Source organism: Bos javanicus, chromosome 27, assembly GCF_032452875.1.
Source record: "Bos javanicus breed banteng chromosome 27, ARS-OSU_banteng_1.0, whole genome shotgun sequence".
Taxonomy (NCBI): Eukaryota; Metazoa; Chordata; class Mammalia; order Artiodactyla; family Bovidae; genus Bos; species Bos javanicus.
In genome coordinates, this window is record NC_083894.1 from 27053091 (window position 1) to 27341448 (window position 288358).

The 288358-nt window shown below is 39.4% G+C and overlaps 3 protein-coding genes and 1 non-coding gene across 13 annotated transcripts; 1 reads left to right on the forward strand and 3 right to left on the reverse strand.

Moving 5' to 3' along the window:
- Nucleotides 1-6225: 6225 nt before the first annotated feature.
- PURG (purine rich element binding protein G) lies at nucleotides 6226-46918 on the reverse strand. 3 transcript variants are annotated; one of them, XM_061404422.1, is made up of 3 exons: nucleotides 46836-46918; nucleotides 45641-46519; nucleotides 6226-7122 (listed from the first exon to the last, which is right to left on the reverse strand). In XM_061404422.1, exons 2-3 carry the CDS (start codon nucleotides 46511-46513, stop codon nucleotides 7027-7029), a joined length of 969 nt encoding a protein of 322 aa, XP_061260406.1. In that variant the 5' UTR covers nucleotides 46514-46519; nucleotides 46836-46918; the 3' UTR covers nucleotides 6226-7026. The 3 variants fall into 3 exon arrangements, with proteins under 3 accessions (XP_061260406.1, XP_061260405.1, XP_061260404.1); XM_061404421.1 differs by having other exon boundaries at nucleotides 6226-21415; XM_061404420.1 differs by lacking the exon at nucleotides 6226-7122 and having other exon boundaries at nucleotides 27698-46519.
- LOC133240108 (uncharacterized) lies at nucleotides 46871-47876 on the reverse strand. Its single transcript, XM_061404731.1, has 2 exons — nucleotides 47762-47876; nucleotides 46871-47430 (listed from the first exon to the last, which is right to left on the reverse strand). Exons 1-2 carry the CDS (start codon nucleotides 47874-47876, stop codon nucleotides 46871-46873), a joined length of 675 nt encoding a protein of 224 aa, XP_061260715.1.
- On the forward strand, nucleotides 47217-175461 carry WRN (WRN RecQ like helicase). 8 transcript variants are annotated; one of them, XM_061404413.1, is made up of 35 exons: nucleotides 47376-47695; nucleotides 59661-59840; nucleotides 69442-69543; nucleotides 70196-70308; nucleotides 78389-78531; nucleotides 79030-79178; nucleotides 79935-80084; nucleotides 82254-82323; nucleotides 89300-89414; nucleotides 91462-91882; nucleotides 93538-93618; nucleotides 96098-96239; nucleotides 98535-98610; nucleotides 101146-101213; nucleotides 101490-101598; nucleotides 102191-102259; nucleotides 106365-106447; nucleotides 111025-111131; nucleotides 116235-116422; nucleotides 126705-126879; nucleotides 131519-131700; nucleotides 136371-136472; nucleotides 136753-136845; nucleotides 144859-144997; nucleotides 149880-150050; nucleotides 150128-150222; nucleotides 151251-151323; nucleotides 152113-152189; nucleotides 159556-159631; nucleotides 159864-159976; nucleotides 161986-162100; nucleotides 163018-163149; nucleotides 165726-165885; nucleotides 169478-169692; nucleotides 172731-175461. In XM_061404413.1, exons 2-35 carry the CDS (start codon nucleotides 59838-59840, stop codon nucleotides 172848-172850), a joined length of 4227 nt encoding a protein of 1408 aa, XP_061260397.1. In that variant the 5' UTR covers nucleotides 47376-47695; nucleotides 59661-59837; the 3' UTR covers nucleotides 172851-175461. The 8 variants fall into 8 exon arrangements, with proteins under 8 accessions (XP_061260399.1, XP_061260403.1, XP_061260397.1 ...); XM_061404411.1 differs by having other exon boundaries at nucleotides 47378-47695; nucleotides 165723-165885; XM_061404412.1 differs by having other exon boundaries at nucleotides 47378-47695; nucleotides 152116-152189; nucleotides 165723-165885.
- Nucleotides 175462-271209: 95748 nt separating this feature from the next.
- TRNAG-GCC (transfer RNA glycine (anticodon GCC)) lies at nucleotides 271210-271282 on the reverse strand. Its single transcript has one exon. It is a non-coding gene; the product is annotated as a tRNA-Gly (tRNA).
- Nucleotides 271283-288358: the final 17076 nt, after the last annotated feature.

Sequence of the window (288358 nt, forward strand, 5' to 3'; positions counted from 1 at the left end):
GGATTAAATCATGAACCCACTGCAGCAGCTGGTCTTCAACATCCCCCTGAAAGGAGTTGATGGTGAAGATCAGGAATAAGGCACTCTGTGCTCTGGAAAAAACCGCCAGAACCAGTCTTCAGATAGATATTTTCAGGAGATGATTTTATGAGCCCAGTTCTTGCATCTCCTCATATCTAGAGAAGCACTAAAATCCTTTGTGGTGACATGTGGTCCTTATGATTAGCAGTGACATCCACGAGACTAGCAGAAACTTGTGCAAAAAAAAAATAATGTGCTTGATTGCACTTATATACTCCCTCTTCACCAATATCACATGTATAGTGACCTCCCACCACCTCTTTGGAGCAGTTTCTAAGAGCTATAGTCCTCATTTACCCCCAAATAAAACTTAACTCACAACTCTGACATTGTGCTTTTTTTTTTTTTAAAGCTGACAGTCCCTTTGGGTCTGGGACCCCTTCTGACAAATTCCCCTTTGAGCTGGCACAACGAGAACGCTGCTTGCAAACTTGCGTCTCAGAATCCCAGGGTGTTTGGCCACCAAAGCCAAGCCAGCGCTGCACCTTCCAGCTGATGGAGACCAGAAAGTATATCCTCACTGGCCACAAAGCCAAGCTCTCAGGACAAAGAACAAAATGAAAGGAAAATCTCCTCTGGTTTTTACAGAGGTGATCCACAGCCAAGTTTGTCTAAGCAGATGCTGGCCGGATGACAACTGTGAACTCACCCGCCCGTGAGGCCGCTTTGAGTGACAAACTTAGAGGACCTACACCCGGTTCCACTCTGTGCTTTTCTTCCTTACAACGAACGACACAAAAGAGAGAAAAGAAAACAGTGACCGTCTCTGGGGAGGAAAGGGATCCATAGAAAACAGGTGTACTCATCACAAATCTCTACCAGAGTTGCTGTACCCAAGTAACCAGTTCACACGAATATTTTCTCCTACTCATCTCAATTTAAGAAAACGAAAAGGACTCCCACATGCTCACTTCCAACACATCCTTAGGCACAGATTCAGGAGACTGACGTGGTAAGAATTCTTACCTTCTGCTGGCATTTTTCAGAGGTCCCAGGATCTCTCAGTAGGCCCTGAGAAAATACAACCAGTCTGTGGAGGGTCCCACGTTGGGCACCAAAACTTGCTGTTGTTCAGTCACGTCCACCTGTTTGTGACCCCATGGACTGCAGCACGCCAGGCTTCCCTGTCCTTCAGTATCTCCCGGAGTTTGCTCATGCTCGTCCATTGAGTGGGTGATGCCATCCAACCATTTCGTCCTGTCTTCCCCTTCTCCTCCTGCCCTCAGTCTTTCTCAGGATCAGGGTCTTTAGGGGAAGGAAAATTTTCCCTTCTTCCCTTCCAGGTTCTTTGACTGGTCTGATAATTAAATTGACACAGGACAGATTAGCAGGGGAAAAAAATGAACTGAATTTCATACATTTCTGAGCCCATAAAAATAGAAGACTCCAAAAAGTGACCAAAGCAGCAAGTTTTATACCTTTTAAACAAAAGTTTTTGTGTTTTTTTTTTTGATTGATTTTTATGATAAATCGACTGAACAAAGGGGTTTGTACTTGGGGTAGAACACCACTGAAGAAGTGACAAGATAGACAGCCTTTTGTGCCTTGAATTCCCTACTCTGATGATAAAGATGCCTGCTGCCGTGTTGGTGCAGAGTAACTTCACATGAGGTGGATTTCTTACTTTCAGGGGACAAAGGAGGATCAGAATGTCCTTTGTGTGCTGGCTGTTTTTTAAGTAATTTTAATTCAAAATAATTCATATGCCAAAATGGTACATTTCGGGGTGATATACTCTGCTCTCTTTCATCATTACTGCCAGGGACCCACTGGGGAGTTTGCCTCCCTGTCCTCATAGCTCTGGACTCTGCAAAGTTGGAGGCTGTCCTCTCCAAATGAGGCACGTCCTTGCCAAGAAACACAGCTAGGAGCCATTGAATTACAATGTAACTACAAGTTACAGCTGCTGTAGCCTGCACCCTGGATTCCTTTTGCTAAGGAACCAGCAGGTTGGAAGAGTTGCCATCTGAGGAAGGATAATTCACTGATCAGTAGGAGATGGTGCTGCTTTAAACAAGGGGGCAAGGAAGGAGGAATTGTGTAAGGAACCTACATGATTCACTCCAGCCACCTCTGGGTACTCCCTTGCCCCGCTGTATCTGCTCTCAAAGGTCTGTAGAATCTGAGAACCTGCTGCTGGGTTTGATCTCAGGGCCACAACTGGAACGCATCCTGTTCCTCCTTCATCATCCATTCTAAATTACCGCTCACCCCTGCTCTCACCTTGGCAGGAATCAGTGGCTTACCTGATGGTATGATTCAAACCTTCACTCCCAAGTGGTCTGATCTCTTGGTAATCATACCTTTCTGGGGTGACGGCTCAGATGAGCTGATGTGATTATTTCCCTTTTCTTGGCAGGTTTGTATCACGGAGTCCATCATCAGATGATGCTATTCATTAATATTACTCATTTCCTTTCTATCCGATTTTATACTTGTCAAGAAACATTGTTACCAAATTTTAGAAGTAGATTTTCCTGCCCTGCACGGTGGTGGTGTAAGCCTGGAGTCCCAGCTACTCCGGAGGCTAAGGCGGGAGGATCACTTGAGCCTAGGAGTTATCGGCTGTAGTGAGCAACGCCGAGCGGGTGTCCGCGCTAAGTTGGGCATCAATATGGTGACCTCCAGGGAGTGGGGGTCCTCCAGGTTGCCTAAGCAGGGTGAACCTGCCCAGGTCAGAAAGGGAGCAGGTAAAAACTCCGGTGATGATCAGTAGTAGGATCACACCTGTGAATAGCCCTGCTCTCCAGCCTGGGCAACATAGCAAGACCCCCGTCTCAAAAAAGAAAAAAAAAAAAAAAAAAAGAATAAAGTAGATTATCCTATTGAGAATTGCCAACTAGTTGATACAGGTATTCTAATCTATCTAGCATTTATTTCCTTCCTTTAAATAATCATTTTTAAAATTATAAAAATAATATTTGATCATCACAAAATAATTTTAAAAGTATAAAAGCAAAATTTGAAGTCTACTTCTTGTGCAGTTTCCTTTCAATCCTACTCCATCAAAGCAACACTATTTTCTGTTGGAAATTGTTTTCTCCATTGGATATTGATGCTCAAGGTATGATTTTAATGATCTTGTTTGAAAGGAATCTCTTGTGTATTTACCCAGAATGAACTAACAAGACTGAACTTTTAAACACACAAAACTGAGGGCCAACTCTTTCATGCAGAGTCGTTTTTAATTTTCACAAGCCAATCTTTCATTCAGTCTTTTATGATGGCAAACACTATGCTTTGCAAACAGTGTAAACTTCAGTTACCACTTAGAATATGAGAGATTGTTTAGGGAGAGTATGTGTAGTGCTGTGCTTACTGCATTTTAATTTTTATTTACTCTTATGAACTGTGACTTTTTTTTCTAATTACTTGGATTAAAAAAATTTTTTTTTAACTTTCTATTTTGTGTTGAGGTTTAGCCAATTAACAGTGTTATGATAGTTTCAGATGAACAGAGATAGGACTCAGTCATACATATACGTGTATCCATTCTCCCGACTCATTTGTTTTTGTGTTAACTTTCCCCTTATTTTCTAGAAGTCTTCCCCAAGAATAAAGTAGGGGGTAAGAAAAGTAACTGTAGTTTCAGTGTGAACTCAGTGTGCACTTACTTCAGTAGTTTTAAAAAGAATGTGTGAAGACCAGTTTGAAATAATTTAGGTTATAGATTGACTTTAAAAAAAAGAAGGTCAGAGAATTCACTGGAAGTCCAGTTGTTAGGACTCTACACTTCCAGTGCAGGTACGCATGGGTTTGTTTGATCCCTCATCAGGGAACTAGGATCCCCCCCCCCCACAAAACACTAAAAAGCTAAGAAGAAGGTCAATATTATTAACATTGGATATTTTCAAACTCAAAGAAATTCTTAATGAGAAAAACCAGTTCCCTAAGATGAGTGAGGTTAGGCTGTTAGTGTACACAAAATTTAGCTTTAAAGATGTTCCTCAGTGGAAAACATTTGGATCTTTATTTAAGTTTTCATTCAAGAATTTACAAATGGCACTTGAGCTTAAGATCTCAAAGGGAAATTATTGTTTAGGGAACAAAAAATGCAACTTAACAAAATAAGGTTGATAAAACCGTAGAGGCAAATATAATTTTGTACCTTTTAAAAACTTTCAATGATGTTTTCACTCAGTGAGGGAGGGACTACTTTATTTTCATAAGCAACTAAACTTACAAAGTATAGTCATTGTATTACTTTTTAGTTATAAAAGGCAGGTGAGATTTTAAAAGTTATTTCATACTAAAAAAGTTGATAAAAAATTTATGAGAATAATTTTTTAGGTAGGACAGACAAACTATGGTCAACTTTAATTTTAAATATGGTTGACCATGGGAATAAAAATTAGAGATCTTTCCACGTAGATTAAAAAGTAGATTGTTTTTTCCAAAATCAACTTATTTATTCTCTCATCCTTTCATAAAATTAGAATTTTCTTTCAATTCACAGGCAAAATATTATCACAGAAATAAAAATACTCTAAAACTTTCATAGATCTTTCTCTTTTTGATGAAAGAAAACCTGGAACTATTTTGTAGTACATTTATTAGTTGCCAGTTTTCAGGAGATGAAGTCCTGTAAAGGTAGTTATAAAAATATACAGTAGAAATGTCTCTAGGGAGAGCCTGTGATTTTAGTACATACTGCATTTGTTCAAAATAGTCATGGAGATGGGCCTTCCCTGGTGTCTCAGTAGTAAAGAATCCTCCTGCCAATGCAAGAGGCATGGGTTCAGTCTCTGGGTCAGGAAGATCCTCTGAAGGAGGGCATGGCAACCCACTCCAGTATCCTTGCCTGGAGAATCCCATGGACAGAGGAGCCTAACAGGGTACATCCATGGGGTCCCACAGAGTTGGACACAACTTATCAACTAACCAACAACCACCAAATCATGGACACACAAACCCAGTGTTCACATGGGCTCTGTTCTCTAAACTTCATTTACTGACATTAGAAGTTAGACAGGATTTAATAACTATTTGAAGCAAAATAACTGTAGCTTATACTTTTTATGTAATAAAGAGCCATAGTAGTATGGGAATGTCATTTCAGTCATGGACCCATTGGATTAGGTTAATAGGTTTGATCATCTTCTATTTGAGATCAATGATTGTTACTTTAGGAGCTTTATAGATTTAGCTGGATCTTTTCATTTATTTATTTAAAATTAATGTATTTATTTTAATTGGAGGCTAATTACAATATTGTAGTAGTTTTTGCCATACATTGACATGAATCAGCCACGGGTGTACATGTGTTCCCCATCCTGAACCCCACCTCCCACCTCCCTCCCCAGTGGTACATACACACAATGGAATATTACTCAGCATTGAAAAGAATGCATTTGAATCAGTTCTAATGAGGCGGATGAAACTGGAGCCTATTACACAGAGTGAAGTAAGTCAGAAAGAAAAACACCAATACAGTATATTAACACATATATATAGATCTTTTCTTTTTAAATTTAAGGTTATCCTTGAGTTAGGAAAAACACCAAGCTCAGCATACGAATTCACACTTTGTCATAAATTGAATTTATCTCTAGGTGAAAAAGCCCTCTGCCATCATGAAGAAAGGGAAGCAACTTCATTTGTCCTAATGCTGTGATTCTTCGTGCAAATACTAAAGTTAAAAATCCAGTGAACCCCCTGCATGGAGTTATTTATTATGTCATTCTGGCATGTGATATTGGCTTTGTTCTGGAAAGTTCCAATTTGGTTTTTTTTTTTTTTTGGTCCTATTTCATACTCATGGGGAGGAACTTTAAATATCATTTAGGAATGGTCTTTACAATGTCTTTGCGTTGTACTAAAGATTTTGAAGGCCTACTTGCTTCCATGTAAATGTTATCTCATGGACCAGGTGATAAAATTTTATTAATAAAATATTAAGATAGATACTCAGAACAGTTGTGTTCTCAACTTACTTTTTCCAGATTTGATCAATCTAAGTTTTATAGCTCTGATCTAAACTTGATTTTAGAAGCCAGCCCAATTGGATTTAAATTCTTGAAGATACCATAGATTTGGGGGCACAAATAACATAGTACACACTTCTAGTAAGATCTACTTTGGGTTGATATGAGGGCTCAGGAGAACTAACCTGCTTTCTGAAAAATAACCGAGAATCCAAACTAATCACACATATAAACCAGTTTATTAGATTGTCAGTGATACTTTGAGACAAATTCAAGTTATTTTTATTGTTCTTTATATAAACAGAGGAAGGGAGGAAAGTTTTAAACTTCAAGCTTTGTTCAGCATGTGTGCAGTTAGCATCCACAGAAGCACCATCGGATATGGAAGAATTAGCACCACAGAATTTTCGGACCTAACTGTTGACATGCATCACTGAAAAATTTGGAACATGAAAACTGAAGGAGTACGTGGTATGGTCTATTAGAAACAATACAAGGCAATTTATGACTCATTTTCATACGGTACAATACAATCACCAATCAATGAGAACCTTTTAAGTACAATAAAGGACAAGAAACACTTTGTACCCTGTTAACACTAAAGCAGTTACAGATTTAAAAACATGTTTTCTTGGAAGAGGCGGTGGGTTGAAATGATCCCTCCTCCTCAATTTTTAAATTCAGAGTTATATAGTTACATGATCTCTTAAGAAAGTATTTTCAAATCTATATCTCTCTACCAATGCCGACAATTTTTTTTTTTTTGAAAACAGAAAGGTTTGATGAACTAAAACAAAACAAACAAACAAACAAAATAGAGTCTAGAAGTACTCCAGTGTGGTGGAAGATATTCCACATCAGATCGGTTTGAAAAGGATGCCAGTGGTGCTGACACTTGTCTTTCCTTCCGTGGAGGAATGTCAAGTACGGAAGCCTCGCATTCACGATGAACTTCGGTTCATTTCTTTCACCGAATGCCTTTATTCTGGAGTGTAACATGAGAGATTTATTCTTTATTCCTCTACTGTTTTTGTAGTGTCATGGGCTGTTCCTTTGGCTGGATTTGACAACAGTGAAAAGGGTTGATATTCTCTCTGGATTTAGGGTAATTTGTGAGCTAAAGAAAAAATATTAATTTAAATTTAGCACAGATGAACTTTTAAAGGGATTTTCACTATTTTCACAGTACAAACCCATAATGAATATCATTGAAAACCTTTCTGTTAGAAAACATGTAACAAACCCTCAATTTTAAGTCTAGGCCAATTTTGGCGTATTTGAAGATACTGTATAAGAAATGTGCAATAAGAATAGATACAGGTATATTCAGATCTCAATGCGTTGGTGCCAAGGAAAAAATATTTTTACTCACCAAGAGAAGAATATACCTTGAAGCATCTATGCAGACACATGAATCAATCATATATCTGCCCAACTTCTAATTCTGGAATAGTGATAACAGGGTCATTTAGGAAAAAAGTACTCAATTACAGTACGGCAGCAATTGTATGTTGTATATATTTAACAGCAAAAACATCTTTGAAAATAGAATCAGTACTATACGTAAGTTTACAATTCACCATTTCTATACTTGTAATACATGCATTTGTTTTCCCAGTTTTTAAAAATCTCACTAGGACCAACATCTTTCTGAACAACAATCTAACATGAAACAAAAACCTTCTAAGGAAAATATTTAGCATCACAGAGACTTGAGAAAAGTCTGTTACTCAGCATCACAAAATACTCGATAGATCTACATTTAAGATTGTTCATGCCATGACATTAACACACCTTTGGGTTAATATATCTTATTTAGAAAAAACAAAACAAAACGAAGAAACGAACCAAAGAATTGACATGGAATTTATCTTTAGTCTCTTCTTAGTAAGAGTAGACTTCTAATAAACTTGACTCCTTTCTGTACCATGTAATGATGATTGCATCTATGAAGCAGCATTTACATGTAGCAAAACGTTTAAGACTAGTGACAGGAAAATGGTCACTACAGAGAAAGAATTAAAAATAAGTAGAATTATGGAAAAATGTTTTTTTCTTAAGTGAACTGCCCTCAAACTAAACAAACAAAAAACACAAAGTCTGTTTGCTTTGAAATATTCTTGTGTTGAAAAACATATTTGGATACAAGTTAGTCTATCCTTACAAATATCAGAGAAATGTAAGGTATACCTTGAGAAAAAAATTTAGCTTTTGGAAAAAAAAAAATCCTTTTTTTTTTCTGTTGAATCAAATCTATTGTTTAAATCAAGTATTAATTTTCTGAAGAGGAAGCAAGTATACACGGCAGCACATCCACATTACTGATTTAAAGCTGGTAATTCACCAGGCATGGTTGATTTGAGCATAGAAGCAACACTGATTTCTTAATGTGTTAGGGTTACATTAAAAAAAAAAACAAAACTCAACTAAAAATTGAGTAATGACAGGCTGGCTTAATATTTTGATTGCCCTTATCTTTGATCAACATTTCAAAACAAGGTAGTTCCGATTAAAAATAGGATTAAAAACTAAAAGCTGTCTAAAAATTGTTCAATGAAAAAGCCTTCAAATTTTACAACATTTTAACCTCAAATGATTGTAGACTAACTCAGACTAACATTTTGCCATTATCACAGACACTTTTGTTACACTTGAGTTTTTTCCTGCAGTGTTCATTGGTTGTATTATGTAATGCAATTTTGTTACATTAAAATAGTTTGAATTATTATATTTTATTATAAGAAGCTTTAGAAAAACACATAAGTAGGATAAATTTATAAAAGGATAAAGAATATTTTATGGGATTTTAGACAAGTTCTATACAGACATATAGCTAGTTCAAGGTAATAAAGTGCCTTCATTTCCAGGTAATTACTTTTTCATTAAAATATTTTAAGGCTTTACAAGAAACTTAATGTTATCAGAAGTTTGATAGCATATGGGGTTATGCTATTAATTAGCATTCTTTCATAGTTTTCATTTCATTTAATCTTTTGATCCATATTAGGTAATTTTTAATAATTAGCAGCTTAAAATGATAAAATTTGAATTGCAAATTCTGAATTCATTTTGCGAGGAAAAAGAAAGATGTATAATTTCTAAATGCTGTGATTTGAACATAAGAATCACATGTTTCTTGTGACTGATCCGTTTATGTCATAATATATAAAGGCCAATGTCCCCCAAAATTCAACAGAATACTTCATTTCATGGCAAACAGGGCCATGACTTCATTCATTCATATATTCTGTTGTCTGTACATTTAAAATGATTGTGCAGCCTTAAATGAAAAAGGCCGCAGAAAATCTAAGATAATATCTTCAAATACAGGCACAATTAATATTTTTTATTGCAATAGCTTATGCATAATCTATATTGATGCCAATACCTAATGTTAAAGCATTTATATTTGTTTTCATTTTGCTTCTAATACCCACAGATGTATCAGGATGAAATACTGGTAAGCTAATTGAAGTACATACAATAGCCATAATCATACAGAATTCTATTTCTTCTCGTCATTTTTCTTTGGAGGATATGGGGGTATTTTAAACACAGCTCTGTCCTTAGTTCTCTTGGCAGCTCCAGAGTTTAAGATAAATTATGTCTATATGGACATCAACTACTTGATTTTGCTCTAATGAATTAAAATGTTTAAATATTCTTTTCAGGCATTTAGTTATTTTTATCAGAAAATTGCTAAAGTCAGGCACCAGATTAAAGAGCCATGATATCTAAAATGCTTTCTTAATTACCACTGTATTAATTTCAAATGTTCCTTAAAGATTTTTGAGATTACATGTTAAAAGGAAAGGTAAAATGCATTGCAAAGAATGGTTTAAGTTAACGTTCCATACAATTAGAAAAATAGGAACTACCAGTAGGACCAAAGTGCTAGTTTTAAAATTGAGTTTGGTTTGTAATTTAAAGCCTAGTAAGAGTCATTCCTGGGAATTAAAAAAGAAATTACAATGGCATAAACATTTATAATTGCACATTCCTTTACCAAAGTGCCACAAGTTACCAAAACATTTAAAAAATGTACATGATGCTACTTTTCAAAATCTAAGTATATATAAATTTACCTTTATTTTTAATAGTATAGTACAGACAAACAGCACAAATATAAGCAGGAAGATGAATTATAACTTTCTAAAAACAGTATAGTGTATTTAAAAAAAATAACTATTATGAACTTTTGTCATTATGAAGATTCAAACCCAAAGTATAGCCAAAGCATTTCCATAAAATCTGAAAACATCATGAGAGTTTATGTAGGCAAATTTTAGTCACACCCTGTCATGCAATGCAGAGACATTAAGTGCTTTTTTTTTAAAACACTTTTTTTAAATTTGACTACATATTATACTTACTTTCTTCAAATGTTGAAGGGACAATATATGCAATAACTGAGCTTTGGAGACAGTACTAAACATAAGGTTTCTAGCCTTAAGTGTTCGTTCCTCTTAAGCACAGCAAAAAAGGTTTGATGCATGGGTTATTAATTTTCATGCTTCTATCTCTTTATTCTAAATAGAAATGTAGAGAGGTCATATAAGAAGGACAAAAGGTCATTAGAGGCCAAAGCACAAACATATGGAACAAACATGGTGGAACCTCTCCATATGATTAAATTTGGTGAATTGGGGGAAGACAATAAAATAAATGATTTCTTTACCATGTAATAATTATATTAATATATATTTTAAAATAAATGCCCCCACATAATATTAGAGTTTTAATAGTTTTGTAGTTTGAACGTGATGACATTAAACTAAGGAGGTATCTGTTTATAAATTGTGACCAAAAAAAATTGTATTGTTCAAAGGAGAGAACATGGGATTGTGATTGTCAATGACAGCCCCTTGTTTTTTGTTAGGCTGCAGGTTAAACACTGTGGTGGAGCGTCTCATTTAATTAGGGTGAAAATGCTGGGAAAAACATACAATAACTTATGTTACAATGAGGATTAGTTCACAGTCATGGAATATTAAATGACTAGCAAAAAAGGACCCCTTCCTTTTTCTACAGTTTGAGAATCTCCCTTGGATGTAAAAATGACCACATAAAAGCATATGAAAGAAGTGCCCAATTCAATAAGTTCTTTATCTTCTGAGGATATAGAATGGGATACAAATTGAGATTTGTATCCTCTGAGAAATTCTCTGAGAAAAGCAACAAACTTTAAAATCAAGTAAAATCAGAAAGGATCAATCATGATAAATCACTGATAACGACTCTTTCCAACCCAACATACAATAGGTAAGTCAGAGAAACAACAAATTTCCTTCCTATATAATTTAAAGGACCTTCTTGTAGTTTTTGAGTATGAAGATATAATCTCTTATTGGTAAGTAATAGTCTTGATAGTGGTGGCATTTAAAAATTACTAGAGAAATACTTCAAATAATGGAAATGCATAATATTTCTAATAGAAATTATAGATGTGTGGAAATTCCACACTATGTATCATAATCCAACTATATATTACCTCATGTAATACCCAGTATAAGATTCCACAATATTTTTTGCTGATACACACACAGATTTTTTTTCTTGATTTTGCAAAAACAGTTGTATTTACCTAATTTAGCTTTTCCCTGGAAGCAGTGCTATTGTGATGACGTAAGTACTGAAAATACCTATGAGAACCATTCCTACCATATAATTTAATCTTGCTTTCTATTTCTACTGTATTTTCTACTTAGTATTTCAATATCATTCAGCTGTTGTATAGCACTTTTCATTTCCAAATGCCTTACAATGATTAGAACAGTCACTTCTCACTGCATTCCTATGAGGAAAGGAAAGTTCATAAACTGCTTGAGCAGTGGTGGAACTACGCAGACCTTAGGTATCTTCTCCAAGCCAAAAGCAGTTGTCCAATTCTATGTATCTATACCATACGATCCCTGGGGTCAAAGGCAAGAGCTTCTCTGCTTTACAGACCTGGCAGCCTGTTTGGGTCATGCTCTATGCAAAATAAATATTTGTTGACTTAATGAAGGAGAAATGAGATTGGAAAAAAACAGAAGAAAGAACCTCAACCCCACGCCCAACTGAAACGGTGCGCTTGCCCACTCTTGCTTCTCTGCTACCAGAGGGTGGTAGTGTTACGCGTCTTAAGTGATAGGGTGGTATTACTCACTCATGATGGCAAACCCATGTTGTATATGCTCACCAGAATATCAATGACACAACCGTTATTACAACCACTCCTCAAACTTTGAATGAATCACCTTGCCTTTTGCCAAACATTTAAATGAGAGGTTGTACTTTCATGCACAGTAGACTATTCTTTTCCCAAGCTAATTCAGGCACAAAACAATCAAGGAAGTAATCCTTCCAGGCGCAATCATTATCTTGAAAATGGAGAATAACCGAAGGGAGTGGAAAGACAGCTACACAGACAGTGCGAAAGGAACCGGGGAATTCCGGTATTTCAGTGTTTCGGAAATAAGTGCAGGAAAGTTAATATCCTTGAGGAGATAGAGATTTTAGTGAGCTAGGTGAATGGTGAGGTTCAACTAGATGATGTCAGTCTTTTCCAGCTCTAAAATTCTTTGTTGTGCTGTGCTTCCTTCTCAGATATGATGGGAATGTGTACGGTTACCAAAATAAATTTTATTTTTAAGAGAAAAGAATAAACTTTGTAACGTTTAATATCCTGGATCTCGTGAACAACTGAGTATTAAGTTTTTTCTTTTTCTTTTCTAGGCCTTGTTGACTGGAAAAAAAAAAAAAGCACAATGTGAAAGTTGTGAGTATAGTTTTATTTGGGGCAAAATGAGGACCACAGCCAGGGAGACAGCACCTCAGAGAGCTCTGAGAAACTGCCCCAGAGAGGTAGGGTGGAAGGCCAGTATATTGGTGATTTTGCAGAAGGGGAATATATGCATCAAGCACATGTTTTTTCCAAAGGTTTCTGCTAGTCTCATGACGGTCACTGCCAGTCCCAAGGAGCCGACATCACCGTGAAAGACTTTAGTGCTTTTCTGTATATGAGGAGATACAAGAACTGGGCTCACACACCATTCTCCTGAAACTATCTTACTATCTGTAGACCTGTTCTGGCAGTTTCTCCCAGAGCACAGAATGCCTCATTCCTGGTCTCCACCCGGAACTCCTTTTAGAGGATGTTGAAGGTGAGTAGTTGAAGTGGCTCATGATTTAATCCTTGTAGAGGTAGATGGCAAGTGCCAATTTGTAGGTGACAGCCTTCTTTTGCAACGTGCCATGTCAAGCCTTTTAAATCCTAAATAAATCTACTTAAATTATGTCAACCTACTGTGGATATTATAATACTTTATATTATCAGCCAAATTGGCAGCTAAGAGCTTGCTCCTACATCCATAACTTTACATGAATGTCTCTGAATAGGTCTTACCCACTAAGTGCGACTCATGACCTCATGTTCAATTTCAAGGAGAGAAAGGGGAAATTGTTTTTTGTAAAAATTAAGACTTTTGGTTTTAAATCACAAATGATAATCATACTGAGTATGAATCTCTAAGCTGCTGTACATGTTAATAAAAACAGCACTATACAATAGCTAGATTAATTAATTTGACAGAGAAGCAAAAACATTACTTATCCAAAATTAGGAAGCAAAAATCTAATTTTTATTAGCCAGAACATAAATACATGGGTGGAGGAAAGATGATTTACTATGAACTTTAATTTCTGCTAAGCTAGGACTTCCAAAACTCTTTAAACTGCATGTACTCACTGGGAAATCAGGCATACCATTTTTTATCTCACAACCTAAGACCACTTTACACTTTGAACGTTAAAAGCATGTCCTCGCGCATACCAAAACGGGAACCAGGGCTATATCCTCACTTCTCCACGTGGCAACAAACATATTGACAGTTAATTAAAATTAATTACTACAACCAAAAAAATGGTGAACTGCTTAGAGAATTCATGCATACTGGTCAAAAGTGGTTAACCATCTTCATAGTATAGAACATATATCCTTGAAGCTGAGTATGATAGCACTTCAAATCCTCCTTATGGGTTAAATTACAGTAGTAAGACTCTTTTGGTAATTTAAATGTAACTGCTTTTTTATGAGAAATAAGACTTGGGCCAAATTCTACATTAAAGTAGGTCATGTTAAAGGGGAGTTTCATTTCAGTATTTCTGGAATAATCAGAATGAAATATGAATGTGGTAAAATAATTTAGGAACCGTAAGGAGAAAAATAGCTATCAGAGACAAGAAGGAAAGTATGTGTATTTAGCGGCAGGCAGAAAGGCAAAGGAAATGAGAAAATAAGTAGATGAGAGGGATTCAGAGACTGGGAATAGATGAAATGTTATTAATACTCTCTCAGTGATCTGGCAAAATATTTCCTGCGAGTGTCTTTTTCCATAGAACTGATGCAACACTGTAGTACCATATGGTTTCTCTTCCCCTTGCTGAATAGTTGTATAAACTATTGTTGAAAATGACCTCCTAGTTTCCCATAAAGTTAAGAGAGCGCCCGTTGGGGGTGCTCTTCGTATGACTGTGTTCTGCAACCTCTTTGTGGTTCTGCTGCTCCCCATTTTAGAATCTTAAGGGTGGACATGGCATGGATAGGAAAGGACTAAGCCAAAGACCAGCTCAAGCCTCTCCTTTCTTTAGTTACATCTGAATTCAGACTCCTCTTTGGCAAGAATAGGAGTCTCTTAAAAAAGACAACAGCAGATCTGTTGGTACACAATTGACTACGCCACACCAGAATCATAGTATTATCTTTGCTTAAATATATTGCTGCTCCCCAGAATCTCAATGACTCTTTGCTTAAAATGGTAAAATTTAGGAATTTCCTAAATGTTTCCCTGGCGGTCCAGCAGTTAAGACTCCATGCTTCCAATGCAGGGGACACAAGTTTGATCCTTGGTGGGGGAACTAAGATCCCACATGCTAAGCGACCAAAAAACAAAAAAATCTCTATGCCAGAGGTGATAGTTATACAACTCTCTAAATACACCAAAGATAACGGAATTGTGCAAGTAAAGCAAGTGAATTGTATGGTATGTAAATTATAATTCAAAAAATTAAAAAACAAATAAAATGGCAAAATGTTGGTAAATTTAATTAGAACTTTCAGAAGAACAAAAAATGCAATCTGGATGTTGCTTTCATTGTATCCATTCTCCTTTCATTACATAAAATATGGACCCATGTGAGTTTCCAGTAATAAAACTGAGTTCATAAGGTTTACAGTATATAATTTTAAAAGTGTATACAAGCAACTGAGGCATCACCATACTGATAAACAATGAAAGCATTCCTTCCTGCATGTTTTGATAATACAGATATATAGAGATATCATAAGAAGTGTCTCCTAGCCTGGAATTATTTTTCACATTACTTCCTGAGCTCAAAACAGAGCTATAAAGTTAAAAAAAAAAAAAAAAAGCAGTAACGGTTCACTGGCTATTCAATTGTTGAACTGCACAAGCCCATTACTTCTGCTTTTAATAGAACAATAGCATAATTTAGGGTCTCTCAAAAGAGTACGAATATAACTAAGATATAGGAGAGTTGCCTGAATGTTAGGAGCACTATCATTTAATATTAGCAGATATTTTGTCCCCTCCATCCTTACTACAGGGTTGCTGCCATGATTCAGTTAAGATACTCAGAAAAGATCTGCTTATTTTTCGCCTGTTTAAAAAAAGAATCATTAGCAATAAAAAGGAAATATAAATTCAACAACAGGGATGGTCAAGAAACTACTAGACTGAGTGAAGGAAGTCAAACAAAAAATACTTATCAACTTATATGAAATTCCAGGATAGATGAAAGTGACTTATGGGGTGAGAAATCAGACTGGTGACTGCTTCTGGAAGTCAGGATGGGGGGACGGTGTGCGTGGTGACTGGGAAGGGATACCTGGGAACTGGCGTGAGGAAAACGTTCTATGTCTTGATACTTGCCCAAACTGACTGACTGGTATAAGAACTGTATGTAAATTAAACTTGAATATAAAACGTTCAACAGCATTACGACTAAGCAAAATATACCCCCTGAAGAACCATCGTGAAGGTTGGTATCACTTCTCTTTTTTCATGTCAAAACTCCTACCCTCACCATTCCCCACAGAGAGCAACATATCCCAGAATGGGGTCTATGATGTACTCTGCAGACGACATGGACTTTGTATCAGCACACTAAACTCAAACAGGCTCTTTGTAACTGGAGAAAAATTGAGACACATTCTTTTATTGACCACAGTAAATGTGTCTTTATATCTAAGAAAAGATATAAAACATCTGTTTCAAATACACCATAGAATTGGGACTTCCCTGGCAGTCCAGTGGTTAAGATTCCATGCTTCCCATGCAGAGGGCAGGGGTTTGATTCCTGGTCAGGGAACTAAGATCCAGGATGCCCCGCCTGGTATGGCCAAGCAAACAAAAAAAACTCCTAGAATGTGAAAGGTTTTCCAAGTCAGATTTATTCATGTGAAAATACTAATTTATACACACAGAAAAAAAATAAATTAAAATTTTGGCTCAAATGCTTAAAAGTAATCATGGCAGTATGGCCTTCAATCCTGTTTTGGTTCCCCAAGGAAGTATGAATGCAGGTGCAGCAGTAGTGACCACTAATAGTAGTGACCACTAATATCTACAGCAGGTCGATGAACTTAAAACATTTAGGTGGGAAGGAAACAAAATTTTATCTTATGCTGTGGTGGCAGTGAAGTTGCTAAGTTGTGTCAGACTCTGCGACCCCATGGACTGTAGCCTGCCAGGCTCCTTTGTCCACGGGGTTTCCCAGGCAAGAATACTGGAGTGGACTGCCATTCCCTCCTCCATTTCCTTGTGCTACCTGGTGCGTAATCGAGCGTAGACAGTATGCCACATTTTAAAACTATTTCAATGCCACTGGTTGGGGCCTAATTTTTAATGATTAGCTCACCACTTCAAATCTAAGGGGCCAAGCTCATTGACTTTAAAGAGGTGACAATCAGAGGTAAAATATTCAAGGAATTCCCAATTTCCTATAGAAATAATCTTATTACACTACTGGACAATTCTAAAAATAAAGTGAAGAAGTTCTACTGGTTCTGAGAAGAAAATAGTAATACCCGGACATATCCTGAAGAGAATTTATGTGCAAGTGATACCAAGTATTCATGGGCAAAATTAAGACCATAATGAAAACCAGATACTTATTTCTCCAAATTATTTCTTATTTTAATTCCATTTCTAACCTACCAAAGGCTTATGCTGTCCTAAACTGATGTGTTATACAAAGGCATCTAAAATATCTAATTTAAGTGCTATTCATCATTTCCACCAGAGTAGAGGGAAGAAACGGAAAAAGTAAGCCATTTCCCTCGCACAATGCCTGCCTGTAGGAGGAACTCAATAAGGATGCATGGAATCAATGAATGAATGCTTTCATTTCCTGGAACTGTCATTTCTTACCTCACACAATGACTTCTTACTATACATTAAAAATTCAGTGTGATTGAAAAGGAAAAACATAGGCACATACTTATTTAAAAAAAAAAAAAAAGTAATGCCCTGGGGGTTTCCCTGGTGGTCCAGTGGTTAGGACACCGGGCTTCTACTGCAGGGAGCATGGGTTCAATCCTGGCTAGGGAAGTAAGAGCCCACATGCCACACAGTGCGGCCAAATAAGTTTAAAAAAGTAAATAGAATGAAAGTAGTGCTCTGAAACCACATCATTATCGCTGCTATTGCTATTGTTGACCCCAAAACTTGTATCAACATACACTGATGTAATTGGAAAACCACAACAATAAATTGCTACATGATAACCGAGATGTGGGAGAAGGCAATGGCACCCCACTCCAGTACTCTTGCCTGGAAAATCCCATGGATGGAGGAGCCTGGTGGGCTGCAGTCCATGGGGTCGCCAAGAGTCAGACATGACAGAGCGACTTCACTTTCACTTTTCACTTTCATGCATTGGAGAAGGAAATGGCAACCCACTCCAGTGTTCTTGCCTGGAGAATCCCAGGGACAGGGGAGCCTGGTGGGCTGCCGTCTATGAGGTCACACAGAGTCGGACACGACTGAAGCGACTTAGCAGCAGCAGCAACCTCGATGTTTAGCTATAAAAAATTTCCTTTTAAAAACTCAGTTGACACTAAAGGACACCATTTGCTTTTCTAGAGGCAATGATAAAAACTTGTATAATTAATGGCATGGGTAGTTGTATGATGCTTCAGATAAATATCTTCTGAGATAGTGAGAGGTTTAAAGGTTCATAAGCACCAAAGAAAAACAGAATGCCAGGTGCTAGAAGATAGAAGAAATATAGTCCAAGATGATATAAAATGAGGAAAAGCTCAGTATTAGAATGATGGTCTATAAGAGCCTCTTTTATGACGGTAACTGGGACCTCAATTATAATGGTTACTTTCTGGTTAAATAAGGGTTAGAGTGTGTGTCAACTATCAAACAGCTATTTTTCAGAAGAAAAAAATGACTCACAAACATGATCTTGTTTGTAATAGCTTTCAACTTTAAAATAAATGGGTGAGAGAAGTCTTGTAGCTAAGAGAAAATAAACACATATTTTAAATGAATCACATATTCCACCCCCAACAGATTTTGAAGCAAACTAATAGAGAAGTAGGTATTAGGTAGTGGGAAGACCATTTAATAAAGTTTAGCTCAAGTTCTGAAATGATTAGTTAAGTGATTTTGGACAAGACACATAACATCTTTAATGTTTTTCCTATCTGGTATAAGAGACTCGGGTTCGATCCCTGGGTCGGGAAGATCCCCTGGAGTACGAAACGTCCACCCACTCCAGTATTCTTGCCTGAAGAATCCATGGACAGAGGAGTCTGATGGACTACAGTCCATGGGGTTGCAAAGTGGGACAAAATTGAAGCGACTTGGCACAGCACAGCACATAAAATGAAGGTGTTACTGCAAAGATTCCTATGTTGGTTGGGGGTGGGGTGGGGGGAAGTTGAGGCAGATGAAGACAAGAAAATCCTAGGTTGTCAAGTCACTAAGGATACTTACAAGAATACTAGGAAACAGGTGATTACAATCCTTTTAGCTGTGGGGCAACTGGCCCCAAATTATGCAGACTGCCAAATGATCTTCTTTTAAAAAAAGTCAAGCAAAGCATTTCTGTTTTCCTCCAGCAATAAAACCATGCTTTGATACTTCCTTGTCTGCAGACAGATTATTCACTTTCTTAATGGTGTCTTTTGATGGGCAGAAAATTTTAATTTTGGTGAAGTCTAGTTTTTTTTTTCTTTCATAAAAGTTAGTGCTTTTTGTTTCCTGCCCAAGAAATTTCTGCCTACACAGTTGTTGGCTTTTATATTTTACTGAAAACAGCTTCAACAGATTTTAACTAACCCAACTCCCTTGTTGCAGCTGTACCTGACAGAGTTACTCTGGTAAAAGCAAACTTCCACTTCCTTCCAATTTTGCATACTTTTGTTCTACTTTCTGGAGAACTATCCACTTTAAGCGTTGGAAAGAACTAATAATGAGGTTATTAAGTTTATTAAATGCTTATTATGTGACAGAAACTTTGCTAACAGCTTTATGTATCTTGAAAGTGAAAGTGAAGACACCCCGTTGTGTCCGACTCTTTGTGACCTCATGGACTAGCCTACCCGGCTTCTCCATCCATGGAATTTTCCAGGCAAGAATACTGGAGTGGGTTGCCATTTCCTTCTCCAGGGTATCTTCCTGACCCAGGGATTGAACCTGGGTCACCAGCATTGCAGGCAGATAGATGCTTTACCATCTGAGCCACCAGGGAAGCTTAGTTTAGCCACCTAAGCTTATGTATCTTAGGACGCTGAATTTTCTTTAAGAGCATTTTGGCTGACTATAGGTTCTGTGAGGCAAGGAACCTTATCTGTTTTGTTATTGATACATCCTTTGGCCCAGCACATAGTCATTATAAATGGAAAGCTGATTGAATAAATTCTCACAATGATTCTGAAAAGGTATAAAATTTGTCCCAAATTACACAATATGTGACAAAATTTGATCTTGAACCCAGGACTGGCTGACATGAAAGTCTGTTCTATACTCTTTACCATTCTCTACTAGACTACTGACACTGCCTGATACCTCTGTGGGGAACCAGTACCTAGAAATACAGCTGAAATTATTGCCACAGGTTAAGGGGGTGGACAAAATGCACTGAAATTATTTTATTCCTCTGAAAGCAAAAAGCAAACATGGATTTTCTACTAAGCTCCTTCATGATAATCCTAGGTGTACTGACCTTCTTATATTTATAGCTATGTGATTATTTATGCAGATTGAGCCACATGAAAGTTTTATGGTCACAGAAATATATGCAGAGATAAATTCAATCTCCATGTGAGAATTTAGAATTCAGCCTGCTAATTTCTCAGTGAGGCTAGAAGTGAAAGTGAAAGTCGCTCAGTCATGTCCAGTTCTTTGCAACCCCATGGACTATACAGTCCATGGAATTCTTCAGGCCAGAATACTGGAGTGGGTAACCTTTCCCTTCTCCAGGGAATCTTCCCAACCCAGGAATCAAACCCAGGTTTCCCGCATTGCAGGCGGATTCTTTACCAGCTGGACCACAAGGGAAGCCCAAGAGTACTGGAGTGGGTAGCCTAGCCCTTCTCCAGGGGATCTTTCCAACTCAGGAATCGAACCGGGGTCTCCTGCTTTGCAGGCAGAATCTTTACCAACTGAACTATGCGGGAAGCCCCTGTGACATTACAAAACCATGGTTAACTGGGAATGCTAGGAACAATTCATTTATTCAATGGAACTTCCTAGTCAGCAGTTTTAACCACAATGCTCTTGAGCCTGTTGAAATTCAAATATTCCTAGTATGTATGATTATTTTGATTTTCTGCTTCAATAAATACAACAGTGAACATGATAAAATTTTGTGTGTGGGTGAAGAAGATTACTGCACTGTTAACTATTATAATGATATAATGGAAGAAGATGTGGGTTCTTGAGTTAATTTGCTAAAAACTTGGAACATCTGTTTCAAACGGGTTTCCAAAAAAGCCTGCTTCCAACTTATTATGTGGTCATTTATCTCTTGTTCAGGAGTGTGTAGGGGAAAAAAAAAATCACCAGTTGACTTTTAATTATTAATTGAATTTACTGTGCAAATCAAGTAGTTTTCTCTCTTAAATTCTCCAAATAACATGTTTGAAGACTACAATGCAACGCAATGCCATGACAGGACTCGTGTCTACAGGAGGGGATTTGTATTCTACTCAATAGGATCCAGTTCTGGGAGGTTCACTAAGGTAGGAAGCTCAGGAAAGAGGGTCAAATTCTCAGTAACTAGCGACTGAATCTAGACAGGTGGTTTCTGTATAGACATGCGCACCAATATAATGATTTGACATGCCTTCCGCCAGGGTCAAAATACATCAAAGATTCAGTGTAGAACTGCACCTAAAGATGTAACAAAAACAGGAAAGTAACTAGAATGCATTAAAAAATATTTTATTTAGTTATAAAAAGTATGTACTTAATTTGAACAAATTTTACCATTTAAAATGTCTATAGTTTTATTATGAAGGCTTCAACAAGCCGTGGGCTCCTTATAAACCTTGGTTATTTTAGTAGATCGCTAAGTGATTTACAGCAAACTGTTTAACCTGCCTGGACCTGTTTTCTTCATCTGTTAAGTGAGGTTAGTGATACTGACCTAAACTCATCTGAATTAGTATTTTCATCAGGATGAAATGAGATCCAATATATGAAAGAACTTTGAAAAATATCAAATTACATGAAAATTATTATAATTTAAAAATCCCATAATTCTTTTTTAACATTTAATTAGAAAATATTTTAGCAGCAATGACCATTTATAGAAAAACTTTCAGGATAAATGAATCTTTTGTACCAAAAAATAATTGAATTTATCCATTAACGGCTCTTCACTGCAATGAGTCTACAGTGAAAATTATTACAGCTGGTGATTTACACAGACACAGTTGAATCAGGTTTACTGCATTCAGCTAAGACACTGCTGAGTAATTCATAGTTGAGAACATGGATGGATTTTGTATATCAATCCAGACATATGGAGAAAAAAGGAGTGCATGAAGATACTGTATACATGATGAGAATGAAATGAAATTAAAGTGAGATGAATACAAAGATCTGGGGCAGGGAGGACAAATATGTGACATGAATGTTACTACTCCACGCCTTCCTCATCCTCCCCCCAGCTCAACCCCATGGACACACAGAAGTCACAGCGGTCTTAGGATGAGCCTTCCTGGGACTCCAGAATCTCCAACCTTAGAGCTCAGGAAGTCATCACCATTTGAACACAGCACATGAGATGAATCAGAATCATTATTTTCATCCTAGGACATCAAAAGAGACTTGGAATGGAAAAATGAAAAAGACACATGTATCCCATTGTTCACTGCAGCACTATTTACAATAGCTAGAACATGGAAGCAACCTAGATGTCCATCGACAGATGAATGGATAAAGTAGTTCTGGTACGTATACATAATAGAATATTACTCAGCCATAAAAGGAATGCATCTGATTCAGTTCTAATGATGGATGAACCTAGAACCTATTATACAGAGTGAAGTAAGTCAGAAAGAGAAAGATAAATATTGTATTCTAATGCATATATATGGAATCTAGAAAAATGGTACTGAAGAATTTACTTACAGGGCAGCAATGGAGAAACAGACATAGAGAATAGACTTATGGACATGAGGAGAGGGGAGGAGAGGGTGAGATGTATGGAGAGAGTTACATGGAAACTTACATTACCATATGTAAAATACATGGTCAACGGGAATCTGCTGTATGGTTCAGGAAACTCAAACAGGGGCTCCTGTATCAACCTAGAGGGGTGGGATGGGGAGGCAGACGGGAGGGAAGTTCAAAATGGAGGGGATATGTGTACACCTATGGCTGATTCATGTTGAGGTTTGACAGAAAACAACAAAATTCTGCAAAGCAATTATCCTTCAATAAAAAAATAAATTAATTTAAAAAAGAGAGACTTGGAATGGAGAAGACAGAGATATTGTTTAAAGTAGTATGACTGTAGTTCTCTAAATTGGCATCAATGAAATATATCCTAAATACCATAACAGATGCAGATCATTCATCACATTTAGAGAATACATTGTTCAAGGGAAAAGTACATATGACTTTTACAACAGCTCCAAACATACTTATATTTACCAATACATGGCCAGGCCTGTGGCAGATAATCAGATGAGTATCCAGTGAATGGAGAAAAATGACAGATTGATTAGGCTCCAACAGCTGCTTTGAATCAAATAACTTTGGACATGGCCCACTTCAAGCTAATGGTGGTGGAATATTATTCTTTCATAAATCACTGTATCTTGAGTTCTTAGCGAAAGGGCTGGCACAGAGCAGCCACTTAATACTCACTGAGTGAATACAAGAACAGGATCATTTATCTATTAAGCAAGGGACAAAATATTTCTGAAGTAAAATTTTGGATGGGCAGGAAACCAAAGATCTCATATGCTACAAAATTTGTGAGTCAGTTTTTGGAATAAGATGACATAGTATTTCTTATCAGTATTTCTTATCAACTTTCATTCCCACTTGTCATCATTCTGATTTGTCTGTTAAGTACTGTGATCTTCAGGTAACAAGATTTCAAAGGCAAAACAGGAATAGGAATGCTTGTGATTAAATGAAGAGGGATGATTTTAGTAATCAGCCCAGGGCAAGGTGTAGAGGGGAATAAAAAAGAGAAAGAAAAAAACAGCCTCTGGTTTTAAACTTAAATTCAAGTTAAGGAGATGGGATTTCTGTACAGGAAAGTTAAGTTTAAAATTTTAAATATATTTAATCATGTTCTAGGCTGTGTCTAAAAAAAAACCTTTTGGAACTAGAAGAATGGCCTGTTGAAAGTTTTTAGTATACAGGACCAAAAGATAAGTCTGCTGCTGCTGCTGCTAAGTCACTTCAGTCGTGTCCGACTCCGTGCAACCCCATAGACGGCAGCCCACCAGGCTTCCCCGTCCCTGGGATTCTCCAGGCAAGAACACTGGAGTGGGTTGCCATTTCCTTCTCCAATGCATGAAAGTGAAAAGTGAAAGTGAAGTCGCTCAGTCGTGTCTGACTCTAGCGACCCCATGGACTGCAGCCTACCAGGCTTCTCCGTCCATGGGATCTTCCAGGCAAAAGTACTGGAGTGGGGTGCCATTAAGCAACTGTAACTAAACATGAAGGATGCCAAGAAAGAAAGGATGATCAGTTAATGTCAGATGAAATGGTTAAGATGTGGAGAAAATAAGAAAAGAAAACGAAGTTGAAGGTAACTTTAGAAGTTTCATGACTCCGTGGATAAAGAAATTGAAAGGTTCTTCTGATCCAATGCCCACACTGATGGATAAACAAGCTGGGGTCCACAGCAGTGAAATGACCTGCTCTAAGCCTACCTAGGGGCTTCCCAGGTGGCTCAGTGGTAAAGAATCCACCTGCCAAGCAGGAGACTCAGGGTTCAATCCCTGGGTCAGGAAGATCCCCTGGAGAATCCAATATTCCTGCCTGAAAAATCCCACGGACAGGGGAGCCTGGTGGGCTACAATCCATGGGGTAACAGAGTCAGACATGACTTAGCATCTAAACAACAAGCCTATCTTGAAAACACCAGAGCTGGGGCTTTCAAATGGTAATATACAACACAGCGCTCTCAGCCTCTGCACCACACCTCTGCATACCAGGAGAGCAAAGGCGAGACCTTAGGATTCTTTAAAGTCCATGAATGCTTGAAATAATAGTAAAAATAATACACACTTGAAATTTTTTTTTGCTTTATAAATTATAGCACAGATATAGTGAGTAATTTGGCACCCACAGTCATTTTACAGTTATTTTTGAAACAAAATTATTAAAACAAACTTGTCAGAATTGAATTATTAAAATCTAATAATCAAATTTCATGTTTATCTAAAATTAATTTTTCCATATAAATCATGTTTCCATCAAAGTGTAGATTTTCTATAATATGTCTCATGTCAGAAGCAAATTACCTAATAATCAAATTTCATCTAAGATTTTTTCCACATAAGTCGTAAATTTCCATCAAAGTGTAGATTTTCTATAATATGTCTCAGATCAGAAGCAAATTACCTAATGGAAGGTACTGCCTGAATCCCAGCTTGGCACATCAGTAAATGTAATATTGGGAGTCTTTTTCCAAAAATGAGTCAAACAGTAAATGGTAGTGATTAACCAAATTGCACATAGTTACCTAATAACCCAAAAGATCCTTAAATAGAAGTACTGTTCAGCATGTTTAAAGAATATTAGAAACTAGTTTTAATTATTGTAAGTCACACAGGCAGTGCTAATTCTAAGTAAGTTGAATCTTATAATTGATAAAGTAAACAGCTGTCAAAAAATAAAAAAAGGCTCAGAACTTGGGGGAATTTTCAGACTGGAGTTTACTTCATTAAAGATTCCCAATTGGCAAAACATTAATGCCTAGCTTATGTTAGAGACTACAAAGAGAGGAGAGATTAACTTCTGGGTTGTTAACAGCATGTACCCTGAGGATTACATGACACTAAGAGAAGTTCTGTGTTTTGAGGGGTGACAATGGTGGGCAATACAGAAAGATCATAAATAGTGATGGGAGGGAGTCCCCTGGCAGTCCAATGGCAGTCCAGTGGTTAGGACACAGCACTTTCACTCCCGAGGGTCCAGGTTCAATCCCTGGTGCGGGAACTAAAATTCCACACGGTGCACAGTGTGGCCAAATTATATATATAGTGATGGGAGCACTGCAAAGAAAAAAAGTAATTGCTTAGTATGTTACTGAACCAGATGCACTCCAACTCTTTCATTAAATCTTTTTAACTCAAAAATTTTCCCCCTTACTGAGAAAACATTTCTGATTTTTAATAGAAATAAAAGAAGTAACGAAATTCAATTTTAAGGAATTTTCTTTGAAATATTATCACTCTTGTTGCAACATGTCATTAAAGAAAAATCTAGGTGCTACAAAAAGTATGGAGATGAAACTCATGATACACCGATACTATAAATTAGTAAAATGAAGATTCAATTATCATTATTCAAGAATCATGATCAATTAGTTTTTGTGCCAGTTCCAAGATATTTATTTATTTATTTTTATGGCTGCCCTGCACAGTATGTGGTATAAGTTTTCAATCAGGGATTGAACCCACATCCCCTGTATTGGAAGTGTGAAGTTTTAACCACTGGACCACTACATAAGTCCCAGTTCCAAGATAATTTAAGCCAAAAAAATTTATTGTTTTCCTTATGCCAAGAACATAAGCATAATTCTTGTAATTATAGCATTTTTGGTTATTTAGATGGATACTGCTTTATTGAATTCTTGAAATAAGAACAGAGTAAGAGAAACTTTTTGAGGAAAAACTTGAAGAGTTTTGAAAATGTTTCTTGGGTTGAGTTTTTTCTCAACTGCCAATGATTTTGAAAATACCATGTGAAACACTTTACTTGCAGAAAATGTATTTTTATTTATGGCTATTCTTCATTAGGTTTCTAATAAAGCTACTTAAAGGTAAACAGTTTTGTACTGTACTAAGCAAAGATTCTGAAATCACCTAGTGAACATCAACACTGTCATTAGAACTGATTCAAATGTATTCTTTTGAATGGCTGAGTAATACTCCATTGTGTATATGTACCACAGCTTTCTTATCCATTCATCTGCTGATGGGCATCTAGGTTGCTTCCATGTCCTGGCTATTATAAACAGTGCTGCGATGAACATTGGGGTACACGTGTCTCTTTCCCTTCTGGTTTCCTCAGTGTGTATGCCCAGCAGTGGGATTGCTGGATCATAAGGCAGTTCTATTTCCAGTTTTTTAAGGAATCTCCACACTGTTCTCCATAGTGGCTGTACTAGTTTGCATTCCCACCAACAGTGTAAGAGAGTTCCCTTTTCTCCACACCCTCTCCAGCATTTATTGCTTGTAGACTTTTGGATCGCAGCCATTCTGACTGGCGTGAAATGGTACCTCATAGTGGTTTTGATTTGCATTTCTCTGATAATGAGTGATGTTGAGCATCTTTTCATGTGTTTGTTAGCCATCTGTATGTCTTCTTTGGAGAAAAGTCTATTTAGTTCTTTGGCCCATTTTTTGATTGGGTCATTTATTTTTCTGGAGTTGAGCTGTAGGAGTTGCTTGTATATTTATACACAATGGAGTATTACTCAGCTATTCAAAAGAATACATTTGAATCAGTTCTAATGAGATGGATGAAACTGGAACCTATTATACAGAGTGAAGTAAGCCAGAAAGAAAAACACCAATACAGTATACTAACTCATATATATGGAATTTAGAAAGATGGTAACAATAACCCTGTGTACAAGACTGCAAAAGAGACACCGATGAATAGATCAGTCTTATGGACTCTGTGGGAGAGGGAGAGGGTGGGGAGATTTGGGAGAATAGCATTGAAACATGTATAATATCATGTATGAAACGAGTCGCCAGTCCAGGTTTGATGCACGGTACTGGATGCTTGGGGCTGGTGCACTGGGACGACCCAGAGGAAGGGTAGGGGAGGGAGGAGGGAGGAGGGTTCAGGATGGGGAACGCAGGTATACCTGTGGCGGATTCATTTCGATATTTGGCAAAACTAATACAATATTGTAAAGTTTAAAAGTAAAATAAAATTAAAAAGAAAAAAACACTGTCAAACACCAGAAAAATTTCCAATCTATTATATTATACAAGTAAATTTCAATCTATTATATATACAAATATATATTATACAAGTAATCTATTATATTATACAAGAATTGTCTAGTAGAAGACAATTCTAGGATGTACATAGGAAAAGTTTAGGAAATTCCAGGATTTAGCCTAATTGCACTGGTAACTAACTGTAACTTCAGACTTCCAACAAACAGGCACAAAGATTCCATTGGAATCCTCTCAGTCTCAGGAAGAATAAAGGGTTACCTTTCCCTGTAAATCAAGTTTCCAAAATAAAATATCCTCATTCATAGTCACCCAAAGATTATAAGGGGCTCTTAATAGAAGCGTAATTGTCCTGTAATTGTAAATCTTTTTGCACAATAATTATAACAATATAGGATATATAAGGATTCTACTTGGAGAGCTAAGTAGCAATAATTATAAACCCATTATTGATGGAAGAACAGTTAAGTATCTTGCTTATAGAGAAAAAAGGTTGAGAAGACAGTAGAATGGGGGTTGCCAGGAGATGGGGATGGTAGGATGAGGAATGTTTAATGGGTATAGAGTTTCAGTTTTGGAAGATGAAAAAGTTTCAGACGCTGGTTGTATAACAAGCTGAATATATTTAAACACCAATGAACTATATACTTAGAAGTGGTTAAGGTAGTAAATTTCTTGTTATGTAGTCTTTTAAACACACATAAACACAAGTTGAGCAAGATTAGAAGTGAGGAATTCAGATTGATTAAGGATATGTTTTTCTACTTCTACTAAATTGTAAGTTATAGCCGAAAAAAATAAGGCTGAGGAAAGTTATTCAAGACTTGGTCAACTTGTGAGAAGACAAATTACCTATGGATTTGATTTGGGCTGGAAAGACTCAGAATATCTTGGTTGTCAGATCTGGGGAGAATGTAACCGGTAGGTACACATCAAGAAGTTTGAACCTGAATTTCAGAGGAGGGGGAACTAACATTCCCAGTGATCACTGCCCAGAAAGCTAGCCAATGAATACTGAAGTGGGTAGCCATTCCCTTCTCCAGGGGATCTTCCGGACCCAGGGATTGAACCCGGGGAATCCAAGTCTCCTGCACTGCAGGCAGACTCTTTACCATCTGAGTCACCAGGGAAGCCCCTAATATGACAGCACAAAATCTTAAATACTTGGATTTGTGTATTCAGCCTCTCTTAGAGAGCTACAGATATTACCTGTTAATAACATAACCAAAAACTCATCTTCCATCGTGTTATGGCTGACAGTATTAAAATTTAAGCAATTTCAGCTACAAAAATGATATGGAAGAAAGACTGTAAGTCTAAGACAAAGAATGGCCTCCAGACCATCTGTATCAGAATGAAAAAAGCCAATCTCAAACTTCACTCTGGACCAACAAAATCAGAATCTCTAGGGATAGGGACAAGAACCTGCATTTTTAATTACTATGTATGCTAATGTTTCAGAATGTCTAGGCTGAATTTTGGCTTCAATGCGTAGTACATGGGATCTTAGTTCACCAACCAGGAAGCAAACCCACATCCCCTGCATTGGAAGGTAGATTCTCAACCACTGGACCACCAGGGAGGTTCTGGGCTGATTTAAAGGGAGAAAATGCTGTCATTTTAATGGAAGTTAGAATTCATTAAAGGCAAATATAGAGTTTAATGCTGAAGGATATTCTTGATGACATCATCATGACCATGGTCCTTTGAGTTCTTCAGAGGCACAGAAGAGATTCTCTGCTGTGTTAAAGGAGGGACCATTAGATTAACACAAAATTCTCTTGAAGCATTAGAAGAGACACATTCCTAGGTGAGTCACATGACAGTTTTCTGCTCCAAGGGCCAGTTGTCTGGCTAAGTTAGAAAATTTCAGAACTACAATGAGAACTTTATAGCTCTAAAGCAGAGACGACTTTAGCCAAATAGCAAATATTTGGCATGAATGTTGTTCTTCTCTCTTTCCCTCTAGATGCAAATTTCAAATTCTCAATGCAGCACTTTAGGGCAGCCAACCAATTATAGTAACAAACAAGATGAAGCCAATTTGTCCTTACTTCTCCAAGGCATGGAAGGGGATGCAGAAAGAACTGGTCTCTCTTTATAATTTTATACATACACACACACACAATAATCTTGTAGAGTAAAATTTAGTTAGCTAGTTAGAAATATATAATACATATACAGTTTATAGACTTTGGCATAATATATTTCAATGTATTCAGGTCTCTCTCTTAAAGGTATTAGTACTTGTCCTTTTGAAATTTGGGTATGTTATAGTATCACAGAAAGCACAAATGGTTTAAGAAGTGACCAGAAAAAAAAGTGGACTCTCCACGTGAGAACTGAGTTTCATATTGGTTTACACTAGATCCCTGAATTTAGATATTATTGCCACTAATATCCTTCAGCCTTTTGTAAAGCCTTGAAATTCTGCAGGAGAGAATCACACGTATTATTTGCAACAATAATCAACTTTCTTGGAAGCCTAATCTCTAATACAGACTATCCGAGCTGAAATTAGCAAACTTCACGGCTTCTTTCCATCTTAAATTAGTAGTGCAAAAAAAAAAAAAAAGTGAAAATATTATTTCTTCAGCCTTCAAACAGAATTTAATCTGGATTTCTATAAAGAAAACCTTTATTTGATAATATCCAATAATGTGGTTTTCCAATTTACCATACTGTCATGGCTTTCCAAATAAGCCTGTATAAGTACTTTCAAAAAAGCAAAAATAATACTAAATTTATTCCTTTGAAAAAATCCTTTCTGAAAAGAATGATTAAAAATAAAAAATTTATTATGAAAATTAAAGTTGGATTTCATTTTGAAGGGCAAATTTCATGGAACCTGTCTTAACTAATTCATTTAAGTAGTGAAGCTCATGAAAATTAGAAAGCTGCTTCTTGTTTCACAATAACAAGTGGTGGGAGGAAGTGACAAAGTTCCTCTTTTTTCAGAATGATATTAGAAAAATTGAAATCACACTTCTTTATCCTGTTAAATTAACAGAGGACCTGACTACAAAAGTTCTAACCATTATTTCTAAGAAATTCACTCTAAGTAGAAAAGAGTTATCAAAGTTACAACAGTCCAGTTATTTTTCTGATTTATTAATTACCTTTATGCATTATGTGTGAGGGGATCAAACCCTCCACCCAGGGATCAAACCCAGGTTTCCTGCACTGCAGGCAGATTCTTTACCAGCTGAGCCACTAGGGAAGCCCATCTCTGCTAGATCAGCAGTTAATCTTTTTCACAATTAGGAATTTGCTCATTGTGAATTCACTCATTCAGTCACTAATCACTGAAGCTGCAAAGAGAAGTTAATGAACTTGCAGAACCACCAAGTGTATACATATGAATTTAGTATTTTTGATAGGATCTGATCCACTAAAATGACAGCTGCTAAGAGTTTACATATAGTCATATTTATTAATTATATTAATATATAAAATAGCTATTTTGATCAACATGCTAATTATAGAATGTCCTCAAGTTGGCAAATATAAGATGAATTATTCTTAAATATGTTAGTTATATTTCCAAATAATATTCCCAGTGAGTATTTTGGTGAAGTATCTCTAAATTTAAATCAATGGGTCCAATTGTTAATCTGAAAAAAGTACTATAGTGTGTATTTCCTCTATCCTCTGCATATAGATAGGACTCAGGAAGATGGTGAAAATATTAGTCTTTCAAAAGAAATTATACTGTATTTCTTACCACTTATGTATCTTGAGAGCTAAGTAGCATTTTAAGTTTTAACCTTTATTATCTGTTTACCTAGCCTATTTTAGTAATTATGAACCTCTGAAGTACACGGAGTATATCACAAAATGTAAATTTAAGAGACCAAACTAATTGCAAGGTCCCTTGAAGTCCTAATACTTAGTATTCACTAAAACTTGTATTAACAATTCTTGAGTATAGAAATTATTCACTTTCCTTTAGTAAGAATTATCTAGCAGTTATCAATAAATCAAAAATATGTTACAGTCTCCATAAATCTGAAAGCTAAGCTTTTCATATAAGGATTCATAATGGTTAATTCCAATCAGAATTATCTCAAGATAGCTGTCAAAAAATCAGAGGGAACTAATAAGTTCTTAAATGTAATGAAAGGGTAAAAAGGGAAGAAAATAATTCTTTACCTAACCTCTAGTCAATTTATTCAAAAAGGTTAAAATATGAAAGTGAATGGCATAAAGCAGAAAGAGTAGGATGGCAGAAAAAGCTGCAAAAAACCATCTTTTTGTCAACTTTGAGATCTGTAAACTTCTTAAAGCAGAAGGAATAATGCTGGATCTTTTTCCCAGCAAGATGCTACAGTTGTCTTGATCCAAGTTTCTGCTTCAGCATCTTGTGTAGCTAAGGTAGAATCATATCAGCCTAGAGTACTGGTTCTTAAGTTTGGTCCCCAGATTGGCCGCATGGGGTCACCTGTGAATATATGAGAAATACAAATTCTTGGTCCTCTCTTCACTCCCCGAACCTAAGGAACAGAAACTCTGGGGGTAAGGGCCACTAAACTGGTTTAACAAACCCTCTAGGTGATTCTAATTCCCATAAAGTTTGAAAACCACTGGATCTGTAAACAGGGCAGGCATCACAGTTCATCCTTTTGGAGTTCAGAAGAAAAAGAAGAAACTTGGTAATTAAAATATGAAAATGAATGGAATAATGCAGAAAGAGCAGGATGACAGAAAAAGTTGCCAAAAAGAAAAAAAAAAAAGCCCAATGAAACTCTAATATTGCTAAGACCTGTTTGACATAACCAGTTGACTTTGGATCATGAAAATTAAATTGTAGACCCACAGTTGCCAACAAAGATTCGTCTAGTCAAGGCTATGGTTTTTCGAGTGGTCATGTATCGATGTAAGAGCTGGACTATAAAGAAAGCTGAGTGCTGAAGAATTGATGCTTTTGAACTGTGGTGTTGGAGAAGACTCTTGAGAGTCCCTTGGACTGAAAGGAGATCCAATCAGTCCATTCTAAAGGAGATCAGTCCTGGGTGTTCATTGGAAGGACTGATGTTGAGGCTGAAACTCCAATACTTTGGCCACCTGATGTGAGGAGCTGACTCATTGGAAAAGACCCTGATGCTGGGATAGATTGAGGGCAGGAGGAGAAGGGGATGACAGAGGATGAGATGGGTGGATGGCATCACCGACTCAATGGACATGGGTTTGGGTGGACTCCGGGAGATGGTGGTAGACAGGGAGGCCTGGCGTGCTGTAGTTCATGGCTTGCAAAGAGTCGGACGTGACTGAGCAACTGAACTGAACTGACCCACAGTGAATAGTAATTTGTTTCCTCTGTTCCCTTTGGGTAGAATTGGGGTGATCATCTGCATTTTCATCATCTGATCTCTTTAAAGACTTATTCACATTTATTTGAAATAAGTGGTCAAGATGAGAGATTCAATCTGTAATCTACAACAAAAATCAAGTAAGTTGGATTAGCATCATACTTTAACCAGCTAGATAAATGTTCATATAAGTAAGTGTCTTTTGGTGGTACCAGCCCAGGTGTAGGGAAGTTTTGGATTAAAAAGAATTCCCAGTAACTGTAGGCAGATTTATTGACAGTGGTGGCTGGGGTAGATTGTGCTTTATTAGTTGGGGGTTAAATCTCAGACTAAGTCTTAAATGCAGTCTGGCCTAACTGAGCACTCTTTGGCTTTGTGTCAGTAAGCATCAAATATATTCTGAACCAGTTTCTAAGACTCTAGAAAATTATATTAAAATGAGGATAACTGTAGAAGGTCAGGAAGCAACAGTTAGAACTGGACATGGAACAACAGACTGGTTCCAAATTGGGAAAGGAGTATGTCAAGGCGGTATATTGTCACCCTGCTTATTTAACTTATATGCAGAGTACATCATGAGAAACGCTGGGCTGGAGGAAGCACAAGCTGGAATCAAGATTGCCGGGAGAAATATCAATAACCTCAGATATGCAGATGACACCACCCTTATGGCACAAAGTGAAGAACCAAAGAGCCTCTTGATGAAAGTGAGGTGAGTGAAAAAGTTGGCTTGAAGCTTAACATTCAGAAAATGAAGATCATGGCATCCGGTCCCATCACTTCATGGCAGATAGATGGGGAAACAGTGACCGATTTTATTTTTCTGGGCTCCAAAATCACTGCAGATGGTGACTGCAGCAATGAAATTAAGACCTTACTCCTTGGAAGGAATATTATGACCAACCTAGACAGCATATTAAAAAGCAGAGACATTACTTTGCCAACAAAGGTCCATCTAGTCAAGGCCATGGTTTTTCCAGTGGTCATGTATGGATGTGAGAGTTGGACTGTGAAGAAAGCTGAGAACTGAAGAACTGATGCTTTTGAACTGTGGTGTTGGAGAAGACTCTTGAGAGTCCCTTGGACTGCAAGGAGATCCAACCAGTCCATCCTAAAGGTGATCAGTCGTGGGTGTTCATTGGAAGGACTGATGTTGAGGCTGAAACTCCAATACTTTGGCCACCTGATGCGAAGAGCTGACTCATTGAAAAAGACCCTGATGCTGGGAAAGATTGAGGGCAGGAGGAGAAGGGGACGACAGAGGATGAGACGGTTGGATGGCATCATTGACTTGATGGACATGGGTTTGTGTGGACTCTGGGAGTTGGTGATGGACAGGGAGGCCTGGCGTGCTGTGGTTCATGGGGTCACAAAGAGTCGGACACGACTGAGTGACTGAACTGAACTGAACTGAATGGTAGAAGATGTCTAGCAAAGCCTAGAGCATGGAAGACAATAGTTATTAGTACTTCCTAGAGCATGGTAGTAGTTATTAGTACTGATAAATCTTATTTGACTCTCCATTTTGTTAACACCTTCTGTTTGAAAATGGTCATGGTGCCAATTTTCCTAGAGGCTAAATTCATTTCTGAAATTACCTGTCAATCATGCTAGTCAAAATATTTTCTGAAGATCTGCTGGGTACTGAAAAGTGGGAGTAACTGACCCTTCAGGCTGTATCATCCCAAGTAAAATGTTTTCTCTTCATCTTAAACTGTTATACAGAAGTTCTAATCAGTGCTGAAATTAGTTAAGTGAAGCAGCAGCCCTTCTTTCTTAGAGTCCAAAGTCAAGTTCATAGGGCCGTTTATACATTTTCAAAATGAGCTTTAGCCTTTCGTTGTGGTGTTTCAATAGTCATTGGAACAAATAAATAGGATAAAGAGGGGCCATGGTGGTAGTGGGAGAAAATGAGTCCTTAACCACTTTCATGGACGTGAGTCTGAGTGAACTCCGGGAGCTGGTGATGGACAGGGAGGCCTGGTGTGCTGCAATTCATGGGGTCGCAAAGAGTCGGACACGACTGAGCGACTGAACTGAACTGAACTGAACCACTTTCAAGGAAATCAACACTGGATATTCATTGGAAGGACTAACGTTGAAGCTGAAGCTCCAAATACTTTGGTCACCTGATGCAAGAGCCGACTCACTGGAAAAGACTCTGTTGCTGAGAAAGATGGAGGGCAGAAGGAGAAGGGAGTGACAGAGGATGAGATGGTTGGATGGCAACACCGACTCAATGCACACGAGTTTGAACAAACTCTGGGAGATGGTGAAGGACAGGGAAGCCTGGCACAATGCAGGCCATGGGGTTGTGAACAGTCAGATATAAGTTAGCAATTGAACAACCACCACCACTTTCAATAGGGTAAAATGTACAGAAGGGACGGGAAAAATAAGGAAGATTATTTATAAGTGGCAGAACTTCAAGTTCTATTTTTATGCCTGATGATAACATGGTTTACCCTCATGGGGGAATTTACTCAACAACGATCGATGTGTTTATGTGTGCTCAGTTGCTCAATTGTGTCTGACGCAAAAGTGTCTGACTTGCAACCCTGTGGACTGACTGTAGCCTACCAGGCTCCTCTGTCCATGGGATTTTCCAGACCAGAATACTGGAGTGGGGTGCCATTTCCTCCTCCAGGGGGCCAGGGGATCTTCCTGACTCAGGAAGAGTCCTTGTGAGTCTAGAACCCGAGTCTCTTGCGTCTCTTGCATTGGCAGGCAGACTCTTTGCCACTGAGCCACTTGGCAAGCCCTTTAAGCATCCTAACCAATAGATAAAACCCCATAATAAATGCAACTGAAACTTCAGACTATTCTACTTATTTAATTCTAGACTGACAATCATTGGTATAAATCACATTGCTAGTTTAAAGGACCTAGAAATAAAATATAGCTGTTTCTGAAGTAAATTAGCAAATGATAAGAAAAGTTCCGTACATTTTGTACAAAAGTTTTGTACATACAAGGTGTTTTGTACGTATCCATATCTTTATTCCTAAGTCATTAGCTCAAGATTTTGTTGTTTCATTTGCTGGGTAATTCTGTCACTTAGGTGTGTTCTTTTGGTAAAGCTGCTTGGAGGGTTTGAAATGGGAAACTGAGAAACATTTCTACAAAATGGCCAGGGTAAAGAACTGCCAAACTGAAGTATTATTTTTCATCTGAGTTAGATTTCAAACTACACTGAAGAAGAAGCAATCATGAATCTAAAATGGATCTGCTATTTTGAGGACAAGGAGAGAAAAAAAAAAAAAAACCTTCTACAACAGCCAATTCACTCTACAGAATCTGTTGATCAGATTACTAGCATGAACCACCACCAGGCTTTCATTAAATGCTTCTGCAATGGAATTTATGTGCACAGGTATTTTTGAAATTGACAGATCACATATGTGTATATGCACTTCAAAATACACTTTGCTTGCTCTAAAATGCTGTCTTTGATAAAGAAATGGGCCTCCAAAAGACGGGTTTAGAGAGAAAGGTGTCACTTTTTGTGATTGCTGTTGTTTAGTTGCTAAGTCATGCCTGACTCTTTGCCATCCCATGGACTCTAAGTCCTCTAGGTTCCTCTGTCCATGGGATTTTTCCATGCAAGAGTACTGGATTGGGTTGCCATTTTTTCTCCAGGGGATCTTCCCAAGCCAGGGATCGAACCCGTATCTCCTGCATTGGCAGGCGGGTTCTTTAAAGCTGAGCCACCCGGGAGGCCAGTCACTCTTTTCAACTCCCCCTACTGGCAGTGATGCTGGCAGTGCTCAGTGCAGGACTGGGATGCCTAAATAAAAGCCTCTGAGACAAAAACCCGTGTGATGCTTCTTGTCTCTCCAGTCACCAACCTCTGCAGTTTCTCAAGGCTAAAAACAAAAATAAAACAAACTTATTATGTTTTATCTTGGCACACCCTAGTAGTTACAGTCCTCTACAGCAGAACAATACTGTTGGAAGTTCAGCGTTCTTGATATTCTCTGTTAAATGTCATGACTTGTAATATAGGACATTCAATAGGACCAAGGAGATTGGGGTCAAAGGAAGTATCTGATTGTCAGGGACCAATGTGATGATAATTGAAGTATATTATTTAGCAATATAATTTATGGTTAATTCTGGAACAATGGCATTTCAAAAACTGATGTTAACTTTAATAATTCTTAACATAAAAAAATGACTACAGTATGTATAGACCCAGAGATGCTGCTTTCCAAAAAGCAGACCTTGAATAGACAACAAAAATATTTGGTAAAAAATTTAAAGCCTAGGATAGTTATGGAGTAAGTATACAACAATTTGGTTCTAAAGAAGGCTAGGAACAAAATCTTCTCTTGTGTGGTTACAGGGATACACACATTCTACAACTGATACTTCTGCTAGTCTTTCTGGCATCCTCTCAGGTTGTTACATTATTACAGTTGTTTTTAATATAAAGAGAGCATCTCTTACACTTACCAGTTCAGGTATTTTTCATCTATTTTTTTCTTTCGCTCTCCTTCAATACAGAATTTTAAAAGTTTAGAGTAGGAGGGAACCCTAGCTTCTAGGACAAAATTGTTCATGTTTCATATAAAGAAACAATCGAACCAAACTTAAATAATTTGCTCAGGGTCAGGCCATACACTGGCAGAATTAGGTCTTATCATTCTTTCTCAAATGCTCTTTCAAAGGTTAAATAAATAGATTTTGTTCTGAGAAGGACTTATTTACCTCAGTTCTATTAGACTGATTTCTTTTGTTACAGTCAAGCAAAATAATCAGCCACCACCTTTGTCTTCTCTATTTCTTCTTTTATATTTGTGACCTCTAGACAACTTCATTAAACCCACAACAAACCATAAATAAAATCCTGAATTATCCTACACAATTATTTGTTCTAAAAAAACCAAAATACTGAATATTTCAATATAGGCATCTCAGATTAAGACATTCTGCCTCTACCCATATCAAATAATCAGATTTATATTGCTATCTTGATAAAGACTTATCAAAAGATCTTCCCAACCCAGGGATCAAACCTGGGTCTCCTGCATTGCAGGTAGATACTTTACGATCTAAGTAATTAGTACTAGTTGCTCAGTCGTGCCCAACTCTTTGCAACCCCATGGACTGCAGCCCACCAGGCTCCACTGTCCATGAGATTTTCCAGGCAAGGATACTGGAGTGGGTTGCCATTTCCTTCTCCAGGGGATCTTCCCAACCCAGGGTTCAAACCTGGGTCTCCTACACTGCAGGCAGATCCTACAAGGTAATCCCTTGATAAAGACTAAAACCAAAAAAAGCATTTTCCCCACAATCTTACACTTTGAGTGACTTTAAAATTTTTAAATACTGTAAACTCTTTTCTTAGGGATTACTTTCCTTTTTCTTTACTCCTAGTATTTCCTGGAAACAATGAATAGTTTGAGTAGAATAATATGGAAATGAAGTATAAAGAGGTAAAAATCAAAGTACAGACAACGGCTATTCAATCTTAGAAAAAAGTAAACAACACTCAAGAAGAAATCGTATATCTCATTTAAAAGAGTATTCTCTCCACATTCACATTACCAACTACTTCCACTACAGCAGCACTAATTCATTTCCAGTAAGATTTTATTTACTAGATGTTATTGGCCTCAATAAGGCTAAGCGCTCTCTCACAAGGGATATTGCAAAGAAGGTAAAGTTTGGAAAAAAATTTACCAGAAAGCATCAACATGGGAAACTTCTCTTTAATGAAGGATGTGTTTTAGCTGTTCAGTCATGCCTGACTCTTTTCGACCCCGTGGACTGCAGCCCACTAGGCTCCTCTGTCCATGAGATTTTCCAGGCAAGGATACTGGAGTGGGTGGCTATTTCCTTCTCCAGGGGATCTTCCCAACCCAGGGATGGAACCCAGGTCTCCTGCACTGCAGGCAGATTTTTTACTGACTGAGCTACAAGGATGGAAAATTATTAATATTTTTAGCCTAAACGTGAGCAAAACTCTTTCCAAAGGTGAATTTACCTTCCTTTTGATCCCTCTCTTTAAGAAAGGAACAATAACTACAAACCATTTTAAGCTTAAACAAGTAAATACCTGGAAATCTTAACCAATGTAATAGACTCTGCAAAGGATAGTGAGTTGTTCACTAAAATGACAGAAGCAAACTTTTAAGCTTTAAAAATATATGTTTAAGACAATCTCGCTTTCTAACAACACCTTTCTCATGTTACAAACAGAAAATCATGCCATCAATTATGATTATTCTAAAGATGAATTAAAGTGCTTTAATTTTTTAAGTCTTTAAACATTTTCATAAAGTTTACATATACTAATCCATAAAAAATTCTTTCTCAACCCATATACTCTTTAAGATATTTCTAATGGTATTGGAGTTTTTACTTTGGTTGCTTTAATTCATAACTAGATAGGATCCTTCATGGTTCAAGTATGGGACGTTAATCTTTCATATCATAATCTTTTCCTGTTGGCTATTAGAGAAGTGACCTTAAAATGCCTCCTTGATGTGAATAAAAGGAGAATTACGACTTTTTGCAAGGAGGGGTTGGGGAACTATTAAAGCAACTTTGTTTATATTTTCAAGAATAGTAATTATGCAACTACATTTTAAAACAAATATTCTTCTGGCAGAGAATAGAAATGGTTTAGTTGTATTTTTAACTACATAGCCCTAAGGTATTTAATCTTTTCCCAAATCATCATAGTACCTTTTGGTCTCAAGGAAATCTGATAGACTCGGTCCCTCAAAGGGACCCAATGCTTTAAATAAACAGAACTAGCATTTTCTGTTTTTTGTTTAGTCTTGATTTGACTAAGTGCTAACTGAATGATTCATTAATAACGATACTTTTCTTATTATATATATAAATGCTCATGTTATTAAATCAACAATCTTCAACAGGTTGTAACCTTTTGTGGTGGTTCTAGTATTGATTTTCTCTAATAATGGTAAGGTCTTATATAAAAATAATAGTAACATAATTAGTAAAAACTGATTAAAAGTGACAATTTATTAAAGCTTTTAAATATGGGTATTTTTCGTGAGGACACAGTTAATTTAAAATAATCTTTGGGTAAACAATTTCACATCCTGAACTGTATCACATAAAGAAAAAGACCACCACTTTTTTGAGGGGCAGAAGAGGGAGAGATATGAGCACAAAGTAGTTTGGAATAAGGAAGGAGAACTGAATATTTATACATTTAAAAACTGATATGTACATATATTTGCACTTCAAGTAAATTCCAATGGGAGTCATTCGAAATTTCCTTGGGGTTCCCTTGGTGTCATAAATAGCTCAAATTAAATGCTACGGTAACTAGATCAAACATGGCATCTAAAGGAGAAGGGGGAAAATACACTTATAATGATAGATCTACTACTGATACTACTGGGTACAAGAGAGTGTCTATATGTTTTTAATTGTATGTTTTAAAAGAATATGTGTATATATATATGTGTGTATATGCAGAGTAACTCTAGAAGGATACACAAGAAATTGGTAACACTAGTTGCTACCTTTCAGTGTCTATCAATCTGGAGCATCTAAATTTTGTACTATATGCAGGTTTTCCCTATTCAAAAATATTGATTAAATAAATTTAAATTACTTAAAAAGCCATGTCAAATTAAGGAGAAAAGATTAATTTTTGACATTACTCAAGAAAATACACTAACATATAAACTGTTTTTCTACATAAATTTGAGTATGACAGAGTAACTGTGATCTAAAAACTCAATTTTCACAAGACATTAAATTGGGAAAAACACATTTCCCTGTACCTCATTTCTACAGCATTGTGGACTATAGATTGTCTTAACAGCATGCGAACATCTCTCCTCTCTTCCTCTGATGGGCTAGCCATGAGCCATCATTTCTCTATGAAACTCAAGGAATCTTGAAGGAAATTCCAGAAAGATTTTAAGAATCTGTATTTGGCAGGGATAAATATTACACCTGTATTATTGTGTTGGCATAGAGTCAATTTTAAATTCTCTTTGTGGTTTACTTTAGACTTTTATCCTGCCAAAGATGTTTGGTGTTTTGGTAAAAGACAGACTTCAAACTACGTGGTGACTAAGCAAAGTTCTTACATAAAGCTTGGAATAAGATTTTATAAATAGTTCCAATGAAAGACACTTGGAAATAAGCGGGAAAAAAGAAACTCATACTTATGAAGAAATTATTTTCAGTATACTACTTCAAGTTTCCAATCAAGTCCTATTTAAATATTAAAATAAACATAAAATCTAAAGGAATGATAGTACATATATCAACTTTCCATGGCAGCTGCTTATTAAAACTGAATGTCTGAGGGTATATTTCAATTTCATCCTCTTCAGATTGTGCAGCTCAGATAAATGTTTATTTTACTGAAAATATTTGCAAAATTACAATATAAATACATGAGTATATTAAGATAGGATCACTCTATATAATGTATTCTTATCCACATATATAAAATGAATGCAGTAAATATAGTATACTCTTGATGAATCGTTAGTACACAGTGTTTCTTAGTAAAGTACATACAACCTATTATTAAGCAACATTTATCTACTTTTCAAATGTACATCTTAGGAAGTTTTCAGGATGGAAGGATACACTAAATCCCCTAATACCCTTTTCGGTTGGTGAAAGTTAGCTCTTCTGCAAATTTTGAAATAACGTCATATTTATTTTAGCAGTTGTTCTTAGTTTCTTTGCATTTCCTTAATTTGAACTTTATGTCTCTAGTCTGGTTATTTTCTTAATGATGCCATATCAGCCAATCATACTTTGAATTCTAATACAGTACCAGGTACTGTCTTTTCATTAGTAAGTGAAACATGCATCAAAAATGAAACAGAATCATTAAAAGCTTTTTTTTTTTTGCACAAATTCCCAAAATTCATTTTCAGGGTATTATGGGGAGTCTCAATTAGATATAATTTCAACTGTAATACTAGTCTGGGCTAGAAAGAGTTTTAGTAATTGATTCTAGTCCTTAAGAATACAAATACGAACTCTAAAATTCTTTGTTAGGTGTCTTGGGATTTACTTCAGAGGCATCTTCTACCCTTCTCCATGACACTGGTTGAATGGAAACTTGTTACTACAGCAGTTCCAACATAAACATATGCATGCAAGAGCTCACCCTACAGATTCTAAACTACACAGTTATTGAAACACGTCCCACCAGTCAAGTGGCATAAATGTACATCTTTTATATACAAAAGGTAAAGTGCATTATTAAATTAGTGAACTGACAGATTGTCTGCCTGGACCATATAGCTTTCAAATAGACAAATGTGAAATTCCCCCATTAGAACCCATTATTTCAAGAGGTTCCAACTAGCTTTTCCACCCTGTCATTTATTTTTGGCCATGCTCTTTAGTGCAAATAAGCTTGTGTTTGACTCAAGTTTAAGGGACATGGCAGTTTGGGGCTTTAACAAGGAAAATTATAAAATGTGGCAGAAGTTGAATTCTTTTATAATACATTGCATCTCTTGCATATAAGCAACAGATTAGTGCTGCTTTCAATTGGTAGGAGCACACTGCCAACAATGAAGAGGAACCCGTTTCCAGACTTTGTACTATCAGCTTATATGATTACAGTTTTGAGTCTGTACCACATTATGCTTGGATTATTATGTGCAAACATCATCAGTGTTTTAGAATTATATAGTGAAAGAGTAATTTTGGTTACTAACTTAAATGCTCACTTTTTGATTGCTAACATCCAGTTGCCTTAAGAGTTTTATATCTTCAAGGCAGGGATCCTAGTATTTTGAAGAATACCATGTACATGTGCAGCTCCATTTGTGATACAAATGACAATAAATAAAATGTATATTGCACAGATAAGAGTAGTAGCTTATTTTATAAGATACATGGCAATACATGTCCTAATACCAGAGTTTTGGACTGGATCTTACTGGATTATGGCTAATGAATGATTGGAAATTTTAAGTATCAAAAAATCATAGCATCATTTCCTTTTTCAGTGAACATTAACTTTGGAAAAAAAAGAAACTAAAGGACTGGCAGAAGGCTTAATGATTTTAAAGTATATTCAACTGCCGGTATATATGCATCTATGCAATCTATAGCTTTGAGATGGTAAAAACTTTGAAGTATACATACCATGTAGAAAATTTGGCTGCTTAACCCATTTTTAACTTAAATTGTTAATGAAAATTAAACTAATAATATTTATATACAATGAGTTAAAGATATTTACGTCTGACATAGTAGTGTGTGTGTGTGTATATATATATATCACACACATATATACATACACATATATGTATATATATATAGACACACACACTCAAATCTTACCAGAGTAAAATCCAAAAAGGAAATTATTTAGACTTAACGGATATAAATATATTAGAAGAGAAGGTTTTAAGAGAGAGTACACAGTCACAGCAATAGTGATAGGAATGCTCAAATAGTGGAATATTCACAGCTCCAGTTTGCCAAAATCTGACAGGTTATTATTCATAGGCACTATGATGGGCAGCAAAGCAATCAGTAGTATTGTAATTCAAGGGCACACCATTCCTTCCTAGACCCCAAAGCTACTTTTTATCAAGCCTATAATAGTTACTTTACAGTGAGGACTGTTTAAAGATCCTTGCTACTTTTAGAGTCTCAACACCCACCATGTGCTATTAACTCTAGTACTAACATCATCTTCTAACCTTCAGCTGTTCCACAGTGATCCAGATGGTCCACAATTATAATGAACTAGTGAGATTCCTTCACACTGTTTGAGGAAACCGGAAATACAATCCGTAAGCCAACACCAGCATATACGTCTGGGTTACTGACTGCTTGTTTTTAAGTAACATGAATTAGTGAAATTAATTTTCTTAATTCATCTCATTTAGTGACCTTTTGGGGGACAACCTCTGGAGGGAAAACAACTGTTAAAATAATTGTGAATTACTTATAGCGTATAGAAGAAGAGCTACATTCTGATCTCAATCCGTGCAGTCAGCTCTCATCAATGAGAGCTATATTTAGGGGTTGAAATCAGTGTTTGGCTCCTAAACATGATTATATGGACTTATTGTGTGGGAGGTGAGGAAAGCCAAGAGAAAAGACAGTAATTTCATTCAGAATAAAATGCAGCTCAACAGATAAAATTTCAGTCAGTTAATACAGGGTGGGTTGGTACACATATACATTATATCCACTTGTTTAAAAAACTGCTTAGGTGTTGGAAAATTGCAGTGGCACTTCCTGGAAAGTAATTTTTCATACAAGTAAATGGGTGAGTCTTGTGTAAGTAAACTTTTTTAAGTATCATAAAGAGCACCTTGGAAAATGCCTGAATTTTCTTTTCAAATATGCTTATAACCAATCTTCAAATAATATTTTTTCAGGCTGAAATTTTATGTTTATTCTAAATGCTTTTTAGAAAAGAGAAAACTTTTCCTGGAATTAAAACACCTGTAAAAGTCAGGTTTATACTGGAAGTGTTGAAATGGTCTTAAGGTGCTAAAAGTGCTACTAAAATATATTATTATAGATGTGTTTTTATATCAGATAACTGGTGCACCAACCCCTCTGAAATCGTGTTAAAGCAGCAGCAAAAACTGTAACACCTTGAGTCTATGATATATTTTGGGAAAGAACCTCTTACAACCTTCAAATTAGTATGAAAAGCTAAAATATCAAGATTTCCATAGCAAAGCCATAGGATGAAGCCTCCCACGCAACAGTGACATAAAAAGTAATTCCTGAAACTTTGGAAAGCCACTAATAATATATGGTACAATCATCAGAGGTGAAGATAGGATTGTAACTAGCTTAGAATAACCAATAAAAACTCTCATGGCGTTGATACGGCAAGTGTAAACTGTAGGGTTACCACAAAATTTGAAATTATAGCATACTATAGTAACTAAGATTTGATTCTTTAATGGGACTGTTTAATATTCAGTTATCCAATGGACATTGAATGTATTTCAACTTGTCCTTTTATAAATAAATAAATATATTAGAATAGAAGTCAATTTCTGTTTCTGCGGTAACTGTCCTACAGGTAATCCTAGCAGCTTTTAATGAAGTAGGCATGGAATCCTTTTTTGGGGGAACTTATTAAGTAGAAATTCACACTTCCATATTAGGTATATGTATTTTTTCAGGCTTATGTCATAGTGCAATGTAAATCTTAGCTAGGGTACTTGGAAGGTCAGAATGTCATACTTTGTGCTGATCTGCATACTTCAATAGTCTGGAGCAGTTGAAGCAGCTAAACTATTTAGCTCTGGGAAGGCAGGAGTTCCCATAAGAATTAGAGTGTTCTACGGGTAACATAACATAAGAATCAGACTCCTTGAAGTATAAACTACTAGAGGTATTACTGATAACAAAGGGCCCCCAAAGAGGAGAAATTTCTTCAAATGAGTATGGATCAGTTCTTTTAGCCAATCTATGATTTTAACTTTTGCCTGATGGAGTTCACTTTCATCTTAGTCGAGGCACGCTTGTTCTTCACCACTGGCCCTTCTGCCATCCATGCTCTTTTCTTTATGGCTGTTGCAAATTTTCCTCATCTCTTCTTCATACTTGATAAAATTCTCCCCAAACCTTGTCCAAGCCTTGAACGGAACGGTAATAGTATTACGGTAAGGTGGCCTCACCTCACTTACCTTCAGGAAAATTCCATATTTATTAGAGCCCACATCAAAGTAGAACCTTTTATTGTCCACTCTGAAAGAAGTCCCCTCGGGGAGTTCCACGGGGTCGTCGTCTCCACCTCTGCGTTCTTCGATGTCCCCTTCGCCATAGTCTTCGATGAGCTGAACCAAGGCGTCACGGAACTCGATCATTCCTTGAGCTGGGAGGACAATAGTCTGCTCCAGGCCCAAAGTGTGGCCAAAATAACCTATCATGCCAGTACCCCGCATCATGGTTTGTCTAATCCTTAGGAAGCGACCCCGCTGGTTTTCCTTCAGGTCTAGATAGTATTTCCTGTTGTCCCTCTCGATGTAGTCTGTTTTGAGGACACTGTGAGGGTGCTCTTCGGACCCCACCGAGACCGGCGGGGAGGGCGCTGAGTGCTTCTGTCTCCTCCTGGAGCTCGGCTCTTTGCCGTGACCGTGCTCTTGCCGGTGGCCTTTCAGGCCCAGGTGGGCATAGTGCTCGATGAAGTCCCCTAGACAGTCCTTCAGCTCCGCTGCCACCGACAGGGAGAGGGTCAGTTTACTCTTTCTGATATTGTCTTGCCGGCCTCTCCCTATCCAGACTTCGGCTATCTTGAGGAACCGGCCCCGCGAGCTCTGCTTCACGTCTAGGTAAAACCTCTTTTTCTGGATGTCCACTCGTTTGGAGGCCAGCTCCTGGATTTCGGCTGCGCCCCCAGCCTGATTAGGGGTGGCTGAAGCCGCGTAGTGGGGGTAGTGGGAGTGCTGGGCCTGGGGGTACAGTCTACTCTTGCTTAGGCCAGAACCCCCTACATTCTTGCCGCCGCGGCCACGGCCGCCGCCGCCGCCGCCGCCTCCCCTTCGCCTGGCTCTTTCCATCTTCAGCTGCAAGTGACAAACAGACACACGGGGTGGGGTGGGGGAGGGGGTGTTGAGAACAATCGCAGACGCCCCTCGGCCTGCGCTGCCCCAGCCTCTGCCCGGGACCCCCACATCGGGCCGCCGCAGCGCCGGGCTCCCCGCCTCTCCCGGACGGGCTGCGGCGGCCGGGCGAGCGGGCGGGCGGGCGGGCGGCGTCTCCCGGCTCCGCACTGGGCACTCAGCATCCCTCCGCCGCCCCTGGCCTCCCGCTCCCGCTCTGCGCCGGGCCGCCCGCCTCGGGCTCGGCAGCCCCCGGGTCCCCCAGTCAGCAGACACTCACATCAGCACTACCATCATCGCCGCCGCCGGTGCCCTTCACGACCGCCGCCGCCGCCAGTTCTCGGCCCCTCTGTGGCAGCCGCCGCCCCCTGCCTGCTCCCCCGCCGCCGCCGCCGCTCGCACCGCCCCGCGCCGGAGCAGCCGGGCAGGGGCATCGCCCGCGGCGCCCACCGCCGCCGCCGCCGCCCCTCCAGCGGCCGCTGCGGGGGCCGCCGCCGCTCTCCGGGCACCGGCCCGACGCCCGCCGGGGAGGAGGGGAGGGGGCGGGGAGGGGGGCGGCGGGAGGCGGGCAGTGGACCCCGCCTCCTCCAGCACAGCCCGCTGAAGCGAGTATCGGGTCTCGGGCTCTCCTCTGCGGCCCGCTCTGACGGAAGCCCAGCGCGTGGGACTGGGGAGTGAGCGTGAGGTGACCGGACAGGTGTGAAGATGGAGACGAGGACCCGGCTGAGGGGAAGCTGTTCTGACTTCTCCAGGTACCGCTGAGACGTAGGACTCGGGCGGCCCACCGGCGCCCGCGCGGAGACTACACTTCCCGTAGGGCTTAGCGGCGGCGAGCCCCTCCCCAATTGCGCATGCGCGCCGAGTAGCCAGCTGGGCTTGGGTGGGAGGGGCTGCAGCTCAGCGCTCCGGGAGCGGAGGACTTGGGGGCGTGGCGGAGCCCGGACGGAGGGGAGGGGAAGGTCCGTGTCCCAGGAGTGACGCGTCACTGTGTGCGCCGTGATCCTCCCGCGTGGGCTCCGCAGCGCGGGAGTCTGTTGAATCGGTATCGAACCCTGATACCTGGTTCGAGGCTGTGGTGTTGGGTCGCTGCACAAGTCATCCAGCTGATGGACGAGTCCCGTTGAACTGGCTCATCTCAGGGTAACGTGTCCCTCCAACCTTGCTTCAGGCTCCAGGCCCTGGGGTATCTTTCTAGCCTTCTCTTACCTGGAGGTTCTGAGTCCCACAGAGTAGGTCTCTGGGCTTTGGGTGGGAGGTTCCTTAGGGATGGGCATCTTCGTTCTCCTTTTCCGCCTCCCTTTTGTGTAATGTAACAAATCATGTTGGATTTTTGAATTCAAAATATTCAGTCTTTAATTTTGTTTTTGTTGTTGTTATTGTTTTTTTTTCCCTGGTTAAAATTGAGTTGTTTTCTGGTTATGTGTCAGTATGTAAATATTCTCCTTACAGAAGCGGATATTAACATCCTTAAGATGCTAATTTAGTAGTGTTTTAAATCAGAGTACTTAGGCACGTTAATTTTTAGGGAGTTGAAGTCTATGGGTAGGGCAGTTAGATTTTCATGCTATTGAACAGTGATCTCCCCTTCTTAATTACACAGATATTTACCGAGCGCCGCTCTAGGTCCATCAGTGAACAAAACAAACACAAATCGCTCTGTTTTGGGAAGTTTACATTTTGGAGAGAGATAGGCTATAAGTCAAATGCCTGGTATGTCAAGAAGGTGACAATTCCATGGAGAATAATGAAGGAGAGATGAGGAGTGTGGATGAGGGTAGGGAACTGAAATTTTAAAGTAAGGTGGTCAGGCAAGGCCTGGCTGAGAATGTAATTTTTTTTGAATTAGTGTTATTGGAGTATAGTTGCTTTGCAATGTTGTGTTAGTTTCTACTGTACAGCAAAGTGAATCAGCTACACGTATACATATATCCTCTCTTTTTGGACTTCCTTCCCATTTAGGTCACCACAGGGCACTGAGTAGAGTTCTTTGTGCTATGTGGTGGGTTCTCATTAGTTAGCTATTTTATACCTAGTATCAGTAGTGTATTTGTGTTAATCCCAGTCTCCCAATTAATCCCCCCCTTCTCCCCACCTTAGTGTCCATACGTTTGTTCTCTGCGTTATGTTTCTGTTTCTGTTTTGCAAATAAGATCATCTATGCCGTTTGAAGAGGAATTAAAAAGCCTCTTGATGAAAGTGAAAGAGGAGAGTGAAAAAGTTGGCTTGAAGCTCAACATTCAGAAAACGAAGATCATGGCATCTGGTCCCATGACTTCATGGCAAATAGATGGTGAAACAGTGTCAGACTTTATTTTTGGGGCTCCAAAATCGCTGCAGATGGTGATTGCAGCCATGAAATTAAAAGTCGCTTACTCCTTGGAAGGAAAGTTATGACCAACCTAGATAGCATATTCAAAAGCAGAGACCTTACTTTGCCAACAAAAGTCCGTCTAGTCAAGGCTATCGTTTTTCCAGTGGTCATGTATGGACGCGAGAGTTGGACTGTGAAGAAAGCTGAGCACCGAAAAATTGATGCTTTTGAACTGTGGTGTTGGAGAAGACTCTTGAGAGTCCCTTGGACTGCAAGGAGATCCAACCAGTCCATTCTAAAGGAGATCAGTCCTGATGCTAAAGCTGAAACTCCAGTACTTTGGCCACCTCATGCAAAGAGTTGACTCATTGGAAAAGACTCTGATGCTGGGAGGGACTGGGGGCAGGAGGAGAAGGGGACGACAGAGGATGAGATGGCTGGATGGCATCACCGACTCCATGGACGTGAGTTTGAGTGAACTCCAGGAGTTGGTGATGGACAGGGAAGCCTGGCGTGCTGCAATTCATGGGGTCGAAAAGAGTTGGACACGACTGAGCGACTGAACTGAACTGAATGCTGTTTTTCTAGATTCCACATATATCGTTAATATATGATATTTGTTTTTCTCTTTCTGACTTACTTCACTCTTTGTTCGTGTTAGTTGCTCAGTCGTGTCCAACTCTTTGCAACCCCATGGACTGTGGCCTGTCAGGCCCCTCTGTCCATGGGATTCTCCAGGCAAGAATACTGGAGTGGGTAGCCATTCCCTTCTCCAGGAGATCTTCCTCACCCAGGGATCAAACCCGGGTCTCCTGCATTGCAGGAGGATTCTTTATCCTCTTTGCCACCTGGGTAATTTTTGAGTAAAGAGCTGAAGGAAGTGAGAGAGCTAGTTTTGTGGCTATCTGAGGTAAACGAAAGTGCAAAGGCTCTGAGGGAACCTGCTTGGTGTATTTGAAGAGCAGAACTCTATAACTGGTTAATTAAGCAACAGCTTTCCACTGCCCTTCTGTCCAGCCCCAGGTAACCTCTGATATGCTCGCTCTCTATGAATTTGCTTATTCTAGATAGTATATGCAAGTGGAATCGTATTTGTTGTTTTGCACTTCTCATGATGTTCTCAAGGTTCATCCACGTCGTACCATGTATTAGAACTTAATTTCTTTTTATGGCTGAATGTGTTTCCGTTGTGTGTACATACTATATTTTGTTTATCCATTCATCTGTTGACAGACAGTTGGGTTTTCCCCCCTTTTGGTTATTGTGAATAATGGTGCGCTGAACACTGGCTTACAAGGATCTACTTGAGTCCCTGTTTCCAGTTCTTGTTTCTTTTGGGTCTGTACCTAGGAGTGGACTTGCTGGATCATATGATAATTATGTGTTTAGCTTTTGGAGGAACTGTTTTCTACAGTGGTGGAACCATTTTACCTATGAATTTTTTTTTTTGGCTATGCTTGGTGACTCACGAGACTTTAGTTCCCTGACCAGGGATTGAATCCGGGCCACAGCAGTTAAAGTGATGAGTCCTCATCACTGGACTACCAGGGAATTCTCAATTCCATATGAATTTGAGGATTAGCTTTTCCATTTCTGCAAAAAAAAAGGGCCTTTGGAATTTTGATAGAGATTGTGTTGAATCTGTAGATAGCTTGGGGTTGTATAACATCTTAACAATATTAAGTCTTCTTTCCGTGAACACAGGTGGTGTTCCATTTGTTGTGGTGGAACTTGTCTTCTTCGTGAATGAAATGTCTTCTTTAATTGGCAGCAATGTTTTGTAGGTTGTGATGTACAGGTTTTTCATTTCACCTCCTGGGTATTTTATTTTTTTAGATGCTATTGTAAACGAGATTGCTTTTTAAGTTTCCTCTCAGATTGCTCATTGCTGTTGTCTAGAAACTCAGCTGGTTTTTGTGTCTTGATCATGTACCCTGTAACTTTACTGAATTTGCTTATTAGATCTAGTAAGTTTCTTGTGGTTTCTTTGGGACTTTTTTTTATAGACGCAGTCATGTCATCTGTGAATAGAGTTTTACTTCTTTCCAATTTATTGCCTTTTATTTCTTATATCTAATTTCTCTGGGGCTAGAAATTTCAGTGCTCTGTTCAATAGCATTGGTGGAAGGAGTATCTTTGTCTTGATCTTGATTTTAGGTGAAAAGATCTTCAGTCTTTTACCGTTGAGTATTATGTTAACTGCGTTTCTCATAAGTGCTCTTTATTGTGTGGAGGAAATTCCCTTCTCTCCCTAGTTTTCTGACTTTATATCATGAAAGAGTATTTGATTTTGTCAAATGCCCATGTCAGTTGAGATGGTCAGGTGTATTTCCTTCATTCTGTAGAAGTTACGTATTACATTGATTGATTCTCTTATATTGAGCCACCTTTACATTGCTGGGATAAATCTCACTTGGTTATGGTATATAATTCTTTAAATGGAAACATTTTTTAACAGAATCACTCTGACTTCTGTTTTGAGAAGACAGTGGAGGTGACGGAAATAAGAGGTAATGTGGCTTGAATCAGGGTTTTCCTGTGCAGGTGGTCAAAGATGAGAAATGCCTCCTTTATCGTATGTCAAGTTTCTATATTTACATAGCTCTGTTTCTGAACATGATATCTTTTGTTCCATTGATTTATATCTATTTTTATACCAATTCCACACCATTTTAATTTCTGTTTTTGTGTACTGCTTATGTTTAATAGAGGAATTCCCTGGGGCTTCCTTTGTGGCTCAGCTGGTAAAGAATCCGCCTGCAATGTGGGAGACCTGGGTTCGATACCTGGATTGAGAAGGTCCCCTGGAGAAGGGAAAGGCTCCCCACACCAGTATTCTGGTCTGGAGAATTCCATGGACTATACAGCCCATGGGGTCGCAAAGAATTGGACAGGACTGAGTGACTTTCCCTTTCCCTTTCCCTGGTGGCTCAGACTGGAAAGAGTCTGCCTGCAACATGGGAGACCCAGGTTCGATCCCTGGGTCGGGAAGATGTCCTGGAGAAGGAAATGGCAACCCACTCCAGTATTCTTGCCTGGAAAATCCCATGGATGGAGAAGCCTGATGGGCTACAGTCCACAGGGTCTCAAAGAGTCGGAGATGACTGAGCGACTTCACTTTAGGAGTTCTCAAACTTTTTTTTATGTTTAATAGAGTGAATTTTTCTTTATTGGTCTTATTTTCTCAAAAAATACATTTTTTTGACTGCTCTTGACTATTTTCTTCTCTTAGTGAACTTTAATATAAGCTTGTGTGGTTTGATGAAAAATCCTGCTGACATCTTTTCTTGCTGTTGCTTCTGGAGTGTATTGATTTAATTAATTTAAAGTTTTGAGTCTTAACTGTCCAGGAACTCAGTATGTCTTCTCTAGACCTTTTTTGATGTTTTACTAAGCTTGCCTAGTTGTCTTTAAAATGGGTCTTACGTAGTTTACTTTAAGTTTATTCCTTGGCAGATTGTCATTTTTGCTGTTATTGAGTTTAGATATAAATTATACTTTTTAATTGATTCTTGCTCATATATAGAGAAGTCCCTTCATTTGGATATGCTTATCTTGAATCTGGTCATCTCTGGAGTATGTCAGTCTTTTAATCAAATTGATGAAGTTTTATAAAATCAAATTACCTCAAAGTGATACTAGGGACAAGTATTTCGGAGACTTTAGCTCTTTGATAGGAGTTAAGCTTTCCTCTTGTGAAAACTGGTTAGTAATAGCAGTCAGGTGCTACCCCTGCTCCTTGCCTTAAAATGATGATCATCAGCATTTTTATTATCATCAACACCATCATTATTCTGCATTACTTCCCTTAGGGATCATATAGGTTTACCCTGTATCCTCTTTCACCTGCAGAGCAGTCAGCTTCTTTTAAAGGTGATTTGCTTTCTTTTTTGATAAATGTTTTATATATGGGAGGATTAAAAAAGAGGATGGTTTTGGAATAATTTCTTCACTGGGAAATAAGTGATTAGAATAATTTCACATTATCTCCCAATAAGTGGAACCAGTGAATTTCCCTCCCTTCCCTTCAAGCCTTTGCTTCTTTCTAACTCGTGTCTTGTCTGAATTTTATGATCTTCCACCTATAGTCTGATAGGCTAGGTCTTTGGGGCAGGGCAGAGATTCACCCTCTCTTTAGGTGTCTCTGAGGCCAAGAAGGTAGAGGTGTGGAATCTCCCTAGTGTATTGTAGGAATAGCAGAAGCCATTAGAAAAAATATCAAAGGTTTGTTGCTTCTTCTCATTTTGATCTGTAGCGTGAGACATCACCTGTTGGCATGTGATCTACTTTAGCTATTCATTCTTGAAATGAGGGCACCAGAGTGCAGTGGAAAGATCACTGGACTAGAAGGTAACTTTTGCCTTCTGTACCAGCACAGGATTGCTCGTTTTTCCTTTTACTCATTTTATATAAACTTTCCCTGTGTGAAGAAGTTAATCTGAAGTTCTTGGCATTGGATAAACTTATGGTTGCTTTCAGAATTGTATATTCATTTTCCAGTTTCTTTTTCACTCTGTCTCTATTTTTACCTTTTGCTCTTCCTTCCACACTTAAATTGGTCTTATTGTAAAATATTGCATTTTTCTTTCTGTCTGAAAATCCTGAATTTCAGCCCAACGCAGAGCTGTGCATCCTAAAGTTCAATATCACTCCCATTTATTTAAGTTCTAATTTTCTGTTGCATTGCTTTTTAATGTTATTTTAATTCTTGTTTTGATTTAAAGAAGATATGAAGCTCTGTTGATGAAATTTTGAAACTTTTGGTACTGTATACTTTGTGTGGCTAATATTTTTGTGTATTTGTCTGGGGCTAGTATTTTTATCCTTATAATTTATTTTTATTTAAGATCAGGGGTCAAAGAAAAGAATTGGCCACATACTCTTATTTTCAGTTATATTTGTGTGTTAGTTACAACACAAGCACAGAAAACTTGATTCAAACAGGCTTAACGAATAAGGAAACTTATTTTTAAAATGAACCTTGAAGGCTAAGGGAGGACTAACTTGAAGACTAGTTTAGTGCATTGATTGTAGCTTCATTTCTCATCTTTTCCATCTCCTGTGTGTTGGCTTCATACTCTGGCTAATTTCCATCACCGTGGCAAATCAGCTGTCGAAGGCCCAGGCTTCCCATTCTCAAAAAAGACATCTCTTGTGGTACTTTGATATAAGAGAAAAAAATATTCTCAGAAGCCCTGTAAACATCTCTTGTATCTCATTGGTCTGTCTTAGGTTGCAGTTTTTATTCTTAACCCAAAGCTAGGAGAATGCCTTGAGTTCACACCTGAGTTTCTGAATCATTGTGACTAGGGGAATGGGATTTATTTTACATCAGTTAGATTTTCCATGGGAGCTGGCATTTCGGGGCAGCTTCCTTGAAGCACATTGGTTTTGCAAATAACTGGTCAGTATCTGAATTAAATTTACAGTACTGTGCAAAGGGTGCAGGGTGGAATGGATGCTGGGTGGCCAACCGTCAATGTCCTTTTGATAATGAGTCTTATAAAATTTCATCTCAGCCCATATGAAGTGACAGGGGAAGAAAAAAAAAAAAACAGGCAGCCTAAGAATGTTTTAAATTGACTTACCTGAAAACTTTCTCTGTACTTTCCCAGTTTATAGTGGCTGATTTTAGCTGACTGGCTATAGCTACTTACAGAACAGAGGAAATTCATTAAAAATAATGAATTATTCAGTGGGATAGTGAAATTCAGTTATAAAGCACTTCGCTGTGCCATGGACTCAGTTCAGGTCAAGTCATGTTCCTGGTTTATGGGCAGTGCGGCTTCTCACAATGACACTGCATTATTCTTTTCCCCTGTTGCTAGCATTTTAATGACATCTTATTGTATTTATTTGGTTCTACTTATACTTTATTTCAATTGACTTTATTAACACAAATTTTAACTTACACTTTAAAAATATAAATTATATATTACATAATGTTTGACAGTTATGAATATTTAGTAGATACCTATAAAGAATTAGGTCTCTCAAAAGAAAAATCCTGTTACCTTTAAAATTGCTGTGATTACTGTAGCTGAAGCAAATGCTAATGGTGGTTTTATTTAGCGTTTATAGTTTGTTTGCCTGGGTTATTTGGAGGGAAATTAAGATTCAATAGATTAATGAAAGCCTCTTTAATTAGGGAATTTAATGAGGGCTTTGTCATGGATTCCATGGTTCTTTTTCCTCTGACCCTTCCTATTCCTATTAGTGCATTGAAAAGTAGAAAAGAATTCTCAAAAACAATACAGAAGGATACCTCATAAGTTATATCCTCTACTGTAATTACAGATTGTGCATGCTTGTGTAGAAATATGTGTGTACATGTGTCTCTGTGGGGACTTCCCAGGTGGCTCAGTGGTAAAGAATGTGCCAGCCAATGCAGGAGATGCAGGTTAATTTCCTGGGTCGGCAAGATTCCCTGGAGAAGGAAATGGCAACCAATTTCTATATTCTTGCCTGGGAAATTCCATAGACAGAGGAGCCTGGCAGGCTACAGTCCTTGGGGTTGCAAAAGAGTTGGACATGACTAAAACAACAGTGTGTCTCTATATGTATCTGTGTGTATATATATATAAAATTTATTATTGTTAGTCTCTCTGTCCTGTCTGACTCAAAGTGTCTAACCAAAATTTGGACATTGATAACCAGAGTGAATTGCTGAATCATTTAAGCTGCTTTGGTTTTATATTACGTATAACAAGGATGACTATGCTGCTAAGTCACTTCAATTGTGTCCGACTCTGTGTGACCCCAGAGACGGCAGCCCACCAGGCTCCCCCGTTCCTGGGATTCTCCAGGCAAGAACACTGGAGTGGGTTGCCATTTCCTTCTCCAATGCATGAAAGTGAAAAGGGAAAGTGAAGTCGCTCAGTTGTGTCCGACTCTTAGCGACCCCATTGACTGCAGCCTACCAGGCCCCTCCGTCCATGGATTTTCCAGGCAAGAGTACTGGAGTGGGGTGCCATTGCCTTCTCCGAAGGATGACTATACTTGTATATAAATCTTTCTAGAGAATGCTGGTTATTTTTGTAACATTAATTTTTTAAAATGTAACTATAGGTAAAACAGTGTGAGAAGTAGAGAAGTATTTTGAGTGGAAATCTTAGTATTGTGTGAAGAAATTTCCTTGGCCTACCTTCATGAAGATGGCTTTTCTTTCATTTACCCTAGGCTCTATTTAGACATTAATTTTCACACTAGACCATCAAACTGGTCCTTTTAATAATTTGACTATTGAAGCATTTGATTGATGCTGATAGTTAATGGACTGGAAGAACTGAGCTAGTGCCCCTCTCTGGGTTCATCGTTTTTAGTCCCAGTTTTACAGATGAGAAGGTAAATAATGGGCTGTGTGGGTGCTGCTCGCATCATTGAGGAATCCATAGGGTGAAGTAACGCGCCAGGCCAGTGTGAATTGACACAGAAGGCTCAGAGATGGGGAGAAAAGGAGACGTGCTCCAGTCTTAGGATAACTCCCCTCCTACTCCCCTGATTAAGTAGGTGTCCCAGACTACCACCCTGATTCATCTTTTGGCATATTCCTACTGTTTCTCAACTACTCATTCTGTAGTGTACCTCCAAAAATGTACCCCAATATTTCACTCAAAGAATGTTTTATAAAGGGATATTGACTCTTAACATTTCTAGAGATACTCAGACCAGCTGCTGGTATTGATTTGTTTACAGCTGAGGTTAGAATTAAGAGCCTGCAGGAAACTGGGTCTTGGAGATTGGTATCAGATGGGAGATTGCATAGTCATATCCATTTCTTTTGGAAAACTGGAAGGTCTGGCAAAACTGGGGCCAAACTGACCATTGGGAAGAGTTAGCTGAAGCAAGGTTAGTGCCTTCCAGTTTGTGCTGCAGCATAATGATATGGGTTATGGGTAATGCACGATTTTGATGGTTGCATATTTTTTATAATTTTCAAACATAAAAGCTTTTTATAAGGCAAACATTCAAAGATTTGCAATAGGTTAAATTATATTTGAGCATTCTTTATGTAGATCGTTTTGTCAATTACTTGATATCTATAACATGTATAGTTCTGTGCAGTAAACTTGGTTGAAAAGGGCTGTGTTGTGGCTGTATCTTTCCGTCTTAACTGTTAAGTAATTTCCTATCTGTTAATCACTTTAATTGGGTATGTGTATGTTATTTAATCATTGGGAAAGTTATATGTGTTCTTTGAATTTTCTTTCTTAATTCTCATAGGTTTACTGGAAACATAGAAAAGATCATGATTATTAATTATTACTATTATTAATTGATTGAACATATGCAACTCAATTGGTTCAATAAAATATGTCTTTATAACTTCAGAAGCTCATTTAAAAATATATTTGATTACCCTGAAGTATTTTTTGTTTACTTTAAAATTTTTTAATTATTAAAATAAATGAAAATAAGTATTTCAGTACACTTAGTTTTTTGTTTAATTTCCTTAATTAAAAAAAATTTTTTTTTGATAGGATTTGTTTAGAAATGTTCATAAGAATACAGACAGGTTAAACAACAGAAAACTTTTCCTGAGGAATTAAAGACCTGTAGTATTTTAAGTACTTTATATGCAAGTAGATTGAATTTCCTTAGATACTTACTTACCCAATTTTGATGTGTAAGACTGATTAAAGCTGGAAAGTCATTCAGTTTATGAGTTGAACATAATAGTAAATATTTATTAATCAATAACTAAGTAGTAAAGGATTATCTCAGAATTGGATTTGGTATTCCCAGAATTCTTCACACTTCAGCCTAAATCAAATGGAGTGGGGGTGTCAGGCAGAATATTCTGATACCTTTTCATAAAACATTTATTTTACTAAATAAAAGATCTGAACGTTTGAAAGTGTCTATGAGCAAAAAATAAGAACAAATTTAAGAGACTGATAAAAGAAGTAATCAGATTGAACTCAAGAAGGGTTAAACAGTTAATAGAGCCCAGATTACCTCACTAGTTTGCTAAACCTGCTCTTTTCCCTCCTGCCTATATGGAATACTATGTTTGGGACCAGTGAGGCAAAGGAAGTAGAAAAGTTGCCATTTTTCAGTTATCTTTTAGAAGATATGTTGAAGATTTATGCTGAAGACAACATTAGAAGAAGATTAATGAAAAAAGTGTTCATTGCAGTTATGAATTCGTAAATACTGGCAGTGGTCCTCAGCAGGCTTTATAGAACCTTTGAAAAATGCCTGGAAGGACATTTTTTGCTTGGCACAGAAGTTCCAAAACCAACTGGGGATGAAGAATGAAGTGAAAAATGAATATTTTGAAACATGAGAAATTATAGAAACTGGAAATGTGGGGCTGGTAACAATAGGAACGTAGAAAGGCTTTGTGTTAAGTTCAACGTAAAAAACCTGATATTCCTAGTTATGTGCTGTTTTATTCACAGAGAATCTCTTGTATATTAAAATTTACCTGTAGTTCTGAATTCTGCATTAAATGGTGTCATAAAAATGGTGAATCTCCTGAAATCCAAGTGGCTACAATGCCATCCTTTCAGCTTGAGGTGAAGAAATCTGATTAGCTATTTCATTACTGAAATAAGTTGACAGTCCAAAGGAAGATTTATAAGCTAAAGGGAAAAATTTCAAATTATTCTGTGTGAATGACTCTTACTTTGCAGATTTTTTGAAGTCTGATTATTGGCTTCAAAAAATGGTATCCTTAACTGACATTTTGAGCACTTGAATTAACTTAATCATCACTGTAGTGATCATGTGGAAAATATATTAATGTGTACTGACAACATTTATGGATTCAGAGTAAAAATTCAGGTTTGGCGGAGTGAAGTTAAAATAACTTTTAGAAGTGATTGTTTAATTGGTGTTATTTGAATCCTAAAGAAGGATTAATATTATTAGAGAGAAGCCAGTGTGTGCCTGATATGGAACTTTAGCATTGACATTCTTGATATAAAAACATTCATTTGTATTTGAAGCTTATTTAACATCATCGGAAGAAATTAACATATTTCTCAGTAGAGGAACAGGAGAAGCATTAAAGACTTCCTGCAGGCTTGAAGTTCAATTTAAGGAGATTGAATTGTTGGAGTGCTGGTTAACAGTGAAAAAGGAGCTTTCAGTATGTCAGAGCAAAGCTTCCCCTTTTGCCATTTGCTGCCATTGGTGCCAACAAAGCTTGTTCGTGATGGTTGCTCTATGGAGTATTAAGAATATGTTGTTTAAAGATCTAAATCGAGAATTTTGTGTAACTGTGTTAAACATAAAACCTAATATACAGAAGTTATTTCTTCTAAATAATTTCAAGATTGTTATTTTAAAAGTTTGAAAATTTTCATTTTATAAAGAACGTAGAAGTTTCACAGTATATTCACATTCCCAGATCCCATTCCCAGCATGCCATGAAAATAGTTTCATTTTCTGAATGTGCCATGAACTTGAAATTGTTGTCCACTTCTGGTATAGAACTTCATTTATAAATGAATCGGACAATTGAGAGTCATCATGTATTTGGGTAAAATCAACAGGTATCAAATCACTTAGCTGAATAGTTGACCCTTGATAAAAAAGAATTTTCTACACAAAAAATAACTTAGACTCCTTGTAAAAAGGATTCAGTGAATTCAATAGAAAATGTATTAACTGAAAATGGTGTAAAAGGAATATTGGAGGTTAGGAGAGGAATTAAAACGTTTCCTGAATAAGTACTCTTTAGAATTACTGTGGTAAAACAAATGTGGCTGAAAATTAAATTGGTATTGAATGTACTGAAGAACCGATTGGACTTAGGAAGCCTACTTGATATTTCCTGTCTTACAGGACCTAGAGGAGGTGTACTGTTGGGTTCTATGTGCTGGGGAGCTAGAGCTTGAGATTACAACTCTGGATACCTGTGAATCAAGAAATTGTCTTCTAGAACTTCAGTGGAAGACTTAGTATGTTCTCTTGGTGCTCAGTTTGCAGCTTTCTGATGGACCCTAAGAGCTGAGACTGCTGATGGTAAATAGAGTTACATGGGTAAAGTAAAATAACATTTTACCCAAGGAATTCAGCATGAGGAACGTCCAGAATAGGAAACTCCTGTTGAAACGGGTCTTTGAAATAATTAAATCATAACTTTTACTAAAGAAAGAAATTACAAGCACATTTGGGGAGACTCAACTAGAGAGCAAAGAAACTTTCTGAAACAAATAGTCCAAATCTTAACATTGTAAAAGTTCAGTAAGGCAAATTGTAAAAGAACTTTGAAATGAAAGGGAGAATATTGAGAATGAAATTAGCATCTTGGAGATCAAGTAGAAGAAATGTCTTGTAATACTGAACAAAGTTAAGGAAGTCATCATCAGGTAGAAAAAAATAGACATTAACAGAAGAAATTCAGGCAAGTTTTCACTGGAATGTGAATAAGTGGTATAGAAGGAAAAAAAGAATAGGTTATAGCAATTAATAACTAAACCAGTAACAGGAGTGTATTAATTTGTTATAGCTGCCATGATTAAGTACCACAAACTGAAAGAGTCAACAGAAATTTAATATTCTGTAGTTTTGGAAGCTAGAAGTTCAAAATCATGTTGTTGGCAGAGTTTTTGTTTTTTTTTTCCTGAGGGCTGTGAGGGAAAGGTCTGCTTCTGGCCTGCCTTCGTGGCTTGTAGATGACTTTTTCCCTGTGTTTCTTCAGATCGTCTTCTATGTATGCATGTCTTGTCTCTGTGTCCAGATTTCCCCTTTTTTATAAAGACATCACTCCTTTTGGATTAGGGACATCCCTAATAATCTCATTTAAATTTGGTTACCTCTGGGCATACACACTGAGGAAACCAGAAGGGAAAGAGACACGTGTACCCCAATGTTCATCGCAGCACTGTTTATAATAGCCAAGACATGGAAGCAACCTAGATGTCCATCAGCAGATGAATGGATAAGAAAGCTGTGGTACATATACACAATGGAGTATTACTCAGCCATTAAAAAGAATACATTTGAATCAGTTCTAATGAGGTGGATGAAACTGGAGCCTATTACACAGAGTGAAGTAAGCCAGAAGGAAAAACATAAATACAGTATACTAACGCATATATATGGTATTTAGAAAGATGGTAACAATAACCTGGTGTATGAGACAGCAAAAGAGACACTGATGTATAGAACAGTCTTATGGACTCTGTGGGAGAGGGAGAGGGTGGGAAGATTTGGGAGAATGGCAATGAAACATGTAAAATGTCATGTAGGAAACGAGTTGCCAGTCCAGGTTCGATGCACGATGCTGGATGCTTGGGGCTGATGCACTGGGACGGCCCAGAGGGATGGTATGGGGAGGGAGGAGGGAGGAGGGTTCGGGATGGGGAACACATGTATACCTGTGGCGGATTCATTTTGATATTTGGCAAAACTAATACAATTATGTAAAGTTTAAAAATAAAATAAAATTAGGAAAAAAAAAAAAATTTGGTTACCTCTGTAATGACCCTGTCTCCAAAGTGGCATTCTGAGGTACTTGGAGATTAGGACCCCAACCTGTCTTGTACTGGAGAGGCATACAGTTCATCCTATGACAAGAGGAAAATTTTCTTAAGACTTGGAATCCTTTCCAAGGACTCGCTGATCCCAAGAAGAATAGAGTGGAGCGCTTTAAAATATAAAAATCCTTTAAAGTCTCTGAGGCTTCCAGATGGGAAAAATGTTACTCATAATTGAAGAAAGCAGCAGAAAAGCAATGGACTTCTTACTTGTGATGTTAAACGGCAGAAGACTGTAGGAGAACATCTATAAACTGCTGAGAGACTATTATGCTCCGTCAACACATCATTCTCTTATCTGTCTGAAAAAATAGGTTTTTATATATGCAAGGGATCAGTGCTTATCCCTACATATTCTACCTGAGGAAAGCAATTGAAAAGAACCTCTGAGCAAACACTTGAATTCAGAACAGAGATCCAGGATAGGGCAGGATGAATTGAAAAGGAAACCGTAGTAAGCGATATAAACACTTACATATATATCTAAATTTATATAAACATTAAAATGGATGATGAAATTTGTAACAAAAATGTTCAGAAACAGTAAGGATTCTTGAAATAGAAAAGCAGTACTAGAAAGCTAACAGGCTGTAACAGCCAAAACTGTATCACGAAAAAGCAGTGGTTAAGGGTGGGGAAGTCAAAACATTCTTCAGAGTTTTCCCTTACTGGATGGAGAGACAGTATAAATGTCAGGTCTTGATGGGGAAGGGATATAGTTTTATTATTTTGCCCAGAGAGTGGAGTAATAGTAGTAATAGTAATAATAGTGTAAAAAGTGAAGTTTTAACACTGACAGTGGTAAAAAAGAATATGAATGGTAACTTCACCCAGTTGGAAAAATGGACAAAGCGTAAGAAGAAACCGAAGAAAGGACAATAAATATTAATCAAAAATGAAAGGGAAAGCTCAAGTTCTTATACTAACTGTGAATCAGGTGAATCTCCTTATTGAAAGACAGCGTGTTCAAATTGGCGCTGTTCAAAACCAAAACCAGAAAAACAAACCACAACAAAAATCCCACGTGTATGTTGTTTAAAGCCAGCCTTTAAAAAAGTGATAAAGGTGAAAAGTGGTAGATAGTGGTGGCTAGATAGGTGAGATTATTCTAGAAGAATCCAAACCAAAGCAAATCAAAATACATTATTTTAAAGAGGAACTTGGGATCCTTTAATGGCTCAAATAAGAAATGATAAGATTTGATTTTGGAAAAAAATGTGTGAACATTGTTCATACTCAAGAAGGTAACAGCTCAATATATAGTTTAAAAACTCTATTATTCAATGATTTCAATCCTTTCCAAGAATCAAATCAGATCAGTCGCTCAGTCGTGTCAAACTCTTTGCGACCCCATGAATCGCAGCCAGGCCTCCCTGTCGATCACCAACTCCCGGAGTTCACTCAGACTCACGTCCATCGAGTCAGTGATGCCATCCAGCCATTTCATCCTCTGTCGTACCCTTCTCCTCCTGCCCCCAATCCCTCCCAGCATCAGAGTCTTTTCCAATGAGTCAACTCTTCGCATGAGGTGGCCAAAGTACCGGTGTTTCAGCTTTAGCATCATTCTTTCCAAAGAAATCCCAGGGCTGATCTCCTTCCGAATGGACTGGTTGGATCTCCTTGCAGTCCAAGGGACTCTCAAGAGTCTTCTCCAACACCACAGTTCAAAAGCATCAATTCTTCAGTGCTCAGCCTTCTTCACAGTCCAACTCTCACATCCATACATGACCACAGGAAAAACCATAGCCTTGACTAGACGAACCTTTGTTGGCAAAGTAATGTCTCTGCTTTTGAATATGCTATCTAGGTTGGTCATAATTTTCCTTCCAAGGAGTAAGCGTCTTTTAATTTCATGGCTGCAGTCACCATCTGCAGTGATTTTGGAGCCCAGAAAAGTAAAGTCTGACACTGTTTCCACTGTTTCCCTATCTATTTCCCATGAAGTGATGGGACCAGATGCCATGATCTTCGTTTTCTGAATGTTGAGCTTTAAGCCAACTTTTTCACTCTCCACTTTCACCTTCATCAAGAGGCTTTTGAGTTCCTCTTCACTTGCTGCCATAAGGGTGGTGTCATCTGCATATCTGAGGTTATTGATATTTCTCCTGGCAATCTTGATTCCAGCTTGTGTTTCTTCCAGTCCAGCGTTTCTCATGATGTACTCTGCATATAAGTTAAATAAACAAGGTGACAATATACAGCTTTGACGTACTTCTTTTCGTATTTGGAACCAGTCTGTTGTTCCATGTCCAGTTCTAACTGTTGCTTCCTGACCTGCATACAGGTTTCTCAAGAGGCAGGTCAGGTGGTCTGGTATTCCCATCTCTTTCAGAATTTTCCACAGTTTATCGTGATCCACACAGTCAAAGGCTTTGGTATAGTCAATAAAGCAGAAATAGATGTTTTTCTGGAACTCTCTTGCTTTTTCCATGATCCACTGGATGTTGGCAATTTGATCTCTGGTTCCTCTGCCTTTTCTAAAACCAGCTTGAACATCTGGAAGTTCACGGTTCACATATTGCTGAAGCCTGGCTTGGAGAATTTTAAGCATTACTTTACTAGCGTATGAGATGAGTGCAATTGTGCGGTAGTTTTAGCATTCTTTGGCATTGCCTTTCTTTGGGATTGGAATGAAAACTGACCTTTTCCAGTCCTGTGGCCACTGCTGAGTTTTCCAAATTTGCTGGCATATTGAGTGTAGCACTTTCACAGCATCATCTTCCAGGATTTGGAATAGCTGAACTGGAATTCCATCATCTCCACTAGCTTTGTTCGTAGTGACGCTTTCTAAGGCCCACTTGACTTCACATTCCAGGATGTCTGGCTCTAGGTCAGTGATCACATAATCGTGATTATCTTGGTCAGGAAGATCTTTTTTGTACAGTTCTTCTGTGTATTCTTGCCACCTCTTCTTAATATCTTCTGCTTCTGTTAGGTCCATACCATTTCTGTCCTTTATCGAGCCCATCTTTGCATGAAATGTTCCCTTGGTATCTCTGATTTTTCTTGAAGAGATCTCTAGTCTTTCCCATTCTGTTGTTTTCCTCTATTTCTTTGCATTGATTGCTGAAGAAGGCTTTCTTATCTCTTCTTGCTATTCTTTGGAACTCTGCATTCAGATGTTTATATCTTTCCTTTTCTCCTTTGCTTTTCACTTCTCTTCTTTTCACAGCTATTTGTAAGGCCTCCCCAGACAGCCATTTTGTTTTTTTGCATTTCTTTTCCATGGGGATGGTCTTGATCCCTGTCTCCTCTACAGTGTCACGAACCTCATTCCATAGCTCATCCGGCACTCTATCTATCCGATCTAGGCCCTTAAATCTATTTCTCACTTCCACTGTATCATCATAAGGGATTTGATTTAGGTCCTACCTGAATGGTCTAGTGGTTTTCCCTACTTTCTTCAATTTCAGTCTGAATTCGGCAATAAGGAGTTCATGGTCTGAGCCACAGTCAGCTCCCGGTCTTGTTTTTGCTGACTGTATACAGCTTCTCCATCTTTGGCTGCAAAGAATATAATCAATCTGATTTCGGTGTTGACCATCTGGTAATGAATAACCTTTCCAAGAATAACCTTTATCTAATCAATGATTAAAAGCCACATGCATGCAGAAGAATTTCTCTACTGTGAATTATTCTCCAGCTTTCTTTTCTGTGTGCTTTTTATCTGGCCCAAGATGTAAGTATTATTAAGTTTGATAAAAATGTTAGGTTTGTAAACAAGTTTACTTTCAAATTCTTAACCTGGAGGCATCCAGATAGAATTTTGTGTGCAAAAAAGAGTATGTACATCTAAAAATTAAACATTTTAAATTAAAATGATTTCAGTCATATAGTTGGCTATAGGGAAGAGTTACTGAGGTTTATTTCTCTTCTGGCAGTGTGAATGATTACTACAGAATTACAAGATTTTATAGTTGTTTTTATAGAGTTGTTTATTATTTGCAGAAAACAATTTTCTGGAAGTTTTGCAAATGATCTACTCTGTATATAGCAAAACTTGTTTTCCAGTTTAATAAAAATGTGTTTTAAGATTAAGAATAGACTCTTTTCCTATGTGTGTTGTGTATATATACACATACTTTGGGATTAGCTTTCAACTTTCCTGTTAAGGGCTTTGGATTTGTGGCACCAGTTCAGTTCAGTTGCTCTGTCGTGTCCTACTCTTTGTGACCCCACGGACGGCAGCACGCCAGGCTTTCCTGTCTATCACCAACTCCCAGAGCCTACTCAAACTCGTGTCCACTGAGTCGGTGATGCCATCCAAACATCTCATCCTCTATCGTCCCCTTCTCCCACCTTCAATCTTTCCCAGCGTCAGAGTCTTTTCCAATGAGTCAGCTCTTCACATCGGTGGCCAAAGGATTGGAGTTTCAGCTTCAGCATCAGTCCTTCCAATGAGTATTCAGGACTGATTTCCTTTAGGATTGACTGGTTGGAGCTCCTTGCAGTCCAAGGGACTCTCAAGAGTCTTCTCCAACACCACAGTTCAAAAGCATCAATTCTTCAGTGCTGAGCTTTCTTTATAGTCCAGCTCTCACCTCCATACCTGACTACTGGAGAAACCATAGCTTTGACCAGACAGACCTTTGATGGCAAAGTAATGTCTCTGGTTTTTAATATGCTGTCTAGTTTGGTCATAACATTTCTTCCAAGAAGCAAGCGTCTTTTAATTTCATGGCTGTAGTCACAATCTGCAGTGATTTTGAAGCCCCCTCAAAGTCTGTCACTGTTTCCATTGTTTCCTCATTTATTTGCCATGAAGTGATGGGACCAGATGCCATGTCTTAGTTTTTTGAATGTTGGGTTTTAAGCCAGCTTGTTCACTGTCCTCTTTCATTTTTATCAAGAGGCTCTTTAGTTCTTCTTCGCTTTCTGACATAAGGGTGGTGTCATCTGTATATCTGAGATTATTGGTATTTCTCCCTACAATCTTGATTCCATCTTGTGCTTGAACCAGCATGGCATTGCATGATGTACTCTGAATATAAATTAAATAAGCAGAGTGACAATATACAGCGTTGATGTTCTCCTTTCCCAATTTGGAACCAGTCTATTGTTCCGTGTCCGGTTCTAACTGTTGCTTCTACACTTGCATACAGATTTCTTAAGAGGCAGGTAAGGTGGGCTGGTATTCCCATCTCCTGAAGAATTTTCCAGTTTGTTGTGATCCACATAGTCAAAGGCTTTCGCGTAGTCAATAAAGCAGAAGTAGATGTTTTTCTGGAACTCTCTTGCTTTTTCTGTGATCCATTGGATGTTGGCAATTTGATCTCTGGTTCTTCTGCCTTTTCTAAATCCAGCTGGAACATCTTGAATTTCTCGGTTCACATACTGAAGCTTCACTTGAAGAATTTTGAGCATTACTTTACTAGCGTGTGAGATGAGTGCAATTGTGTGTTAGTTTGAGCATTCTTTGGCATTGCTTTTCTTTGGGGTTGGAATGTAAACTGACCTTTTCCAGTCCTGTGGCCACTGCTGAGTTTTCCAAATTTGTTGGCTTTTGAGTGCAGCACGTTCACAGCATCATCTTTAGGATTTGAAATAAATATAAGCTTATTAATAACCATTAACATTTATAAAATGCCTTGCAATGTGTCAGTCAGTTTAGTTCAGTCACTCAGTCGTGTTTGACCCTTTGCAACCCCGTGGAATGCAGGACTCCAGGCCTCCCTGTCCATCACCAACTCCCAGAGATTACTCAAACTCATATCTCTTGAGTCGGTAATGCCATACAACCATCTCATCCTCTGTCATCCCCTTCTCCTCCCGCCTTCAATCTTTTCCAGCATGAGGGTCTTTGCAAATGAGTCAGTTCTTCACATCAGGTGGCCAAAGTATTGGAGTTTCAGCTTCAGCATCAGTCCTTCCAATGAGTATTCAGGACTGATTTCCTTTATGATTGACTGGTTGGAGCTCCTTGCAGTCCAAGGGACTCTCAAGAGTCTTCTCCAACACCACAGTTCAAAAGCATCAATTCTTCAGCGCTCAGCTTTCTTTACAGTCCAACTCTCACACCCATACATGACCACTGGAAAAACTATAGCTTTGACTCGACGAATGTTTGATGGCAAACTAATGTCTCTGGTTTTTGATATGCTGTCTAGGTTGGTCATAACTTTTCTTCCAAGGAGCAAGCGTCTTTTAATTTCGTGGCTGCAGTCACCATCTTCAGTGATTTTGGAGCTCCAAAACATAGTCTGTCACTGTTTCCATTGTTTTCCCGTCTATTTGCCATGAAGTGATCGGACCGGATGCCATGATCTTAGTTTTCTAAATGTTTAGTTTTAAGCCAACTTTTTTACTCTCCTCTTTCACTTTCATCAGGAAGGCTCTTTATTTCTTCTTCACTCTCTGCCATAAGGGTGGTGTCATCTGCATATCTGAGGTTTTTGATATTTCTCCTGGAAATCTTGATTCCAGCTTGTGTTTCATCCAGCATATATTTTATCTTACAACATATAATGCAGGTGGGAGTGCTAACATTTGAGTTGTTAGTTCTGATCGACTGAACCATAGATCTTCCCCAATGCCAGACTTTGCTGATGATTCAAAGAGTACAGGCAAGCACGAAGTGCAGATGGAATATTATTTTCTTTTTGGTTTTTGGAGGAACCCCAAACTCTCACACACAGATTCTAAAAATTTCCTTTTCTTCTGCATTAGTACCAATTTATGATTTTGGATTAGCAAAATAGTTTTGAGCAGTTAAAAAAAAATTGCACAAAGGAAATTGTCTTCATTTTGGAACTCCTCTCTGTTTTATATTATCTTTATTGTACAGCTTGCTGACTACCTCCCATTTTCCAGGAATAAATTAATAAATCCATCATTCCAAGCTTATTTATGATAAGCAATCTAGATAGGTTAGTTATATCTGGCTAACAACATTTTCTAGATAGATGCTCTTTGGTATTTTTTGGCTAGTAGATACCAGTGATAGGTGAGCCCTGGTGGCTCAGTGGTTGAGGTCTTCCATTCCCACTTCCTCAATAGAGTGAGTGAGTTACCTTCTACTGCTGTTAACCGTTTCCTTCTCAAGGTGTAAGAGTGAGTTTGTTCTGTATGCCAGATTTGTTTGCCAAAGTAATCTTTAAAAATTTTCTTTCATACATTATTAGTGTTATCAGTTTTGGGGGTTTATGCTTGGGAAGAGGAGAACTTAATGGATACTTGCTGGATGCTGTTTAATTTCTTCAGCATTTATAATATCAATAGGGATGACAAGCTAACCCCTAATCATAAAGAGTTGCTTTGATTATTTCATGTTGATATCATGTTTCATCATAAGAATCTTCAGGTATATATTAAAATCTGCTGTGCGTTTACTAGAAATTTGAGATGTCAGGAATAAGGTTCGCGTTTGAAGAGTTTTATTAAGACCTTAAGGCCACTTCAGTTTATTGTGTAAAGTGACATGAGGAGATGGCTCTGTTTTACCTTTAACAGAGTATGTCATAGTGTTCCTAGTCTTTGTAATTCTGTAACCGTTCTTGAAGTGCAGTTTACATTGAGGAGAGCCCTCAAAGCTCATAACAGATTTTTAAAAAATACTCCCAACGAAACTAGAGAGACTAGTTCACTTGATAGGCCAAGAGTGTAATAAAAACCCTTAATATAGAAAAGCTTTTCTGTCTTTTCAGGTAGATTTGTGAACAATTTAACAGTTTCATGAGTTTACTTAGATCTTAGGCAATATGATAAGAAAATTAAAGTTATCAAAAATTTATAAAAATTTATATACCCAGAGATTCTCATTGTGAATGAGATGAAGATTGTTTTTTGAAGAGATCAAAGTCAGAGAATAATAGAATTTAGAAACTGCTAGAAGCTTAGAATTTAGAACTCTATTAAACTGCCTCACTTATTTTAAAAAGAAGAAATACTAAATGAATGGCTTAGAGCTAGCATGTTGTTTCTTTTGCGATTCTGGCTCTTACATCCTGTGTTTGGGCCCAGATGCCACAGCTTACTTTAAATATGTATGTTTGGCTCTTCAGTCAGGTTGATTGGTCTATCTGTGGGTTTTCTTACAAAGACTGGGTTTATTAACAGAATAATTGTTCTTTGGGTTTTGCAACTAGGACCTTTTAAAGATGAGTGAACAAACGTTGGAAAGAGGAGGGCAGCGGAAACTTCCTGATTGGATGTCTGTGCAGAAGAGCTATACAGTAGAAGAAAAAAAGGTATGCAGTTCATCAGTAATTCTTTCAGATGGAAAATTTAATGTATATTTGACTGTAAACTGAGTTCATCCTCACACTTATAAACTTCAAGCCATTATTTACTTTTAGAGTTGTTGTGAATGAACCAGAACCTAGTCATTGAATGGATGAGTGGAATTAAATTTTAATTGGGTTTACAATATAAGAATTCTTATTCTGTTTTCCCTTTTTATCTAGTTCACATGGCTGGCCTTGCCAATTTGTTCCAATTCAGATTGTAATTTAGACAGTATTTATTTTGGTGAATTTTTTTATGGTCAAGTGAATTTTAAGTCCTGATGGATTTAAGCTTCACCAACCAGTCTTCAATATTTTAAGGCAACATTATTGCATCTAGAATACTAATATAATTGCAGAAAAGTATTAACAAAATAAATGCTTTTATGAAAATAGGGTAGAAGTTTGCAAGTAAATTTGTTAGAAAAATAATTTTACAGTAGGTAGCTTCATCTTTGTTAAATTGTCCATATGACTCATTAATCTATAAAGCTTTAGTTGATAAAACTTAGAGCTATTAAGTTGCCATATTTCAGTGAATTTTATTATTTCAATGAATATTTATTATTTAATGTGACTTTTATTTGTGCCTTTTTGGAATTTTGTTTAACTCAAGGCATCTGTTCGGAAGAGTGTTTTGGAAGATCACCTGCCCTTCTTAGAATTCACTGGATCCACTGTGTACAGTTATGAAGCTAATGATTGTTCTTTGCTCTCAGAAGATATTAGGTAAAGATTTAAATTTCCAACTTTCATTTGAATTTGAACCCTTAGACTATAAGCCTTATGGTAGTATTTGTAAGTGTGCTGAGTTTTATAGTGGAGGTGTGTTTAGTACATAGTTATACATGTAAAATATCACTAATTCTACTTTTTAAATAAAAACTTAAAATTTCTGAATTAAATATGTAATGGCCCTGTTTGTTCATTAATAAACCTTTGTATTACTTTAGCTAATTTTTAATCTTTTCAATACTTAAGATATTATATATAGAATTACTGAACACACTAGTTTAGGAAAAACATGCAAAAGTTATTCAACCTCTAAAACGTCCCTTTCTATTTCATTAAACATACCAACATTGTAATATTGAATAGTGACTATGACTGTCTCTGTTGCATTTAATTAGCAACAATTATAGCAAATGATCCTTTAAAAGAACTTTAAAAATGATTATTAATATTTTTTAAATTGTCAAATTAGTTTTCTCTAATAATCCAGTCTGGACATCTTTTTCAGATGTTAGTTCTAAAAGGTCTTGTAGGTCTTCATAGAACCGTTCAACTTCAGCTTCTTCAGCGTTGCTGGTTGGGCATAGACTTGGATTACTGTGATAGTGAATGGTTTGCCTTGGAAACGAACAGAGATCATTCTGTCGTTTTTGAGATTGCGTCCAAGCACTGCATTTCGGACTCTTTTGTTGACCATGATGGCTACTCCATTTCTTCTAAGGGATTCCTGCCCACAGTAGTAGATATAATGGTCATCTGAGTTAAATTCACCCATTCCAGTCCATTTTAGTTCGCTGATTCCTCGAATGTCAGCGTTCAGTCTTGCCATCTCCTGTTTGACCACTTCCAATTTGCCTTGATTCATGGACCTAACATTCCCTGTTCCTATGCAGTATTGCTCTTTACAGCATCGGACCTTACTTCTATCACCAGTCACATCCACAGCTAGGTATTCTTTTTGCTTTGGCTGCATCCCTTCATTCTTTCTGCAGTTATTTCTCCACTGATCTCCAGTAGCATATTGGGCACCTACTGACCTGGGGAGTTCCTCTTTCAGTATCCTATCATTTTGCCTTTTCATACTGTTCATGGGGTTCTCAAGGCAAGAATACTGAAGTGGTTTGCCATTCCCTTCTCCAGTGGACCACATTCTGTCAGACCTGTCCACCATGACCCGCCCATCATGGGTGGCCCCACAGGCATGGCTTAGTTTCATTGAGTTAGACAAGGCTGTGGTCTGTGTGATTATTGACTAGTTTTCTGTGAATATGGTTTCAGAATGTCTACCCTCTGATGCCCTCTCGCAACACCTACCGTCTTACTTGGGTTTCTCTTACCTTGGACGTGGGGTATCTCTTCACGGCTGCTGCAGCAAAATGCAGCTGCTGCTCCTTACCTTGGACGAGGGGTATCTCCTCCCAGCTGCCCCTCCTGACCTGGAACGTGGAGTAACTCCTCTCGGCCCTCCTGCGCCCACACAGCCACTGCTCCTTGGACGTGGGGTTGCTCCTCTTGGCCTCCACCCCTGACCTCAGGCATGGGGTAGCTATGATAGGGGACTGTAACGCAAAAGTAGGAAGTCAGGAAACACCTGGGGCAACAGGCAAATTTGGCCTTGGAATACGGAATGAAGCAGGGCAAAGGTTAATAGAGTTTTGCCAAGAGAACACACTGGTCATAGCAAAAACCCTCTTCCAACAACACGAGAGAAGACTCTACACATGGACATTACCAGATGGACAACACCAAAATCAGATTGATTATATTCTTTGCAGTCAAATATGGAGAAACTCTATACAGTCAGCAAAAACAAGACCGGGAGCTGACTGTGGCTCAGATCATGAACTCCTTATTGCCAAATTCAGACTTAAATTGAAGAAAGTGGGGGAAACCACTAGACCATTCAGGTAGGACCTAAATCAAATCCCTTATGATTACACAGTGGAAGTGAGAAATAGATTTAAGGGGCTAGATCTGATAGATGGAGTGCTTGATGAACTATGGAATGAGGTTCGTGACACTGTAGAGGAGACAGGGATCAAGACCATCCCCATGGAAAAGAAATGCAAAAAAGCAAAATGGCTGTCTGGGGAGGCCTTACAAATAGCTGTGAAAAGAAGAGAAGTGAAAAGCAAAGGAGAAAAGGAAAAATATAAGCATCTGAATGCAGAGTTCCAAAGAATAGCAAGAAGAGATTAGAAAGCCTTCCTCAGCGATCAATGCAAAGAAATAGAGGAAAATAACAGAATGGGAAAGACTGAGATCTCTTCAAGAAAATTAGAGATACCAAGGGAACATTTCATGCAAAGATGGGCTCGATAAAGGACAGAAATGGTATGGACCTAACAGAAGCAGAAGATATTAAGAAGAGGTGGCAAGAATACACAGAAGAACTGTACAAAAAAGATCTTCCTGACTAAGATAATCACGATTATGTGATCACTGACCTAGAGCCAGACATCCTGGAATGTGAAGTCAAGTGGGCCTTAGAAAGCGTCACTATGAACAAAGCTAGTGGAGATGATGGAATTCCAGTTCAGCTATTTCAAATCCTGGAAGATGATGCTGTGAAAGTGCTGCACGCAATATGCCAGCAAATTTGGAAAACTCAGCAGTGGCCACAGGATTGGAAAGGATCAGTTTTCATTCCAATCCCAAAGAAAGGCAATGCCAAAGAATGCTAAAACTACCACACAATCGCACTCATCTCATACGCTAGTAAAGTAATGCTTAAAATTCTCCAAGCCAGGCTTCAGCAATATGTGAACAATGAACTTCCAGATGTTCAAGCTGGTTTTAGAAAAGGCAGAGGAACCAGAGATCAAATTGCCAACATCCAGTGGATCATGGAAAAAGCAAGAGAGTTCCAGAAAAACATCTATTTCTGCTTTATTGACTATGCCAAAGCCTTTGACTGTGTGGATCACGATAAACTGTGGAAAATTCTGAAAGAGATGGGAATACCAGACCACCTGACCTGCCTCTTGAGAAACCTGTATGCAGGTCAGGAAGCAACAGTTAGAACTGGACGTGGAACAACAGACTGGTTCCAGATAGGAAAAGGAGTACGTCAAGGCTGTATATTGCCACCCTGCTTATTTAACTTATATGCAGAGTACATCATGAGAAACGGGCTGGAGGAAGCACAAGCTGGAATCAAGATTGCCAGGAGAAATATCAATAACCTCAGATATGCAGATGACACCACCCTTATGGCAGCAAGTGAAGAGGAACTCAAAAGCCTATTGATGAAAGTGAAAGAGGAGAGTGAAAAAGTTGGCTTGAAGCTCAACATTCAGAAAACGAAGATCATGGCATCCGGTCCCATCACTTCATGGGAAATAGATGGGGAAACAGTGGAAACAGTGGCTGACTTTAGTTTTTGGGGCTCCAAAATCACTGCAGATGGTGACTGCAGCCATGAAATTAAAAGACGCTTACTCCTTGGTAGGACAGTTATGACCAACCTAGATAGCATATTGAAAAGCAGAGACATTTCTTTGCCAACAAAGGTCCGTCTAGTCAAGGCTATGGTTTTTCCATTGGTCATGTATGGATGTGAGAGTTGGACTGTTAAGAAAGCTGAGTGCTGAAGAATTGATGCTTTTGAGCTGTGGTGTTGGGGAAGACTCTTGAGAGTCCCTTGGACTGCAAGGAGATCCAACCGGTCCATTCTAAAGGAGATCAGTTCTGGATGTTGTTTTGAAGGACTGATGCTAAAGCTGAAACTCCAATACTTTGGCCACCTCATGCTTAGAGTTGACTCATTGGAAAGGAGTCTGATGCTGGGAGGGATTGGGGGCAGGAGGAGAAGGAGACGACAGAGGATGAGATGGCTGGATGGCATCACCGACTTGATGGACATGAGTTTAAGTGAACTCCGGGAGTTGGTGATGGACACGGAAGCCTGACATGCTACAATTCATGGGGTCACACAGAGTCGGACACAACTGAGACACTTAACTGAACTGAATAATCCAGTCTAAGACTCTTCAAACATTTTACAAGGAGAAGTAGTAGGAGATTCCTTCAAATCTTTGATGTTAATATACTTGTATATGTATATATTTTTAATTACAGTTTACATATTGGACTTCCGTGGTGTCTCAGACAGTAAAGAATCTACCTGTAATGTGGTAAACCTGGGTTCTTTCCCTGGGTTGGAAAGATCCCCTGGAGAAGGGAATGGCTACCCACTCCAGTATTCTTGCCTGGAGAATCTGCATGGACAGTGGAGCCTGGTGGGCTACAATCCATGGGGTTGCAAAGAGTCAGACGTGACTGAGTTTAGGACTAAGCATAAACATAGCACACATTGGCTTGAAAGAAGCAGAGGTAAGTTGTTTATTAATGGTCTCCTGGTAGATGTATTGTAGAAAGAGTGGTCAGGTGAGCTTACTCCCACTGTAGTTCACTGGCTTTTTTTGGGTCTCATGAAATAGAACTAAGTTTGTCTTACAGAGAAAATAAAATCTGTTGTTTATGATTATGTATTAACTCTGCAATGACAACCCACTCCAGTACTCTTGCCTGGAAAATCCCATGGACGGTGGAGCCTGGTAGGCTGCAGTCCATGGGGTCACTTAGAGTCGGGCACGACTGAGCGACTTCACTTTCACTTTTCACTTTCATGCATTGGAGAAGGAAATGGCAACGCACTCCAGTATTCTTGCCTGGAGAATCCCAAGGACAGAGGAGCCTGGTGGGCTGCTCTCTATGGGGTCGCACAGAGTTGGACACGACTGAAGCGACCTAGCAGCAGCAGCTACCGTCTTACCTTTAACAATGCTATAGTATGTCCTATCTGAAGGTAATAAGCCTAAGTGTCTTGAAGGGTGTAGTTCTGATGAATTGTGTTTTATGGAAGGTAAGCAAGTAGTTTGGTTTTTTTTTTTGCTTCACCTCATTCCAGGTTTTCAGCAATTTGATTATGATGTGCCTTTGTGTAGTGTGGTTTGTGTTTGTCTTGCTTGGGTGTTCAGTGAACTTCAAATGTGTTTTCTCTTACATCCTGTTTTTCTCTTTTGCCACTCTATATGCGTATAGGTTACATTGCTTAATACAGCAGCTGTGTTCTTGGTCATGAGCGTCTTTGTCTTTAAAATTTTTGATTCTTTTTTTCTCTGTGCTTGGGCTCTGTCTGCAAGTTCCCTTGTTTTTTTTTTTTTTTTTTTTATTTTTTATTCTGTAGTATCTGATCAGCTATTATGCCATCCTGTGAATTTAAAATCTTGTTGTATTTTTCATGCCTTGAAGCTCTATTTGTTTCTTTTTAAAAATACCTTCTATTTTGGCTCTTACCATATTCGTATTCATAAAAAGCAGAGACATTATTTTGCCAGCAAAGGTCCATCTAGTCCAGGCTGTGGTTTTTCCAGTAGTCATGTATGGAGATGAGAGTTGGACTATAGCGAAAGCTGAGCGCCGAAGAACTGATGCTTTTGAACTGTGGTTAGAGTAGACTCTTGAGAGTCCCTTGGATTGCAAGGAGATCCAACCAGTCCATCCTAAAGGAGATCAGTCCTGAGTGTTCATTGGAAGGACTGATGTTGAAGCTGAAACTCCAATACTTTGGCCACCTGCTGCAAAGAGCTGACTCATTTGAAAAGACCCTGATGCTGGGAAAGATTGAAGGTGGGAGGAGAAGGGGACGACAGAGGATGAAATGGTTGGATGGCATCACCGACTCAATGGACGTGAGTTTGGGTGAACTCCGGGAGTTGGTGATGGACAGGGAAGCCTGGCGTGCTGTGGTCCATGGGGTCGCAAAGAGTTGGACATGACTGAGCAACCGAACTGAACTGATATTCATGTTTTCTTTTAAATCTTTGAACATATTCAGCATATTTATAAAATAGCTGTGTTAATATACTCTTCTATTAATTCCATTATACTAATTATTTGTCTATTAAATGACTGTTATCCTGCTTATAAGTTATGCTTTCCTGTTTCTTTTCTCATGACTGACAATTTTTGATTAGATGTTATGATCTTACCTGGTTGAATGTTAGATTTTGTTGTCTTCCTTCAAAGAAAGGAGCTTTGCTTTGTTGGGCAGTAAAGTCACCTGAAAATCAGTTTTACACTTTGAGGCTTAGTTTTAACTTTTTTAGGCCAGATGTCAGTAGCCTTTATTCTGGGCATGATTTAGTCTGTAATGGGTGTGACCTTTCTGGAGTCTTTGGTGACTGCCCCAGGTGATCGAAACGAATCTCTCTACTCCAGTTTTGCAGAACTCGATGCCTCTTACCTCTGTATAAGCTGCAGGAGTTGTCCAGATTGCAGTTCCCTGGTTTTTCTTTGTCCAGCCTCGTAGTTTCTCTCTGTGCTTGCGTGTCGTTTCCTGCCTAGCTCCCTCCTCCCCAGGACTCTGGCAACACCTTCCAGCTGCTTCGCCTCTCTGGCTCTGAACTCTGTCCTCCCAATTCCGTGCTCTGCTGTGGACTCTCCTTCCTGTTCTGTTGTCTAGAATGTTCCAGGAGGAAATCTGGGGCAGCATTTGGGTTTACACTTGATTTCCTCCCCTCAGAGAGCATAGTCCTGTAGCTCCTGTTGTCCAGTGTCTGGAAACTCTTGTTTATGCATTTTGTTTAATCTCTATTGGTTCATGGGGGAAAGTTTTTACTGATCAGTGATATTTCATCTTAGCCCAAAACAGAGGTTGAGTTTTTAAAAATTTATGAAATAGGTTTTTCACTTTTAAAAACTATGAAGCAGACAGATATAAGCAATAATTTAACACGCACCCATAGTCCTTCCACTAGCTTTGTCAAACCTTAATCTTCCTTTTCTTCAAATCTTTATTAAGACAAAACAATAAAATACAGCTGAAGCCTCGTGTATGCTCTTTCTGATTCTCTTTTGCAGTCCTCTGAGTTAACTTCTATGATGAGTTCAGTGTTTAGTATTCCCTCACATATTTTCTATAATTTTCATAATTTAGTGTCCCCGTCAATATATATACTATTACTTTGCCCATTAAGAAACTTTAAAAATAATGCTATCAAACTCTGTGTATTCTTCCACTTGTCTTTTTCACTCAACACTTTATATTCTTGTGAATTTTTCTTTTTGGTTTGGTATGTGAAGTTCTATTTAAACTTTTATATAGTATTACGTTGTCTCAGTATATCATAATTTATTCACTCTCTTGTTGATGGAAATGTAGTGTTTCCATTTTTGCTAGTCAGAATAGTATTGCAATGAACATTCTTAAACATTTCTAATTATGCACATATAAGTTTCATATGTTTATGAGAAAGTCATGTCAGGTCATACAGTTCATACATCTTTAGCTAGATATCGTCAAGAGTTTTTTCCAAGAGGATTATCAGTTTAAAAATTCACCAGTATGTGAGTGGTCCCATTGGCAGCTTTCTTTATCAGCATTCAGTATTGTGGAGCTTTAATTTTTGTTAGTCAGATAGATGTGAAATTGTAAAGGTTCAATTTACATTTCTCTGACTTCAGAGGAGATTTTGTGCCTTCATGTATATATTTGAATGTATTGGCCATTTGGATTTCCTTTGGGGAATTACGTGCTCAGTCGGTCAGTTGTGTCCGACTCTCTATGACCCCATGGACAGTAGTAGCCCACCAGGCTTCTCTGTCTATGGAATTTTCCAGGCAAGAATAGTGGAGCAGGTTGCTGTTTGCTACTCCAGGGGATGATCTTCCCAATGCAGGGATTGAACCCCCATCTCTCGCGTTTCTTGCATTGGCACTCAGATTCTTTTCCACTACACCACCTGGGAAACCCTCTTCGGGGAATTACCTGTTCATATTCCCCCCCCCTCCCTTTTTTTAAACTGGATTATTTATCTTTTTTGTATTGACTTTTCAAGGAATTTTTTAGTATTGGGTTGGTGAAAAAGTTCATTTGGGTTTTTCTGTAACATCTTGTGGAAAAACCAGAATGAACTGTTTGGCTAACCCAATATTTTCTGACTTATCAGTTGTATGTATTACGATATCCTTTACAGTCTGTGGCTTGTCTTTTAACATGTTAAATGATGTCTTCAGTGATGCAGAAATTAAAATTTTAATTAAATAACTTATTTTATTTTCCCCCCTTTAGCATGAGTCTCTCTGATGGAGATGTGGTCGGATTTGACATCGAGTGGCCACCGTTCAAGAAAGGGACACTGAGCAGAGTGGCCCTCATTCAGCTGTGTGTGGCAGAGAGCAAGTGCTACTTGTTTCATATTTCTTCTATGTCAGGTTGGTATCTCTTGTATTTGTTTCATTTTTATATGGTAGATAATTGTATTATGTCAACTTTGTCCATATGAAATTAAGCTCTTGAATTAACGGGTGCCTCTCTCATCACCTTATATTTAAGTATTTATATTTTAAGTTTTCACTCATATCCCTGTTTTATGTAATTTTCATGTCATATCTGTCAGTCAATGATGATATTATTCCTGTTTCACAGGGTGGAGAACGAAAGTGCAGAGGGGCTAAATGTTAGTGATAATTTAGCATTTAAATTAGTTGTTTTTCTTGTCATTTATCAGTCAGGACTTTTTGCTTTAGGTGAAAAAAAAAGCTCTCAAAAACATTCAAGGTAAGTGTTGGTTTCTGAATTTAAACACAAATTTAAACATAAAATGTGTATGAAGTAGAACATAATAAATCTGTCATGTTTGATAGAACCTATGGAAATAAATATTATATATTATATAAATATTATATAAACATTAATATAAAAAATTATAGGTTTCCCTCAGGGACTAAAAATGTTGCTTGAAAATGAAGCAATTAAAAAGGCAGGTGTGGGAATTGAACAAGATCAGTGGAAACTTCTACGTGACTTTGATATCAACTTGAAGAGTATTGTGGAGCTGACAGATGTTGCCAATGAAAAGGTAGACATAATACATATATTATTTTCAGAATAAAAACAAAATAAATTTGTGTTTACAGAATGTCCCTTCTGACTGTTAGATATTTTTTTTGAGAGCATATTTTAAGCTACGTAATGTTTTTAGAAAAAAAGAAGTCCCTAATGCATGTCTCATAATGAAAACTTTCAGTTCTAATCGGTTGCCTTAGCAAATAGTTTCTTTAAGCAAGCACCCTCTCCCATATTTAGTACTGTTTCGCTTTGTTTTATATATTTGTGAATTTAATTATTATATTTAAAGTTTCTCTCTTTAACCCATCTATATCGATATCCCCTGTTTTTTTTTTGACGTGAACATAATGCAGCTTTTGTGGTGTGATCCTCTTAGTGGAAGTTTGACCATCATTTCCATGGCCCATATTTCATATATTTTATTAATGTAGTCATTTAAGTTACATTCTCACGTTAGCCAAGTGTTCATTTGGCTGAGAAGTAGGAAAATCACCAACCTATTCAACTTTTGTCCATGAATGATACTTTGACAGTCCTAGAATTTTAATACCTACATTGAGGAAATGATAGAATTACATTCTTGTAAGGTAGACTGCAAATGAGGTTTTTAGAGACTGGAAATCTACTAAGGACTATCTCTGCCTTATATTTTGGTGTAACATTTTCAACTTTACATGTGACATGGTCGTTTGGTATCGGTTAGAAATATCTGAGAATAAAAGGAAAGAAATAACTTCTCCTGAGTTGATTTTTCCATTATTTTTAGCTGAAATGTATAGAGACCTGGAGCCTCAATGGTTTGGTTAAATACCTCTTTGGTAAACAGCTTCTGAAAGACCGGTCTATCCGCTGTAGCGACTGGAGTAGGTTTCCCCTCACTGAGGACCAGAAAGTCTATGCAGCCACTGATGCTTATGTATGTACCAAAGATCTTTTTCAAAAATTAATTTTTATTAGAATACAGTTGCTTTACAATGTTATGTTAGTTTCTGCTGCTGCTGCTGCTAAGTCGCTTCAGTCGTGTCCGACTCTGTGTGACCCCATAGACGGCAGCCCACCAGGCTCCCCTGTCCCTGGGATTCTCCAGGCAAGAATACTGGAGTGGGTTGCCATTTCCTTCTCCATATGTTAGTGTCTACTGTATAGCAAATGAATCAGCCATACATATACACACATCCCCTCTTTTTTGAATTTCCCTCCCATTTAGGTCATCACAGAGCACTGAGTAGAGTTTCCTGTGCTCTACAGTAGGCTCTCATTAGTCATCTGTTTTATACTTAGTAACCATGAAATTAAAAGACGTGTGCTCTGTGGAAGAAAAGCTATGATGAACCTAGAAAGTGTATTAAAATGCAGAGATATCACTTTGCTAGCAAAGGTTCATGTAGTCAAAGCTATGGTTTTTCCAAAATAGTCATGTATGTATATGAGAGTTGGACCATAACGAAGGCTGAGCACTGAAGAATTGATGCTTTTGAATTATCAAAAGCTGGAGAAGACTCTTGAGAGTCCCTTGGATAGTGAGGAGATGAACCCAGTCAGTCCTAAAGGAAATCAATCCTGAATATTTATTGGAAGGACTGATGCTGAAGCTGAAGCTCTAGTACTTTGGCAACCTGATGCAAACAGCCGACTTGCTGGAAAAGGCGCTGATGCTGGGAAAGATTGAGGGCAGGAGAAGAAGGGGACGACAGAGGATGAAATGGTTGGATGGCATCACTAACTCAATGGACATGAGTTTGAACAAACTCTGGAAGATAGGGAAGTCTGGAATGCTATAGTCCATGGGGTCATAAACAGTCGGACACGACTTACCAACTGAGCAACAACAAATCAACACTGTATATATGTCAGTCTGAATCTTCATTCATCCCATCCCCCTCCTAAGATCTTTAGACTACGATCTATTTTCTAAACTTTATAATAAATTACCTTATAAAATTTTTATTGTATAAACTAAAATGTTTTAAGTCAGTTGGGCATTAAAAATGCTTAGGTAGAAATTTAGTGAAATTGTTAATTCTAAATATTAATTAGCAAGTATCAATAGATTGTAATGCTTGTTATTTTTATCATCATGAAGCAAAAATAATGTCCAATTTTTATGTGAAAAAAAATGAGTTCTTTGAAAACATGAGAGGACAGTAAGCTCAGACTGAATAAGCACAAATGGTGTTGATGATGTATTTGATTATAAGCCACTTCAGAATAAAAATAACTACAATGCAGTTTCTGTATCAAAACTGGCCTTATTTCTTACAGTTATATTTAAAATGCAGTAAAAATTTAGAAAATAGGCCCCACAATTAGCTCTCCACTGCTGTTAGTCAGATGATTTTTATAGTTACCTATTTGTACATAGTGAAATTAGGGCTTATCGATCTATCTATACATACATATGTATATATAGCACTCTTTTCTTTTTCCCTAAAAGTCTTATTTTATGGCCTAATAGACTTTTCCCCCCAAGCTTGTACTTTTATTTGTAGATTAATATCTTGTTTCTTTTCTTTGCATCTATTTTTAGAAATGGGAGCTGCTTTTATTTATAACCAGAAGAAAATTCATCTGTGTGGGGGAAATAAAAAGATAATTTTCCTTTATATTTTGTTTAAAATAGAAAACTTTTTGAGAACTAATCCAAGTTCTGTAGCATTTGTGAGTCATGAGAACTCTGTGTGACTTGATTGTTCCTATTTACAGTAGCGAGCTGGGGGACTGTGTATACACTGACCAGCGGCTCATAATGAGATGATGGGAAATGGACATCTGTATCATACGGTTGTCTCGTACTTGATTATATTTTGTTAGATTCCGTTTATAAGGTATTTGATTTTGGTACTTGCTCATAATACTGGAGGTTAAAATGAGAAAATTTTTATTTTAAAGCTGTGTCACTTTCTCCATTCTCACAATGGGTGTGGTGAGTAAATGAAGACAGTTAGATCTTTGTTTAACTTAAAGGGCTGCATTCAGCTTCTTGGCTGCTTTGGGAATCATTGTTTTTAATTTTTGTAAAGGTGAGGCATCAAATTTTATTTTGGTGATTTTAGCATACTGTTTTCACCTTTCTGTTTTCCTACAGGCTGGTTTCATCATTTATCAAAAATTAGCAAATTTGAGTGATCCTGTACAAATATTTGTCAAGAGTAAAGGTATGTTATGGTCTAAAAATAAAAGGTAAAATTTGAATTTGCTCATGTGTGAGGTTAAGCTCCAAAAGCACAAATTTTCTCACATGTGTATTTAGCATTATTACAGCGTGTTGGTTGTCTGAGGATCAGGATGAGGTCTGCTTGGCCAAAGCTTAGGGTTTCAAGCATGTTACTGTGTCAAAGCAGCACTTACTACTTATCCTTTGTAGCACTGCTGTTCATGAGGTTTCTAGAGTTGGGATTTTGTAGCTTGGAGAACATCAGTGATACAAACAGCCGCCTCTCAGCCTGGAGATTATACATCTTTGCTATAAATATTTGGGCTCCGTGGGTGGCACAGTTGGTAAAGATCTGCCTGCCAATGCAGGAGATGGGAGATTCGATCCCTTGGTCGAGAAGATGCCCTCGAGAGAAGGCAATGGCAGAAGGAAATGGCAACACACTCTAGTATTCTTGCCTGGAAAATTCCATGGATAGAGGAGTCTGGTGGGCTGCAGTCTGTGGGGTCACAAAGAATCAGACATGACTGAATGACTGAGCACAGAGTGCTCTGGTTTAAATTTCTAAATTTTCCCCAGGATGCGATAATTCTGTTTTTTCTGCTAAAAGAATGGCCACTTGCAGCTTTCAAGTTCGGCCCTCAGATCTCTTGCTAGGTCAGTGATGGCAGATCTGCTTATATAGTGTCACATAGGCCAGTGGCGGAATCCCAGCCACGTGACCTGGAATTTACTTGTTTCCTGTGTTTGGGAAGTGAGTGATGGCATAATACCTGTTTCACAGAGTAGCTGTTGAACTCATACTAAGCACCCATACTGATCTCTGTATAGTTGTTATTCTTGTAGCTTCCTTTTAGAGATTTTAAATAATTGTGTTTGTGAAGGTTTTAGTTAAATGAGGTGATTTTGCCAAACTTTTAAAAATATGGCATGACCTCCTTATAAAAAATTATATAATATCCTTCATAGCTATTATTGAGAAGGAATCCATACCCTCTGTGGGTGACCCTCCTTTACACGTTAAGGAAGATTTCTTATACTTTCTCTCGTTGGAAGGCCACATCTGTTGAGTGCCTGCTGGCTTTCTGTTGGCAGTTGTATGGTGGCTGGAAATTACCTTGATAACTGAGGCAGATGATATGTTTTTGAAGCTGGTGTAGAGAACAATATATAAGAGCTTATTTAACTCAGAATTCAACAGAGGGATTCGTGATTTTCTGATTTTGTAGTTTACAAGATTGCTTGTAGGTTACACTTGCTATTTTGTGTCTGATGAAAATGCTTCTGAGGACTGTAAGATATTTCTCAAGTAAAGTAGCATATGTTTTATAAGTTTTTATGGAAGTCCTGACTCCTGTCATTGCAATATTGCATTCTTTGACCCTCACTTTTATTCTCTGTTATGTTATTTGTTTAAGTGTGTTGTGACATCTGAAGGGAAATTACTTGACTAGGATTCCAGTGAATTATAACTAACATTACCATCCCTTTTTTTCCCTCCCTCCTTTCATCCCTCCTTCTTTCTTTCCTTTCTTCCTCCCTCCCTCCCTCCTTCTCTTCTTTCCTTCTTGTTACTAAACCAGCAGTGTCAACCTCACCTTTCTCAAATACAGACGTATATATAGATGATATTTTCAAATGATATTTTCAAAACTTTCGGTTTTTATTATGTTTTTTTTCTTTTACTAAAAAATAAAAGAAGATTAGAATCTAATATTATTCAGCCCGTTATAAATGGAGAGCCAGCAGTGAACAAGACAGGCATGGTCTGTCTCCTGAGGGGGGAAACCTACAGCTTTATGGGGATATAGGTGAACGCCAAAAACAAGGGCACTGTAGGAAGATGAGGCTTGTGATGTGGGGGAACAAGGTGTTATGGCTGGCATATAGAGGTGCCCAGTGAATATTTGGAGGTATTAGAGAATATTTTCTGGAAGAAGTGATGTTTATGGCAAGATCTTAAATATGAGCAGGAGTTAGCTGGCGGAAGACTAGAGGAGGAGTGTCAAAGGCACAGGCAATGGCAGCTGCCCAGTTTCAGGAGGAAGGGTGTCTAGGCAAGTGAGAGCAGTTTGGTACAGTCAGCTGTTGAACATGACAGGGTAAGGGATAGAGGAGAGGCAGGGGCTTTCATTTCCTCCTAAGAGCTGTTGAGAGTTTTAAACAAGAATGACATGCGTTACATTAAAAAAAGTAGAACTTGGGCTGTGAAGCAGAATATTGATTCTGGACGGCAAGGGTCACAGTGTGAGACCTGTTAGGGTGATGTGCCCATAATCCAAGTGAAAGGTGATGGTGACGTGGCTTGGCTTGGTTGCATTGTGAAAGGAGAGAAGTGGATAATGCAAAGTACATTTAACAGAGCAGTAGAATCAACAGGATTTAATGTGACGGTGTGAGCCACGTGCACGGATCAGTCCTGTGTTGTCAGCGTGAGCATCAGGGTTGAGAAACATTGAGGGCAAGGAGTCAGATTTGGGGTCAAGGGGTTGTACAGTTGATTCTAGACACGTTAATGGAAGGAAGCCTGCGAAATAGCAAAGTGGAGGTGGTGGCCAGTAGGCTCTTAGATATACAGCCTGTTAACTCAGAGGATGATTGGAGTTAAAGAATTAGGAGTTTTAGGTAAAGAACTGGGGCTAAGAGTCTCAAGGAACTCTCAGTATTCCATGTTTGCATGAGGAGGGGAACCTAGAGGAGTTGCCGTGGGCATGGAGGGAAATGAGGAGGTGGACGTGCGGCAGGCCAAGTAAAGGACATGTGTTACAGAGGAGGGCGTTACCCACTGTTTAAATTTTCTTGCGAGTTTGAGAAACTGAGGACTTAGAGTTAGTTCTTGGGTTTGGCAATGTGGCAGTCGTTGGTAACCTTTTACTACAGCCGCTTTGGTAGACTGGGTGACAAAAGACTGTATTGAGGGGACAGTGGTCATTGGGACGCAAGAAAGGGAGGGAGGCTTGGGTACCGTGAAGGTCCCATAACTGGAGCCAGAATGGAGTAGTGGAATGACGTGTGTGGAAATTGCATTAGCGTGAGTAGAGGCCTGCGATCTAAGGAAAGTGAGAAAGCACCTGTAAACATTTTTTTTTTTGGTAAAGAAGCTTGGTTCAGAAAGGGACTATTTATTCATTTATTCATGTAGCAGATTTGTTGGAGGTTTATTAGGCATCAGGCACTGTACCACTTGCTGAGGAAAGTGCACTGAACCAAACAGACCAAACCTTCACTTTGTGTGTCTGAGTGATGGAATGAGCCACGTGGATGCCCGAAGGGAGAACATAGAAGGCGTGAGGGGAAGAGAGAGCAAAGCTGTGAGGGACGGTGAGTGTAACCGAGATGAAATGAACAAGGGTGAGAGGAGTCGGAAATGAGGCCAGAAAGGTAGCTTGGGCCAGATCATTTGGGGCTTATAGGCTGTGAATCTGACTTCATATTTTATTAATTAAATACAAGGATGAGTGATGGGAAATACTTTAAGGATTTGGAGTAGCAGCATGATGTGATTAAATATTTATCTCAAAAGGATTTTTCTGGCTGCTACAGGAGGGTGAGTATTTAGGCAGGGAAATCGCTTTGGAGGCTATTATAATAATCCAAGCAAGAGATGATTGGATTGAGCTGGTGGCAGCAGAGGGGGTGAGAAGCGGTAGATATGTATATATTTGCTGATGAATTCTCTGTGGGGAGTGAGACATAAAGGTGTTTTGGTTGGATCCACTGAGCGAATGCAAGGGTCAGTCACAGTGAAAGATAATGAGAAGAGCAGGTTTGGGTAAGAAAAATCTGGATTCCAGTTTTGGTCACTTCCCAGATGGCTCAGTGGTAAAAGAAACCTGCAATGCAGGAGACACCGGTTTGACCCCTGGGTCGGGAAGATCCCCGGAGGGGAAAATGGCAACCCACAGAGGAGCCTGACGGGCTATAGTCCATGAGGTCGCAAAGAGCTGGGCACGACTGAGTGACTGAGAACACATCTGTGCTAAGTTTTAGATGTTTATCATCACCCAAGGAGATATCTTAGTTGGGAACGTGATTCTGGAGTTTGGAGGGAAGACAGGTTGGAGCTGTAACTTTGTCGTCAGTATACAGATGGCAGTTAAGCTTGAGAAGATAAAATAGGAAGCGAGTGGAATAAAGAATAGAAGAGGCCCACATATTAGCATCAAGGGCACACCAGCCTCTAGAGGTCAGGAAGACATGGAGAGTATAGCGAAGAGGCCTGTGAAGGGGTGGTGATGAAGGAGGAAGCATAGGAGGGGCAGTGTTCAGAAGCCAGCCAATGCTGTGAGCTGGAGCAAGTTATCAACTGTTTTAAATGCCTCTGAGAGTTTGAGATGTTGCTGTTGTTGTTCAGTCACTCAAGTTGTGTCCAACTCTTTTCGACCCCATGGACTTCAGCATGCCAGGCTTTCCTGTCCTTCACTATCTCCCGGAGTTTGCTCAAACTCAAGTCCATTGAGAAGGTGATGCCATCCAACCATCTCATCCTCTGTCGTCCCCTTCTCCTCTTGCCCTCAGTCTTTCCCATCATCAGGGTCTTTTCCAGTGAGTCGGCTATTCACATCAGGTGGCTAAAGTATTGGAGCTTCAGCTTCAGCATCAGTCCTTCCAGTGAACATTCCAATGAAAGAGTGAGATGAACCACTTGGATGAACAGATTTGGCTATGTGGAGGCCATTGTAACCTTTCCATGAACAGCTTTTGGAAAAAGCTCAGTGGCAGGCAGACAGCTTAGGAGAAAATGGCATTAGAAAGTTGAAGACAGTGAGTGTGGACCGCTCTTTCTTTCAAGGAATTTTGCTGTAAATGGGAGTTGTGATACGAATTAGCAATTAGCAGATTGGTGGCCGGAAGATGAGATAGTTCTCTTTTTATTTCTGTTTTCTTAGTGAAGTAAGAGATGAAGTTGTTCTCTGACTAAAAGGAGGGACAAGTGTTGGAGGTGTTGGAAGCATGAAGAGAAAGAAAGAAGTATGATACAGTCCTCTTGAGAGTGGGAAAGTGGGAAATGTAGAATAACTAACAGTCATTACTGAGGGTCCATGGGGTGTGTGCATGAATTGAAAGCAAAATATCACCCTCGTAACTGTGGTTTATTTTCGACTGTAGTCAGCTGCTTGGGTATGGGCATCAAGTATGTGCCATGGAAGAAGGAAGGAACAAAAGAGTTGAGTCCACAGGAGCGAATGGTTAATATGGGTAAGGGAGGAGAGTAAGGCATGGGGGTGTGGGGAGCGGCGAGAAGAAGAATGGGTGAGGAAAAGGCAGGAGGTCAGTGGGCTTGGTTCTGAAAATGCAAGAACTGTTGTATTGCAGAAGTCATGCTGGTGTTCAGAGGACGGAATGCTTGCAGTTGGCATTTTGGAAGTGATGACTTTATTGACAATTTTAAGATCAAGGGTATGGTTATGGGCTTCCCTGGTAGCTCACATGAGATATAAAGAATCCACCTGCAATGCAGGAGACCCCGGTTTGATTCCTGGGTCAGAAGATTCCCTGGAGGAGGGGAGGACAACCCACTCCAGTATTCTTGGGCTTCCTTGGTGGCTCAGACGGTAAAGCATTCGCCTGCAATGTAGGAGACCTGGGTTCGATCCCTGGGTTGGGAAGATCCCCTGGAGGAGGGCATGGCAACCCACTCCAGTTTTCTTGCCTGGAGAATCCCCATGGGCAGAGGAGCCTGGCCATCTACAGTCCATGGGATTGCAAAGAGGCAGACACAACTGAGTGACTAAGCACGGCACATGGTTATGGGAAGGGTGGCTGAGACCAGTTGAGGAAAAGATGGCTGGAAATGGAGGGATTGAGGAACTGAAAAGGCCACATTCTTAGGCAGAGAGTTTCTGTGAATGTCGAAATCACTAGGAGTTATCACAGAAATAGAAGGAAGAAAGAGACAGTGAACCAAGTGCTGAAATCTTCAGTGATGTGATTTTGAGATCACAAGATAACTGCACCTAGTAGGAATAGCTGATGATGTAATCCAATGTCCAGTGCTTCAGAGAAGCTGGACTTGTTGAAGGACACAAGAAGTGGTGATGAAGGGTAGAAATCGTAAGCAGGGGAGGGGTTTGGGAAAGTGGGCAAGTTAGGTGGTGTTGGCAGAGACACTATCTCATTCATTTAGACAGAATGAAGCTGAAAGTTCGGAAGGTGATCACTTATGAATGAGAAAGGCTTGCATTTTATTTTGTGATGACTGGTAATGAGGACAGTGAGGAGTATCTGTCGGGTAAGGTTATTGCTTACCAAGCTGTTTTAGTAAGTAGCGTCCCATATGGTGGTGTGTTGGTTTCTGATGTTGAAACAGTGCAGGTGAGATCAGAGTCTCATTTCTACCTTCACCTTCTGCCAAGGTTGAGAACCACTGGGTTGTAAGATGTATGAATGCAGATCAGTTAGAATTTAGTCTAAAATTTTAAAGAATGGAAATTTGGAAGGGAAATAAAGTGATTGAGGTGATTTTGGGATAGGTTAAGGAAGTCTTCTTGTTGCAGTTCATTTAAAGAAACAATGAAAATTTAAGCCCTAATAGTGTTCTTGCCACCCAATTCCAGTACTCTTGCCTGGAGAATCCCATGGATGGAGGAGCCTGGTAGGCTACAGTCCATGGGGTCGCTAAGAGTTGGACACGACTGAGCGACTTCACTTTCACTTATCACTTTCATGCATTGGAGAAGGAAATGGCAACCCACTCCAGTGTTCTTGCCTGGAGAATCCCAGGGACGAGGAAGCCTGGTGGGCTGCCGTCTATGGGGTCGCACAGAGTCAGACACGACTGACGTGACTTAGCAGCAGCAGGAGCAGCGGGGTTCTTGGCTGGAGAATCCCAGGGACGGCGGAGCCTGGTGGGCTGCCGTCTATGGGGTCTCACAGAGTCAGACACGACTGAAGTGACTTAGCAGTAGCAGCAACAGTGTTTAAATAAATATCTTTGCTTTGTAATTTGAAAATTAGTAATGATTCTTTTATTCCAGAGGAGGAAATACTACCTAGTGATGTGAAAAAACAATTGACTTCGATCTCCAAGGAGATGATGGATCTGGCTGAGCATCTTCCTGATACTTTTGGAAAACTGGAAAATCCACAGAGGTTAAATGTTTCTGTTTTTTTTTTTTTTTAATAAATTCTGTTTGTTCTTATTGCATTTTTCTAAATACAGTAAAGAAGTTCATTAGGGTGGACTCATAAATTTGCTTGAATACATGCACACAGACTGATGTATAAATTTAATAAATCTCTTCTAATTGTGAAATTGTGCACAAAAGTTGGAGGCTTCTCTGCTTTGTAGGATACTTTACGAAGCGAAGCCAAATAAAACTTAAGTTCATTTGAAGGAAACATTGAAGATTCACAGTGTTCTTTTTCTTTCTGTTAATGGGCATTTTTCATTTAATTATATTTATAATTTGATTACTTGAAATCAGTAAATAGGAGCAACTTTTAAACCTGTAACCTCATTTTTCTGGTTATTAAGTGATTATTATATGAGAATTCTATCTAATCAGTAGACTATTAAAACAAGAGGCATTTAGATTTTAAAGAGTGTTTTATGTAGCTGAAGCATTGAAAAAAAAGTGAAAGTGTTAGTTGCTTAGTCATGTCCACATGGACTGTAGCCCACTATGCTCCTCTGTCCATGGAATTCTCCAGGCAAGAATACTGAAGTGGATTGCCATTCCCTTCTCTAGGGAGTCTTCCTGACCCAGGGATCGAACCCAGGTCTCCTGCATTGCAGGCAGATTCTTTACGGTCTGAGCCAAGCATTAGATAACTTTTGATATTTGAATTGACAGGTATTGGACTACTGGTTGTTGTTGTTCAGTTGCTCAGTTGTGTCCGACCCTTTTGCGCCTCCATGGACTGTAGCTCCCAGTAGCTACTTCTTGGAATCTGGCTTTGCTCTGTCCTTAATGGATGAATGACTCCCTTATAAAACCTCTAGAAACAGGAGTACTCTTGAACAGTGATTGAATATAACATGGTAATACAATTTTGAGGCTAAAATCCTTTGTAGAAATGTGAAGCAGTTAATTGAAATAGAATTCTGACTCTGAAAAAAATGCAATGTTAATGTATTCTTTTTTGGATGAGGTTTGTGATATATTTTGATAGATTTCAAAGTATGAGATAGAAATTCAGCTCTTTATCAAAGTAATTTTCCTCCTGGCAATTTGTTTTAGTAGTTGCTATGTAACTTTGAGAATATCTGAAATAAGTAACTGTCAAATGGGGAAAGGCACTAATAAAGCTATTTCATATTCATTTTTACATTTTTCCCTCCATGAAAGAATGCCATTTATATGAAAAATTACTATTCACATGCATTTCAGGTTTCTTTCTAGGAATTAAAATAACTATTGAGTATAAATTACATGTGCTTAATACTTTGCTTTATAATATCAAAGCTAAGTAGGTTTTCTTAAATTTTGAGAATGGGCAATATTGGATTCATTTTTTTTTTAAATTGGAATATAATTGTTTTACAATGTATTGTTAGTTTCTGCTATACAACAACATGAGTCACATATATCTCCTCCCTCTTAAGCCTCCCTCCCACCTCCCTGGATTCATTTTTAATAAAGGTAGATCTTATAAACTTTTAGTGGGTCAAAACAAGAACTAGTTAAGATCTTTTATTCCAGATTCTCTGTAACAAGTCTATGCTGTTGCTTCACTTATTTAGATACATCTCTGAACTAGGGTAGAACAAAAGAGATCTGTGAATAGCCAAAACACATGCCATAAGCATGAATTCACATCCACTTAACTGCAGTTCCGGTGGAGTGCATGAGGCCGCATTCAGGGCATATTTGCTTTGCATTTATGACATAGTTTGACAAGCTTGGATGAATGCTTAACATGAAAATCAAGAATGGATAAGGAGTGACACCATAAACAATTAGTTTGGGGCCAAACACTCCTGACACTTAGTAAGCATGCAGGTTAGGTGTTGAGTGTAGAAGTACCTTGCTGTACTAGCGAGGAGCCCAGAAACTATAAGCATGAAGGGTATGAAGAGTGACTTTAATCCAGTGTGTCCTTTAAGTGAAGATCTTCTTATTAAAAAGCATTAAAACTTGTCCTTAGAGTTAACACAATTAAAGTTGAATTCACCTTTCTTAAATTTTTTTTTTAGGGTTTCCCTACTATTGAAGAATATTTCAGAAAATCTGTATTCATTGAGGATGATGATGTTTGGCTCCCCTGAGAAGGAACTGAGACCCAGCGATAACTTTGACTTATTACCACTGGAAGAGCCAACTGCTGGTGAAGCACAAGAGAAACAAATTAGAGCACATAACATTTTTCCTGAAGTTGAAGATGAGGCATGGGATGCAACACCTGATGGTTTAATTGAACATGATGGAGAAAAGGTACTTGGAAATCAAATGAAACAAGAAGATGGATTTGAAGATGAACTGGAAGGCAAGAAGTTGGAAGAGAATACAGAAAGAAATTGTTTGATGTCATTAGATGTTACAGAAGAGGAACTCCAACTTTGGGAACAACAGGCTGAGGAAAAGCGTCTTACTGATGTTACTTGCACATCTCCTGAGGTACTGAATACAGTAAAGAGCAAACAGTTTTCATTCATGAAGGTGGTTGGCTGATTTTTTTCTATATATGGGCAGATAGTAAATATTTTAGGCTTTGCAGACCACCTGGTTTCTGCCCAGTTTTGCCAGTTTGGTGTGAAAGCAGCTGTAGACCAGCAGCCTATCTGTATTTTAATAAAACTTTATTTACAAAAGCAAAAAAGTGGGCTGGATTTGGCTTGTGAGCTGTTGTTTGCTACTCCTGACTTAGTATGATCAACAGCATTTTATAGTGGAAAGATTTTTAGTGTCAGTACACATTTGTTATCATTTGCTAAGCATATCCGGAGAAGGCAATGGCACCCCACTCCAGTACTCTTGCCTGGAAAATCCCATGGACGGAGGAGCCTGGTAGGGCGCAGTCCATGGGGTTGCTAAGAGTCGGACAAGACTCAGCGACTTCACTTTCACTTTTTACTTTCATGCACTGGAGAAGGAAATGGCAACCCGCTCCAGTGTTCTTGCCTGGAGAATCCCAGGGACGGGGGAGCCTTGTGGGCTGCCGTCTATGGGGTCGCACAGAGTTGGACACGACTGAAGCGACTTAGCAGAAGCTAAGCATATGATATTTCTCCTGCTTTTTAACCTACTATATACCTCTTCTTTTTGTAGATCCCTGGATACCTACCAGAGTTTACTTTTCCAAACGTGATTCTTGAGGGTAGTTTTGTTTCCTCATATGGGTTTTCTTTACTTGATATTCTGAGAGGGTTTCTATTAAACCCGTATTTTTACTTGACACACATCTTTTACCCCATTTACTGCCATTTTTTATTGTGTAATAATTATTAGCATTTAAAAAATTCATGAGACCCCATTTAAAAAATAAAAGAATAAGACTTATTTTAAGATCTTTTTTAAAGATCTTAATTAAGTCTATACTTCCTTTTCCTATTTCCAGTTTAAATTTTAGACTTTTTTGGGGTCCTTCTGTATTTCTTTGGTGGGTTTCTTTCATACAAATTACTATCATTGGACATTTGCTTTGTAAGGATTGCCAGACTATTGTAGTTTCTTCATATCTCCACATTGGCAATAGCTGAATAATTATCTGACACTATTTTTCGAATACCTGTAGATGCTATTTGTAAAATATCAATTTATTTAAAGGTATTATTAGTCATTGTAACTTGCTGTGATCTTTTAAAAATCAGTGTCTATAAGAGAACAAGTATAGTTCCTGGCTTTGTACAGAATTTCTCAATATTGCGAAGAGGTTCCTGTACTCAAAAAGTTTGGGAACCACAGTTTGGGCTTTTTTTAAACTATAAATGAATTTGTCATTTGTACTTTCATTTAGAGACTGTGGACTATCACAAGCTTGTTTATCTATCTTGTTTATTAGGTAAACAGGTTAGGTAGTTTTTCTCTTTTTATTTGCTTCTTTGTTTCTACATTTATTCCTCCTTCTCTTCTTCCTTCCTACCATCCTCTTTCCCTTCCTTTCTATCTACCTGTCACATAAATATATAAATATATATTATACATTTATTAGTGAAGAATAGGAGGTGGTCTAAAGATATTTAGTGTAAAGGAACTTTATTTTGTAGAGAAGAGGGTATTGAGTCAATTATACTGGAAACTAATGTTTGACATACTTTTTTTTTTTTTTAAAGCATTCATCTTCCAAGGATAATGAAGAGGATCTATCTTACATAATTGAGAGTGATGAAGATTTAGAAATGGAGATGCTTAAGGTATGTTTACCATTACAGAAAATTACTTCTAGTTCTTTACAGTGGACATTAATTCAGTAAAATATTGCCTGATTCTAAACTGGTCCTACCACAGTGAGATTGCTGTCACTTATGTAGCATTAGATTTTGTTTTCCTTTTCATATTTCTCTATGTCTTTGTACGGCCTGTGCATAATGTATTAGCAGTAGTGATGTAGAAGTTGTTAGGCAGTTAGTGTAGGAACTCTGAGACCTTGGCCTGTTTTAATAAGTATCCCACTCCATTAAACTAAGCCTATTTCCTTTGTCCCAAATTCCTGGCTCTTAGAGGGAATTTGATAAATTATCAGCACTCAGATCCAGGAAGGATCTGATTAACTAATTAATTTGTGTTCCATATGCCTGAGGGAAAAACAACTGGTGATCATTAATCTTTAGTGCATACATCTGGTCCATTGTAAAATGGCTGGGAGTCATGAGAAATGGTTGCATATGGTAACTTAATGTCTAAGAAAACTAAGAATCCAAGGATCAAAAGAAGCCATAAAGATGTCAAGTGAAACGTTGTGGTCTTTACGCTGATTGGTTAGAAACAACATATGTTAAAAGTAAGAACCAATCAAAAGTGTACAAATCATTATGAGTAGGGATATAAACTGCTGTTAAGTCCCACCTTTGTGGGAACTTAACCCCCTCTCAGCGTCTATCCTGAGAGCTTTGTACTTTCTTTCTGAAATAAATCCTGTTTGCTTGCTACTGTGAGTGTTCTGAGTGTTCACGAAGTTCATTCTTTGGCTCTGTGAGTAGGAACTCGGATTCTCATTTCCGTAGTATACTAATTAGGTCACTTTTTCTTTTAATCTTTTCCTGGAACGTGAGTAGTGGTTCAGCTCTCCAGTATTGAAACAGGTTTCTCTTTCCTCCTATCCATGTGTGTCCACTTTTATTTGGAAGTTCTGTTTTTATACATTCCATCTTCTTTACTTTGGTTTTATTTGCTGTGGATGTTTTCTTTTATACATAATTTTCTAATGTTTTAAGTGATTCAGTTTTCCCCTATTACCAAGTTGAAAATAGTATTTTATAATTTATGTATAGTCTACTTCTTCACCTGACCTCCAGTTTCTTCATCAAATCTTATGAATCAAGGATGGACAATTAGAAAGAAAAGCCTAAACTTAGCTAAATTAAGGGAAAATGAAGAAAAACATGGAAGTTCACCATTATGCATACTTTTTAGTTCTCATCTTTAGGTCAGTGTGATTTTTCTTTTTATGAAATGAGATTTAAGTTCCTGATTCTTTGAATTTGAGTCAGTGTACTGGGTAGTGATAGGAATGTGGATTCTGAATGTGAATGTGGGTTTAAAGTCTAACTTCTCCCTTAATTAGCTAGGTGACTTTGGGCATGTTTCTTAGCTTTTTGATACTCTATTAACAGTTGTATTTATTATTAAGGTGTTACTTGTAAAGGGTTTAACTAAAGAGCCTGGCATTTCCTAAGTGTAATAAATATAACAGTAATAAAAGGATATAAATACTAAATCATATGCCTTTATTGATGAGCCATTTCTCTGAAGAGTCCTATTAAAGTAGTGGATTTATAGGATACTTGCAGACTTCTGCAAATTTATGTTATATATTGAACCTCTTAGAAGGCAACTTGGGTGCACAGATAAAAGTACTTTTTTTTACAAGTATGTTTGTTGACTGGAATAAAAAAAAAGTGAAAGAATCTCTTTTTTTCCCCTTTTAAAGGCCTGAAACAAATACTTTTTAAAAAACCTTTTAAGTCAGACTTACTGAATAGAAGTTTTAATACAAAGAGAAAATGACAACTGTGGTTTAATAATTCTTCTTGTTATTTCTCATTAAGAAATTTTACAGATGAAACAATTTTGAAATACCTGCAGATTCATTAAACAGATAATCTTCATTTAGAGGAGGAAATCAGATACCAAGCCGACATGAAAGCATTTGTTTTACATTTGTAATATTCCTTTCCTAAAATTATTTCAGTGTTTTTGTTGTTGCTTTGACAACTCCAGAAACACATTTATTGTTGGCTTGTAGTTTAAACTTTATGCTTCCTCAAAAATAATGTTGCTGACACATGATACAGAGAAACTCATTACAAGAATCACATTAAAACCCACATTTACAACTTGGGAATTGGAAGCATTGAAGTATGATAAAGAAAAAAATGTTTTAAATAATCTAAATGCAAAATTTATGAAAACTTTCCCTAGGGCCAGTTCATTGTATGCTATTAATGAACCCTGTTTGTGCTGGCAGTATTCCATCTTTGGCCTTATGCCTGAGAAGCCATTCTTGAGCACATATTTAAACAGGAGCACACATGTTCTTTTGTGGTACTGCTTGTGCATCTGCCAGCTTTGAACAAAATTGTAGGCTCTGTTAATAATACTCCTTTTGTGTTTGCTGAAAAAGATGCAGCACTCTCAATGCTTTTGCTTTGAAAAATTCTTTTAAATGTTCAGTCTTTAGAAAACCTCAAAAGTGGCATGGTAGATCCAAATCATTCAAAATGCATAGAAATGGAAAAAAATCTAGATCTTCCTTCTGAAGAAGATGATGAAGATGAGAACGAAGCTGTTGAAGAAGAAAAAGAAGCTGATGAAGGTAAGCAGTGTCCTGTGTTTGAACTGACTCCTCTCTGATACCTATCACTGATTTTAATTTAGGTTTTAATTTTAGACATTTTGGACATCAAGGATTCTGTGGCATGTAGTTAATTAGGCCCTGAAAACTTGTCATTAAATCCTATGGTGCTTTGGTCTTCATAAAGGACAGTCATACTACTTAGAAAAGTAAGTAATAAAAGTGTTGTGTCATTTGGTGAACATGGTGACGTGAAACGAAAAGTTTCCTGAATTTTATGTTTTGTCAAAAACGATAAAAAATCATGTAATAAGAAGCAGGGGCTTGCCCGATGGCTCAGCGGTAAAGAATCTACCTGCGATGATGGAGACAGAGGAGACATGGGTTCAATCCTTGGGTCGGGAAGATCAGCTGGAGGAGGAAATGGCAACCCACTCCATTACCCCAGTAATCTTGCCTGGAAAATCCGATAGACAGGAGCCTGGTGGACTATAGTCCATAGGGTTGCAAAGAGTCAGACATGACTGAGCACAGTACAGAAATAAGAAATAAGAAATTAATACTTATATTAAACATTATTATAAATGGCATTGATAAATATCTGTCCTTCAGGTGCTTATTACTTAAATAAGTGGCAAAGTGTCAAATAGCAAAATGGACTAATTTTCATCTTGTATGTGCAAACTCTAGTAAAGAATCTGTTAAATGAATTTTCTGTCATTTAAGTATAAGTGATAATACTCATTATGACAAGCTGTAGGCATCTTCTCATAGAGTAGAATGCTCTCTGGAGCTAGATTTCTTCAGTGTTGTAATACGGAAAATTTAAAATACATTTCATAGATGGAAAGTATATGAAAATGTTAAAGGTTTTGCCCTTTGTTTTCTTGTATTAAAAATGGACAAATATTCATTTGTTTAGAGGTGGGTTTTCTTGACTCTTTGCTTTGGTCTTTCTTGGCTACTCATGAATCCTTCAACTTGAGGAAAAAATGAAAATCAGTGGGGTGAAGTTAACAATACTCCATTCTGCTTTGCAGTTGGAATTTTGATCAGAGATTTTTGGTGGAGTGGTAATTAAAATGAAGGTTTTACCTATGGGTTTTATTTGTGACAGTAATTAATTCCAGCTTACTGTTGACTGAAAATTGGTTATATTATAAAATTTGGATTGCTATTTTGTTTGCCGTGGTTGGCTCTAAATGTTAGTTTTTAGAAGTATAGCAAATTCCAACACATTGTATTTTTATGAAGCTAGCAAAAGTGTGAATCGTAGCCAAGTTCTTATACTTAGTATTAAGAAATTAATCAAACAGTTTATCTGGAGTTGTGCCTGGTACTCAAAGGAAAAATAAGTGTCAGTTCAGTTCAGTTGCTCAGTCGTGTCCGACTCTTTGTGGCCCCATGAACTGCAGCACGCCAGGCCTCCCTGTCCATCACCAACTCCTGGAGTTCATTCAAACCCATGTCCATTGAGTCGGTGATGCCATCCAACCATCTCATCATCTGTCGTCCCCTTCTCCTCCTGCCCTCAATCTTTCCCAGCATCAGGGTCTTTTCAAATAAGTCAGGTGCTCTTCACATCAGGTGGCCAAAGTATTGGAGTTTCAGCTTCAGCATCAGTCCTTCCAATAAACACCCAGGATTGATCTCCTTTAGGATGGACTGGTTGGATCTCCTTGCAGTCCAAGGGACTCTCAAGAGTCTTCTCCAACACCACAGTTCAAAAGCATCAATTCTTCATTGCTCAGTTTTCTTTATAGTCCAATTCTCACATCCATACATGACCACTGGAAAAACCATAGCCTTGACTAGACGGACCTTTGTTGGCAAAATAATGTCTCTACTTTTTAATATGCTATCTAGGTTGGTCATAACTTTCTTTCCAAGGAGTAAGCGTCTTTTAATTTCATGACTGCAATCACCATCTGCAGTGATTTTGGAGCCCAGAAAAATTAAGTCAGCCACTGTTTCCACTGTTTCTCCATCTATTTCCCGTGAAGTGATGGGACCAGATGCCATGATCTTAGTTTTCTGAATGTTGAGCTTTAAGCCAACTTTTTCACTCTCCTCTTTCACTTTCATCAAGAGGCTCTTTAGTTCTTCTACACTTTCTGCCATTGAGCAAACTCTGGGAGATGGTGAAGGACAGGAAAGTCTGGCATGCTGCAGTCCTTGGGGTTGCAAAGAGTCAGACATGACTCAGTGACTGAACAACAACACAGTAACTAGATTCTTTAAAAGAAGTCAATAAAATAAAACTTCCTCTCACTTTGTGTACCTTTATTTTAACATAAATGCCCATTTTATTTTAAGACTGCCTGTTACCAAGACCTACTGAAAAGCAAATTAACTGCCTCAAGACCTACTTTGGCCATTCTAGTTTTAAGCCGTGAGTATAGTCTCAGTTAATTAAATTGCACATTTACCGTTTTCTTTACAAACTTTAAAAGACAAATAATCCATCCAGTGAACAGTAAAAGTACAACTTCATTATTGTTTATATATGCTACACTGTAATTTTTCTAAGTGAAGAATTATTTTGAAGTAATATTTATATAAAATTCATATCTGTGTATTGTTTTTATAAGTGAGGAAAAATGGTTTTCCTTAAGATAGAGTTCTGAGTTTAAATACATTACTAAATTCATCTTAAGTTAATCCTGACATTTATTTTATTACAAAAGTATCTGTGTGCCTTTTTTGTGCATCTTATTGTCTATTCTATTACATATTGATGTAATAGACATTCATAAGACAGTAGTGTGAAAAACAGTGATAATCATATCTGTTTTAACATAGTCAAATGTATTTACATCCAGGGGAGCACACTTGTAAGTTTTAAAATGAGAGGAATACAAATGAGATGAAGAACAAGTAAATTTGAATAAAACTGTTGGTAATAGGAATGTAAAAATCTATACTGTTTTTTTCTCTTCTGATCTTAAAACATTTTTTTTAGATTAAACTGTGTCCTACACATAGTACACATCAATGTACATATCATTGAATTTTCACAAACCAGACACCCTGTGTAGCCAGCATTCCGATAAGAAAGAATAGATCATTATCAGCATACCAGAAGGTCGCCTTCCCAGTTGTTTTTCCCTCAAAATTTTATTAAAAGAAATTTCAAAGATACATGAAAAATTCCTTCTGATTTTTTGTTAACCCTGTAGAGCTCCTTCACCCCTGCCAGATGTTCAGTGGTGTGTCAGGGAAGGTTGGAGAGGTAAATCCAGAGGGCGAGGCTGACATCATCAGTTTGTGCGATACACAGTGCTAACCACCTGTCAATGTCCTTCTCTATCACAAATCCAAAACTGAGATGCATTCAACCAAATAACCACATGACCACATGACCAAATGACCACAGTTCTACCCTCGCTGCCACAGGAGGCTTCAAAAGCACTCTAATTAACAAAAAATCAGAAGGAAGTTTTCATGTCCCCCAGCTGCCCTACAAGAGGTTTGCTGTTACAAATGTCACAAAACTTGGATTATGTAGCCTGGAAGTGAATTGTACCTATATATATTAAAGAAAACTGGGGTTGAGGGGGCTTCTCTGGTGGTCCATTGGCTAAAACTTCACACTCCCAATGCAGGGAGCCTGGGTTCAATCGCTGGTGAGGGAACTAGATCCCGCATTCCACATCTAAAACTCAGTGCAGCCAAATAAACATTAAAAAAAAAAAAAAGAACTGAATTGTACTGTGGATTTTTCTGTCTCTTGAAATTTTCTCATTCTGTTTTATACTTTACTAGCATTTGTATGTTACTGGCAATTTTTGAAGATAAGGTGTGAGGTGGAAGAGGAGAGTTCTAGGCTGAGCCCTATGGGCAATTCTGATAAATGATGAAGAATTACAATCTTCTGAGTCATTCCACTGCACCATTGCAAAAAAAACGGCCTAAGGAAAAAAAAAAACAAAAAACTCCTCTTTACAATGAAAACTACCCCACAATGGATTTTGCACATGTAAAAAAAAAAAAAAGAAAGAAATTTCAAAGATACAGTAGTTTTTTTTTTTTTACTACGAATACTTGTATATTCACTATTAATTCACTATTAGCATTTTAGTATACTTGCTCTGTCACATATTATCTGTCTATCCACTTTTTAATCCATTCAATTTTTATTAATAAAATGCATCTCAAGGTAAATTGTAGGCATCTTTACACTCTGCCCTAACTACTTCAGCAGGTAAATCATTAACTATAGTTAAATATTTATTTTACTTTTGAACTAAAATTTGCATGTAAGGAAATGGTTAAACTTAAGTGTTTAACATTGGCAAGTCTTAAGTGTACACGCACACCTGTATGTAACCTAAACCCTTTTTAAAAGATACTACATTACAATCACTCCAAAAAGTTCCCTCATTTCCCTTCTTAGTCAGTCCTTGCACCTAGAGCATTTCTCTTATTTATTTAAATGAGTGATTCTGTTGGATATCTAGATTGAAGCTTGGAATTTATTTTATATTTTAGATATAGGTAATAAAATTTAATGCAAATATAAATGGAAATCCTAGTTGTTCAGTCACCTTGAATGGGAAGTTGGTCAAGTGGGAGTTCTGTTTTAAAGCTCCAGAATTCACAGTATTTTTATTGAAACTTGGAAATGTGAAAGAAATTCTGGAGGAAATGAAAAAATAAAATGGCTTTATCACATATCGATTATTTGTCTATCCATTTTTTAATCCATTCAGTTTTTATTAATAAAGTGCATCTTGGGGTAAATTGTAGGCATCCTTACACTCCCTTCTAATCACTTCAGCAGATAAATCATTAACTATAGTTAAATGTTTATTTATTTATTTTACTTTTAAGTTAAAATTTACATGTAAGGAAATGGTTAGACTTTACTTGTCTCTTCCATTTCTTATTAGTAAAACAGTGCAGCATTTTGCTTTTCATCCTCCAGGGTTCAATGGAAAGTGATTCATTCTGTACTGGAAGAAAGAAGAGATAATGTTGTTGTCATGACAACTGGTAAGTTGTACTTAAGCAAATAACCTTATCTTTTAAAAAATAAAGCTTCAAGATTTTGAAATACTTAATCTTTCCATAAGGTATGTATGTATACAAATGGTGTAAATTGTAGCAGAGAATGAGCTGAGGGTAGATGCTTGAATTTTGCATGAATTAACTCTTAGGTAGGTAGCCCATTAGTAGTGACTGTTCATCTCATGCAAGTACATTGTAAGAAGAAATCAGAGTAACAGCGATCTAATTTCATTTCTCTGAGTGTATTATTTTTATTTTAAGGGTATGGAAAGAGTCTGTGCTTCCAGTATCCACCTGTTTATGCAGGTGGGATTGGCCTTGTCATCTCTCCCCTTATTTCTTTGATGGAAGACCAAGTACTTCAGCTTGAGTGAGTAAGGCTTTCAGAGCCACATTGCCACCTTTTTTTTTTTTTTAACTCCTGTGAAAGAAATAGTTGATTTATCTTGTGTGTTAAAATCTAGTTCCTATTAACACATTTCTAATATACTGTTGCTTTGTCTTTACTAGTAATATGACACTTTAGTGGAAGAGCATATCTTCTTTCATGAGTTCTCTGTAATTTAGGGCTACCAGATGACCCCCCGCCCCCAAATTTTTTTTAAAAAGCAAATTTTATGCTGGTTAACACTACATATCACAAAATTCTTTTCTCTGTTGGTTACCCTTCTTCTTTAGCTTGGTATGAAGTATATACATAGAGGTGTAGTTTTCATTTATGGAAAACATTTAAATTCCTTCAACCTGTGCTTGCAGTCTTTTTGGAAAATCCACCTTAACAACCACCTTCCTTCTAATATAGCCATTGAAGGAATTTATTTACCAAGTTAGTGAGTTACAAAAAGAGATTGCAAAGAAGAGAAATGTACATCATTATAACTTTTTGTTTCTTCTCACTTAAAAATGAAGTTGATATTTGTAGTGTGCACATGATTCCAGGATGTTTGTGTTTCTTCTTACAGAATATCCAGTATTCCAGCTTGTTTTCTTGGATCAGCACAGTCAAAAAATGTTGTAGAAGATATTAAATTGTAAGTTATTTATATGATTCCTGATCATGTTGTCAACTGTCTGTGGTATTTTTCTCAGTGGAAAAACCTGACTGAACTTTTTAGCCTACCCAATATATTGAGATTCATCCATGTTGTTACATGTACCAATAGTTCATTCTTTTTTATTGGTGAATAGATTACATCATGTGGATATGCCATAATTTGTTTATCTGTTCACCTGTTGATAGAGATTTGGATTGTTTCCAGTTTGGGAATTTTACAAATAAAGATGCTGTGAGCATTTGCATGTTTTGTGCTTACTCGCTCAGTCGTGTCTAACTCTTTGCGACCCTGTGGACTGCAGCCTACAATGTTTCTCTGTCCATGGGATTCTCCAAGCAAGAATACTGGAGTGCGTTGCCATGCCCTGCTCCAGGAGATCTTCCTGACACAGGGATCAAACCAGGGTCTGCTGTATTGCAGGAGGATTCTTTATCCACTGAGCTCCAAGGGAAGGCCTGTACTGAATCACATAGTTATTCTGTGTTAAGTTTTTGAGAAACTGCCAGACTTGATGAGTGGTTGTACCATTTTACATTCCTACTAGCAGTGTCTTAGAATTCTAATTTCTCATCTCAGCCATCACTTGGTATGGCCAAGTTTTTAATTTTAGCCATTTTAATAGAATGTCAGTGTGTATTTTTAAATTTTTTTAATTTAGTTTTGTCTGTGCTGGGTCCCTGTTGCTGTGCGGGCTTTTCTCTTGTTGCGGAAGAGGGGCTGCTCTCTAGTGGCAGTGTGTTTGTTTCTCATTGCAGTAGCTCCTCTTGTTGCTGAGCACAGGCTTTATGGTGCAGGGGCTTCAGTAGCTGTGGCACGTGGGCTCAGTCATTGCCGCTCCCAGGCTCTAGAGCACAGGCTGAGTAGTTCAGCACATGGGCTTAGTTGCTCTGTGGCATGTGGAATCCTCCGGAACCAGGTACTGAACCTGTGTTTCTTGCATTGACAGGCAAATTCTTTGCCACTGAGCCACCAGGGAAGCCCCTCAATGTGTTTTTCATTGACATTTCCCGGCTGTTTATTGTCATCCTGCTTATTTAACTTATATGCAGAGTACATCATGTGAAATGCCAGGCTGGGTGAAGCACAAGCTGGAATCAAGATTGCCAAGAGAAGTATCAATAACCTCAGATATGCAGATGATACCACCCTTATGGCAGAAAGTGAAAAACTAAAGAGCCTCTTGATGAAAGTGAAAGAGGGGAGTGAAAAAGTTGGCTTAAAACTCAGCATTCAGAAAATGAAGATCATGGGATCTGGTCCCATCACTTCATGACAAATAGATGGAGAATAGATGGGGAAACAGTGAGAGACTTTATTTTTGGGGGCTTCAAAATCACTTTAGCTGGTGACTGCAGCCATGAAATTTAAAGACCCTTGCTCCTTGGAAGAAAAGCTATGACCAACCTGGACAGCATATTAAAAAAAAAAGCAGAGATGTTACTTTGCCATCAAAGGTCTGTCTAGTCAAAGCTATGGTTTTTCCAGTAGTTATGTATGGTTGTGAAAGTTGGACCATAAAGAAAGCTGAGTGCTAAAGAATTGATGCTTTTGAACTGTGGTGTTGGAGAAGACTTTTGAGAGTCCCTTGGACTACAAGGAGAGCCAATCAGTCAATCCTAAAGGAAATCAGTCCTGGATTTACATTGGAAGGACTAATGCTGAAGCTCCAACACTTTGGCCACCTGATGTGAAGAACTGACTCATTGGGAAAGACCCTGTTGCTGGGAAAGATTGAAGTCAGAGGAGAAGGGGACGACAGAGGGTGAGATGGTTGGATCGTATCACCTACTCAATGGACATGAGTTTGCGCAAGCTCCGGAAGTGGGTGATGGACAGGTGTGCTGCAGCCTGCGGGATTGCAAAGAGTTGGATGCAACTGAACTGAACTGAAGGACTAATTATGTTGAGCATCTCTTTATATACTTATTAGCCATCTGTTTATGTTTTTTTTTAAAATCTGTGTATCTTTGATGAAGTGTTTATATCCATCTTTTGCTTATTCTTTTTTTTCACTTGTGAATTTTGATAGTTTATATTATACATTCTGAGTATAAATCCTTCACTTGCTATATGGTTACCAGACACTTTCTCTTAGTTTATCATTCCATTTTTCATTCTCTTAACAGATTAGTGTGTGTGTGTGTGTTAAGTTTCGTTTGGGGCAAAATGAGGACTGCAGCATGGGAGGCAGCATCTCAGTTCTTAGAAACTGCTCCAAAGGGGCAGTGGGAGGAAGGTCAACATACAAGATTTTGGTGAAGGCACACCATTCTCCCGTTTTCATTTTTATAACGTCCAGTTTGTCAGTGTGTTTTTTTATGGATTTTGCTTTTGCTGTTGCTTTTTGGTGCCTCACTCAAGGTCACAGAGATTTTCCTTTATATTTTCTTCAAAAAATGTTATAGTTTTATGTTTTACATGTAGATCTATGATCCATTTTGTGTAAATCTTGTATATTATGTCAGGTATTGACTGCAGTTCTTTTTTTTTTTTTTTTGACCTAGGCACATCCATTTCTTCCAGCTCCATTTGTTGGAGATTATCTTTTTTCCACTGTATTGCTTTTGCACCTTTGTAAAAACTAAATTGAGTAAATATACATGGGTTTATTGCTGCAGTGTTTATTTTCTATTTTGTCACTGTCTGCCTTGATTGGTGTCTTGATGACTATAGCTTTATAATAAATCTTGAAATCAGGTAGTACAGGTCTTCCACTTTTGTTTTCTTGTTCTTTCAAAGTAGGGTTTGTTTGTTTTTTTCCTTCAATTTTTTTGGGTCTATTCTAGGTTCTTTGTATTTCGATATCACCTTTTCAACTAAATTGCGATTTGGGATTTGATTGGGTTTACTTTGAAAGTAGCTATCTAAAGAATTAGCTGTCTTTATAGTTCTTATCACTGTTTACCCTGAAGAACTGATGCACACTGAAGTTAAATACTTGCCTAAGATTACTTAGCTTGTAAGAAATAGAACTGAGATTCAAACCTAGATAGCCTGGCATCAGAACTAATTAGACTACTGAGTCAATTTCATGATATGAAAAGCATAACTTTTTTTCTTAGTTGTTTTCTACCCATTCCTAGTGAAAGCACCATGCCTAGCACACAGTGGATTAAATATTTTTAAGTGGTTTCATAAAGAACATTATTTTATTTTATTTAATTTGATCTATGTCATCATTTGATAGAATGGAAAAGAGACTCTGTACCTATTTTGCCCTAGCCCTAACCTTCATTGCAAACATTGTCTTAATTAGGATTCTGTCTGCACAGAATAGAAATCAATCAAACATTTAAACGAATATCAAATTTTATAGTAAGGATACAGGAATGGCTTGTGGATCCCAATGAAAAGAAATTAGCCAGCCCTCAGGAAGAGACTGGAATCAGTATTGAAAATACAATAGGGCCTTCTTTTTTTAATCTAAATTCTCTTTCTCTTGCTTTCTCTCAGAAGGTAAGAGTTCTCTGTTTTTCTAGTCACAAAATAGATTGCAGGTATTTTTCATGTACATGTTACAGATCTTGCTGCTTGGAGACTGACTGGTTGTTACTTGGTTAGACCCTCAAATTCTAGGACGGAGACTGACTAACTTGACCTTAGTCTGGTTTCATCACTGGCCCAAGAAGATGTGGGCAACAGAGCAGAATATACAGGAGAAACGTGGGTGCTGCGGGTATAATTGTGGAGATGGGATCAACTGTGTAGGGTAATGGGGTTGTCGTTCTCCAAGGAAGGTGACATGCAGGTGGATTGCTAACATATAGAAGGTTTACTGTAGGCTTGATCAGTTAACTCAAGCACTGCCATTTTGGGGCTAGACTGCTGGAAATCAGAATCTGGCTTCTAATGGCATCTTATACTGAGTACTCTCTGACTGGTGTTGCCATGTTTGTTTTGATGAATTGAAATGAAATCAGAGAACAAATATATGTGTATATGTCCACACATACAATATGCATTTTGTTTTTATTAAGTGGTGTAATGCATTATTTAAAAAAATTATACTGTGTTATGGTTTTCAGTTATATTCATTGTGTGATTGTTTTTACATTTCCTATTTCTTTGTTTGTTTTTACAGAGGCAAATACCGGATTGTATACCTAACTCCAGAATTCTGTTCAGGTAACTTGGAGCTGCTTCGGCAACTTGAGGCTAATATTGGTAAGTGGGATGATAGAATCTTTATAAGTACTTGTTAAAGTGAGATATTCTTTAAACTTGTGGATGGATCCAGCAAATCTCTGTCTCTCCTGTCCTGTCCCACAATTCCTTTTGCCCTAGAAAGTAAGCTCCTGGATTATAATTGTCTATTTGTATACCTGTTTTCTTCTACTGGACTATAAACTTTTTAGGGGAAAATGCTCTTCTTATTTATTTATATTTCCTTCAGTGGCACCTCACTCCAGTACTCTTGCCTGGAAAATCCCATGGATGGAGGAGCCTGGTCAGCTGCAGTCCATGGGGTCGTGAAGAGTCGGACACGACTGAGCGACTTCACTTTCACTTTTCACTCTCATGCATTGGAGAAGGAAATGGCAACCCACTCCAGTGTTCTTGCCTGGAGAATCCCAGGGATGGGGGAGCCTGGTGGGCTGCTGTCTGTGGGGTCGCACAGAGCTGGACACGACTGAAGCGACTTAGCAGTAGCAGTATGTTACTGGCACATAGTAGGCATTTAAATATATTATTGAATAAATGTTGAATCTTGGATTCTATGATATTATAATTTCCTTTTTTTGGTATTCTGAATCTTAATCAATGTAGTGGTTCTCTACTCTTATTGTTCATGAGAATCACCTTTCAAACTTTAGAAAATTTCAGATCCTCCAACTTTGAAAATTGTGATTTAATGCACCTGCTATGAGGTTGTGGTAGCTGTAGTCTTTTCACTGGTGATTCTGATGTGTGATTTTCAGGTTGGAGACCACAGTACCTTTGACTATTTTTTGTCAGTGAGTACAATTAATTTTAAAAATTACATAATATGTCATCCTATTTTCTAGAAAATGTAAATAGAAAATTAGTCAAAAGCTGGTATCGTCTTTGATGTGTGTGCTAAAAACATTTTTGTCTTGTTTTTTTCCCTTCTTGATGGTCAGGCTCAGCTATCTAAGAGCTACAATCACAGATTCTATTGCAGTTGTTCATGTTCCAAACATTAAGTTAAACCAGACAATCTTTGCTGTCTAATGTAATATGATCTCACTTTATGTGTTAAAATAATTCCTAGCACTTAAAGTTTTTTTAAACATTGTGGTCTCTCATTTAATGGTTACTTCCAGATAACTCTGGGAAAGCATTTAACAGTTATTCTCTTAATATAATGAAAACAAGTATTTATCTTTTAATATGTGTTAAGTATCAACAATAGAATGAGGGCAGAAATTAGCATTTGATTAAATATATTATCAAAAAGGGCGACCATCAGCTGTTAAAGTCCCTTATTGGCATGTTATATTTTTGCTTTTAATTTAAAACAAATTTGGTGTGTATCCTATTAGGTTGTATAAAGTTCTTATGAATATTTCAATTCAGATTAAAATCAACAACTCTAGATATATAAACTCCATGATTTTATTGCAAAAGTTAGGGTCTATGTACCTAGTGGTCTGGATATGTTTTGTTCCATTTTAACATTTGCTTTGTTTCTGTGATGGATTTAATCCAATATTTACTTAGAGCCTCTTGATAGGTTGTTCTAATTCTCTGTTTTAATTCTTTGTAAAGGAATAAATTATGAACACTGCAATTATTAGAGCTGAGTATCTGCATAAGATGGATGAAAATGCTCTTTTTGGGTGGCTGTCAGTGTTGAACAAAATAGGATAAATTCTCTCAAGTATTTTTATTTAACTTTCATTTTACAATGCTTGCAGCAGTGAATATACTCAGAATTTCATTTGTACAGTAGTTTTGACATTTAGCTATTCTGATTTATGATTTTTATGAAATGCTATTATTTAAGTAGTGTGGGTTTACAACAGAAGCAGCAAGCAGAATTTTATATAGAGACACCTTAAAAGCAAATGTACCTGTAATTGTCTTGTAAATTTGGGAATAAGGCTTTAATGACTGATGTGCCAAAATGAAATATATCCTGGACCTGGGCAGACACTTGGACTTGCACATTTAATGGGAAAGTTGGCAGAAGCTTGTAGCAGCTGGTTGTGAGGGACAAAGTTTAACTCCATTAAAAAATAGTAGTTGTTGTTTTAGTTGCTCAGTTCTGTCTGAGTCTTTTCCTATCCCTGCCTACTAGACTACTCTGTCCATGGGATTTCCCAGGCAAGAATACTGGAGTGGGTTGCCATTTCCTCCTCCAGGGGATCTTCCTGACTCAGGCAGCGAACCCACATCTCCCACATCTCCTCCATTGTGGGTGGATTCTTTACCACTGAGCCACCGGGGAAGTGCAAAAGCTAGTTAATCAAACCTGTGATTTTAAGGAGGGTTTTAAAATGAAGGAGCTGTTATTCTTTGTTTTAACCTATTTAATTTAAAATCTGGGTCATATAGTTTCTAAAGCCAAATAAATATAGTGGTAATATTGAATGTTTCCCACTCATCAGTTAATAGAATTTTGATGTGAATCAACCTGGATTTGCTCAGATTTAGCAGGGTTTTCTTTTTTTCTTTCCTTCTTTTTCTTCTCCAACCCTGTTGTAATTGGTAATCTCAATGAATTGTAGTTATATGCATGCTTCTCTGTCTCTTCCTTTAGAAATGTGAGCTCCTCAAGATCATGAATTGCATTTTACTATTATTTTATTCCTAGGGAAGTGTTTGGAACATAGTATGCATTTCCCCAGGTGGTGCTAGTGGTAAAGAACTTGCCTTCCAATGCAGGAGACAGAAGAGACACAGGTTCGATTCCTGGGTTGGGAAGATCCCCTGGAGAAGGAAATGATAACCCACTGCAGTGTTCTTGTCTGAAGAACCCCATGGACAGAGAAACTTGGTGGGCTAGTCCATGGGGTTGCAGAGAGTTGGACATGACTGAGCGACTAGCACAATAACTATAATAATAATAGTTTTTTTTTTAATTGAGCAGTCTTTTATGCCAGCCCCTATCTTAGCATTTTATGTGAATGATCTTAATCTTCAGAGTAACTGAAAAAAATGTTAGCTACTTTTATTATCTACCTTATACTTATGGGAAACTGACACTTGAAAGCTTAAGTAAGATGCTTAAAGTAATATAAATGGTAAGCCAAGTTATGCATCTAGGTAGTCTGACTTATGTTTTTAATTAACCCCCAGTGGCAAAACTTCCCCTGGACCAGGAAGATCCCCTGGAAGAGGGAATCACAATTCAGTCTAGTTTTCTTGCCTGGAGAATTCCATGGACAGAGGAGCCTGGTGAGCTACAGTCCATGGGGTTGCACAGAGTCGGATACGACTGAGCGGCTAACACACGGTGGCAAAACATAAATATGCAGATACACATTAAGTTGTGATCATCCCCGTTGAAGGGAAACATTTTTTATTTCTTAAGTATTAATTTGGTAATCAAGGGCAAAAGCTCTACTGTCATTACTTTGAAATATCTGAAGACATTTTCATGGATGGTTATGTGAAAGTGAAGTCGCTCAGTCGTGTCCGACTCTTAGCGACCCTGTGGACGGTAGCCTACCAAGCTCCTCCGTCCATGGGATTTTCCAGGCAAGAGTACTAGAGTGGGTTGCCATTTCCTTCTCCAGGGGATCTTCTCAACCCAGGGATTGAACCCGGGACTCCCACATTGTGGGCTGACGCTTTACCGTCTGAGCCACCAGGGAAGTTATATAGTAAAGCCCTTTTCTGAGAGGCATTACCATACATTACTGATTCTGAGTCAATGTGGAGGTGGGGGTGGGGGCCGAGCAAAGGGGTTGCTAGGTGAAGAAGGAACAATTTGCCTTCCTTCTTACCTACTTTGTACAAAATGAGATATAGTTCTTCCCTTCCCGTTTTATATTAGAAACTGTGGATGTCATCCTGTCTTTCAGAACTGGCATTTCAGAGGAATTCTGTAGTAATCATTCACAGACAGTGATGAATGTAATCTCAGTAGAAATATGCTGACTTTTTCTCTTTGGATAGCTAATCCATGAGATAAAATTAAAAGTATTATGAATGAGAATTAGAACAGCTCTTCTTTTTAAGGTATTATCATTGCAGATGAGTGATAGCTTTGAGGACAGAGTAGTAGTAATTAATTTCTCTGAGAAATAATGATGAAAACCAAAATTGAATAAATATGTTACTTGAAAAATAGATATTAAATATTTCTTTCTTTTATCCATCTGCCTTTTATCCATATATCTCCCTCTGCTTATTCTCAGTAATGATTTTTGGTGTACGTGCTGTCACTTCAGTCGTGTCTGACTCTTCGTGACCCCATGGACTGTAGCCCTCAAGGCCCCTGTGACCATGGGATTCTCCAGGCAGGAATACTGGAGGGTTGCCATTTCCTCCTGAAAGGGATCTTCCTGACCCAGGGATCCAACCTCTGTTTCCTAGGTCTCTTGCGTTGGTCTATTTGTTCTTTACCACTGGTACCACCTGGGAAGCCCAATTTTTGGTGTTATCTGCTATTATTTATGCTTATATTTTTATATGAGTCAATACTTTGAGTTATTTTTCTCCTTTCTGTTATATTTACATATTCAAAGTGGAATTGGTGGTAAAACTTCAGATGAGTTTATTACTTTTTTGAACTTTATCTTCTCCATTTACATATTTTTCTTTTTTGATAGGTATCACACTTATTGCTGTGGATGAGGCTCACTGTATTTCTGAGTGGGGACATGATTTTAGAAATTCATTCAGGGATTTGGGTTGCCTAAAGGCAGAATTCCCGAAGGTAAGCTTTGCCAAGTACAATGTCTTGAAATGACTTGCTTAGCAAGGGAGGATCCAGGGTTGGGGAATGGCCAAAAATCTGAAAATGATTTTATGAAAGGGCAAATGGTTGCTTTTTAAGCAGGGGAAAGATTTTTTTACAACATGGTATATCTTTTACTTCTCTCAAGTCTTTGCTGAAAAGAGTACTTTTTCATTTAGTCCTCCTGTCCACTGTAGTCAGATTTTCAAATTAACCCTCTTCCCACAACTCTCAGCATTCCTCATATTCCTTTGCTGTCTTTAAAATAACACTTAGCAGTGTTAACGTACTTTAATATATTTTGTCTATGGCCTGTGGGTCCCTACCAGAATATTCTTTGTGGTGAGGGATTTCTGCTGGTTTAGTTGGTAAAATCTACAACAGTGCCTGTCACATGGTGAGTATTCCATAAATAATTGGGTAAATGAATAAGTGAATTCTGATGAGAAAGCTGAGTCCCTGAGAAGTTACTTTACCACACAGGCAGTGAGTGGTAGAGCTGGGCAGTGCTACACAGTGGGATACTAGATGGGCTTCCAGAGCCAATGACATAAAAGAAGTTTAAAACAGTTTCTGCCCTGAAGTTGCACAGAGGCCAGTAAAGGAGTTTAGATTCAGAATTACCCATAAAAGTGGAAGCAGTAGTACCAAATGAAGTGCATGGAACAGTATGAATAATATAGAAAGATTAGTAGTGTTAATAGTACCCGTAATATTAATAGAAAAAGAAGATGATATGGTGAAAGCCAGCAGGCTCAGATTCCTTGAGGACTGCTTTTCATTGATGTAGAACGGTTTAAAGTAAGCTTTTGGAAATTAGGAAGATTGCTGTCTGTAATCCTTTCCTGGGCCTTTGATTCTAGAAGGATTGTGTTAGAGGAGTTTTAAGTGTTTTATGCAGTTTAGAAATGCTTCTCAATATTGAACTAGTCTTTTATTCTGTCAGGCTGTGAACGCCATTGGATTCTTTTCATTTCTTGGGATGATTCACTGAGCCCAGGATGGTCGTCAGGCAGCGGCTGAGAAACCTTTTTCCCTGGTGTTTTCATGAAATCTCTGTTAGCTGAGTGGTGAGAAATGCCCCCTGGTGGCTGTAGGGCTCTCATTTTCCTCGCTGTTCTCAGTGCTTTTTTTTTCTTCTCATCGCAGTTACAGCTGACTGTCGCCAGTGCTTCACACTGAACTATTTCAATAAGTTCAAAAATAGCAAAAAAAATCACTAACTTATTCCCATTTGGAGAGAATCTGACAAAATGAGTCTCCAAAGAACAACTTTGTTGTTGAAAGCTTTGTTGTTGTTGTTGATTTGCTCAGCTGTGTGTGACTCTCTGCGACCCCACGGACTGTAGCCCACCAGGCTCCTCTGTCCGTGGAATTTTCCAGGCAAGAATACTGGAGTGGGTAGCCATTTCCTTCTCCAGGGGATCTTCCCTACATAAGGATCAAACCTGCGTCTCCTGCATTGCAGTTGGATTCTTTACTGTTGACCCACCAGGGAAGCCCTAGAAAGCTTTACATCAACCTTAAAGTTCTATAAAATTCAAGTAAGAGGAACTGTAAGAAATGAGACATTTTGGATCTTTCCATGACATTCCTCCCAGCCCTTTTACAAAGATCAGCACATTGTAGACAGTAACTATTTGGAATAAGTGAGTGAATGAATGAATGAAGCATACTATGGAGTATATAGATTAACTGCACCACCCAGCGGAGAAGGTAATGGCACCCCACTCCAGTCTTCTTGCCTGGAAAATCCCATGGGCGGAGGAGCCTGGTGGGCTGCAGTCCCTGGGGTCGTGAAGAGTCGGACACGACTGAGCGACTTTACTTTCACTTTTCACTTTCATGCACTGGAGAAGGAAATGGCAACCCACTCCAGTGTTTTTGCCTGGAGAATCCCAGGGACGAGGAAGCCTGGTGGGCTGCCTTCTATGGGGTCGCATAGAGTTGGACATGACTGAAGCGACTTAGCAGCAGCAGCAGCAGCACCACCACCACCCAAATTCAGAGGCAAATGGAATAGTAACAGTTCTTGGAATTTGTAGTGGTAGCACCATTGAAGTATATGTCTTAAGGCATTCCTAGATTTATAGTCACAAGATTAATTTACATTTTATTGCTTTTTTCACCAAAACTTTGTACTTATTACCAAAGAAACCAAGATTTGCCAATTTAAAGAACAAGTCTCGTGAGTTGTGAACTTGATAAAACTGAGTGACAAGGTAATTTATCAACCATACCAGTTTGCTTTTAAAAATTAAAAAGTTGAAGCTGTTAAGAACTATGCTGTAATATAAAGAACAGACTTTGGACTCTATGGAAGAAGGCGAGGGTGGGATGATTTGAGAGAATAGCATTGAAACATGTATATTACCATATGTGAAATAGATGACCAGTCCAAGTTCGATGCTTAAAACAGGGCACTCAAAGCTGGTGCACTGGGACAACCCTGAGGGATGGGATGGGGAGGGAGGTGGGAGGAGGGTTCAGGATGGGGGAGACATGTACACCCATGGCTGATTCATGTCAATGTATGGCAAAAACCACTACAGTATTGTAAAGTAATTAGCCTCCAATTAGAAGAACTATGCTGTGATGACTAGATAAACTGAGAGCTTCCCAGCAAACCAGGATGTATGGATACATCTTTCTCCTAGCCAACCTGAGTGTTATTTTCAAGCTTTACCCTAGTTTACTTCTTTTAAATATCATAAAGCACCAGAGTTTCTAAGCAAAAACATTCTGTTCACTTCTGAAGTGAAAGTAAATACTGTTCCTTTAAATTTAGTGCATTCCATTACTTTACTGTGTTTTCTAAGTTACGGAAGCAACATTCTTAACTGTGCCTTTCTAGGATGTCGGCAAAGGAATGAATCATTTATGGTGATTTTCTCTGTTAGCTGGTCACTAGAATAAGGAGTTTCTCGTGGCAAAATGGGAATTTTTAAGTTAGAAGAGAGGTTAACATCCAGTAGCCCTCTCCATCTCATATTTTGATGAAAAAACTGAGGCCGAGAGAAGTTAGCTCTTGCCAGAGTGAGTGGCGCATCTGAGAGTAGTGGCCGTGTCTCCGGAGTTCTTGTGTAGAATTCTTTTCAGATGTTCCATAATAATGTCAGTAATAGCTGACACTTGTCACTTGCCTTCTGTGTACTGTGCCGTTATATTCCACCTATTAGACCTTTTATCCCATTTGCTCTTCACAGTGACTTTCTGAGGTTGTTGCTGTTGTTGTAGCCATCTTAGAGATGAGGAAACCAGCGTTTAGAATATGAAGTAAATAGCTCGTGGGAATTCCCTGGCGATTCAGCACTTCCACCTCAGGGGGCGTGGCTTCCATCGTTGTCCAGTGCAGCCAGTGTGTCTAAAATACGCAGCTCAAAACCTCACATCCCGTTAGTGGCGAAGCTGGCTTTGAACTGAGGCAGCTGTTTCTGAGCCAGATTCTTATACTACTGTGCTGCTATTTTGCCTGATTTTTCTACTAACTTCTTCAACACGTGTCAGGTTCATGCCTGTTTCCTTTTTTTCGCAAAAGCATTGCTTGTCTGCTCTTTCGTGATACTGCATAGAAATGAACCAGGCCCTCTTATCTATCCTGAAAACATCTGTATTTATCTGTATATGCAGTTAAATACCAAGCATTTTTTTAGTTCCTTTATAAATTGTTTGAGTAACAGTTAAATTGATGGAAATGCTTCATTGTGGTAAGGTGAGAATGTTCGTGTCCTGGAAAATTCAGTGTTTGAACTTCCCTTATTCTCAGCCATATTTTTGATACAGATATTTTTGTTTGCTATAAAGATATATAGCGGGTATATACATATATATTAAGCCATATATATTAAGCCTTGATTAGAGAAACTAGTTTCTTTATAAATTGGCCTGTTCCTATATGTTATTAGGCAGATGCTCTCTAAATTCAGAGAATAGTCTGATTGTAAACCAAAAATCAATTAAGTTGATTTGGGGTGTTTTTTAATAATGTCACAGAATTTAAGGCTAGAGAATATCAAAATGTCAGTTAACTGGTCACATTGATTTTGGTTATCATTTTTTTCCATTTAAAAACTGCTCCCAGACTTAATTGATTTTTCCTTGCATGAACTTTGAGATAGTTTTCAGTTTAATAAAGCTATATTGATTATAAAAGTAGTTTACAGTTTTTAATAAATTGTATCTTTTTTCAAGTTCTGTAATTGCATTTTTACAAATTGTACTTAAATTTTCACTTATGTACAGTAATTGCTTCAACTGATTTGCAGGGTAAATGTATTGCATCTGAAGAGCTGTGTTATGAGCATATTATTTACCATATTTTATAATAAGCCAAAAAGTATTCAGAAAGTTGTAATCTTGGATATCAAGCAGCTAATTATATAGGAAGAGTTTTTCTGATTATGAGATGATTGCATAGTTGATTAATACTCCCAGTGATAATAGTGATGAAAAAATTAAATCTAGAAGTCTACTGTACTGAAAATAGAACATGACTTGGTTGCTCAAGGAATCAGTTAATACTAGATGTCTTATTTTCTGCATTTTCCTTTTATATTGTATGCCACAATTAACCATTTAAAACTGTTGAGAGGTTATCCAGGTAATTGAGAGCTATTATTTTAGATCTGAAAAGCCATATACCAGTGTAGTTAGTATAGGAGTAAAACAAGAGCCTTGGTTGGGCTCGGTATGGCTAAATTTTCAGTGAGTGCAGGGTTTATAATTTATGAATTATAGATTATCAAAGATAAGACATAACTTACCCCTCATTTGTCCCGGCACCGTCATAAATGTATAAGTAATAAATGGAGAGGTAGATAGCTAATAAGTGGATTTAACTTTAGATAGAAATTGCATTTAGAAATCTTATGAGTTTAGTGTTTGAATGATTTCTTAGAAGGCTGAGAAACAAGAAGAAAGTGTTTTTCTTCTTCTTTGAAAGAATAATTTTAAAGTTTCATTTTTATCACTGTTCTCTATTCTTCCTGTAATTGTCTTCCAGTGTCTTTCTAAGAAGGCAATAGAAATGTTGGGAATTAACAACCTCTCTCCTTTGTTAAAAATCCCTTTTCCTTATTTCAGGTTCCAATTGTTGCACTGACTGCTACGGCAGGTTCTTCAGTCCGAGAAGACATTGTATGTTGCTTAAACCTGAAGGATCCTCAGATAACCTGTACTGGTTTTGATCGACCAAACTTGTATTTAGAAGTTGGACGAAAAACAGGAGACATCCTCCAGGATCTGAAGCAGTTTCTTGTCTGTAAGTCAAGGTGAGCATTTCATGGTTGATAAATTTTGGTAACTATTTTGTTCTTTATAAAAAATTATTTTATTTTTAAAACTTATCTCTTTGGAATGTATATTTAACATATTTGAAATTCTACTTAGCTTCAGTTCAAGTGTGGTGTTATATAATCAGTGACTGAGGAAGGGAGAAACTAATTTTTCTTACGTTTTTATACTCCATACTGTTATTTGAAGAGGACATACACTCTTAATAGGCTTCCCTGGTAGCTCAGCTGGTATAGAATCCGCCTGCAATGGATTGCAGGTTGGACCTGGGTTGGAGACCTGGGTTTGATCCTGGGTTGGGAAGATCTCCTGGAGAAGGGAAAGGCTACCCACTCCAGTATTCTGGTCTGGAGAATTCCATGGACCCTATAGTCCACAGGGTTGCAAAGAGTCGGACACAACTGAGTGACTTTCACTACACTCTTAATAAGTGACAAATTTACAAAAAAAGCAAATGAGTCTTTTATCTGAATTCTGCCCAGTTCACTAGTTATATGACTAACTTGAGTTTTAAGGAATTTAAATACTTTTTGAGCCCATATCATGTATCAAGTAGTATTCTAGGTGCTTCATGTAAATGATCTAGTTTGATTTTTATAACTGTTCTGTAAGCTGCATATTATTTTCATTTTACTGATGTAGAAACTGTCACTAGCACTTCTTCCTGTTTATTTTGTTTTTGGACATTTTATGTGTATGCCAAGAAAGCTTCTCTGATCTGTTTTCTCAGTGAAAAACTTATAATTTTCCCATTATGAAATGTGAAGTTAGAGTAAATGGAAATAATTGTCCTATCCATACAAATACAAAGCAAATCTAGGAAAATAGAATTTAAAGACATTGTTAGTATTTTCCTTCTCAGAAAGTAATAAAAAGAAGATTGATCCTAGGTTAGGAAACCCTAAAGTAACTCTTAAGGTCTTTTAGGGTGAATTTAAATATAGAATTCACTGTTGGCTTGACTGTCCTGTGTTCAGGTTAAAGCACGCATGTAATGAATGTATTTTGAGTGTTCTGGCTGCTCTAGGGAATCTCTCCAAAGTGAATACACATTGTACTACACTTCTTTTCTGTCCTAAAGGTAAAATGTTCTCTTGGAGAAGGCTATTTATTTTACGTTAGCATCTCCACAATCAGATCCTTATTTACTTTCCTAATACTTGATCCTTTTCAGTCCATAGTATTCTCAAGCTCTATGGTGTTTCTTCCTAATAACCCTATCTTTTTTGAAACTGTGCTTGCCTTTTTCCCCCCCAACACTGTGACACTGCGATTATATTGTCTTCTTATCATATCTTAAATAAATGATTTCTTCTCACGAGGTGAGAAGGTTTGTATTACTTTTTAGCTCAGACTAATATAGCCTCTCTTAACAGACCTCCTTGCTCCTCAGGCATCTGTATACAGTTGATGTATCACCTGAGAGCATATCCCCTGAGTCTTGGTGTTCCTTTTTTTGTGGCTCCCTCTTTCCTAAGACCATCCAAAGATTTTGAAACTGACTATGACTGGTTTTTCTAAAAGCAAATCCAAAATGATTTTGCACCTGTTTTTCATCTTCCAAGAAGAGTTGTGGTAGCAGGGAACCTTGAAGAGTCAGAATGTTCTCTGTAGAACTTGGGAAAATAGAAGTTTACCTCTTGGAAATTCCCTGGCAGTCCAGTGGTTAGGGCTCCATGCTTCTGCTGCAGGCAGCATGAGTTTGATCCCTGGTTGGGTAACTAAGACCCCACACGCCATGTGACTTGGCCAGAAACAAAGAAAAAAAGAAAAAAATTTTCCTTTTAATGAGCACTGTGATGGAGGGTAAGTTAAGACTTCAAGGTGTTACCTGTTATCTTCATTTTCTTCCTTTCATTTAATTCTACTATTTGTTTATCTGTATTCACATTTTTTCTCTTCATTGAGCCATCATGTTTCTTACAGTCTTACCTTATTTGTTTTCTATATGCATGATGCGTTTAATTTAAATAAGCCTGTCTCACTTATCTAACTTGATTACATGAGGATAGATTTTTTTTTCCCCTCTCAGAAAGTTGTTATGAGGAAAAAACTGTCTTTAGTAAACCTCTTGGCAAAATAATGAATCCTCTTGTAATAGTGAGGTAGGAGACAGGTAGACCTCAGGCTGAGCAGCTGCAGCCAGTCTCCCACTGACACTTTGAGATAAGATGCCAGAAGGAGCACTGGGCCCTGAGACAGTGACCACAGTTTCCTCATTCTTATGGTTAAGGGGATTTCTCAGCCTGACACAATGTGCAGAGAAAGTCCTCAGCTGTCCCCTAAGGAATTCCATATGACACAGCTCTAGGGGAGGGGTCGAAGGATGGAGGAGGCGACAGCCCGTAACACGTCCTGCCAACCTCCCTGAAACCTTTGCACTGGAATACATCTTTGCTGAGAATCGTGCACACCCACCGGGAAGGACCCTGAGTCAGGCCAAATATGGGCACAAGCAAGATGATTGGCCAGAGACAACCCGGAAGACTGCCCCATATGAGCGATCCATGCCACCCCTGTTGGGTGCAGCTCACTCTGTGAGTTCACCCGTGTGCTCTTCCACATGAGCTTTGCTTCTGTTAATAACAACAGCCTTTTTGGGCTGGTTGATTCCATGCTGCCACACCTGAATCTTTGAGATGCCTGGTCCCGGAGGATACATCCCAGTGTTGGAAAAATAATCATAAGACTGTACAATCAAAATAACCTCCCCAGGGAGTCCCTGGCAACTGCAACATTTTTCTCTATTCAGGGAACTAAGTTCAGCCAAAGACATCTGATTCAGGGTTGCTGGGGATCTCAGGGACGCCCTGGACCCCTTCTAGATTAAAAGAAAGAAAGTGAAGTTGTTCAGTCATGACTCTTTGCAACCCAAGGGCTATAGCCACCAGGCTCCTCAGTCCATGGGATTTTCAGGCAGGAGTACTGGAGTGGGTTGCCATTTCCTTCTCCAGGGGATCTTCCTGACCCAGAGATTGAAGCCAGGTCTCCCACATTGCAGGCAGAAGCTTTACCATCTGAGCCACCAGGGAAGCCCATCTAGATTAAAGCCTTCTGGTAAATGTTTCCAGGATGCTGGATTACATTTCTAGGTTAGCCTCTTTGTTCTTGGTTGCAGGTTGTTCAACATGAGGGGACCCCCTCCTAAGTCGGAGGGAACACCTCTGGGCTGTTTCCTTAAGAACTGGAAGCTATTTAAATTAGATGGGCTAAGAAAAGAAAAACTTAAGTTTTTCTGTAATACTTCCTGGCTTTTATATAATTTGGGTGATGGAGAAAGATGGCCCCAAAATGGGTCTGTAAATTATCATACCATCTTGCAATTGGATCGTTCTTGCTGCAGGCTGGAACAATGGACTGAGGTTCCCTGCGTCCAGGCCTTCATATCCCTTTACCGGAGTCTCGCTCTGTGCAGCTCAGAGGCCTGGGGAACCAGAGAATTCTCCCAGCATTCTAGATGGTCCTCATTTAACTTCCCCCAACTCTCAATGGGGAAACCGAGCTTCTCCTATTCTACTGTGCTGCTAAGTCGCTTCAGTCGTGTCTAACTCTGTGCGACCCCGTAGATGGCAGCCCACCAGGCTCCCCCGTCCCTGGGATTCTCCAGGCGAGAACACTGGAGTGGGTTGCCATTTCCTTCACCAATGCATGAAAGTGAAAAGTGAAAGTGAAGTCACTCAGTCGTGTCTGACTCTTAGTGACCCCATGGACTGCAGCCCACCAGGCTCCTCCATCCATGGGATTTTCCAGGCAAGAGTACTGGAGTGGGTTGCCATTGCCTTCTCTGATTCCTACAAGTAACCCTGATTCTCCAGATCCCCCTGGCAAATCCCAAACCTCGCTTCCCTATTCACCTCTAAACACACTGGTACCACACTTTGCCAACAAAGTTCTGTCTAGCACAGCTATGGTTTTTCCAGTAGTCAGGTATGGATGTGACAGTTGGACTATAAAGAAAGCTGAGCACTGAAAAATTGATGCTTTTGAACTGTGGTATTGGAGAAAACTCTTGAGAGTCCCTTGGACTGCAAGATCCAACCAGTCCATCCTAAAGGAGATCAATCCTGAGTGTTCGTCGGAAGGAGTGATATTGAAGCTGAAACTCCAATACTTTGGCCGCCTGATAGAAAGAACTGACTCATTTGAAAAGACTCTGATGCTGGGAAAGGTTGAGGGCAGGAGGAGAAGGGGATAACAGAGGATGAGATGGTTGGATGGCATCACTGACTCAATGGACATGAGTTTGGGTAAACTCCAGGATTTGGTGATGGACAGGGAGGCCTGGAATGCTGCGGTACATGGGGTCACAGAGTCAGACACGACTAAGCAACTGAACTGAAGTGACCCCAGGATGAAAAAGCTAATCCCACCACTGAGGTATTTCATAGGTGGGCCTTCCAGTCACCCAGGATCAGGGAGAATGTGTCCTCCCAGGGGAGCAGCAAATGGCGAAAGCACAGTCTGAGTGCGCCTGCCCTTCTCTTTAACTGATTCAGCAGAGTGCAAACGAAGACTGGGCCAGTTTTCTGAAAACCCTAGTAGGTTTACTGAAGGATTTCAGGCCCTAACCCTGGCATTTGGTTTACCTTGGAGGGACATCCAACTAATCCTCACTACCTGCTGTACCTGTGAGGAGAAGCAGAGGGTTTGGACAGCAGCCTCGGGGCACACTGAGCAGCTTGCCAGAGCCCAGCCCAGCGTTTATGATATGCTGGGGATGCAGAGTCCCTCTTGGGATGATGGGCCAGGAACCACATTATTCAGTGCCTATTAGAAGGAATGAGGAATGCATTAGAAAACCAGTCAGCTATGAAAGGGTCAAAGAAGTGACCCAAGAGAAAGAAGAAAATCCAGCCCTCTTTTGGGGACAACTTGTGGAAGCTTTTAGAACGTTTACTAACATAGATACCTCCACTCCTGAGGGTCAGTCCCTACTGGGACTACCTTTTATCATTCAGTTCGCCCCTATGACAATAGGCAAAAACTTCAAATGTTACAATCAGGGCCACAAACCCTGATGCCCCACCTGCTAGAGGTGGCTTTTGGGGTAAAAAATCAAGCTGAGGAGAAGAAAAGAACTCAGTGTGAATTGAGGCAGGCCAGAGCCAAAGCTCAGCTGATAACGGTTGCTGTCGGACACACTTTGCAACTTCAGGGCCACTGAGGGGACAGCAGGTGTCAACCATCAGTCCAGAGGTTAGACCAACACGGGGGAGTGCTTCAAAGGCAAGTCAACTGACCACTGGGCCCGTGGATGCCAGAAGGAGCCTCCTAGGCCATGCCCAGTCTGTAGACAGGCTTGATCCTGAAGAGGAAGAGGGACTCCTGCTTCTGAGATGACCATGCTGGGCTCCTGAGGTGTCCCGGCAGCTTCCCCCACACCTGCCCTGAGGTGTCTATCTCCATCAAGGAACCTGGGTCATCTCTGATGTGGCGGAAAAAAGATTGATTTTTTAATTGATACAGAAGCCACTGACTCGCCTGACTTCTTACTCTGGACCTTTTTTCTCTAAAAGCTGCACAGTGACAGGTGTCAGTGAAAAGCCTCACATCTGTTACTTCACTGGAATCATGTTTGCCAGTTTGAACAGTATTTGGTCTCATCATCTCACATGGTAGCAAAGTAATGCTCAAAATTCTCCAAGCGAAGCTTCAGTTAAACATGAACAGAGAACTTATAGATGTTCAAACTGGATTTAGAAAAGGCAGAGAAACCAGAGATCAAATTGCCAACATCTGTTGAACCATAGAAAAAGCAGGAGAGTTCCAGCAAAACATGTACTTCTGCTTTAAAGACTACGCCAAAGCCTTTGACTGTGTGGATCACAACAAACTGTGGAAAATTCTTCAAGAGATGGGAATACCAGACCACCTGACCTGCCTCCTGAGAAATCTGTATTCAGATCAAAAAGCAACAGTTAGAACTGGACGTGAAACAACAGAGTGGTTCCAAATTGGGAAAGGAGTACATCAAGGCTATATATTGTCACCCTGCTTATTTAACTTATATGCAGAGTACATCATGTGAAATGCCAGACTGGATGAAGCACAAGCTGGAATCAAGATTTCTGGGAGAAATATCAATAACCTCAGATATGCAGATGATACAACCCTTATGGCAGAAAGTGAAGAGGAACTAAAGAGCCTCTTGAAAGTGAAAGAGGAGAGTGAAAAAGGTGGCTTAAAACTGAACATTCAAAAAACTAAGATCATGGCATCTGGTCCCATCACTTCATGGCAAATAGATGGGGAAACAATGGAAACAGTGAGAGACTTTATTTTCTTGGGCTCCAAAATCACTGCAGATGGTGACTGCAGTCATGAAATCAAAAGTCACTTGCTCCTTGGAAGAAAAGCTGGACAGCATATTAAAAAGCAGAGACATTACTTTGCCATCAAAGGTCTGTATAGTCAAAGCTGTGGTTTTTCCAGTAGTCACATATGGATATGAGAGTTGGACCATAAAGAAGGCTGAGCGTCAAAGAATTGATGTTGAACTGTGGTGTTGGAGAAGTCTCTTGAGAGTCCCTTGGACTGATCAAGGAGATCCAATCAGTCAATCCTAAAGGAAATGAGTCCTGAATATTCATTGGAAGGACTGATGCTGAAGCTGAAGCGCCAATACTTTGGCCACCTGATGCGGAGCTAACTCATTAGAAAAGACCCTGATGCTGGGAAAGATTGAAGGCAGAAGAAGGGGACAACAGAGGATCAGGTGGTCGGATGGCATCACTGACTTGATGGACATGAGCTTGAGCAAACTCCAGGAGTTGGTGATGGACAGGGAAGCCTGGCATGCTGCAGTCATGAGGTCGCAAAGAGTTGGACACAACTGAGCAACTGAACTGAACTGAAGTGGGCTCACATGCCTTTTTGGTTGTCACTGAGTGTCCTACCCCACTAATGGGGAGAGACCTTCTGAGTTCCCTGACCGTATTATGGTTAGGAGGTCCCGAGCAGCACCCCCTCTACCTTTCTTTTTTGTTAAATACAAATGAGGAATATAGCATGGTGGATGGGCTCTGAGCAGTAAATGATAAGAGTGGTTCCTGTACATCCCCTTATGATTAATCCTTATAGCATCTTAGTCCAGCTCCCTCAGGATGCTAAATGTTTTACTGTGCTCAGCCTCAAGGATGCCTTCTTTTGCATCCCAGTTCATCTCTTATCTTCACAGTATCTGTTCATCTTCACAGTATCAGTTTGCCTTTGAGTGGACCAACTCCCACTTGGGTCAGATGCAACAATATACCTGGGCAGTGTTGCTTTAGGGGTTTTGAGACAGCCCACACGTGCTTGCCCAGGCCCTAGGAAAGAAACTAGGGGAAATATGCCCAAAAGAAGGGCCTGTTCTACAGTATGTAGATATATTGATATGTAGCTCCTCCATGGAGGCCTTAGATCAGAACACCATTGAAATTCTTAATTTCCTTGGACTTGAGATTATAGGGTCTCCCAGAAAAAGGCGCAGATCTCAAAGCAACAAGTTAAATACATGGGATCCGTAGAAAATAATCTGTATTAGGAAGGCTGTAGTCCATGGGGTCACTGAGGGTCAGACACGACTGAGCAACTTCACTTTCACTTTTCACTTTCATGCATTGGAGAAGGAAATGGCATTCCACTCTAGTGTTCTTGCTTGGAGAATCCCAGGGATGGGGGAGCCTGGTGGGCTGCCGTCTATGGGGTCGCACAGAGTCGGACACAACTGAAATGACTTAGCAGCAGCAGCAGCAGCAGCAGGCCTAAATATTCCAAAGACAAAAGGACATCTCTATACCTTGGGCTTCCCAGGTGGCGCTAGTAGTAAAGAACCCACCTGCCAATGTAGGAGACATAAGAGATGCAGGCTCGATTCCTGGGCTGGGAAGATCCATCAGAGCTCCTGCTCTGAGTCTTCCCAGTTGACAAACGCCACGCATCTGGTATGTTAAGTTTATTTCTTCGAGGTGGCAGCAGTTCCATGTCAAGATGATGGTTATTCAGGGGTTCTAGCCACTCCCTGAGGCAGATTCTTCTGGACCAACAGCAGAGGTCTCCCTGGGGCTCCGTGGCAAGGCAGGATGAGAGTTCTGTGGCCCACGAGCCCAATGCCAGCCTGAAGAAGCTACAGAAGGTGGACCTTTGCCCTGCATCCTCGCAATAAAAATTCCCTGGGGTCCAGGAATCTCAGAGGGGATGTGAGGTAGGCAATAGGCGGGCCCCAGGCTGAGCTGCTGCAAAGTCTCCAGTTTACACTTTGAGAGAAGATGCCATCAGGAGCACTGGGCCCTGAGACCACAATTTCCTCTTGCTGTGGTCATCCCGACGTGTGCAGAGAATGTCCTCGTTGTCCTCTAAGGAATTCTGAATAATGCAACTCTAGGGGAGGGGAAAAGGAAGGAAGAGATGCCAGCCCATAATATGTCCTGCCAACCTCCCAAAAACCTTCGAGCTGACCAAGGAAGAACCCCGAGACAGGCCAAATATGGGAACAAGCAAGATGACTGGCCAGACATAACCTGAAGAGTGCCCTCATATAAGCAATCTAAGCCTCCCTATTGGGTGCAGCTCACTCTATGAGTTTGCCTTTGTTTTCTTCCACACGTGCTTTGCCTCCAATAAATGCTGGTCTCTTATGAATTCTTTTGGCAGAAAAGACAAAGACCAAGGCCCTTCTTCCAGTCATTTCACTGATGTAGTCAATAGGAATGTTCACTGCTTTGATTTTTCGGTTCTATAAATTCAAATTTTCATATTTTCTACTTTTTTTTCATGTAAAAAGCGATCCATATTGTTAGTATCATTTTGAACAGTACAGATGCATGTAAACTGAAGAGTACTTAGATTCTCCAATCCCATTCCTCAGTTTTCACTGCTGACATTTTTGCATTTAGCTTTATAGGTTCTGTTCTTTGTCTTAGACTATGCAAATATGTGCTCTCAATTGTTGTTGTTGTTAGCTTGCCACAGAAATGGTGTTGTAGTATGTCCATTTTGTCTGCAATTTTCCTCCTTTTTGTATCTCTGTTATCTTTCTGTATATTGTGTTTTCTTAAATTAGGCCTTTATGTTTTAAGATGTTACAGTATTCACGTTTTGGTGCACAGTTCTTCCTTCTTTGAAAAATATTTTTTTAATGAGATTCTTGTACATTAAAAAGATAATTTGCATTTTTTTTTTCACTCCATGGAGTGAAATTTTGACATGGAAGCCCATTTGGTCACTCTCAAAAATTACTTTGGGTAGATGATTTAGTTAAGACTCTTAGAGTAAAATTGCTGCATTATTTTTCTAAGTTTTCAATGATTTTTACCATAGTCCTTCTTAAAGGTTTTTATACATTTACTTTTTAAATATTTGATTCACTTTCATAGTATGAATGTGTATGATCATGAACATTTAGATAATTTTTCATTATCATAGTTTTGCCATGAATATTTGTATGTATCTTTTGGCTGATCTTTACGTATATTTGTAAAATAGATTCCTAAAATTAAAATTGTATCACAGGTTATATGCATTAAAAATTAAATAAAATAACTTTCTAAATCTAAGGGGTATGTTCTTTTTATATTCGTTGGGTCAGCATAAATGAATGTATTTATGTAAATGAATATATTGAGGAATTAAATATTCTACAAAATCGTCATTTAAACTTTTAATAAGTGCAGGTTTCTAAAATAGGCTAACATGTTATTTTCTATAACATAGCCTTAAGATTACCAATAAATGCTTCTTTGAACTATATAAATGATCTTTTATTATTACATGAAAGTTCTTGCTTTTTTGATTAACATGTAGAAATTGAATTTTACAATCATAAGAGAGATAAGAATAATGTAAAAATTTTATTCTTCTATGTAAATATTACATTTCCTGTGTAAATGAAGAGTACTTGTTAAACCAGAGTTCTGCATTTCCAAAAGGATGGTAATTGTATTTCCATTAGTTTGCCGGTTTTTAGCAAGGCTTGTGCTTCAATAAATAAACCTGTCTCTGGTTTTAATTTGAACAAAAAACTGAAGTCAGTGGTATTTGTGTTTAACATAATTTATTTCCACATCTGAGTGTCCAAAATGTTTTAGATTTTTGTTAAATATATCATTGTTTTTTATATGCTTTCTCCTTCCAGTTTTTTACTAAAAGGAAAATGTAAATTAAAATTTAAAAATGAAATTAAATTAAAAATTTAAAAAGAAGGGGAAATTAAATCATGTAAAACTCCAACATATATATATATATATATATATTTGTCCTTTTGCTCTTCTTTTTCTTTAGTTCTGCTTGGGAATTTGAAGGTCCAACTATCATCTATTGTCCTTCCAGAAAAATGACAGAGCAAGTTACAGCTGAACTTAAAAAACTGAAGTTAGCCTGTGGAACATACCATGCAGGACTGAGTATTAACTTAAGGAAGCAAGTTCATCATAGGTTCATGAGAGATGAAATTCAGGTGTGAAGATGGATCATCATGACTGTCTTTTCCCCCTACTGGAAACAGATATTTCTATAATAGCTATTTATGAAGTCTTTATTGAATATCTTTGTTGTGTTCCCCAACTTCCTTGCCCCTGCCCCTCCATGGAGGGATAATGTTTTTTGTTTTCTAATTAATTTTTTTTTAAAGTTTATCTTATAGTTGATTTACAATGTATTGTTAATTTCAGGTATACATACTATATATAAAATAGGAACTAATAGGAACCTATGGTACAGCACAAGTAACTATTCAGTACTCTGTAATGACCTATATGGGAATGGAATCTAAAAAAGAGTGGATATATGTATACCTGATTCACTTTACTGTACAGCAGAAACTAATACATTATAAAAAAAAAACATTGTAAGTCAACTATATTAAAAATTAAACAAAAATTTCTTTAAAGTTGGAATTGAACTTCATAATTTAATCCTGAAATATTATTTGTTTAAAATTGCAGTGGTAAAGAATCCCCCTGCCAGTGCAGGAGATGTAAGAGATGCAGGTTCTATCCCTGGGTTGGGAAGATCCCCTGGAGTAGGAAATGGCAACCCACTCCAGTATTGTTGCCTGGAAGATTCCATGGACAGAGGAGCCATGGGGTCGAGTTCGACATGACTGAGCACGAGCACAAAAATGGAAAAACAGCAATGTGTATTAAAAAATTTTAGGTGTACATCCATGTGATTCATTCATGCATATAGATTTGAGTACCGTTTTGATGAGCGTAAAGCAGTCACTCTGATAGAATTGGTGTAGAATATGGGAGATAGATAGGTAAGAAAACTGTTGCAGGCAAGTATAAATGGCAGCCTGTACATAGAATGGTGTTTAGGTTCACAGAGGAGGGAACACTAGCTGTTAAGGTAGATGGTCAAATGGAGTTGTACACCCAGGAATAAGCAGTTTGAGTAGAATCTGAACAAGTGAATAGAAGTTCATCAGGTATGCATGGCTAGGGGGTGATGAAGGATAAGGAATTGATTATACAACTCCTGAAAGAAGGACTGATATGTGCAAGGCACTTTGGTATAAGAGAGCATACTGGGTTCAAGGAATTGTGAGTAGCTTGCAATGGTTGGAGAAAAGGGAAGTATGGAGTAGGAGGACACAGTATAGGTAAAATGGCAGGAACTGGTGGAAACTTAGGAAGAGAGTTGAATTGGTTGTTTGGCCAGGTTAGAGAGGATCTTAAAACTTGCAGAGAGGCAAGCTGGAGTTGGTATGAAGTTCCCTTATTTTTTCCAGATAAGCTGTAGGACTTTTTATTTAAATGACATTCCATCTGACAGGTAAAGCAGATTAAAGTAGAATGGCCTTGTTGAAGTTGATGTGATGGAGAATCAAGTCCAGGAACGTCCCTGTCTCCATGTCAGTGTCTTGGGGGTTGTCTTAGAATCTTCAGAATTCTGCCAAACAAAACTTGAAAACCACTGTGACATACTGCTCTGTTTTTGAGCAAGATAATAGTATTATAGAAACACTAGACTGGGAGCACTAAGTAGGATTGGTCTGAAGGAGAGAAGAAAGGTATTGATGAAGTTCACAAGAAGTGCTACAGCTGAGATTTCTTATGGTTAGAATCCTGGTTCAGCGGGTGTCACACAGATTATTTTGGATGATTTCAATTCAAACATGTAAGTAGGTTTAAATCAACACTATCAACATATCCACCCCCTGTCAATATACTCCTGGAATAGTCCCCATCTCAAATTGAGAGGAACTTAACTTCCGTTTTGCATTTTCTGTCCAATAGATCATCCATCTCCTATGAATCTAGAACTCTGCATATGCAGCTCACTGACATTGTCACGCTGCAGCGCATATCTGCCTGAAGGCATCTGTCCTCTTTCTTCCTCTTCTTTCCAAAGGCAAGAACAGCTATCACAGCTGCCTGGAATAGAGGTTTTATCCAAATTCTTAAATGCTTGTATGTTTATTCTATTAGCTCTGAAGCTTGAAAATTATCAGATAAAGTTCATTAGCTGCTGCTTACTAAATCTTAACAATTGATCTTTGAGTCAATAATTGACCAGTGGTTTTTCTGTCTTGTTGTATTATTACTAATTATTTATTTAGATAGAAACATCTCCCAGGGACACGAGGAAGACTAAGATTTTTTTCTTGCCTATTTTTCATGATGAAATCTAACCACATTTGGATGTAGATTTGTGTTTTGAGTCTGTGATCAGTCTTTTAATCCTGACTTTTAATTTTATGTCCTTTGTATTTTATTTGCCTTTTCTAGATGGCTTGAATTCGTTTCCTTTTTGGGATGAGGTTATGAGTAAATTATTTGATAAAGTATTTTCATTTACACCTGAGAGGTTATAACGATATTTTGAAAATCATATCTGTAGAATAGGTTAATCTCTTTTAAAGACAATATCATGAAAAAAATTAGATCTTAAGAATTTTCATCATACAAACACACAGACACACATACATATACACACAGTAATCATGTGAGGTGATGGAGGTATTAACCTTACTGAGGTTATCGATCACGTCACAATATATATGTATATCAAATCATGTTATATATGGTAAACTTACACAATGTTATAATTCAGTTATATCAATAAAGTTGGAAAAATTGAATAAGAAATAACATTTAAAAAATAAATATTGGAATTATTATTAGATTGCTTTTTTACTCAAATATAGCAAAACTGATAGTTGTATTCACACAAAGCTTTTTCTTAATATTATTTCCATTCCTATGTTTATTTTTCTCTCATATTTCCCTTTATTTGTCCTTCCTTCCTTCTTTTTTTTCTACTCTTGGTACATCTTAACACGTTTTTGTTTCAAATGGCACTTTAATATTTACCACTTATACACACACATAGTTTAACAAACTAAGTAGTTTTCTGGTGTTTAAAATGAAAAGCACAAGTCATCATTCCTTCCTGCTTCTTTCTCCTGCTCTCAGCTTTTTGAGCTTATTCCTTTGGTGTTTGCCACTGTATCTTGCAATAATTTGCTTGTACTGCTCCTACTTAGTGTACTTATTATCTGCCTGTTAGATTTAGGCATTATCTCTCAATTCCCCACTATGAAAGGTGAACGCATAGCTCTTTGACATCCCTTCCTGCCCTTCTCATTGCGTCTACAAGTTTCTACCCCCTCTTTTCCCAATATATTTATATCATAATTTTGATTAGATCAATATACCCAAATATTATGTTTATGTATTCTTTATAAATGCTTTTTATATGTAAGGCATGTAGTATATTTAGAGTTACTTGTACATTTTTTTGTATTCTAATTAATACCTTTCAAGAAATGTATTCAGGGTTTTTTTTGACAATTATCACTAATTTTGGCCTAAAATCTCCCCTAGGCATGTAAATCTCACCTCTGTATGTTCATTCCTGTTATACCAGTTTTATCCTTTTAAATTTGCAGAGAGAAATGCATATTTCATTCTATCTCTTTAATGAGCAGCTTCCTCTTACCTTTAGGCTTCCCTGGTGGCTCAGATGGTAAAGAATCCTCCTGTAACGCAGGAGACCCAGGGTTCGACCCCTGGGTTGGGAAGCTCCTCTGGAGGAGGGAATGGTTACCCACTCCAAAATTGTTGCCTGAAGAATCCTATGGACAGAGAAGCCTGGTGGGCTACAGTCATGGGGTCACAAAGAATCGGACACAACTGAGCATGCCCCATACCTGTCTTTCTACCTTAGAATACTGCTAGAAAAATTGAGATGCAGTCTTGAAACTTCAGAATAACCCAAAGGCTCATTTAATATATATTTTAAGAGTCTCTTTTGTGTCCTATATTTATATGCATTCGGAAGAACCATGATATTTGCTCCTTTTTGTAGAGAGGGAACAAATCCTATTTGATGGTCACCAGTCCTAAATCTGTAAATTGGGCAGATAATCTCTTAAGCTGTAAGTGATTTGTCAAAATTATATTAAATTCCCTGGTGGCTCAGACGGTAAAAGAGTCTGCCTGCAATGCTGGAGACCCAGGTTTGATCCCTGGGTCAGGAAGAGCCTCTGGAGAAGGAAATGGCAACCCACTCCAGTATTCTTGCCTGGAAAATCCCATGGATGGAGGAGCCTGGCGGGCTACAGTCCATGGGATTGTAGAGTCAGACACGACTGAGTGACTTCACTTTCACTTTCCTTTTTTTTTTTTTCAGTTTTATTTATTTATTTTCTTTACAGTATTGTAGTGGTTTTTGCCATACATTGACACGAATCCGCCACAGGTATACATGTGTTCTGCATCCTGAACCCACCTCCCTCCCCATCCCATCCCTCTGGGTCATCCTAGTGCACCAGCCCCGAGCACCCTGTCTCATGCATTGAACCTGGACTGGCGATTTGTTTCACATATGATAATTTACATGTTTCAGTGCCATTCTCACATATCATCCCACCCTCGCCCTCTCCCACAGAGTCCAAAAGACTGTTCTATAAATCTGTGTCTCTTTTGCTGTCTTGCATACAGGGTTATCATTACCATCTTTGTAAATTCACTTTCATATTAAATTCAGTAGCATGCCAGGGACTGTAATGAATGAACTAATTGTACTTACCAAAGGGAAACATGTTTTAATTCTGCTAAACGTTTAACTATGTTGTTATTTATTCTCAGTGTGTCATAGCTACCGTAGCTTTTGGAATGGGCATTAATAAGGCTGACATTCGCCAAGTCATTCATTATGGTGCTCCTAAGGAAATGGAATCCTATTACCAGGAGATTGGTAGAGCTGGCCGAGATGGACTTCAAAGTTCTTGTCACGTTCTTTGGGCTCCAGCAGACATGAACCTAAATAGGTAAAAACATTCATTACTTTCACCCTTGCAGATTTCTTAAAGTATTGGAGGCAACATTCAAAATTTAAACTAATATGTGTAAGTGCATTTAAAACCAAAAGAAAACCCAAGATGTTTAAGAAGATTTGTGGTGAGTTACCGCGATGAACTAATTTCATCTATACATGTTTTACTGTGAAGATTTAACTAAACCAGCACTATACTGGGAATGTAACGTAGATCTTGTGAAACACTTTCAAAATATTGTTCGTTGATGATTTGGTTTTCTCTTCAGTTCTCTCAAGTTTTGATATGTCTTCAGCCATATTTACTTTAGATACCATTTATTTTGTTTTTGTTTTCTCATGCTGCCATGGTGCTTATTCCAAATGACTTCTGTCAATTCCAGTTTGGCTCTAATTACCATTTTTGTTTCTTTTGTTTGTTCTGTGAGAGCATGTCCGCTGTCCTTGCCTGTCTGAGTGATCATGTTGCTCTGTACTGACTGACTGCCATGGAAAAATATTGTGCTTAGTGTTTAGAGGCAGGAAAGCCTTACTACTTAAATACTAAACAGGTATTTTGTTGGCACTTATGTTCTGTGAGATTGATGTTGAAAGGAAGACTTCATCTTGCAGAATTTTAGTGGCAGGATTTACCAATTTATTCCTTTACCCATAGGGAAAAAAAGTTAAGAAACACGTATGTGTTTGAAATGGTGAGAGTGCTTATCTAATACAGTTTTATTTTTATTTAGTGCTCAGCAGTTTTTTTTTAACACTATGTCCCAAGCATTATGCTCTGTGCTGAGTATCCAATGGTAAATAAAAGCAGATATAAATAGTACTGGAGAAGGCAATGGCAACCCACTCCAGTACTTTTGCCTGGAAAATCCCATGGACGGAGAAGCCTGGTAGGCTGCAGTCCATGGGGTCGCTAGAGTCGGACACGACTGAGCGACTTCACTTTCACTTTTCACTTTCATACATTGGAGAAGGAAATGGCAACCCACTCCAGTGTTCTTGCCTGGAGAATCCCAGGGAAGGGGAAGCTTGGTGGGCTGCCGTCTATGGGGTCTCACAGAGTCGGACACGACTGAAGCGACTTAGCAGAGTAGCAGCAGATAAATAGTACCTGTTTTTATAGAGTTTACTATATAATGGGAATGACAGATCTTAATCACAGAATCATACAACTGTGAGTACATAGGGTTCATTTTACTGCTCTGTTTGTGTTTGAAAATTTCAATAACCAAAAGTTCTTTTGGAAAGGATCGAGCAAATACGTGTAATGGTATAGCTACTACGTGCTATGAAGGAAATTTGCCTTGAGTAGCCAGTGTAATATTGGGTGTGTGTTTACCCACTTATAAAGATCAGGTAAGGCTTCCTTGAGGAACTAGTGAGTTAACTTGAGGTATGAGAGAAGAATAGGGATTAATTAGGTAAGAATGTTGGCTATAAATTTTAAGCCTCTCCTTTTAGGAGTATCAGTAGCTTTTGTTTCTTAAGGTTGTGCTTTTGACATTAGTGTCTTTGTAAAGCTTTTTATAAACTAATTTAAAGTAATTGGGATAGAACACAGCTTTGTATACCACTATTAAGTTTGGGGTTGTTAAAAACATTTGGGATTGTATCAAATGTAAGTTGATTCCTACCAGATCTGATTTTATTTGTGCATTGTGTTAGATGCTGAAGACTTAACAACTTAGGTTTTGTATTGTGGCTTGGCGGGTTCATCAGTGGATACAGTTTCTGTTTATCTGAGTCTCAAAGATATTTTAAATGGTTATCTCATTAAGATTTAACAGAGGTTAACAGTGAGTAGTAATCAAATAGTGTTGCCAGAAAACCCATACTTGAATCTTTAATACAGACAGGTTGTTCTTTGTATCCATACTAAAGGAAATAAAACTATAGGGTTAATCAGCATAAAAAAATATTTCAGCAAGGGTCGAGGCCCAAATCTGTGCTATCCTATGACAAACCTCTTCTATTAGAGAAAAGAGAGTTTTAGAATAAGTGGAATAGCTGATTTTCAAATGAAAAGATCACTGTAATTCACGAAATGTTTAGAGCCTGTCTTATGCTAGAATCCTGTGACTAAGAGAAGAAACTTGTCTGGTCATCAGTGTAAATATGCAACTAAAATTTTTTTATCGTAGAAGCCATACCGTTGGCAAAGTCTCAGTGTCTACAGTTGCTAGTCATTATTTGAAACAGTCAAAACCCAGATAGTTACTGTAATCTTTGTTTAAAGGGAATAATTTGCAAATTAATCTCAGTTTAATAAATCTTCCACTGGCTCCAACTGATTTCTAGTTAGGGTATTGCTTTCAGAATATTTATTCTTTTTCAACTTCTTTTTATTCTGTGGAATATTATACTTTAACTATTCTGATGGTCCCAGAAGAAGAACAAATATTCATTTGATTTGTTGTTAGAAACTTGTTCTTTTATTTCCTTCAATTTGTTAGCAAAACTGATGTGTTAAATATTGGTCACTGGAACCAAAAATGAGGGATCTTGTTCTCAGAGTGTGGGCATTTGCTTCCTTTGCTCTTTCTGAGGAAAAGGAGGTGACTTAAACAAACGAATCATTGCAAAATAGGGACTGAATTTTAGCCCAGGAGCTAGGAATGAGATTGGATGGCTGAACCAGGAACTAGAGTCAGTTGTTGGAAGAGACTTTTTAGAGAAATTACATGGAAGGGCACGGTGGTTGGTGGTGTCAAAGGATAAGAAAGTTTTTGAATCAGAGGTCATTTGTGTGTTCAGACTTGCCAGAATTCTCTTAACTGGATTCCCTCTTGGTATCTTCCTTAAGAATTGTACTTCTATCAGTATTTTTATCAGTCAGAAGGTTGTATAGTCAAAATATGAGTGAGTCAGTTCCCTTTTGATGAGAAGTATTATCATCTAGATCTTGTAGGTTTTGTTGTTTTCTTTTGAAGTATTTGTAACCTGTTCAACTCAGACTTATATTTATTCTTGGAAAGATATGCAAAAACTATTTGGGAGATTCTCATCATCTAATATGTGATAGTCATGGAATGTCTTCATAGAAGAGTAAAATTAAGAGAGTCAGCATAAGGTATAGCAGCAGTACTTTAAAAAAAAGTCTTTCGTGTTATTTTAAAAGTTTATATAAATTCAGCATTATGGGAAAAGAAGTTTGAGGAAGGAACTTAATTTTGATAATTTTCTGATGTCTGGTCAGTCAGTTCAGTGGCTCAGTCGTGTCTGACTCTTTGTGACCCCATGGACTTCAGCATGCCAGGCTTCCCTGTCCATCACCAACTCCTGGAGCCTACTCAAACTCATGTCCATCGAGTTGGTGATGCCATCCAACCATCTCATTTTCTGTCGTCCCCTTCTCCTTCCATCTTTGATCTTTCCCAGCATCAGGGTCTTTTCCAGTGAGTCAGTTCTTCTCATCAGGTGGCCACAGTATTGGAGTTTCAGCTTCAACGTCAGTCCTTCCAGTGAGTATTCAGGACTGATTTCCTTTAGTATTGACTGATTGGATCTCCTTGCTATCCATAGGACTCTCAAGAGTCTTCTCCAACACCACTGTTCAAAAGCATCAATTCTTTGGCGCTCAGCTTTGTTTATGGTCCAACTCTCACATCCATACATGACTACTGGAAAAACCATGGCTTTGACTAGACAGACCTTTGTTGGCAAAGTAATGAATGTCTCTGCTTTTTAACATGCTGTCTAGGTTGGTCATAGCTTTTCTTCCAAGGAGCAAGTGTCTTTTAATTTCATGGCTGCAGTCACCATCTATAGTGATTTTGGAGCCCCCCAAAATAAAGTCTCTCAATGTTTCCATTGTTACCTATAGATTTGCCATGAAGTGATGGGACCAGATGCCATGATCTTAGTTTTTTGAACGTTAAGTTTTAAGTCAAATTTTCACTCTCCTCTTTCACTTTCATCAAGAGGCTTTTTAGTTCTTTGCTTTCTGCCATAAGGGTGGTGTCATCTGCGTATAAGGTTATTGATATTTCTCCTGGCAATCTTGATTCCAGCTATGCTTCATCCAGCCCAGCATTTCGCATGATGTACTCTGTATTTAAGTTAAATAAGCAGGGTGACCATATACAGCCTTGACATACTCCTTTCCCAATTTGAAACCAGTCTGTTTTTCCATGTGCAGTGATGTCCGGTAAAACCCCATAATACAAAGAGGTAGTTTTTAGAAGGCTGAGAGGTTTTCTGAAGAGCTGAAGTGGTAAAGGCTCATATTTGGATCATGAGTGTTTTCAGTATTCCTTGTATAGATTAGATGCCTTAGTTTCTCATGTAAAATAACTTTAAGAATAATCTTTTACTGGAAAAAGGTAAAAATTCATGAACAGTAGAACGATTGCCAAAAAAGGAAGTAGCACATAAGCCAAAGTGAAAACCTTTAGAGGTTAACCAGTTTTTAATAGGCAATGAAACAGTTGATATTTGGACATAGGTGACATTCTTTCAAAGGCAGTTTTCATAAAAAATCAGAAAAATGTCTAGCTCTTGTGGGGGCATTGACTGGAAAGGGATCCAATAACTTTCTGAGATGATAGAAATATTCTTTATCTTGTTAGTGGTGTAGATATTTTAAGTTACAAAAAATAAGCAGTAATAAATAAATGAAATAAAGTGCTAATACAATTTTAATATTACTGTGATATTTTTAATTGACAGGTGCCTCCTTAGTGAGATACGCAATGAAAAGTTTCGATTATACAAATTAAAGATGATGGGAAAGATGGAAAAATATCTTTATTCCAGCAAGTGTAGGCGACAGTAAGTATTGTTTATTTTATATCACTCAATAACAAGGATATATAGATGATACTCTTAAGAAAAATGTTTTACAGAATAATTAGAAATACTTAGAAAATATTTGCTGGTGTTACATATGTGCTGAATTTTTAAGTCAACTTTCTTTGTGCCTCAATAAAGTGAAGCCAAATAATGAGATTCCAGCTGAGTCAGTTAATATTGATTTCTCATTATTTTCAACAATGAATTTAACATATATGTTTTTGTTCTTTTATTTAATTTTAAATTTTCTCATGGGTAGAATCATCTTGTCTCATTTTGAAGACAAACAACTACGAAAGGCCTCCGTAGGAATTATGGGAACTGAAAACTGCTGTGATAATTGCAAGTCCAGGTACCTTTTTCTTCTAGATGGACATTCTAAAAATCTTCCTTTGTTTCTTTCTTTTCCTTTTCAAATGATTTTAAATTGATTTTTTATTGAATGATATGTATTGCAGTTTTAAAAAAAAACTAATGAATTTATTTATTTAAAAAGAGGACAAAGCAAGCAGTATTACAATGTTTTACTTTTATAAAGAGGTAAACCAATAAGATGGTAGACCTAAATCTAAACATATCAATAGTTATATTAACTGTAAATGGTCTAAAAACTCCGTTTAAAGAAATTGTTAGAATTGGTTTAAAAATATGACCCAACCATATGCAGTCCACAATACATTCACTACAGATATAATTATATAAGTTAATTAAAAATAAAAGGATACAGACATTGTAAAGCAGTTAAATTCCAAGTAAAAAATAAATAAGAATTGAAAAAAAAAAGATGAAAAACTGTATACCATGAAGACATTAATCAAAAGAAAGCTGGAGTTATTTTTAATGTCTTATAATGAAGATTTTGGAGAAAAAATATTACCAGGGTTACAAAAGGATATTACATGATGATAAAACGGTCAATTCACGAATGTGTCTGTCAGGGTTCTCTAGAGAAACACATCACATTTGGGTACACACACATACTCACACATATACACAGAGAATGAGAATAAAGGAGAGAGAGAGGTTGATTTTAAGGAATTGGCTCATGCTGTTTGTAAGGATTAACAGGTCTGAAATCTGGATCTCATTGAATTTTATAGACCATTTGTCAACAGGAACTACACATTCTTTTCAGGTGCAAGTGTAATGTTCATGAAAACAGACTGTATTTTGGGTCATAAAACCAGTATTAACACATTTAAAAGATTTGTATTTATACAGAATATATTTTCTAACTAAAATGGAATGAAACTACAAATCAATAGATAAGAGGCAAGTCTCCAAATGCTTGGAAATTAAGCAACACACTACTAAATAATCCATTAGTCAAAGAGAAAGTCACAAGTTCAGTCAGAAGATATTTTGAACTGAATGAAATGAAAATGCAAAATGTATGGGATAGAACTAAAGTGATACTGAAATGGAAAATTAAAGCATTAAATACTTAAATAGAAGAAAGATTTCAAATTAGTAATTAAGCTTCTACCTTAAGCAACTAGCAAATAGGGTAAAGTAAGCTTAAAGGAAGTAAAAAAAGAAAAAGGAAAGAGTAAAGATGCGGGACTAAATCAGTAAAATAGAAAACAGGAAAACAATTGAGAAAAGCACTGAACTCAAAAGCTTATTCTTTGAGAAGGTCAATAAAATTGATAGAGACTCCTAAAAAGGGGAAAAAAAAAAGAAAAAGAAGAGACAGATTACCAATATCTGGAATGAAAGAGGAATTTCACAGACATTAAAAGGATAACGAGAAAACACTATGAATAATTCAGTGCACATACATTCAGTAATTTAGATGAAATGGACCAGTTCGTTGAAAATTCTTATTGGCACTTTAAACAAGAAAACCCCTACAAATATGTAAAGCACCCAACTGACATAATAGCTGGAAAAAAGTCAACACATTTACCATCAAAGTAGTTTAGTTCAGGTAAGTTCAGTCACTCAGTCATGTGCGACTCTGTGACCCCACGGACTGCAGCACGCCAGGCTTCCCTGTCCATCACCAACTCCCGGCGCTTGCTCAGAATCATGTCCATTGAGTCGGTGATGCCATCCAACCATCTCATCCTCTGTTGTCCCCTTCTCCTCCTGCCTTCAGTCTTTCCCAGCATCAGGGTCTTTTCTAGTGAGTGAGTTCTTCACATCATCTGGCTACAGTATTGGAGCTTTAATTTCAGCATCAGGCCTTCCGATGAATATTCGGGACTGATTTCCTTTAGTATTTGATCTCCTTACAGCCCAAGGGACTCTCAAGAGTCTTTTCCAGCACCACAGTTCAAAACCATCAATTCTTCAGTGCTTAGCTTTCTTTATGATCCAACTCCCACATCCATATATAACTACTGGAAAAATTGTAGCTTTGACTAGATGAACATTTATTGGCAAAGTAATGTCTCTGCTTTTTAATATGCTATCTAGGTTGGTCATAACTTTTTATCCAAGGAGTAAGCGTCTTTTAATTGCATGGCTGCAGTCACCATCTGCACTGATTTTGGAGCCCAGAAAAATAAAGTCTGACACTGTTTCCACTGTTTCCCCATCTATTTCCCATGAAGTGATGGGACCGGATGCCATGATCTTAGTTTTCTGATTGTTGAATTTTAAGCCAACTTTTTCACTCTCTTCTTTCACCTTCATCAAGAGGCTTTTTAGTTCCTCTTCACTTTCTGCCATAAGGGTGATGTCATCTGCGTATCTGAGGTTATTGATATTTCTCCCAGCAATCTTGATTCCAGCTTGTGCTTCTTCCAGCCCAGCATTTCTCATGATGTACTCTACATATAAGTTAAATAAGCAGAGTGACAATATACAGCCTTGATGTACTCCTTTTCCTATTTGGAACCAGTCCGTTGTTCCATGTCCAGTTCTAACTGTTGTTTCCTGACCTGCATACAGATTTTTCAAGAGGCAGGTCAGGTGGTCTGGTATTCCTATCTCTTTCAGAATTTTCCACAGATTATTGTGATCCACACAGTCAAAGGCTTTGGCATAGTCAATAAAGCAGAAATAGATGTTTTTCTGGAACTCTCTTGCTTTTTCGATGATCCAGCAGATGTTGGCAATTTGATCTTTGGTTCCTTTGCCTTTTCTAAAACCAGCTTGAACATCTGGAAGTTCACAGTTCACGTATTGCTGAAGCCTGGCTTGGAGAATTTTGAGCATTAGTTTACTAGCGTGTGAGTTGAGTGCAATTGTGCGGTAGTTTGAGCATTCCTTGGCATTGCCTTTCTTTGGGATTGGAATAAAAACTGACCTTTTCCAGTCCTGTGGCCACTGCTGAGTTTTCCAAATTTGCTGGCATATTGAGTGCAGCACTTTCACAGCATCATCTTTCAGGATTTGAAATAGCTCAATTGGAATTCCATCACCTCCACTAGCTTTGTTCATAGTGATGTTGTCTAAGGCCCACTTGACCAACCTAGATAGCATATTGAAAAGCAGAGACATTACTTTGCCAACAAAGGTCCGTCTAGTCAAGGCTATGGTTTTTCCTGTGGTCATGTATGGATGTGAGAGTTGGACTGTGAAGAAAGCTGAGCACCGAAGAATTGATGCTTTTGAACTGTGGTGTTGGAGAAGACTCTTGAGAGTCCCTTGGACTGCAAGGAGATCCAACCAGTCCATTCTGAAGATCAGCCCTGGGATTTCTTTGGAAGGAATGATGCTGAAGCTGAAACTCCAGTCCTTTGGCCACCTCATGCGAAGAGTTGACTCATTGGAAAAGACTCTGATGCTGGGAGGGATTGGGGGCAGGAGGAGAAGGGGACGACAGAGGATGAGATGGCTGGATGGCATCACTGACTTGATGGACGTGAGTCTGGGTGAACTCCGGGAGTTGGTGATGGACAGGGAGGCCTGGCGTGCTGCAATTCATGGGGTTGCAAAGAGTCGGACACTACTGAGCGACTGAACTGAACTGAACTAGGTTGGTCATAACTTTTCTTCCAAGAAGCAAGAATCTTTTAATTTCATGGCTGTAGTCACCATCTTGTGATTTTGGAGCCCCCCAAAATAAAGTCTGTCACTGTTTCCACTGTTTGCCCATCTGTTTGCCATGAAGTGATAGAACCAGATGCCATGGTCTTAGTTTTTTGAATGTTGAATTTTAAGCCAGCTTTTTCACTGTCCTCTTTCATTTTAATCAGGTGGTTCTTGAGTTCCTCTTCACTTTCTGCCATAAGGGTGGTGTCATCTGCATATCTGAGGTTATCTATATTTTTGCCAGCAATCTTGATTCCAGCTGTGCTTCATCCAGCTCAGCATTTCACATGATGTGCTCTGCATATAAGTTAAATAAACAGAATGACAATATACAGCCTTGATGTACTCCTTTTCCAATTTGGAACCAGTCCGTCGATTCATGTCTGGTTCTAACTGTTGCTTCTTGACCAGCATACAGATTTCTCAGGAGGCAGGTAAGGTGGTCTGGTATTCCCAGCTCTTTAAGAATTTTCCAGTTTGTTGTGATCCACACAGTCAAAGGCTTTTGCATAGTCAGTGAAGCAGAAGTAGATGTTTTGGTGGAATTCTCATTTTTTCTACAGTCCAACAGATGATGGCAGTTTGATCTATGGTTCCTCTGCTTTTTCTAAATCCAGCTTGAATATCTGGAAGTTCTCGATTCCTGTACTGTTGAAGCCTAGTTTGGAGTATTTTGAGCATTACTTTGCTAGCGTGTGAGATGAGTGCACTTGTGCGGTAGTTTGAGCATTCTCTGGCATTTCCTTTCTTTGGGATTGGAATGAAAACTGACCTTTTCCCATCCTGTGACCACTGTTGAGTTTTCCAAATTTGCTGGCATATTGAGTGCAGCACTTTCACAGCATCATCTTTTAGGATTTGAAATAGCTCAACTGGAATTCCATCACTTCCCCTAACTTTGTTCATAGTGATGTTTCCTAAGGCCCACTTGACTTACCACTCCAGCATGTCTGGCTCTAGGTGAGTGATCACACCATCGTGGTTATCTGGGTCATAAACATCTTTTTTTGTATAGTTCTTCTGTGTATTCTTACCACCTCTTCTTAATATCTTCAGCTTCTTTTAGGTCCATAGCATTTCTGTCCTTTATTGTGCCCATCTTTGCATGAAATGTTCCTGTGATATCTCTGATTTTCTTGAAGAGATCTCTCGTATTTCCCATTCTCTTGTTTTCCTCTAGTTCTTTTCAGTGATCACTTTGGAAGGCTTTTTTATCTCTTTGTGTTATTCTTTGGAACTCTGCATTCAGATGTATATATATTTCCTTTTCTCCTTTGCTTTTTGCTTCTCTTCTTTTCTCAGCTATTTGTAAGGCCTCCTCAGACAACCATTTTGCCTTTTGCATTTCTTTTTCTTGGGGATGTTCTTGATCACGGCCTCCTGTACAGCATCACAAACCTCTGTCCATAGTTCTTCAGGCACTCTGTCAGATCTAATCCCTTGAATCTATTTGCCACATCCACTGTATAATCATAAGGGATTTGATTTAGGTCATACCTGAATGGTTTTCCGTACTTGCTTCAGTTAAAGTCTGAATTTTACATTAAGGAGCTCATGATCGGAGCCATGGTCAGCTCCCAGTGTTGTTTTTGCTGACTGTCTAGAGCTCCGTCTTCGACTGTGAAGAATATAATCAATATGATTTCAGTATTGACATCTGGTTATGTCCACGTGTAGAGTTGTCTCTTGTGTTGTTGGAAGAGGGTGTTTGCTATGACCAGTGCATCCTCTTGGCAAAATTCTATTAGCCTTTGCCCTGTTTCATTCTGTACTCCAAGGCCAAACTTGCCTATTACTCCAAGTATCTGTTGACTTCCTACTTTTGTATTCCAGGCCCCTGTGATGAAAAGGACATCTTTTTTCGGTATTAGTTCTAGAAGGTCTTATAGGTCTTCATAGAACCATTCAACTTCACCTTCTTCAGCATTTGTGGTTGGGGTATATACTTGGATTACACAGAGAACTAACCAAACTTATCACATGGATCACAGCCTTCTCTAACTGAATACAACTATGACCCATGCCATGTTGGGCCACCTAAGACGGACGGGTCATGGTGGAAAGTTCTGACAAAATGTGGTCCACTGGAGAAGGGAATGGCAAACCACATTCGTATTCTTGCCTTGAGAGCCCCATGAGCAGTATGAAAAGACCAAAAGATAATGACACTGAAAGATGAACTCCCCAGGTCAATAGTGCCCGATATGCTACTGGAAAAGAGTGGAGAAACAGCTCCAGAAAGACTGACGAGGCTGAGCCAAAGCGAAAACAACCCTCAGTTGTGGATGTGACTGGTGATGGAAGTAAAGTCCAATGCTGTAAAGAACATTGTTGCATAGGAACCTGTAATGTTAGGTCCATGAATCAAGGTAAATTGGATGTGGTCAAACAGGAGATGGCAAGAGTGAACGTCGACATTTTAGGAATCAGTGAACTAAAGTGGACCAGAACGCGCGAATTTAATTCAGATGACCATTACGTCTACTACTGTGGGCAACAATCCCTTAGAAGAAATGGAGTAGCCCTCATAGTCAACGAAAGGGTCCAAAATGCAGAACTTCTTTGCAGTCTCAAAAATGACAGAATGATCTCTGTTCTTTTCCAAGGCAGACCATTCAATATCACAGTAATGATCTCTGTTCTTTTCCAAGGCAGACCATTCAATATCACAGTAATCCAGGTCTATGCCCCAAAATAGGAGAGGTTGATGTAATTTTTAGTTTTTGGTAGGCTAAGAAATAAAAAGTAGGAAGCAAGAGGTAATCTGGTCAATACAGTAACAAGTTTGATTTATCAATTTGTGGTATATAGAGAAGCCTGTATCAAGCAGTTTGAGTAATGTGTCTCAGACATTTTTACTTCATGACCCACATAGTTAATGATAATACTTGTATAGCACATGAGGCTACTTGAATCTAGATTGTGTTCAGAACCCTACGGTCTGAAGGGATTAGCCTTCAGCACAGCTATAATCCATTTGCAACATGATGGCTGGGGAGCACTGAATTAGAGACTACTTCTGAAACATAGGTAGCATATTTATAAGCAGTGGTTGGCAAACTGTGGCCCCCGGACCAAATTCACTCGCAGCCGGTTTTCATAAATAAAGTTTTCTTAGAACACAGACGTGTACTTTTATGTGTTATCTGTGACTCTTTTGCAAAGTTGAGCTAAGTAGTTGTGTCACAGAGATCAATCATATGGTTCACAAAGCCTAAGCTATTTACTGTCTGACCATTTATAGGAAAGATTTTCTGACCTCTGTGTTAGCCTGTTTCAAATTTTTAGTGTCTTGATATCAAACACACTACATTTTCTGGCCAGAATGCAGCTGAATTAGAAGTAAACAGAAGGTAAGCAGAAAAATTCGCATTCATTTGGAAATTTAAAATAATGTTTTACAATAACTCACCAATCAAGGGAAAACTCAAACTGGAAATTAAAACATTTTGAGAGCTTAGTGATCATTACAGTAACGTACACTACAACTTGTATGCTGCAGCATAGGTGGTACTTTATGGGAATTTGATAACTTTAAATACTCATAGTAGAAAAGAAAATTAATGAGCTAAGTATCTTGCTAAAATAGTTATTGTAGAGAATAAACCTAAGCGTAGCCTTTTTCCCTCAAATATATCTAGAATACTGACTATATTCTTATTGTTATTTCAAAGATATTTATTATAAAGAAAGCAACTGAATTAGGTAGTTGAGCCATGTTAGTAGATTTTCTCTTAAGTTCTTTTGTTCTCAACGTGCTCTAAAGAATTTTCATTTGTATTAATGATAATTTCAAATCTGCTTGAAGGATGGCTTAGGAATTTAACTTCTAAATGGTCTTAAATGAACAATTTATCATCTTTGGTCATATTTTACAGTGGTTAGATTTTAAACTAAGGATTGATTGCACAGGAGATTTTTTTGTTCGGTTCAAAACTTTTTTTGGAGAGTGAGGGCAATAACCCTTTTTCTTCTACCAAAACTTAATGCAAAATTCCAGCATTTATACAATCAATTAAGTGAAGTGCTTCAAGCAATAACCCTACATTTCTGCCTGCTTGAACCTTTTTCTCTTCTGTTTTTGGGCCAAAGTACCTCCTGTGAAACTTGGGTTCTGGGGCACTAGGGTTTGAGAAACATCAACATGACATGCCTGTGATGCTGTATTACAGCTTATATTTCATGTTCTATGTACTTCAAATGCTCTTTGCTGTGTTGAATTTTCTTTGTAGTTTCTGAAGCAGTTGGCACATTTGAAATGTTTTTTACTGGAATTTTTTTTTTTTTTTACAATTTACTTATTTAATTATTACACTAATTCTTTTAATTTCTAAAGGTACATAGCTTGACTAAACTTTCTTAACGTATTGTTTTTATTTAGATTGGATCACTGCTTTTCCCTTGAAGACTCAGAAGATACACAGGACTTTGGTCCGCAAGCATTCCAGCTCTTATCTGCTGTGACCATCTTAGGAGGAAGGTTCGGCATTGGGATTCCAATTTTATTTCTCCGAGGATCTGTAAGTCTTCTTTTACTCCCATTGTACTTTTCTTCAGAGGTTTGCTGTTCTGTGATTATAGCTTTGGCTTTAGTTATTAGAAACTCAGAGTCGTATTAAGTTCCAGGTCATCACTGCATTCATTACTTTTGACAAAACCTGCGTGTATCATTAAGAATGCTTCCAGGCTGTCTGTCTTAGTTCATTACATTGCAGTCGGATGAATCCCTAGGCTGGTCTTTTTTGGGATAATTAAGAAAAGTTAACTTTCATTGTGTCAAGGGACAGGTAGAACAAATTTGTGTCTTTTGGTGCCCTGAAAAGTGGTGAAATTTTTGAGCATAACTTAAAATTTTAGTGATCTTTTGTAAATGTCTCAGTTCAGTTATAATATATGGTTGTATGTTTTTTTCTTTCCTTCTGCTTTTTTTTATCAGAAGCATTTAAAAGTCCTAGAAAGTTTTCTGTTTCTTAACTAATGAAAAAATAGTTAATTCAGCTACTTGGTGTTTTTTTGAGTGATTAGTGTGCTAACATTATGCTAACAGCTGCAGGTACAAATATGAGTAGGTCATGACCCTTATAGCCAAGGAGCTTTTTCTGTAGTTCTTTTGTTTATATGATTTTATTCCTGATTTACAAGTCTGTAAAGTTAAGTTTTATATATTGATATTAGTTGAAAAAAAAATTAGTGGGAGATAGAATCCTTTGCAACCATGTATATTTATTAAAAATATACTAAAAGTAGAGATTAAAATTCTCACTTTGTATGTAGAATTCTGAAAATAATTTAGGTCAGCATTTATTTGTTAAATTCTTAAATACCTTATGTAAATATTTACTCTCGGAGTTTTTGTTCTGTTTGGAGAGAGATTTTTGAAGGTAGTCAGTTGTAAAATATTTTTAATGAAAGATCGAAAGCATGTTACCTTCAGGTACTGATATTTTTAGATTCTGAATGGAGTTTAAACTTTGATTTGATTTGATTAGAAATCTAATGGTAGAAGTGTTGCCTGAGGAACTTGGACTAGCAACTAAGAGTGCTGCAGTATTTTTTTATATAAAAGAATTCAAGTTGCAAGGAACAGATTAAATATAATTGAGATCTATGAACAGTTTTTGTCTCTGTCATCCTCAAATCCTGTGTATCCCAGCTGAATGTATAATTTATAAAAATTAGCCTTGTTTTAATTTGGTATAACCCAGCAGTATCCAGTATCAACAGATAAGTGGAAGTGGGCTCCTAGACAAACTTGAACTGGTCACAAGAGGGATCAGATTTCACCTATTATTTAAAAACCAAGCCAGACCACTTATACTGACAGTCTCTTCAGGGAGTCTACAAATTAAGAAGTTTATTCTTTGTGAAATTTTATATTACCCTTGCTAGATAAAGGTGTAAAACTTTTTAAAAAGTACCACTTAACGAAAATGTGTACACATTAACTACAGTGAAAATAAGGCAAGTTTTTTCTCTCTTATTTCAGAGATCTTGGCATCTACTGGGATATTATTTTAAAAATTATAATTGTATCTCCTTTGAGAATTTAGTGAATCGTCCACCTTAACTAATTTAGGAAAAATTAATATCTTTATAGATAATTTTTATCTGTGCGATGATTAAACACCTTAAACTTGAAACTCTTTGAGTTTATTTAAAGAGATATTTGTACATGTAAAACAAGTATTTCAGCTATACATGATTTTCCTGTGTTACATAAGATGTTTACAAATAGTATAAATCGGACCATCCAGGTGTTTGTGAATAGTTTGAAAATTTTTTTATTAATTTATTTATTCTAATTGGAGGCTAATTACTTTACAGTACTGTAGTGGTTTTTGCCATACATTGACATGAATCAGCCATGGGTGTATATGTGTACCCCATCCTGAACTCCACTCCCACCTCCCTCCCCATCCCATCCCTTAGGGTTGTCCCAGTGCACTGGGAAATTTTGTTTTTAAAGCATAAATTTTGTTGGAAAATAAATAGTAGAAACGTTGCCTAAGGAAATTTGTTTTAGGGGTCTAGCTCACCACATAAAGAGATTTCCAAAAATCTTTAAACACCTTTGTGTATAGTATTAAGATATGCAGTTATCTTAATTTTACTGATTAGAAAACAGATATAGTGATTAATTTGCATAATTAGGAGATTAAGTGAAACCTCTTTCCTATCACTAAAGTGCTGAACCATATCATGACTCCAGAATTAGAGAACACTTGATAAAAGATGCTTTGACTATATGCAGCCATTGGAAAACTATTGGTAGTTTTAATCACCCTTTATAATTTTCAAACTTAGCAGGAGAGGGTTATCCATTTAATTTTCTGGACAGGTTATTTTATCAGATTAATATATATGCCTAGAGTTAATTATCTTTACTTTATATTTTGGCTTGATTGTTCACATAGAACAGCAGTTCCAGAAATGACTTTTTTAAGCCCTGAAATGGTAGCTGTGAACTTCTTTGACTTGAAGAGACTGGGGAAGAAGCAAAAGGAAAACATTAGTTAATATAGACAGAGACTATGAACTTTGTACTTTAAGAACACAGGAAATTAAAACCTCAGCAGTGGAGTTTATAATTGTTTTTTGTTTTGTTTTTTTCTGCTAGTTATTAAACGTCTTTGTTGTGTGTGTGTGTGGCTGCGCCTCAGGGGCATGAGAGATCTCAGTTCCTCAACCAGGGATTGAACCTGTGCCCCAGGCAACGCAAGTGCAGAGTCCTAGCCACTGGACGTCGTGGAAGAACCTAAACAGCTATTTTTGTGTGAGGCACTGTACTCTGTTTTGTGGGGAATTCAAAGTGAAATTAGGTGAAACTTATCGTCCAGTATAGAAGATGTTACTTGAGAAGAAATAAGTATATTGCAGCATAAAAAGAGATGAGGAGCAAAGGAATAGGTTAAAGTATTATTCAAATTCTGAAGAGAGAATGGTTGTTAGTAGCTGCAAAACTAGAGTAGTTTTTCCATTTTGTGGATGCTAAGAGTAGATTTGTGCGCTCAGAGATATCAAGGGAATAAGGCATGGAGGGGAATGTGGCATTCCCAGCAAGAAGAACCTCCACAACAAACAACTGTGATTTTTTTTAAAGACGTTAATTCAGAGAAGTGGCAAATTTGTTTTCTGTATCATGATAGCATGTGTGTGTGTTCAGTTACTCAGTTGTGTCCAACTCTTTATGACCCCATAGATTGTGGCCCGCCAGGCTCCTCTGTCCATGGGATTTCTCAGGCAAGAATATGGGAGTGGTTTGACATTTTCTCCTCCAGGGGATCTTCCCAACCCAGGGGTTGAAAACTGTGTCTTCTGAGTCTCCTTTCATTGGCAGGCGGATTCTTTACCACTGAGCCACTTGGGAAGCCTGATAGTGGTTTAAAGACTGGGGATATGATTCTCTTTATTCTAACACACATCCATCTGTTAGTAGATTTCCACATTCCTTGATGCACCATTTGGTACCCTGATTTTTCCAACCTGCTTTTTAAAGGGAAACAACGGGTTGATAATTTCCATTTTTGAGATGTTGCCCCATAGAAGTAAAGACTCTTATTAGAGAAAAACGATTGTTTAACTCTACCACCTTTTACACAATGGTTGATACAAAATCCCATAAGTTAAATGAGCTGCCTCAGGTCTGCTTTGTATCAGAAGCAGGATGAATGACAGCTTTCCTAACTGCTGTTCTAGGACTGTTTCTGTTTTATTATGCTGTTCACATGCAGTTTTAAATTTGTATTTTTAAGTTGAATGATCTAGAGGTACTGGAAGAAAGGTTTATGATTGGTTAGAATGTGTGTGGAAAATTGTGTGCTCTGTAAAAATCAGTGCCCAAGTCCCCATGTCCTCTATAGCAACTTTCTCATCCTTAGCAATTTCCTTCGTCTGTGGGTTAACCTGGAAAATTAAGTTAACTGGAACATATACGTAATAAATGGAAGATGCCTTGCACAGAGAAAAAAATTGTTAGACATTTGTTGCTGAAAAGTATTTTGACTTTTCAAAAATGTTACTTGGGTAAGTTTGGATTTCTAGTTGAAAAAGGAATATGGTTCCTTTAAGACAAAATGCTCCATGTGGAAGAGCAGAAATATTTTCTGTGTGGGGATTGCCATGGAAACAAGGCAGTGTAAATTTATTCACACCATACACAGTATTCACACTGATTATTGCTCATGAGGGGAAGAGACCCCTACTGATTAGAAGAGCATCTTCTTACTTCATACTAGTAAATGTGTTCATTCACTTCACGTTGTTTTCTGCTTTTGAAAGGGAAGACTAGAGGAATGATTTTTAGAGTCCAGATTGCTAACAAGTACTAGTCAGGCAGCTTAATACTTTTGGTATTATTAGTTTGCAAGCAATAGAATCTCCTACTATAAAAGTAAGCCCCTAGCAGGTGTAGAATGCCATTACAAGTGTTCCAGGAAAACTGACTAGATACTGAGTCAGAGCTTTTACTTTTATGTTGAGGAATGCAGGTTAAGTTAAAGGATCAGCTGTTAGCTCATAAAAAGAAAGTTAGTATTATGGAGCCAGGCTCGGTCCTGTCCTGGTTACTGACTTAATCTTCACAACATCCCCAAGAGATTGGAATTATTATTATACTTATATAGCAGCCAAGGAAATAGAAACACAGATAAGTAAGCAACTTGCCCCATATCAAAAAGCTAGTAAGTACCTATGCGTTGGGAAATGCTTGTGATTTTTAGATGAAATTCCCTGCCGTTTTTTTTTTTTTTTTTAAAGCAGAAAAGGAACACTGTTTGAAGTGTATTTTTTGTGAGTTAGGTAGCTGAAACTTAAGTATTAAAGCCAAAGAATCAGTAGATGGTTTTGTGTTTTACTTCTCCTGTTTAATTAAGTAGACACTTTAAGTTTTATTCCCAATTTCAGAATTCCCAGCGTCTTGAAGATAGATACCGCAGCCACAGTGTCTTTGGTACGGGCAAGGACCGCACAGAGAAATGGTGGAAGGCTCTTTCCCGTCAGCTCATCATTGAGGGATTCTTGGCAGAAGTTCCTGGGCACAGCAAATACGTAAAGATTTGCACCCTTACGGAAAAGGTAAACCGTGCAGAAGTCTGCCTGTTTGATTTCATATTCTCACTGTGCATTGAAAAGAGTCTTCTTGTGTTCAATAGGGTAGAAACTGGTTTGCTAAAGCCAAAACAGAATCTCCTCCGAGGCTTTTCCTTCAAACCAATGAACAATTGTGTCCAAGGACATTTCTACCAAGGTGCATTTTTCACTTTTTCTTTTAAACTTTCAGGTTTTTATGATTCATTTTATTCCAATTAGCAGGTACCACATGGGGTAAAATGAATAAAGAGAATCATTTTTGCATGCCTCTTTTAGTCTGTTTGGAGGTGGCCGTTAGTAGGGAGAATAAATCATAGAACACTCAGAAGGTGTTCTTAGTGTATAGGAAGTGGTTAATTATAGTATTTAGAAAGCTGCTTTCCTATTGATTAAAGAAGTATATAGCAAAGGGAACTATATTTGACGTCTTGTAATAAACTGTAATGGTAAAGAATCAGGAAAGAAAAAGAATGTAGATATATACATATATATGTATAACAGAATCACTTCACTTTACACCTGAAACTAACACAGTCTGGTAAATCAACTGTAATTAAAAATAAATAGAGAAACAGCATTGAGATCAATATGAAAGAATCCATATCCCTTATTGCCTTCTTCTATATAGAAGATGGGAAAGGAATACATGTGTTGTTGCCTACTTTTATACATTATTTATACATTTTTATAATTTTTATACATTATTGATCATACTTTTATACATTATATACTTTTATATATTATTGATCATTTTTCAGTTTTTCTTTTTTTAAAGAAATGAGATATAATGGACATATAACACTGTGTAAGTTTGAGGTGTACAAGTATTGTTTTGATACATTTACATTTTACTCTGATTATGGCAATAGCACATAACTCATTACTTGAATATAACTTTTCTGTGTAGAGAGCAAGTAAGATTTAGTCTCTTTGTGACTTTGAAGTTTATAATATAGTATTACTGACTAATCACAATGTTATACATTAGATTATCAGTTTTACTTTTAAAACTTAAAAAACTTAAAAAGCTTAATCTCTTTTGGGGTGGCGGGGAGTTGATTTAAAGAAATCATCAGTTCTAAAAGAGTAATATAATCTCATCTGCCTCTCTAAGAGTAGAGGTGTGATGATTCATGTATTAAATAATTACATTTTAACATGTAAGATAATTTTATTACTTTTCAGTTCTAAAGCTGTATCTTCAGGCACTGAGGAACATGTCTCTGATCAAGTACCAGTTAAATTAACTTCAGAGAAGGTTTGTTTTTGTTAAAGAGATGGGTCTTATTTATTTCATTCTTCATTGATACAATTTCTATTTTAATTTTTATTTCCATTTTATTTCCACTCAAAGAGGAAAACGCCATATATAGCAAGACATAAAATTTGGAGAGAGAAATTATTTGAACAGAATAAAATATGCAATATATGATTTCTGGGATTAATAGAACAGTTATAAGTATTTGAGCAAGTAACTTTCTTTTATGCCTACTTCATAACTCATTTGTTTTGGAGTCTTTTTTTTCTTAGCGATTATGATACTTTTAGTTGATGGAAGAACAAGCTTGATTCCTGAATGTTCTCATTAAAGTTACACACACATACATTTTCTTGCTTTGTTTTGGATCTTAGGTAACTATTACAGATTAAATACTTATCCACAGGCAGACTTCCACTAATTAGAATACTAGGGTGATGGGGTGATGGACAAATGAATTAAATTTTCTGGTGAATCTTTTCTGCTTTATTAAAGTATGCAGAATGTAATTAAATCATTTTTATGACTTTGGCTCTTTCCATGTCTCTAAGAATTCTTTAGACCACATATTCTCTAGATTTGGAAGGAATGGGACATTACACTGTATTTCCAACTGCCTTTAGAACATTAGAAACTGATAATTCATGAGCTTATTTTCAGCTGATTTCTTTGATGAGATGTTTAGTCAGAGGAAAAATTATGATTGTAATATTTTGTATTTTATTTTCTGCATATTTAAAAGATTTTTGAAACGTCTCTTTTTTAAATGGATCTTTATATGTTTAAAAGCAGTTTAACTTGGATCAGCTGTATTCTTACAAAGCGCATGATAAAATTTCTTCTGGGAGTAACAGTCCTAAAAACAGGTACAGAATTCACATTTTTATTCTCTATAATCACTGTGTTAGCACTTTTTCTCTTTCTTTTCGAGAGAGAAAGCTCTATCAGATGTTGGGTTATTTCATTGGCAGAAGAAAGTTCAAACATAAGCCTCCAGTATTATAATTATTAAGGCAGACTTATAAAATTATAGTTTTAATATTAAAATTATAGTTTTAATATTAAGAGCTAACACTTCTGGGTATTGTTTGCCAGGCTTGTGCTAAATGCTAGTCTTTATATAGTCTTTATAGTCATTTAATGTCATTTATAGTCATATAGTCATTTATAGTCATTTAATGCCTACAACAACCTATGAGTTAGCTACTATTATTTGTCCCCATTTTACGGTTGAAGAGACTTAAGGGTTAACTAACTTGTTAGGAGCATAAATTAATCACAGAGGTGACTTTTAAATCTATGTTTGTTAACCTTTAGCATCTATACACTATTTAATTATAATTTGTATGAAATATATATATTCCCACTTCATTTTCAAGAAAGAGATCTTATGGCAACATACAATGGTGGATATTAAGGTGATACATCTGTTGTGCTTTCAAGCTTAATATTTGTCTTTCTGACTTAATAAAAGTATGGAGAATGTACCGAATTATAGAAGGTCTGAAAATAGAGAGTTTAAAAACTTGTGAGGACATATGCACAGGTTAAGTGGACTACATTTACATACATATTAAGTGAAAGAAGTGGTTTGTTCTCTCAATGGTGTGCTCACTTCAATAATATTGCTTTGGAGCTTATAGAAACATGTACTATGTATAATATCAGTCTTCCACATCAAATGATTTCTTTTTGATTTGGATATGTCATATGTGATGACTGTGTTTCATGTAAACAGAAGGTTTAAGGAATGTGCAAAACAGTAAACCCATTCAATATGCTGAAGCATTTCTTCACTTAAACATTCCCTGTGACTTCTTGGTGCCATGGACTACCTTAGGCACTGGGATTGAGTGGAGATTAATAGAGACGTAGTCGCTGGCCCTCTTCGGAGTTTGTATTCTAGTGGGATATACAGATGAGGGAACAGAAAATTACAATCCAGGGCTGTGGCACTTTGGAAACACACTTTGGAAGTGACACTTGAGGCTTAAGTAGAAGTTAGGTGAAATGCGGAAATACTTTCTAAGCAGTGGGATGGGCCACACACTAAAACCTGAAAGCAGCAGAGGATGACGTGATTGAGGAGCTCAGCAGTTTGCTGGCAGTTCCCTGGGAGAGGGAAGCAAGGGAGTGGTAACATTTAAGACTGGAGGATTGAACGGGGTCCCGAGTATCTGGTGGGCTTCCCAGGTGGCACAGTGGTAAAAATATCTGCCTGCCTATCAGGAGACAGGGCTCGATCCCTGGGTCGGGAAGATCCCCTGGAGAAGTAAATGGCAACCTCCTCCAATATTTTTGCCTGGAAAATCCCTGGTAGGCTACAGTCACGGGGTTGCATAGATTTGGACACAACTGAGCGACTAAACAACAATAACAACAAGAATATCCAGTTCCTTTCAAGCACTCCATTTGATCATACAGGCAGTTGGAGCCAAGGAAGGGTTTTAAGCAGGACAGTGACATAATCAAATTTATGACTGAGAACAGGTGTTGACAAACATTTTCTATGAAGGATCAGATAAATATTTTAGGCTTTGAGGGCCAGGTGGGCTTCCCTGGTAGTTCAGCTGGTAAGGAATCTGCCTGCAGTGCAAGAGACCCTGGTTTGATTCCTGAGTTGGGAAGTGCCCCTGGAAAAGGGATAGGCTAACCACTCCAGTATTCTTGGGCTTCCCTGGTGGCTCAGCTGGTAAAGAATCTGCCTGCAATGTGGGAGACCTGGGTTCGATCCCTGCGTTGGGAAGATCCCCTGGAGAAGGGAAAGGCTATCCACTCCAGTATTCTGGCCTGGAGAATTCCATGGACTGTATAGTGCATGGGGTCGCAAAGAATCGGACACGATTGAGTGACTTTAACTTTTCACTTGGTCTCCGTCTCAGCTACACAACTTTGCCATTGTGGCCTCAAAGCAGCCATGGATGATATGAAAATGAATGAGTAGGGCTCTTTTCCAATAAAACTTTACTTAGGGACACTGAAATTTGAATTTCATTTCATTTTCACATGTCACAATGTTCTTCTTTTGATGTTTTTTTTAACCTTTAAAAAATGTACAGAAGCCATTCTTAGCTACAAACTTTGCCAGAACAGACAGATTTGGCCCGAGCACCCTAGCGTGTCGACCCGTGGTTGATGACTGGCTGTGGAGGGTATGGATTGCAGGAGGAGCAGCGTTGTAGAGACACAAGTAGAAAGGCTGTTGGTGTGCCGTTTGCAGGAGGTGATGGTAGATTAGTCGAGGGAAGTGGCAGTAGGCGTGGAGAGAAGAGATTTGTGAGATATTTAGGAGATGGAATTATTAGGACTCAGTGACTGAAAAGATACGGGTTGATAAAAATGGAGGACTTGAGTGTGATGCTTGGATTTCTGTCTTTGAGAGTAGGTTAAGTGCTGCCATTTCCTTCCCTGGGCCATGTAAGAGGAAGCCAGGTTTGAAGGGTTGTATGTTTAGGGGATGAGGTTAACTTAGGAGTTTTAGTGATAGACAAACCCAACTTTGAGATACCCATGGAGTGGTCCAGTAGTTAATTTTAATGGACAGGCTTAGTGTACAGAAATAATAATGATGCTTATGTATCAATAATTATTATTTTAAATTTCATTTGAATTTTCATTAAAATAATACATGTGAATTTTTTAAAAGTCGATTGGCACTTAAAGACATATAACAAAGCATAAGTTCACACCCTTCTCAAACCTATGTTCTGTTTTATAGAAGCAATTGGCCTCCATATTTCTTTTTTTTTAAAATGCCTTTTCAACATATATTTTATTTTTATTTTACATTTCTCTTTGAAAGGCTGAAAAAGTGGGGAAAAGGCTAAGAGAGAGGCTATTGTTTTCAATCACTCATCTTTCCTTTTTTATAAAATGGATGTATTGTTGATTTACAATATAGTTTGGAGAATTCCGTGGACTGTATAGTCCATGGGGTCCCAAAGAGTCGGATACGGCTGAGCGACTTTCACTTTCACTTTCTTCAGGTGTACAGCATAGTGCTTCTGTATTTTTACTGATTATACTCCATTAACGTTATTACAAGGTAACGGCTACGATTCCTTGTGCCATACAATATATCCTTGTTGCTTATTTATTTTTAAACATAGTAGTTTGTAACTTTTAATCCCATTCTCCTAAATTAGCCCCTCCCCTCCTGCCTCTTCCCTTTGGTATAAAACCTGTGACTTTTCCATATACATTCATTTTGTTATTTTTTAGATTCCACATATAAGTGATATCATGGCTTCCCAGGTGGCACTAGTGGTAAAGAAGCCACCTGCCAGTGCAGGGGATGTAAGAGACATGGGTTCGATTTCTGGACTGGGAAGATTCCCTGGAGGAGAAAATGGCAACCCACTCCAGAGAATCCCATGGACAGAGGAGCCTGGCAAGCTTAGCACATATGCAATATCATCCAGTATTTGTCTTTCTCTTCCTGACTTACTTCACTACAGATAATATTCTCTAGATCCATCCATGTTGTTGCAGATAGCAGAATTTCCTTCTTTTTATGGCCGAGTTATAAGTCCATTGTATATCTATACACCACATCTTTTTTATCCATTCATCTGTTGATGTGCATTTGGGTTGCTTCCATATCTTGGCTGTTATAAATAGTGAACACTGGCATGTATGTATCTTCGAGTTAGTGTTTTTGCTTTTTTCTGGCTGTGTACCTAGTTCTGGAAGTGCTGGATCATATGGCAACTCTAATTTTAGTTTTTTGAGTGACCTCCATACTGTTTTCTGTAGTGGCTGCACCAGTTTAAATTCTCACCAGCATTGTACAAGGATTTCCTTTTCTCTGCATTCTCTTCAACATGTGTTATTCATAGACTTTTGAGGATAGCCATTCTGACAGGTGAGAGGTTGCCTGCATATTTCTGACATGCTTAGATTACTGTTTTTTGACTCAATTAATTTTAGAAATTTTCTGTTTATATTCTATAATGGTAAACTAAAGGCTTGTTTCCCATATCTGCTTCCCTCATTTCCTTACTTTCAATCCCTTTGCTTCCCTGGAACAAAATTATATTTCAAGTTTTGGTCATATAAATAATTTGTTTTTATTATATATGCTCAAATATTGTATACTAAGGCAAACTGTGTTGTTACGACCACCGCTCCCTTAATTATCTTCTTTGTTTTCTTGATTTTTAATGTTCCTATTACTAATTTTTAATTTCTCCTATTTTCAACCTGTTTTCATTTGTTTATTTTCTTGGAGAGTTCCTTGCCTTTGTATCCCCTCCCATCTAATGAGAAGCTTCTCTGTTGGGTCATCTGGTAAAGAATCTGCCTGCAATGTGGAAGACCTGGGTTTGATCCCTGGGTTGGGAAGTTCCAGTGGAGAAGGGAAAGGCTACCCATTCCAGGATTCTTGCCTTTGGAGAATCCCATGGACAAAGGAGCCTGGCGGACTGCAGTTCATGGGCTCATAAAGAGTCAGACACGACTGAGCGACTAACACATCCAGTGAGATTTTAGTTTTAATTATAAAAATTTTAATTTCTAAGAAGTATTTCTCGTTCTCTGTCTTCTTTGTTGAACCATGTATAGCAATCTTTTCTTGATTCGTGGGTGTAGGATCTTCACTTACCTCTTTGATGATATTCATTGTATATTTTGAATTTTTCTTCTGTGTACTTTCTATTTCTAATCTTACTAATTCTTGGCTGTGCTAGGTCTTTGTTGCTGCAGAGGCTTTTCTCTCGCTGTGGCGAGTGGGGGCTCCTCTCTAGTTGTGGCATGCGAGCTTCTCGTTGCAGAGCACAGGCTCTACGTTAGAGCGCAGGCCCAATAGTTGTGGCACATGGGCTTAGTTGCTCCACGGCATGTGAGATCTCAGACCAGGGATTAAACCCATGTCACCTGCCTTGGCAGGTGGATTCTTTACCACTGAGCCACCAGGGAAGCCCTTCTGTACATTGTTATAGCATTCATAGGGGAAATGTTTTCTATCAAACATTTTCCACCTGTATTTTTGCTTCAGGGGTATATTAGCCAGAATTTTGCCAGTATATATGATAATAAAATTTTTCTGAGAACTATTTTAAAGTAACAATTTGCAAATAGTCCATTAGTATAAAGATTTCCATAAATACTAAGATAAAAGTAAATATATTACTTCAAACAAATTTATAATTGTCTTGAGTAATCTGATATGACTAATTCTTTGAACTGGAGTTGTCTTTCCTCATGTTCAAATCTGTTTTAGTGATCAGATCAGATCAGTTGCTCAGTCGTGTCCGACTCTTTGCGACCCCATGAATCACAGCACACCAGGCCTCCCTGTCCATCACCAACTCCCGGAGTTCACTCAGACTCACTCAGACTCATCGAGTCAGTGATGCCATCCGGCCATCTCATCCTCTGTCATCCCCTTCTCCTCTTGCCCCCAATCCCTCCCAGCATCAGAGTCTTTTCCAATGAGTCAACTCTTCGCATGAGGTGGCCAAAGTACTGGAGTTTCAGCTTTAGCATCATTCCTTCCAAAGAATTCCCAGGGCTGATCTCCTTCAGAATGGACTGGTTGGATCTCCTTGCAGTCCAAGGGACTCGCAGGAGTCTTCTCCAACACCACAGTTCAAAAGCATCAATTCTTCGGCGCTCAGCCTTCTTCACAGTCCAACTTTCACATCCATACATAACCACAGGAAAAACCGTAGCCTTGACTGGACGAACCTTTGTTGGCAAAGTAATGTCTCTGCTTTTGAATATGCTATCTAGGTTGGTCATAACTTTCCTTCCAAGGAGTAAGCGTCTTTTAATTTCATGGCTGCAGTCACCATTTGCAGTGATTTTGGAGCCCAGAAAAATAAAGTCTGACACTGTTTCCACTGTTTCCCCATCTCTTTCCCATGAAGTGATGGGACCAGATGCCATGATCTTCATTTTCTGAATGTTGAGCTTTAAGCCAACTTTTCACTCTCCACTTTCACTTTCATCAAGAGGCGTTTGAGTTCCTCTTCACTTTCTGCCATAAGGGTGGTGTCATCTGCATATCTGAGGTTATTGATATTTCTCCCGGTAATCTTGATTCCAGCTTGTGTTTCTTCCAGTCCAGCGTTTCTTATGATGTACTCTGCATAGAAGTTAAATAAGCAGGGTGACAATATACAGCCTTGATGTACTCCTTTTCCTATTTGGAACCAGTCTGTTGTTCCATGTCCAGTTCTAACTGTTGCTTCCTGACCTGCATACAGATTTCTCAAGAGGCAGATCAGGTGGTCCGGTATTCCCATCTCTTTCAGAGTTTTCCAGTTTATTGTGATTCACACAGTCAAAGGCTTTGGCATAGTCAATAAAGCAGAAATAGATGCTTTTCTGGAACTCTCTTGCTTTTTCCATGATCCAGGATCTGATAATTATAAAATTGAAGTCCTTACACTGTAGATGTTGAGCCCTTGCAGCTGGGAAATTTATAAGCATTTCTTAAATATCAAGCATGTTCTTCTCTTTCACCCCTAAAAGCAGAAATTTATTTAACTTTGACATCTTATACATATGCTATTCTATACAATTTCAATTTTATAACTTTTCCTCTTTATAATTAAAATCTTTTACATATGCTGTTCCATACCATTTCATTTTTATAACTTTTCCTCTTTATAAGTAATTTATCAGTGAGAAATGCCTCTTGTAGAAGTTGGTGTTCCGTCTAATGTGCTGCCTAACACCTTTCATATATTTGCTAATTGGGTGTTTTGAAGTTTTCTTTTAACGAGTCAAAGGCAAAATTACACCTTCTGGCTTATTTTTGTTAGTTTGGTTTTGAAGAAAATTGTCAATAATTTAATTAAATCCATGCTAATTTTCCTCAGCAACCAAAAATTATTATAAATTTATAAATTATTAACAGTGCTATCACAAGAAGGATTATAGATTGTATTCCTTTTGGTTTAAAACAGCTTATTTTACTTCAGTGTAGATAAGGAGTATTTTCTTTCAAAGAATTTGATTGAGGAGGAGGAGGCAAATGGTATTTTTAATTATACCAATTTTGTGATGAACTCAAATTACAGCTTTAACTTTACCTTTATAATGCATGTATTTGATCCAGAATGTTTAAAATCTAGGCTCTCATTTAAGTAACAGTCACCTTACTGGTATTATGACATACAAGTGTTAATATTGATTTGGAAAGATATTCTCATTTGGAAGGCAAAATAGAAAGTGAACTTGGAGAAAGAAAAGCTTTTGTTATTAATTTTCTTTTAATTGTTTTAGCATCATAGTGTCATCACCAAGAAAATATTACAAGTCCTCAGAACCTGTTATTTCCGCTCAAGAGCAGGAGACTCAGGTATGACTTCTGTAGAGAGGCAGTTAGTTTTTGAGACGATAGTTATGAATCTAAGCATGCTTGAAATTCTCTTGCCAGTATTTTAAAAATTGTTCTTTAACAAAGAGGCTAAGATACAGTTCCGTTTATTTTTTCATCCTAGGAGGAAATGTACTATCTGAAACTCTGAAATAAAGGACTGGATATTTCTAAGCACATTTAAACAGATGTTGTTTATTTGCTTTTTGTTCAGACTGCATTATATGGCGAATTGGTAGCAGCTAGGCAGAAACACGCCAATATGATGGATGTTCCTCCGGCTATTCTGGCAACAAATAAGATATTGTTGGATATGGCCAAAATGAGGTAAACTATTTACATATTTTAACTTATTTTCTTCTAACATAATAGATTCGTAAAATATATCATTAAGTGATATCACGACTATAGCTCCAGCAGTCACATCTGAGAAGTGGTTCCCAAATCTCCTGTGTTGATGCCAGTGATCTCTTCACTGAGCTTTAGTCCTACATTTCTATGAAACCAGCTGTTTTCAGCAATCAGATCAAGGATATATTATAAAATCTTAACACATTACCCACCAACCCCCCATATGTATGTGCATTTCATGCAAATACCAGAACTCTACTTTCTGAATTCCTTAATTTTGTTATTCATACAATCATGTTCCTCATCACGCCTCTTTAATACCTCTGATATTACTTTTACTCTTCTAATATATAGCCCCGTCTTTTATTATATAGTTTTTAGACTTTTTTGTTTAATTGTTCCTTGTGTAATCCGTTTATGCTTTTCTTCATTTTTTTTAGTGACAGCATGGTAGTTCAGACCATTACCCTTAAACTATTGTAAAAGCCTCTAATTAGTTTCTCTTTCATCAGTCTCTCTCTCTATCTCATCTGATATATGAATAACAAATTAATCTTTCTTTACCACACTTTACTTTTAACTAGTTTCTCAGTCTTAAGTGAATGTGAAGTCGCTCAGTCGTGTCTGACTCTTTGCGACCCCATGGACTGTAGCCTGCCAGGCTCCTCCGTCCATGGGATTTTCTAGGCAGAATACTGGAGTGGGTTGCCATTTCCTTCTCCAGGGGGTCTTTCCGACCCAGGGATCGAACCCAGGTCTCCCGCATTGCAGGCAGACTCTTAACCATCTGAGCCACCAGTTCAATTCAGTTCAGTCGCTCAGTCATGTCCGACTCTTTGTGACCCCATGAATCACAGCACGCCAGGCCTCCCTGTCTATCACCAACTCCCGGAGTTCACTCAAACTCATGTCCATCGAGTCGGTGATGCCATCCAGCCATCTCATCCTCTATCATCCCCTTCTCCTCTTGCCCCCAATCCCTCCCAGCATCAGTCTTTTCCAATGAGTCAACTCTTCGCATGAGGTGGCCAAAGTACTGGAGTTTCAGCTTCAGCATCATTCCTTCCAAAGAACACCCAGGGCTGATCTCCTTTAGAATAGACTGGTTGGATCTCCTTGCAGTCCAAGGGACTCTCAGGAGTCTTCTCCAACACCACAGTTCAAAAGCATCAATTATTCAGGGCTCAGCCTTCTTCACAGTCCAACTCTCACATCCATACATGACCACTGGAAAAACCATAGCCTTGACTAGATGGACCTTTGTTGGCAAAGTCATGTCTCTGCTTTTGAATATGCTATCTAGGTTGGTCATAACTTTCCTTCCAAGGAGTAAGCGTCTTTTAATTTCATGGCTGCAGTCACCATCGCAGTGATTTCGGAGCCCCAAAAAATAAAGTCTGACACTGTTTCCACTGTTTCCCCATCTATTTGCCATAAAGTGATGGGACCGGATGCCATGATCTTCGTCTTCTGAATGTTGAGCTTTAAGCCAACTTTTTCACTCTATTTCACTTTCATCAAGAGGCTTTTTAGTTCCTCTTCACTTTCTGTCGTAAGGGTGGTGTCATCTGCATATCTGAGGTTATTGATATTTCTCCCGGCAATCTTGATTCCAGCTTGTGCTTCCTCCAGCCCAGCGTTTCTCATGATGTACTCTGCATATAAGTTAAGTAAGCAGAGTGACAATATACAGCCTTGACGTACTCCTTTTCCTATTTGGAACCAGTCTGTTGTTCCATGTCCAGTTCTAACTGTTGCTTCCTGACCTGCATACAGATTTCTCAGGAGGCAGGTCGGGGCCTTAGCCTTTGGTTGTCCTCTGAGACTCGAAACCTGATTACTTGTTTTATACATGGTTTTGGTTTCTGGAACAAACATTAACACATGCGTATTGAAGGCCAGTATGAAGCTAAATATCCATCAGCTTTGTTGCTGGAGTAGTAATCTTTCAGTGGTTTCTTGACTTTAATTTTTTAAAATGATAGACCTACTACAGTTGAAAATGTGAAAAGGATCGATGGTGTTTCTGAAGGCAAAGCTGTGATGTTGGCCCCTCTGTTGGAAGTCATCAGACGTTTCTGTCAAATAAATAGCGTTCAGGTAAAATACTGTGATTTACTGGAGCTCTGAGAGAATTAACTTTTTTTGACGATTTCAAAACATGCTTCAAAAGCATCATTTTCTCCCTTCATTTTAATTTCCATGCTGGACACTTAGAAATGAATTTGGAGAGTTTCTTTATTAAATCAGTTATAAAAACATATTAGTTACCAGTTTTTAAAAATTAAATATAGTTGACTTACAGTATTATATTAGTTTCATATGTACAACATAGTGATTCAATAGTTTTATATATGATACTCCAAAGTTATAAAATACTGGCTATGTGCCCTGTGCTGTATGTTACATCCTTGTAACTTATTTCATACCCAGAACTTTGTACCTCTTAATCCCCTTTCCCTATCATGCCCCTTCCCCCATCCCTCTCCCCACTGATAACCACTAGTTACATAATTAATATACTAAAATAGTTGTCAAGGCTGCTGGTATCTGTTTATTTTGTTGAGAGGTTTTAAAATTTGAATGAATACGTTATTTTAGATTAATAAATTATCTTACTTTCAAATGTAGATAGAAATTAAAACTTCATTTATTTATTTACTATTCACTTCCAGGGGATTAGGGGACTAATTTAGAAGCAGTGTGGTCAACATTATAGTTCATCTGTATTCTCTCCTTTTGGCTTAAGGAGAAGACTGGGAATTTTTAGTTCTGTAACCATGTTTGCTATTGCAAATACTTTATTCAAAATTTATTCACTGTAGCCTATTTTACTTTTAAAAATCAATATGTAAAAAAAAAAACGTTCTTTTTTGAGCTTCTCATAAAAAGAGAATTTGGGGCAGTTCCTTGAAGTTTATGTTATTTTTTTCCTTAATAGCTAATGATCATGTTTATATTCTATCATTATATTGATATTATTTTTGATTATTTGTGCTACATTTAAAATTGTGTAGACAGACCTCTTTTCAAGCTCAGAACTACAGGAAGAAGAGAAGAAAAATTTGGTGCTGGAAAATAAAGCAAATTCACTTTCACCGTCTATGGCCATTACATATTTTTTTTTCCAAGAAAAGAAAATGTCTTTGGTAAGTGTTACTTTCAAGTTAGAGGGAATTTTTAAATTTATCTAAATGTATTTTATCAGCTTTTCAGTATTAAATTGGGATAAATTTCTTATAATCCTACAGTGTTTCACATTGGTTCATTTTATAATTAATTTTAGAACAAGGTCATTTTCTTTTTCTAAGCCTACTTCTGGTAAAATCAGCAAGTATAGTTTGAGCATGATCATCTTACAGAGGTTGTATCAGAGGTACTGATTAACACATTTATAGCTTAGGGATGTTGAAGCAGCCATATTTTGAAGCTACTTTTTTTAATGGGATTAATAGTTAAAAAACTATTATAGTATGTACTGATAATAGATAATCTCTAAGATACATTGTTAAGTAGAAAAAGGAAGGTGCCTAGTGGTGTGAAAAATGTACATAAATGTGTATATATATGGATTTGCATCCTTATATATTTATAAATGGGTTTCCCTGGTGGCTCAGATGGTAAAGAATCTGCCTGCAGTGCAGGAGACTGGGGTTCAGTCCCTGGATCAGGAAGATCCCCTGGAAAAGAAAATGGCAACCCACTCCAGTATTCTTTCCTGGGAAGTCCTATAGACAGAGGAGCCTGGTGGGCTACAGTCCATGGGGTTGCAAAGAGTTGGACATGACTGAGCAATTCTTTCACTTTCACACATATTCATGTATCCCTGTGTATGTATACAAAAGTGCATAGAATATCTCTGGAAGGATGTCCAAGAAGCTAAAAATAAGTTTTAAAAAAGCAACAAACTTGCTTTTCACTCTCTTCTCTAGTGTCATGGTTTTTTTTTTTTTCTTAACTGTGTCTGCTTGATGCTCTTTGAAAGAAATCTGACTGCTGTGAAAAATGGCCATACTTCCTGTTTCTTCATCATTGTGGCACAAGTCCTTAAGGTTGTGGAGATTTTTTAAATACACAAAATGAAGAGGGTATCTTAGTGGCAGAAGGGCAGAATGAGGCTTCCCCCTGAGTTTCACTGATCTGCATTCCTATCCTCTCTAATGTTAAATTGATTTAGATCAGGCTGTATGGTCCAGGGCCTCTTTTTTCTGTTCTCTGTGTCTCATGCTGTAGGCTCCATTACACACTTTCTATTCTGTTTAAGATTCAATATAAATAAGAATAAACAGTCCCTAGCTTGTCTTAGTCATTAATAGATGTTCTACTTAGATAGCCAAACTCCTTAATTAAAAGTTTGAAAGCCATTACACAAAGAACCAAATAATTCCACTGTACTCTTTTTGAAACAAATTACATGATAAAGAGGAATTTTAAGTTCAGTCTCTTATTTAAACAGTAACATGTTAAAAATGCTTGTATATATATAATTGGACCAAATATGTATGGCAAAACTGTATGTAATTACTAAGAAAATATGGAATAGCCTCTAAATTTTTTGAATAAATTGTATTCTCATACTCAGCCAGGATATGAAGTTTCATATATTCCCTATTCATGGTTAAAAATATGAGGAGTGGTATATCTTCATTTGGGTCTTCTGCTATTATTTGGTTGTATATTATTGTGAAATATTGTGGTGTAATTATCTGTGCCTCCAGGGAGCCTGAGGGGGCGGGGGGTCTTGCTAGTTAAGCACAAAATTAAACATGCCTAAGGGCCAATTAATCAGGAGCTATAATACAATTAGTTTTAGGTAATATGATGCCTGGTATCAAATAACCCTGATATTAGGCAGACATGGAAGTAACTAAAAACCTTCCTTTGAGTGATGAAGAATATTGCTTTACGTGCCCTGTTTTGTGAAAATATCAGCATTCATACACATACACTCCAAATTTAGGCTTTCAAGGTGTGTTAAAAAAGAGTATCATGAAATAATTTAGAGCTGAGTGATTGAACTTCCTGAATGTTGAGAAGAATATTTTATCTAACAGACACCTTAACTGGATTTGGAGCTGCATTTGTTTAAAAGCTACATAAATATGTAGCAATGTCCTTAATTTAGCACAATTCATGTTAAGTTCAGTACTAGGCAAAAGATGACAGCCCCTTGTAAACTGTGTGTGTTCTTATTTTATGAATAGAGCCCACTTAAGCACTTGTTAAAGTCTTTTTGAGAACCTTTTATAGAATACATTCAGAACCTGATGTTACCACTAAGCATTTTAGCATTTGTCTTCCTGGAAGTTCATGTAACTGAAAGGCCATGTGTTATTTCAAGTGTGCAGTTTATTGAGTTACAGTTTGCTGTATTTTTAAAAGGTCGTGGCAGCTATGAGACTTACGTGGAATGACTGTTCTCTGTTACTAATGGGTTTTTAAGGTGAATAATTGCAGAAGGGTGAGGACTGATCTCAGCTAAAGCTGGGTGGTTTTGCTTCATTCAATATAGGAAGTATACAAAGCAGCAGCACCTGGGGAGTTCTAGCATGTGAGTCATTTTGAAGAGTTAGTTAAAATGAGAAATGTAAATGAAGGTTCAGTCCACTGTTTTATTTCTCAGTGAACACTTACTACCTGAAGGTTTTGGACCTTGTGTTTCTATACAGCACAGTGGAAGCTTAAAAAAAACTCACTGATTGTTTTGCTGCCCTTGCTCTAGAAGGATACAGCTGAGAAGAGGACTCTGCCTCTCACAGCAGTTGGCATGCACTTATCCCAAGCGATGAAAGCTGGCTACCCAGTCGATACAGAGCGAGCAGGCCTGACTCCAGAGATTCAAAAGATTATTGCTGATGTTATCCGAAACCCTCCCATCAACTCAGGTGATAACCACGACCCTTGTCTGCAGCCTTAATGACTTGAGTCATTGAACCCAGATGAAGTAAACAAGCAATCTGCTGATATTTTCCACTCTGATCACATTAACCCTTTATGCTACTATGAAAACTACACTTTTCTAATGCTTTGTCTTGTTTTAGAAAAACAATCTTTCTTCCCATCATCACTCAAAGGAAAGTCTGAATCGGAGAAATTCTTGTTTTGTTTGTTTGTTTCAGCTTCTTATTACACCTTCCATACCCATCGCCAAAACAGAGCTCTTTGATCCTTCTCTGATTTCTAGTTCATCACTTGGAAAAAAACATCCTTCCCCATAGCTTACTGATTCTTAGTTTCTTCCTACATCTTTCTGATTCCCTGTCATTGCTTTCACTGAACTAGCCTGTCTTGTCCAGGCAGTCACGTCAGGCACTGTGCAATTGAAGGGATGGACTTGGGCCCCTTGTGGAAGGGTTTTCTCCTGTCATTATGCTGTGGAACCTCAACTGTGGTCAAGCCCCTTTGCCTTACAGAAAATGTTAAAATCTGCCTATTTTAAAATTATGATCCCTTTTTTACAGAAGTAAAGACGAGGTACATTAGAAGGGTTTTCCTACTCTAAATGTACAAACGTAAACTAGGTGTATCATAATAATCCGGTAAATCTGATGAATTTTTTTGGACTGTTAGGACAGAGCAGAGGACATAACAAAAGCCTCATCTCCAGAGCTGCAGTGCAAATAGTGAATTAAGCTTTTTACTACGTCAAACTCTTTCCCACTCAGGAATAAGTATACAGTTCTCCCCCCAAGGTTAGAAATAAGGTGAAAAAGATCACAATTAATACTATACTTAATTGATAAGTACAAAGGTATTTAAGTTACTTTCAAAGGCAGCCTTCATTCTAGGCCTGAACAAGACTTGACTGAAGAAGACCTCCATCTCTTCTGCTGATCAACCTAAGAGGCCAGGAGAGGGACAAACACAGGTTTGAGCAGGGAAACCTGCTCAAGGTTAGTTCCAGGGAACCTAAGTTTCCCTCTTTACTATATACCGTGTTAAAGTTGTTCTGCCAACTTTTATTTAAAGCAAAGACATATGCAATTTCTAATCCTGGTCGATGAGACCTTCAAGTATTTTAAGGGCCTGTTGATAAATTATGTCAAGATCTTATTGGAGGGAGGAGACACCTTAACAGCTAATTCTGCTCCTGTGTCACAGCTTTCTGGTTTTGTTTGGTGTCCCATTTAGGGCAGTCTCTATAGGGACCTATGTGCTAGGCTTGCTAATCTATGTAATAGTTGTGAGTTCATAACTGGAAATTAATGAATTGGCATTGTGTGAACTTGGTTCACCTGGCTCTGTCGAGGTTATTACTGGTTTGTAAATTTGAAAACCTGAGGGCCAGATCCTGTTCTGTAATAAAATACCCAAGGTCACTTAGCTGTGAGTGTCTTGTGAGGAAGCTAGCCATCTCTGCCGGTCACTCTCTAGTCTTTCTCACTACAGCTGCCATTTTACTGGAAGTTAAGGCAGAGAAAGGACAACAGTAATTACTGGTGGGGTTAGAATCATGATTGTATAAAATCTTTCTTTCTTCAGTGCAGAAGGAAATAGTATTTCAAAGAAAGTCAAATGCCTTCTTGCTCAGATGCCTGTTTGATATTAACACCCTAGAATTACTTTTTTCCTTATATATGTATTGTCTCTTAGGATTTAGAGAAAGATGTGTCTCTGATAAGCTATTTGATTGTATACAATATCATCTGAAAGAGCTTGTGCAGTTTTCCCCCCCTTTTCCTATTTTCTTTACTACTACATATTGAGTATAGCAAATTTTCATTCAGAGTTAAATATTAAAATGAAATTAATATTTCAATTAATAAAGATATTAGCATAAATTGAAATTCCAAAGAACAATGAAATTTAAATTATACTTATTAAACACTTATTTCATCTTTCTGTCCAAACATTATATATACATTATACAGATAATGTGAAAATATATATTATTGTAGTTTACTTCCAAAGCCGAAATTGAGAACGTTAAGATTTGTGAGCTCTAACTAAACTTTATTTCTTTCAATTGTACATTTATAGTCTGTAATATATAATTTATTGATGTGAAATTTTATTTTTGAATTCTTATTTTTCCATAATAAAATACTGTTTATTATCTCACTGGAGGAAACATTGTTGAGTTATAAACTATAATAAGAAATGAAGATATCCATGTCACACTAATGATTCAGATAGGTTATTTCATCTTTTACTTAGCTGTAGCCATATCACCGGAGAAGGCAATGGCACCCCACTCCAGTACTCTTGCCTGGAAAATCCCATGGGCGGAGGAGCCTGGTAGGCTGCAGTCCATGGGGTCGCTAGGAGTCAGACACGACTGAGTGACTTCACTTTCACTTTTCACTTTCAAGCATTGGAGAAGGAAATGGCAACCCACTCCAGTGTTCTTGCCTGGAGAATCCCAGGGACGGGGAGCCTGGTGGGCTGCCTTCTATGGGGTCGCACAGAGTCGGACACGACTGAAGCGACTTAGCAGCAGCAGCCGTATCACATAATTTGGTGTTTTAATGAACCAGTTTGTTGGCATTTAAATTCTGCCCAATCTTGAATTGATAATTTTCTGTATTTTATTTTGGCATGATCTTATACTTAAACATAGAGTATTTGAGAACGGAGAAATTATGTCTTATTATTTTCATGCTTATTTGCTAAATAGATTTTGTCCCTGTAACTTAATATTTTAAGGAATTCTGCACTTTTTTATTCTTTTAGTTTTTTTTCATGTTTACCTAATTTTAAGCTGCTTCTCTTATGGAGTTGAGATAGTAACTATGCCTGCTAATAAATGAAGCAATGTATTTAATGATGTACCTGGATAATATTTTGAAGAATTTTGTTCTTTCATTCTTAATGTGCATGTCCCTGGAAAATTAAGGGTGGCTTCCAAGGGACATGCCACAAAAATAAGGGTAATTTGATCTCTTTAACCACTGAAGGAGTGCAGGCAGTGCTCATTGTTTCACTTGATTTTTCAGGAGATATTTTCAGCCCTTATTTGTGTGGAAAGTTAGGGCAAATAAGATCTTAAAATAAAATCTATCTTTCTCAGAAAACATATTCAATTAATAGACATTTTAAATAGTTGATATGTTTTGTTATGCTTCAGTATCCATTGAAAGAATCCTTTTTATTAGCATCTTATTTACAAGTATGATTAGCTTCTATTTTAAGAATAAATTATTTTCAAAAAAATTAGCTTATAATTAATATTTGGAATTTGAAACATAATTCCTTTAGAAACAATTCTATGGATGGTGGTTTTGATTCTCAGTTTGAAACAGAAGTTCTGCAGAGTGGATGAGCTGACCTGCTCGGAGGCAGGAGTGCAGGAGTGAAGGGGGTGTGTGCTTACTCCATTTCCGATCTGTGAGGGGGTAGGCATTTGCAGAAGGAACATCTTCTCTGACCACCTTCCTCCTTCCTCTCTACAAAATATTTCATTATTTCCAGCTTATAGATTTTTCTGTGATGCTCTATGTAATTTACTTTTAAATCTTTTAAAAAATTCTTTTACAGATACAAATAAAATTAACCTAATTAGAATATATGTTCCTGAAAACATTGACACGTATCTTATCCACATGACAATCAAGATCCTGGAAAAAGATGGTGACCACAGAATGCGATGCCACTCTTCTTGTGATCCCAACAAAAAGCGATGTTTCCCAGACCCTGAAGAGAGCTCTTCAAATTCTAAGAGAACCAAGGAAGAAGTAGACACTAAGACCAAGGTGTTAATTATATGTAGAATTTTCATATACTGTCAGTGTTCAATTTCCATATCCTAATACCACAGTGTTGTATTTTTTGATGTGTTACAAATTCTGATAGGAGGTTACTTAAAAAAAAAAAATCTCTGAGCTGTGTTTCCTTTGGTTTTGTAAATCTGATCTGAGAAAAGAGATTTTTTTTTTTAATGACAAGAAAAGAAGAATATAATCCCATCTATTCTAGCTTATTGTGTGGGAATGTCAGCTTAAATTTTACATCTACCTTATATTGACTGTATAACCTGGAAATGCCCTTTCTTTCAGGGACTTCCCTAAAATTTTGGGGTCCAGTGGTTAAGACTCTGTTCTTCCAATGCAGGGGGCACAGAGTCAGTCCTTGTTCAGAGAACTAAGATCCCACATGCCTTGTAGCATGGTCAAAAAACCAAAACCAAAACCCAAACCCAACTTCTATTATAAATACCTCTTTAGATGTTGGAATTTGTCTCCCTCCTGTTACTCTTCATTCTCTGTTCCTGTTACACTGAGTGTCTCAGGTACAAGGGTAGTTGTTTCTCATGGTCCTGGGCACAGCCCAGTGCACTTTTGCATGATCAGAGAACGACCATGAGTTTAGTAGTATTTTACATGGTATATTTTATTAAAATCACATGCTTTGAAAATTATTGTTCTATGATTTATCTGAGATAAATTGTAGTTAGAGAATAACTATTCTTTGACACTGTGACTCTACCAAATGATTGCAAAGACTTGAAAATTTGACATTTAATTTCTTCTGGGCCTAAAGTTCAGTGATAAAAGTTTGTGAAAATCATAATTAACTCAAAAATTACTTTAGTTCACGGATGATAAATTCAGCATAGCGGTAGGTGGTTGCTACTATTTATATTAGAGAATTAGGAACTTTATTTCAGTTGTAATCTTTATAAGATTTCCAACAGTTAAACTCTTTTTCTCTCAATAGCTTAAAAATAAGAGGGGCTGGTTTTTTAAAACTGTCCTTCAGTTAGATGTGTATATATTCATGTCCTAGATAACCTAATGAAATTTGCTTACCTGGAATTCTTTACATTATTTTGGCAATTGATTAGCTATAAGAAGGGCATTAAAGAAGATATATGTTGGGCAGTGGTACTGAAATTTGGCTGCTATTCCCAGCCTTTTATTTCTGAAATCTGTATACAAAGTGCCTAAGACCTTATTTTTTTCCCAGCTGTATCGGTCAATACAGGAAAAAGTGTAACTTGTTATTTTTCCTGAATACTGAAGCACATTTATAGTGAAATATTGTTTAAATCTCACATTAACATTTTTGCTTCCATCCTATTGAAATAATACCATATTCTGACAACAGAGTGGAGGTATTGTTTTTAATCGGGACATAACTGCTTTGCAGTGTTGTGTTACTTTCTGCTGTACAACATGAACCAACCATGTGTGTGTATGTAGAATGGGGGTATTGTGGAGAGGGTGGGTAAGTGGGTGGAAATCATACTAAGCTTACTGGATTTAGCCTTTTCTTTTTCCCCATTTAGGGGAACAAGAATATTGAGGCTGGGAAGTAGATTATGAGATGAGTGAGCCAGCCAGACTGTTTTTCTTCCATCCACCTTCCAGTATAGAAAGCTACTCTGAGCGCTGTAGAGTCTGTTGGAGGCCAAGTTTCAAGATCCTTCCTGTGTTAACATTTGTCTTCTCTACCGCCCTGGGTTGTATTCCTTAGTCTCTTTCATTTTACGATTATGAGGCTTCTAATAAAAGCTAATGTCAAAACAAATTCTCTTTATTAGCTGATGCATCATTAGGTTTACATCTGTTGTGACTGCTGTTTACTGGAGGAAGATTATGTCTTGATAATGGTAGTTCTGATTAATATACCAAGGCACACAGTAGAGTCTTCAAATATGTTTTTTTTCTTTCAGATAAGTTTTTTTCAAATAAGGTTCTTAAAATAAGTTTTTTAAAAATTGATGGCAAGTTTTCTTAAATTGAAGCTTTTAAATTTTGTTTATTTCAGGTTGTTTAAAAAATTTTTGCCTTTTAGTATTTTTGTCCCATTGCTTTTTATTTCTTCTTAAGGGAGAAGAAATTTCTGTTCTCTATATGTTGGATCTGCTTGTGCAGATCATATAGTAGGCAACCACTGCCTTTGTGTTTAATTTTTTCCCCTAAAAGCTAGAGACTTTTAACTTAAAATTCTGAGGCTTCATTTGGTGCATAGGACCCTCTAGAATTAGACAAAATATTGTGCATGTGTACATTTGTCTTTTTTCCCTAAAGACAGTTTCAGCAGATCCTCAAAAGAGTCTACAAAACAAAGATCATTTTTCCCCCATTTACTGAGCAAATATTTTTTGAGTACCTGTGATGTCTCAGCAGTTCTGCAAGGCCCTGATGATGCCTGAACTACTCCGAATTTGTCCACCAGTGTAGATGTACACATTGTATGCTTTTTTAATTGCTAATATAACTGTGTGTGTGTGTGTGTGTGTGTACACATGCTCAAGCAGATGGCTTCTTCCGAACATTAAATTCACCATTTTGGCATACCCAAAGTTAATATGGATCTGAAATAATATCCAGTTCTTTCCTTCCCAAATGGGAGTCTTTTTTAGACACTTGAGTGTCTAAAAACATGTAAGAGGGTGGCAGGTAATTGCCTAAACAAATGATATAGTGATTTTGTCTCTCATGTGTTTACTTTTGAATCAGAAATAAACTCTGTAGATATCATTATTTTGTTTTATTGAAAAGGGAATGATGATGGGTGTATATTTAGTAACAATGCAGGTGATGTAAGAGATGTGGGTTCGATCCCTGGGTTGGGAAGATCCCCTGGAGGAGGGCATGGCATCCCACTCCAGTATTCTTGTATGGGAAATCCCATGAACAGAGGATCTTGGCGGGCTACAGTCCATGGGATCCGAGTCGGACATGACTGAAATGACTTAGCACAGCACGTGTTACTTGCCAGCAGTACAAATATATATATACATATATATAATATATATACTTTTTTTGTTGTTTCTTTCCTATAGACTTCGTCTGAAATGTCCAAGAGAAAATTACCTTGGTGGTTTGCCAAAGGAAATGACACCTTACCTGATACCAGCAAGAAATCAGTGGCCAAAACCAAAAAGATGGGTCTTTTTAGTTAGACTGGCAGCTGTCAGAGGAATTATATGTCCTGCTGTATTATAAGAGGGAAGCTGTATTTCATTTCTGAAAAGAGTAGGGAGTGTTTGTTAAAAATTATTCTAATTTTGAAGTAAAACTCATCTATTTATTGAATAGCTGGCATTTGAAAACAGTCTTGGGCAAGCCACGTAAAGTTGAGTCTTCTGAGGGTCTGAGTGAGTGCCTCCTAGGACAGAATCTTAAGTTACCTTCCTATGAGATTGCTTTAAGAAATCATGTCATTGCCTGTTTTCTAATCTCTTCACTTATTTCCATAGTATGTTTGGAATATGTAATGTGCAATGATTTAATATATGTAACAGATTAGGAGTTGTATAGTGATTATGTGTGTGATATGAAATATTCTTGTATTACCGAAATTCTGTCTTATACATGAAGAATGTGTAATTATTTTACAAATTGTTTTTTTATTTTTAGAAGAAACTCTTGTACACATTTTAAAATGGTGCTAGTGGGCCAGACCAGTGAAAATGAAACGTTTAGGGTTCTGTGTAAATAGAGAAAAGAATAGACCAAATGCACTTTGTATTTTACATATGATTTCTATTATTTTTCAAATAATAATAAAAACTCTTTTCTACTGAAAATTATAAAGATATATATTTTCTTAAACTATCATTTATTTAATTATCATTATGAACAAAGCTAGTGGAGGTGATGGAATTCCAATTGAGCTATTTCAGATCCTAAAAGATGATGCTGTGAAAGTGCTGCACTCAATACGCCAGCAAATTTGGAAAACTCAACAGTGGTCACCAGATGGGAAAAGGTAGGTTTTCATTCCAATCCCAAAGATGGGCAATGCCAAAGAATGTTCAAACTACCACATAATTGTACTCATCTTACATGCTAGCAAAGTAATGCTCAAAATTCTCCAAGTGAGGCTTCAACAGTACGTGAACTGTGAACTTCCAGATGTTCAAGCTGGATTTAGAAAACGTGGAGAAACCAGAGATCAAATTGCCAACATCCACTGGATCATAGAAAAAGCAAGAGAATTCCAGAAAAACATCTACTGCTTTATTGATTATGCCAAAGCCTTTGACTGTGTGGATCACAACAAAGTGTGATCACTGTGATCAGTTTTCAACAAAGTGGACAATTCTTAAAGAGATGGGAATACCAGACCACCTGACCTGCCTCCTGAGAAATGTGTATGCAGGTCAGGAAGCAGCAGAGATATTACTTTGCTATCAAAGGTCCATCTAGTCAAAGCTATGGTTTTTCCAGTAGTCATGTATGGATGTGAGAGTTGGACTATAAAGAAAGTTGAGTGCTGAAGAATTGATGCTTTTGAACTGTGGTGTTAGAGAAGACTCTTGAGAGTCCCTTGGACTGCAAGGAGATCCAACCAGTCCATCCTAAAGGAAATCGGTCCTGAATATTCATTGGAAGGACTGATGCTGAAGCTGAAACTCCAGTACTTTGGCCACCTGATGCGAAGAACTGACTCACTGGAAAAGACCCTGATGCTGGGAAAGATTGAAGGTGGGAGGAGAAGAGGACGACAGAGGATGAGATGGTTGGATGGCATCACCGACTCAATGGACATGAGTTTGAGTAAGCTCTGGGAGTTGGTGATGGACAGGGAAGCCTGGCGTGCTACAGTCCATGGGGTCGCAAATGGTGGGACATGACTGAGTGACTGAACTGAACTGAATTACTTTGAGTACCTTTAACTTTTGATGATGTTGGAATTTGATTCTAATATCTCTTTATTTAGCACATGTAACTGAAATATCCAAAACCCTGCCACTGATTTGGGTAAATCACAGTTGATATAACTTTAAGCAGTTCAACATGTAGCATTTACTTGACTTCTTTGTAAATAAAAATAGCTGTTGTTAATAAAGAAGAAATACACATTTATTGTAGAAAAATGAAAAAAATCCAGAAAAGTGAAAAAAAAAAAAAAACTGAAGTTCCCATGGTAGGTAATTTATTAACCCTTTTCATATATCTGGCCAAGCCATTTTATATTCACTTCTTTTCTTCATTACATGAATAATACATGAATGAATATTCTTTGTGAAACATTCAAGCTACACTTAAAACATAAAAGTCCCCCATATTCCCTTTTCCCTGCATCCCAGTACAAGCCCTTTTCCAGGTAACCCCTGTTGAATATGTGATGTACAGTTCTCCATAACCATTTCTTCTGCATTATGTGCTTCTGCGTGTGTAGCTACACATACATTCTTGTTTTTTTACTTTTATATTGAAGTACAGTTGATTTAAAATTTATATTTGTTTTAGGTGTATAGAATAGTGATGCAATAGTTTTATAGATTATATTCCATTTACAGTTATTGTAAAATGTTGGCTATATTCCCTGTGCTGTACAATATGTTCTTGCAGCTCATTTATTTTATATTTAGTAGTTTGTACCTCTTAATTCCCTAGTCCTATCTCACCCCTCCCCATCACCTTACAATTTTCTGCAACAAAGATTATTTTACTTAGTTTATTGTGAAGATCTTTGCATGTCAGTATATGTATCAGTCTGTTTTTTTTTTTTTTTACAGCTATATACTATGTTATTTGGTGAATATACTATAATTTATATAATCACTACCTGTTAGTGACTTTGTTATTTTTTTCTATTTCAGATTATTTCAAGAAGTATAATTATTATCAAACACAAACATGTTCTTTATTATATTTCACTTGGGTGTATTATGAACGTGTTTTTCCATGTCATTAAATAATCTTCCACAGAATCTTTTTGGGGGCCTTCTACAGTGTGGTGCAGAGAAGGCAGTGGCACCCCACTCCAGTACTCTTGCCTGGAAAATCCCATGGATGGAGGAGCCTGGTGGGCTGTCGCCCGTGGGGTCGCTAAGAGTCGGACACGACTGAGCGACTTCACTTTCCCTTTTCACTTTCATGCATTGGAGAAGGAAATGGCAACCCACTCCAGTGTTCTTGCCTGGAGAATCCCAGGGACGGGGGAGCCTGATGGGCTGCCGTCTCTTGGGTCGCACAGAGTTGAACATGACTGAAGCGACTTAGCAGCAGCAGCACAGTGTGGTGATTCTCAAAGTGTGGTCTGCAGACTGTGAGGAGTCCCTGAGACCCTTTTGGGGATCTGCAGAAGGGAAACTATTTTTATAATACCAAGAGGTTATTCACCTTTTGTAGTGTGTTGATATTTGCATTGAAGGTGCATAGCCATGGCCTTCTCCCCAAATCACTGGTACTTTACCGCAAATCAAGGCAATGGCAGCAGATTACTGATCTGATTAATTCTCATTTCTGAAACACATTTTTCCAATATTCTGTGTGATAAAAAGGCAAATTCACATCCAGCACCTGTCCTGTATACCAAGGTATGATTGATTGATTTCAGTATGATTAAAGGTATACCAAGGTATGATGGTTGATTTCCAGGAAAGCCCCCGTTTGGTTGTTTAGTTGTGGATTAGCTGCTTTTATTCTGTGGCATATCATTTTTACTGAAAAAAATGACCAAGAGAAAACATCGTTGGTTATTGCTCCCAGGCAGAGGCATAAGAGTTCCTAGATCCCCAAGTTCTCCGTTTTCCATGAGTACCTTCTGGGTTGGTTTCTTTTGTTTTGTTTTGTTTTAAATCCTCCCTGCCTCTGTCCTCCTGTCTCCTGACTCCTTGCCAGAGTGTGTTTTGGAAGCCATCCCATACATATCTGCCTCATGACCACGTATGAATAACTGGTTCAAAATGACCCTCACACATTACAAAGTCTTTACCATAAAAACAGATGGACTGAACTGTAATCTCCTGGATGAAACATCTTTCTGCAGCAGGCTCAGGCCTGAAGTTGGTCTCCGGTTCATTCTTAGAAACAGGGAATTTCTTTTATTGATTTATTTACTTCTTTTTCGCCCATGTTGTGGGACTTGTGGGATCTTAGTTCCCCGACCAGGGATCGAACCTGGGCCATCGCAGTGGAAGTGCCGAGGCATAAACACTGGCATTCCAGGGGTGTCCCTGAGGAGTTTCTTTTAGAATGCCGTTATGCTGTCTCCCCCAAACATGAATTGCTTTCTCTTCTGTGTCCTTTGTCACTGGGCCTTAGGACTGTGATAACAGGAGTCAAATAAATCACTGACAGTTACTTAGAATTCAACAGAGCTGTGGTCTAGGTAACAGGAGAAAAGAATAGAGGATTCTTCCTGTTCAAATGGGTTGCTCTAGAATCAACTGAGAGCATGAAAGATCCAATGGAATGACTTTAAAGTCATTGTAGAGTTATCATCTATCTTATGAGAAGCAAAGAAATGCAGAACCATCAAAAACACTGAAGAAAGTCAACTAGTCTTGATGGCAGCTGTGAACTGTGGCCATCTCAGCTGTCTGAGAAGACATTCCCATCATGATTCTGCTTGGAAGGCAATCTAAAAATTACTTGGGATAATGTACTAACTTCCTTACTGGTTACATGTGTTTAAACTTTGGAAAAGGTGAGACATAAGTAGAATACAGAAATAAACCTTTGGTTATATTAGAGTTAAGACATAAGTGCATATTTGATATTGTAAGCATTTGTAATACTTGAGATATTTTACCTCATTTAATAGAGTATTCTTGTGACTCATTTATAATATACCATTGAAAAATTAGTATATCCATGTTATTTTTTTAGTCACAATCCTACCAAGTCAAAACATTATTGGATTATTTAGTAAGTCCTTAAATTTGTTATTGCATAGAAATAGTATCATCAACAAATTTCCCTTATATGAGAAAGAAAAAAATCTAATATTATGCTTAGTATTAATATTAAGGTTATTCATTACACCCAAAGCTTTCATTGTTTTTTTATAAAAATTGACAAAACTTCAGCCTCACATCCAGCTTCATTTTCTAATTCAAAAGGATTACTGAGAAGTACGTACTTACTATGTCTTCATTCAATAAACATTTGCATCTGTAGTTTCCAAGACCATTTGCTGACTTCATAAGAAATGGAACAAAAAGGAGAAGAAAAAGCAACATGGGTCCCATGCTTCCAAGAAGGAAAGGTGTACTCTGCAAAGAGTTAATAGAACATCTCACAAAAGTGTTTTCTTACAGGAAGCACAACATTTTTAGGAAAATATTTACTTCACATGCTCAGTAAGTTGTAAGAAAAAACTGTATGAAAGACATTTTTCTCTGTGAAGGAAAAAAGGAGCTCCTATGAAGGGATCATAGTGATAGCATTCATAACTAATAATTTATCAGGCATTTGCTATTTGTCACAGCATGTGCATTAATCTTTGGGATAACCTATAGAGCTGGAGTCATGTACTGGCCTGTTCATATACGTAGAATATACAAACCGGAAAGGAGATCACAGTCTGTGGGTATGTTACCAGGTAGGTTAGAGACCAAGTGGGTCTTTCCCTTTTTTCAAGTAGAACTTTCCTTTGCCCCCAACTCCCTCCCCCCGACTTTTGACTCAACCTAGAACTGGTAACAGTTCAGTTCAGTTCCGTTGCTCAGTCATGTCTTACTCTTTGCGACCCCATGAATCACAGCACGCCAGGCCTCCCTGTCCATCACCACCTCCTGGAATTTACCCAAACTCATGTCCATTGAGTCGGTGATGCCATCCAGCCATCTCATCCTCTGTCGTCCCCTTCTCCTCCTGCCCCCAATCCTCCCAGCATCAGGGTCTTCTCCAATGAGTCAACTCTTCACATGAGGTGGCCAAAGTATTGGAGTTTCAGCTTCAGCATCAGTCCTTCCAATGGACACCCAGGACTGATCTCCTTTAGAATGGACTGGTTGGATGTCCTTGCAGTCCAAGGGACTCTCAAGAGTCTTCTCCAACACCACAGTTCAAAAGCATCCAACTCTCACATCCATACATGACCATTGGAAAAACCATAGCCTTGTCTAGACAGACCTTTGTTGGCAAAGTAATATCTCTGCTTTTGAATATGCTATCTAGTTTGGTCCTAACTTTCCTTCCAAGGAGTAAGTGTCTTAATTTCATGGCTGCAATCACCATCTGCAGTGATTTTGGAGCCCAAAAAATAAAGTCTGACACTGTTTCCACTGTTTCCCCACCTATTTCCCATGAAGTGATGGGACCAGATGCCATGATCTTCGTTTTCTGAATGTTGAGCTTTAAGCCAACTTTTTCACTCTCCTCTTTCACTTTCATCAAGAGGCTTTTTAGTTCCTCTTCACTTTCTGCTGTAAGGGTGGTGTCATCTGCATATCTGAGTTTATTGATATTTCTCCTGGCAATCTTGATTCCAGCTTGTGCTTCTTCCAGCCCAGCATTTCTCATGATGTACTCTGCATAGAAGTTAAATAAGCAGGGTGACAATATGCAGCCTTGACGTACTCCTTTTCCTGTTTGGAACCAGTCTGTTGTTCCATGTCCAGTTCTAACAAAGGTTCTAAATTCAGAGCAGTAGAATTCTAGCTGTTCAAGTCATAGTGTCTTTTTAGCAAAAATGGCCCCACTGTTTCTCTCTCATCACTACTTTGAGAAAGAGAAATATTGGGTGAGAGAAAGAACTTGCTTTGCAAAGAAACATGGAGAGCAAGAAACCTTCCAACTTTCCTTTATTGTGAGGAAGGAGGCTTTTCACTTGGGCCTCCCATCCTCATTTCTGGAAGACCGAAGACATTGGAACTGGGCACTATATTGAGTGTGATGGTCTCTTTCTGGAAGTTCTGACCTGCTAGTCCAGCAGAGGACCTGATGTTCCTGGAGCTTGTAAATACCTGGGGCTGAGAGTCCAGATGGAGCCTGCCCTCCACCATGTGATAACAAGAATGCGTGTTTCCCGAGGGTGGAGTGGACCCCTTGGAGGGAGCTGGGTTTAAAGGCCATCCCTCTGGTACCCTCAGAAGAAGGCAACCTGAGCAGTGAGGGCCACCCAGCAGCAAGAACACACTTGGCAGGAGATGGGAGAGAGGTGAACCCCCTTGAGCCCCTGGAGGGACCAACTAGCAAACCCTGAAGAGAGCCAACATTCAGGTGATGGGCCAACAGACTGAGCAGCCGCTAGTCAACTAGCCAGAGAGGCAGCCCCAGCCAGAAGACGGATTAAACCATCCTGCTGGGCAGTGACATGCTCCCGCTTCTCCCTGTCTCCCCGACTTTGCACTCCAGAGGCTGAGTGCGTGCAAGAGGGAGGGGGTGTGAAAGAGACAGCTGGAACTGTCGGTCTAGTGGGAGGTAGATGTGAGGAGAGCTGGGAATCAGACACACGACTGAAGACTCAAAACCTGAATGGACATTGTTCAGACATCCCGAAACGATAGAAAACTCTGAGATTGGACTGAATAAGCAAAGGGACCCACCACCCAAGGGGAAAGCGGGGTTTGATACTTGGTAGAAGTTAGAAGAAGTGCAAGTTTATACCCCAACACGTGCACTTGTTATGTGTTTGTAGGAGCAAAAACAAGCCGTGGACTGAAGCCCTCCTCATTACTGAGTCAGTGGCTGGGTGTCCAGAGGCAAGCAGTCTCCCTCCCTAGATAATATTTGGTGGATGCTACTTGTTGAACTCACTGTGGTCCTGCATATGTTCCCTACTGTGTTTGCTCAGAAATCTGGGTGTCAACACCCCATAGTGTCTCCTCCTTTCAATGGCAGATTCAGCTTCTCATCCAAGTTGACAGAGATGGAAGTGAGTATTCAACAAAGATTTACTGAGAACTGGCTACGTGCCACAGTCCTAGATGCTGAGGACATGACAGTGGCAAAGAAAAAAGTAAGATGTTCTGTCTTGAAGGTGGCAAGGGGATGGAGAGCAGAGCAGCTGGGAGGGGGTAGAGGGTTGTTTCACATGGGGTCAGGTCGCAGCCCTGGTGAGCTTTGGAATTAGCCTGAGTGACAATTTGTCACGGCGACCTCGAGCAGATCAGTCCCGTCTGAGCCTCATTTATCAACGTTGTTTTATAGAAGAGGAAACAGGCTTAGAGTGTTTGTGGAATTAAATGAAGCACAGCCTTTTTCATAGTTCTTGGCACACTGTAGGAATAATAAACATTAGCTCTTCTCATTCTTTGACTCTAGGAAAGCTATAGGGGAATCCCCATTAAATATACTCGGAAGCTGCCTAGTGGTTTGGTCAAAGAAAGGGGAGTTAAGTGATTTTAATATTTAAGGACACTGGATAGAGTGCCCCAAAGTAAGTGTCATTTAACAGAAGAAAAAAAGGGATGGCTATTCCAAAACTTTTAATAGTTGTAATAATAAAATATTTGGAAGTCGATGAAATACTCTGGTTCATGAATTGGTTATCCAAGGCCTTGTCTTAACATTTTGGAATATAAACCATTTAAAATTTCCCCAAGGATTTACTGCGGCTGATTAAGGGTAGGGGTATTTAAGCTGGGGAGAGCAGAGTACCTAAGATGGGGAGGAACAAGAGGGGAGAAACGGGCTTTGAGAACTCTAAGCCTTGAAGGAGATTTGGGACTTGACAAGGCCCGCAAACCCCGTTTGCTTTAGGTCCTAAGAGGATCAGGTTATTATTTTTACTGACTCCTTTGAATTATACAGTTTTAAGCACCAAGAACCCATCTGTTTCTTTATCTTGCACCTTCATTTCATTCTCCTGGGGAGTAACCAAAGGAACATTGACCTCAGTGGTTCAAGAGCACCACCAAGTGGTCAAGTATGGTAATGTTAGGTAATACGGTACACAGAAAAATCAGATAATTTTCCTTGGGTTTTATCTTCATGGGGCTTCGCTTGTGGCTCATTTGGTAAAGAATCCACCTGCAATGCAGGAGACCTTGGTTGGGAAGATCCCCTGGAGAAGGAAATGGCTACCCACTCCAGTATTCTTGCCTGGAGAATTCCATGTTCATGGGGTCGCAAAGAGTTGAACACGACTGAGCGACTTTCACTTCACTTTATCTTCATGTGGGCTTCCCTGGTGGCTCAGTGGTAAAGAATCCATCTGCCAGTACAGGAGATGCAGGTTTGATCCTTAGGTCAGGAAGATCCCCTGGAGGAGTGAATGGCAACCCACTCCAGTATTCTTGCTAGGAGAATTCCATGGACAGAGGAGCCTGGCGGGTAACAGTCCCAAGGATTGCAAAGGGTAAGATGCAACTGAGCACTGCTACTGTCCTCAGGTGGTGCTCAGCTAATTTGTCAAGATTTGGAGGGAAAGGTGTTTACTCTGAGCCAGTTTTTATGAGCCACAGAGAAACTGGAATCTGTTTATTCATTTATGGAGCAGCCAAAATTTGAATCCAAGTCTGTTGGTCAGTTCTAAGATCTAAGTTCGTTGGTTCAAGGGATAATAAGATTTACTTTTCTACTCTCAACTGGAAATCTTCCTTGACCTGCGTTGAGAAAATCTTGTGGCTTCCCACAGTCTAGAAAGGGGCTTCTTAAATCTTTTCTCATGTACTCCACCACCACCGTAGAGAACTCAACTCACAGTTTCCTATACATAATGAGAGCAATGTGTAATCATCATTTAGTGAATCTTTATGTCTAGTGTCCAAACCTAGATTCTAGGTCTTGAAGGTGGAACTTCACTCTTGTAGAGAGCACCTGTGAAGCTTAGGGTAAGTAGCACTTCCATCTCGCCTCTCCTACTGATACCAAGAAGTGCCTCACCCAGCCATTCCCTTTCAAGGACTCTAGATTAATTTCAAGTGGCAAGGTGAAGGTGGTTGTGGTGGAAGGGCCTGAGAAGGATTGAAGAAATGATTCCAACAGGATAGCAAGATCAGCAAAATGGAATCTAGAGGGATTAACGAGCAGCTGGGCTTAAAACCTGCTGGGGTAAACAAACTCTGAAATTCTTGGTTCTCCCGGATAACGGTCAAGTCCCAGAAATGCTCTAGGTTTCCTCCGTAATTTTCTCATTAATCAGGAGAACTCTGCCTTTCAAAAATGTTATGAAAGGCAGATTTTTACATCCTTACTAGTTACTCCTGCTGTGTACATTGGCACGTTTCCTCCATAATTCATATGCCAGGGTCCCCAGCCTGCTGGTCCTTCAGTAAGTCTGCACAGTTCTGTCAAGTGAGCCGAGATATTTATAAATAAAACAATGTGCCACCTGACATTAATGATCTTAAAAAGGTAACTAATTTTTCAAGTGTGCTAATTCAACATAACAGTAAAATTGCCTTGCATTTAGAAATATGTTATTTCAGAACCTACCAAATTAGCCTGCTTTCAAAAGTTCAATTTCCCGAATGGAGAAGGGCTTAGTTAACTTAGCTCCAGCCCTGACTTCTGGTGATAAAATGCCGTGGATATATTCAGAAGCTACTAGTTTTATGGGCATTTTTTTAAAGCCAGAAAAATGATCTGAGATGAGAAGTCAAGTCAAGTGATCTTTATTATTTTTGCTGAGATCCAGTGTTTACAGGGTATATGTGTGTGTGTATACGTGTGTTTGTTTGTGTACATGGCTATACAAATTCCTATAAGTCAAAATCCTCAATGTGAACCAACCATGAATGCCAAAGCTGAACCATTCAGGTTAATTTCCTGAATAATGTATTGAATTGTACCTTCATAACAATCTCTTAAGCCCTAAGCCAATCTAATTTTAAACAAACATAAAAGTCCTAGTTTGATTTTAAGTGTATTTCTGCTTTGTTTTTCCTTTTCCTTCTCCTTTTACCTCCATAACTTCCCCAACATTGAATGCCTGAAGACAATGGCACAATATCCACTAAATTCTGAAGGAAAGGAATTTTGATCTGAGATTATTATAGCCAATGAAGATGTCCTTCAAATAAAGATTTCTGGCAGGTATTGCCTAATACAAAGCGTGCAACACTCAAGAACATTAAATTACCAATGAATGTAGAAAAATAAGAGTTGACTCAAAGGATGTAAGAATAGAGACCCTGCGTTGAATCTATTTAAATATAGATCTCACATTAAAACCATTAAGAATCGTTACGGAATGCAAAACAAATGATACAAATCTGAACAATGTAAAACTAAGAAAAATGAAGCGGTTGGAAGAAGGGACATGGAAGAACATGGTCTTTCATAGCAGAGAGTCAAGTCCGTCTAAAACTTAAGCACAGGAGAAAAGAAAAAACTAAATTTTCCTCTATTTTTTTCCTTATCCTTAGAAGGATATTTTACGAAACAATATCTCTTGAGAAAAAAAGAACATTGATTTGATATTGACAATTTTCTGTCCGTTAAACTCAAGTGAAATTAAATTTAGTACATTTATAACAGTGGTGTGATGCCACTTAAATAAATGTCATGTATTCTGTTTTCATCCATCCATTGTCCATCAGTTAGATGGACATGTATGCACAGACACTTGCCCCGTCCGGAAAGTGAATGTGTTAGCTGCTCAGTCGTGTCTGCCTCTTTGTGGCCCATGGACTCTTGCCCGCCAGGCTCCTTTGTCCATGGGATTCTCCAGGCAAGAATACTGGAGTGGGTAGCCATTTCCTTCTCCAGGGGATCTTCCCAACCCAGGATCGAACCCAGGTCTCCCGAGTTGCAGGCGGATTCTTTACCATGTGAGCTGACAAAATCTTCTTTTATCTAATTCTTAATTTGCAAGGGCTTCCAGGGAGCCCACCGGACAGGTTTGAAATGTGTTCCCGGCAGCTGGGAGACACAGGGAACTGGGGTCTGATAACCGAAGGGCAGTTCCAGAGAGTGAGAGAAGGACTCCCAGCTGCTCTGGTGGCAGAGCCGGGAGCGGTGCTCGCTCTGCAGGGAGCAGCCTGCTCTCCTAGGGTTCGTCTGGGTGAGTGGTGTGCTCTTGTTTCGTGTGGACCAAGCGGGAGCGATGCCTGGTGTGGGCTCTTCTGGGAGCCGGTGGTCTAGGGTTGCCTGATAGACCAAGGACAGACACTTCAGCATGAGGAGTCTGGTCGTACCCCCTCTGGATGCCCAAGGGTTTTCTTTCTGGAGTCATGGGAACTTCAGGGACCTTCTGATGAGCCCCTGAAAAGTACCACCACAATCTATGTGAAGTTAACAGCCAGACCCATCTGGAAATACCAGTTGAGCAAGAACCTCAGTTGACTGTAGCTTCACCATAGGAGAGAAAGTAGTTAGGAGACAGTAGATGGCAGAAGAAGCCCCTCTTCTGAATTGAAGGCAACGAAATTTGAAGGATGGAGAAAATGTAACACTAAGTCAAGTTTGGGGACTTTCCACGTTATTATGCGACTAGGTGTCTTAACTTTTGAATTGAGGCTTTTCTTATGACCAAAAGTCACTGGAGGATATTTTGTTATCTTCCAGGAGTTAAGAACATTCTGTGTACCTGCATCCAACCATATGTCTACCACAGTGTCTGGCATGTTTATGCTGCTCTTTCTCGAATGTTCGCCATCAATGGAAACTCCGCTCTCCCTTGAAAGCCCAGTTCCAATGTCACCTTTATCGGGGAACCTTCAGGGATCTACTGAAATGAAACTTGTGCTGACTCCTCTATACTCTCTGAGCACGTTCTTTTTTTTATTTCCTTGGTTTAGCACAAAACAGACCCTCCCTAGAATTTCACCCACTGTCTAGACTAAGCTGCAGCAATTTGCTAACACGGAAACAAACCGGTTCTCTCTTTTGCATCTGTATCGGTCTCTCTATGCTCATGGGAAAAGGAGAGCAGTATCACTTCAAAACTTGATGGAAAAGCAAATTAAATTCTTAGCCCTGAGGCCAGTGAAATCGTGAACCGTCGCCTTCACCAGCCCAGCAAGGGTCCTCACTCCACGAGATTGGCATTTAGGAAACAGAAGCACAGCTGAAGCGATCATGTTTTATTTACGCTTTTCACCTGGGACAGACTGCGAGCATCAGCGCGGCTCTGCCTTTTCTGTGGACTTTGGCTTTCCCTGTAATACGGTTCTTTGTTCTGTGCTGAGAGCCCCTTCCCCCCAAGTGATGTCGGCCAGGGGCTACATAATACTGCGGAAAATGGAACGAGTGCTAGAAACGGGTCATGTAAAATTTCAGGACCTTGCTGAAGTGATAAGTCGCTAGATTAGAGACACTGTGACTAGGATATCGATGGAACTGGGGTTTTACTTTGTGTGATGTTTTATGGTGACTGGGAAATGTCTGCCTCAGTGAACCCAATTTTTAACATCTACAGGAACAGTAACAGTCCTGTCAGCTAACACTAAATAGAGAAATAAGATGTGCCGCATTTAGAGATGATGGTGTGTTCTCCCCAGGATGGGCAGACTTGGCAATGGTGTTAGAAACAGTTTGGTAAGAAGACAAGGCAATGAGGAACTGTCCCCCTGCACCCCACCCCCAGGAAACTTTAGAGCAAATTCTTGATTAAATGGTTCAACTTGCTGAACTGCTTCAGTGACATTTTCAGTTTAAGTTAAAGACAAACAGAGACCTTCAGTGGCTTACTACAAAAATGACAGCTCCCCTGAACAAGGGAAGGGGCTCCTCTCCTACCAAAATAAAGAGAAACAAAGGGAAACAAGAATCTTCTCTTCAGAAGTGACTACAAAGAATTTCATGCAAATAAGCAATATTAACTGATTCCCAAATACCTATGAGCCTAAATATGTTGCTAGGTGACCTGTGAAAAAATGGAAAACTCCAAATCACTAGTGATTGTACTTTTGGAAGAAATGTATGTCTAATATCCTGAAGGCATCTTTCAGTGCAATAAAGAAATGGACTTTCTATACAGATATTTGGAAAATCTAGAAGATGCATTTAGGGGGCTTGTGAACACTTGAAAAATCCTGTGTTCTGCCATAAATGGTATAGTTTTTGGTAGGTGAAACATTTTAATAAAATGCTCTCATATACGAATTTTCAAAGCTATTTTCTGAGCTGTTAAGCATTATCCTTTTCTGCGTTGAAAACTTTGTTATAAAGAGCAGACTACTTGAAAAACAGGTGATTCCTTTTCATAGTCTTACTTTTAGTGTGAGTAGAAAAGATTGCTTTCAGCTTTCCCGACTCAGTGATGGGATGTTACTCTTCCTGGCTTTATCTCTCACCCACTTTATTGTAACTGGAGAGGGTTCGGTTGCAAGATTTGTGTCTTTCGGACACGCCTGCGTGACTTCACTTTCACTTTTCACTTTCATGCATTGGAGAAAGAAATGGCAGCCCACTCCAGTGTTTTTGCCTGGAGAATCCCAGGGACGGGGGAGCCTGGTGGGCTGCCATCTATGGGGTCGCACAGAGTGGGACATGACTGAAGTGACTTAGCATAGCATAGCATACATTATTTGCTAAAAGTGATGGGAAGAAAACATTATAACCTGATCATAAAAAGTCTCATTTCCTAGTCTTATCAGGGAAGACAATCACAAACAGAACTAAAAAAAAATTATTTTATCAGTTACTAATGTAACAATACACTACATAGTCTTGTGCTTTAGCATGCCAAAGTCCAGCTGTCATCTTTGATTGAGCTGCAAAAATGGGTGGATAGGAGCCCCAAACAACTGAGTAGAAGAACAGAGATCTAAACTTTTTCACAGAAATTTCCAGAAAGACCCCAACAGCAAGATGGCAACATTGGAGGCAGCTGCCTGCCAGGCTGAGGGCATAGACTGTAGACAGAGTGCCTTAGTTTGTATTCTTGATTCTGCCATTAAGTGCGTCCCTGCATCACACTCACCTCATTTGTAAAATGAGAATAATAATAACGATTGTTGTTATTGTTCAGTCGCTTAGTCGTGTCTGACTCTCTGTGACCCCATGGATTTGCAGGACACCAGGCCTCCCTGCCCCTCACCAGCTCACTAATAATAACCTACATTGTAAGGTTGCGAGAGACAACATACAAACAGTGGCCAGACCATATATAAGAACAGAACTCTGGCCCATGATCCACAGCACCTGGCCGAGGAAACCAACCTGTTATCTACTAGAAGCCAGCCTACCATCTCCAAGTCAGACTGGTGAGTATCAGATCACTTTTTCTAGCAAGGACTCCAGGAAGCCAAATAGTAAGCCCTGTAACAACTGGCCCTGAAGAGCCCGGACTTGATTGTTAATCTAATTTTTGGCCCTGCTTCCAACTGAGGACTATCCAGAGAAAAGCAAACAAGCCCCTCGCCCATCACCTAGCTGCCGCCCTTCCACTCCCCACCACGCCCGGCCAGCGGCCTTGGGTCAGGGCATGCTGGAAGCTGGCCCTTTTCCCACTGTCAACCCTTCCCACTCCTCTGCCTGCCTTCAAGCCTCCGCCAAACACAATTGACGCTGGCTGCCTGCCTTGCTCCACAGGCTCTGGATAAAGAGCCTCTGCTTGCTCTGCTTTGGGTGGTCTTAGTTTATCTCTCAGCTCTCCTGAAGTCCCTCAGAACCTGGCTTGTCCTGTCCCTGCAGACACCTGGCTTCACCAGGAGCAGAACCACCCACAGGGGCCCCATCCCTTCTGCTGGAGGCTTGTCCAACCTGGGAGGACACGGTCAAGTGCTGGGTCTCAGTTCCGCTCTTTTCACGCTGAGTTTGTTTATTCTCAGTTTGGTATCAGGTTTCGTACCAAACTGAGAATAAATCGGTTCCCATTTGTTTGGCATCCTTGGTGGAGTCAGATCATCCCCTTACACCACTTGCTGTCCTTTGCATTGCTGTGTTGTGTTGCGCTGTGCTGTTAAAACGTTGTTCTAAGGAGACTCAGGTTAAAACAGGGGCACAAGCCCCAAAAGCCTGTTTGAACCTGCCTCATGGATTTTGCAGTTCTCACTGGACAGGCATCTGCTTGGACAAACTTCGTTTTGAATTTCACGAATAAAACCAGCTGAGGTTTTTCCTTCCATGTCAGTTTTGTGTCCAGAGGGCTTGGCTTTCATGGAGAGAGAACATTCTCTGGCTTTCCATCTGAGGTCGCCGAGAGGGGTATAGATAGGTCTATGTTTTCACTCTGCCGTGCTATCAGTTACCTGGGGTCGACCTCGATCCGAACATACTAAAATAAAACCCTATTAGTCTTAAATTGCAAGCCGTTGTGATTAGCTTGATGAAATCTCGCCGGATCCCACTTGGTCCCGCCCAGACGTGTCCCGCTGTTTGCCGTTTGTCCCTTCGTAGCCCCCTGGGTTATCAGATTGCCTGTCGTGGCATCGTGGTGCTCGTGTGCAAGTGACTTAGAAAATGAAAACTGAAAGGCGCTCAGTCGTGTCTGACTTTTTGTGACCCCATGGACTATACAGTCCATAGAATTCTCCAGGCCAGAATACTGGAGTGGGTAGCCGTCCCCTTCTCCAGGGGATCTTCTCAACCCAGGGATCGAACCCAGGTCTCCCACATTGTAGGCAGTTTCTTTACAAGCTGAGCCATAAAGGAAGCCCTCAAGTGACTTAATAATAGCCCCAAATGCCAGAGTCAGTGATGCTGGCAATTTGGATATCCTGAAGAGAAGCTGTAAGGTGCTTCTTCAAAGCAGAAAGATGAAAGTTCTCGACTTAATAAGGAAAGACAAATCCTATGCTGAGGTCACTGAGATCTACTGTAAGAAAGGATCTTCTGTCTGTAAAACTGTGACAGGAAAAAGAAATTCCTGTTTGATGTATTGTTGCACATCCAACTGCAGAAGTTACAGCCACAATGCATGATGCATGCTTAGTTAAGATGGAAAAGGCATAAATTTGTGCAATACGATGTTTCCAGAGAGACCAGATTTATGTAACTTTTTATTACAGTATATTGTTATAATTGTCCTATTTTATGATTAGTGACTATTGTTAGTCTTATTGTGCCTAATCAATAAATTATACTTTATAATAGGTATGTGCATACAGGAAAAAACATGGTATATTTAGGGTTCAGTACTATCCATGGTTTTGGGCATCCACGGGGGTCTGGGGATGTATCCATCGTGATAAGGGGAGACCACTGCCTGTTCATGCCCACTGCTGCCAGATTTCATGGGTTTGTCTAGGTCCACATCTGCTCCTCTGCCTGGAAAAACTCCTGCCTCTTTCCTGTACTCTTCTCGAAATACTGATTCTCATGCCTGTCTTTCTAGATGGCGTAACTTTACTGAGGTTAAGTTGGGCTTTCAGTGGCCACTCAGAGAGCATTTGACTTGAACAAAATTGTTCATTTGAGAGGTGCTTTAGAAAAGAAACGGGAAAAGTTTTTGAAAGCCCAGAGGGCACTGTTGTTTGGATTGGTAAGGAGAGACCTCCAAAAAAAAAAGGTTCTGAGTCAAACATTGCTTCATTATAAGATTCTTTGGTCAAGACTAACAAGCAGTTGGACAAACGTCAGCAAGAACAAACTAGACTCACTCCCCTGGTTACTCCCTCACTCCTGTTTTCCAGTTGCCTCCCTGGCTCCAGCTCTCCTTCCCCTGAGTCCTTTTGATCTCTTTCCCCTTCCCCATGTCCAGACCCTTTGTTTTGTCAACAATGCTCCTAAAATCCCCAAATGTCAATTACTTTTAAAGATTCATCCTTCCCCTGAGCCAGGTCTGAAAGCAACTATGGAATTTAAACTTTGGATCTGAGTTGAAGTAAGAGCTGTAATGAAAGATTTCCCCAAATCCGAACAAGACCAGAAAACATTCATAGAAGAATTTAGAATTCCTTTGAGTGCATAGGACCCAGGGTTATCTGACTTGCATCAACTTATATACATACATGTTAGCTGGAACGTCAGATTAAATTCTGAATGGTGGAAGCTGATTGGACTAACTCAGAACCCCAGCCTGGTAGGGATCATAGGATTCCTCTTTTCACAATAAACATTGAGGTCAAAAATGGGCTAGAAAATGAGGTCAAAGTCTCTTAAAAGCTATCCCTGAAACATTTCCAATAAAAGATGATTGAACCACAAATCAGTCATGCAAACAAAAAGATGAAATTGCAAAACAAGAGTTTGGCGATAGACTAGGAAATAACTTCCAACAATATTTGGAAGTTACAAAAGGTGCTGATGTCACAGCATCCTTTCTTCTCATTTTGTTAGGAGTTAAACCTAAAATTGGAGACTTCATTCAAAAAGTGTTATGGCTAATTTTATGTGTCAGCTTGACCAGGCCATGGGGTGCTCCATTACTAATCATTGCTCTGACTGAGTCTATGTGGGTGTTTCTGGATGAGATGAAGATTTGAATTGATAGACTAAGTAAATCAGACAATCCTCCTAGAGTGAGTCGCCTCACCCAGTGAAGAGCCTGAGTAGAATCAGGGGCTTCCCTGGTGGTTCAGGAGTAATGAATTCTCCTGCAGTGCAGGAGATGCAGGTTCGATCCCTGGGTTGTGAAGATCCCCTGGAGAAGGAAACGGCAACCCACTCCAGTACTCTTGCCTAGGAAATCCCATGGACAGAGGCACCTGGCGGGCTACAGTCCATGGGGTCGCAAGAGTCAGACACAGTTAGCAACTAAACCACCACCACCATAATTAAGAGCCTGAATAGAACTGAAAGGCTTCCCCTGCCCCTCCTCCAAGTAGGAGGGAATGTCTTCTGTCTGCCCGCCTTCAAAGTGGGACATTATTTCTTTCTCTCCTTTAAACTGAAACTGGAACACTGGCTCTTTGGGGACTTGCTGGCATTTGAAATGGACCTGTACTGTCAGCTTTCCTGGGCCTCCGGTGTACTGACAGCAGGTCTGAGGACTCGTCAGCCTCCACAGCCACACGTGCCAATTCTTCACTGTGAACTTTCTCTTTCCTCGTGTTTATCTAATGCTCCGGAAGGTATCTCATCTTTCCCAAGGTACAGTTAATCTCTTAAGTGGCTGTAGGCACCTCTAGGGAATCCCAGAGGGGTGGGTGATTTATGATGAATACCTGTGACTCCATTACAGGATCCTTCCCCAGAGTTCTGGGTGTTTGGACTTGTTTAGATGTGGGAACTTGTTTAGGTGTGGTTAACTCCTCACTCCAGCAACTAGAGTTAGGTGTCTTCCCAGCAGACCTGGGATTTTTCTACCTATAAATGCAAAGCAGCTGTGTAGGCTGCCCATCCACTCCATCTCTGGGGATTTCATGATCAATTAGATGATCCTGCAGAGTCCTGTGACTCTAAACCCTGTGAGAACAACTCAGCCCCTGTGGCTGATTGTGGTAATCATGCCCACCTTGTCTGTGTGGGTGAAGACCACCACCTGTCCTCTTCTATTCAGGGATCCCCTTATTTCCACTGAAACCAGGGTGCCCGGTTCCATTGTGGCATCTCCCCCTGTTGTCATTGGCTTGTAGAGGGTAGCTGCCATAGGCTTCTCAAGCATGCTGGATACCTCCTTTCCACCAACAAATAACTTCCTAGTGCCTTGGTGAAGGGAGTGTCCTCAGGTCCTTTTAGAGACTGAGATTAGGTTAGGGGTGGCTGGGTAGGTCGGTCCTAATAGATCTGGTCCAACATTTCCATCTCATTGAGGCTTTGATTTCCTTCTCCTGTAAACCAGAGAATTGGGAACATTTTAACCTCACTGACTACTAGTCACTGTTGAATCCAGGCTTCAATTAATCCAGCCAGTAGATAGTTTTTTGGATTTTATAACGATTTTACTTTATATTGAAGTGTGGTTGATTTACAGTGTTGCATTTCAGGTGTACAGCAGAGTGATTCACTTATTCATATACATGTATACTTTTTCAAATTCTTTTCCCATCTAGGTTATTACATGACACTGAGCAGAGTTCCCTGTGCTATACAGTAGATCCTTGTTGGTTGTCTATTTTAAATACAGCAGTGTGTACATGTCCATCCCAAACTCCCTAACTACCCGTCTGCCCCATCCTTCCCCCCAGTAACTGTTAAGTTCGCTAAGTCTGCGAGTCTGTTTTCTAATCCGGTAGGTGGTTAACACTAACCCTGGGCACTGAAGCCAGTTCCTTCGAGCCTAATTCCTGGGGAAGGGTACGGTTGTCAATACATGCAGTCCAGTCCAGCTTTATATTTCAATTTTCTTGATGTCACTGTCTTCAGATCACAGGAGTTTGTGCTATTCAGAATCCTGTAGCAAACATGCACTTTGTCTGAACTCTGTTAGTATTGAACTCTCGTTATGAACATGAAGGCAAGAAAAAGTTGAAGGGCTGGGTCCTGAGTAGAAGAAACATCTGTTTTTAAAGCAGGGATGGGAATGGTCACTGAAATTTTTTTCTCCCCCAGAAGGTTGCATCCTCTGGATGGAGAATGGGGAGGCGTTGACCCCACTCTTCAGGAAGTTTCAACTGTCTCAGCTTCATTTCCGACTACTCAGGGGACCCCCCTCTCGTATCTCCGGTCCCTGCTCCTTCACCACCAGCCCTGTCTTGCTGCGGAGACATGGTGGGGTGGAGACTTCTTAGGTTTTATAACTGACGTCTCCTAAGATCAGGCTTGCTCTCAGTCCTCAGTAGCACTTTCTCTCTGACTGCACAAGACAAGACACCCGGTAAATCCTGCTCTGATTTTCCACTTGTGCTTTGAGTTGAGTCACCACAAACTCCAATTTCTTCTTTTCCCTGTGTATGTGCTCTCGGGCCCTCAGAAGCCAGCTGGCCGGGAGGGTTCTTATCATCAACCCCTCACATTTTATGAGCACGGTTATTGCCATGGCAGTGACAGGGCCCATGCATTTTCTTTCTCAATAACTTGCCAACCTGTAGGGCATCCCATGCCTTGTTACAATTTGAGTAACTGTGATGCCAAAGCCGGCCATGGATTATTTGAATTCCATTTTCTCTTAACAAAGGAAGTTTTCTGTGAACTTTTCGAATCCCAGAATTCCACTGTACAGCCTTTATCCTAGGACCACTCCAGGCAACAATTACTGTATCAGTCAGGGTCCTGTGAAAAGACACAGGGTACCTCAAAATAGTTATTTTAAGGAGGCTTTAATAAGGGAGTATTTGCAAAGGGGTAGGTAAGATTTAGGAAAACCGACAGAGGATAATGTCGCCCGGCGGGTTAGTAACTGCGGGGCGCTGATGCCAACCTGGCCTGGGGAGGCAAGGGGAGGAAATGGCTACCGGAAGCCGGAGAGAGACGCTCCCTGAGGAGGCTGCCAGGCCGACTGCGGCCTCCGCGTGGCGGCGGCGGAGGAGGCAGCCAGTCAGAGCAGCCAGGAAGAGAGGGAATCGAGGGCAGAAGGGGAGACCGCGCTTCTTCTCTCCTCTGATCTCAGTTGGCTCAGCCCTGCCGGAAGCCAGAAGGCAACCACTGACGCGGTCTCTTCCAGCCAACCACCTGGGGCTCGCAGTGGGCGGAGAAGGCTCGAGAGTAAGTATAAGAGGACACACGGAAGATCTCCAGCACCCCTTTAGTCTAAAGCATCAGGCTGCCTGGCAGAAATCAGTGTTAAAGTTCTCCTGGGTATATCTGATTTAGTGAGTGTATATAAATGCCAAGGACTTCCCTGGTAGCTCAGCTGGTAAAGAATCCGCCTACAACGCAGGGGACCTTGGTTTGATTCCTGGGTCAGGAAGATCCCCTGGAGAGGGGATAGGCTACCCATTCTAGTCTTCTTGGGCTTCCCTGGTGGCTCAGAGGGTAAAGAATCTGCCTGCAGTGCAGGAGACCTGGGTTCTATCCCTGGGTTGAGAAGATCCCCTGGAGGAGGGCATGGCAACCCACTCCAGTATTCTGACCTGGAGAATTCCATGCAGAGGAGCCTGGTGGGCTACAGTTCGTGGAGTCGCAAAGAGTCGGGCATGATTGAACACATAAGCACAGCATAGCGCATAAATGTCACAAATCATTTTGTTTCAGTTGACATATGTCCCTTGAAGAAGTTCTGTAAGAAAGTAGTGTTCCTGTTTCTCAAGAGTTCCAGATAAAGCTTCACTAATTCCACTTTTAATAGAGAAATAATTAATATCCAAAACAAAAATAATTAACCTTTAATTCTTGCAAATAGCAAAACCCCAAAATGGCAATACTGAGTTGGCCAAAAATTTCATTTGAGTTTTTCCAGAACATCTTATGGAGAAACCCAAACAAGCTTTTTAAAGGTCAACCCAATAATATTAATCACAACTAAAGGAAATTACTTTAATTTTGTAACCTGAAATGTTCTCAGTAATGAGGTGATGGGGTTAAAGAGATACATTTTAAAGCTATTATGATGCTACGATTGTTAGGCTTTGGGGACTGGATTGAGGCAAGTTTGGTGAAGGAAAAATTTCCCTCCAACCTTTCTAGGTTCTTCTGGCTGGGATAAGAATTAAGTTGACCTGAGATAATTTAACAGGAGAAAATCAGATTTAATTATGTAGGTATGGAAAATCTGCACAAACATTGGAGATCCCAAAAACAGTCAGGCAAAATGAGGTGTATATGTCATTCTAGACTAAGGAAGAGGGCTTCCCAGGTGGCTCAGTGGTAAAGAATTCACCCACAAATGCAGGAGATGCAAGAGAGGCAGGTTCGATTCCTGGGCCAGAAAGATCCCCTGGAGCAGAAAATGGTTGACCTACTCCAGTAATCTTGCCTGGGAAATCCCATGGACAGAGGAGTTTGGAGGGGCTACAGTCCATAGGGTTGCAAAGAGTCAGATACAACCGAGCCACTATGCACGCACAGACCAAGGAAGAAGGCGGCAGGGATCTGAGACTTCAAAGAGAAGGAAGGCAAGTCACAGGAAGATTAAAAAAAAGAACAAATGTCCGGTCAACAAGTGTTTGCTGGGCCATGTAGAAACAATGAGACACGGGGAAAAATTTTAATGTGCACAGTGGGCTAGGTTCTTTTTTGTCTGCAACATCTAATTCCTGTACTTTGGATGGCTCTCTGATCCTCCATCTGAAATTTTCTAGGCAGTTAAAATGGAAGAGGTAAGAGTTGTTCCTGAGCCCCCCGTTTTTTTCCTTTAAAACAAATCAGTCCAAAATAATCCTCATGCCAAAGAGACACATTTTGGAATGACAAATTTTGCTTTCCTATAGAAGGAACTCTTCCTTGCTAAGAGGTTGGACAGTGTTTTAACCAAGACAGGGAGTTCTGGAGATGTTGTAGAGTTGGATTGGGGAGATATTCATTTGTGTCCAGGCTGAGTTTAGAAGTACTTCCGAGACCTACAGATAATAATTCAAAAGAGACAGACTATGGGAACCCAGGAGAGAGTTCCAACATGGAGATGCCGATTTGGGTCTTGGGCTTGGACATGCTTCTGTGACTCGGATAGAGGTGATCCTGATGCTGATTCTCTTTGAAGCATCTTAGCGATGTGACAAAGTAGAAAAATCACATTGTGTTCAGCTTCTGCTTGGGAGCCAAAAGGGGCTGGAAAACAGGATGTTGGGAGGAGACTGGGACACCCTCAGCTGGCTCCCAGTTTTGTCTTGGACTGGTCCAGACAGTGGTTCCTGAACAAATGTAGTTTAGGGGGGCTCCGAGCTGGGTTCAGCGTGACTCATTCTCTGCAGTGACAACATGGGCGTGGAGACCAGGGAGTTCTGGCCACCTGCCTCCGTCCAGGCTGTAATTGGCTGAGGCTTTTTGCCTTTTGTTATGTTCAGTAGTGCTGCACAGCCAGGAAGCTGGTGTGTAATCTGGGAGAGAAAAGAGGGACTCCCCTGCCTTTTCAAGGCTGCTCTTTAAGAACTCAAGCTTTCCTAAATGGACCCCAGGGGAACTCCTCCAGGCTTCATCTGAAATTCACCTTCATTTCTGACTTACTCACTTCTTTCAAACTCGTTCCCATTTCCTGGAGATTTCCTGGAGACAGGCAGTGCCTTGCCTGTTTGATGTGTGTTTCATGGGGGTCCTGTGTGGATTTCTTCAGTCTGTTAGGGCTCTTCTTACTCTCCACAAGCTGAAGTTCTCTAGCTCTTGGTAAACAGCCAGCCTCCACGTCTTTTACACTCACCAGTTGTTTAGTAGCCAGTTTATATCAAGCCAACCTCCCAGCACTCCCAGCATAACGGCCACGGGGAAGGGACTGAGAAGAGAGTCCACCTGTAGAACAAACGTCCATTTCAGTGCCCATTAAGAGTCACCAGAAGGTTCGCTTTCTGAGGGCTTTGGGACCTATCTCTCCTTGGACATACACTTTGGTCTCCAAGCTGATTAGCCAGAAGAGCCTCATGAGCTCTGTTGCTGCTCAGGCATCTGCTTTGTGGTTCTGTGTGCCGTGCACCTTACAGGGGGCTTCCCTGGTGGCTCAGTGGTAAAGAATCCCCTTGTCAAGGCAGGAGATACAGGTTCAATCCCTAGGTCGGGAAGTTCCCTGGAGAAGGAAATGGCAACCCACTCCAGTATGCTTGCCTGGAAAATCCCATGGACAGAGGAGCCTGGCGGGCTACAGTACATGGGGTCACAAAGAGTCAGGCATGACTTAGTGACTAAACTACAACCATGCCTTACAGAACCGGAATCTGTGATCTTTCGCTCTATAGGGCTTGGGTCACCTTGTTTGAGAGTCAAGAGCAGAGCAGACAATAGCCTTATTCCCTAGGACCGTGATCAAAAATAGCTTAATAACACCGACAATGGAAAAGCTTTCAGTTGGACAGATTTCCTAAGGAGCTTCTTTTTAAGAGACGGGAGTTCCACAGGATCCTATAGGGCCTGCTCAGAAGAGGCCTTCCCGCATATCCTCTTCTTTAGCTCGTCTCTGAAGTACCTGTTGAGTAGATAACAGTATTTGATGCACATTTCCTGAGTTGTTTGGCAGATGTGAAAAAGCCCCGCCAAACAAAAGATCTTTACTACTTGACCATGAGCACGTGGCCCCAGGCCTCCTGGAGCCTAAGAAGGACTGATAACGTTCACCCCCGTGACATCACCTGTTGTCTCACCATCAGCCAGTCAGAGAACTGTGATCCCATACCCTGTGGATGCCCCAATCCTACCTGCCCTTTAAAGATGCTCTGCCGAAACCCTTGGGTGAGCGCGAGGCTTTTCAGGGCATGAGCCACCCCATCTCCTCACAGGGCCCTGCGATAAACCTTTCTCTGCTCCCAACTCCCATATTTCAGTTTGTTTAGCCCCACTGTGTGTCGGGCACACGAACTTGCATTAACAAGACGATAGAAAGAAATGAGGGAGTGCGCAATCTGGAACCTTCTTTTCTTAAGCCTCTTCTAGCAGGGTGACGGGGGTCTTTCCTTCAGGCCTTTCCCCATTTCCCTATGGCTCAGAAAGGCTGCATTTCTGCCAGTGGAGAGTTACTGCGATGGGCTTTCTAGAGGCAGCTCCTGCGGCAACTTCAGTTGTAAGTAGAGTCTCCTGTGTTTTCTTACTCCCCAAATCCATCAACGTTTTCTCTGAGGTGATGGCCAGGAGCATGATAGAGGTGGGTTTCCCTTTGTTGTCAGAAGCTCTGGTTCATGATTAGTCACTGCTATTTTAGGTAATACAAGCAGGCTTGACTTTAATAAAATATTTTCACAAGTAAACATGGAAATTTACCAAAGGTATAAATCAGGGGCATGACTTATCATAATTTTTAAGTTTTTGTTTTACAAAGTGAGTTTCCCTTGTGACATCCCCTAAAATAGTTGAATTATTTGAATACAAAGAGTTCTTTCAAATTTGATGTGTCTTGTAAAAACATAAGGTATATACTTTTAAGTCAAAAATTAAACAAAAATGTGGTCTATTTGTAATTATAAGGGTGTCAGTATTAAAGCAGTAGCTTCATGATTTATGCCCAGTTTTCTGATGTCTAAAACATAAGTTTTATGTTAACTAGCTAACAAGTTGTAAAGGAAATTACTTTTCCTAGGTTCCTCCAACAATCATAGCTCGAACTCTGGTGTTTTTTTTTCCCATGAGCAGGCTTAAAGGTCCTATTTCCATTGTGTGAGTGACTTCCTAGGAAGTAGCTGAAGCCAAGGACTGCGCGCATTTGCACTCATCTGTAGTGGATGAGGGGGTTGCCTGTACATAGCTGATGTCTGTGTGTCCATTCATGGAACACGTGGGAAGAACCCAGCTGTGCAAAGACACTTGGAAGGACAAAGATCATGCCTGTCTTCCTGGTCTTATGACAGCCGCTTCTGTGCAACTTACTGGGGAATAAGGAGGGTGTTGAGTCTGTGGATGGACCTGCTGTTTGGTGAAAGTTGGTAGACATTTATGCCTGTGTCTATTTAGGCTACGTTCACACAGTCATGTGACTTGATGTATAGAGGGTCTGTTGCTCTGAGTGGCTCACCTTTTGTTCTATGTCACAGGACAGGCCCCCATGAGAAGACTCCCACCTAACATATGCCCCTTAGAAATGACCTCATCTCCCACATGAAAGGAGACATTTTATATTTGTCCTGGAATTCCCATTAGAGTCCTATAAAAACTCTGAAAGGAGTCCAACACTCATGGAATCCTCTTCTCTTGAGAAGTTTTGCTTATGATAAGGGGTTATGTAGGGCAACAAGTTGAGGAGCCATTGCTTATATGGAAAAAAAAATCTAGTCTGATGTATTGAGGAAGAAGAGAATTATAAAGAGTGTTGAGTAAGGTTAAAAAAAAAGCACATGATGTATGCAATACTGGAAGAAGAAATAGAATAAATAACATGTGAAAACACTGTGCATTTCTCACAATGATAGTGAAATGAAATGCTGCTGATGATAATGAAATATTGATAGGCAGTGTAATGATACAGATGAAGTTGTTGGTGGGGTTTAAATATTTGCAGCTGTGCGTGTATGTGAATGTGTGTGCATGTGTGTGTGTGTGTGTGTGAGATTGTGCATGGTGAGTGGGGTGGGTAGAGTTTGAGGCAACAGGTTTAAAAAAAAAAGCCACTGGATTTTCTCCCTGGGGAACTTTGCCAATGTGTTTGAAGAATTGATTTATTTTTCCCTTCTCAGTGGTGGTATCCAGTTTTCTTTAAACATGATTCAATTTCTACCTGCTGTTCTTTTAGAGAATTAAGGTTTAATTCCTGATCTTAGCGGTTGGATAAATGTGCTGTTAATCCTGCTGTTTTATAGAGTCAGGCCCACCAGCAGCCCCTAACAGCTTTTATCCCTAACTGCTCCATTGATGTCTTGAACTCACAGAGTGCTGTGTGTGTTCAGGACTCACATTCTGCAATGCGGTGATATCTGGTCAGTTATTGAGGGAGAGAGTTATTATCTGTCCCCACCAGGTCAGTGACCCCTTCAGTAGGTCCTTTGCCTAGAGCTGGGAATGCCCATCAAATAAAACTAGCTTCCATAAATCGGAGCAGAAACTTTATTCATTGATCAAGGAATAGAGAAGGGAGAGTTGGTGTTCTAAAAACACCTTCCCTCTGAAGGGAGGGCAGTAAGGGAATTTTAAGGTTTAGGGGGATGATGCATCAGTAAAGCTCCAGGAAAGGGGTGAAGATTTCCAGGGGCAGCTGGGCCCACGCAGTCTTCCAAGCTTCTTTGCACACGGCACTAATTTTGACACTTTCTAACTGCTCTGTGATGGAACGATCAGTAAGTGAATTCTCCTAATATGTTAATTACCTAGTTATTTACATTCTTTCCACAAGAATAATATCTTAGCACAGTCAGAATACACACTTCATCCTAAAAAGCTAGAAGAGATGTTGTTGGCGATGGGTTCCATCCAGTGCTAATGCTAGGTGTCTCTTTTATGCTATTTACTCTGATCTTTGGACAAGTGGTTTAAGGCAGAGATGTGAGGCTGGTTAATTCAACTTGGAGGTGTTGAAGGAGCCCATTCTGTAAAAGTTAGCCTATAGCTACTGACTCAGGGGCCTGAATCCACCCAGGAGGTGAGATTCTTTAAGACAAAACAGACTGAAAATGTGGGAGGGGAACAGATTTGGGGACTGATTTTTTTTGGCTGTCGTACATAAGAGGATTTTACTTCTGGAGTCCAATTTCTTTCTCAGCACTCACTCTGAGGGGATTCATATTGTCGAAATTTGGTGCATGTTTGTATTGCTGCTGAAGGGTCTGGGGATTAAAAAATGTCCGTTTTGTTCCTTGTGTCCTTCTGGGGAGCTGTTACAGCACAGCCTGGCAGCATTTTAGATGGAAACAGGTAGGAAGTGAGTTTAGGCTCAGGGTGCAGTTGGGCAGTGAAGTTAATTCAGTAAATGTTCCGTTTTGGCCATTTCAGAGCCTTTAGGTACAAAAATCCTCTCTATGTGAACCCAAGGAAGATAAAGAGCAGCAACAGGTGTGACCTGAGTTGCTCATGGAAGTGGAAGCAAAACTACTCTGGTACGCTGCAGGCTTTCTTCCTTGAGAGAGGGAGAGTGCGAGCCATGTTCCCAGTTCATTGTGAATGTGGTTGTTCCAGCACAGTAAAGGCAGTGTGTGTGAGTTACTGGCCGTGGTGAAAAGGGAAGGCTTATCCATTATTATTTGTGCTTATTGTGAAGGGACTTTCTCTGCCATGATTCCTGCTTTCAGGGGGTGATAAATATGCCCGAGGTCACTGATCTTGTGCCACTGGTTTCCTTGTCCTGCATCCTGTAAGATATTCCCATCAGGCACTTCACTCCTTGGCTTCCTCTAGTAGGTCTCCCAGCTCTGGGCTCCCCCAGTTCTCTGATTTCTCATGTTAAGTCAGCGGCTGGTTGAGTCAGGTCAGACCTGTGCTGGGGCCATCAGGCATCGTGGGGAGGTGATTATTAAACTTGATAATTTGATACCTGCATCAAGAGACTTTGCTGGAAAATCCTGCACGTCCAGGTGAAGACTCCTGCTCTACCTTTTACGTCTGACATTCTTTCTTCCACCTGGAGACACAGGGGCCCGATAGGCTGTGACTTTTGTTCTCAAAACAAGGCATGAGGACTTTCATTGCCAAAAGTGAATTTATCCAAGTTGCGAGAAGAGAAAGGAACAGAAGAACAAAGTATATTCTAAGTTTCTTCTGTCTTTTGCTCTTTGAGAACGTGACCCAAGTAAGAAAAGTTATAATTTCATCTCATCATTCTCATCAATTTGGATGTAAAAGGGCGTCAGGTAGCTTCAGTCCTGGGTTAGAGGAAGCAGTTCTCATACATGGGGCTTGTTGGTGGACAAACTTGTCAGCTGATCCTTCCTAAAATAGGTGGGTGAAGGTCTACACCATTTAGACAGTTGAATGAAAGGAAACACCCCCTACCAATGGTGGTCTGAGAAAGCAGATCTTGTGATACTTGATTATTATATAATGATTTGAGTGGATATTAATCATTTGAGTAGTAGATTCTGACTGGTATCTGTCTTTTGGAATTCTGAATTTTTCCATCACAGGTTATATTTGTATTTGTTTTAAATGTGCCAAAGGAAAGGGGATGCTCCCTGATCTTTGGTCAGGAAAGCCCCCAAACATTTATTGCATTATTTTTCTTTATCAAAACTTTCCACTCCAGTACTCTTGCCTGGAAAATCCCATGGACGGAGGAGCGTGGTAGGCTGCAGTCCATGGGGTTGCTAAGAGTCGGACACGACTGAGCGACTTCACTTTCACTTTTCACTTTCATGCATTGGAGAAGGAAATGGCAACCCACTCCAGTGTTCTTGCCTGGAGAATCCCAGGGACGGGGGAGCTTGGTGAGCTGTTGTCTATGCGGTCTCACAGAGTCGGACACGACTGAAGCGACTTAGCAGTAGCAGCAGCAGCAAGCTTGTCTGTAGTCAAATTGATCTTTTCCATGTGACTTCTGGATTTTGTATTATTTTTAGAAAGATCTCCTCTTTGATGTATCTATGTATGTCTGTGTGTATTTATGCATTGTAAGTATATATATATATAAATATACATTCGTACTCATATTTATCATCTACATTCATTTTGTTCTTTGGTTTGGCTTATATTTATTATAAGCAATATTCTCAAATTATGCCTAGCTGCATTGTCTAATATAGCGCTCCGAAAATGTATGCGAGGAGTACAAGTTTGTAGAGTTTTTTTGGCAGCGACATGGAGAATGGGTTGGAGGGATGCAGATGGGACATGAATGGGGACAGAAGAATCAATTCAGGCTGTAGTGATCGTCACAACACAGAAGGCAGGAGAGCCGGAAACACAGTCAAGTCCAGAAGGGGTTTCTGGTCTGGGAGGTGGAAGTGGTAATTAGCAGTGACTGTTGCACTGTTGGATGAAAAGCTCTCCTTTGCACTGTTTACGCGGCGTGTCTCTGCAATTTCCACATTGGCCACTGGGTGGCGTGCTCAATCCACAGAAACACTCCTATCGGCTCAGAAGTTTCTATCGCTGTTGACAAATGGAAGATCATTAAGAAGCCAAGACTGGCTGCTCTGTAGAAATGAGAGGTTAGAAACTTAAACCAACAAAATTATCCTTTAATTGAATAATCCGTTTGACCATTGACTGCTTTCTATGTGTCTTACAAAAGCTTATTGCTTTTTAATTCCCTCTTCCTCCAGGACGCTGAATTTGAGAAAGCAATCAAGAAACATTAGTTCAGACAGCCACAATCACATAGGATCACATCCTGTTCCTTAACCAGACAGGTTGCTTCTTATTCCCAGACCTCTCTAATGTGTTCCATAGTCCTCCCTGTGGGCTGAATTGGGTTCCTTCCCCACCCCCAATATGACTGTATTTGGAGATATGACTTATAGGAGGTAATTAAGGTTAAATGAAGTTGTAAGGGTATGAGTACTCGTCCTGTGTGACTGATGCCCTTAAGAGGATTTAACATTTCAGGATTATATTAATGATAAGTACTGGGGAGTTGAAGAAACCCTAAGACAGAAAAATTGTAGACTATTTTTCTCATTCCCCCCAACTGTTTTAAACAAGACAAAAATCCCTAAAACTTGTCATGTGTATTATTATATGGCATATGTAAAAGTTTTTATTTAGGAAATGATCAGATGTCCAATTGCACAGAGCCAGAGGAAAGCTGATAATCTGTGGCAAAACTTCTAGAATCTCTCCTACAATTTTCCCGTTTGCTCAAATTCCTTAACTGGGGACAAGGCCTTTGACTCTGCAGTTTGGAATGAGACTGCAAGGTGCATGTCCCCAGGAAGTTAAAGTATTGTCTTATATTCCTCCCCAGGTGTGAACCATGGATGCCTTTACATGTAGCTGCTTTAAGGATAGTAGAGTGGTTGGTGGTCCTAAAGAAAAGGAGAAAGGTGGGAACTTCCCTGGCTGTCCAGTGGTTAAGACTTCAAGTTTCCAATGCAGGGCGTGTGGGTTCGATCCCTGCTCAGGGAACTGAGATCCCATATGCTGCACAGTGTGGCCAAAAAATTAAAGAAAAGAAAAGGGGAAAGGCGAGAAAAGGTTTGGAGAAACAGAGGGATAAGGAGGCAAATTATTTTGTTTGGAAATAGCAAGGCTCTGATCTGCCAATTAAAAAGCAGAGACAGTACTTTGCCAACAAAGGTCCATCTAGTCAAGGCTATGGTTTTTCCAGTGGTCATGTGTGGATGTGAGAGTTGGACTGTGAAGAAAGCTGAGTGCCGAAGAATTAATGCTTTTGAACTGTGGTGTTGGAGAAGACTCTTGAGAGTCCCTTGGACTGCAAGGAGATCCAACCAGTCCATCCTAAAGGAGATCCGTCCTGAATATTCATTGGAAGGACTGATGCTGAAGCTGAAGCTCCAATACTTTGGCTACCTGATGGGAAGAACGGACTCATTTGAAAAGATCCTGATGCTGGGAAAGATTGAAGGTGGGAAGAGAAGGGCACGACAGAGGATGAGATGGTTGGATGGTATCACCTACTCAATGGACATGAGTTTGAGCAAGCTCCAGGAGTTGGTGATGGACAGGGAGGCCTGTTGTGCTGCAGTCCGTGAGGTCACAGAGAGTCAGACACAACTGAGCGACTGAACTGAACTGAACTGAACTGATCTGCCAGTTAGCCTCCAGGTTTGTTATTTTTTTGTTCACTCACAAAAGGGATACACTTATAACATTTAAATTCTCCAGACTTCACTTTGAATCAGAATCTGAGGTCCACTGCTGACACTTAGGCCTTTGGTCAAGGTGCTGTCTAATGCCTTTTCCTGATGTATAAAACAAAGCTAATGCCTACCTATGGAGGTGTCTGGAGACGAAAATGAGGTGATGCCTACGAAGCCGCTAGCCTTGTGTGGTGCAAAAGTGGGGCTTAGGATTGTTTGGTGAGGGGTTCTCATCAGAGTTAAGAGTATGGCCTTTGGGGTCAGACCTTTTGGTCTAAATCCAACTTGGCCACTTCCTCGCTAGGGAATTTGAACACTTCGTCTTACAAGTTTCCTCATCTTGTAAGATGAGCCTGTGTGCTCATCTGCATCGACTGAGCACGCATGCGGAAGCTGAAGGTTGGATTTCCCTCCTTTTTGTGAGAGTAAGACCACTTGCTTCAAGCTCTGTGTATAGTGAGGGCTCCTTAGCAGGAGCTCCATGACCAGCAACTGACCCTGTCCCCCCGTTAGGCTCAGTCACTGCACATGGGCCCGGGGGGGACACGTGGGGCAGCTGCTTCTGCTCAGGCCTCTCTCTTTCTCTTTTTTAGGTCTGCTGGGGATAAATGCTTCCAGTTTTAGTTTGAAAATGGGTCCAGCCAATTTTCACTTTCAAAAAGTATTTTTACTTTATATATAGGGGCTTTCCTGGTGGCTCAGCCATGAAAAGAATCCGCCTGCAATGCAGGAGACACAGGTGATCCGGGTTCAGTCCCTGGGTCTGGAAGATCCCCTGGGGAAGGGCATGGTCACCCACTCCAGTATCCTTGCCTGAGAATCCCATGGACAGAGGAGCCTGGTGGGCTACGGTCCATAGGGTCTCGAAGAATCACAAAGAGTGGACGTGACTGAGTCAGCTGAGCATACATGCACACACTATGTATAGAATTTTAGGCTAAAATACTTTGAAGATATTATTTCATCATCTTCTGGCTTTCATTATTTCTTTTGAAAAATTATCCTCTGTCTTAATGTCATACCGCTTATCCTTTAAAAGTAATCTTTTTCTTTTTTAAAAAAAATTTCTCTTTATTTATTATTATTTTTTTTAGCACTTTTAGCTCTGTAAATAAATCTTACTCTGATGTACCTAGGGATTTTCTTTGTTTTTCCTGCTTTGGGTTTGAATCTGTGAATTTGTGTATTTCATTATCTTGGGAAAAATTGTATCATTATTACTCCAAATATGGCTTTGTCCTCATTCTCTATTTCTTCTTCTAGGAGCCTGATTACATATGTTGCATATTTTTATTATATTCTGTTGGTCTCAAACTCTTTGCATTTTCCATGATTCACTCCAGATATTTTCTTTTAAAAATAAAAAGACATTTTGGGGGTAGCAGTTTTAGGGTCATAGCAAAATCGAGTGAAAGGTACAGAGATTTCTTATGTACTCCCTACCCCTGTGCATGCTTAGCCTCCATCATTATCAACATCCCCTGCCAGAGGGATTACATTTGTTACAATTGATGAGCCTGCCTTAACTAAGCATAACCCTCTGAAGTCCATAGGTGACTCTTGGGGCTGTGGGTTTGGATAAATGTATTACGACATGTATCCATCATTATAATATCATGCAGAGTGTTTTTACTGCACCCCATCCTCTGTGTTCCATTTATTCATTCTCCCCCACCCCCTTTCGCCCCGCCACCCCTATCCCACCCGCTGGCAACCATCTATCTTTTTACTATCTCCATAATTTTTGCCTTTTCTAGAATTCATATGGAGAAGGCAATGGCACCCCACTCCAGTACTCTTGCCTGGAAAATCCCAAGGACGGAGGAGCCTGGTAGGCTGCAGTCCATGGGGTCGCTAGGAGTTGGGCACGACTGAGCGACTTCACTTTCACTTTTCACTTTCATGCATTGGAGAAGGAAATAGCAACCCACTCCAGTGTTCTTGCCTGGAGAATCCCAGGGACGGGGGAGCCTGGTGGGCTGCCGTCTCTGGGATTGCACAGAGTCGGACATGACTGAAGCTACTTAGCAGCAGCAGCAGAATGTCATATGGTTGGAATTGTACAGAAGGTAGGCCTTTTCATATTGGCTTTATTCACTTAGTAATAAACATTTAACTTTCCTCCATGTCTTTTCATGGCTTGATAGCTCATTTCTTTTTAGCACTGAACAATATTTCACAGTTTATCTATTTTCTCACGTAGTGGAGATCATTGGTTGCTTCCAAATTTTGACAATTATGGATAGAGCTGCTATAAACATCCATGTGTAGGTTTTTATGTGGGCATAAGTTTTCAGCTTCTTTGGGTAAATACCAAGAAGTGCAATTGCTGGATTGTATGATAAGAGTGCATTTAGTTTTGTAAGAAACTGCCAAGCCGTCTTCCTCAGTGGCTGTGCTGTTTTGCGTTCCCACCAGCAATGAAGCAGTGTCTGTTGTTCTACATTCTCACTAGCTTTTGAAGTTGTCAGTGTTCCAGATTTTGACCATTCTTAATAGGGCTTCCCCGGAGAAGGCAATGGCACCCCACTCCAGTACTCTTGCTTGGAAAATCCCATGGACGGAGGAGCCTGGTGGGCTGCAGTCCATGGGATCTCGAAGAGTCGGATATGACTAAGTGACTTCACTTTCACTTTTCACTTTCATGCATTGGAGAAGGAAATGCAACCCACTCCAGTGTTCTCGCCTGGAGAATCCAAGGGACGGGGGAGCCCGGTGGGCTGCCGTCCATTGGGTCGCACAGAGTCGGACACTACTGAAGCGACTTAGCAGCAGCAATAGGGCTTCCCAGGTAGCGCTAGTGGTAAAGAACCCTCCTGCCAATGTAGGAGACATGAGAGAAGACGATTTGATCCCTGGGTCAGGAAGGTCCCCTGGATGAGGAAATGGCAACCTGCTCCTGTATTCTCACCTGGAAAATTCCATGGACAAATGAGCCTGGTGGGCTACAGTCCATGGGGTCTCAAAGAGTCAGGTACAACTGAGCACACACGAGGGATGTTGTGTTTCATTTCACAACAAATATTTCATTGCTGCTTTAATTTGTGTTTCCTTGTGTCATATGTTGGGAGTATATTTTCACACGCTTATTTGCCATTTGTATATCTTATTTAGTGAGGTAGCTCTTAAGACCTTTGGTCCATTTTTCAGTCAAGTTGTTTTCTTATTGTTAAACTCCAAGGAGCCGTGGCTGCGCAGGCGCAGGAGGGCCTAGAGGAGCTATCCCACGTTGAAGGTCAGGAAGGGCGGCAGTGAGGAGATACCCCTTGTCCAAGGTAAGGGGCAATGGCTGTGCTTTGCTGGAGCAGCCGTGAAGAGATACCCCATGCCCAAGGTAAGAGAAACCCAAGTAAGACGGTAGGTGTTGCAAGAGGGCATCAGAGGGCAAATACACTGAAACCATACTCACAGAAAACTAGTCAATCTGATCACACTAGGACCACAGCCTTGTCTAACTCAATGAAACTAAGCCATGCCGTGGGCCAACCCAAGATGGGCGGGTCATGGTGGAGAGATCTGACAGAATGTGGTCCACTGGAGAAGGGAATGGCAAACCACTTCAGTATTCTTGCCTTGAGAACCCCATGAACAGTATGAAAAGGCAAAATGATAGGATACTGAAAGAGAAACTCCCCAGGTCAGTAGGTGCCCAATATGCTACTGGAGATCAGTGGAGAAATAACTCCAGAAAGAATGAAGGGATGAAGCCAAAGCAAAAAGAATACCTAGCTGTGGATGTGACTGGTGATAGAAGCAAAGTCCGATGCTGTTAAGAGGTTCCTATGTAAAAGGTTGCATAGGAAAAAGGTAAAATATTGCATAGGAACCTGGAATGTCAGGTCCATGAATCAGGGCAAATTGGAAGTGGTCAAACAAGAGATGGCAAGAGTGAATGTCGACATTCTAGGAATCAGCGAACTGAAATGGACTGGAATGGGTGAATTTAACTCAGATGACCATTATATCTACTACTGTGGGCAGGAATCCCTCAGAAGAAGTGGAGTAGCCATCATGGTCAACAAAAGAGTCTGAAATGCAGTACTTGGATGTAATCTCAAAAATGACAGAATGATCTCTGTTCGTTTCCAAGGCAAACCGTTCAATATCACAGTAATCCAAGTCTATGCTCCAACCAGTAACGCTGAAGAAGCTGAAGTTGAACGCTTCTATGAAGGTCTACAAGACCTTTTAGAACTAACACCCAAAAAAGATGTCCTTTTCATTATAGGTGACTGGAATGCAAAAGTAGGAAGTCAAGAAACACCTGGAGTAACAGACAAATTTGTCCTTGGAGTACAGAATCAAGCAGGGCAATGACTAATAGAGTTTTGCCAAAAAAAGGCACTGGTCATAACAAACACCCTCTTCCAACAATACAAGAGAAGACTCTATACATGGACATCACCAGACGGTCAACACCGAAATCAGATTGATTATATTCTTTGCAGCCAAAAATGGAAAAGCTCTATACAGTCAGCAAAAACAAGACGAGGAGCTGACTGTGGCTCAGACCATGAACTCCTTATTGCCAAATTCAGACTTAAATTGAAGAAAGTAGGGGAAACCACTAGACCATTCAGGTATGACCTAAATCAAATCCCTTATGATTATACAGTGGAAGTGAGAAATAGATTTAAGGGCCTAGATCTGATAGATAGAGTGCCTGATGAACTATGGAATGAGGTTTGTGACACTGTACAGGAGACAGGGATCAAGACCATCTCCATGGAAAAGAAATGCAAAAAAGCAAAATTGCTGTCTGGGGAGGCCTTACAAATAGCTGTGAAAAGAAGAGAAGCGAAAAGCAAAGGAGAAAAGGAAAGATATAAACATCTGAATGCAGAGTTCCAAAGAATAGCAAGAAGAGATAAGAAAGCCTTCTTCAGCAATCAATGCAAAGAAATAGAGGAAAACAACAGAATGGGAAAGACTAGAGATCTCTTCAAGAAAATCAGAGATACCAAAGGAACATTTCATGCAAAGATGGACTCGATAAAGGACAGAAATGGTATGGACATAACAGAAGCAGAAGATATTAAGAAGAGGTGGCAAGAATACACAGAAGAACTGTACAAAAAAGATCTTCACGACCCAGATAATCACGATGGTGTGACCACTGACCTAGAGCCAGACATCCTGGAATGTGAAGTCAAGTGGGCCTTAGAAAGCATCACTACAAACAAAGCTAGTGAAGGTGATAGAATTTCAGTTGAGCTATTCCAAATCCTGAAAGATGATGCTGTGAAAGTGCTGCACTCAATATGCCAGCAAATTTGGAAAACTCAGCAGTGGCCACAGGACTAGAAAAGGTCAGTTTTCATTCCAATCCCAAAGAAAGGCAATGCCAAAGAATGCTAAAACTACCGCACAATTGCACTCATCTCATACGCTAGTAAAGTAATGCTCAAAATTCTCCAAGCCAGGCTTCAGCAATATGTGAACCATGAACTTCCAGATGTTCAATCTGGTTTTCGAAAAGGCAGAAGAACCAGAGATCAAATTGCCAATATCCACTGGATCATGGAAAAAGCAAGAGAGTTCCAGAAAAACATCTATTTCTGCTTTATTGACTATGCCAAAGCCTTTGACTGTGTGGATCACAATAAACTGTGGAAAATTCTGAAAGAGATGGGAATACCAGACCACCTGATCTGCCTCTTGAGAAATCTGTATGCAGGTCAGGAAGCAACAGTTAGAACTGGACATGGAACAACAGACTGGTTCCAAATAGGAAAAGGAGTTCGTCAAGGCTATATATTGTCACCCTGTTTATTTAACTTCTATGCAGAGTACATCATGAGAAACGCTGGACTGGAAGAAACACAAGCTGGAATCAAGATTGCCAGGAGAAATCTCAATAACCTCAGATATGCAGATGACACCACCCTTCTGGCAGAAAGTGAAGAGGAATTCAAAAGCCTCTTGATGAAAGTGAAAGTGGAGAGTGAAAAAGTTGGCTTAAAGCTCAACATTCAGAAAATGAAGATCATGGCATCTTGTCCCATCACTTCATGGGAAATAGATGGGGAAACAGTGGAAACAATGTCAGACTTTATTTTTCTGGGCTCCAAAATCACTGCAGTTGGTGACTGCAGGCATGAAATTAAAAGACGCTTACTCCTTGGAAGGAAAGTTATGACCAACCTAGATAGCATATTCAAAAGCAGAGACGTTACTTTGCCAACAAAGGTTCGTCTAGTCAAGGCTATGGTTTTTCCTGTGGTCATGTATGGATGTGAGAGTTGGAATGTGAAGAAGGCTGAGCACCAAAGAATTGATGCTTTTGAACTGTGGTGTTGGAGAAGACTCTTGAGAGTCCCTTGGACTGCAAGGAGATCCAACCAGTCCATTCTGAAGGAGATCAGCCCTGGGATTTCTTTGGAAGGAATGATGCTAAAGCTGAAACTCCAGTACTTTGGCCACCTTATGCGAAGAGTTGATTCATTGGAAAAGACTCTGATGCTGGGAGGGATTGGGGGCAGGAGGAGAAGGGGACAACAGAGGATGAGATGGCTGGATGGCATCACTGACTCGATGGACGTGAATCTCAGTGAACTCCGGGAGTTGGTGATGGACAGGGAGGCCTGGTGTGCTGCGATTCATGGGGTGGCAAAGAGTCGGACACGACTGAGTGACTGATCTGATCTGAAACTTTAAGAATTCCTTGTTTATTTTGGATAGCAGGGCTTTATCAGATGTGTCTTTTGCAAATATTTCCTTGCAGTGTGTGGTTTGTATTCTCATTTTTGGACATTTTTTGATGTCTTCTGCAGAGTAGAAATTTTAGTGAAGTCCAGCTTATCTATTGTTTCTTCTTGGATCATGCCTCTGATGTTATCTGTAAAAAGTCATCCTCATGCTTAAGGTCATCGAAGATTTATCTTATCTTATCTTCTAGGAGTTTTATAGTTTTGAATTTTACATTTAGGTCTCTGATCCATTTTGAGTTATTTTTTTGTGAAGGGTAAAAAGTCTGTGTCTAGATTTATTTGCTTGTGAATGTCTATTTTTTTTGTCATTTATGAAAAGATAATATTCTCTATTGTGTGTGTCTTTGCCACTTTGTCAAGATCAGTTGACTATATTTATGTGGGTCCACTTCTGGGCTCTCTGCTCTGTTCCATTCATCTCTTCGTCTATTATTTTGCCAATGCCATGCTTCCTTGGTAGCTAAAAGTAAGTCTTGACATTGGGTAATATCAGTCTTCCAACTTCATTCTTCTCCTTCAATATTGTGTTGACTATTCTGGGTCTTTTGCCTGTTCATGCAGACTTTAGAAGTAGTTTGTTGGTATCCACAAAACAACTTGCTGGGTACTGATCGGGCTCACATTGAATCTCTAGATCAAGTTGGGAAGAACACACGTCCTAATAATGTTGAGTCTTCCTGTCCACTTGATACTTTCTTTTGAATTCCAGTCAGTCTTCCATATTGTGGTTCTGCATCTATGCATTCAACCAATTATGAATTGCAAATATTCATAAAAATTTTTTTCAAAAAGTTTCAGAAAGCAAAACTTGAATTTGAGGCATGCCAGCAACTATTTGCATAGTGTTTACATTGTATTTACAACTATTTACATAGAATTAACATTGTATTAGGTGTTATAAGTAATTGCTGGATGATTTATAGGAGGATGTATGTAGGTCATATGCAAATAAGGGACTTGAGCATTCATGGAAATTTAGTGTTTGCAGGGAGTCCTGGAACCAATCCCACCCCACCGCCATGCGTACCAAGAGAAGACTGTATCTTCTTGTCATTAGTTCTATTTTCAATTGATTAATAATTGTGTTTTTCAGGTCCAGAATTTCTATTTTATTTTTTTTAAAGTTTACAGTTTTGAAATTTTCCATCTTGCTTGTTTAAGTTAAATATATCATCCAATCCTATTGTTTGTTGTTTTCCTTAACTTTTAGACAATTCTTATCTTTTTGATACCTGATAATTTTAGATTGTAAGCTCTACATTGTTGTAGTTGTTCAGTTGGTAAGTCGTGTCCGTCTCTTTGCGACCCCTGGACTGCAGCACGCCAGGTTCCTCTGTCCTTCACTATCTCTGGAGTTTGCTCAAATTCATGTCCATTGAGTCCCTGATGCTATCTAACCATCTCATTCTCTGCCACTCCCTTCTTTTGCCTTTAATCTTTCTCAGCATCAGAGTCTTTTCCAGTGAGTCTGCTCTTTGCTTCAAGTGGCCAAAGTATTGGAGCTTCAGCCTCAGCATCAGTCCTTCCAACGAATATTCAGGGTTAATTTCCTTCGACATTAACCTTTGAATTGAAATGGAAAGGAATTGAAATGACTGGCTTGATCTCCTTGCAGTCCAAAGTACTCTCAAGAGTCTTCTCTAGCACCACAGTTCAAAAGCCTCAACTCTTAGGTGCTTAGCCTTCTTTATGGTCCAACTCTCACATTTGTACATGACTACCAAGAAAACCATAACTTTGATTAGATGGACCTTTGTCAGCCAAGTGATGTCTCAGCTTTTTAATACACTGTCTCAGTTTATCATGGCTTTCCTTCCAAGGAGCAAGCATCTTTTAATTTCATGGCTGCAGTTATAGTGTATGAAAAATTATGATGAGAAGTGGAGGATCTGGACAATGTTATTTTTCTCCAGTGATGATATACTTTTGCTTCTGGAAGGCAGTTAGGTCAGGGACTGATTACCTCAATTCAGTCAGATACTGAGATGTTTCAAAGACTAGCATCAATCTTTGTGAAGACTGGCTTCTACTGACTCTCTCAAAGGACCGCTGCTGCTGCTGCTGCCAAGTTGCTTCAGTCGTGTCTGACTCTGTGCGACCCCATAGACGACAGCCCACCAGGCTCCCCTATCCCTGGGATTCTCCAGGCAAGAACACCTCAAAGGACTGAGGGATCTTCATCTGTAGTAATGCCCTCCCCACCCCAAAACTAAATGGCCTGAATTGGGGCAGATGCTCATTTCTGAAGCAATCACTTTGATTTAGCAAGAAAACAGGGACCTCAGTCTTACAACCCAAAGGAACTGAATTCTGCCGCAACCACGTGAGCTTGAATGATGCATTAGTCTGCCAGCACTGCCATAGCAAGGTTCCCACAGACAGAATGGCTCAAACCACAGAAATTTATTTCCTAATAGTTCTGAAAATCAAGCTGTTGTCAGGGTTAGTTTCTGATGAGAACTCTGTAGCTTGCAAATAGCTGCCTTCTAGCTGTGTTCTCTTACGGCTTTTCTCTGTGTACACTCAGGGTGACAGAGAGAGATTACTGTTGCCTTGTCCTCTTCTTACAAAAGGACATTAGTTCTCTTAATGGGGAGGAAAAATTGGGGGATTGAGGATGACATATGCACACTACTATATATAAAATAGACAAGTAAGAAGGACCTACAGTATAGCACAGGGAACACAACTCAGTCGTCTGTAATGGCCTATATGGGAAGGGATCTACTAATATAGAAGAGTGGAGATATATGTGTGTGTGTGTGTGTGTGTGTGTGTATAAACACACGCCTTTATATATATATATGATTTACTTTGCTGTATTCCTGACTAACACAACATTGTACATCAACTATCAGATCAGATCAGTCGCTCAGTCGTGTCCAACTCTTTGCCACCCCATGAATCGCAGCACGCCAGGCCTCCCTGGCCATCACCAACTCCCGGACTTCACTCAGACTCACATCCATCGAGTCAGTGATGCCATCCAGCCGTCTCATCCTCTGTCGTCCCCTTCTCCTCCTGCCCCCAGTCCCTCCCAACATCAGAATCTTTTCCAATGAATCAACTCTTTGCATGAGGTGGCCAAAGTACTGGAGTTTCAGCTTTGGCATCATTCCTTCCAAGGAAATCCCAGGGCTGATCTCCTTCAGAATGGACTGGTTGGATCTCCTTGCAGTCCAAGGGACTCTCAAGAGTCTTCTCCAACACCACAATTCAAAAGCATCAATTCTTTGGTGCTCAGCCTTCTTCACAGTCCAACTCTCACATCCATACATGACCACAGGAAAAACCATAGCCTTGACTAGACAAACCTTTGTGGGCAAAGTAATGTCTCTGCTTTTGAATATGCTATCTAGGTTGGTCATAACTTTCCTTCCAAGGAGTAAACGTCTTTTAATTTCATGGCTGCAATCACCATCTGCAGTGATTTTGGAGCCCAGAAAAATAAAATCTGACACTGTTTCCACTGTTTCCCCATCTCTTTCCCATGAAGTGGTGGGACCGGATGCCATGATCTTTGTTTTCTGAATGTTGAGCTTTAAGCCAACTTTTTCACTTTCCACTTTCACTTTCATCAAGAGGCTTTTGAGTTCCTCTTCACTTTCTGCCATAAGGGTGGTGTCATCTGCATATCTGAGGTTATTGAGATTTCTCCTGGCAATCTTGATTCCAGCTTGTGTTTCTTCCAGTCCAGCGTTTCTCATGATGTACTCTGCATAGAAGTTAAATAAACAGGGTGACAATATATAGCCTTGACGAACTCCTTTTCCTATTTGGAACCAGTCTGTTGTTCCATGTCCAGTTCTAACTGTTGCTTCCTGACCTGCATACAAATTTCTCAAGAGGCAGATCAGGTGGTCTGGTATTCCTGTCTCTTTCAGAATTTTCCACAGTTTATTGTGATCCACACAGTCAAAGGCTTTGGCATAGTCAATAAAGCAGAAATAGATGTTTTTCTGGAACTCTCTTGCTGTTTCTATGATCCAGCGGATGTTGGCAATTTGATCTCTGGTTCCTCTGCCTTTTCTAAAACCAGCTTGAACATCTGGAAGTTCATGGTTCACATATTGCTGAAGCCTGGCTTGGAGAATTTTGAGCATTACTTTACTAGCATGTGAGATAAGTGCAATTGTGCGGTAGTTTGAGCATTCTTTGGCATTGCCTTTCTTTGGGATTGGAATGAAAACTGACCTTTTCCAGTCCTGTGGCCACTGCTGAGTTTTCCAAATTTGCTGGCATATTGAGTGCAGCACTTTCACAGCATCATCTTTCAGGATTTGGAATAGCTCAACTGGAATTCCATCACCTCCACTAGCTTTGTTTGTAGTGATGCTTTCTAAGGCCCACTTGACTTCACATTCCAGGATGTCTGGCTCTAGGTCAGTGGTCACACCATCGTGATTATCTGGGTCGTGAAGATCTTTTTTGTACAGTTCTCCTGTGTATTCTTGCCATCTCTTCTTAATATCTTCTGCTTCTGTTATGTCCATACCATTTCTGTCCTTTATCGAGCTCATCTTTGCATGAAATGTTCCTTTGGTATCTCTAATTTTCTTGAAGAGATCCCTAGTCTTTCCCATTCTGTTGTTTTCCTCTATTTCTTTGCATTGATCGCTGAAGAAGGCTTTCTTATTTCTTCTTGCTATTCTTTAATCAACTATAGTTCAGTTAAAAAAAAGGCCAATGATAGCCTGAAAATGTTGCACTGGCAGTTATGAGCCTAGGGGGCAGCATAAGCTAATAAAATTGTGAGTGAACAAAAAAAGGACACTAACCCTCTCAGATTAGTGCCCCACCCCTATAATCTCATTCAACCTTGATTACTTCCTAAAGGCCCTATCCCAAAATACAGTCACATTGGGGAGTTAGGGCTCCATGAGTTTTGTGGGCACACATTTCAGTCCATAACAGAAGACGACTCCAAACTCTAGATGAGAAACGCAGCCCAAGCTGACACTTCGATTTCAGCCCAGTGAGGCTCTGGGCAGAGAATCCAGCCTTGCCAAGCCTGGCCTTCTGGCCTCCAGAAAGTGTGAGGTCACAGTTGTTTCCTTTCAAGCCACTAAGTTTCTGGCAATTTGTTACAAAGCAATAGAAAACTAAGGACACCTAGAAATTCTAGGCTAATGTCACTTTTTTTTCATGAAGAAAATCACGCCCAGTGAACTACAAAGAGTAAAGCAAGATAATGATGTTTACTCCGCAGGTGTATATTGAGGAGAGACAAACACTCAACCATGTTAGGCTCCGTCCGGACCTCTTTCCACTCTGGTTTTTACTTCCTGACCTCCTGCCAATGCAGCCAGAGAGGTTTTATTCTTAAAAACAGAACATTTTGGCCTCAAAATTCCTTCCCTCCTGCTTACCAGAACACGAGCCACTACGAAAGCAGGCTCCCTGTTCTACTTCTTTGGGAATTCCCACCATCTTGCTCCAGAGATTTAGTTCCCAGCTTCTAGAAAGTTCTTCCTTCAGTTGAGTTTAAGTGCAGAATTTACATAAATATGGTCCGTCAGCCTCCTCTGTGTGAATCGCCTGTGGTGCTGGCTAAAAATGCACATTGTTCCCCCTCGCCCTTAGACAGTCTGCTTCAGTAGCTGATGCTGATATGCATGAAAGTCGCAGAAACACTATTACATACTTGATGCTGCAGTGTGCCCTTTCCCACTTGTTGGCTCCTCAGGAGATGCAAAACATCTGTTCATCATTCTGTGCATAATAAGCCAGAGCATAATTTTGATTACCTCATTCCCACAAGACTCCGGTGAGATGGGTTTATCTTATCACACTGGAACGTATCCAGCGTCAGGAGCCTCGTATTCTTACCTCAGCACTTTGCCTGTTTTTCCCAGGCTGCTGGCCGGTCATCTTTCCCTTTGTTCTGCTCACTCCAGCCAAACCGTGACGACCAGAGGAGGACTGTGAGGAAACACCTGCATGACCCCAAACACTTAAGTCTCTTCAGTTGAACATTTGCAGTTTCTAGAGAGACCCTGGTGGTTGGTTTTTCCATCTTATTTATTTATTTTAGCCGTGCCTTGCAAACTGTGGGATCTTAGTTCCCCTCCAAGGGATCAAACATGCGCCCCCTGCATTGGAAGCGTGAGGTCTTAACCACTGGTCCACGGTGGAAGGCCCATGCTTTTTGAATGTTGTCGTTATCAGGACATTTGTATTTCTGAACAGAATATTTTTTTAAACATCATTACTTAGACAAATAAACAGGTGCCTATGACACACTGGGAAAAAAAAAAAAAAACAAAGCTGAGATCGTGTTAATTAAGCACAGTAAGAGATAAATAGCAAATACATGGAAAACACATGAGTTCCAGAATGGAGATAAACCCTGTTCCCCACTGGAGAATGAAGCACTAAAAATAGCACTGAAAAATGCTGAAAAAGAAATATAATGAGGCAGAAACAGTCACACTGGATTCTACTTAAAATATTTGCTATCACTTATTATAAAGCTATATATACCCTTTATATTCGCACAGTGCTGGTAAGTGAATAAATAGATAATTCAGAAAAATAACTTGATATAAAAGATTTAATGCTAAATAAAGGAAGTAAAATAAATCAATGAAAAGTACATCTTGGGGAGAAGTGAAAGGGAAGAAGAGGGGTAAGTTCCTCAACCCGCCTGTGCTCTACTGCCCCTCAGAGCCTCGGAGGTGAAGGATCCCAGGGGAAGGAGCTGACATAAAAGGGAAGTTGACATCCATGGGAACCACACAGCAAGAAGGTGCTACATGTAACTCATGGGCTGAGTCCTATGCTCGGGAACAGAGGTGGACTCAGAAATGCTCTAGGCTAGGGTCATCCCAGAGTTAATGGCAGTGATGCTTGTTGGTAATAAGGACACTCTGCTAATTTTATGTTCTTATAATCATTATAAATCCTTTAGAACGGGTCATGACTGCAGTAGAGTGGACTCCTGGAGGCAGAAGACTGGTGGGCAATGCACTGGTGGGGGTGGGTATTTAACATTGTTGATCCATGGAAAGGATGGACCACTGAAGTGGGAGTAAAAACGTGTCATTGCAAGTATCTATTTTTTATTAAAAGTCATTTATTATTTTTAGTGTACAGAATTACAGGGCCAAAACAAATTGCAATATAATTATTTAATGTATGACATAATGCAGATAAATCAAACAATATAGTAAGGCCTGAAAGAGGAACAGAACATCCCTTCCCACTTCACTCTCAGTCTCTCTCTCTCAAGGTTACTGCTTAGGCTTTTCTTCTGTATCGTATCAGGAAAAATCTACACATATATTAGCATGTATTCAGGCATTCACTCTGTAAATATTTATCAAATGACTTCTCTATGGCTAACCTTGTTCTTGGAGAAGGCAATGGCACCCCACTCCAGTACTCTTGCCTGGAAAATCCCACGGATGGAGGAGCCTGGTAGGCTTCAGTCCATGGGGTCGCTAAGAGTTGGACACGACTGAGCGACTTCACTTTCACTTTTCACTTTCATGCATTAGAGAAGGAAATGGCAACCCACTCCAGTGTTCTTGCCTGGAGAATCCCAGGGACGGGGGAGCCTGGTGGGCTGCCGTCTCTGGGGTCACACAGAGTCAGACATGACTGAAGCGACGCAGCAGCAGCAGCAACCTTGTCCTAGAATGGACGCTAGGAATAGAGCAGTGAACAAAATAATCACGTTGATCTTCTGTTCTAATGGGGGGAGATACACAGGAAGCACATGGCATATTAGATGGTGATAAGTGCCACAGAGAAAAACCGGGCAAGTTAAGGTGTGTGCGTGTGTGTGTGTGTTTATGTCTGGGCTGGGAGATGGGGAGTGTTTATTGCATAAATCGGCTTACTATTAAGAAGGCACTAGAACAGAAATTTAAGGGAAGTGACAAAATTATCCCTGGGAATATCTAAAGGGAGAGCATTCCAGACAGAGGGTTTAGCAAGTGCAAAGGCCCTGAGGCAGCATTGTGCTTGTGTGCTTAACAAACAGAGAGGCGAGGCTGGAGGGGTGTAGGCAGCGGGGAAAGTGTCAGATGTGGTAGCCAGATACATGTGGTCTGTAGGCTTTTGCTCTGAGAAAGATGGGGATCCAGAGGAAAGTTCCGAGCACAGAAGCGACATGATGTGACTGAAATGTTGGAAGGATTGTTCTGACTGTTGGGATTGTTGTCTAGAACTGATTGTTCTAGACGACATGAAGGGAATTTTTTTTTTTTTTGTAATTTATAAAATTTCCCCCAGTTTTATTGAGATACAGTTGGAATATAATGTATAAGTGTAAGGTGTACAACATGGTGATTTGATATGTATATGTATGGTGAAATGATTACTACAATAAGTTTGGATAACATCCGACACCTCATATAATTACACATTTCTTTCCCTTGTGCTGGGAACGTTTATGATCTACTCTCTTCATAACTTTCAGTATTGTTACCCACAGTCATCATGTTGTATATTACATCCCAAGAACTTGTTTATCTTGTAGCTGGAAATTTGGGCCTTTTAACCATCTTCACCCAATGCCCCCAAGTCTGGTAACCACCAATCTGATCTCTCTTTATATGAGCTTGGGCTTTTTTTTTTTTTTTTTAATTCCACATGGAAGTGAGATCATATAGTATTTTTCTCTGATTGGCTTTTTTCATTCAGCACAATGCCCTGAAAACGCCATCTGTGTTGTCACAAATGGCAGCATGTCTTTCATTTTTGTGGCTGAATAGTCTTTCATTGTGTATATCTGTCAGTGTGAGTGTGTGTGTTTATGTGTATACACAGATATGGTTTAAATTCATTTGATTATAAGACATTTAGTTGGCTTGGGCACCTGGAAAGATGGATGGAGTTGCAATTTACTCAGATGTGCAAATTTGGAAAACTCAGCAGTGGCCACAGGACTGGAAAAGGTCAGTTTTTATTCCAGTCCCAAAGAAAGGCAATGCCAAAGAATGCTCAAACTACCACACAGTTGCACTCATCTCACATGCTAGTAAAGTAATGCTCAAAATTCTCCAAGCCAGGCTTTAGCAATACATGAACTGTGAACTTCCAGTTGTTCAAGCTGGTTTTAGAAAAGGCAGAGGAACAAGAGACCAAATTGCCAACATCCGCTGGATCATAGAAAAAGCAAGAGAGTTCCAGAAAAACATCTATTTCTGCTTTATTGACTATGCCAAAGCCTTTGACTGTGTGGATCACAAGAAACTGGAAAATTCTTCAAGAGATGGGAATACCAGACCACCTGACCTGCCTCTTGAGGAATCTGTATGCAGGTCAGGAAGCAACAGTTAGAACTGGACATGGAACAACAGACTGGTTCCAAATAGGAAAAGGAGTACGACAAGGCTGTATATTGTCACCCTGCTTATTTAACTTCTATGCAGAGTACATCATGAGAAACACTGGTCTGGAAGAAGCACAAGCTGGAATCAAGATTGCCGGGAGAAATCTCAATAACCTCAGATATGCAGATGACACCACCCTTATGGCAGAAAGTGAAGAGGAACTAAAAAGCCTCTTGATGGAAGTGAAAGAGGAGAGTGAAAAAGTTGGCTTAAAACTCAACATTCAGAAAACAAAGATCATGGCATCTGGTCCCATCACTTCATGGCAAATAGATGGGGAAACAGTGGAAAGAGTGTCAGACTTTAATTTTTTGGGCTCCAAAATCACTGCAGATGGTGACTGCAGCCATGAAATTAAAAGACGCTTACTCCTTGGAAGGAAAGTTATGACCAACCTAGATAGCATATTCAAAAGCAGAGACATTACTTTGCCAACAAAGGTCCATCTAGTCAAGGCTATAGTTTTTCCAGTGGTCATGTATGGATGTGAGAGTTGGACTATGAACAAAGCTGAGCACCGAAGAATTGATGCCTTTGAACTGTGGTGTTGGAGAAGACTCTTGAGAGTCCCTTGGACTGCAAGGAGCTCCAACCAGTCCATTTTGAAGGAGATCATCCCTGGGCTTTCTTTGGAAGGAATGATGCGAAAGCTGAAACTCCAGTACTTTGGCCACCTCATGTGAAGAGTTGACTCATTGGAAAAGACTCTGATGCTGGGAGGGATTGGGGGCAGGAGGAGAAGGGGACGACAGAAGATGAGATGGCTGGATGGTATCACTGACTCGATGGACGTGAGTCTGGGTGAACTCCGGGAGTTGGTGATGGACAGAGAGGCCTGGTGTGCTGCGATTCATGGGATCGCAAAGAGTCAGACACGACTGAGTGACTGAACTGAACTGAACTGAAGATTATGAGAGGAACAAGTTGGAGGAAATGTGTTGGAACTGAAGGCTTGGTGTTGGTTCAGTTAGACAGCCAAGTAGCAATGTGGAGTAGAGAGTTGTGTACACATCTTGAGGCCAGAACTTACATGTGTGAACCAGCAGCACAGAGATGGTTTTTAAAGCCATAAGCTATGTGAGAACTCCTGAGGAGTGAGTGTAGCTCCTATATTGGTACCAGGTCATGTAAATACCCAAAGGAACTTTCAGGAATTCAGGTTTGATATTTGATGGAATTAGTATACTGTCCTAAAGCAGAAAGAAATTTCAGAGAATTACAGAAAAATTGCAGGCTTCAGTGCTTTGCAGACTTCAGTGCTCTGTTAAACAGCTAAAATGGAAAAAGTGAGAATCCATGGAAGTAGTTACCACGGAGACCTGAATATTCCTGAGTATTTCTTAACATTCCAGGAATGATAAACTAACTGGACCTGAGTGTGACCTGGGAGACCTGTATGAGGGATGGGCAGGCAGCCAGGGCAGACTAGCTCCCTAGGACTTTGACAGCAGCCTCTTCTCAAGGGAAGGAGTCAGCTGGCTTCTCCGAAAGCAACCGCCAGATTCTAAAACATACTTAACATTTCTGTCTAGTCTCTTCTTAATCTGAATCTAGGACATTCTCCACTGAAAGAGGTTAACAGGAGATCAAGATGGGAAGGATGAGAAAGGAATGGAGGTGGAGAGTTGACCATATGGGCTGGAAGGGAACCTCATAGGAATACAGGCAGCTGGGGAAAGAACTGCAAGAATAAGTACTTAGGGAAGAAGGGGACGGTTAAAGAGGTAAGGATAAAAGTGCTGTGAAATGATGGATGGAAGCCATTGCCTTTCTGCCCCTCTCAATTCACACTTAATCGATAGAAAAATGAGTAAAACCATAAGATTTTAGGGGATGGGAGAAGAGCTGCAATGGACAGGAGATGTCAACACATTTTTGAAAGGCTGAAAACAAGACAGGGGAAGATGGGAACCAAATCCTGTGATGAGAATGTAGATCTGTTTAGGATTTGCCGGCAACAGGTACCATGAGGATGAGCTTGGGTCAAGGGGCTAAACACAGGAATGGAGGGTTTCCTGAAGTCTCTATGTTATACAATCTAACTGCATCTCTTCCCCAACCTGAAAAGTCAGGCCTAATAAACTCCAGAGAATTTAAAATGGTGAGGGTTTGCTTTAAGGAACGAAAGTTGTATATATATGTATACAGTTGGCCCGTGAACAAAATGGGTTTGAACTGTTTGGGTCCATAAAAACACATGTTTTTTCAATAGAAAATGCTGTAGCACTGCATGACCATGGCTGGCTGAATCTGTGGATGTGGGTGCTCAGATAGAAGTACGTGGAATGGATACGGAGGGCTGACTCTAATAATAAGTTATATGCGGATTTTTGACTGCCCAGAGAGTCAGTGTCCCTAACCCTCCAGTTGTTCAATGTTCAACTGTATATATGATATCTTTTGTCTGAATTATGCATTTATCATATACTCCTCTAGATTATTTTTATTATCTGGGAGGAGGGAGTCTAGGACAGATTTCTTAATAATATTCACAATACTGTCCAAATGGGTCAGTCATAAGTGAAGCATTGATCAACTGGACCACATTAAAATTAAGAATGTGTTCAAAAAATAATTAAGATCGTGAAAGGGCAAACCTCAACTGGGACTTGTATCTGTAAAGTATATTGGATTGGCCAAAAATTTCATTGGGGGTTTCCCATAGCCTCCTACAGAAAAACTCTAATGAACTTTTTGGCCAACCCAATAATAGTGCCTACAGATTAATAAGAAAAAGGCAAAATGACTGGTAGAAAATGGAAGAAATATTCAAACCTAAAAAAGCATATCCATATGGTAAGAAACATGAAATAGAGGTAGAATTCACTAGCCATCAGGGAAATCCAAATTAAGAATCACAACGTGATACATACGTATACACACATATAGAACAGCTAAATTGAGAAAAGCTGTAAAAGTCAAGTGTTGTCCAGGATGGGAAGGGAGATGGCCAACAGAATTCTCATACTCTGCTGATGGGAGTGTAAATTGGTATGACCACTTTGGAAATTATTTGAAAGTATCTACTAGCGTTGAATAGGCACATATCCTATGACCCAATGGTTGGTGTAAACCCCCAAAATGCACACGTATTTTCATCAGAAGACATGAAAATAATAGTAATAAAAATAAATGATAAAAATTAAGAAAACTGGTGAGTAGATAATTCATTTTCCAGTGAATTCTCAGGTGAAATTCTAGACCCCCATTGATCCATCTCTTCCATCTCATCCCACTACATTTTCATCACATTTTTCCTCTCTAGTTTTTTTCTTTTAATTTATTTTGACCATGCCTTGCAGCTTGCAGGATCGTACTTCCTTGACCAGGGATCGAACCGGTGCCCCTTGTATTGGAAACGTGGAGTCTTAACCACTGGACTGCCATCTTTAATTCTTTTCTCTTCTGTCATGAGGACTAGCAGGTGATTTTCCTCAGGGCACTATTTTTGTAATCACATGAGAAATGTTGCTTCATCTAGAAGATGAACAGAGAATTATGAAGCTATTTTGAGACCCGAGAGCAGGGCTGTCGGCTGTGCTCACTCATTACTTCAGTGACTCATTTCAGTTCAGCAGTCTTACAAAGCATGCAGTACCAATTTGTGCTTCGGGAGATGTTTAAGTTCTAGAATTTCAAGAGTCTAGTGTTCTGAAGTTAAAATATCAATAAGGGTTTGTTTCCTTAGTGGTCTGTCGCTCTTAATTTATGTTGGTACTTTCTCAGTGGAATTCCAACATCATTCAGGAATAAAAGAGACATGTACTTTAGAGGAGTTTAAAGAAAGACAAAAGCCTCAGTAGAGAATGTTAACCATCATTTCTCGCAGGATCGGTTCATTTATGCTAAGTGCTGTTTCTTTGACTCACTTTTGGTAAGTGCTGTTTCTTTGAATCTGTCTTCCATCTCTACTGGGACCTAAGGATCAGTAGTCCAGTGTTTTCCGTTCTTCACATTGAGGACCTAATCTCAGGCCCTGGATTAGACTTGGCTTACATGATCTCCTATATTTTGACATACTTTGTAAAGGGCTAATAAGGCCAGGCCAGACCTTGGAGAAGGCGATGGCACCCACTCCAGTACTCTTGCCTGGAAAATCCCATGGACGGAGGAGCCTGGTGGGCTGCAGTCCATGGGGTTGCTAGGAGTCGGACACAACTGAGCGACTTCACTTTCACTTTTCACTTTCATGAATTGGAGATGGAAATGGCAACCCACTCCAGTGTTCTTGCCTAAAGAATCCCAGGGACGGGGGAGCCTGGTGGGCTGCCGTCTATGGGGTCGCACAGAGTCGAACACGACTGAAGTGACTTAGAAGCAGCAGCAGCAGCAGCAAGGCCAGGCCTAAGAACAGCTGTGAAGCAAAAGATGTCTTCTGTGCCCTTAAATGTGTTATTCATGGTGCCTGGCATTCTTCCATTCTTTCTCTTCACATCTTATTTTAACAAGTATGACATATCATAAGATGCCTCTACGAGGAGAGCCATTCTGATGGTAGAATACGAAAAAGCTTATGGAAAGAGCACAGTGAACATCTGCTAATGGAACCGGTGTCAGAGGAGCCGATTCTAGATTGCTGAGTTGGTTTCTTAAGCGAGATCAAATGGATAATCTGACCTGAGCTTTCTGCTTTTTCACTTACAGATGTATTCTTATAAGAAACTCCAAAGAAGTATGTATGTGATGATTTCCGATTCATCATGGAAGCCAGTGTCAGCAAACTTTTTCTATAAAAAGCCCAGATGATAAATATTTTAGGCTCTACATATCATACAGTCTCTGCTGCAACTACTCAGCTTTGCTGCAATAGCATGAAAAAAAAATTGTGGACTGTGAAACTGAGTTCCAATAAAACTTTATTTATAAAAACAGATGGCAGGCAGATTGGCCAATAGACTGTAGTTTGCCAGTGCCTTTACCTAAGATTACTTATTCTCTTGCATTGTTCATCTCTCCCATGTCTCTGGTTCCCTTGAAGAGAAAACAATGTTTATAAATTAAAATATGAGTGTTCCACAGTGTAAGGATGTAATGAAACATAACATTGAACTTTCAGGCCTCTTAGGAAGTTATTCTCCTGCGACTAGGTCTAAATCTTAACTTTTGAATTAAGATTATTTCTAAGGCTACATTTCAAGTATCTGCATATGGCTTCTGGAACTGAATATAGTATATTCTCAAGGAGAAGAGATGACCCCCACATTGAATTCACCATCTGGTCAAACAGAGTGGGTACCAGTTGTCTTTGAGGGTAAGATGTGAACACCTGTTTTTTTTCTTGTGGATTGAGAATTTACCGTTGCAGGTATAAGAAGGTGTATTTGAACACAGCTATGCAGTTAAGCCTATTTTTGAAGCTTGAGCAAATACATCCTCAAGTTGGGCCATTGTATGTTGATTTATGACTCAAGAATGCTAAATTCCCATGTTGGAATCTGACCAACAGTTACATTGTTCTGTACACTGTCTGCTGCTTCCTACACAGATAATTACCAGAGGCTAATTTACAGATGCCAGCAGGAACGGAAATGGAGTGAATGGCTGCCCACAGAGATAGGAATTGGATTTTATCAAGAGTTGTGGACAAACAAGGTTGTTCTCAGAAGGAAAAAAAGTCCAGAAGAGTGACTGGTTAAGAAATATGATAACAAAAAAAAAAAAAAAAAAGAAATATGATAACAAAATGAATTATCCAAAGGGCAGCGCAGTATTTAAAACCATTGCTTTAGAGTTAGACTAAATCTAGGTTTAAATTTTTGCTGCTCCATTTAATATTTGGAAACCTTGGCTGAGCTGCTTAACCTAAAGCCTCAATTTCTCACCTGCAATGTCAGTGTAATAGAATCTGTCTCAAAGTTGTGAGGAAAAAAGAAACATGTAGAACAGTTAACTCAGTATTTAGAACATAATAAATAATGAATGTTAGGCTTTTATTATTAATTAAATGCCTCCAGCTAAAGTGCCTCCAATCTAGTATTTAAGTTTTCTTCCACATTCAACAATCATGAGTAAACTTTTTGCCTTCTTCATTTGCTCAAGGGTGTCAGATTTCAAGAGTAATTGACTGCTTACTCTATAGAACAGAAAACTGAAATCTGTGAATGTATGCCAATTGCCCAAACTTAGAGCCTGATGAAACCAGAATTCAACCCCACCCACTGGTCCTCTTATTAATATAGAATTTCTCAAATTTGAAGGTGCACTTTTTTCTTTTTTTGACGCAACTTAGTTCTCATGTGATGCTATGAAATTCAGTATCAAAGTCAAGTTTATAAAAGAAGTGACCTTAGGCAAATTCCCTTGTGGCTCAGCTGGTAAAAAATCCACCTGCAATGTGGGAGATCTGGGTTCGATCCCTGGGTTGGGAAGATCCCCTGGAGAAGGGAAAGGCTACCCACTCCAGTATTCTGGCCTGGAGAATTCCATGGACTGTATTGTCCATGGAGTCACAAAGAGTTGGACATGACTGAGTGACTTTCACTTTCACTTTAGGCAAATTATATCCCCTGATCTCAGATTTTCATTTATACAAAGAGTAAGTTGTTATATAGGGATGATCCCTATGGTTTTTTCCCAGTTCTGGAATTCTAAAGGTTTGGTAGAGAAACTCATCACGGAGGTAAAGACCGTGTTTGACCAACATCATCATGTTCATGAGAGTGCTGGTGATTAGATTTTAAAATAGACTCAGGATTGTAATTATCATGAAGATTGTTCCTGCACCTGCAAAATGGCCTTGCTGTTGTCTTTGATGCTATGTATCGGTGATGATTCCAGACTATCCCTGGAATTGACATCCTGCTGTCGTCAGGGATGAGCCAGGATTTTAGAATTTGAGGAAAATTTAAAAGTATATAATGAGGGCTTCCCTCATTATATAGTGGTGAGGAGTCCGCCTAACAATGCAGGGGACACTGGTTTGATCCCTGGTCTGGGAGGATCCCACACGCCGTGGAGCAACTGAGCCCATGGTCCACACGTACTGAGCCAATGCTAGGGCCTGGGAGCTGCAACTACTGAACCCCACGGGCCTGGAGCTGTGCTCCGCAACAAGAGAAGCCACGGCAATGAGACCCACACGCTGCAGAAAGAGTAGCCCCTGCTTGGCACAACGAGAGAGAACCTGAGTGAAGACCCACCACAGCCGAAAATAAAAGAAGTCAATAAATAAATCTTTTTTAAAAAGTGTGTAATGAATACCTATGCAAATAGAGAAGTATATAAATAAGTGCCTTCTTTTCATTGAATAATTAGGAAAATTCATTTTTAATCTTAGAAATTATTAGTCACATAGATTCTTAAATTTACAATGAAAACTAAACAAACACATATATAGTCCACTTATTCTGCCAGTTACATTTCTTACTGTGCAGGGTATTTAAACTTATCTGCTTAGTGTTTTAGGGGAAATTTAGTAATGGGACTGAAGAGGGGTGCCTAGTTTCCTAAATTCCAATGATTCTCAAATCACTGAATTCAGAAAATCTTTTAAAAAATAGCATGGGGGAGAACAGCACAAATATTTAACAAGACTCTTACAGAGCTGTTTAGAATTGTTAATTATAATTGGAATACCATTTCTGAATTTAAATGATAACTGAGTAATACATAAGTAATTATACTAATGCTTGTTCAGTTCAGTTCAGTCAGTTCAGTTGCTCATCTTTTAGGATTTGAAATAGCTCAACTGGAATTCCATCACCTCCACTAGCTTTGTTCTTAGTGATGCTTCCTAAGGCCCACTTGACTTCGTGCTCCAGGATGTCTGCCTCTAGGTGAGTGATCATACCATCATGCTTATCTGAGTCATGAAGATCTTTTTTGTGTAGTTCTTCTATGTATTCTTGCCACCTCTTAATATCTTCGGCTTCTGTTAGGTCTATACCATTTCTGTCCTTTATTGTGCTCATCTTTGCATGAAATGTTCTGTTGGTATCTCTAATTTTCTTGAGATTTCTGCTGCTGCTGCTGCTGGTAAGTCGCTCGGTCATGTCCGACTCTTAGCGACCCCATGCACTGCAGCCTACCAGGCTCCTCCATCCATGGGATTTTCCAGGCAAGACTACTGGAGTGGGGTGCCATTGCTTTCTCCCTTGAGATCTTTAGTCTTTCCCATTCTATTGTTTTCCTCTATTTCTTTGCACTGATCACTGAGGAGGGCTTTCTTATCTCTCCTTGCTATTTGTTGGAACTCTGCATTCAAATGGGTATATCTTTCCTTATCTCCTTTGCCTTTAGCTTCTCTTCTTTTCTCAGCTATTTGTAAGGCCTCCTCAGACAACCATTTTGCCTTTCTTTTTCTTGAGGATGGTCTTGATCACAGCCTCATGTATGTTGTCATGAATCTCTGTCCATAGTTCTTCAGGCACTCTGTCTATCAGATCTAATCCCTTGAATCTATTTGTCACTTCTACTGTATCATCATAAGGGATTTGATTTAGGTCATACCTGAATGGTCTAGCGGTTACTAATGCTTGTAAGAGTAATCAGAGCTTATCCTTGAAGTAAGTGTCTGTGATAACACACATTTCAAAACCAACAGCAATTTTCAGAGATTTATACTTTTGAGTAATAATCTTAAAAAATAGGTAATTCCCTATCAAGTGGGAATACATATTCTATAAAATAAGATTCATAAATAACCTGAATCCGGAAGTCAACACCCCAATTATAATTCTTTCTATTGGAGCCTGTCACATTTAGGTAATGTAGTGTTGTGATTAAGACAATGGGCTTAATGGACAATGGGAATCAGACAGGCTTGGATTTGATTTTGTTCTTTGCCCTTTACTGTGTGACCATCAACAAAGTCCTTGGCCCATCTAAACCTCAGTTTCCTCACTGTGAAATACAGAGAGTAACTGATTATATCATAGGTGGTCTTGAAATAATTGGGATATTTACCTGTAACGTATGAAGCACAGTGCTTACCAAATGCTTTGTGCCTTTTTTAAATGACCACTTAGCTTTTGGAGAAAGATACACAGCTCCTACTCTACAGCAACCTTTTGGTGGGGAGGGGAGAGTAGGGGGCTGAGGCAGGTTCCCGCCCACCCCATTGTCTGGGGCAGTCAGAAGCCAGGTGAGCTGTGAGCAGGCGATGGGTCACAACAGGCAGGTGTGCCCAGCCCTTAAAGGCGTGGATGAAAACTTTTCAAGTCTGCATCTTGAAATGAGATGCTTTGCATTTGCTTTTTGTTAGGTATAGAATTTATTTCTTGGCCTTGGTGAATATTTCAAACCATCTACATTTGCTCACCTCTTTTTAATCTCTCTGAATCTCTGATTAATCTCAATGGAGATATGTATTAGAAAATTAAATCTGATGGAAATTATTTGTCCTTTTGTAATTTAAGATACACAGAATTCCTTATAGATTTTTAAACTTTCTGGCAGAAAATCATAACTAGTATGTTGTATTAATTAGAAGTAGAATATATTTTAATCTATTTTTATAAGGAAAGATCCCCACTTTTTATTGTTTGTACTTCAGAAAACCCAGCTATGGGTCTTCCCTCGTAGCTCAGTTGGTAAAGAATATGCCTGTAATGCAGGATTTCTGGCTTCGATTCCTGGGTCGGGAAGATCCTCTGGAGAAGGAAATGGCAACCCACTCCAGTATTCTTGCCTGGAGAATCCCATGGACAAGGAGCCTGGCAGGCTACAGTCCATGGGATTGCAAGAATCAGACACGACTTAGTGACAACTGCTTCAGAAATTTGGATTCAGTAATTATTTAATATTTTTAAATTCACTAACTTACATACTATGGTAAGGATGAATTATTTTTTAATTTTTATATAAAACCTGAGGCAAAGTTAGTTATAGTCCTTTGGAGTTCATTTAAATATGTTATTTCATTGTAGCAGGGTGGAAACCCCTTTTTAGTAGATGAGAACATTTTTCACTCACCTGCAGAATGGGTGAAAATGTACATAAAACAAAATATAATGTGATAAAGAGAAAATCATTCCAAATTAATTAGAATGGATGTGAAAACTATAGTTAATATATACAATATAGATGGGTTAATATGTATAGAAAACTTAGAATAATGTCTGATACATAATATGTGCATAATATATGCTGGGGTGGGCTGCAGTCCACAGGGTCACGAAGAGTCAAGACACGACTGAGCGACTTCACTTTCACTTTTCACTCTCATGCATTGGAGAAGGAAATGGCAACCCACTCCAGTGTTCTTGCCTGGAGAATCCCAGGGATGGAGGAGCTTGGTGGGCTGCTGTCTATGGGGTCACACAGAGTCGGACACGACTGAAGTGACTTAGCAGCAGCATATTACTATTATAATGCCCGAGGAGAATGCAATCGCAAATAGTAGAATAAGAAAAAGAGTGAATTTTCCTATTTACTGGACAATATGACTTTGATTTCAGCTTGATCTTTGATCACATTTAGCCACAGGTGCTGTTAGAATAAAAAGCATTTAGGATTCTAATTTGTTGTTAAGAGTACAAGTGCCAGCCTACTTACAGGGTTTGATATTTTTTCATTTGATTAAAGACATAGATATATACTTTTTATCTTTCAGAGACTTAACCATCTACAGGGACCCCAAAAGGATAGCTAGTATATTCTGCTTACCAATTTGTTAGATTATTTTGTTAAGTGTAATTGTAGTTGACAAATTTATTGAATCCATGCACTAGAAATCTCCTCCATGTTTAAGTATTTTGATTGCTAGACTTGTAGGCATTTGACTTTCTATCTAGTACATGGTCAATACAAAACAGTCTCTTTTTCTAACACAACTTTATGGTGGCCATTAATATTCAGGGAGGCAACAGATCTTGTAGTAACAACTCGTCATATTTAGGTAGCATTTTAGAGTCATCACAAAGCGCCATCACGCCCCCTATCCTCAATTTCATTCAAAACAGTCTGCGTAATTTCCTTGTTAACTGTGAGTCAGAGAAATTGTTCACCCTGGCTCCCTCTAGTGGCAAAACCAGGATTACTGCTCTTTCTACTCTATTTCTCTTCTCACAAGCTTATGTGGTTAGATACATAGGGCAACACCTAAAAATAAAGAACAGCTTTAAATAGTCTCATGTCATTCAGTGATTTTAGCTAAATGTATTTTTTCTGTGCTTACTTTCCACTTGAAAGTGTAGGGCAGATACTCAAACATCCCCTTCTTTCAGTATTATCTGGGGATGGAAGCATGAAAGCATAGGGAGGAAAGAAATCCCCCCAGCCCTCTTTTTCCCTCTGTTAAGAACTTAATTGCTCTCTGTTAACAAATGCATTGGCATCCAGGTAGGTCATGAGAAAATTGTCAGGAACTGGTAGACTGTGACCTCAGTAGGACCCGGGAAGCTGGCGATGATACGGAAGATACTACATTTTTAAAAAGGATGGTCAGTTAATGGGAATCTTTTGGGGGAGTCTTTTGCAGTCACTATTTTTATTTCTCTTTTAAACTTCTCTGTCACACACTAACTCAGTGAGGCAAGTCAGGAAAGCTGTTCTTTGTTTCTCAACAGTGAATTTAACCACTGGTTCATTTGCTCTAACAGAGTCTGACGCTAGAGTTGTCACCTGTTTTGAGAAAAGACATTCAATCAGTTGCTTTCCCCTTTTTCCACTAGCTACTTTCTCAGTTTTTCAGAAAATCAAACCAAAGTACAGAAAACTTGGAACTTCATCGGCAGTACAGTGGTTAAGACTCTGAGGTTCTACTGCAGGGGCTGTGGGTTCGATCCCTGGTTGGGGAACTAAGACCCCACATGTTCCGTGGCATGGCTAACAAAAAAAAAACCTCACAAAGTACAGAAAGTCTGGCAGACTTACTAAAGGTGAATGTGAGAGTCAGTAAAAACTTAGTGATCATGTTCTTTTCTCTCATAGAGGCCACAGCTCAGGAAAGCAGGGTCTCTGAGTCCAGGGGTTATAGAAATGTCCTTTGTTTTCCATAACTTCTTAGACCTATTTCATGATTGATGGGTCCTTCTAGAATCTCTGATTTTTTTTCTCTGTCTTTGACACTGCTTTTTAACTTCTTTGTGCTTAAAAAATGTCTTTCTTCACCTTTTCCCACTGACCTGTTACAAAAACTAGATCAGTTTTCCTGTAGAATTTATGCCAGTTTGGTGTTTTCTTTATTCTCTTTGTGGTATTATTTAACTCGATCTGTTGTCCCTTGAATTTTCTGTAATGGGAGTTATTCTAGAGGACTGATTGAATTCAAGTTCCACTTTGGGGGCAATGATATTACATAAGCGTTTCTGAGTACTTCTCAGTACATACATCTGTAGGCATACAATTTCTGGTTGTTCCTGCTTGAACCTTCAAAAATCCAGTCTGAATTCGTAAGCTCATACTCTGGGCTTCACCGTTCGCTTTCTCTGCTTGCCAGTTGAAGTGAGGTGTGAGCCATGTTAACCAGAGATTTTTAAATGATGTCAGAGTGAGATGTGAAGATTCATCAAGAGACTGAAGCTGAGGAGTCAAGACAAGACAAGAAAGTACTTAGTGTTCTTTAGAAAATGAATGTGGCTGTAAGGTCTCTGGTTAAGATGGTCCCAGAGGCTTCTCTGCTTCTTCAGATGTTTAATTCCACAAACATCTATTGAGAGCCAGTCTATTTAGAGAATTTGCTTGGCTTCGTGGGACATTTACAAAGATGAATAAGCGAACATGTTAGTCTCCACCCTTTAAGATGCTCATAAGATGAAATACAGGGATGACAGACACAAAGTAGCTTTCATTTAGGTCAGATGGTACTCATCTCACATGCTAGTAAAGTAATGCTCAAAATTCTCCAAGCCAGGCTTCAGCAATATGTGAACCGTGAACTTCCTGATGTTCAAGCTGGTTTTAGAAAAGGCAGAGGAACCAGAGATCAAATTGCCAACATCCGCTGGATCATGGAGAGAAAGCAAGAGAGTTCCAGAAAAACATCTATTTCTGCTTTATTGACTATGCCAAAGCTTTTGACTCTGTGGATCACAAGAAACTGTGGAAAATTCTGAAAGAGATGGGAATACCAGACCACCTGACCTGCCTCTTGAGAAATCTGTATGCAGGTCAGGAAGCAACAGTTAGAACTGGACATGGAACAACAGACTGGTTCCAAATAGGAAAAGGAGTTCGTCAAGGCTGTATATTGTCATCCTGCTTATTTAACTTCTATGCAGAGTACATCATGAGAAACGCTGGACTGGAAGAAACACAAGCTGGAATCAAGATTGCCGGGAGAAATCTCAATAACCTCAGATATGCAGATGACACCACCCTTATGGCAGAAAGTGAAGAGGAACTCAAAAGCCTCTTGATGAAAGTGAAAGTGGAAAGTGAAAAAGTTGGCTTAAAGCTCAACATTCAGAAAACAAAGATCATGGCATCCGGTCCCATCACTTCATGGGAAATAGATGGGGAAACAGTGGAAAGAGTGTCAGACTTTATTTTTTGGGGCTGCAAAATCACTGCAGATGGTGACTGCAGCCATGAAATTAAAAGACACTTACTCCTTGGAAGGAAAGTTATGACCAACCTAGATAGCATATTCAAAAGAAGAGACATTACTTTGTCAACAAAGGTCTGTCTAGTCAAGGCTACGGTTTTTCCAGTGGTCATGTATGGATGTGAGAGTTGGACTGTGAAGGAAGCTGAGCGCCGAAGAATTGATGCTTTTGAACTGTGGTGTTGGAGAAGACTCTTGAGAGTCCCTTGGACTGCAAGGAGATCCAACCAGTCCATTCTGAAGGAGATCAGCCCTGGGATTTCTTTGGAGGGAATGATGCTAAAGCTGAAACTGCAGTACTTTGGCCACTTCATGCGAAGAGTTGACTCATTGGAAAAGACTGTGATGCTGGGAGGGATTGGGGGCAGGAGGAGAAGGGGACGACAGAGGATGAGATGGCTGGATGGCATCACTGACTTGATGGACGTGAGTCTGAGTGAACTATGGGAGTTGGTGATGGACAGGGAGGCCTGGCATGCTGCGAATCATGGGGTCATAAAGAGTCGGACACGACTGAGTGACTGAACTGAACTAGTGTTAAGAGCTGTGTGTAGACATGCCCATGTCTGGGCTCCAGGAGCACCAGGGAAGGAATTTACTTCTGACAGATAGGATAAGGGAATTTCACAGATTCCATGGTGTTTGAACTGCATTTGAAGAAGATAAATGGATTTCACTGTGTACAAAGGAGAAGAGGCATTTCAGTCCATAGAAAACGCTTGACCAAAAGCATAGCTGTTTAATTTATTTGTAAAATATTTATTTATTTTGGATGCATTAGGTCTTAGTTGAGGCACGTGGGATCTTTGATATTCATTGTGGCATGTGAGATTTTTAGTTGTGGCATGTGGGACCTAGTTCCTCGACCTGGGATTGAACCTGAGCTCCCTGCACTGGGAATGCAGAGTCTTAGCCACCAGTCCACCAGGGAAGTCCCCAATACATAGCTATTTTAAAGAGGTTTTCAAGGAATGGCAGAAGTTTCACTCTAAAGAATCACACAGTGCATGTCAGTCCACAGAAATGAAGCTTAAAAACTAAATGGAAACACAGCTGCTGAAGAAGTGGCCCAGACTGGGAATAGGTTTAGAAGCCATGTTATACAGTATAAAAGATTTTCCTTTTAAACTTTTTTAAAAAGTTTAAAAGACTTCCCTGGCAGTCCAGTGGTTGAGACTCCACCTTTCAAGGGGCGCAGGTTCAACCCCTGCTTGGGGAACTGTTGTATGGTGTGGACAAAAAACTTTTTTCCCCCTGTGGGTAACTGGAACCTTTTAAAAGAATAAATAATATTCATATTTTATGAAAGATAACTTTTTGAGTAGCTTAGAGACTCAGTAACAGCAGGTAGAAAATGACTCATTAGGAAGTCACTTGAAATGTCTTGGACCTTGTGAAAGAAATGGAAGGTGTGAACTGGAGATATTTTAGGGGTGGAATGGAAAGGCCTTAGAAAAATTGAGTGTGAATTGAGAGAGCAGGGAGTAAAGACAACTCATATTTTTAGCCACAAAGTAGATGATTATGCCATTTAAATAAATCCTAACTTAGGTCGGGCTTCCCTAATACCTCAGTTGGTAAAGAATCTGCCTGCAAAGCAGGAGATCCACTGGAGAAGGGATAAGCTATCCACTCCAGTATTCTTAGGCTTTCCTGGTGGCTCAGCTGGTAAAGAATCCACCCACAATGCAGGAGACCTGGGTTCAATCTCTGAGACTCTATCAGATCGAATCCTTGGAATCTATTTCTCACTTCCACTGTATAATCATAAGGGATTTGATTTAGGTCATACCTGAATGGTCTAGTGGTTTTCTCTATTTTCTTCAATTTAAGTCTGAATTTTGCGATGAGTTCATGATCTGAATCACATTCAGCTCTGGTCTTTTTTTTTGCTGACTGTTTAGAGCTTCTCTATCTTTGACTGCAAAGAATATAATCAATCTGATTTTGGTATTGACCATCTGGTGATGTCCATGTGTAGAGTCTTCTCTTGTGTTGTTGAAAGAGGGTGTTTGCTATGACCAGTGCTTTCTCTTGGCAAAACTCTGTTAGCCTTTTCCCTGCTTCATTTTGTACTCCAAAGCCAAATTTTCCTGTTATAACAGGTATCTCTTGACTTCCTACTTTAGCATTCCGGTCCTCTATGATGAAAAGGACATCTTTTTTGGGCTTTAGTTCTAGAAGGTTTTGTAGGTCTTCATAGAACCACTCAATTTCAGCTTCTTCAGCATTAATGGTTGGGGCATAGACTTGGATGACTGTGATATTGAATGGTTTACCTTGGAAATGAACAGAGATCATTCTGTCATTTTTGAGATTGCACCCAAGTACTGCATTTCAGACTCTCTTGTTGACTATGAGGGCTACTCCATTTCTTTTAAGGGATTCTTGTCCATTAAAAAGCAGAGACATTACTTTGCCAACAAAGGTCCATCTAGTCAAAGCTATGGCTTTTCCAGTAGTCATGTATGGATGTGAGAGTTGGACTATAAAGACAGGTCAGTGCTGAAGAATTGATGCTTTTGAACTGTGGTGTTGGAGAAAAGGAAATCAGTCCTGAAAATTCACTGGAAGGACTGATGCTGAAGCTGAAACTCCAATACTTTGGCCACCTGATGTGAAGAACTGACTCATTGGAAAAGACCCTGATGCTGGGAAAGATTGAAGGCAGGAGGAGAAGGGGATGACAGAGGATGAGCTGGTTGGATGGCATCACCAACTAGATGGACATGAGTTTGAACAAGTTCTGGGAGTTGGTTATGGATAGGAGGCCTGGCATGCTGCAGTTCATGGGGGTGCAAAGAGTCAGACATGACTGAGCGACTGAACTGAATTGAACTCAGGTAAATGAACAGTTTTGATGAAGGCAAAAAACGAGGTAGATATGAAATTGTTGAGTCCGGCAGTCTGTGGCATATTGATTTATTTGATAGATGAATGAATGTCTTACCTTATTCAAGGTGCTGGGAATACAGAGGTTAAAACAACCAAAAACTGAACAGATGAAGAAGCCCTAGATTTCATGGAGCATGTTTCTGGTAGGGAAACACTAACAAAGACTGCTGCTGCTGCTGCTAAGCCACTTCAGTCGTGTCTGACTCTGTGCGACCCCATAGACGGCAGCCCACCAGGCTCCACTGTCCCTGGGATTCTCCAGGCAAGAACACTGGAGTGGGTTGCCATTTCCTTCTCCAATGCAGGAAAGTGAAAAGTGAAAGTGAAGTTGCTCAGTTGTGTCCGACTCTTTGCAACCCCATGGATGGCAGCCTACCAGGCTCCTCTGTCCATGGGATTCTGCAGGCAAGAGTACTGGAGTGGATTGCCATTGCCTTCTCTGAACAAAGACTAGACAGGAAAAAAAAAATTAGATCCTAATAAGCACCAAATAAAAAATAAAAAAAGATGCTAGGAAAAAGGCGGCTGGGATAAGAGAGCTGTTGGAAGGGTCAAGAAAACATAGACCCCAGTGATGGGAAGAAACCAGTCGTAAAAGGACCCAGCCTGAGAGAATGCCAGGCAGCGGGAGGAGCAGACTCAAAGGCTGCTGGGCGGGAACCAGTAGTGACTCTTCAAGTCAGTGTCACGAGGGACGGGGAGGTGGAGGGGGGTGCCGATCATGTGGGTTTTGTAACATAGGAAAATCCTCAACGTTTTGCTCTTAACAAAATTCTTAATTTGAAGCGTCTTCGGCATCTCCAAAATCGACGTGAAAAATTAAATTCGTAATTTCCGCCTCAGCTCCCCGCAGTCCCTGCTGCTGCTGCTGCTAAGTCGCTTCAGTCGTGTCCGACTCTGTGTGACCCCATAGACGGCAGCCCACCAGGCTCCCCCGTCCCTGGGATTCTCCAGGCAAGAACACTGGAGTGGGTTGCCATTTCCTTCTCCAATGCATGAAAGTGAAAAGTGAAAGTGACTTCGCTCAGTCGTGTCCAACTCTTAGCGACCCCATGGACTGCAGCCCACCAGGCTCCTCCATCCTTGGGATTTTCCAGGCAAGAGTACTGGAGTGGGGTGCCTTTGCCTTCTCCGCCCCGCAGTCCCAGTTTAGCCCAATAGGTGGTGCAGCACAGTTGCTCAGGGTACAAAGCGAGCGCCTAGCCTCACTTCCTGTTTTCCTCTGCTGTCTTCCACACCCTGTCCGTCACTAACCCGGAAGCTTTTCCCTCCCCAGTACGTGTTCTCAGCCTATGGACTCCATCTGCCTCCCTCCCTCCATCCCTCCTCACCCGAGTCCAGGCCACCTAATGCAGTCTTTGAGTTGGTCCCCTGATGGGTTCAGAGCCGTGTTCTCAGGAGCTGGGGGCATCTGGTAACGTCTGAAGACGGTTGGGATTGTCACAGCCGGGCACAGGGCCTCTGCTGGTGTTGAGTAGGTGGAGACTTGAGGTGATGCCGGACATTTTACAATGTACAGGACAGTGGCCACAACAGAGAGTGATCTGGTTTAACTTGTCAGTCGTGTTGCTGTTGACGGGTGTGAGCAAAGGGACATCCACTTTTACCATCTGCCTTTGCTACTGATAAAATTTTCCCAAAGCAGTCTGTGTATTCTCCAAAATGAATATATAATTATCTTATTTTAAAAAGAGACATTACCATGCACCACTGCTACCCTAAATGGATATCCATTTGAAATCCTGTTAAATAAACTCAGTTATTTCTGTAATTAAAGATTGCTTCAATAGTTAACATTAGGAAAACACTGGTTATCTTCACATCCACCAGTAGGCAATTTCCTCTGCATTAATGTCTCTATAATGAGGCTGTGTACCTGCTCTTGTTAATTTCTTTTATAAGTATTATGTTTTTTTTACATTTGAGAATATGCTCACTGTTGGAACCTGCATATATAACCTGCCAGTGTTTAGTCATTGAGCTTAATTAAAAATCCCAACAAAACAGCAAATACCAAGGAAACGAAAACAATGCCAACATATCACATTCACTAAGCAAATGGACATCATGGAAGGAACAGTAAATGAAATGAGCGCTGTCATAAACTGCTGCTGAAACTAGCTAAACACTAACACTCCAAAAAGACCATTGAAAATAACCTGGCAGGTTGTGGAAGTAAAGTTGACTGCATCGTGTTTTGCCTCTCCTAGTGGGATGGCGTGAACTCAGGCTCCCAGGAAATGAGGGGGAAATGCCTCAGTTTGAGATCAGGTTTCAAATGGAGCTCCAGATAAAGCTGGTTTCTCCTAACTACAACAGACACAGCTGGATATGACTATGTGAAATTTATGCTGTCTTTATATTAAGCAACAGTGTAACCATGAACGTAATCATGCCTTATGTCTGTTTAACATCCTTCAGAGGTTTTCTTTGCCCTTTAAGTCTAAATTCTTGACACGAGCTTACAAAGCTGTGCAGGATCTAATCTCAACACTGCCACTGTCCACACTGCTCCAGAATTTGGTCTCCCTGAACGTGGTTCAGGTGGTTGCATGTGTAATACTCACTCATCCTTTTATCTCTGCCATTTTGCAGGTGCTATTTGCTCTGTTGGGATATTCTTCTCCACCCCAACCCCCATCTTTCCTGGCAGGCATCTCCATGGCCCTTACCCTACTGGCTTTCCGATTTAGAGTGAATTTATTGTTTTGTCTGCAGCTGAAAATTCCCAGATGTTTCTGTGAGTCTCATTTGAATTTCCAGAAAGTACAACCTCCCTCTTCCCAAATGAAAATAGAAAACTGAACTTTATAAGCAAAGTAATAGAAGTATTTTATCGTGATTGGTAAGTGTGCTCAATCAATACTAATTTTTGGTCAGGATGAAGGTGCTGTGATGTGCTTGGTCGCTCAGTCGTGTCCAACTCTTTGTGACCCCATGGACTGCAGCCCATCAGTCTCCTCTGTCCATGAGGATTCTCCGGGCAAGAATACCAGAGTGGGTTGCCATGCCCTCCTCCGGGGGATCATCCCAACATAGGGATCAAACCCAAGTCTTCCTGCATTGCAAGAAGATTCTTTATCATCTGAGTCACCAGGGAAGTCCAAGAATACTGGAGTGGGTAGCCTATCCCTTCTCCAGGAGATCTTCCCATCCCAGGAGTCAAACTGGGGTCTCCTGCATTGCAGGCAGATTCTTTACCAGCTGAGCTACCAGGGAAGCCCTAGGATGCAGTGTTCCTCTGTTACCACTGACCTTCATTTGCAGTCTGGGTTTTTCCACAGCACTGTGGTGCTATGCTAGTGCACCCCTGAAGGAAGCCCCCACAGACTACCATTAATAGTAAAAGAATGGAATCAATATGAAATGAAAATAAGAGCGCATCACCAGGAGGGTTGAATCTAGAATAGACTTCAAACTTTTTCAAACATTCCATTTGATATTCTCGATCATTCTTTAATACTTTCATAAAAGTGCCTAGAGGTGATCACTTTCTTCATATGATACTGGAGATACAAGGGCTTCCCAGGTGGCTCAGTGGTAAAGGATCCGCCTACCAATGCAAGAGATACCGGAAACAGTTTCCATCCCTGGGTCAGGAAGATCCCCTGGAGAAGGAAATGGCAACCTGGTCCATATTCTTCCTGGGAAATCCATGGACAGAGGAGCCTGGTGGGCTTCAGTCCATGCTATCTCAAAGAGTCAGACACAACTGGGCACACACGCATAGAGGTACTAGATCCCATAGTTGCTTTAATTTATGCCTTTAAGTTATGCTATTATCTTCTCCAAGTTAATTGTTTCCGTGTCATTTTAAAAACAAACTTTTCCAAGGTGGAATTTAATTTTCATCCTGAGGATAATGCTTTGACCTTCCCTTTAAAAGAGAAAATGCAAAAATCATCCCAATGCTTAGTGATTGGTAGACTGTGTTGCAGACTCGCCCTGTGATATCAGGAAGTCCATTTTGGCTCAGTTTGAATTCTGGTTTCCAACAGGGCTGTGCCCTTGCTCTACAAGTCCTCTGAATTTTTAGCTGATAACTATTAGGGAGTAAAATACAATAATCTGTCAAACTGTCAATGGACGCTTTCCTTAGATGTAATAGGAGCTTTATGACCAAATGGCAACACTGCTGGAATTTTATTTTATTTGAACAGCAAGTCGGCATTTATGCATAAGACATTCTGCTGTACATATAAATTATGGTGTCTGAATAGGCACAGAGGCATTCTAGAGGTTTGCAGTTTTAGGAAGTAAATCCTTTATGTGTTAGAAAGGAGCATCTTAATAAGGTTCTGAAAGATGTCGATATTTGAAAGTGAAAAAGAAGCAGTATCAGAGGAGTGCGAATTACATTATATGGAAGATAATTAACTGGAAAACAATTGTTGTATCCTAACAACTGAGAATGCTCATCAATAATTCTTCCCTCCTTCCAAGCACATTCCAGGCCCTTAAGTTAGACATAGGTACAGGATTTGACTTGGCCAATAGAAAGGGAGCAGAAGTGATGACGGTCCTTTCTTGGCAGGAGCCTATTAGAACCAAGATAAGTTCAGTTCAGTCACTCAGCTGTGTCCAATTCTTTGTGACCCCATGGACTGCAGCACGCCAGGCTTCCCTGTCCATCACCAACTCCCAGAGCTTGCTCAAAGTCATGTCCGTTGAGTTGGTGATGCCATCCAACCATCTCATCCTCTGTTGTCCCCTTCTCCTGCCTTCAATCTTTCCCAGGATCAGGGTCTTTTTTAAGGAGTCAGTTCTTCGCATTAGGTGGCCAAAGTATTGGAGCTTCAGCTTTAGCATCAGTCCTTCCAGTGAATATTCAGGACTGATTTCAGGAACCAAGATAGGATTTCCAAGTCCTTTCTCCATGTTACACTGACTGGCGATGTTCCAGATGGTGGACACACCCCCAGCCTGTGTCCCTCAGTGAGGATGATGAGGTTGTGTCAAATTAAACATCTGTCATGTTGAGTCATGTGACTTGGGGGCTCTATGTTACAATAGCTGACCGGTAGGGAAGGCTGTTGTTACCTTACTTAGATGGAAAAAAATTTAGAATGTCAGAACACATTTGATTCTTGGAATTGTCACCATTTTATTGTGAGGCCATGGTTAGAGTGTTTGAGGGAACAAGTGTTATAGAGCTATGATATTTATATGTGATACATTTAGCTGATTAAGTTCAATAAAAATAGAGCTAAAATTATTTCTTGCAATTTAATCCACTATATAATTATTTTAGTTTAATTTAGTAATTTCTTAAAATAATTATACTTTTATTATTTGCTTATAACCTAGAAGTATTATATCCCTCCATGTGTTTGACTCATAAATTTTGAAACTCTTGGGCTATTTGGTTGCATATTTTCAAAGTACTGGAGTATGTTAGCCCTTGGAGTTAGCATACAGAATGACTGTGGTGGAAATCTTTAAAAACTAGTTATAAACCATCAGATTCTCTCTAATCTTAAAATATGTTGCTTAAGGATTTTTTACACTCTGATTTATATTATCAATTTTAAAATTACACCTGAAAAATTTACTAGATGGTCAGTTTTCTTTTGGAGGGTAAAGACTTTTCTTAGCTGTGTGCATGCTCAGTCACTTCAGTAGTGTCTGACTCTGCGACCACATGGACTGTATGTAGCCTTCCAGGCTCCTGTGTCCATGGCAAGAATACTGGAGCGGGTTGCCACTTCCTCCTCCAGGGGATTTTTTTTGACCCAGGGATCAAACCCACATCTCCTGCATCTCTGGCATTGGCAGGTGGATTCTTTTAACACTGAGCCACCTGGGAATCCCCTTCCTTAGTTGGATACTTAAAAAAGATTCTGCCCCATAGAGTATACTCTGAAATGTGTTGAATATTTGAATGCTTAGAACTACATAAACTGGCAAGTGATAATAGTCATGCTATGTGAATGGTGACCCACAAAACTGTATTAAATGACAGTGTCAAGGAACTAGTGATCTTTCTTTCTGGAATGGAAGCATAGCATAAATTGACATTTGGGGAGATAGCTATTAACAGTTTTGGGGAGCTCTCTTGGAGTAAGCTGTCATTCTGATCACAGAGAGCACATTTCTGTTTAACACTAGGATTTCTTAAGCTCAGAGAAACATCAGGATAGGTAAGAGAATTGGAAGGGTGTCATAGTGGAACCTGGTAGGATGCCTTTTTATCTCCTTCTGGCAGTTGCTTAACTCAAAAAATAAAAATAAAAAAGAGTACTCAGTCTGAAGCATGGACCTCTAGGTCCAAAGGGATTAACATTAGACAGATGGTGAACTGGAGGGAACTGGCCAGCAGTTAGCAGGTTTGCCCTGTGATATAAACCAGAGTGAATTCTATGCTAATGTATTCACTCATGCACAGCAGTGGTTATTTGAGGCCGGAGTTCAGCACAGTCTTGGGTGCTTTGAAAGAGAACATCTTGTCTTCAGTACTGCAGACTTTATTCAGGGAGTTATGATGTTTATATCCTCTTTCTCAGATTCTACAGCTTCATGGGCTCCATGCTTGGATTTGTTCTTTCAAGAATCTAGAATGGTGCCCTGTGGACAGTAGGAGCAGCTGATTTGGGGGCCAGTCTATGCTCTAAGTACTGTTCTAGATATTTTACTTAACATTATCTAATTTAATCCTTCAAATAACTTCATAATGTACATATTTATTCTTCCATTTAATGAGTTTGTGAAATTTCTGTTATTTGCCAGGAATTGTTAGACACTGGTATAATCATCCCCATTTTACAGATGAGAAAACTGAGACCTGGAAAAGTTTATTTAACTTTGGTATGGTTACTATGGTAACCACCCCCACCACCACTACTCTCACTCCCAAGATGTCCATGTCCTTATTCCTAGAACTTGTGAATATGTTACCATACATGGCAAAAGGCACTTTGCAGGTGTGGTTAAGGTTGAAGACTTTAAAATGAGAGATGAGCTTGGACTGTCCAGGTGGTCTCAATCAGATTAGGTCTTCATGTGCAAAGAACTCTTCTGGCTGTGGTTATAAAGAGATGTGATGACAGAAGGGTCAGAGATGTGACATTGCTGGCTTTGAAAATGGAGAAAGAGGGTCAGAAGCCCATGGATGTGGTGGGACCTTGAGGCTGGAAATACCAAGAAGCCATTCTCCTCTGTGGCTCCAGCAACAAATTCAGCCCTGCAGACATCTTGATTTTGGCCCTGTGAGACCTGTGTTAGATCTCTGACTTACAGAACTATAACAGATTTGTGTTGTTTTAGGCTACTATGTTTGTGACAGTTTGTTATGGGCAGTGTTAGAACTGATTCCACAGATACTGTTAGAATTTTATACCAGGTTTGCCTGGAAAATTCCATGGACAGATAAGTCTGGTGGACTGCAGTCCATGGGGTTACAAAGAATCAGACATGACTTAGCAGCTCAGCATGCATGCTGTCTGACTCAAAAATGCTTTCTTTTCGTTAAGTAATGTTGATGAAAATATAGCCAAGAAAGTGCTTTCATCTAGTTTTTGCCCAAACAACCTCCATTTCCCTTTTTGCCTCGTTCCAACTGCTGACAATTGTTTTGAACATTTACTTTTAACCTGTTGGATGTGGTAGATTTGTTAATTTAAAAAATCGTACCTTGCACAATTATCTCCAATAAAAAAAGAAAAGTTATGCGGCTCAGTGAAAAATGAAAATGTGAGGCTTTTTGCTCAAGCACAAGTATTAAAACATAAAAGTATTAAAAGGTATGTATTTGGTTTATGCTAAACTCGATGGATGTGAGTCTGAGTGAACTCCGGGAGTTGGTGATGGACAGGGAGGCCTGGCGTGCTGCAATTCATGGGGTCGCAAAGAGTCGGACATGACTGAGCGACTCAACTGAACTGAACTGAAACTCCATAAAATATGTGGGAGGGCACTTTTTTGTTGTTTAGTTGCTAAGTCACGTCTTTTTGACCCCATGGACTGTAGCCCGCCAGGATCTCTGTCCATGGGATTTTCCAGGCAAGAATACTGAAGTGGGTTGCCATTTCCTTCCCAGCCCAGGGATCGAACTTGTGTCTCTTGCATGGAAGGTGGATTCCGTACCACTGAGCCACCTGGGAAGCCTATTACTAATGTCAAAACTGAATGCCTTGTGATTGAAGAGATTGTTCCTGAGATTTTATTCTGATAAACTCACCAACAAATATTTTACAGAAAAACAAATCTCCCAGGGCTCTGGAGGGATGTGAATGCCACACAAAGAGGTGAATTGCAGACTCTGTCCTGCAATTTCAATCTTTGCTGGCATATCAGTAACAGTATTTATGGCAGCAAGCTAAATATTCATAGTGCACTTTACTGATACTAATTTATGATGGATAAAAGTGAAAAAAAATCACTGCATAACTGTGCTTTTACGAAAGTAAAGGAAGTAATCAGTTTCCCAGACTCTCAGTCACTTGCTCTACCTTGGCTGTTCTGCAGGACTATGGCCTTCTCTCCAGCTTGTGTAGCTGCGCTGCTTGGGGACCGCTGATGACTTATCTTCCTTGGCCACTGTTTTGCTACCAGGCTTACCAGCTGTATTTGGTGTCTGGCTATTTCTGCCACTTTCGGACTCAGAAGAAACTGCACACGGCAGAGTGGGTGTCTGCACCCCAGTGTGCCGCTCAGGGGGCCAGATGAGAAACCTGGAAGTTCAAGAGGAGTTAATTTCCTATGGGACAAACATCACTGTAACCAGGAGACAGAAGGCAGCCAAGTATATGACCTTCCTCTCCTTCTTCTCTTCCATGTACTGTGCCAAGGGATGGTTTCTTCTGGCAGCCCTTGTGAAGTGGGAGCCAATGAGATAATACATCATTTTTCATTACTGTATATCTTTTCTTTAATCCCCTTTTGCTCACTCTTGTTACTAATGTTTACTAAAGAACTCATGTTAAACAGAAACAATGAAGACAAATCTATGCAAAGGTTGCACAAAATAATAATAATTATCAGAATAAGTCATTATAAAAATTAGAATTTATGGGGTTAAAAAATAAAATAGAATGAAAATCTAGACGATAATTGAGATTGGTGCTTGGAGTAAAAATTCCAAGATTCTGGTCTTAATATTGTTTAACTTTGAACTTCGTGAATATAATCAGGAGTATTAAAATTTCTAGAGTAACTAATAAAAATATGGTGGAATAACATCTAATAAGGATAAAAAAATAAAGGGAAACAAGCAATATTAAAGTCCTCAGTCTATCCCAAAAAGACAAGAATGAGGACGAAGAAAGTATGCCAAACAGAAAGTACAAAATAAGATGGTTATTTGTGATTACAGTCAATATAAGTGGAAACTTTATACTAAAAAAAAACACAACTCTTAGCTTTGATGAAAACATTGAAAACTGGGATGTATGCTATTTATGAAAAACATAGTAAAATACTCAGGTTGAAGATCAAAGATAGAAAAAAGACAAATTCACACAAATACCCCCGCAAAGAAAAAGTTGGCATAACTATATTAATCTTTGACAAAGTAAATCTTTAAGGCATAAAGCATTTCCAAATTCAAAGGGGATCACAGTTAACAAAAGTTTTAAATCATCAGAAAGATGCAGTTGTAAGCCTGAATGCTCCTAATAACATAGGTTTGAAATTTGCATAAACAGAAATTGAAAAGTCCACAATCATAGTGAAATTTTAACACTTCTTTTTTTCTAAGTGTTGAGCAGACAATTTGAACAACATAGTTGTTACAAACTTTGATGTTTCAATGGTTTAAAATAATATAGAGCTTCCTAGGTGGCACAGTGGTAAAGAGTCCACCTGCTAACAGGAGACTTGCGTTTAATCCTTGGGTCGGAAAGATACTGTGGAGGAGGAAATGGCAGCCCACTCCAGTATTCTTGCCTGGAGAATCCCATGGACAGAGAAGCCTGGTGGGCTACAGTCCACGGGATTGCAAAGTCGGACGCGGCTGAGAAACCGACAGTCGTGTCTGACTCTTCGGGACCCTGTGGACTGTAGCCCACCAGGCTTCTCTGTCCGTGGGATTCTCCAGGCAAGAATACTGGAGTGGGTTGCCATCACCTTCTCTGGGGGATCGTCCCAACCCAGGGACTGAACCTAGGTCTCCTGCACTGCAGGCAGATTCTTTACCATCTGAGCCACCACAGAGCTCTCAGATGCGACTGAGCACACATGAACTCTCATGAGATATTTATTCCTATAGTTAGAACTCAGGAAAAAACAAAAAATGTGAGACCTTAGCTTTCTTTTCATAAAATAAGTTTTTTTTTTTCACTCTTGCACACCATCCTTCTCCCGTTCTTCTTCATCAGCTGTCTTCCTCTTTCTCATCCACCTCTTAGCATGACAGGCTGGCAAGTAAAATGCAGTTTTCAAAGTCTCAAGTGAATTTGCTTCCTTTCTGAGAGAAAGTGCTGCTTCACACACGATTTGGGTCAATTTCCTAATTTTTACCCTTATCTCAACTGAATAGGTCATGCTTGTCTGTTCAATGGAGAAGAAAAGAGGAAATTGATCAGTTCCCATTGTTTAAAAATCACTGAGCTTATAGTTACACATCTCAAGCTATCTGATTTTTAACAATAGAAAGAGAGACTCAGGTTGAGAGAATTCTTTGGCTTAGTCTATTGATTCATGCCTGTGGCCTTTCATAATCCAGTTTTATGATTATTCCAGGAAACTAGTTTCTTGTGCTACCATTTGTCATTTTCTGTGTGTGAACAATCAGTTCACTGTTCCCCCAACACTTGAAGTTTTGACACAAAATCTGACACCATGGCTGCCACTTAAATTTTTATTGTCAAGAACAAAAAAGAGTTCTGACTTTGCTATGAGGAGAAATAATCTCTCTATAATTGCTTACTCAGACAGTTCAAGTTCACTGGAGGGCCTCATCTTTTTTTGCTCTCAGGGCCTGGAATAGAGGAAATCTCCTGCCTCCTTCATTAGTTCTAGAGAAGAAAGGTGCATGTTGTCACCTACCTGCTCAAGAGGAACTCTGTGAATGTTCAGTTAGTTTCCAGGGGAAAGTGCATAGAGGTCACGGAGACGTGTAGGAAAGGAGAAAAGCATCATAATGTGTGATTTATAGTCAAAAATGGACATAAGTTGGTTTTTATTTTTGTTTTCTATTAAGCGATTTCTGCCATTCACAAATTCTATATTCTGGCTCTTCTTCCAGTTCATCATTCATTTAGTTTTCAACACGTCTGTTGATCACTAATTACATGCCAAGTCTCCTCTGGGTGTTTGTGATACCTGAGTGAACAAAAATAACAAAAATCCATGTCTTCATGGAGCTTGCATTCTTGTGGGGGAAGACTGGCAATAAATGATAAATATAATGAATAAGTTAATTTAATGGAATGTTGGACATTAGTGTGTGTTAGAGAGAAAATAATTAGAGCAGGATGAGGGGCATTGGATTGTTGACAAGGGGATGGCAGTAATCTTCAAGAGGGTTTTTAAAAATAGGTTTCCATAGGAATAGGATGTTTGACTTAGAGAATGAATTTGCGGTTACAGTGGGTGGAGGTGGGGAGGGATGGTTAGAAAGTTGGGGATTGACATGTACACACTACTGTATTTAAAATAGATAATCAACAAGGACCTACTACATAGCATAGGGAACTCCGCTGAGTATTCTGTAATACCCTAACAGGACTGGAAAATGTCAGTTTTCATTCAATCCCAAAGAAAGGCAATGCCAAAGAATGCTCAAACTACTGTACAATTGCACTCATCTCACACGCTAGTAAAGTAATGCTTAAGATTCTCCAAGCCAGGCTTCAGCAATACATGAACTGTGAACTTCCAGATGTTCAAGCTGGTTTTAGAAAAGGCAGAGGAACCAGAGATCAAATTGCCAACATCCGATGTATCATCTAAAAAGCAAGAGAGTTCCAGAAAAACATCTATTTCTGCTTTATTGACTATGCCAAAGCCTTTGACTGTGTGGATCACAATAAACTGTGGAAAATTCTGAAAGAGATGGGCATACCAGACCACCTGACCTGCCTCTTGAGAGACCTGTATGCAGGTCAGGAAGTAACAGTTAGAACTGGACATGGAACAAAAGACTGGTTCCAAATAGGAAAAGGAGTACATCAAGGCTGTATATTGTCACCCTGCTTATTTAGCTTCTATGCAGAGTACATCATGAGAAACGCTGGGCTGGAGGAAGCACAAGCTGGAATCAAGATTGCTGGGAGAAATCTCAATAACCTCAGATATGCAGATGACACCACCCTTATGGCAGAAAGTGAAGAAGAACTAAAGAGCCTCTTGATGAAAGTGAAAGAAGAGAGTGAAAAAGTTGGCTTAAAGCTCAACATTCAGAAAACGAAGATCGTGGCATCTGGTCCCATCACTTCATGGCAGATAGATGGGGAAACAGTGAAAACAGTGGTTGACTTTATTTTTCTGGGCTCCAAAATCACTGCAGATGGTGATGGCAGCCATGAAATTAAAAGATGCTTGCTCCTTGGAAGGAAAGTTATGACCAACCTAGACAGCATGTTAAAAAGCAGAGACATTACTTTGCCAACAAAGGTTCGTCTAGTCAAGGCTATGGTTTTTCCAGTGGTCATCTATGGATGTGAGAGTTAGACTATAAAGGAAGCTGAGTGCTGAAGAATTGATGCTTTTGAACTGTGGTGTTAGAGAAGACTCTTGAGAGTCCCTTGAACTGCAAGGAAATCCAACCAGTTCATCCTAAAGGAGATCAGTCCTGGGTGTTCATTGGAAGGACTGATGCTGAGGCTGAAACTCCAATACTTTGGCCACCTCATGCCAAGAGCTGACTCATTGGAAAAGACTCTGATGCTAGGAAAGATTGAGGGCAGGAGGAGAAGGGGACGACAGAGAATGAGATGGTTGGATGGCATCATAGACTCGATAGACATGGGTTTGGGTGGATTCCGGGAGTTGGTGATGGACAGGGAGGCCTGGCGTGCTGCAATTCATGGGGTCACAAAGAGTCGGACACGACTGAGTGACTGAGCTGAACTGAACTGAACTGACCCCTAAATGGGAAAAGAATTTGAAAAAGAATAGATACAGGTATACATATAACTGAATCACTTTGTTATACACCTGAAATTAACACAACATTGTTAATAAATTATACTCTAATATAAAAGAAAAAAAAAAGAAAGGAGATGTCTGAGCAGAAATTAAAGGAAGCAAGGAATATGCTGGGCTATAACTGGAAAGAGTATTTCCAGGAAACGATCAGCCCCAAGGCCCTGGGGGAGGAGTGTGCTTGCTGAATCAAGGGACAACAGAGGCCAGAATGGCTGGAGTAGAGTGAACACAGGGGACAGTAATAGGAGATGAATTTTGAAGTGATTGGCAGGGAGTGGACAGAGGGTAAAGGTTGCGGGGAGGCAGGTTAGCAGAGATTTCCTGGCCATGATATCTACTTTCATTCTAAGGTAAATGGATGCCAGATACAAAAGAAAAAATGCATTTTAAGGAAAAATGGCCTGAAGAAATAAGAGAGTGCTAATCACGGTAGAAAAGGGAATAAGCATAGAAGACACCTCTCTCTTTTCTGCATCATCAGATTTCTCATCTCTGTGGGATCATTCCCTTTGTCTGTTTTTATTTCTCTCTCTTATAACAATCAAATAAAACAGACTAAAACAAAACAAAACCCCAAAACCTTCCCTTGCCAACTGCAACCATATTTCTTTGCAAAAAAAAAATCTTCCAGAGCTGTCTGTCCTTGCTGTTTCACTGTCTCTAATTGCTTGCTCCTATTTCTCATCAACTTACATATTTTGGGTTTTCATCACCCATCACACCAGTAGAACTGCCTGTATTTATGGAGATTACCAGGACGCCTTGCTGCTAAACCCAAAGGCCAGTTCTCAGTCCTCTAGGTACTCGACTTCTCACCAGTTTTGTTTTTTAATTTTTATTGGGGCTTAGTTGCTTTAAAATTTTGTGTTAGTTTCTGCTGTACAGCAAAGTAAATCAGCTGTACATACCCATATATCCCTTCTTTTCTGGAATTCCTTCCTGGTCACCACAGTGCATTGAATAGGGTTCCCTGTGCTATAGAGTAGGTTCTCATTAGTTGCCTATTTTATACATAGTAGTATATATATCAATATATATATATATACATACACTAATATATAGATATATACAGTATATATCTATATAGTAGATATATACAGTATGTATATATATATAGTATATATATCAATCTCTGAATTTATCCCACCTTCCCATATCCTGCCTTGGTGTCCATACATTTGTATTCTGTGTCTGCATCTCTATTTCTGCTTTGCAAATAGATGCATCTGTACTGTTTTTCTAGATTCCAGATATAACATAGTTGAGTTCTCCTTTCACTTTGGTACCCTTCCTCCACTTGGCTACCAGATCCCACATTCACCTGGGTTCTGTCCTACCACCTTGGCGCCTCCTTCTCCATCTCTTTTGCTAGTTGCCCTTTGTCACCCTGATGTCTCATCCCTGGAGTGCCCCAGGAACTCCATTGCCTCTTTCCCTTGGCCCAGACTCCTAACTTTAAATGCAATCAACATGTCAAGTGGATCTCTCCAGCCCACACTTCTCTCATCAGCTTCATGTAAATTTCTAACAGCACAAATTTAAAATATCTCAAACCAAAGTCTTGACCTTTCCACATCCCCCAAACCTGCTTTGCATGCTGTCCATCATTTCTGTCAAAGTCAACATACTGGCATTGGTCAGACCCAAAACATCGAAGTCATGCTTGACTTTGATATTTTTTTTTTGAATCCTGCATCCAGTCTGTCAGGAGACTTGGAGCAAGGAACTGCTGTGTCACCAAGGAGAGATGCTTCTGACAGAGGCTGGGGCTAACAGTGGAAGGTAAGAAGGTGGACAATGGCAGCAGGTAGATTTAGCCTTCACCTTCATTGCTGGTGTTTGCTGTGACATCATCAGTTACCAGAAGGTGGAGACAGAATTGACACCCTATAGAAGACTCCAGAGAGTGAAGACAAATGCCTAGACTATTCTCATAAGGTCCCTGCTTTGTAGCCTTTTCTGTGACCTTCAACAAGTCATTTAACCTTCATGCTGGACAATCCATCAAGTTCACTCTTAGATCTGAGTTTTTCCTTCTTTCATGTCTCTGGTTTCCCATATTAATGCTGCTCAACCCTTTGTGCACCTTAGGACACCACTGTCCTCTGATCATGGCAGGATTTTAGGTGCAGGATGTCTGGTGTATGAGTCATTTGATAAAATGTAAAAAAGGCTCACAGCTATTTTAAGAGCATTTTTGCATGGATATAGGGAATTCCTTGCCTTTTCTGTTCCCCTCCTCTTGAGGAAAATGAAAAATATCTTCAAGTTGAAATCTTAATTACAGAAGGGTGACTATTCGGTGACTGAGTTTAGGAGACCCCTTTGGAAAGAGGTATTTCAAAAAAGTCCTAGTTTCCATCCTGCTTTCAGTTTAAACATCTCAAAGCAGAGCATTAGCCATTTCCTACATGTTGGGAGTACATCTTGCATTGTGAAACTTGAAGTTTGGAAGGGCTGATTAAAGACTAAAGACATTAAGAATATGAAGAATAAGAATAACTCGTGCTAAGAACTATCATTGACATTACTTTTGTGAAAATAAATTTCACGAAGCAACATCTATCCCCCAGTGATTATTTTACTGTTCAGATATGCTGGGAACTGTGAGGACCTTTTAATAACCTTCAATGCTTACTGATTCGATATTTATAATTTGATACCAGCCAAGTGCATCACCAGAGAACCCAGCAGCTGAGCCATAAAACCTTTGATTTACGTCTTGGGGCCATCTAAAGTGAAATTGCTTTCCCTTTGTGGGCTGGAGAGAGAAAGAGACCTCATGATTGGTAGGAAAGAGATTTGAGCTTTGTAGTTTCCAAGGAAGATCAATTTTCATTTATTAATAATATCTCATTATGTGGTCCTTAAGTGGAGGATAAATAATTCCTCCTGTATCATGGGTATTCCATGGCACTTATGAGTGCTTTTGTTAAGTGTTTTCTCATTTAGTTAGAGCAGAGTAAAGTAACTGCTAAAGAATCTTCATTTTTAGACCTGGTGATAAATTATTGCTCCCCTGTAGCTTTTCTGGGCATATGCTTAGGGAAAGTGGGGGGTGGGTAAGGTGGGTAAGGATGAATGCAATTATATTCTCTTTCCTTGGCTGGGAAGCACCAGTGTGCAAGCTTTCTTGTCAGCCTGATTCTTAAAAAACAAAAAAACTTTATGGCAAGGCAGTTGATTAAGAGGGAAAGTATTGAGGATGATATGACCTTACTACAATGACAGAGAAAGATGAAATTGGTTTGAAGTTTTAAGAAAAAGAGCAAAAGTAAATAGATTCATTAGACAGTCTAAGGTTGCTATGGAAGGTGGCTTTTTCTTTTCCTAATAATTGAAAAAAATTCTTGAAGTTCTTGGAAATGGCTCAGTATCATTATTGATAGTATGGTTACCAAGTTCTAGGGAATCTCTAAGACAGAAGGGGAAAGCTAAATGATCCCTTGTGATTTCTACCAGCCCAGGGATCTAGTTTAGAAACTCAGCTGTGTAGATAGTGTACCTAACTTAATAGAAATCTGGAAAAAATGGGCAGTTTGAGAAAAACCTGAATTTAATTTTCAGGTATGTAGTTTATGAGGAATAACATTTCCTTTCTGTTGTCCTAATGACCCTAAGAATTTATTTATTCCAAGCCAAGGGTGGCAGCTTGGAGTGGATATTGGTGTCCATCTCTATTGAGAAGGATCCTGAGGTCACATCAATTTCAGCAGGAAAAAGGCCTTGATTGATTAGTTACATCAGGAGGGAAGGGTACAGGCCAGTTGTGGTGGGTCTACTATCCAGATTCTAGATCATAGGTTGGCAAACTTTTTCTATCAGGACTTCCTGGGTGCTCCCAATGCAGGGGGCCCAGGTTCAATCCCTGATCAGGGAACTAGATCCCACGTGCCAGAACTAAGAGCTTGCATGCTGCAACTAAATTATCTTGCATGTTACAACTAAGACCCAGTGCAGCCAAATGAGTAAACATTTTTTTAAACAGGCCAGTTGCTAAATATTTTAGACTTTGCAGGGCATACAGTCACTTACTCAATGCTGCCATTGTAGAAATAGACACTATGTTGCAGAAATAGACACTATGAAAATGAAAACAAATGAGAGTAGCTGCATACCAATAAAACTTTATTTACAAAAACAGACAGCAGACCAAATTTAGCCCATGGTCAATAGTTTGCTGATCCCTGTTATGTAAACTATTAGCTAAGACTGGCCTGAGTCAGAGTTAATAGCTCTCAGCGAATGCTTTCATATATTCTCCAGACGTTCATCTTTGTGTAGACGCGTCACACCTGATAGAATCTATCTTGCTTTCACCAAGATTGTTTGACACCAGATTATCCCAAGGGTAAATGCTACAAAAGGAAGGAAATTGTGACAAAGTTGATGCTTCGTCGAGGGAAATATTTAGGCAGCATGACTTGAAATGCATGTGTACGACCCTAGCTACATTGGAAGCACATTTCTGGGGGAATTGTCAGAGCATAAAATTAAGTCTAGTTGAGAAGAAATCCAAGTCCCAAGGTAGGACTAAACCGAGACAGCAGAATGAAGAAAATTAACTGTGGGATAACTTATGAGCTTCAGAAGCACAGTATTTTTTATAGGAATCAGTGCCTCCTGAGAATATTTCATGCGGTTTATTCAATCTTTATTGCTTGAGTAGACTAGAAACTCATTGTGGACAATCTGAATGAAATGACTCCAATTATAACAATATCTCCTCTTATTATGCTTCCCAAGTCCTGCCAAGTCACACCTGCACAGGCCTGACTCTGAACACAGTGCCATCATTGTGAGCCTACTTTTTAGAGAGGAAAGCTTAATCCATTTCTAGTCAAAAGGAAATTGTCATTTGCTGCCAAGACAGTCATACATTTTGGCCTTAAGTTTAAGCTAGTTGATAAGTTTCTATGTTACAGGGTTTGAGCAATGTCAGCTCACCCACTGAAAATCTTCCTTCTCTAAAATGCTGGAGATTTCCAAAATTATAATAAGTCTTTAAAGCGCTGCTTCTAAAGCATATAAAACATAGGCACAGAGTAAGAAGGAAAGTAAGAAAGGGTGCTTTTGGAAAAAGTTTTCTGGTTTAGTAAAGAAAGAATGGGAATAATAACATAGCTATGAATTAGGCTTGTCAGTTACAAGAAAGATGCCAAAATTCTTTTCGAAATGGGGAAGACTTCCAATTTCATGATGAATCCGATATTCAAGGTCTTCAGTTTTACTATTCTCATGGTCTCATCTTTCCAATTTCAATAATTCACAGTTGTGAAATAGAAATCACTTCTGATTGGAAGTGAAGGATATGTTTGGAACTAATACAGAGAACCACAAACAGTACAGGTGGTAGAGAGAACTGGACACCATGGAAATTAGGCAGAGTTCATTTTTTTATATTGTGACTCAGATGTGCACTAAGGGTAATATCTTTCATTTGTCTACAGTTGTGGATGGTGGGAAAAAGCTACCAAAACCTTTATTTCCTCTACTTGAAGAAAAAAAAAACAACTTGTTTTTAAAGGTCTTCAGGCAGTTTAATAGTCAAATTTCTTATCGGGGCTGTTGGTGTTTCTTTACTCCAAAAAAGTCTCCCTGTGTCTTTTTTCCATTGCAGCTTGACATCAGATACATAGAGGATCCTCACAATTGTAAGGAGAGAGCTTTTAGGTCCCAGTGCTCAGCTTCTCTGCCAAATACTGCTGCCACCCACTTTCCCCTGGGTCTCTGGGTTTGCTGTCTGTCTCTATTTCATGCCCAATAGAAGTGACTATTGTTAGTTGAGGTCTCTACTACTTGTATGAGTCAGTTCAGTTCAGTCACTCAGTTGTGTCCAACTCTTTGCGACCCCATGGACTGCAGCACTCCAGGCTTCCATGTCCATCACCAACTCCCGGAGCTTGCTCAAACTCATATTGATCAAGTTGGTGATGCCATCCAACCATCTCATCCTCTGTCGTGCCCTTTTCTTCCCTCCTTCAATCTTTCCCAGCATCAGGGTCTTTTCCAATGAGTCAGTTCTTCAAATCAGGTGGCCAAAGTGTTGGAGTTTCAGCCTCAGCATCAGTCCTTCCAATGAACACCCAGGACTGATCTCCTTTAGGATGGACTGGTTGGATCTCCTTGCAGTCCAAGGGACTCTCAAGAGTCTTCTCCAATACCACAGTTCAAAAACATTAATTCTTCAGCACTCAGCTTCCTTTATGGTCCAACTCTCACATCCATACATGACTACTGGAAAAACCATAGCTTTGACTAGATGGACCTTTTTGGCAAAGTAATGTCTCTCCTTTTTAATAGGCTGTCTAGTTGGTCATAACTTTTCTTCCAAGGAGCAAGCGTCTTTTAATTTCATGGCTGCAGTCACCATCTGCAGTGATTTTGGAGCCCCCAAAATTAAAGTCTGTCACTGTTTCCCTTGTTTCCCCATCTATTTGCCATGAAGTGATGGGACCAGATGCAATGATCTTAGTTTTCTGAGTGTTGAGCTTTAAGCCAAAGCTTTTTCACTCTCCTCTTTCACTTTCATCAAGAGGCTCTTTAGTTCTTCTTTGCTTTCTGCCATAAGGGTGGTGTCATCTGCATATCTGAGGTTATTGAGATTTCTCCCGGCAATCTTGATTCCAGCTTGTGCCTCATCCAGCCCAGCATTTCACATGATGTACTCTGCATATAAGTTAAATAAACAGGGTGACAATATACAAACTTGACGTACTCCTTTTCCTATTTGGAACCAGTCTGTTGTTCCATGTCCAGTTCTAACTCTTGCTTCTTGACCTGCATACAGATTTCTCAGGAGGCAGGTAAGGTGGTCTGGTATTCCCATCTCTTTCAGAATTTTCCACAGTTTGTGGTTATCCATACAGTCAAAGGCTTTGGCACAGTCAATAAAGCAGAAATAGGTGTTTTTCTGGAACTCTCTTGCTTTTTCGATGATCCAACAGATGTCAGCAATTTGATCTCTGGTTCTTCTGCCTTTTCTAAATCCAGATTGAACATCTTGAAGCTTTTGGTTCACGTACTGTTGAAGCCTTGCTTAGAGAATTTTGAGCATTGCTTTGCTAGCATGTGAGATGAGTGCAATTGTGCAGTAGTTTGAGCATTCTTTGGCATTGCCTTTCTTTGGGATTGGAATGAAAACTGACCTTTTCCAGTCCTATGGCCACTGCTGAGTTTTCCAAATTTGCTGGCATATTGAGTGCAGCACTTTCACAGCATCATATTTTAGGATTTGAATACCTAAGCCTGAATTCCATCACCTCCACTAGCTTTGTTCGTAGTGATGCTTGCTAAGGCCCACTTGACTTCACACTCCAGGATGTCTGGCTCTAGGTCAGTGATCACACCATCGTGATTATCTTGGTTGTGAAGATCTTTTTTGTACAGTTCTTCTGTGTATTCTTGCCACCTCTTCTTAATATCTTCTGCTTCTGTTAGGTCCATACCATTTCTGTCTTTTATCATGCCCATCTTTGCATGAAATTTTCCTTTGGTATCTCTAATTTTCTTGAAGAGGTCTCTAGTCTTTCCCATTCTATTGTTTTCCTCTATTTCTTTGCATTGATCACTGAGGAAGTCTTTCTTATTTCTCCTTGCTATTCTTTGGAACTCTGCATTCAGATGGATAGGATATATCTTTCCTTTTCTCTTTTGCCTTTAGCTTCTCTTCTTTTCTCAGCTATTTGTAAGGCCTCCTCAGACAGCCATTTTGCTTTTTTGCATTTCTTTTTCTTGGGGATGGTCTTGATCCCTGCCTCCTGTACAATGTCACAAACCTCCATCCATAGTTCTTCAGGCACACTGTCTATCAGATCTAATCCCTTGAATCTTTTGTGCCTTCCACTGGATAATCATAAGGGATTTGATTTAGGTCATGCCTGAATGGTCTAGTGGTTTTCCCTATTTTCTTCAATTTAAATCTGAATTTGCCAATAAGGAGTTCATGATATGAGCCACAGTCAGCTCCTGGTCTTATTTTTGCTGACTGTATAGAGCTTCTTCATCTTTGGCTGCAAAGAATATAATCAATCTGATTTCGATGTTGACCATCTGGTGATGTTCATGTGTAGAGTCTTCTCTTGTGTTGTTGGAAGAGGATGTTTGCTATGACCAATGCATTCTCTTGACAAATCTCTGTTAGCTTCATTTTGTACTCCAAGGCCAAATTTGCCTGTTACTCCAGGTATCTCTTGACTTCCTACTTTTGCATTCCAGTCCCCTATGATGAAAAGGACATCTTTTTTGGGCGTTAGTTCTAGAAGGTCTTGTAGGTCTGCATAGAACCGTTCAGCTTCAGCTTCTTCGGCATTCCTGGTTGGGGCCTAGACTTGGATTACTTCTCTGCTCCACCCAATGGTGGTATGAGCCCACCTTGGTTCTGATTAGGATAGAGCTTCTGAATCCTCTCCTCAACCCTTGCCTGGGGCTACTGATGATTTTCAGTTGCTAAGTCGTGTCTGACTCCTTCTGACCTTATGGACTGCAGCACAGGGGCACTGGCTGGCAGCAGCATCCTGGGAGGCACAGCATGTTGGCATAAGTTTCCTTGGAAGAGGTCACCATTAGCCCTGCTATAGAGCCTATAGCCCTACCATAGAGAATGCAGACTCCAGAACTGGGCAGTTGCAGCTAGACTATAGGGAGGGAGCACAGCTTCACTGTCAGCAGAAAATTGGATTAAAGATTTTCTGAGCAGAGCCCTACCCACCAGAGCAAGACCCAGTTTTCCCCACAGCCAGTCCCCCCCATCAAGAAGTTTGTACAAGTTTCTTAGTCTCACCCATCAGAAGACAGACAGAAGAAATAAGAACTTCAGTCCCATGGGGCTTCTGACATGTGATCAGAAGCTATAAGGACTTAGAGCACAAAGTAGGTAGATCTGTAGAGTTGTCTCCCACGTTCAGATTCGGTTTTTCGGGACCCCTGGGACCGGATGAGCCTTAAGTTGAGGAGAACTTGGAGTAGCATGGAAGGTGCAGGCAGGCAAATAGGATTGGAGACATAGCTGCCCAAGTGCTATTTTATTAAATTGCCTTAGAGGCTTCCTACAGCCACCAGAAACTTTGTTTCACCAGAACATTTATTAAAATGGTCTTTAAAAAATATGTATATATTTATTTGGCTGTGCCAGGTCTTACTTGCGGCACCTAGAATCTTTAGTTGCCACATGAAAACTCTTCGTATTATAGCATGTGGGATCCACTTCCCTGACCAGGGATCAAACCCAGGCCCCCTGCATTGGGAGCATGGAGTCCTAGCCACTGGACCACTAGGGCAGTCCCTCACCAGAATATTTGATTGAGGTGTGAATACAAGAGCTGGAAGGGATCCATTCGTTTACATGTGTGTGTTAGTTGCTCAGTCATGTCTGAGTCTTTGTGATCCTATGGACTGTAGCCCAACAGGCTTCTCTGTCCATGGGATTCTCCAGGCAAGAATACTGGAGTGGGTTGCCATTCCCTTCTCCAGGGGATCTTCCTGACCCAGGGATCAAACCCTGGTCTCCTGCATTGCAGGCAGATTCTTTACCACCTGAGCCTTTCTAATTAATAAGTATTTATTGATTATCTATTATTTGCCTGAGTTGGGTGCTGAGGATTTATCGGTGGCAAAAAGAAGTTAAGGAAGAATTGTTTTCTTGAAAGAGGGGTGACACAAAGGCAGATACTCATGGAGCTGTGATAGGGGTGTGTGTGTGTGGAAGCACATTGGAGGGGACCCCAGTTAATCCAGTGGATGAACAGAATGGTTGAATTATTTCCCATCACCTAAAACATTGTCTTCCACCTTCTCCAGTGAGAGCATTATTCTCTCGGTGATGCTAGGGACTTGGTTAGGCAGAGTCTGGCAAACCTCTAGATGGGCCCAGTGGCCCAACCTTCTGTCTATCTTCATCCAGTGGGGCTGCACAAAGTTTCATCTCTTCTCAAGGCTTCCAGGTGACCTGAGCAAAGACATGCAATTTCCACGCATGACTGGCACATGAACTCAGATTGTTTCTACGTTTGCAAGGTTGCCTTTTTGCTTGTCCTGTAAAAGACGGTGGGGTTTCAGGGAAACAGAGAGCAACACACATGACGTGTCCTGGCCTCCAACTAACCTCTCCCCATGTTGCTGACAACTTGGAGGACCATATGACTGGTCTTACACACACATGCCCACCCCCGTTTGTAAGTTTCCCTGATACCGTCACGCCTGCCCTGTGCTTTCCTCTATCATGCCACGCTTCCATCTGCATCTGCCATAACATTCAACACATAGGCAAATGTTCGGGATAAACCTCTGAACAGGTGTGTAAGCAAGCCAGCACAAATCCAGAATTAGATAAGCCCTGCACAGTGTTAGACACAGATGGGAAAGTTGAGCATCATGGCACTACTGCCATCTGGTCAACTCTGTCAGGAAATTAAATAACCCACAAGTACGTGCGAAGTGTTCTGGCCAGCTTAGGTGAGAAGAAAAAGTAAAAGATGTAACACATATCCTCTTGGAGTGCAAAAGCCATTTAGTGGAACAACCATGTCGTGCTGGGAATAGAAGACCCAAGATTAAGTTTCAGTTCTGCCACTCTTGAGTCACTTAATCTTTTTTACATCCTTAAAAATGGGCTAAAACTAAGAATAGTTTAGAGTTGTTGTGCCAACTGCATAAAAAACAAACTAACACAGGAGCAGATCACAGAGCCTGGAACAGAACTAGTGCCTCATAAATGTTTACCAGATTCAGAACGCGAACCCATAGGCACTAGTAGTAAAGAACCACACAACACGCAGCACGAAAGACAGCATATTACCAAGTGCTAAACTGTGTGGAACGTAATGAAGGAAGTCATGGAGGCTTATTCACAAGTGGGCTTGATGAAAAATTAGCTGTCACACAGGGGTAATGAATTTCACATGGATTCAGTCAGGCTGCTGCCATTGGTATGCGGAATCCATAATTTTAGTTTTACATCGGATAAATAGTACGTACATTTTTCCTGATTTTAAAAGCAAAGTGGACGCATTGTAGAACATATGAGTAATACAGAAATGCTTAAAGTCAAATCAACTATGAAACTCATTTCTAGAGATAACCGTTATTAATATTTAAAAAAGTATACATATTTTGTGTGCCTCCTGCTTTTTATATCCTGCTTGTTTTTAACTTACACATTGTACAGTGAGAAATTTCTCATTTCTTTTTAAATTCTTGAAAAACTGTGTTTTTACTAGATGTGAAATACAGTATTTTGTGTAAGAAAGTGTTGGTTGGTCAGTTGTGTCCAACTCTTTGTGACCCCATGAACTATAGCTGCCCAGGCTCCTCTGTCCATGGGATTCTCTGGGCAAGAATACTAGAATGGGTTGCCATGCTCTTCTCTAGGGCACCTTCCCGACCGAGGGATCAAAGCCAGGTCTCCTACATTGCCGGCAGATTCTTTACCATCTAAGCCACCAGGGAAGCCTTCTGCTATAATATATTAATTAATCTCTTTTTCTGTTAGAAATGTTTCTTTTCTTGTCTCTCTCTTATTTGCAGCTAACATCTCTGTGATTCAATCTTTTCCAGTATTTGAATAGGGTCCTAGAGGTGGAATTGAATTATCAGGCAAAGTGTATGAATATTTTAAAGGGTTCTTAATATGATTTTCCAAATTGCTTTCTGGAAGAATTGTACCAGTACATGTCTATTAGACAAAGTTTATGAGCTAGCCACACCCACTCATGGAAGTATAATTATTATTTTTAAATTGGTTATTTGATAAATGAAACGTAGTGTTTAAAAATGTATGTTTCCTTGGTTTAGAATGCGATTGAATATTTTTTTCTTAATTTTCTTTAGCCCTTTAAATATTAAGGTGGTACTGCTTTATTTTTGTTTGTGGCATATATCTATATAATAAACCATTTAATTTTTTCAAAGGAGACATTGTTGTATATTTTTTAATTGGTCAATATATCATAAAATGTTATCTTTTGAGACTAAAGACAAGATTATACTACCTTCATTTTCTCAAGTGAAACGTAGAATTTATTTTTATAACATAGGATTTGGTCTACTTTATTTTATCATTATTTTCATTATATTTTGGATACAATATATAAAGGTTATATTAATACATATAATATATTTATATAAATATAATGTATGCATTTACACTGTATATACAAATATATACATTATTGACAATGTTCATTTCCAAACAAGCTTTATAACCATTAATTATTTAAACTTACTTTAAAACAGTAACATTGGTAGTTTATTTTATGCCTTTTCATTTTCTTTACTCATGAATAATAACTTAGCTAGGGAAAAATTCCTTAGACTAAAACGTTTTCTTGCTAGAATCATGTTAACATTGCTCTGTTGAAATCTTGTATTTATTTCATAAAAGTCTGAAGCCAATTTGATTTTTATTTCTTTTCAGATAATCTTTCCTCTAAAAAAAAAATCTTGATACTTGACATATTTTTCCCATTAACCAATAATTATGAAATATCTGCATGTGAGTCTCTTTTTCTCATTAAGTTTTCTTAATATGTGATGATCCCTTTGCTTCTGCTGCTGCTGCTGCTAAGTCACTTCAGTTGTGTCTGACTCTGTGCGACCCCATAGATGGCAGCCCACCAGGCTCCTCCTTCCCTGGGATTCTCCAGGCAAGAACACTGGAGTGGGTTGCCATTTCCTTCTCCAATGCATGAAAGTGAAAAGTGAAAGGGAAGTTGCTCAGTTGTGTCCAACTCTTAGTGACCCCATGGACTACAGCCTACCATGCTCCTCCATCCATGGCAAGAATATTGGAGTGGGGTGCCATTGCCTTCTCCGCCCTTTGCATCTAAGTACTATGTATTTTTTTCTCAGATGTCTTTGTATTTTTTTTCTCAGATGTTATTTATTATTGGCTTATGGATTCTAGAGGTCCTTCTGATATATCTAATTATCATGTTTAATAGCAAGTTTCTTGGAGCTTCTACTCTGGGATTGCACACTTAGTTCTAGCTTCCCTCTGTGGATGGGAAGCTCCATATCAAAGCTTTAAAGCATGTGTTTCTTGACAGTACAGGGGCAGAAACCTGGCCAGGGCAGGCCATGGAGGCAGGATTCAGTGGACGACTCAAACCCAGAGTCCTTCATGAATGGCTCTCTAGCCATTCTCCACTCAGGAGGTAATGAGCAGACAGTGGTGGCGGGGACATTCTGGGCTCTGTTGGGAATGGGCAGGCCATGATCACAGGGGAAACTGGAGCTAATTTCCTCGATAGGAGCTGATGAAGGAGCAGAGGAAGATGGGAAGTATCTGGCTCCAGGGAATCAATGGAGACCAGGAATGAGATCCAAGAAAAAGTTTTGCATAGTGAGTTGATAATAAAAGGAAGTGATCACGATAAAGAAACAGACCTGCTAGATGCTGAATTGAAGGTGTTCCTGACCAATAGGACCTTAAGTAATGATGGGGATATTCTAGAGCTGAGCCATTCAGTATGGCAGCCACTAGCCACAGGAACTATTGGATACTAAGGAATTTACCTTTAAATTTTATTTAATTTTGTTAACTTTAAATATAACATGTAAAAGTGGCTACAATATTGCTCAATTCAGCTCCAAAGTGGCTTCCTCTGACGAGGAAGAGAGCTATGGAGGTTGCCAGAGTCAGATGTAACACATCAGCTTCCTGGACAGTGAAAAGTCCTCCCGCAGTGGCAATAGATTGATTGTCAGGCTTGTTATTTGATATTCAGAAGTTTTATTATTTTCTGTGTCTTCGTAGATATTTTGGTGGAAATTTGGAAATTATTGCATGGAGGAATATTGAATACTATTTTAGAGTATAAATCTACCTGTTTCCCCTCCTTCCCTCCCTTTCAGTCCTTCCTTCCGTCCCTCCTTCTTCCTTGCTATCATTTTGCAAACAATGGTAAGAATCCTTTGGCCAGTTTTATAATCACCTTTTGTTCTACTCTGTGCCCTTTGGGAATAAACTTTTTATTAGATATAGGAAAATAAGTACTTTTTTTTTTTTTTAATGGCAGGTGGGGAGAATGGCACATAAGAAATTCTTTCAAATTCTCAGTTCAGAACTTTTCTTCTTGGCTCTAATAATTTTTACTGTGTTATCTTGGATAACCGTTACAGTATTATCTTCCTTAAAGATAACTTGAAGGAAAATGTGAATTTCTGTTTTCCATGACAGGAATGAGTTTTTAGGGAAGTCACTTTATTACAAATGAATCCACTAATTGATTAGTTAAGTAATCAATAAACATGGTAAGCTTCTGTTTTATGCTGGTTTCTGTGCTAGTTACTCTGGAAGAGAAAAAGGGGATAAAGTGATAAATGCACAATCTGAAGATATTTAAATTTTTTTTTCGGTTAAACTAAAGGTCCAAGAAACATAAAAATTAAATAACACTTGGTGATGTATGAAGTTTATTGACTTCATGAAAAAAGATTGTGGTTATATGAAATATGGACAGCCCTAGAAAATCTAGGACATATGGTTTTTATGTGGTTTGAAACAGTTCTTGCCTTAGAGAAGTTGATGTTCTAGCCGAGGAAATAAGATACACACACAAATCTAACCTGCCCGAGGAGCAGTGCTCAGCTCTAGCAGATTGATTTTTTTTAATTAAAAATGGATAGTTTCATGTAGTTTTGAGATCTGCTTTATACAAACAAACAAAAAACTTCTTTAGTACTCTTTCACCTTCTCTTCTTTATAATTTTTTCTCTCAGCTTCAATGTTTCTTTTACAAAACTGAAATCTGTATTCATCAGAATGAGTAATACATTGAACTCTTACATTCCACACACAGGTATTGTATTAATATCTACCACATGCCAGGCAGTGGGCTAGATGCTGATTAGGGGACGAGATGCCCTTCACCTGGACAGTATTGCAAAAACTGAGGATGGATTTATACTTGACACAGCTGTGTTTGCTACAGAGCGAGAAGAAAGTACAGGGAATTGTCACAACCAGGCTAATGATTACTCTGAAGTGCAGTTGGAAAGCCTGGGTGTCATTTTTTAAGTCCTCAAAAGACCTTTATTTGATTTTTTCTGCTTGTGCCTTGGTTCGCCTTAGCATCAGATGGAAGCAATTTTATGTTTCAAGAAAGAAGTGAATGAAAGGGAAGGAAACCCTTAAAGGTCAAAGACTCCAATCCTCTGTTCACAACCACTGTGCCATGTCAATTATAGAACAGTCAAAAAGTTTTGCTGTGACTATAGCTTTCTCTGTGCTGATGGTCACTGGTGCCTCCAAAGCTCTTGGAAATAGTTTGGATACAATAAGATTTTTTTATTTTTTCCTGAAAAAGGGAAACAGTCTTGCTAAACAACATTTTTTTTTTTTTGGACAATATTGATTTAGCAACAGATCCATGTACGTGTCTTGTCTTCAGCATCCCCCAGGGAGAGTCCAGGTTATGTTTAAGAAGACAGCAGAGGAAGAGGGAGAAGACTGCAAATCAAGAGGCTTCTGAAAGAAAGGAGCTGCAAGGAAGACTGAGCACAGCCTCAGCATCTTTTAGTTGTGGTGAGTTGGGACTCCCAGTGTTTCTTCATTCTTCTTCTAGATATAACATGGGGAAGAATTGCCAACAACTGGCCTCTTTCTATAGAAAGATGAGGACTAGTGCCATTCAAAGTAGATGAAGGTTATCAGTTTAGGGTTAACAAATGGCTGGGCTGGTGGTTGCTGGGGTGGCAAGTAGTAGGTGATGACCTCTCACACATCAAAGACTGAAAAATGGATGCCAAAGCAGGAGTTCATTGCAAAGGATCTGGAATGCAAGTTGAGACTTCAGTTCAGTTCAGTCACTCAGTCCTGTCCGACTCTTTGTGACCCCATGGACTGCAGCACGCCAGGCTTCCCTGTCCATCATCAACTCCCGGAGCCTAGTCAAACTCATGTCCATTGCATCGGTGATACCATCCAACCATCTCATCCTCTGTCGTCTCCTTCTCCTGCCTTCAGTCTTGAAGACTGAAGTTGAGACTTGGCCCGAGGGATAATTCTGTGAGGCTGGTCTCTGTCTCAGTAACTTGTTCTGTCTCTGCTGCAGTAGGTGATGGGATAGAGTTTTCGAACATGTCACTGTATTTTCCTCAACTGGCCTCACTCAGGGTCCTCTGTCCCCCAAAGCAGTGTTGGGAGGTTCTTTCTTCTAGAGTGGTTGTTGATTGAACCAGTTGGTATCCAGAGGCTGACCAGTGACTCTTGGGAGGCTTTCAGATGGAGGAATCTTCACAGAGATGGTAACTGTCAGATGAGACAAGCGATCTTGATCTTGTAGACATTTGAACCAAGAAATCCACAGGAACATTGTTAGTTGAGACGGTTGTCAGAACTGAAATGGCTGGTAGTCATGATGATGTGGTCCTCCCTTGAGATGGTTGTTTGAAACAGAAAGAACCTAATCTAGATTAAATATTATAGAGATATAGTAAAAATTGGTTTGATTTCTGTCCTCTAGTTCCTGCATTGGTCAATGAAATTGCTCACGTTTTTTTCTTTTACAGAGCTTTCCCTAGAAGCTCAATATTTTTTGATCAGGACTTTATGCTCTTAAAAGTGATTGAGCAACTTTTGTTTTATACATGGCATTACTCCTTGGTTATGACCAACCTAGATAGCATATTGAAAAGCAGAGACATTACTTTGCCAACAAAGGTCTGGCTAGTCAAGGCTATGGTTTTTCCAGTGGTCATGTATGGATGTGAGAGTTGGACTGAGTGCTGAAGAATTGATGCTTTTGAACTGTGGTGTTGGAGAAGACTCTTGAGAGTCCCTTGGACTGCAAGGAGATCCAACCAGTCCATTCTGAAGGAGATCAGCCCTGGGATTTCTTTGGAAGGAATGATGCTAAAGCTGAAACTCCAGTACTTTGGCCACCTCATGCGAAGAGTTGACTCATTGGAAAAGACTCTGATACTGGGAGGGATTGGGGGCAGGAGGAAAAGGGGACGACAGAGGATGAGATAGCTAGATGGCATCACTGACTCGATGGATGTGAGTCTGAGTGAACTCCGGGAGTTGGTGATGGACAGGGAGGCCTGGCATGCTGCGATTCATGGGGTCGCAAAGAGTCAGACACAACTGAGTGACTGAACTGAACTGATACACCTATCAATACTTATTAACTTAAAACCAATTAAAAAATATTTTATTAACATATTTAAAAACAATAAATATTCTCTATGCTAATATAAATAACATTTACTTTATATAAAAAAATGATGCTTTCCAGAAAGAAAAGCAGTGAGTGGAGCCCCATCATTTTATTTTTGCCAATCTTCTGGATGTTGGGCTTAATAGAAGACACCTAAATTGTCACATATATATTCAATCTGTTGCCATATGTTCTTTTGATTGAAGTATATGAAGAAAATCCAGCTGTCCACAACCTGGAGATGGAAAAAAGGAGAATTTTAACAGTCTTTTTAGATAGTTGTGGCTGTTCTGCTTTGATACCATTTCAAAATTTGACAAGTGATAATTTCTTAAAGATTAATTGCAAAATGGCCTCTAACATCATATCAATGGATGTTTAATAATCTGTTGTATTAAAATTAAATTAAATTAAATTAAAATCCATTGGTCTACAGTACCTTTTGAATAGACCTTTTACCCATACTTGATTTTGTAGCATTAGGTCCTGGTCATTTGTTGAAAATATTGGCTTACTGAGTTATTTGGATCTCTAAAATGTATATTTCATTCTAAAACATGAAAAAGCCACATTCATGAACATCAACACTGGTCTCATCAGACAAGTCTTTAAGATCAAGGTCATTGTGATGGACATATTTTCCATAATTCCCATTTTTTGCTGGAGGGCTGCAATGTTATCATTAGAAACAAATGCAGTCCATTTCCCTCAAATCAACTGGCTTACTTCATTTTTGAGAAAAGATTTTATAAAATACTCAAGTCTAAAGAACCACTGTTTGTCTGTCAGGCATTCTTTCCAGTGCATATGATGTTTCAGAAAGAAGCAGCTAGTTTCAGTTGCAACTTAACTGTAAGAGTGGTTTTTCTCAAGACAGTCATTGCATTAGATATGCAACAGAAAGCCTTATGAGTGCTTCCATTTCAGTACATGGAGTATTGGAAAGTATACCCAAGAGCTGACGTTTAGTAAGATTAAGAGTATTGCTTCAAGGACATTCTTAAGTGGAATAGGCTTGGTTTTGCAAATGCACGTTGGTGAAGAATACGATGACACTGGTACAGTCTGACGCCACTCACTGCCTTGGCTTATTGTGAGGCACCAGCTGTGTTATCCACTGTTGCTTTATACCCTCAGTGCAAACGTCAACACAGTGAAATGGACAAAGAAGGCCTTAGTTTTATTATGAAAATAGTTTTGACCCTGTGGATCCCCTGAAAGTGTTTCAGAAGGTCCCTGAAAATCACCTGGGGACCCTAGGACTCTGTGGCCCGCACTTTGAGAACTGCTTTGAGAACTGCTATACTTACCCTAGGTTTTAGTACGTTGACCCTTAAGCTTTTGTGTTGCATCACACTGTCAATTATTTGAGATCGGATGACAAGAATGAAGGGATTAAAGGACATACAATGTGTTTTGTTTTGTTTTTTTTTCCCAAAAGCACATTACTGAAAAATTACTGCTGCTACTGCTAAGTCACTTCAGTCGTGTCCGACTCTGTGCGACCCCATAGACAGCAGCCCACCAGGCTCTCCCATCCCTGGGATTCTCCAGGCAAGAACACTGGAGTGGGTTGCCATTTCCTCCTCCAGTGCATGAAAGTGAAAAGTGAAAGGGAAGTCGCTCAGTCGTGTCTGACTCTTCGCGACCCCATGGACTGCAGCCCACCAGGCTCCTCCGTCCATGGGATTTTCCAGGCAAGAGTACTGGAGTGGGGTGCCAAGGGATATGCTAACAGGCTAAATAGATTTCCTTGAGTATTTTCTGTTCTGATCTTCTCTAAACTCTACTGTGTAACTTTAAGTAAATATCATGTCAGCTGTTCCAAGGTATATGGCACCATAAACTTAGGAGAAAAATTGTCTCTCAGTGAGAGAAACAGAATCAGCTTCACACAAACATGTGCATTTCAGGGGGAATTAGAAGGAAAAAACCGTAGAATTAAATATGTGATCTCTGTATTACAGATGAATGACTAGAAAAGGTAAATGGTTAGGATAGGTGGGTAAATATCACAGTGCACAGAAGGAAAATGTCCTTTAAATTCTAGGAGGTCTTAAAGCCTAAGACTGGACTGTAAAAATCTGGATGGATAGTTAAGATTTGAAGAGGAAGGAAGATTAACTTAAGCGCATTCATTTGTGCATACTTGTTAAGTTCACAATACTGGCAAAAAAGAGAGAAGTCTTTAAAATTACACATGATGGAAAAATGCCTTCACAATATTGTATTATAAAGAAAAAGTCAAATGTTAACATTCACTATAAAAGAATGACATTTTAGTGTATGTGATTGAATCTAGACCATGGAAATAGTCATTTTGGGGATTTGTTTTTTAAAAATAAAAGATCCTTGAAGTGACATCCACTCTAATAAAAGAGTCAATTAAATTTATTTTTGAGATCTTCCCCAAACCATGGAGTGTCACATTCATGCAAAGTTATCTCTACCCTCACTCTGAAAATAGAAGGTAGTTTTGGAGAAATCTTACTTCATAATATTTTATGAGAGAATACTGCAACCTACCTGTATATTTTGCTCCAAGTAAAGTGTGTTTTCTAATACTTTTTTTCAGCATAGTTATATACAATTCTCCTATTTTTTTCCATCCATAAAACTGCCACAATCCACAATGGCTTTCATAAGTATTTCTCACACCATTAGAAGTGATGGCATATGGTATAGAGAGAACGATATAGAATTTACTAGTAGACTCTTAAGTGAACGAATATTTGTGTGTATGCTCAGTAATTATTTATACACAAATATGTTAATATGTGTTAAGAAGATACACACGTTAACTGGTTTTCTCTGGGGAGAGTGGGCAAGATGGTAGTTTATAATTATAAAGAACTTTCACTTTTTCACTCTTTCATTTCTATGGTATTTGGTTTTTCTGAATAAGTATATATCCCTTCAAAAATCAGACAAGATACTTAAAATAAAAATAAAAGTGACATTGCATTTTGTTTAGAATAGAAACTTTGGAAAGCTGGAAGTAGAGAGAAGGGAGGAAAAATCATAATCAAGTTGGAAAGATAAGACATATAAAAGTAACTAGAACTTACAGTAGTAGAGTTACCCATTTATTGGTATTCCAGGACTCACTTTGATATCAGAAGCTATTTCTTTTTTTTTGGCTTTATTTTTAGAAGCTATTTCTAATAATAAGATTAGAAATTACCTTTTTCTACATTATAGTCATGGTGCCAAGTACAAAGTTCACTCCCAGATTATTTTTCTGTGTTTTTGAATGAATAAAGGTGTGAAGTCAGGATGGAAAAGTCAAATGCTTTGAGAAGTTTCAGTGAATACTATTGGTAAACATTGTGCTTATCTCTGTTTGAAAATACTGTGAAACCAGTTTGGGTTGGCGGGGACACCCCTTCCCCTCTCCTCTGTAAATGGACAAAACCATCTCATTTCTGAGACTCTCTTCACCTTACAGAATGATGTCATCTTCTTTCCTGCAGTCAGAGTAGCAGGTAGGAACAAAATGTCTGAAAAGGCTTCCCCTACGCAGAAGTAAGAGAAGAAAGTGCCTCAGAGCTTTAGTTGCCAAATGATCCTAATAAAACCTCCAGTAGGAAAGTGGTCTGGCCTTCTCCAAAGCTGGGGGCAGGAAGAGGCATAAACAGGAAAGGACACTGAGAGACCCTGGGTCCACACGGAGAGACTGTACTCACCAGAGAAGCAGGGTTTCCATTCCTCTGTCAGATTATTGAAGGAAGAGGGACCACTTTCTCAAAACATTTTGTCTATGTTGGGGGTAGCCACAGACTCCCTCTTCCCCAGGACAGTCCTGTTAGCTCCTGTTTCCTTGGCATAATTTTTTTCTTTTTTTTTTTACTTTAAAATTTTATTACTTATTTTAATTAATTATCTTTTAAATTTTATTATTATTTTTTTTTGTCTGCATCAGGTCTTATTTGCAGCATGCAGGATCTTCAGTCTTCATTTTGGCATGCGGAATCTTTCATTGCAGCATGTAGAATCTAGTTCCCTGACCAGGAATTGAACCTGAGCCCCCTGCATTGGCAGTGCAGCGTCTCAGCCACTGGACCACCAGGGACGTCTCTCCTTGGAGTAATTATTAACGGTCTCCTCTTTTCCTCAAACGCACCCTGAAAGATAAGCCATATGGCACCGTTGTTATGGCTGAGCTGTTGGGGAAAATATCTTCAGGGATGTGGCAGACTGTTGATTGGTTGGCAAAATGGACCTTTTGTCAGCTTCCGTTACAGAGACCAGGAGAGTGAAATTCTTTCACAGCCTTCTTGTAGCTAGGATCAGCCATGTTATACTGTTTCAGCCAAGGAGAACTTTCCGAGAAAATTCTCATCTTTAGTGAATATGGATGTGATACCTGGAGTTGCAAGGCTTTCCTGGTGGCTCAGTGGTAAAGAATCCACCTGCCAATGCAGGAGATGCAGGTTTGATTCTCTGGGTTGGGAAGGTCCCCTGGAGGAGGAAATGGCAGCCCATTCCAGTTTTCTTACTTGGGAAATCCCAAGGTCAGGAGGAGCCTGGAGGGTTACAGTCCATGGTGTGGCAAAAGAGTTGGACACAACTCTGACTAAACAACAACAACCTGGAGTTGCAATGGTCACCTTGAAACTGAATGAAAGGTCAAGGAGATCGTAGAGACCCAAGCCCTCAACAGCTGTCAGCTAATTCTGAGAACAAATCACAACTCTTGCAGTTATATTTTCTGTTACTTTGACCTAAAGTCATTCCTGCTTTACACAGTGGGTTGTTTCTTTTCCTTCTTTTAAATTACTCCATCAGGTGTGTTAAGCCTGGAAATCTACTTCTCTTTTCGACATGCAGTTTACTGTCCTTCGGTGACACTGAATCAATCCTTTTAGTATCTTCCCATTTACAGGCCCTGTGTCCAGACACCAACACACACAATGATTGGCAGAGCAAAGACCGGGTGTGCAGAGTGAGAATTAGGGGAACTGGAGGGAAGTAATAAGTTTATCTTCTTTTATCAGAGGTAGTTCTTATTTTGGAAACACAACATTCATTTTCTGAGAACTCTAAGGACTGTGTATTTGGCAAGGACTATTCATTTTTCATCTTCCTCACTAATGTCTTAAGGGATGGGAAAGATAAATCTGAATGTCATCAGGATACATATGGAGCTGAGGGCCACGGTAACTAATTAAGTCCTCTCCCAAGACCCACTGGGATGTCTCAGTTCAGAGATGGAGGCCACCCCCCACCCCACTGATGTCCTTTTTTCCCTAGGAGTCAAAAGACCCCAAATTATCTTGTGTTAATGAGAGTGGTCTAAGAAGGCTAAGGTACTTCTTGCAACTCCCACATCATCCTGGCTATGTGGTCAGGTCCTGGATCTCTGATAATGGCTACTATAAGGATATAGGGATTTGATTGTACTGCCACTAAGGAAGCAAAATTCCAATCACAGCAAGCCCTAAAGCAATTTAAGTTTGGCAACTAGCCCCAAATAGAATTCACTTGAACCTTGCCAGAAATAGGAATGTCATTTTCCGGAAGCTTAAAGAAAGAGAAAAGTAATTTGGGAAACAGAGAGTCCTTTGAAAGGTTCTCCTTTGCCTTCCTGAGGTTCACTGAGTCCAACAGCGTGGTAGTTTTTAAAAGAATCTATTAATTTGATTCTATGTTTTGCCAAAGGGTTCTCTCCATCTCTTACTACCTTCTTTTCATAACCCACATTGAGAACCTAATGGGAAGTTATCAGTGCTTCTACCAAGTCTGTCTGCTCCTGTTCCCACAACATTTCCTGCCAAAATCAAGCCAGAATGATTCCAGAATCCATTGTATAAGACTAAAGAAGAGTGTCTTTCTGCTCACATCTGACAGCTGGTGTCGGCTTTGATGACTGAATCAGCAAAACAGACAGAACTCACACTTTTGTCAACTTCTTTTGTTTTGCTTTTTAACCTGAAAGCTAGATGGACACTAAAAGAGAAGATGATTCTACATTTTTGGGTGGGGAAAGTGCATTAATCTAGACACCCAATTCATTCCCTTAAAGAAAGGAGGTCAGTCACCAAATGACCTATTTTTTTTTTTTTATGATTTGAAATTTTCTCTAAAAAAGGATAAATATACCTAAAAAATGTCAAATCTGGTCACAGAGGATAGAGCCCTTTTAGCCCAAATCTCTCCTTTGTTATTTATGTATGTATGTATGTATTTTTGCCTGTGCTGGGTCTCCGTTGCTCTGCACGGCTTTCTGCAGTTGCAGGGAGTGGGGCCTGCTCTCCAGTTACGGGGCCTGGGCTCCTCACTGCAGTGCTTTTCTTCTTGTGGAGCACAAGTTCTAGGCACTCAGGCTCAGTTGCGCCAAGGCAGGTGGGATCTTCCCAGACCAGGGACAGAACATTCCCTATGTAGAACGTTCCCTACATTGGCAGGCGGATTCTTAACCACTGGACCACCAGGGAAGTCCCCATCTCTCTCTTTTTTTCTTTTTTTAATTAAATTAAATTAAATTTTTTAACTTTACAATATTGTATTGGTTTTGCAATATATCAACATGAATCCACCACGGGTGTACACATGTTCCCCATCCTGAACCCTCCTCCCTCCTCCCTCCTCGTACCATCCCTCTGGGTCGTCCCAGTGCACCAGCCCCGAGCATCCACTATCGTGCATCGAACTTGGATTGGCGACTTGTTTCATATATGATATTATACATGTTTCAATGCTATTCTCCCAAATCATCCCACCCTCTCCCTCTCCCACAGAGTCCAAAAGACTATTCTATACATCAGTGTCTCTTTTGCTGTCTCATATACAGGGTTATTGTTACCACCTTTCTAAATTCCATATTTATGCATTAGTATACTGTATTGGTGTTTTTCTTTATGGCTTACTTCACTCTGTATAATAGGCTCCAGTTTCAATCACCTCATTAGAACTGATTCAAATGTATTCTTTTTAATGGCTGAGTAATAGCCCATATCTCTTGACGCACCTTCCACTAGCTAACTTTTCAAGAAAAATTAAGAATCACTGAATTTTAAAATCGGGTTCACAGGTCTAAGCAGCACCTTCCTGTGAGACTCTGTTTTCCTGCTTGATTGAAACAGAGTGAAACATTTGCAATTCTGGATATTCTCTGTTTCGGCTAGGGGGTGGTCCTAGAGTCTGCTAGCCCATGGGGATTAAAAATGGGATTCACTGGGCAGTAGTTAACCAAAAACCAGAATGGACCAGGCCACCCACAAAGGTGAAATCAGGTTCTGTTTCAGCAGCAAGTCCAATAGAGACAAGGAAATAAATTATTCCAGTTTTGCTCCAGGATAAAAGCAAACATTTGTTTCATTGATTTTTGCAGAGCAGAAGGTGGTATTTCACAATTTTGCAGTTTCTACAGTAAGTTTCTAGTATTAGCTACATATCTATAAATCCTCTGTTCTTTGGAAGATAATTATTCTTTATATGGCAGATGGCATTCTATTAGATTATCATTGTGACAGCAACAAATAATGACACAATTTCCCAATAAAAAGGACCCATTTGATAAATTTTCCAAGATGACTATATTCTTGCTTTCTAAGGAAATAAAGGTTCTTTATAAATTTGTTTCTATTAAATTGAATTTGGTTGTGAGTAGGTAGGCATCTTCGTCAAATTGTAGAGATAGGGACAAGCAATATACATTGAAATAGAAATTAAATTTTCTTAGAGAATTTGTTTTACTTGTATCTATGCATTCCATCAGCTTATTTCCCAAAGTATTTGTCTTTATTTTTCTATCCTGCCCCTTGAGTTTCTAGTGGAAATTAGGAGTAAGTAGAAGACTAATGGGAGAAGGCAATGGCACCCCACTCCAGTACTCTTGCCTGGAAAATCCCATGGACAGAGGAGCCTGGTGGGCTGCAGTCCATGGGGTCGCGAAGAGTCAGACACGACTGAGCGACTTCCCTTTCACTTTTCACTTTCATGCATTGGAGAAGGAAATGGCGACCCACTCCAGTGTTCTTGCCTGGAGAATCCCAGGGACGGGAAGCCTGGTGGGCTGCTGTCTATGGGGTCGCACAGAGTCAGACACGACTGAAGCGACTTAGCAGCAGCAGCAGCAGCAGCAGCAGCAGACTAATGTTGAGTTGATTGATGATAGTGAAAATTAAGATTTACTGGCAGATGGTAGAGGAGGGGGTCAAAAGATTCAGAGAAGTGGGAATATGACAGTTTATTAATATGACTTTAATAAACCATTAAAGTCAGAAAATCCAACATCTGACAGTGTTCTGTGGGAGAGTCCAGAAGACACTCAGTTTTCTCAAGTAACAATGAATCACTGCGAAGCTCAGCTATTCTGTAGGACCAGGCAGACAGTAGGAGATGCTGTTATAGAACTGGACTCCTGACCGAAGTGGGGGTGATAAAAATCTCAAGTATTAGAGTCCAAGTGGCAGTATGACCATCAGAAGAAAGGAAAACAAGTATCACAATGAATAGCAAAATCTGAGCTGCAGCCAAGGGTGTCAATCTGCAGAGAGCTATGAATATTCTGAATGAGAACTGGCTTCTTAGAGTCAAGACAGATAGGCAGCCAACAAGGATACTAGTTAATGTAAACAGTCAAAATAAACTAAGAATAGCGACTTCCCTGATGGTCCAGTGGTCAAGACTCCACCCTCCTAATGCAGGGGCAGGTTTGATCCTTGGTCAGGGAACTAGATCCTTAAGCTTCAGCTAAGATTCCAATAAGACTCTATATGCCACAACTAAAACAGGGCACAGCCAAATAAATGAAAAATAAATATGTAAATGAAGGATAAATGATCAGGAAGCTAAGGGTAATCACCCCAACAAACCTCAAGACCCACTGCCCGGTTTTTGGACCTAAGCCTCAAGGTTTTTGGACCTCAGAGGTTTTTGGACCTCAGACTCAAGACTCATTGACTGGAGGAGAGGCCAAGACAGCTCTGTGTTACATTTAATCAGTAGTAATTCTCAGCCTCTTTCATCAAATGGATCTACAGACATTTACTAGAATAACTTGCATCAAGGAAAATGGAATACCTAGATTTTTGAGGATTGCTGGGCACAGAGTCTGATTCTCATTCGTGCTTGGAGATCCAAAGTGTCACCATGACCTCCTTTGGCTGTGAATGGAGGCTTATCTCAGGACTGGCTTACTGTGAGTCCACGTGGTCTATGAACTCACACAGATGTTATTTCCTTCATGCATCAATGTATAGTTCAAAGGAACAGAGTTGGCAGTTGGCAGAACTCTCATGTGGGGTAAGAGATCTCATAGAAGGGAAGGGCAATTGGAAATCTCCAAACCTTACCTCTCCTCCAAGCTCCCTACCCCTGGCCTGGGTAGTAAGTCAGAATAAATACCATATCCTGTGGGGGATAGTAATGCAACTCTTAATTCAAACAACCAAGTAGTAACCGCAATTGCAGTGGCTCTGCTGGATGTAGGATATCTTGGGGGAGCAAATTAATACAGCCTCTGCCATGTGTTAGGCAGCCATTTATCTAGCAGTTGTGCTATTTTTCCATTCTTGTTTGAAAAGAGTTTGAGAAGCTGTCTGCATTCAAATGAGATAGAGAAGAGTATAGATTTAGTTTAGGGTCTTCCCTCAGATCAAGTATTCCCCCACATATTCGGGACAATATTCCAGTTACTACTGATGTAATAGCCATCCCAAAACTTAGTGTTATACCAATAAAAAAATGAAATGAGCCCCTGGTTTTATCCTAGTGAAACTCAAGTTGGACTCTGACCTATAGAACCATCAGATAATAAATTCATGTTGTTTTAAGTAACAACAACAACAACAACAAAACCACTTAGTGTTATAGAACATTCTGCTCACCAGTTCTGTGGGTTAGTCATATGGACTGAGCACAATCGGGATAGTTTGTCTCTGTCCCACATTTTTTAGGGGCTAAGCTGGGAGTGTCTCGATAGTTAGAGACTAGAACCACCTGAAGGCATCTCTCCCTGTGTCTGGTAATGGAGGCTCACCTTTGCTTGGGACCTCAGTTGGTTTGTCTGACCAGAGGGTGTACATGTGGCCTCTTCATTGAATCTCCCTCTGTGATAGTTTGGGCTTCCTCCCAGCATGGAGGCTGGGTTTTATGAGTGAACATCCCAAGAAAGTAAGGCAGATGTGTATGGCATGTTATGACTTAGCATCAGAAATCATATAGCTTCACTTTTATCTCTTGTTGCACCCTACTGGTTTTACTGTCCCAGACTTTAGCCCATATTTAAGGGAATGGGAACCCCACAGATCACCACGTAATGGCAGAACTGTCAAGGTTACATGGTATCTTAATTATCTCAGTTACTAGAACAAAATACTATAGACTGGATGGCATGAACAACAGACGTTTATTCCTCACAGTTTCAGAGGCTGGGAAGTCCAAGATCAAGGTACTGGCAACTTCTTGGTGAGGACCCTCTTCTTGTATTGCAGATGGCTGCCTTCTTGCCATGTCCTCATATAGTAGAGGGAGGAGGCTCTGGTTCTGTTCCTACTTATAAGGGCACTAATCACATCAAGGGCACTTCACCCTTATAATCTCATCTAAACCTAATTAGCTCTGAAAGTGCCCACTTCCCAATGGCATCTCATTGAGGGTTAGGGTTTCAACAAATGGGTCTTGGGGGGACACAAACCTTCAGTCCATAACACATGATCAGAAGAGCATATGGGGTGGTAGGTATTGCTGTGGTCATCTCTGGAAAATACAATTTGCCACAGATGACTTACAATGTTACTTCTTAAAATCTCTTCTCTTCCTTATCTACCTCTTCTGTGTGCCTGAGGGAGGTCAGGATGTTAGTACGAAAGACTAAATTCTCCTTTTATATTAATTTGTTGAAATGAGTCAAATTGAATTTGAGGGATTCCTAAAGGTCTTGCAAAAATCAAATGCATGTAATTAGGACAAATGACATGATACCTTGCTTTTTTTCTTCTGCCTTGATTTCTGTTTCCCTGGCCTCCAACCCAGACTCCTTGGAATAATAGGCACCCAGAAAACTGGGATTGTAGTGGAACTCGAGTGTGATTGAATGTCATAGTACATTCGAGAAGAATGGAGGTCCCTTTCCCTTAATAGGAGAGTGACAACTGCTTGAGATCCCTGGGCTTGGAATTAAGAGAGCTGAGTTCTAGCTCCTAATCTTTCTATAACCTTGGAAATTTAAGATACTTCATTTCTACCACCTGTGAATAGAGATAGTGATGTCTGATAAGAAATTCCATAGGACTTTTGTGAAGAAAAAATGAAATACAGTCATAAAAAAGTCCTAACAGATATAAGGCGCTGGAAGGGAATGTTTCATGAGGGGGTTATTTCTTAACTCTTATACAGATTAAGGGCGTTCCAGGTGGGTAAAGTGGTAAAGAACACAGGAGACACAGGTTTGATCCCTGGGTTAGGAAGATCCCATGGAGAAGGAAATGGTAACCCACTCCAGTATTCTTGCCTGGAGAATTCCATGGACAGAGGAGCCTGGCAGGCTGCAGTCCATGGGGTTGCAGAGTCAGACATGACTGAGCACAGCACACATACACATACAGATTAAAGTCCAGTGGCTAGGGATTCCTCAATTTATTAACAGTTTCTTTTTGGCTATAACTAACCTGAGTGAAGCTCTTACTGCCTGACTGCCAAGTGGTTGGCCTTGAACCTGCCTGCCTACTCTGTGTGGTACCTGGAGAGGCTCACTCCACTTTTTGGCTGCACCAGCATGTGGGATTTTAGTTCCCTGACCAGGGATTGAACCTGTGCGCCCTGCAGTGGAAGTGCAGATCCTTAACCCGTGGACTGCCAGGGAGGCCCCCACTCTGTGGCTGTCTTTTCCTACTTACCGTGACCAGGATGAATTCACGTTCACGTCCTTTTGGGGCTCATTTTTGGCTCTGGCCAGAACGTTACTTAGATATCAGTTCTTAACTTTATGTTTAGACATTTGGTATTTTAAGATCATTCAAAGACAATTATGGTCAGTAGATGATCCCAAATAGATCTTAAACTTTGATTCTTAGAGCAATGAGAAAGAAGCAGGTAAAAACTATGATTTTCTTAGGTCAAAATAGTTTCATAAATTCAGTAACTGTATTTGGACATTACCACCAAAATAGAGAAAGAAAGCAAACACTACCACATCCTCTGCCTCCCTCATGTCCAAGTACCACCTCTATCTCTCTACTGACAAATGGAAAAAAAAAACAACAACAACAGCATCTGGGCATGAGTAAGCATTCTTACCCAAAATCAAGAACTAAACAGCCCAGACTAACAGACAGAAAAGAGAAACACTAGGTTCTGGAAAACGATCTTCCTGAAATTTCAATATGGATAATAAAATCTATATATAGTAACTGCTTAGAGTGCGTGTAATTCCACATCCAAATGAGCAGATGTTTAAATCAATAATTTGGGTTTGTTTTCCAGGAAGCTCAGTCAGTGTTCTTTGTCACTCTTTTTTAAGTATTATGGTTAGTTTTTGGCTGCACTGTGTCCTTGGTGCTGCGCTCGGGCTTCCTCTAGCTGCAGCGAGAGGGGCTGTCCTCTAGTTGCAGCGTGCAGACTTCCCACTGTGGTGGCTTCTCTGTGTGAAGCACAGGCTCGAGGGTGCAGAGGCTTTAGCAGTTGTGCCCGGGCTCAGTATTTGCCCCGTGGCACGTGGAATCTTCCTGGATCAGGGATTGAACCTGTGTTCCCTGCATTGGCTGGTGGATTCTTAACCACTGGATCACCAGGGAAGTCCCTCTTGATCATTCTTTACACACACACACACACACACACACACACACACACACATACACACACACCATATTCTATTTGATTGCTTGGAACTTTCTAGCATTGTTTCCAGTTTTGTGAAGTTTGGATCTTCCAGGGGTATTTTTTAAAAAATGAGGATTGAGGGTTAAATGTGGCAAACTGAGGAGGAAAAATATTAATGATGTATTGCTTTGGTGCGAAGAGGCAGTGACATTCCTGGGCAGGATGCAGTTACAGGTCAGTTTCATGCTGAGAACTTTTTTCTGGAGATTCAAAGAGATACCCGAAGCTTTGGTCAGGCTTGAGTATGTAGTGTTCCAAGTCTGCTCTTGCTCATAGGGGGAGTTTTTTAATTTACAAATGGAAGGTAGAAAATGTTTTTGTTTTGGACTCTAAAAATAATTTTGTCTTGTCATAAGCAAGCTATCAAACACATGAGCTCTGCCCACGAAGAAACCAGCTCTGCTACTTTTGGGGCCCATCACTGCAAATTATGAAATCTGATCTTTATGCAAGTATTTCACAAGACATTGTTTTGTTCTAATTGGAACATTTGTGAAGCAACATCTATATTTTATGTAGCTCTTTTAAATTTCCTTTCACTGGCTCTTGGAAGCCTAAGTATTTCTTCATCCTAGGAAGAAATTATTTGATGATTGGAAGTTTCATAAATATCAGGTCTAAGTTAAAAGTTGCTGTTTAGATAAGGAATGTGAAACTGATGTCAGGTTGTCCTTCTGATTCCTCACACAATTCTTTCAATAATTCTGATATAAATACTAATACATGTTTTTGGCAGTTTCTTTGTTAAGTTCTTAAATTTATTATTTTAGTTTTCATCACAGTTCTACATGAAGTAGGAGCTATAGCTCCATTTCACAGATGAAGAAATAAGTCTCAGAGAAGTTCATAAAAACAATCAAAGTCACATACATAATAAGTACCTAGGCCTAGATTTAAGCTTCGATGGGCCTGACGTCAATCAGGACCTATCTCTTTCCACGTTAAGACGTTGCTTCTCAGGTCACAGTTGCACATTTCCTTGCAAGTCCATGAGTCACCATACCAATGACACAGATGATGGATTCAGTAAACCTGGCTCCTCTTCCTCCTTGTCCACGTCCAGACTACATTTCTAAGTCAGCCGAGGAGTTAGTTATGGCCAGGTAATAGAGTTTTGGCTGATAGGCTGTACAGAGAGAAATTATATATATATATATTTTTTTTTTTTTTTTCAGGCCTGTTCCATAAAATCTTCTGTATGACTCCACCTTTTCTTCTCCCACATTCCAGGGGATGATAACATACAGGGTAACCGTGGAAGCGCTGCAAGCCTTGTGTAGAAGATGCTGGAGCCTTTGTCCCTCTGGGTCCCTGCCTGACTACATGGAATAGAATTCTCTCCTGGCAGCCACTGGACTTCATGTGAGTGAGAAATAAGCTTTTATTGTGAGATGTTTGGAATTCGTATATTGGAGCAGCTAGCGTGGATTTCGAGGTACGGATTCCTGTATCATGTAAACGGCATACTGTTGTAAGAACTGAGGATGTGTGAACTGGGCTTAGAAGTTGAGTGGCGAGAAAGCTGGTATCACAGACAGAAAGCCTGGAGTTCTATCTCTTGCAGTGACAGTGTTTTTGGTAAAACTATTACCGTGAAAAGCTTGAAGTTAGATCTTGTGTCTGCTGTACCTCTTGTTCCAAAGTTCAAGATCAAAAAGCAGTGTGTTAGGAGCGTGTGTTGGTTTTTATTGGCTGCCATTATCAAGATATTGCAAGAATGAGATGAATTCAGGAAAGAACTGGCTGGGTTTGGAAGGAGAGACTGAAGGGAATGGAGGAAGTCCAGAACTCAAAGACTGTTGGGATCTGGAAAAATGTTACTGTGCCGGGCCCCAAACAGTAAAAAATAAGACAGAAATGTTTTGAGTAACAGAGACTCATTAAAAATCAGCCTTAGGTAAAACTTCTTTCTATAATAGCCATCATTTGCATATCTAAAAACTCACCAATGTACTTTGCTAAATTTAAATAAATTGATTATTAACCTTGAGATACCTTTCATGGTTATAAAGAACTGCCAGAAGCTATGAAATTTGAATTTTGTGAATATGCCCTGTATCAAATTCTCAGCATCTCTAATCTGACTTGAGCAAACTACAGTGGTGGTTAGGGTTAAAAATGGTGACTTTTTCCCACATAACTAAAAAGATACATGAGTTATATACTCAGCTCACGAGCACCTCCCATGGTATTAGGGTGTGTGACCCAAATCGGTGTGCAAAAGCAGAAGTGACACGGAGAGCAGAAGTACAAAGTAAAACACTGCAAACTGCCAGAAGGTGATAGAAGACGTTATAGAATTTCAGAAGAAGGTGAAACAACTGTCGGCTAGAACATTATGGAAGACAGATGTCAGGCGGAGCATTTGACCTGGGCTTCAGAGGACAGGTGGGACTTTGATGTCTATAAACAGTGGTAGACCAGGACGCTGGAGGTGAGTAGAAAGGCAGTGTTAAAGGCATGAAATGGGAACGCATCCTCTTGGGCTCACATGGATTTGGGTACGATTTAGAGATAAGCCAGGCCTTTGAGGACCTTGAATTTGACACTGAGAGTGCATTCTTTAGGCATTTGGTGAATGTGGGGACTTTCAAGTATTATCAGCAACACAGGCATGTGGTTAGAAGTAGGTAGTAGATGGTAACATCATTTGGAGGGGGAATACAATGAGCAAAGAAGACGTGTTTGCAGATCATCACAATAGTCTTGGCAATGGGAAGGCCAAAGGGGCAGATGTGTGATAGAAGAAATTAATAGGATCAGGGAAATGCCCAAATATAGGAGACAGCATAGGCTCAAAATGCAGAAAGAAAAATTGTAAGGCTTGATTTCTTGATCTGTTCTTACATTATGAAAATGTAAGAATGCATAGTATTTTGTAAGAATTTTGTGAAATCCAAAGTCCTGAACTGGTCATTATCTTTCTCAGTTAAAATAAGGAATGAAATGTTGAAACACATTTATAATCTATTGCACACAGTTACTGTAAATAAGGGTCTCCCAGATGGCGCTAGTGGGAAAGAACCCTCCTGCCAATGCAGATGTAAGAGACGTGGGTTTGATCCCTGGGAAGATCCCCTGGAGGAGGGCATGGCAACACACTCAAGTATTCTTACCTGGAGAATTCCATGGACAGAGGAGCCTGGAGGGCTACAGTCCGTGGGGTCCCACAGAGTCGGGCACGACTGAAGAGGTTGTGCATGCACACGTGTGCCGTAAATGAGTCAGGTAGAGCAAACATGTCATAAGACCAAGATACTTTGCTCTCTCAGGATAAACATCTGAGTATACATCTTAGTAAAAAAAAAAAATCTATATGTTAAATGATGGTTAAGAAGAATCAGACTTGTAAATATAATATATCCAGTTAATGACTTACATTTCTAAGTCATGGTTGCTGTAGGGAGTTATGATTATTTACTTTAATGTTATTAAAATATTCAAAAGAAAATCTCTTCCAACCACCACCAGTTTAGGGCTAGCAGGAGGCCTGGGAGGTGGACAGCCACAGATGCAGCCCCATCGCCAGAAACTGGAGCAGGCTGGCCACTGGCAGGTGAGGGACTCTGACCCATATTGTCATAGAACAGAGACCCCACACCAAGACTGTAAGACTTGGATTTGGAGATAGTCAGGAGAGGTATTGAAGGGGGAATGGTGTGCAGATGAGAAATAAAACAATGATCAAACCACAATGGCCAGTATAACCTCAAAAGGAAAACTGGACTAGGGCAGATATAAAGGAAATAGATACGTGATAAATGTAAATGCGGAAGTATTCAATGGAATTTTGGTAGATTAAATCATAAGTAAGCTATTATCAACCAAATTCAGTGCTGATGAAAAAAACTAAAGCTATATTAATGAAAGTGAAGCAAAGCTGATGGACTAAAAAGACCTCATGGCTTAAAGAGCACAGGCATTTATTCCTCTTTCATGTTGATGCTACAAGGCTCCAGGTTTGCTGGCTGTTTCTTTTGTTCACCCAGGGACCCAGGTCCTTCAATTACGTTGTTTCATTATTACTTAGGAAGTGGGTTTCAAACTTTAGTGCAACTCAGGAGTCACCTGCTGCAGCTGCTGCTCCTAAGTCACTTCAGTTGTGTCCGACTCTGTGCGACCGCAGAGACGGCAGCCCATCAGGCTTCCCTGTCCCTGGGATTCTCCAGGCAAGAACACTGGAGTGGGTTGCCATTTCCTTCTCCAATGCATGAAAGTGAAAAGTGAAAGTGAAGTCACTCAGTCGTGTCCGACTCTTAGCGACTCCATGGATTGCAGCCTAACAGGCTCCTCCGTCCATGGGATTTTCCAAGCAAGAGTACTGGAGTGGGGTGCCATTGCCTTCTTCGCGGGAGTCACCTAGACAGCCTTAAAAAATCCAGACTGCTGGCTCTCGCCCTCAGACTTTCTAGTTAGTTGATTTTGAGTGGGCCCTGAGAATTCCCCTTAAAAAAAGTTGCCCAGGTAGTTACAGCACTACTGGTCTGGGATCCTACTTTCACTAGAACATCAGTACCATCTACATGGTGAAAAATGGGTCACTGTGGGTTCCAGGTGACAGAAAAAGAAAAAGAGGCTGTGTGATTTGTTTGATTACTATCTTAAGGTAAAAGAAATTTCACACATCAATTTCCTTCTCATATTGTTGGCAAGAATCTAGTCATCTAGATTCCCCCACTGTGTGTGCATCTGACTGCAAGTCGCACTGGAAAATATGATCTCTAGACAATGGCATGCTGGGAAAATCTCTCCCAATTCTTTATTTAGTGACATCACACTGGTGGCTTGAAATTGACCATAGTGTAACAACAGCACGGAGATGGCAAATGCTATGAATCACGGCTCCCCCAATACAGGGACCACGTTTTAAACATTTACCAACACTTTCTTGTCTATAGCTCAGCTGCTCCAGCCCCAGTTTCCACTCTTTTAATCTGGATGTAGGGAGAATAAATTTTGGTGGACAGTTAGCAGCTTCTGCCACAATGATCAAGTAGGATTAATCCTCAGGATGCAAATATAGATAATATCTATTAAATAAATGATCTAAAAAGAAAAAAATCTATTAAAGCAATGATTCAGTTAATGCATTGAATTACATATGATCATCTCAGTGGGTCCATAAAGTGTACTTGATCACATTTAACACACATGTATGACAAATCCAATGATCAAATGAGAACAAAAATCTAGATAATGTCTAGGATGGAAAACTTTCCCTCAACCTCTTATGTGAAGTTATAGAGGGCCTGTGAATTAAATCAACAAAAGTCAAATTAGCAAGAGAAAAGACAACGTTTATTCATGTAGGTAAATGGGAGCTCATGAAAAATGTGACTCAAAGAGGCAGATAGAATTTGGGGCTCATACACCATCCTAACTGAGGAAGGGGAAGGGTGCTTTTGGGAAAATAAGGGACTTTAAGGAAGATAAATGAAGCCTTAGGAAAACAGGTGGAAGATATGACAGTTTTAAAACAATTGCCTGTTCAGGTAATTTCTTACTCCTGTGTCTATGTCTCTAGTGATAGGAGTCAATTTTCTCTGATAGCTGTAAAAATCTGTGATGTTTGTTCCTAATTCAAACAATAATATCCTAAACCGAGTGTGATAGTGACTAGAAGTATATATCCCCCACCCTGAACATTAATATTTGTTTCTTGAACATGCAAATTAAAATTGACTTCTGAAAATTCTGGACTTGGATTTTTGATGCTAGCATCCTCTTTTCTAGGGACTGCTTGACTGATCAAGCACAGAAAAAAATGTCCTCAATAATTAGCTAATTGTGGCACACGCAGGCACTTGCTGGGTAATTGAGACACTTCTCTCTCATTTCGAGGGTGAAACATGCTGACTGCGTTTCTAATGAGCCAATTAAAGGTACACACTCCTCAATGACCACTTTCAGCTCACTAGGAATTTTGCTTCCAAGTGTTGAATAAGAAACAAGCACAACCCAATCATTTCTAGGTTCTCCCACTGTACTTTCTAATCTAGTTTGTTTTTAAAGTTCTCATTTAAATTCTACTGTAAGTAAGGAGTTAAATATTTTTCAAAAATCAAGTCAAAAACCAAAATACAAACAAGTATTGCACTCCTGGATGGCAAATCAATATTTTAGTTTGGAAGAGCCCAGTGAAATTTGATGTGGACAAGCACCACTGCGTGTCTCACGTGCTCCCGGCCATGGCGTGCTGCAGGCACCAGCCAGAAGAACGTGTTCGCTTCCTCCTTTCCTCCTTCTCTCCCTCCCTCCCTCCATTCTTCCTTCCTCCCTTCCCACTTCCACCCCTCCACTGTCTCTCCTTTCTCTCTTTTAGCCTGTCTCCTCTGGCCCCTTTGTTGTTACTCGGTTGCTAAGTCATGTCTGACTCTGCAACCTCTCGGACTGCTGCACGCCAGGCTTCCCTGTCCTTCACTATCTCCTGGAGTTTGCTCAAGCTCATGTCCATTGAATCATTGATGCAATCCAACCATCTCATCCTCTGCCATCCTCTTCTTCTTTTGCCTTCAATCTTTCCCCAGCATCAGGTCTTTTCCAATCAGTTGGCTCTTTGCATCAGGTGGCCAAAGTATTGGAACTTCAACTTCCACAACAGTCCTTCCAATGAATATTCAGGGTTGATTTCCTTTAGGATTGACTGGTTTAATCTCCTTGCTGTCCAAGGGACTCTTCAGGAGTCTTCTCCAGCAACACAATTTGAAAGCATGACTTCTTCAGTGCTCAACCTTCTTTATGGTCCAGTTCTCACATCTGTATATGACTACTGGAGGAACCATAGCTTTGAGTATATGGACCTTTGTCAGCAAAGTGATGTCTTTGCTTTTTAATATGCTGTCTAGGTTTGTTGTAGCCTTTCTTCCAAGGAGCAAGTGTCTTAATTTCATGGCTGCAGTCACCGTCCACAGTGATTTTGGAGCCCAAGAAAATAAAATCTGTCACTGCTTCTACTTTTTCTCCTTTCTATTTGCCATAAAGTGATGGGACCAGATGCCATGATCTTAGTTTTTTGAATGTTGAGTTTTAAGTCAGCTTTTTCACTCTCCTCTTTCACCTTCATCAAGAGGTTCTTTAGCTCTTTGCTCTGTGCCTCTTTAACCAAAGGTATTTTCTTCAGAAGGCTCAGCACACTTCTGTGAGTTTGTCTCTCACACTTCATCAATTCCTATGAATATATTAGGGGGCTTCCCAGGTGGCTCAGTGGTAAAGAATTCATGTGCAATGCAGGAGATGCAGGTTCAATCCCTGATCCAGGAAGATCCCCCTGGAGAAGGAAATGGCAACCCACTCCAGTATTCTTGCCTGGGAAATCCCATGGACAGAGGAGCCTGGTGAGCTACTACAGTCCATGGAGTCACAAAAGAGTGGGGCATGACTTAAACGACTAAACAACAACAGATGGGTATATTGAAACATCAGCTTCAACAATGAAAGGTAGAACTGGCTTGTAGTTAGTGCTTACACCATATCAGCTGATAGGAAATAGAACTCAAAATAAAAAATAGAATAATGCTTTGCATTAGATTAGCTTGTCCCTGCTGTGTGCCCATTGGATTGGGTTTTCTTATTTGAAGTTTTGTGTAACGAGCAATATTTCTACAGTGAGATTTATGTAAGCGTGAAGAGCACAAATCTAAGAGACACGATACCAGCTTATGCCACCACATAGCACCATGAAAGTAAGTAAATATGGCTTTCTACAGACTTCAGTGTTCTCATTATTCAAACAGAAATAACTTTCACACATTCCCTCATTTGTTAATTCTTTCTGTAAACATTTTTGAGCACTTAGTTGTAGCAGCCACTGTGCTTGGTCTGGAGATTGGTTGCTTCGGTAAGAAATGATCACTTTCCTTGGGAAGTTAGCGCAGGGCAGGGTCCTGAAAATGAAACATAATGGCCGATTGTAGAGAGTTCTCATAAAAATCAAATGAGATAATGGGTTGTAAGCACTGTGAAACAGATTAAACAAACAAACAAACCTTCTCTGCAAACATGAAGGGATGTTCTAATATTGACATCGTAGTTGTTACAACCTCAGGAGGAGGCAATGGCGCCCCACTCCAGTACTCTTGCCTGGAAAATCCCATGGACGGAGGAGCCTGGTGGGCTGCAGTCCATGGGGTCCCTAAGAGTCGGACACGACTGAGTGACTTCACTTTCACTTTTCACTTTCATGCATTGGAGAAGGAAATGGCAACCCACTCCAGTGTTCTTGCCTGGAGAATCCCAGGGACAGGGGAGCCTGGTGGGCTGCCGTCTATGGGGTTGCACAGAGTTGGACACGACTGAAGCGACTTAGAGCAGCAGCAGCAGGATG

Coding starts and splice junctions, on each gene's coding strand:
- PURG (XM_061404420.1), bottom strand. CDS start 46,513: ATGGAAAGAGCCAGGCGAAGGGGAGGCGGCGGCGGCGGCGGCGGCCGT.
- LOC133240108 (XM_061404731.1), bottom strand. CDS start 47,876: ATGATTTGTTACATTACACAAAAGGGAGGCGGAAAAGGAGAACGAAGA. Junction 47,431..47,761: donor GTGGGACTCAGAACCTCCAG/GTAAGAGAAGGC, acceptor CTCCCACCCAAG/CCCAGCTGGCTACTCGGCGC.
- WRN (XM_061404411.1), top strand. Junction 126,880..131,518: donor TCATGAGAGATGAAATTCAG/GTGTGAAGATGG, acceptor ATTTATTCTCAG/TGTGTCATAGCTACCGTAGC. Junction 159,977..161,985: donor TTGGATATGGCCAAAATGAG/GTAAACTATTTA, acceptor TTAAAATGATAG/ACCTACTACAGTTGAAAATG.